The sequence below is a fragment of the Zootoca vivipara genome, chromosome 11, assembly GCF_963506605.1.
Source record: "Zootoca vivipara chromosome 11, rZooViv1.1, whole genome shotgun sequence".
In the NCBI taxonomy this organism is placed as follows: Eukaryota; Metazoa; Chordata; class Lepidosauria; order Squamata; family Lacertidae; genus Zootoca; species Zootoca vivipara.
In genome coordinates, this window is record NC_083286.1 from 43,573,236 (window position 1) to 43,861,593 (window position 288,358).

The 288,358-nt window shown below is 44.2% G+C and overlaps 2 protein-coding genes across 7 annotated transcripts; one reads left to right on the plus strand and one right to left on the minus strand.

Annotated features, from left to right (window-relative positions):
• Positions 1-12,276: 12,276 nt before the first annotated feature.
• PARP8 (poly(ADP-ribose) polymerase family member 8) lies at positions 12,277-181,087 on the minus strand. 5 transcript variants are annotated; one of them, XM_035100408.2, is made up of 27 exons: positions 180,770-181,087; positions 180,427-180,528; positions 179,397-179,457; positions 105,183-105,220; positions 101,315-101,404; positions 97,298-97,368; positions 93,449-93,529; positions 80,068-80,162; positions 75,050-75,110; positions 72,596-72,686; positions 68,710-68,776; positions 67,808-67,933; positions 65,724-66,288; positions 63,806-63,859; positions 63,608-63,703; positions 45,439-45,531; positions 38,027-38,152; positions 36,539-36,604; positions 33,918-33,985; positions 32,825-32,873; positions 29,987-30,099; positions 29,386-29,458; positions 28,477-28,546; positions 26,237-26,313; positions 24,825-24,894; positions 23,703-23,787; positions 12,277-21,294 (listed from the first exon to the last, which is right to left on the minus strand). In XM_035100408.2, the coding sequence occupies exons 2-27, from the start codon at positions 180,515-180,517 to the stop codon at positions 21,192-21,194; spliced, it is 2,580 nt and encodes an 859-aa protein (XP_034956299.2). In that variant the 5' UTR covers positions 180,518-180,528; positions 180,770-181,087; the 3' UTR covers positions 12,277-21,191. The 5 variants fall into 5 exon arrangements, with proteins under 5 accessions (XP_034956299.2, XP_060136290.1, XP_060136289.1 ...); XM_060280307.1 differs by having other exon boundaries at positions 179,403-179,457; positions 180,427-181,087; XM_060280306.1 differs by having other exon boundaries at positions 93,449-93,526; positions 180,427-181,087.
• A 56,545-nt stretch (positions 181,088-237,632) lies between these two features.
• EMB (embigin) lies at positions 237,633-268,888 on the plus strand. Of its 2 annotated transcripts, none has more exons than XM_060280309.1 (10): positions 237,633-237,831; positions 247,675-247,755; positions 251,555-251,617; positions 254,072-254,267; positions 255,480-255,571; positions 261,502-261,641; positions 263,313-263,595; positions 264,654-264,687; positions 266,068-266,143; positions 266,921-268,888. In XM_060280309.1, the coding sequence occupies exons 1-9, from the start codon at positions 237,729-237,731 to the stop codon at positions 266,123-266,125; spliced, it is 1,050 nt and encodes a 349-aa protein (XP_060136292.1). In that variant the 5' UTR covers positions 237,633-237,728; the 3' UTR covers positions 266,126-266,143; positions 266,921-268,888. The 2 variants fall into 2 exon arrangements, with proteins under 2 accessions (XP_060136292.1, XP_034956621.2); XM_035100730.2 differs by having other exon boundaries at positions 264,651-264,687; positions 266,921-268,887.
• The last annotated feature ends 19,470 nt before the right edge of the window (positions 268,889-288,358 follow it).

Genomic DNA, 288,358 nt, shown 5'->3' on the forward strand with positions numbered 1-288,358 from the left:
AATTAACCTAGGCTGTTATCCTGTGGAAACACACAGATCATCATGGTTCTAGTTACAGGTAGGTAGCCGTGTTGGTCTGAGTTGAAGCAAAATAAAAAAAATTCCTTCAGTAGCACCTTAAAGACCAACTAAGTTTTTATTTTGGTATGAGCTTTCGTGTGCATGCACACTTCTTCAGATACACTGCTGTATCTGAAGAAGTGTGCATGCACACGAAAGCTCATACCAAAATAAAAACTTAGTTGGTCTTTAAGGTGCTACTGAAGGAATTTTTTTAATTTTGTCTCTGGTAGTCTTTCTTTCCCTTAAGATTCTAATGTTCTCCTTTACTGAAGGTCGCCAGCAATGGTAAGACCAGCCCTGGAAGAACTATTTATAGCACTGTTAGAAAGAAGAGATCTTCAAGAAGCTATTAATGCCCTAGGCAAGAAACCCCATAAATATTATGCTGAAATGTGATTATAGACACTGAAACTGAGGACAGAGTGACAGGCCAGGAGAGGTTTAAGCAGAAGCTTTAAAAGAAAAAGAAAAAGCAAACCTACCTGAGCAGCATAACTCCTTATAAAACATTGAAATGTTCTTGTGACTCTTCAGCCAAGATCAAGAGCAGCTGACAGTGGTGCAGCTTAAAAGCACATTTCTACCCCTGCTTCCCAGTTCATATTGTTGTAGGCACCACCCCAATCTCCAAGCAATGTGAGATTCCAGGGGTTGTTGGCGCTCACCTAGGGTTCAAGTTTCCTTTTGGAAATGAGGCACAGCGGAGACTGTGGTGTGTTTGTGATATATTGTTTATTTACACCTGAGCCTACGATGCAGAGGCTTACAGCATCAACACCCCAAAAGGGTCTTGTGTATGCCATAGCTGCAGCCTTCAAAAAGATATCAGGCATTGTGCTTTGCTTCTCTGGCTTTTCAGCTTGCTTCCTTTACCAGCCTGCAACTCTTGTTCTTCTGGGATCACATCACAGCAAACTCCAAACTCAGGCTTTGTCCTACTCACTATCTAAAACGGGGTAGGCAACCTAAGGCCCGTGGGCTGGATGTGGCCCAATTGCCTTCTCAATCCGGCCCATGGATGGTCCGGGAATCGGCGTGTTTTTACATGAGTAGAATGTGTCCTTTTATTTAAAATGCATCTCTGGGTTATTTGTGGGGCATAGGAATTCGTTCATTTTTTTTTTTCAAAATCTAGTATGGCCCTCCACATGGTCTGAGGGACAGTGGACTGGCCCATGGCTGAAAAAGGTTGCTGACCCCTGATCTAAGAGGTGGAGGAGGGGACCCCCCTCTTTTGGTTTCTTGATGGCCCATCACATTTCCCTCTGTTCTCTTAATGACCCATTACCCCAGGCAATTACCTCATCAGGAAGCTGGTTTGGCTGGGTCCAGGGGTTAAAACAGAGGTTGGCAACCTAAGGCCCATGTGCCAGTTCCGGCCCATGAGCTTCCCGAAACCGGCCCACGGCCATTCCGTGGATCGGCGTGGGGATTCTGTGCTTTATTTTCGCGGTGCTATTTTTTTTCTTGCTGCGGGGACCGACTTCAAGGTCAGAAGAGCGCCGGAAATAGCGTGTGTGCATGTGGACGGGCGCTCCTCCATCCTGGAAGTGCCCCGGAAATAGCACTATTTCCAGCGCACTTCCAGGATGGAGGAGCGCCCGTGTGCATGCACACACACTACAGTATTTCTGGCGCTCTTCCAACCCGGAAGAGTGCCGGAAATAGCTTGAGCACACACGCGGGGGCGCACGTTCCAGCCCATTGAGAAGTCTGTCGGGGAGTGGACCGGACCGGCCTCAAAAAACGTTGCTGGCCCCTGGGTTAAAAGGTCTGGCACCCAAAGACTCAGAACAATATTCGCTTGCCACAGAAAAGAACATATCTGCCCTTTCCCACTTTTGTTTCCCAGCAACTGTTATTCAGAGGTACGATCTTGGAGAAAAGATTCCACAATCACGACCAAGAGCCATTGACAGACTTTCTCTAAACCCATTTTTAAAGCCATCCAAATTTGTGGCTATCACTACACCTTGGATCAGCAAATCCCATTGTTTAAATCAGCCATCTTAACCAAGATCCAGATGTTTTGGACTACAAATCCCATCCTGGCTGGGCCTGGTGGCCCAAAACATCTGGGGGGCAACTGATGGAGGAAGTGCACAGCCGCTCTCTGGAGATCTTGTTCTCACAGGCATGTCACCTGACCTACTTTTATTTTTCCCCAATAAAGCAAATATTGTTAAGTGTGATTGGTTTAATTGACACTGAAATGGGAATGCCTGTGTATTGTCGAAAAGGTTTAACATGGGAAAATTCCACTGATGCTTTAGAAAGCAAGAAGAGCACTCTGAGCTCTCGCTGAGGATATTTAACTGATTGTTGCTTTCTGCTAGCTAACATGTGAGTATTGTAACCTTAGATCAAGTGACAAAGATATCTGGTTGTGAATCTCCATTTTGAAGGAATTTGCCTTCGAACCTTTTGTCTCAAAACTCTGTGAAGTGAAGATGCAAATGAAGGTCCCCAGGAAAACAGCTCCAGGAGAAATGAAAGCTGAGAGAGAGAGAGAGAGAGAGAGAGAGAGAGAGAGAGAGAGAGAGAGAGAGAGAGAGAGAGAGAGAGAGAGAGAGAGAGACGTTTTCTTAACAGACCAGTATAAAGTAAGCAGCACACAGACGGCACACAAAAAGCTGCCACACTATTTCACATTCTAAATCTAGTGTTAATAGTCAAAAAAGAGAGAACAATGTACAAAAACTGAAACAGAAGACACAAACAGACAATGAATAGACATGTTTTCTGGCATCTGTGTCTGCGCAGGTGTGATTTCTGGCGCAGCGGAAGTGAGTCCCTGCTCCGTGCTGCGCTGGTTTAGTGCAGCATGCGGGGGCTCGCTGAGTGGGTGGCTCAGTTCAGGGGCGGCTCGTGGGCCATTTAAATGTGGCCCATGGGCCGCAGGTTGCTGACCCCTGGTTTGGATTATTTCATATTTTGCGTGTTCAGACCCAGAGACCTCCACCCTAAATAAATTCACACTTGACTTAAATTTTAGTTTTGGTTTTTGGCAGAATTTAGGCCACAACTTTATTGATTACAGAAAGCGAGTGGTTGCATAGGCTCTGGTTTGACTAGCTCCCTGCACCCTTGCAGGTAGCGCTGACCAAGGGTACCAGCATAGGTCAGTCAAGGGTGAACACCTGGATAGGTGAAAAGCTGGGAACAAACTATGTCGGCCACCCAGATGTCCCCCTGAACTCAGGCACAGGCACAACCCCCTCTCAGGGGTTGACCAAACCATTTGAGTCCCTGGATTCCTCTAATGGAATACCCTTCACATAGGGATGGCGAGAGCGTTCTCCCATCCCTATCACCTGAACCAGTTCCTATCCGCAACCTTACAGGTTGTGACGATTTGCTACGCGGCAGGCGAAACTTGGCCAATCAGCCAAGTGGGGGAAATTCCTGCCATGCCCCTGTCCCAACAACAGACGACACACGATGGCACAGCAAGGTCAAGCGCAAAATGCCCTAAAAATAGGGAGAGGTGGGCGGGTGTTCTGAATGCATGAGCCAAAAGAGGAAGCTCTGGGTCACGTGCATGGGCATATATAGGTCCCTCAATCTGTTTGGACTGTGCCCCATTGGCAAGATTGAACCCAACATCGAGGGACCTACCAATCAGGTGTTGTGGCTGACCAGTCTTGCCCACCCACAGGAGGTCGGTCTCCAGGTCTCACAGCAACACGTGCCCTCTTTCAGGGAGGACACGATTTCTAAGATTTTTCTGTTTTGCTTTGAAGAGTTATGCCAGTAAAACTTTGAATAATATTTTTATGGGTTTGGAAAATGCTTTATTTCCAAAAGGTGTCAGTTCTTATGCTTCCAGTCACTTCAAACTGTGCAGTATTAATATCTGCAACAGAGACTACAAATGCATGTTTAACTCTCCAGTGGCCTCACATTCCAAAGAAACCAGTAGCAATGCTGCCCCTGGAACTTCCTGCCACATGGAACTTTGGAGTGCACAACAGCAATCCTATTGGATAATAACAACAAAACTGGCTTGCAACAAATTTGAGAAATATAGTTAGATTGCAAAACCAAGCTAAGGAGGAGATCCTGGGTAACTGCCAAGTACAGGAAGACTAACTGTGAGAACAACATTGCAATGAAAAGGCGATGATTCTTGCCACACATAAGGCTTTCTCTATTTCTGCTATTTTCATTTACTACTTATTATCTGACATTCCCAGGAAATGCTGAAAGTGCTGAGATGCTGGGAAAGACTAAAACAGAAGGCACAGGGATCACTGGAGACAGCTAGAAATTAAGGTGAGAGGCCTCCCAGCAGACATTGCTCATAGGAGGCCTTCTTTCCCAGTCTTTGGAAATTAGTTTACAGAGGCAAACATCTGAAAATGTAATATACCGTACTCCTCCCACCCTCCCCAACCAAAGCAAATAAATTAAGTAATAAACAAGGAGTTCGGAAGGAGAAAAAGAAATACATTCTTCATGGACTGGAGGAACAAACAGCTCGGTAAAGAGGAAACGTGCAAAAACAGACAAAGTCTTGTGTGGTTTGACCAGACTGTGCTATTTCAGTGTAAAGGTTTGCGATGCCTCAATGTATGATAAGGTAAAGGTAAAGGGACCCCTGACCATTAGGTCTGGTTGTGACCGACTCTGGGGTTGCGGCGCTCATCTTGCGTTATTGACCGAGGGAGCCGGTGTACAGCTTCCAGGTCATGTGGCCAGCAAGACTAAGCTGCTTCTGGCGAACCAGAGCAGCACACGGAAATGGTGTTTACCTTCCTGCTGTAGCAGTACCTGTTTTATCTACTTGCACTTTGATGTGCTTTTGAACTGCTAGGTTGGCAGAAGCTGGGACCAAGCAACGGGAGCTCACCCTGTCGTGCGGATTCAAACCGCCGACCTTCTGATCAGCAAGCCCTAGGCTCTGTGGTTTAACCCACAGCGCCACCTGCGTCCCCAAAAATGTATGATAAAGGAGATATAAAAAGGCAGCATGGAGGAAATATTAGCTACCAAGTAATATTCGAGATAAGCATCGAATCAAAGCTAGTATCTCCCAGACAGGGTTTTAAGAAACACACTACTCTACTAGTATTCAAACCTTCTAACTTTGTGTTTGCTCCACATTATACAACTACTTGCTGTTTTTATGGCACTGTTAGTGGTTGATGATCTTCATTTTCATTGTGTTCACCTGTAACAGCCCAGGGATGAAGCAGGTGAGTATTATCCCCATTTTACAAATTATTTTACAGACGAAGAGCTAAGGCCTCAGCCTTATAGGAATTTCTCCCAAGTGTACTTGCCGAATTATACCAGGAGTGGGATTAGGTTGCCATAGCACCGACAGGGAGCTAGGTGCTGTATAAAGAAATACTTTCTGGATGGGGAGTTTATCATGGAATATTGAGATGTGAGTCACTGATGCCGGGATCATTGCCAGTGCTTTTTTCCTGGTACGCATGGGTACGCATACCCATAACATTCAGTGAATCTAGGGAGAAAAAGCTAAAAAAAAGTTTCTTCTCTAGCATGGTGAATCGTCAGTTCCGTTGCTACCCCTATGGCAGCCTCATTTCCTGTCACTGTGTTTCCCGAGTCTCAGGCAGAAGCGAGCGTTTAATGTGTGAAGTTGTGTGGAATGTGAATGTGTGGTGTTTTACTGATGAAAGTTTCGCCTCACTGAGGGGCAGTATTTATTTCCCCCGATTTGAACTATAAAAAGGTGCTTTCCTTGAGTCAAAATGGGAGTACCCTTTATACAAGCACCTGACTCATGCTGTAACTTGTTATAGCTGTTCTTTTGGAATTGCTATAATAATTCCAGAACTTCTGCAATCATCTGGTCTGTGCTGTAACATTCCAAATTGTATTTGTTTCTTTTTTTAAATCCATTGAAAAAAAATCCAGTTTATATCACCTTTATGATAAAAAATGTCTCTCTTTCCTTTCTCCCTCCTTTTTAAACAAAATAAAAAACACTAAAACACTGTTTATCACCCAAGTGTAAAATATGAACTATAAAAACAGCCCCAGACAAATTCCCCCCTTACTCCGCATAGTTTTCCGGGGGTGGGGGAGCACTGATCATTGCTAATGTGACCCGATGGAACGGAGGCCAGTGCATTTGTACCTATAATACTTGCATAGACGAGGGAATTTTGGCAGGTGCAGATTTTGTCATCTCTACCTGACAAGCTGTACCTACCAAAATTCCCTCTTCTATGCGCTGATGCACTTTGTTCCATTTTCCCAATGTTTGTTCACCTGATAAATGTTTGTGTTTGATGTGATCTTTCACACAACACAAAAACGCTTCTGGAAACATGGCGGAATCCAGTGGAGGTTTAGTGCTCTTTTCTGTGCTTAGTGAGAGGCTTTGGGTCAGGTTACCTTTCCTATGAAGCAGCGTTGTAGGAAGGCTAAAACTAGATAGCCTTCAAAGATAGCCACCTTGAGCTCCTGGGAGGAAGTGAAGGGTAGGATAGAAATATGATAAATAATAACTGTACCATTTACACTGATGCTCATTCTGAATGCAACATTTTAAGTAAATTAAATTAGATTAACTATCAGTCTCAGACATCATCAGCAACAGGCATTGTTTATTAAATGCTTAAAGAACCGGCAGACACTGTGCGGTCAATAAAGAGCAATGAGCAGGCTGTAGCTCAACGGTAGAGCATCTGCACACAGGTTCAGTCCCCAGCATCGCCAGGAAGAGATGTCAAACAAGCACACCATTCATTTTTATGCAATTTGGCATTGTTGTTCTTTCAAAACATAATTGGCGTATTTATATGTACACAGAGCCCTGTGCAAATGTGTCATCTGCCTCACATTTAGACATCTGGCAAGATGTTTTGGGTACGTTGCTTGCTTGGTAGGCTGGGCAGAGGACAGAGTCCCTCTCTCCCCGTCCCAACTTCCCCCCCACCCGCCGGCCAACATGTGCAGCCTGTAAGGCCATCTAAACCAAATCCTATATTTTATTACCCTGGTTGCACATTCTGGAAGATTAATGATCAGTTTAAATGCAGAGCACTTTTATTAGCACGCTGATGTGCGTGTGTTTTTCCCACTTAATGAAACCCCGGGGGGGGGGGCGAAAGGAATTAGAGGAAACACAGATGTGATGAGCAAGACCCGACATTATACGCAAGGCAGTTTTATGTGTGGCTGGCTTGTGTATAGAGATTTGGGGGCTACTCTGAGAGGCCAAGAGGACATGGTGACAAGCAGGATTTGTCTGAATATGTCGCAGGTGTGCTCCTCATTATGACCTCCTGCAATGTGGAAAGCAGTTCTTTCCTTCTATTCCACCACCCACCCAGCACTCCCCAGTGCTTAAATTCCCTGAAAATGTAGACCAATACTCTTATAAACATCATTGGTATGGCAGCGGGCGTTAAAGCAATGCTTTTCACTGTGAATTGCACCTGTGTTTTGTCTGTCAGAGCACAGTCCATCAAAACCCAGGAAAGAACCTGCATTTCTAACAAAGCCTAGCCCATGTCAGCTAAGGAGAAACCAGCATTTAACGGGGTTCTGTTTTTCAATTTCTCTGTTGCTCTGTGGATTTCCTGTGCCTTGGGTGCTACGCCTTGGGAAGGACAGCTTCTCTAGAAAATGATTATAAAATTAATTTCAGAATGTACAATATGTAGCACCAGGCTTGGGTTCATTTGCAACTCCCCTGCTCCCCACCCAAATCTACATTGCTGAGTGATTCCCCAAGCATGCACTGATAAAACACGGAAGGAAGGAAGGAAGGAAGGAAGGAAGGAAGGAAGGAAGGAAGGAAGGAAGGAAGGAAGGAAGGAAAGAAGCTTCCCTTTATACCTAGTGAGCAACAGAATGATCAACAAGCTGGGAGGGAAGAAAGAAGGGGAGAAAGCAGTAGGCTGAGGAACTCCAGTCACAATCATTGGGTGGGTAAAAGAATCAATGGATTGTCTCCAACTAAGTTCTACTTAGAGTAAAGCCATTGAAATTAATGTGCCTGCATGGGATTAAAGTTGTAGTCTATTTTCTGATAAGATTTTCTTTTCTCTTACGGCAATATCAGTCAAGGCCTTTCGACTGGAGAATTGGCAGCCCGTCATAACAAGATGCTTTTATACTTAAAAATTGATCACAGAACAGGAATACAACACAATTACTATAGGGGAAATGGGGGAAATGGTCAGAGGAATGCAGCTGGGAATGTACAGAGGAGAGAGACCATTGATTCATTTCTTCTAATACATTATTTAATCTTTTCAAGCAGCACTTCGTTTAAGCAACAATAATAACATTTAGTGTTGCATATATAGAGATCTTTTTAGACTGTCTCGGGCACTTTACTGAGGGTGGGTTGCAATAGTAAACCTATTGAATGGATGTGACTCACTGTGCGTTCTGCACATATGCACCAAAGGCAAAGAAGAAATAGCAACAAAGGCCAATCCTTGCCTTTAAAATGTAGACTTTGTGAACAAAAATTGTGACAGCAGGGCAGGACACAAAACAAAACTATTATACAATTGCTTGCTTATTTTCTTGACCAAACTAGTTAGGTTAGAGCTAAGTCCCCACAAATCTACAGCCAGATGAGGAGGGCTTCCTGTAGCATCCCAACCAAGCTCTGCAAAACCTTTGTCAATATTTTGTGCTATAAAATTCTGCCAATATCTCTTAGATAATTACCAGAGGTGCAGTGAGACTCATGGACATCATTCCTCCAGCTGAGATTCAGAGTTGGGCACAGTAGTGAAAATGAAGGTATCATAACACCATGTAGGAGATCCAGGATCACAGCCTAAATTTGGAATTTGTTCTTTCCTGAAAGCAAGAACTTGAAAGGTTGCATGGGAGAACCTTTTGAAGGCATTGGTTTAAGGCTGGCTTTTAGAGAGGAGGAAGCGGCTGAGTCTCCAGCCCATCACAAAGCACATCATCCACTGATCCACATCTCCTGGAGCTGGTCATGGTTACTTAGTGGCGATGGATGTATACTCTTGCCTGCAAGCCTAATTTAGAAAAGGAAAGTCTGAAACCACTACCGGAAGCCTGGAAAACAGCATTCTAGTGGATATTAAACACATTCCGCTGATGATAACTCTTGACTTTCATTAAAATGGGGCTTAAGTCAAGAGTTAGTGGATTTTTCCAGATGTGATCCCTTGAGGCTCAGGCTGTTGTTGCTTCAGGCTCTGCTAGTGGTCCCATTTCCACTGATTCTTTTAGGTGGGCAAGTCAAATTATGATGTAAAACACCGCTTTCCAAATAGCCATTCAGGTTTCCTATTGCCTTTTGATGAACTGCAGTTTGCTGAAGAGGGATGAAATCTCCTGCGATTAAATGTGTGGACAGATGTGCCACTGTGAAGCTGTGCATTTGTGCTGACAAGACACAGATGCATTCCAAGAGTTGCCTGGGTCATTCAGAGAGGTTGCTTTCCATCCCCGAGTGCAAGCCAACATCCACTGCATGGCAATCTCTTCACATTTGCAATGCTGCACCACATTGCACCATCATGTGCTGTATGAAACCACTGGATGAAATCGGTTTAGAAAGCTCTGAGTTCAAATCATCCCTCTCCTTCTGAATAGCCTTGGGCCAGGCTCACTCTCTTTGGTTTAGTTTCCTCACAGGAGTGTTGTGTAAAAATTAAAATGCTGAAGACCCGTATGCTCATTGGAGGGAAAAGATAAAGGTAAAGGGACCCCTGACCATTAGGTCCAGTCGTGACCGACTCTGGGGTTGCGCGTTCATCTCGCATTATTGGCCGAGGGAGCCGGCGTATAGCTTCCAGGACATGTGGCCAGCATGACAAAGCCGCTTCTGGCAAACCAGAGCAGAACATGGAAACGCCGTTTACCTTCCCGCTGTAGCGGTTCCTATTTATCTACTTGCATTTTGACGTGCTTTCGAACTGCTAGGTTGGCAGGAGCTGGGACCAAGCAACGGGAGCTCACCCTGTCACAGGGATTCGAACTGCCGACCTTCTGATCAGCAAGCCCTAGGCTCAGTGGTTTAGAATCATAGAATCATAGAATCATAGAGTTGGAAGAGACCACAAGGGCCATCCAGTCCAACCCCCTGCCAAGCAGGAAACACCATCAAAGCATTCTTGACAGATGGCTGTCAAGCCTCTGCTTAAAGACCTCCAAAGAAGGAGACTCCACCACACTCCTTGGCAGCAAATTCCACTGCCGAACAGCTCTTACTGTCAGGAAGTTCTTCCTAATGTTTAACCACACTGTTTAACCACAGTGCCACCTGGGTCCCTCATTGGAGGGAAGATGTGATACAAATACGTTATCCGCATGGCAAGCTTCTAGTAATGTTTTGAGATTTTGGACCATTCCTCATTGGTTGGACTGAGCCTACTTGCATACCGTGTGTCAGCACATGTGTCAGCTATATTCATAGCTTTGGATGAAGGAATGGATGTGAGAAGCCAGCAGATGGATCTCATTCTTTCTTCCCTGTCTCTGCATTAATATCCTCAAATATTGTGTGAACAGGACTAGGAATTGGATATTTTTAGAGGAACAAGACTGAAGCTCAATGATAGAGCATGTGCTTTGTTTCTGAGCACAATTCAAAGTGTTGGTGCTGACCTTTAAAACCTAAACGGCCTCAGCCCAGTATACCTGAAGGAGCATCTCCACCCCCATCGTTCAGCCTGGACACTGAAGTCCAGCACTGAGGGCCTTCTGGCAGTTCCCTCACTGTGAGAAGTGAGGTCGCCCTGTGGAATGCCCTCCCATCAGATGTCAAGGAAATAAACAACTATTTGACTTTTAGAAGACACCTGAAGTCCTGTATAGGGAAGTTTTTAATGTTTGATGTTTTATTGTATTTTTAATATTCTGTTGGGAGACGCCCAGAGTAGCTGGGGAGGCCTGGCCAGATGGGTGGGGTATAAGTTAAAAGGTAAAGGGACCCCTGACCATTAGGTCCAGTCGTGACTGACTCTGGGGTTGTGGCGCTCATCTCACGTTATTGGCCAAGGGAGCCAGCGTACAGCTTCCAGGTCATGTGGCCAGCATGACAAAGCCGCTTCTGGCGAACCAGAGCAGCACACGGAAACGCGGTTTACCTTCCCGCCGGAGCGGTCCCTATTTATCTCCTTGCACTTTGACGTGCTTTCGAACTGCTTGGTTGACAGGAGCTGGGACCGAGCAATGGGAGCTCACCCCGTCGCAGGGATGCGAACCACTGACCTTCTGATCAGCAAGCCCTAGGCTCTGTGGTTTAACCCACAGCACCACCCGCGTCCCGCGGGTGTAAGTAATAAATAGTAATTATTGTTATTATTCATAGAATCAGAGTTGGAAGGAACCCTGTGGATCATCTCGTCCAACCCCCTGCAATGCAGGAATATACAACTGTCCCTTATGGGGATCGAACCTGCAACCTTGGTGTTATCAGCACCATGCTCTAACCAACTGAGCTATTCAGCTTTTTTTATACTGAAGGTCCTGACTAGGGCTGGAAAACTCTGGAGATCCACTGCTAGTCTGACAATGCTGAGTGAAATGGTCCAAATGGTTTGATTCGGAATACGGGAGTTTCCTATGTTTCTAGGCAGCGGTGGCCCAAATTTACAATATGAATAAAATATGAATAAGCAACACTCAACATTGCCACAGAAACATTTTCCAAACATTGCAGGAGGTGGCTGCTTCAAGCTGTCATGAGCTGAATAATGGAGACATTAAGTGTGTTGTTGATCTACCATTTAACTTCACTGGGAGTTTGGATTTTTACACAGGCTCTTCTACAAAATGATGTGGTGAAGATGCTCAGAACAGCTGTGATTCAAATACCCCACTCCCTCATGGAGAAGCCATATAGACAACGAATCTTTTAGTGGGGCAGCACCCACCTTTCGGAGCTCCCTGCCTATTGACACGAGGCTGGCACCTGCTGAAAACATGTTTAGGGAAGTCTACCAGATATGTAGGATGTTGACATGTGTTTTAATCTGTTTTTAGTTTCACATTTTTAATTACTTTTGATTGTTTTGAATGGCTTTCAAAAACAGTTTTTACATATCCTCCAACATTTCTCCAGTGAAAATAGGGACACCCTAAGGAAAAGTGGGACATTCTGGGATCAAAACAGAATACAAGGGTGGCTTCTCTAAATCAGGGTCATCCCTGGAAAATAGGGGCACTTAGAAAGTCTGTGTGTTTTTTGTGTTTTTTTGTTTTTGATAATTGGATAATTTTCCTAAATGGCTTTCAGTTTTGTTCTGGGGTTTTAAAAAATCAAACACTACATACATTGTATGTAATCAATAAAAGAAACCATTTTAGCACATATTCCACATGTTTTTACCACAGATCATCTCCTAAGGGGTTGTAAAATCCCAGATGACCAAGGAAACCTGGGACAGTTTAGTCATCTGAATGTGGACTCACTGGCATAGGGAAGATTTCTAAGGATCCCGGGAGCCTGGCTGAAGGTCTGTTTGATTTCCTGCCTTACTCACCAAAAAGCACATAAGGCCAGGCCTCATGCTTCTGAAGCATTTTGTAGTGCTTCCCAAGCAAGACTCAGATACTCGGCACACATTGAACAAATTCAGGATTTATTGAAAGTAAACATTTGCATTGGCTACAACGTTATAACTGTTACAAAGCTGAATAAAAGAGCTTAAATGGCAATAAGAAAGCAAGTGCGGTAAAAAGGGACTGGAGAAAATATTTGGCCTTAGTGATCTTTTGGCAGTTATTTACAGTATGTACAAATTGTTCGATATCTGTAATAATCTGAAGGCACCATAGGCTAAAAATTAGCAGACTGCGAGAAGGTTTTGTGCACAAAATCCAAGAAGTTTGTTGGAAAACAGGTTGTTGAGAAACAGAGGCCTACCTGAATGCTTAAATCACGGGAGTGGCTGCATTTTCTTCAAAATTCAAATACTGTGGTACCTCTACTTATGAACTTAATTCGTTCCGGAGGTCCGTTCTTAACCCGGAACTGTTCTTAACTAGAGGCGTGCTTTCCCTCTTGCTGCCACTGCGCCGCCGGCACACAATTTCCGTTCTCTTCCTGGGGCAAAGTTCTCAATTCAAGGTAACTCTTCCAGGTTAGCGGAGTTCGTAACCTGAAGTGCTTGTAACCTGAGGCGTTTGTAACTTGTATACTGTTAAGAATTGGGTGATTTTATCCTTTAAATTTTATTTTTAAACGCTATTTTAAAGAGCACAACATGCTGCAAAGATGGTGTGTAAAGACTCCATTTTATGGGAACTGCTGGCAGTAGATGTTTGATGTCACCTGGGTATTTAACAAAGTTTCACATTCTAGGGTTTGTGGTGGTGGTGTTGTTGTTCCCTTCTGACAGCTACTTGAAATGTCTTTGTCTACAAAAGGCTAACATCTACCCTACTGAACTGTACAAAACCCCAGTGCAGAATTGGACGAATTGTAATGTACATCTGGGCTGCCTTAGTCTGAGCAGACTTCAAATGGAGCAGGAAGCAACTGGCAAGTGACCCATTCAGTACTCGAGATCTAGGCTTAAATAAAAAATTGCTTGGGTCTCATCAGCAAACCAGCCATCATTACGCACATCCCACAACACAAATGATAAACGGAAGCCAAACGGACTGCAGACTTAGCTCAGTCTCAGACCACTTGAACTGCAGTGGAATTCTCTTCCAAAGAATTCTGGGAATTGTAGCTTGATATTAGGGATCACTCCCTCTTGCCAGCTCCAACTACCATTCCCAGATTCAGAGAAGAACCTATGAAACTAGGTTATGTATAGCTATACGGAAAGTGCTTCGTATGTTGAACTCCTAAGAGCAAACCAGAAGCCAGTGCCCTTAATTCTTAAAAATATAAAAGCTTTGCTTCCTCCTTGTACAGCAGCAATGGAAGCCACTGATTCCTACACCTTTAATGACTGGATGAGAGAAGTTCAAGGAGCTGTTTCCACACCTGGATGACAAAATAGCGCCTGCCAAATATCTCCCCTTCCGCACAGCTATCCAAGTCCTCCTTTGTAGTCAGTCTCCCTAGTCAAATATAATACAAGGAAGTAAAATTAATGAAGACAGTTGCATCTGTAGTGGATCAGACCCGACATATTCTGCCAGCTAGGTCTTCTTTCGCCATGTTGACTGGAAAAGCTGTTCCCTGTCTTTGGTGCAAACAATAAAAGGAACAATGGAGGGGAAGTGTTATAGCTCAGGGGTAGAGTATCTGCTTTGCATGCAGAAGGTCTCAAGTTCAATCCCCGGCATCCCTAGGTAGGGCTGGGAATGTCCCCTCTGTGAAATCTTGGAGCGCCACTGCCAGTCACTGAAGACCAGGGTTTCCCAAACTTGGGTCTCCAGCTGGTTTTGGACTACAACTCCCATCACCCTGAGCTAGCAAGGCCAGTAGTCGGGGATGATGGGAATTGTAGTTTGGGAAACACTGGTGTAGACAATGTTGAGCTGATCTAGGATAAGGCAGCTGCCGTGTTCCCAGGAACTCAGGAACTCTGGCAAGGTCTGCCACTCTGAGCATTGAACTAACCCAAATCCATAACTCTGTGTGTCCAGTGTGATGTGCAAGTGGAATTCTTGCATGCACAATCCCCCCATTCACTTTAATGAGAAGGTCAACTCTGAAGGCCAAAGGAATGCATAACTAGAGCTAATCTTCTCCATCTGAGTTCCCATGGGTATGGCAGTAACAATCCATAGGCATGAAGTGTCCTCTTCCCATTGATCCTGAGAGCAGGATCAGGTCACTGAAGAAACTCCCTACACTGACTTGAGCAGAACATTTATGAGTTTTTACAAGCAGGGACCTTTAGTGGATTTCTGTGCACTGAGTTTTTCTTTCTTTTCAGTTTATTGGGTTTTGTGATCTGGTGCCAATACACCATTGGAAATCTTTTAAGATGGAGCCAAACTAGACAATCAGCCACTTTTCCATTCCACAAATCATGCCATCTCACCACTGCTTTGTAGCTATTCATTGGCAACCTGGCCTCCCAATACATAAGAAGAGTTGTCTCTGACCACTTTAGGTCCCAGAGCCATTTGGTACAGCCCAGATGTGCAATCTTAGTTTGAACATCTGCAATATCCACGTGAAACCCACCAAAGAAGTCAATTTGTAAATAGTCCTGAGAAGAGGACAAATGTGTTTAGGGTGATGGGTTAGCACACGGGTATTAACAATCACAGAGATGCAGAGAGATTCTGTTCTATTCCTAGGATAGAATAAACCTCCCAAAGTAGGTGGATGCAATTCAGAAATCATGGTGGATTGCTCTGGGCAGAGGGCTTATAGGGTTGCCATATTTCGAAAAGCAAAAAAGAGGACACATTTGCCGACTTCTACTTTTCACTATGGATCGCTATGATGGCTCTAACCATGAAAAAGTGGATGTGTCAAGAACATATATTGGGGTGTCCCTGGCTCCTTATAAGATGTATTTCACCTCCATAGCACCTCTTGATTTCCCCTACTTTGCTAGGAGTGACAACACACCTTCTTAGCATTGTAAAAGGAGCAGATTTGTAAAAGGATGGGGAACAGAAAATTTGGATACAGCTTGTCAATGAGGAACTGAAAGAGCTAAACACCACACAAGCCATTATGGCCACCCCATCACTGTACTTTCAACAGCAGTTTGATACATAGGAGAAGAAGAGGATGCTTTCAGGGCATGGAGATGTATGCTCATCACCATTTACTGCATGTCAAGCCATTGCTAAAGACATAGCAGTAGAACAGAATGAGAAAAGAATCAGTACTTGTTAGCTCTGCATGAGCTAGCATATATAAATGATCCCGCCCCCCTGCTCGTTTAGGTTCCAGGTATAAATGAAGATCACCACCCCACCATTTCTAGATCAGTTCCAAAAAACCGGACCAAACAAGACTAAACAAAAGTATCCAAGTTCTAATTCCATATCCAAACAGAACACCTTATGTTAGATTTGGGGTGCAATCCTGACACCCCCTGTGTCCTGTCAGTTACAATAACTAGGTGCAGGATTTCAGCCCCGGTATCAGGCTGTTCTCCTTTTATCTTGAGGTAGTGTTTGTAATGGAGACTTTCAATGAGACAGGTGACTACTTTGAACCAAGGTGCAAGTCCTCTGATGGGATTGTATCACTTCAAAGTGGCTTGGGATGGGGGGAGCTGGCCTGGACATCTCTTTGATGTGTACTTTCCCCACAGACAAGGAAAGCATTTTCCCTCGCACATTCTGGAGTGGGAGATTCTCACGAGAGGACTGTACCATGTCAGGGAATGCATTTGAAATGGCTCACTGTCAATGGGTGGCTTCCCAAGGAGAGAATCAGAAGGCAGTGACAGAATCCAGAAGGGATTTCTCTGGTGTAATGGCCATTGAAACAAGTGGAAATTGCCCCCAGACACATTTTAAAAACAGTCTAGCAAGCATAAATCCCACAGGAGAAACAGTCTACTTGGCAACCAGATGTTCAATGCAAAGGGCCCTGCCCACACAGAAAAGTAGACTGCTCTATTTTGGGCTTGTGTTTTCCACAAGCATGGCGAATTCCAAAATGGACAGTTAACAAGGACATATTCCAAGCATTTAGGGAATGTGAACAGGTTCCCCATTTCCGACAGGACTCAGGTGCCTTTAAAGAACAGAATGGCAGGCAGAAATCCAACAAATGTCGGGTCCCCTACCACAAAGATATTGTGCCTCTTGAAATTCTGCCTGACATTCAGCTACAAAAGGCACTGCACCCTGAGGAATGGTAGCAGTCCTGCTTAGCTCATGCTGCAATTCTCAGCATTACTCTTCTTTTAAAATCCCCCTGCTTTTGCTTAGGAGCTATTAGCAGTGCTGTGTGTAACTGCACCATCTTTTTGCTGGTATAATTGGGCATGTTGCACAAAACTGGAAACTGGGGCACCAGTGCTGAGGGATACAATAGCATGTCAGCGTTCCTTGTTGTAAGAACAAAAGAATGGCTCTGCTGGTTCAGACTAATTGTCCATTTTGTCCCAGATCCTGCTTCCCGAAGTGGCCAATTAGATGCCTCTCGGAAAGAGCCGACAAATAGGGCACGAGGCCAATGGCCCTCTCCAGCTGCTGTTCCCCAGCAGCTGGTATTCGGAGCCATCTGATGGTATGAAATGTGTACAGGAGAAAGGACTTGATGAGATCCTAATGGACAAGTTGTATGCAGAGGTCTTATTTTAACGATGAAATAGAACGGCACTCCAGAGAACTGAATTCCAAAGAAATTAACCAAGTGGTATAAGACTTAGGACACTGCTGATAGATCAGCCTCACGCACCACACCGGGGGGGGGGAGATTCCTTGTGAAACAATCCCACAGGGCCATGATGTGCATGATACAATCACATGGTCAGGGCCAATTTGCACAGATCTAGCCATTTCACTCAGTCAGTCCTTCCCATTAGATCAAGAACCCTACAATATAGGCCTTGGGGATATGGTTGCACCATTTACAAATGCTACAGCCACATGAGAGAACACCGCACTGCAGAGATGAATGCAAAGGGGACATCCCGCCAATGTTTCATCCTCGTATATATTAATGCATGAGAGAATGAGTGAGCCATGGCATTTTGTTTTAGGGACTGCTGGTGAGATGGTGAAGCTTCATGGAGCTGGATACAAGGTGTACGAAAGCAGCAAAGGGTGGCTCAGAAAAGAATGGCTGAACTTGCAGAGTACCACTGTTTACTCCTTTCCCCAGCCATAAACACATTCAGCCGATTCTTAATTTCAAGATTCCACTGTAGAGGTATCTAGTGCGGCACCACAATCTATTTCTGACTCAACTGAGACTAATTTGCAGGTGGCGCTGAAGCTGACGAAGGCCTATTTAAGTATGAGATCCATGTGTGACCTTCTTGCAGACACAGTAGCAAACCAATGAGTGAACAAAAACTGGGGAATTCAGCAATATATAATTTTTTTCCCCAACCTGGCTGCTGTTCAACAAAGAGGAGTTTGAAGTTCTCCAGAAAATTTGTGGCACCATCTCTGTTATAGGGCTGGTGGCATTCTGTCTGAGGAATTATGCTAGGAATGGGGAACCAATGGTCTACCAGATGGATGTTGGACTATAACGCGCATCATCCCTGGCCACTGGTCATGCTGGCTGGGGCTGATGGGAGTCCAACAACATCAAGAGGTTCACAGATTCCCCAGCCCTGAATGATGAAATTGAGGAAGCAGATGAGAAAGAGCAGGATTTGTTGGGAGCGAGAAGCAAGGATTTGGGTAATACAGTTGAGCCCATTAACCTGGGAAATAATGGTGTCTTAGATTTACTCTAAAAATGTCATTGTTCCAGACTATGTCTGCATGTGTATATGCTATAGCAAGCATTAAAAAAATGAGTGAATGTTGTTGCATATTGACAATTCCTAGTTAAGAGGCCTGCAGGAAATGTGTTCTTCTGGAATTCAAATATATTAAAAATGTCATCATTTTCTATGGGTCTCATAAAATCTTGGAATTCACCAAGAGTGATAATCCATCACAATGCAAGTAGACTTCCATTTCCTCTTCCCCTCCCTGAAGGCCCCCCACTAACACACAAATCTGTGGAGGCTACCCCAACCCTCCAGAGCAGATCCTGGGGCATGCAGGAAGGGCAAATCTCATTGTGCAGATGGATGTCTATTGAACAAGTGGACAAATACAATTAGATGTCACCCGGGGGGGGGTCCCCCACCGTTTACAATAACATACAGAATACTTAGGATTTTACCTTTAGCAAAGGCCATTTTACCCATTCATTTTACTAAATGCTTAGTTTGGCATCCAGGAAATTTGCATGACAAATTACACCTAGAATAGAAAATAATAATTTGAAAGATTTCTCATGTGGGAATGCCCCAGGCTAAGCCTCCTAGCCAATTATCATTGGGTTGATCAAGCATTCCATTAGGTACTCAAATTATTAGGGAACATCAGTTTTACTATTAGCTGTTTCTGCTGAATTCTGGTTTTGGAAATCTTGTGTTTCCGTGCTTTGTTTCCAGCAGGCTGAAATTTTGTATAAGTAAGAAAGTTATTATTATTTGCAGTGGCGAATGCCTTCCTGTCAGTAATAAAAGACATAATAATAGTAGGTGCTCAGCGTAATGTAGGATTGGTCCCTACGCCTGGCTGTGATCTTATTTTCATGTTATGGGAGGAAAGAAACTCCACTTTTAATTTGGCAAAAAATATATATCAAAATGTGCCAGTTCTTGCATTGCCCATTGGTTTCGGTAACGTATGCACTGAAGACAGGTGCAAGCCTTGGACCCACGCATCCTGCTACATTGCAAATGGGGTTTTCATCGTGAATCAATGCCTATGTAGCTAGCAGCCATTCGAATCATCTGCCTGCCACACAAAAAAAAGGCAGTGGATGAAAGCAGTGTACTTGTGTGGCCCCCAGTTCACATGAAAAAGCTGTGCACACTGTAGGAGGACATGTGAGCATGAAACCCACTTCTGCACCCTAAACCAGTGTTTCTCAACCTTTTTTGGGCCAAGGCACACTTGTTCCATGAAAAAAATCACGAGGCACACCACCATTAAAAAAGTTAAAAAATTTAACTCTGTGCCGCCCTATATTGACTATATAATTATGACTGTAAGAAACACTTGCCAATTGCTGTGTTGGTTGCAATCTCCTGTAATAAGGCTTCACAAGCCGCTGATTGCTCTGCCAGCACAATCCTTTGCTCAGCAAGTTTCAGGTTGAGCTCATCCAGCCAGCTTCTTTAAGTTTGTCTAAAACCACCCTCCCGTGGTGGTGGCTGTTGAGAGCTGCGCTCGCTCCGCGTCGTGACCCGGCCGGCTTCCTTTCCGGCGGGTCAGCGCTGCCTATTGGCGACTGCCAGGCACGTGACAATGCAAATCGCCCTTCTCATCGCCGCACATCGCGACACACCAGCCAGCGTCTCGCGGCACACTATTAGGTTGAGAAACGCTGCCCTAAACGACACAATGCACATGAACCAGCTCCACAAGTCCGATATATGTGACTCTCTCTCTCTCTCTTTGTGGATGCATGGATTAAAAGAACATGGTAGATTCAAAAGTACATTTCCACATTTCCATTTCACAAAATAAATGGAAAAAGTACCAGTATCAGATGAACGGAAACACACAGAGGCTTCTGTAAAACACTTCTGCATATTCCTGCTTTGAAGAACAGGGCTACTGCCACACAATTCAATAAGAAGCCTAAGAAGGCAGCTGGACTTTCCAAGCAATAAAGACTCAGGGCTTCACCTGTGGAAACATGAAGATTTTACAGGGGCAGCATTGACAGTTCAAGTACTCGGCAGCCCCTTACATATTGATCCACTGTGACGATTGCATGATTTTTCCACCCTTTAAAATCGATTAAGGACTTAGTCGAACCATCTTCACATGAATGACAGAAGGATGCTCTGGCTGAATCTACCGGGAACTTTTTCTCCAAAAGCTGCACCTAAAGGAATGAAAAGCGCGCAGAACCAAGCACATACCCTTACGCTGATCATCGGCCAAAAAAAATCATTTCCATGTTGCCATATATGTCAGCACGGCAGAAAACTCCCTTTCCTGTAACATTGTGGGTTGTGTACATGATTTGTATATAGCAGAATGAATATATTACAGCTTACTCCCCCCCCTTTTTTTACATTCCAGGCAACCAGTTTCTACAGTGTATGAAAATGTGAATATTCTACTTATTGCAAAATATCCTTTACTACGTAAGCTTCCACTTTTGTTTATTTGTTTTATAAAAAGAATTGCTGTTCCAGTCATCGCAAATTTAAAATACAGGTAATACAGTACTAAAATGATCCAATTCAAGTCTTTAATATAAAAATATCAGCACAGAACTCCTTTTCAAATTCTGTTTATTGTGAACAACCCGAAGCGTCTGTTTGACTATCAGCTGTGTGTCTCTACAGCTGCTTGCTTAGATCCCTTTCAGATTTGTTAATTTCCCCCTCTCCCCAGTGTGATAAGAAATGCTAAGTAAGAAAAAGTATTCAAAGGGTTAACTTGTTCAGAATAACAATAAATTAGGGTTGTTTTCCCCGCCCACCCCAAAATTTCTTCTTCAGTTCAAAATCCAGCTTTGAGACTGAGGAAGGCTTCCAAATCACATCAAGGAGTTAAGAGTGGTCCTTTTAACCAGTAGCAGTTTGATTACCAATGACCCGGAGAATTTCTTTATGAATGCTTGGCTCTTGAGTGTTTATACTTGTGTCCCCTACTTGGCCATCTTCATAGCTAAGAAAGAAAGAAAGAAAGAAAGAAAGAAAGAAAGAAAGAAAGAAAGAAAGAAAGAAAGAAAGAAAAGTACACAAAATAAATTTTAAAATATATATTTCGAAACTTTCCACAGTACAAGAAACAGTGTGATCCTACACCTAAATAAGGGGAGTCACCAGAGTGAGGCCCTCTAGATCAGGGGTCAGCAAACCTTTTCAGCAGGGGGCCGGTCTACTGTCCCTTAGACCTTGTGGGGGGGCCAGACCATATTTTGAAGGGGGAAAATGAACGAATTCCTATGCCCCACAAATAACCCAGAGATGCATTTTAAATAAAAGGACACATTCTACTCATGTAAAAATACGCTGATTCCCGGACCGTCTGCGGGCCAGATTGAGAAGGCGATTGGGCCGGATCTGGCCCCTGGGCCTTAGTTTGCCTACCCATGCTCTAGATGCTGTTGGACTTCTGCTCGCATCAGCCCCAATCAGTATGGCCAGGAATGAGGCGAGTTCAAGTCCAGAAGTATTTGGAAGGAACCCCATTGGCTACTCCTGCTGTATATGGTTTGCCCTGAGTTGTGCCACGTTTCTGGATTCTGTCAGTTTACAATACTGTTGTACCTTGGATCCCGAATGCCTTGTGACTTGAACGTTTTGGCTCCCGAATGCTGCAAACCCGGAAGCAAGTGTTCTGGCTTGCGAACCTTCTTTGGAACCTGAACGCCTGACGCTGCTTCCACGGCTTCCGCTTGAGTGCAGGAAGCTCCTGCAGCCAATCAGAAGCCCTGCCTTGGTTTCTGAACGTTTTCGGAAGTTAAATGAACTTCCGGAACGGATTCCGTTTGAGAACCAAGGTACCACTGTAGTGAGTCTGGGAAGTGGAGAAGCAAGGAGGAACTACAGCACAGGGTAACAGAATGCACTTTTTTTTTTTTGAAAAATGTATTTTATCCAAACATTCAATATGCATTTGGGGATGTTATGTTAATGGTGGGCACACTATCATTTGGTCATGTCTGCCATGACCAACTCAATAAAGAATTTGTGACAAACGTCTTGTGTCAACTGGGTGGTGGAAGCAGAGTTGTACCTAGGCTCTCCCCACACCTGCTGGTCCCTTGAATCCTTGGCAAGGAGATGTATCAGTAGCTCCCTGTCCCCAGAACAGTTTGTAAACCACTACTCTAGGAGACTGTAGCTCCGTGAAACAGCAATGCGGATCTGATCGAGGGATAGAGTTTGCGGAGGTAGCTTGGAATAATTTGTGGGGTAAAAATCCCACTAAAATTAGTATCAACTGGGATCTGAGAAAATGCCTTTAAATTAGTACAGTGGTGGCATTTGAAGGCATTGTAGTGTAACGATATTAGTAAAACTATTGCACTATTGTGCTGGAGATTCTGCAATAATATACCGGTAGGTACAACATTTCATATGTGGTGGATGTTTGGATTTGATATCCCGCTTTATCACTACCCGAAGGAGTCTCAAAGCGGCTAACATTCTCTGTTCCCCTCCTCCCCCACAACAGGCACCCTGTGAGGTGGGTGGGGCTGAGAGACATCAAAGAAGTGTGCCTAGCCCAAGGTCACCCAGCAGCTGCTTGTGTGAACATATAAAGCCCTTTGGGCAGACGGAATTTGCAGAAATGAGCTATATTACAGGTGAACATGTGTAATGTATCCCAAGTTTGGAACTATTTTTAAAGAAGGGCAATCTAACCTTTGCAATAAAGAAATAAGTACTTTTCCCTTAGTAGCAGCATGCCTACTAGTGGTACAGAATTGGAAAGGATGGGAACATCTGTGTATCTCTTGTTGGAAACAGAATTTAAGGTCTATTGATATATGAGAAAAATTAACAAAGAGATTAAACACATTCAATAATACAAATGGTGTAGATGTATTTGTCGAAATATGGCTTCCTTTTATGAAAGACTTTACTGATAACCCTGAAGAATGGCAGCTACCAAAATCACAGATTGGACTTCGGCCAATTTGATTAGATTGATCTGTCCTGGAGGGAGGTAAGTTGGAGATGAATAAAAATATTTTCATGTTTTTAAAAAGAACAGAAGAAAAGAGAAAAGAAAAGCACTAAAGACTTAGGCCTGCTTGAAGGGTTTAAGTCAGGCATCCCCAAACTTCGGCCCAGCAGATGTTTTGGACTACAATTCCCATCTTCCCCAACCACTGGTCCTGTTAGCTAGGGATCATGGGAGTTGTAGGCCAAAACATCTGGAGGGCTGCAGTTTGGGGATACCTGGTTTAAGTGAAGCCCAAAGCAGTTTGTTTGATTGGGACAACAGGCAGGTTGCATCCTCTCTTATTTTAGCAAGCTGTTTATTTAAAAAGAAAAAGAATAGCAAGTTATGAAAGTTACAAAGCAGTAAAAAATGTACATTTGAAAGTCCTCTGTACTTACACAAAGAAGAATCTCGTGCACACATGATCAGTGTTGGGAACTACCCATATCTCCCCATGTTTGTGCAGATCAGGTGAAGTTATCACTATAAAGATGAGAGAAATTATTGACAAAATGCCTGCTGAGTTTCTTTATTAGCGGTCAACAGACCATTAAAGCGTTTTAAAACAGCTGACAAGCACAAATGATGACATTAATAAAAAGGTAAAGGTAAAGGACCCCTGCCAGTTAAGTCCAGTCGCGAACGACTCTGGGGTTGCGGTGCTCATCTTGCTTTACTGGCCGAGGGAGCCGGCGTTTATCTGTTTTTCCGGGTCATGTGGCCAGCATGACTAAGCTGCTTTATCTACTTTATTTATCTACTTGCACTTTGATGTGCTTTCGAACTGCTAGGTTGGCAGGAGCTGGGACTGAGCAACGGGAGCTCACCCCGTCGTGGGGATTGGAACCGCCGGCCTTCTGATCGGCAAGCCCAAGAGGCTCAGTGGTTTAGACCACAGCGCCACCCTTAATAAAAATGTAGGTAGAGGTAAAGGGACCCCTGACCATTAGGTCCAGTCGTGACCGACTCTGGGGTTGCGGTGCTCATCTCACGTTATTGGCCGAGGGAGCCGGCGTACAGCTTCCAGGTCATGTGGCCAGCATGACAAAGCCGCTTCTGGTAAACCAGAGCAGTACACGGAAACATCGTTTACCTTCCCGCTGTGTACCTATTTATCTACTTGCACTTTGATGTGCTTTCGAACTGCTAGATGGGCAGGAGCTGGGACAGAGCAACGGGAGCTCACCCCGTCATGGGGATTCGAACCGCCGACCTTCTGATCGGCAAGCCCTAGGCTCTGTGGTTTAACCTACAGTGCCACCCGCGTCCAATAAAAATGTAAATACATCTAAAAACACTGATTTAAAATGCTAGAAAGTGTGCATATGTCAGGCAGTCATGAGAGGGTCTAATAGTATGCAAAAACTTTGCCACTTGCTCTGTGATTGACTTATTAGATAGATCCTTGAAGCAAAGTGATCAGAAGAGAGTCAGAGGAGTGATCGGGGACGGACTGTGTGGATATATCAGATCTTTCCTAGCCCCTTGATGAAAGTTATAATATTGTTCTTCTTGCTTACCTTCACATAAGGCTATACATTTTAAGTTTCGGCTTTGCAAAAACTGAGACTGCTGTCCTTTTTTCTGCGACTGTAAGGGAAGGCAAGCGTTGGAAGACAAAATTATACTAAATACGGATCACTGACTAGATGGTTACTAAATATAAAGTTGTGCTCTAAAAAGAAAGCAATTTGAGGAAGGGCTGCAGCTCAGTAGTAGAACAACTGCTTTTTGTGCAGAATGCCCCAGGTACAATTCCCATTGGCATCGCCAGGTACATCAGGGAACGGCTGATGCCTGGATCCCTACACAGTCGCTGTCAGTCAGTGTACACTGTATTAAACTAAACTAATGTTCTGATTTGGTTTTAAGAATGCTTCCTCTGTTCCAGTGGTACAGTATTTTTCTTTTTTTTAAAACCCAATGTTGGCCAATGAAGGAGTTATTAATAGGTCCGGAAGTTCATATTAATATTCTCCCTTAAAGTACTGATATCATTATTATTTTTCTGGCAAATCTATAAACATTCTCTGAAATATTGCTCATAGCTATCAGTTCAATCCTTGGTTTAATAACAGATCAAATTTCTCCTAGCAGTAGGAGAGCAGAAAAAATTCCTTACAAGAGATGTATTTGCTGACAGATGAACGAAAGAGTTCAAATTAGGATAATATATGTGACAGTGTCAATCTTTTTTGATTACCAATCAAGCATGAGATATTTGAGCTCTCATTAGCCCATCCTGTGGAGTTGTATATATACCAGTTATGCCTGTTAGTGCCAACACAGAGCACAGGGCAACAATACTGGAATGGGGAACCTGTTGTACTAATACTAATACAGTGGTCCCTCGACTTACAAATTACTTGACATACGATGTTTTTTACTTACGAACGGGACAAATGCTTACGGATTTTTCTACATCCGAACGGAAACCGTTGGCGGTTTTAAATGCGGTTTCCTCGACTTACGAATTTTTCCGAATATTTTTTTCCTATGGGAAACCACTTTTCGACTTACGAACTTTTCGACCTACGAATGTGCATTTCAAACGGATTAAGTTCGTAAGTCGAGGGACCACTGTACCAATGCTAATATACCACTCATCTAACTAGATGAACTACAACTCCCATCATGCCTGACATTTGGCCATGGTGGCTGGGGATGCTGGGAGCTGGAGTCCAGCAACTTCTGAAGGGTCACAGGTTCCCCATCCCTGAAACAGAGGAACGGCAGTCCAACAACTTACTATTTGACACAGAAAACATTTCTTGTAGAGTTCTCAGTTGTCAATGCAATGCCCTTATGGATACCTCCATCACCACTATCTCATGTGCACATGAATGCTCTGGGCTAAATACAGCACCTGCCCTGAGCTAGCACGGACATAAAACTAAAATGTCTTTTAGAAATGCTTCATATATTTCTTTACCTGTAACACATTGCTGTTTTTACTGCCTGAAGCAGGCTCATCCTTCGCTGACACCTTCTGCTGCTTCTTGTTCATCCCTAAAGACATTAGATTTACATCAGACATACTGGTGCATAAAATGTCAGATGTTCCACTTCATATAAATGGAGAGTGCATGCAGACACGGATATTACAGCTGATCCCTTCTTTCCAGCAGCTGACAATCCTGGTAAATTGAGCACTTTCTACGCTGCCAGCCGAGATGGTACAATCTCTTCTGCATCCTGTGCTGGCTCAGTCCTGTCTCATCACTGCTTCAGGGCTTTCTACCGACCATCACCAGTAGAGTTGTTGTAAGCAGTAGCGCCTGCCTGCTCACCTTTTGTACAGGTGCATTGAAGCGCTCTTCAGCAGTGCAGCTCCCCCCACCAGCAGGGCCAGGCAGGGCTGGGTGGAGGGTATCAGAAAGGAGTCTAAGAGAGTTATGTTTCATGCACAGATATGGCTTGGGGAGGGGGAAAGCAGTTTTGTTGGCCGGCAAACAGAATAAAATTACAGTGGTACCTCTGGCTGCGGACATGATCCATTCCGGGGTGCCATTCGCACCCTGAAAAATCCACAGCCAGAGCGGTGCTTCTGTGCACGCACAAAGCGCACAGAATGCTTCTGCGTGTGCGGCGAAACCCGGAAGTAAACACTTCCGGGTTTGCCGCATTCGCAAGTTGAAAAGACGCAACAGGAAGCGGATGCAACATGATGTATGACTGGAGAATAAAGGAGATTACAATAAAGGAGTAAATAGTGGGGGGAGGGACCCCTGAAATTTTGCTTAGGTAGCTAAATTAACCACATTATATTAAAACAAGGGGAAAACAGTGACGGAACAAACTGGAATCCCTCTGTAGCCTATGGATAATTTTTTTTGCTTTGAATTTTCAGTGTTTTATAGCTAGTAGATAACTAATACTTCATTTCATTTCAGCTCGCCTTGGATTTTTTTTAAGGATTATTGTTTTACTATAAAGATTTGTAAAGCAAATACATTACCATAAGGATAAAGAGATGTTTTCTTTTTATTTGTATGCTTTTTCTTGTGGTGGAGACCAAATCAATTAGCAACAAAAACAAAATTGGGAATGTGGGAGGCAGCTGCCGTCTCCCCTCCCACTGCAGCAAAAAAAATCCTACCCACCTCCCCTGGACTTTGCAGTTTGGGATTAGCCAATCACCCGATCAGTCACCTGCTTGGAAGTAAGCAGTAATTTTCTGGGAGGGCGCAGTGATATTTCCTACACCTAGGAATGCAATCCCTCCCTCCATCAAAGTATTGCTGCCAATGCTCCTGGGGTTTACATGACAATCTGGTAGATGACTTTCTTTGGTCACAGCTGGCATGTCCAGTATGAGTAGGGAAGGCATTAAAGCAAAATGCAGAAGACAACAGTGAAACATTTTTAATGGTGGAGGGCTCATTATTCAATCAATTCTTCACAGCCAACTGGCTGGAGGGTACATGGGAAGAGAGCCAACTGGGGGAACTGGTGGCTTCATCACATCTATGCCTGTTCTTGTAACATGAGATGGAGCTTGACACACCTCTAAGCATGGATCAGTTAATGGACTGATTTGGTGCTTGGAGCCATGATGAAATTGTTGCCTATGTAAGCTGGGAGTGTTAGTTGTCTCCTGCCAGTATGTTGCATATCCTTGTAAAGGTACCAGGTATGTATCCTAGCAAGGATGGCCCTTTGTGAATCTGCAACCTAGTGTGAATTGTGAAATATAGATCATATATGCCCTGTGCTGTATCCAACTATACTGTTCATGCAGAACAACTTTAATGAGTGCAATGTAACTTTGCACCCATCTCGTCCCCCTGCAGGTCCCTCAAATCTGCATGAGCAGATATGGGGGCAGTGTGGGGTGTCTGCAAATAAAGGAAAGCAGGGTTAATACCACTGGATATGCAATAATTTAGTTGGATTCAAGTCCCTCTGTTGAGCCAGACAACTGCAACAACCTCCAGCCTCCATCTCACTTCCTGTGAGATATGACTTATCTGACTTCCACTCCTGCTCCTTCTTCCTGCTATATCGTTTAATCTCTGCAACAAGCACATCCTTGAGCCGAGCCATATATAGAATGAGGAGGAAAGTTGCCACAGGCTAGTTCAGCAGGCATTTGGTTCTCTGTTTTAAAAATACATTCACTCTGCCATATCCCACCCCCCTCTGCACATAGAGAGATTTAAAAAACGTCACCTGAGTAACCAAAAGATATGCTTGACAATGGACTAAGGTAGATTCCACTTCCAAACATTGCACCATGGAGCTGCAACAAAACAAGGACCTTTTAGCTCATTCTTAAATCTGCTACAGTTCTTAGACCTGCTACAGAATAGCATCATGCAACATTTGAATTATTTTAGCCTCATCTCAAACTCACAGTTTATTTAGTATTCAGTGGTATACAGTCTTTGAACTGCAGTTAGCTATAATGGCCAACATTACAGAGAGCTGTACCCAAAGGACCTGTAGCTCAGTGGTTAAGCATCTGCTTTGAACGCAAAAGGTCCCAGGTTCAAATCCTGGCATTCCCAGGTAGGGCTGGGAGGGAACCCTGTCTGAAATCTTGCACAGCCTCTTTTAGTCAGTGCAGGCCTTGCTACGTTAGCTGGAATAATGGTCTGACTTGATCTATGGCATCTTCCTATGATCCTTTGAGACCCTTATCCTTATGGCTTAAGCTGTTCAAAGCCATCAAAGTTGGTGGCCATTGCTACACCTGCCACAGCAAATTCTACACATCAAGCAACGCATTATGGATGGGAAACCTGTGGCCCCTTTGAAGTTTTTGGATGCCAGAACCCACCAACTTCAGCCAGCAGAGCCAAAGGTCAAGGGTAGGAGTTGTAGCCCCAAAACAACTGGGAGGTCTCAGCTTCCCCACTGCTGCATTATGTGAATTAGTACAGTTTTGTCTGTCTGGAATCTACTTTGTGTTGCAATTCAATCCTATACAAGTCTACTCAGAAATAAAGACCCATGAGTTTACTGGTACTTTCTTCCAGATAAACAATGCTGTTTATAAGCTTGTGACTTCAATGTCTTGCACCCAAAGCTGCCTTTAAGAAACAACCCATATATTTCCCTTTTCAGTTTTACTTTTACCTGCAATCTTGTATTGGAAGCAACTACTAAGCCATTCCTCAGGATAGAGTGCCAGTTTTCAATGTGTGACCCACTTTCAGAAGGGGGGAAAACACAGAGAGAGGAAATTAGTACTGTCATAGACAAACCAAAATGAAAAACAATGTGTTTAGTTTTTGTTTTTATTTTGCTTTTTGTGTTCTCAATTTGTATTTTTTAATGATGCGAACAGCCCTGTGATCTTCAGATGAAGGGCAGTATACACATTTTAAAAATAATAACAATAAATAATAAAACTAGCCATATGCTCATATGCTCTAAAACAGTGTTTTTCAACCACTGTTCCGCGGCACACTAGTGTGCCGCGAGATGTTGCCTGGTGTGCCGTGGGAAAAATTGAAAAATTCGATTTATATATAGTCAATATAGGCACAGAGTTAATTTTTTTAACATTTTCTCATGGTGGTGTGCCTCGTGATTTTTTTCATGAAACAAGTGTGCCTTTGCCCAAAAAAGGTTGAAAAACACTGCTCTAAAACCATGTGCTGCAAAAAGAAAAGTATGCATTTCAGAATATTTCATACTGGCGATTTTTAAAAAATTTACAGCTTTTGATACTCACTGAAATGCAAAGGTACTTCCATAGAGATTTTTAGCAGCTCTGAAATTGGATTCTTTGGCTGGTGGACTGCTGAGCAGAAGAAACTGATGTGGGGTGTGCATAAACTTCAATTGCTGAAAAAGAATAGGAGCAAACCAGCAAAGGGAGGTTAGCGACATATTCTAATTCTCATGAATTCTCTAGTGTAAACATATTTTTAAGGGTCAAACTAAGCTTAAAATGAGGGAATCTGCAAACAAGATCTAAAAGATCAAAGCAACCCCTCGCCCCTGATATGCAATTAGCTCTGTGGCCCTCAACTCCTTCTCCTTTGCACTGTTTTCTTGCCCACCCTGCCTTGATTGCTATTTATTCCCAAGGAAAAATATGCTTGGAACCATACATCTGTATTTTTTGTTGAAGAAAAGCCAACAGCAGTTGATTCAATGGGAGTTAGAGATGGGAGTTCAGCCAGGAAAACTGTTCAGGGTTGATCCTGCCTGACCCCCATACCCCACAGTCTCACTAATCTCTGAAAAATACCCCATTCGATATAACAATCACATAGCTCCTACGTCTAACATTTTATTTTCAGCTTATCAAAAAAACTTGAGTTTGGAGATTTTAAAAAATCTAACAAGGAAAAAAAAGCAAAATACCTCTTGTGTTTTTCTATTCTCCATGACATCGTATATATTGTGACAAGGCATGCAGCTAAAGATGGGTGAACTTTCTCTGACTTGCCTTATACTTTCCTGAGTTTTCTTCAAAGCATCTCAGAAGAAAAGCCTGGGTCTTTCTAAGTTGTTCTGGTTTCTTCTGAGAAAGCTTTTTTAAAAAACCGGAATTTGGGGGACATATGACTTCTCCCAGTTCTTTCAAAGCAACCGTACGCTGCCACATAGTGGGGCAACCAGGGGAAGGAAGGTTTGCTCATTATAGCAGACGCCTTGCAGACCTCTTCCTTCTAGCCTGGATCGTCCTCAGGAACATCACCAAGGAGTGTTCATTGTTGCCTGCTGAATTGCACAAGGCCTGCCATTTCCCATGACCCTTAACTTAATGGATTTGGCATGGAGATTTAGGGAAGTGATAGTGATGATGATTTCTTAGCCACTCTTCGCCCTGAAGTCCAAGGGCAGGTGACAGCAGTTGAAAAACACAACACACCCCAAATTCTGAGAGCAGTGAAACTACCAAGATGATTCTTGGTAGTGGGTCTTCCAGATCCCTGCCCAACAAATTCCACCAGAAAATGATGCACATGAACCTACTAGAACTTAGGCTTTAAGGGCGAGGCCTACAATGTATGTATGGTATCTTGAGACATCTGGTTTCCCCACCACCTAGAAGAATAAGATGGCACAGGGAGACAGTGGAAAGTAGCAGCAGTGGCTGGCTGGCTTGGTGGGAGTTTGGGCTCTGTTCACAATGGAGCTCAGATTTCCAAACTTTGGTGGGGTGAGTTTGTACTTAAAACCCTTCTCCCCCCCCTTTCCAAAATCCATTGTGATTTCTACATCCAACCTATCATGTCATCACCCAGTGTTATCAGATGGTGGATGGAATACTTTATATTGAAAGACATTGAGCCATTAATCCATAAGATGATCTAAGTTAACACGGCTTGTTCCGAGACATTTAATTAACAGTGGGCTGAACAGAGATGGCTTTAATGCAGTTCTTACCCATCAAAATAAATTGGAGCCTACATGCCTAAGTGAACATTTCATCTATTACATTTTGTTCTATCCTCTGAAGTCAACTGACTGCCTATTTGAGATTTATTTATCAGGAATGCAGCCCAGAAAAAGTGAAGTATGGCTAAGTCTTGCTGAAATAAATGGGACTTATCAGAACAGTCCTACACACATCTCCTAAAAAATGAGTTCTGTTAAGTCCAGTGAGGCTTATTTCTAGGTAAGGGTGTATAGGATTGCAGCTGTAAACGCAGTCAAATGCATTCATTTTAATAGCTCTTGGAAGGGTCTAACATTATTTTGCAATATAACTCATGCCTATAATGAGAGCAAGCAGGGAGGAAACTATAATTCTTGAACTCACTCACTTGGACATTTCCTGACGTTCCAGTTTTGCCAATTCTTGAAAGGACTTGTAGTGGCTGGAACTGAACAGGTGCTGAATGGTCTTTGGATTATGACTTTTAAATATTTTAATGACTGTCTTTTAATTGCTTATTTAGTTAGCTATTTTCATATTAAGTTCCTCAGTCCAATTCCAGCACAATCCCTTGCAACTTTACTGGAAATAAATGCCCCGTTCTCCTTGTAAGCTCCCTGGTAGCAGCAGTTAGGATGAACATCTAGCAAACAGGCGAGATTAGTCTGAACAGCTGTGACTGCACATACATGGACATTCCTTTGAAAACAAGACCAAACCAATAGCCAGATGCAATGGATTCAGAAGCATTCAATGTATATTGTACTGGGTGATGGGCTGCTGAATGTTAATAAGTAGTCTTTTAGCCAGCATCCATTGCCTACCCAAGACATTTTGTTGCCTGAGGTGGAGCAGCAACTCAGTCAGTCAAGCACGAGACTCTTAATCTCAGGGTCATGAGTTCAAGTTCCACATTGGGCCAAAAGATTCCTGCATTGCAGGGGGTTGGACTAGATGCCCCAAGTGGTCCCTTCCAATTCTACGATTCTATGATTCTCTTTCCCTCCTCCAACCCCCAGCCTAGTATCTAAGACTCGTCACTTTATTTGGCCCCTGAAGCCTCTTCCCCTCCCCGGCAGTAAAATGTAATAAAATATATAATAATAATAATAATAATAATAATAATAATAATAATAAGTGTTTAATTTTTTATTATAGAAGATCCAACATAACACTTACCCTGTTCACAGGTAGCTTCACAATATGTGATCTGTTACTTGAAATAACCCTGAAAATAACAATAAATGAATGATATGATATGATATCCCACTGTTGTAGTACTAAAGTATCACTAGCAACAACTAAAATAATATATAAAGAAATGTTTGCTTTTGGAAAAGCTTGCCTAAACAGTAAAACACTGATAGTTGAGGGTATTGTCAAGAGAGGGGCGGAAAGTTCCTCTGCGCTGACACAAAGGGGGCAATTTCTCTTCTTTCCATTAGCTGAGCCTCCACATTAGTCAGGGCACAGTGAAGGGCCTCTATCTCAACTCTTAGAGCACAGGGAGGCAGGTATGGGAAGAGGTGGCCCTTAAGGTACTGTATATGTATATGAAACAAGACAGGTAACTATCAGGTTGGTTTTCCTATAAAAGTACTGGCAGGTACCTTCATTCCATTTTACTTAAGCCCACACAGATGATGGAAAGCCCCTAAAGCCTGGCCCCCTCACCCCAAGATAGCTCGGCCGTTTGTATCATTCTGCCAAGAAGAAATTGGGATTTTTACCATGCATTCGTTAAAAAAGTATCTTAATTTCGTAGAATGCACTTAACTTCATGGGCTCCTTGTGTATGCAACAAGTGAGAATTTACAGGTGTGAAATGATTTTGGATAGTCAACCCATTTTTCTGGGGCTCATTTTCAATATTATTTTTTTTCAATTGACATTCACAAATGAGTGACATGATTCATCCTCATGGGGTTGCTTTTAACTTTCCCAACAACCGCACTCCTTTCGAGTAATGGGAAGCCTGTGCCTACTTGCCATATGCCCATTCTATGGCCCGGATCTGTCTTTAAAAAGCAACCTTAAAAATTCAACGAATGAAGTGGAGCTGCTGTATGTGCAGGATAAATTAGCATGCATGGACTTCCCAGTACACCAAATAGTCAAGCACACTGGGCTGCAACAAGGGCTGTGTTGAACATGGCAAGATCTTCTCTCACAGGAGGTGATGGATTGTGCCCTACATTAATGACAAATGGGATCTGCTAAGAACGAATCGTGTCATCAAACACCTAGCATGCCATCTAAGTGAGAACTTTACCACTGCAGAAGAGGATGAGCAAGTGGGTCTTGTTTGTCCATCTGCTTCTTTATTTCTAAATAAGGTGCCTAGGAAATAATAACAGTGTTACAGTTAGCCAAGGGAACATTCTGAAAGCTAGACGACAGAAGCTAGATTCTGGTAACTCTCCCCACCGGAAAAGGCGCAGGAAGGTTTCACCAATAAATGCATCTTATGCACAACAAATGGAATCGCCCAACAAAATCTTGCCATTATCCTTACTTCCTAATGGGAATCTGTTCAGGGTTCCAGTTAGGCAGCCCCAGTCCCCCAGTTCCCTTTTCCAACTTTCACTCAATAGTTTGCTGCAGCTGAGCATGCTCAGTTCTCATTGGGCTGGGTATTTTTTTTTAGAGGGGGCTGCATGCACCTTAAGGGTTTTTTTTTGTTTTGTACTTCTGCAAGTCTTGACATTTCTCTGATTAAAGCATTGTTAGCCTCTGTCCCCCCACCCCACCCCAAGGACTTGCTTTGGCTGAATTTCAATATGTGAGCTCGCTAACAGAGCAAGCAATTCAGTGCCAAGTATAGACAGAGCTATCCTTTTTGGTGTGGAAACCATTCTTCTTGTACTCCAAGACACGTTGACTTGCAGCTCACCAAGAATTCATCAAAACCAGAATTCATGCGCACCAAAAGGACAGTTAATAGTGGCTTCACTTTCAAAGCATTAAAGATGCTTGTAAGACTCAGACATCAAGCCAGTCTCCCTAGAGGTCCATTCACAATGATATCCTCATATGACAAACTATCTTTACCCCCATTTTGTAAAGGTCAGCTCACTTGTTTATGCTTCATACTGACTCATAACCCTTCACAAAAATACATGAGTGGATCTTTGGAAAAAAGTGGTAAAGATACCATGCTCAGGAAAGAATGCACAATTGTTTAAAGAGAACCACGGGGAGAATCAAATCCTAGAATTATTACAGGAGAATTCTAACTAAAATGTGGTCTCTGCAACTAGATTATGTCTACACTTCATACCCTCAAAGTCCCAGATTGAAAAAAAACGGGATCGGTGGCGGCGCGGCACCGGAAGTCGCTTCTTCGCATGTCCAGACATGCTTAGAAGTGACTTCTGTTGCCGGCGCCGCCCAATTTCTGGTGTGCAGACATGGGCAGAGCGGCACCGGAAGTCGCTTCTATGCATGTCCAGACAGGCGTAGAATCGACTTCCGGTGCCGGGCTTCCCATGTCTGCATGTTTGGGCACCAGAAATCACTTCTGCACATGTCCAGACGTGCGCAGACAGCTAGGAGCCGGGACATGGCCGGCAGCAGGAGCTTTACGGGATAGTTACGGGATATAATCAATTCAAGATAACAGCGGGAAACGGTAACAAATTACGGGGGTTTCCCGTGAAAAACGGGAGACTTGGCAGCTATGCTACACTTACTCTTTTTGGATGTAATGATAAACCACAATACTAGCAGCACTTAGTCTCAAATTCATTCAAGTGCTGCTCCTCACTCCCTTCCAGTGTGACTGTGAGGAGATCAGATGCCTTTACATCCTGTTTAGGTTGACCAGTGTTTGTCTCACAGATAAATTAGTGAGAACTCTGGTTAGTTTTGTTTGCTCGGAGAAGTCAGGGTCAAACCCTGGTTTATAATCCCAGCTTCTTAACAAATAAGAGTTCCCACCAGTTCAGAGATAACAAGAGTCTTTCCGAGCTTCCCCTGCACTTGAGTCTGGATGTTCACAAGAAGTCCTGATTAGTTTAAAACTGGAAGAGGATACCGTCAGTCTTCCCTGCACAGCTATGTGGGTGGAGGAGATGGGAGGAGAGAGCACATGACCTTGAGATTCACTGCTGCTCATGCAAATAATGATAAATCATGCATCACACCTGAACCGAACTGTCCAGAGCAATCTGGTGTACTCTGCTAACGTACAAGTCTTATGGACTCATGGATTAATTAAGTGTACGGCAAGGCATTCACTTTGTCAAGTTTATGGCACAACTTGAAAGGACATAACAGAAACTAGCTTCCGCTGACTATTGAGAAGATTCACACTCCAACTCCCAACCCACTCCCCTTTTACTTAAGCAAGCACACTTTCTTCTTACTTAAGCAAGCCACTCCCGTTTTACTTAAGCAAGCCATCACCACAGCAGATCATCACAAAATCAACAGAGTTGGATCCAGAGAGGAGCCATGCTCAGAGCACATCCATTGGCATCAATGAGAATTAAGCTAGTTATGAACCAGTCCAATGTCTCCCCTCACCTCTGGCCCTTTAGAAGGCTTTGGCTTGGCTGTTATATTGCATTCAAATAAATACATAAAAATTTAGTGAGCAGCCACTGATCACTGCTCCATTCCACTGATGGTGGAAACAATCTACTGCTCCTAAGCAGCCTCCGCTGAAAATAAATACTTTTGTGTAACTCTTGCTCATTTCCATTCAAGCTTTATGCACCTGCCTTCTGGTTCATTGATTTTATGTTGTAGCTTGCTGGACTTTCAAGGTCTATTACTTTGATAGGCTTTTCTTGTACGGCTCTAGTAAAACAACCGTGCAAACAACGTTGCAAACTCATAAACAGATGTACCTTACCAACAGTTAAGGAACAAAATGAGTTTTATGCTTACCTGCGTCATTTCTCTTATTGAAGTAATACTATCCAGTGCTTTCATGACTCGGTCATAATTCTTCTTCTACGGTGAAACAAATGAATAGATTAAACACAACAGATTATGAATGGATTAAATGCAAAGCATTTTTTTTTAAAAAACCTAACAGTGTACTCACAAAGAGCAGGAATCTTTGTACAATAGTACATAGATGCCATGCATTACAGATAATCTTCTATAAGATGAGCACAGTTCAAAGTGTTGGTGCTGACCTTTAAAGCCCTAAATGGCCTCGGTCCAGTATACCTGAAGGAGCGTCTCCACCCCCATAGTTCTGCCCGGACACTGAGGTCCAGCACCGAGGGCCTTCTGGCAGTTCCCTCGTTGCGAGAAGCCAAGTTGCAAGGAACCAGGCAGAGGGCCTTCTCGGTAGTGGCGCCCGCCCTGTGGAATGCCCTCCCATCAGATGTCAAAGAGAAAAACAGCTAACAGATTTTTAGAAGACATCTGAAGGCAGCCCTGTTTAGGGAGGCTTTTAATGTTTAATAGATTATTTTATTTCATTTTTCTGTTGGAAGCTGCCCAGAGTGGCTGGGGAAACCCAGCCAGATGGGTGGGGTATAAATAAATTATTATTATTATTATTATTATTATTATTATTATTATTATTATTAACATCTACCTATTTGCAAATGAGGTTTGGATGGGCCAATCTTTGCTTGAGAAGTCTTCTTTATTTTGGGAGGCGTTTAAATTGTCAGAATTGAAAACTTAAGATGAAAACTGTGTGATAACTGATGTGCCTGATTGAATCTGCTGCTCCTATTCTATTTTTAGTTTGCGATGCTTATGCTGTGGTTTTTGTATCACTGCTATTGTTATATTTTTCTGTTGTGATTTTCACTGCTTGTAAGCTGCCTTATTGAGTAGCTGTGCATCAGACAGGTAGAATATCTTTTTAAATAAATCTTTTGTTTGTCTGTTTGTTTTTCTTCTTTCGTGTCCTCTGCCCTGGGCCATTGTTGGGGGTCCAGAGATTACACGCACATGAGGGTGGTGGACGATTGGTGGAGGGATCCTGAGTGAACGGCTGGGAAGTGAAGATCTCCCAGAGTGAGAGGCCAGGAGAAGAAAGAGGGGTCCACCACTTTCTGCAGGTAGCAAGGATTAAGAGCTATTTTTGAGAGAGGACTCTCTTTCTCTGTTTTTATTTAGATTAGTTTCTTATTGTATCATGAAAAAGCTTTAATAAAATACTGTGGAGGGAAAAGAGATGGCGGAAATTGTAATCCAACATTATCTGGATGACCACAGATCCCCCAGCCCTCTCTAACTGATCTACAACACTGTGTGAAGCATTCAGAAAGGGCTGTTTCCCAAATGTGATCCATCCATCCTTTTGCACAAAGCTATACCTTTTTCTTAATATTGCATTGTGCCTCTGAAGAAGGATTCACATTCAAAACACATTAGACTCAAAAACCGTAAAATGTAGAGTGTACATACCCTGGGATTAAAGGCCAGCATCTGAGAGTCATTAGGATCAACTACAGAAGGATATGGCTCAAAAATGACAACTTTCCTGGGTGATTCCAATGCAGAGCGGCACATGGAGACCAACAAGTCTACAACCTAGAGATAAAAATGGAAACATGCACAGTCTCTCTTACTGCGAGAAATAATATCTTTGGCGCTTTCCCCCATGGCTGATTCATCCTTTTTCAGCCTGAGGGATACATTCTCTTCTGGGCAACTTCAGGAGGCCACACTCCAGTGGTGAGCATGACCAGAGGGGAAAGAGAACAGGGCAACGAATGTAAATATGTACAATAGACTAGCTTTAGAAGAAGGAAGAAGAAGAAGAGTTTGGATTTGATATCCCACTTTATCACTACCCGAAGGAGTCTCAAAGCGGCTAACAATCTCCTTTCCCTTCCTCCCCCACAACAAACACTCTGTGAGGTGAGTGGGGCTGAGAGACTTCAAAGAAGTGTGACTAGCCCAAGGTCACCCAGCAGCTGCATGTGGAGGAGCGAAGACGCGAACCCGGTTCCCCAGATTAGGAGTCTACCGCTCTTAACCACTACACCACACTGGCTCTCACACAGTCTTTACACACAGTCTCACACACAGTCTCTTTCCTCCAACCAAGTAAGCAAGCAGCATTATCGGAGTTCCAGGATACATTCCAGACAAGCAAAAACACTTGAGGATTCCCATCCCAGGCTACGGAATGGGAAGTAGATGGTGCAACTGAGGGGAGCCTATGTCATGATGCACAGCCACCACTGCAAATAGCTAGGACAGGGGCCAGCAAACTTTTTCAGCAGGGGGCCGGTCCACTGTCCCTCAGACCTTGTGGAGGGCCGGACTATATTTTGAAGAGAAAAAAATGAACGAATTCCTATGCCCCACAAATAACCCAGAGATGCATTTTGAATAAAAGGACACATTCTATTCATGTAAAAGCATGCTGATTCCCGGACCATCTGCGGGCCTGATTTAGAAGGCGATTGGGCCACATCCGGCCCCTGGGCCTTAGTTTGGGAACCCCTGAGCTAGGAGGTAATACTGCAGCTCAGTAGGTCAGTGACATAAGGGGCCAATTGGGTTTCACCTGATTATATAAAGCTGCTAGTTCTGGGCTGGCTCCTCAGCACGTTCCTCAGGTAGAAAGCAAGCAAAGCAAATATGTTTATTCGGCTGTACGCCCATCATAAAACACAACACAACAAAACAAATCAAATAAAAACCGCAGACTCGTACAAACCACGGATAATATAACACAATTCACAGCTCACAAGGACAAATATTAACAATTCGAAAAACATATCTTGAAGGTTTAAGATTAAGATTAAAAATTTAGGCACCTAACTAAAATCAATATCTGATATCATTTTAAAAAAAATTCTTATAACTATCAATAATCAGCTAACATTCCATTCCGTCTCTTGTACGAGAGGACGGCTGTTAGGAATTTAGCAACCTGTAGAGTGATATAAGGGTCCACATCTTGAAGAACCCAGGCTAGCTGAAGGTCAACTGGATTGTCAGCCATAGGCTGGATTATGGAGTTTAATATACTAGCACGAGCCGAACTGTACATAGGGCAGATAAACATGACATGGTGTAAAGATTCAGTTGATTTCATTTCGCAAGCACACATTGAAGAGACTTGGCCCTTAGTAAATCTATGTCTCAGCACGTTAGTTGGAAAAACATTGAACCTAGCTTTAAGGAAGGCATATCGATGAGACGCGGCCGTAAGCGTTGTTAAGTAGGATGGAGTACGGTAAATAGGGGTTATGCCGATATTTAACGGTGAGCAGACTCCCCCGCCAGCTAGACAATTTTGGTATAGCTCCGCATCATCCAACCTTTGGTTTATACACCTTTTTGCTGCATTTAAATCCAGTTTGAGCAATTCAGAGGGAGAGATCTCATAGGACAACAATTTGGCATGGATTTTTCCGGTCCACAAATTCGTGAAGTCATCCCGCCACATGCATTGAATAAGATAGTGGTTCGGGAGATTATGCCATAGGGATATCCAGTAAATCAAAACTCGCCTCCATAAGACTAACTCAACTGAAGGGATCTTCATTTCTAAACGAATAGCAGCATTACTTACGCATGTTGGTAATTTTAAGAGTCGACGTAAGAATTGGCTTTGAAGCGACTCTAAAGGTGAGAGATTTGCAAAAGCAGCCCATAAAGGGGCAGCATAGGCCATTGTAGCCAACACTTTAATGCTATACACTTTCAAGGCCGCAGGGATGAATAGGGCCCCCTCAGAAAAGAAAAAACGGAGGAGGGAGTGCGATAGGGCTTTTGTCTTGTTTTGAAGGTATTCAACATGCGCTTTCCACCCTAAATTATACTGAAAATAAATTCCTAAATATTTAAATTTATGTACTTGTTCGATTTTCGTACCCTCCAGTTTCCATGAATAAAGTTTACGACTCCTTGAAAATATCATTACTTTGGACTTGGTGTGGTTGATAGACAGATGATTAAGAGAGCAATAAGTTGCAAAAATCTTTAGTGCCCTCCTTAAACCCACTCTGGAGTAAGAGAGTAACACCGCATCATCTGCATAGAGAAGTAATGGACAGCGATAATCAGCTATTCGAGGGGCATGGATAAATTTTTGTGAGTCGGCTAATGGGTTCCTCATATCACCGATAAATAAGTTAAAAAGAAGTGGCGCTAAGATACAGCCCTGGCGTACTCCCTTATTTACTGGCACTGGGTTTGTTAGGTCGCCAGCAGGGGTTAATCTCACCCTGGCCACAGACCCGGCATGAAGTTGGGAGATAAGCCACAGAAGTCTTCTATCTATACCCCAACGGGCAAGTTTATCCCATAGTAATTTCCTCGGGATACTATCAAACACAGCTTTCAAATCTATGAAAGCTGCGCAAAGTTGGCCCCGTCGAGGTGACGAGTATTTCCGGGCTAAGTGATAAAGAATAATTGCCTGATCTGTTGTGGAACGGTTTAATCTAAATCCAGCTTGCTCATGCTTAATCAGGTCAGCCTCAACCGACCACTTCATCAACCTTGCGAGCAAAAAACGGGCATATATTTTCCCAATGGATGATAGCAGACTAATATTCCGGTAGTTCCCTGGGTCACCGGGGGGGCCTTTTTTATAGATAGGAATTATAATGGCCTCCTTCCATGTTTCTGGTATTGAGCCCGTGGCATTTATGGCGTCGAAGGTTTTAGCTAAAATCCCTGCCCACCATGCAGAGTGTAGCTTTATAGCCTCAACAGGGACCAAATCCGACCCGGGAGCCTTACCAGTTTTCAGCTCAGCTATCAATTCTAAGATTTCAGCAGGGTCAGTGTTGGGCCAGACAGGAAGGGGATTAGAGGAAGGTCTCCAGTGAGTGGTCGGAGCTTCTGCCACTGAGAAATATTTTCTCAGGAACTGCTCCCACGTAGGGGCCGGGATCACCGTTAAGGGATAATTCCTCGTTCTTCCCTTTATTAAAGACCAAAATTTCCGGGAGTTATGAGATTTTGAGGCAGTAATTATAGTCTGCCAACGATTTAGTTGCCATTCCCTTTTGGCCGATTTCTGGGCCTGTTTGTATGCTTTTTTAGCCAGGGGATAAGATGGAGGTAAGGCAGGAGCACCAGAGAGTTTATAGTCATTATATATCGTGTGTAGATGGAGTCTGGCTTGTTTGCAAGAGGAGTTGAACCAAGGGGCGCCAAATTTAAAATAATGGTTTTTAACTCCATAGGCTGGAGAAGTAAAAAAGCGAGTTAAAACTACTATCAGGCAAGAAAAAAACCTCATACACTTAATTGGATCATGCGGGACTATTCCTACGTCCGGCTGGTCGCCAGGAAACTTTTCTCGGATAAAATCCCTATATCTATGGGCAAGGGCAGGGGACCATTTAATCCCCTTTATTTTAGTAGTCGACTCCTCAATCACCGGGATTGGGTGGGAACGGTCGAGCAACTGCCAGTCAACACATAACTTGGTTGACAGGGGAAGATGGTCACTAAATTGAGCATTGTCAATTTTAAAAGAGGTGACATTCAAAAATAGATCCTGGGAGACCAATACATAGTCAAGGACACTGTTTGATTTTAACCCTAGATGGGTAAATTCTCCTGGAATATCTGGAGGACATCTACCATTTAATATAATAAAATTTAGGCGTAAAGTCATCTGATAAAGCATCACTCCCGCCTTATTGACTTTTACATCCTTTGATATTCTAGTGGGGATATATACTGGATCGTATGTTTGAGTGCCGGGGTCGACCCACCATTTAGACTTTATAAGAGCCTCCCGATTTGAAGCTATCCGAGCGTTAAAATCACCTCCAATAGAAACCCTATTCAGGGATTCAGATCACTCACTCAACCAATAAGCATAGGGCAGCAAGTTCACACTTCCTGATACACTCATTCACTTAGTGACTGGATGGCGCCATCATAGAGAGACCTCATTCAACAGGATCAGAAACACAGTTGGTGGCACAGTTGCTGTTCACATGGACAAAGCCCTCTGCATTTATACAGCTGTCTTTGCAGGGCATTCGCTTGCTTGCTTCCAAAATATCACTCTCAGCTTGCGATAAAGTCCTGAGCTGAGAATCTTATCTTTCATAACACATGGAAAGAATGATTCCTCAAAATGTAGCCGTGAACTTACTTGGATAAATTAGTTAGCAAAAATACTGCCACTCTAAAAGGAGACCATTTCTGAAGAAAGAAAGGAGGACTTTAAAATAATTAAATAAATGATTTGACCATGCGATATTAAGATTGATTCAAACTAATTTTAAGATAGAAAAATCACCTGCCAAATATCCTGAAATTCTTAAGTTGCACACTTATTATTATTATTATTATTATTATTATTATTATTATTATTCTGACATGGCACAGAAAGAAATGAATGATTTTGTTCAGAGTCCCTCCCCTCTATCTTTCTATCTTAGATTTAAAATAGTTCACTCACTGAACCCATTTAAAAAAGAAGATGGATTTTGATTAACACTTCCCTCTGGTTCCACCCACAACCCCAGACAGACTCTGACTCATGCCAGTTCTAAAACCTTTATGTTCAGATCTCTGGAGGGAAATAAAAAAAAATATGATCCTTCCAATAAGTGAAATAAAAAAAAAGAGAGAAGCACCAGGAAGAAGAGGCAGATCAAGGCTGCGTTCCTCATCCTCTTTTGCACACTTGGAATGATTGCTACAGTCTAGTTGCCAGTGAACCAGCACTGCCCAGCGCTGCCCAGCAGGAAGACTAAATGAATGAATTGCCAATAAATATGGATTCAAATACCAGCTTGGTCAAAGAACCACTGGGTACCTATTGTCCTTTGGCCCTCCAGATGGTGATGAATTCCAGTTCCCATCATCCCTGGCCATTGACCATGCTTCCTGGGGCTGATGTGAGTTGCAGTTCAGCAACATCTGGAGGACCAGGTGTTTCCCACGCCTGCTCCAGGCAAATATAGACAGGTGGTACTTTAAAGTGACTTGACCCGCTGAAATTCTAATACTAGTTTACAAGCTGTTGGGAATCACAAGTGGGGAGAGCACTGTTGTACTCAGGTCCTGCTTGTAGTTTTCTCGTGAGCATCTTGTTGGCCACTGGATGGATCTCTGGTCCGATGGTCTTACGTTGTTATCTAACGTGGCGACCACTATTGTGACAGACCCAATGGCCCAGTTGACGGCTTGCCTCTTTTTTAGCCATTTAACAGAGAATCAAAGTCTCCAAAGAGGGCCAGAGGAAAGAATATCTTGGTGCTCATTTATGAACAAGTGAACAGAGGGAGTCTCAGGGAGACATTTTGGAGACTACCAAGTCTCTGTGTTTATCTGGGTTTCTGCTGTGGAAACTAGCAGCTCAGCTCTCCTTGCTAGCATGCTTGAATTCCAGACTGAGATAGTAACCAAGTAACCAAGGTCTTAGCACAGGAAGAGAGAGAGAATGGTTTAAGATTTGAGATTGGGGAAGCAAGACTCATCTGTGCCAGGGCTCTGTTTATCTGGTTGTGTACCTGCTTTAGTATTAAGATCATGGGAGAAGGGAAATAATCAATCAATGAATGAATTTTTTTATCCATTATTACTTTTGACGTTTTGTGCTGTCCTGTTTTGTTTTATTATTTTTTAAAAAAATATTTATGCTTTTTCAGGTTTATACATTTCACTAATTTTACAATCATTTTAACATTTCAAAACTTGACTTCCTTCCCCCTCTTTCTGTGGTTCCTTAAATTTATTGGTAATATATTCTGCATATCCAAAGTTCTATCCTGTTTTATTAACATACAATATTTTTAAAATATATCATAGAAGGCTAAAAAAAGGAAAACAACCCCTGCTCTTAATTGTTTTGACAATGCGTTTTCTTTATAGAGTCAGAGATGATGGCTTTGATTAGACCTGGGAATTTGGAAAAGAGTAATACTGTAGGCTTCCCATCTTCTAGGAAAGGGCTATCACTCAGGCAGAAATTCTTGGTCTTTGACACTACGCCACCATAGAATCACAGAACTGCAGAGTTGGAAGGGACCACAAGGCTCATCTAGTCCAACCCCTTGCAATGCAGGAATCTTTTGCCCAACATGGGGCTTGAACCCACAACCCTGAGATTAAGAGTCTCATGCTCTACTGACTGAGCTATCCAGCAACCAGTAGTCTGGGCTTCTTTCACTCTAACACAGGGTCTTAGGGCACAGGTTGGGCTATATGTGTGGTGCCCCCAGTTCCCCAAAGGCTGGCAACCCCTGCTGTACCCAGATTGCTCCAAGGGGAGCCTATAGGCAATGGTTCCCATTCCACAAAAAATCTGTGCAAAATTAGGCATGTCACTGTGAAGACTTTGGAATGGAAATTCCTTCATCTCTCTACTCAGCCATGAAGTTAATTGGGTAACATCTCTGTCTAACCTCTCTCTTAGGGCTGTTGTGAAGATAAATTGGGGTAGGGTGGGGGGTTAGGAGAACCAGCTTGAAAGATATTCTTCATTCCCTGGAGGGTTTTGGATAAAGTGGTATTTTCCTAGAAGGGTTGAGAAAAAGAAAAGTCTCAGCCATTTTCTCAGAAAAACGTCATCTGTGATATTTTCGCTCAGCTCTAAATAACACTGCGTTTAATGTGAGATTTCTTATACTTCAAGTGCAGGCAGAGTTTCTAAAGAATAAAATGAAAGCTTGAACTTTTCACTCAACTTTTCATTTGCTGTAGGGTGAAATCCTAGCACTTCTGAAAATACCAGCTGCTCAGTAAAATCATAGCACCATTAGTCCTCAGTGCTTTGGATGCAACAGGGGAAAAATAAAATAACATGACATAGGAAGATGCTTAATAATAATTGAGCTGGCAATGCAAACATCATCCACGATTGTGTCTTTGTTTCACTTTACCTGAGCCCCTGTTGCGATTTCATCGGCTGCTTCATTCATCACACCGAGAGTTTGGAAAGCAAATACACACAGCTCCCGTTCACACACGGTAGGCTAAGATTGGGGTGGAAAAAGAGAGAGAGAATCTGCATGAGTTGCATTAGAATAATAGAATCATAGAGTTGGAAGAGACCCCAAGGGTCATCCAGTCCAAGCCCCTGCCGAGCAGGAAACACTATCAAAGCATTCTTGACATATGCCTGTCAAGCCTCTGCTTAAAGACCTCCAAAGAAGGAGACTCCACCACACTCCTTGGTACCAAATTCCACTGCCGAACAGCTCTTACTGTCAGGAAGTTCTTCCTAATGTTTAGGTGGAATCTTCTTTCTTGTGGTTTGAATCCATTGCTCCATGTCCGCTTCTCTGGAGCAGCAGAAAACAACCTTTCTCCCTCCTCTATATGACATCCTTTTATATATTTGAACATGGCTATCATATCACCCCTTAACCTTCTCTTCTCCAGGCTAAACATACCCAGTTCCCTAAGCCTTTCCTCATAAGGCATCGTTTCCAGGCCTTTGACCATTTTGGTTGCCCTCATTCATGGAAATTATTTCCTACTAGGAAAATGCCCAGTCTTATGAAGGCTTGTATACTGCAAGGGCTTCATGGAGTACATACAGGTATATGTCCTTGTTGGGTTAAAAGACAGGCTATAAAAAACAACAACAGCAACAACAACAGCAGTTTGTCTCTGTAGTCTTTCAAAAAAAGAATATTGGTGGGAAGCACCTCCCTTGCCCACCAGCTCAACAATCATCATGTTCATTTGTATGGCACTTTCCTACAGAATTCTGCCCCAAGAAGCTCACAACACGCCAGGTGAACAATTAGGTATAACAATTCAAGAAATATATATGACAAACAATTAACAATTATACAGAACAGTAATATCAAATACATAAATACAACCCTGACGATCCATACAAGTTTGTATGAAGCAATGCAAATAACTCAATCTAATTTAACAGCTCAAAACTAAACAGGAGAGAGACTAATGCCTAACACAAAAATAAAAAAGTAGTTATACAAAACATCCATAGGCCCCCAATACAGTACAGTACAGTAATTCAGATCCAAGGTTGAAACTCCGCCTCTCTCACCTGGGATACTGCAGACCCTCCCAGCCTGGCTCTCACCCAGAGGAGCCTTATGACCACTATTAACATGGTCCTAATGATAATATCACTCCACACAGAGGCCAACAACTTTCCTATCACATTCTTCCACCAATCAGCACAGAACCATAGAATAAACGTCATTGCAGCAGTGTCCTGGGCCTCTGAGCCTTGGGAAATGACCTGTAGCTCCTAGCTGGTGCCCATAAGGACACAGTTTTTAATGAACGTCAGCGACTGCAGGATAACTGTAGCTGACACTTCTTTGTCCAAAAGCATCTATGCACCAACCCTAACAAAACTCACTAAGAGCAGAGCCACACCATAGCTACAATTCCCAGCAGGCTTGACAAACTACAGTTCCCAGGATGCTTTGCGAGAAGGCATGTGCTTTAAATGTGCATTGAATGTGCTTATGTGTGGTGTGGATCTGCCCTAACAAAGAACTTGTGCTTCAGTCCTCCATTCTACTTTCACTTTCCATGCCATTCCATAAAAAAGTAATGCCTGCCCATTCGGAATCCCATTTCACCACAGGCTGCATTTTCTGTGCCTTCCTGGAAATATAGATACAGGTAATGATTTCTTCTGGTTTCCTTCATTGGCAGAACCTTGATTAAAGTAGAGGCACTTCCAAGTTTCCTGTTCAACTTCTCAGCTACAGTACTTGTAAAACTCTTTATGCTCCAGAGAGGGAAACCACTCCATGGCTTATCCTGCCAATGCATTTATGCCTTTGGCTGCCGTCAGGATAACTGACGAATCCATCTTACTCTGCTCTAGGGGTCACTCTTGGCAGAAATGAAAACCAAACAAGAATGTGTGCCAAGTGTTGGAAGAAATAAATATAAAACTATAGAATGGATTTGCTCTAAGAAAAATAAAATAAAAATTTGCATCCCTGGGTGCACAGATGTCCACACCAACAGATTCCCCTTGCATTTTGAGAGCATCTAAGCCATTTTTGTTTGCAGGAACTTTCCCTCTCCTCTCTGTCTCTCTTTACCTCAGTGACTGCACAGTGACTACAACACTGAAATATTTTCACAGAGATTGCTTTAGAAAAGCCATCATCTTTCAAGTCTTATACAGCATCATTCATTCGATTTATCTCATCTGCCGTGCTACATTGAATTAGGCAGCAGATGAAGCTGAACACCGTCCAATTCACTGTAGCATGGCACTCTAGTAACAGAAGAAGTGTGTTTATTACCTCCAGCGGCGCCCCGTGCGCACACTTTATTTAGGAGCCTCGAGCATACAATCAGTTACTCTGCATTTGGCCCATGTGCTTCAGTGGGTCCAGTTCTGAAATTATCAGCCTGGGCAGGGCAGGGCTGGGCCATGATATTTTGGCACCCGAGGCAAGCTGTGAGAAGGTATGATGGGAGCGATAGCCCACCAACAAAACGGTGCTTCCACCAGGGAAGAAAGGGTGAGTGAATATCTACATTGGGAACACGGGGGGAAGGAGACAAGCAGTGCCTCCTGATCCCCAAGATACTGCTGGAGAGGTGGCATGGAGGTGGGGATGTCAAGCAACTACTCTGTGTGATACAAGCTGGTGCAAGCTGGAAGTTTCTAGCTGACAAGTAAGCTTCCATTCTGCCTGGAAGCAAGCTGAAGGTTCCTGATGTTTGGGTTATTCCTTCAGAGAAGCTGAGTTAAGCTGGTTCAAACTGGTCCTGTTATCTTTCTCTCAAGGTCATGCTCCGGACTATAAGAACAGGCCAGAAGAAGCCTGGGTTTCACTTTCTGTCTCTCTTTTCTTCTTGGTTCTCTCTACTGTACAGTACTTAGTTCTTGTGTGGAAACTAAGTATGTTTAAGTGCTAAGTGTCAGCGGCGTAGCTAGCCGCTCGGGTGCTGCGTGCTGCGTGTGCGTCCTGCAGCCAGGGGTGGGGCGAGCCGCCCATGGGTGTAGGGCAAGCCGCCCATGGGTGCAGGGCGCACTGCGTGGAGCCTCTCCGCTGCCCCCCCAGCTGTAGGGCAGCGGAGGGAGAGGCAGAGGGGAGACACAAGTCCCATGCTGCTGTTTCAGGCAGCGCGGAGCCTGCAGGCGCCCAAGCCACCACGTCACTCCCAGGAGAGAAGCGTGGCTCGGTCACACTGCAGGCCCCGCGGTAAGTGCTGGCTCCCGCGGTGTGGCCCCCAGTACCAGCCATGTTTCGTTACATTTGCTGACTGAACTAAAAAATTCTGTGAGCCCAAATTATTGTTGTTGTTGTTGTTGTTGTTGTTGTTGTTGTTGTTGTTGTTGTCTCATATTTTTGTCATTTTGTCACCCCCCTCAGTAATGACACCCAGGGCGGCCCGCAGCCCCTGCAGCCCCTTCCTCCGCCACTGCTTAGTGTATTGCTCTGGATCATTATGGAGCTAAACTACGACGGGGGTTGCTAAGGAGGCAGCAGATCTGGCTTCCAATGACTGCCATTGCAGCAGCAGTAGTAGCATAGCTGCCAAGTTATCCCTTTTTTAAAGGGATTTTCCCTTATGCTGAATAGGCTTCCTCGCGAGAAAAGGGAAAACTTGGCAGCTATGAGTAGTAGTAGCAGGCAATGTGCTCCTTGGTGGACAGATCTGCTGCCCCTGTGAATCTGTTGCCCGAGGTGGCCTCCTTGCCTAACAACCCTGGGAGACAGAATGATGGTAGGACTAGCCCAACATTTAAGGGAAAGGCCGTGGCTAAGAAAGATGCAGCTAAGGAAAGCTACACCTGCTAAAAATCTCTTTTACACAACTCACAAAGTGGCCACGTGTCTGGATTTAAAGAGGATGATCCCTCTTTTGGGAAGAAGACCCTTCTTGAAGGGCTGTCCATCCACAGTTAACAGCAGGCTGAGCAGGCAGGCAGGTTACCTGGTTGTAGCGTAAGATTGCATCTCTCTTTAAATTCTAGCAATGAATTCCAGATTTGCATCTATAAATATAAATTAGCATCTGGACATTTTATTTCTTTTATCAGCTGATTCAAATGCAGCTATTAACAGATCACGTTCTTTAAATTCTAGTAATTATTTTTAAATTAATTGCATCTATAAAGTAAGCATCTGCATGGTTGGTTGTTTTTTTTCCATTTGTTGATTCAAATACAACTGATAATGACAGTAATGACAGATCACATTCTTGACAAATGGGATTGTTACAATCGTCCAGAATGCAACCTGTTACTATTGTCGTAAGTTAAATTTGTACGAACAAATAACACAAATCCATAGAAAGCATACACATATTTTATGTAAAAATAAAAAAGTCAACTTTTGCTCTGTTTTTTGACAATTCATTTTTGGGCATACAGTGGTACCTCGACTTACAAACGACTCGACAACTGAATTTTTCGACTTATGAATGGGGCAAATGGCCACACGCTTACGAATTTCTCGACATCCGAACGGAAACCGCGGTGGTTTTAGATAGGGTTTTTTGACTTACGAATTTTTAGATGGGGTTGCTTTGACTTACGAATTTTTCCGTTTCCAATGCATTCCTATGGGAAATCGCGTTTCCAATGGCGCTTTTCGACTTACGAATTTTTCGACCTACGAAGTTGCCTTCGGAATGGATTAAATTCGTAAGTTGAGGCACCACTATACTGGATTCAAGATGCAGGAGCCCAAATTTTCATCTGCTTTGAACACAAGATACCAGAATCGATCCCAGGTATTTCAAGTTAAAAGGTCAGATAGCAGCTGATGACAGCTAACATCCTGCATTAGACTCTAGACATTCAATGTAAATAGACCTGGGCTAGATGGGCTGATTTGGTACACAGCAGTTTCATATATAGGCAGGTTAAAGTGGCATTTGGCAGGTTGGACATGGCCCACTGGTGTGGCACTGATGGAGGCAGTAGATAATTTATTATTTTAAACACACTCTGGGATCCATTTGGATTCTCTGTCCCTGATCTCAACAGTGAATACGTAGGAGCTAAAAGAGACAAACCATGCAATGCAGGGAGATTGCAAGGGGGGGTGTTATTCTTTGCAATCACCCTGAATTCCCCCAATGCCGCTAGTAAGATCGGCCAGGGCCTTCTTGATAGTGGCCTCATTGTTATGGAATGCTTTTTCTGCAAAAATTCTGCTAGGCCACTGAAGGCCAGCTTTTAAATTGGGGCCCTCAAAACTTATTTATTTCAGGCTGCTTTTGTCTGAAAATATTTCTGTAAATCTTGTTTTACATGACCCTGAGCTGTTTAGTTATTGATATTCTTATAGTACTGCTTGGATCAACCTTGTTCAATGGTGTACATTCCAGGTATTGCTAGACTACAACTCTCATAAGCCCCAGCCAGCATGCCCAATGGTCATGGATGAAGGGAGTTGCTGCCCCAAACATCAGGTTGGGGGGGGCTGGTTTAGATCTATGAGGCTAAAGTGCTCTCTCCCAAGAATATAATAATAATAATAATAATTTATTATTTATACCCCGCCCATCTGGCCGGGTTCCCCCAGCCACTCTGGGCGGCTTCCAACAAAACACTAAAATACAGAAATCCATCAAACATTAAAAGCTTCCCTAAACAGGGCTGCCTTGAGATGCCTTCTAAAGGTCTGGTAATTGTTGTTCTATTTGACCTCTAGTGGGAGGGCATTCCACAGGGTGGGTGCCACTACCGAGAAGGCCCTCTGCCTGGTTCCCTGTAACTTGGCTTCTCGTAGCGAGGGAACCGCCAGAAGGCCCTCGGAGCTGGACCTCAGTGTCCAGGCAGAACAATGGGGGTGGAGACGCTCCTTCAGGTATACCGGACCGAGGCCGTTTAGGGCTTTAAAGGTCAACACCAACACTTTGAATTGTGCTCGGAAACGTACTGGGAGCCAATGTAGGTCTTTCAGGACCGGTGTTATGTGATCTTGGCGGCCGCTCCCAGTCACCAGTCTTACTGCCGCATTCTGGATTAGTTGTAGTTTCCGGGTCACCTTCAAAGGTAGCCCCACGTAGAGCGCATTGCAGTAGTCCAAGCGAGAGATAACTAGAGCATGCACCACTCTGGAGAGACAGTCAGTGGGCAGGTAGGGATTCAGCCTGCGTACCAGATGGAGCTGATAAACAGCTGCCCTGGACACAGAGTTGACCTGTGCCTCCATGGACAGCTGTGAGTCTAAAATGACTCCCAGGCTGCGCACCTGGTCTTTCAGGGGCACAGTTACCCCATTCAGGACCAGGGAGTCCTCCACACCCGCCCACCTCCTGTCCCCCACAAGACAGTACTTCTGTCTTGTCGGGATTCAATCTCAATCTGTTAGCCGCCATCCATCCTCCAACTGCCTCTAGACACTCACACAGGACCTTCACAGCCTTCACTGGTTCTGATTTAAAAGAGAGGTAGAGCTGGGTATAGGTACCAATTTGATATGTGTATGCTTAATGTTAGCTATAAAGCATTTTTTGTGTATACCATTTTATGAACACAAGGGCAGCTCACAAGTACAATCTGCTCCATTTCGGGAATGCAATGGATGATCTGAACCCAAACAGGTCAATGTGAAAATTTTCTGTTCCCACAACCATAGTGAATGAGGCCAGCTACTTTGTTTTTTTTTATACTACATTGCACCGCGAATGCTTCTAGGTGGTTTTCTCACAGTCTCAGCCATTCATCACGAACATGCAATGCAATCCAAAATACAATGCCAGATAAAAGCTACATTGTATTGGGCAATCAATCTAAACATGCACACGCCACATGACAGTAACAAAACCAGCAGCGATAATCAGGCAGCGAGACAGGAAAAAAAGTCTAGCTATTACTTCCCAAAAGCTCAAAAGGATAACTTTGTTTTAACTTGGTGCCTAAACGATAGAGGAGCAGACACAAAGCAACTGTCTTTCAACAGTGTCCCATGACTGGGGTGCCACTGCAAAGAAGGTCTTACCCCTGATGCTTATCCACTTAAGCTCTGAAGGTGAGCCACCTCAGTGATGACCTCAGTAAATGGGAAGGCTTGTTTGGGAAGGAGGAAAACTTCCAGGTATGCTTGGTCTCAGGCATTTGAGGGGCTGGGGCTGATAGAAGTTGGAATTCAACAATATCTGAGAGGCCACAAGTCAAAACCAGTACTTTGAATTGTGGCCAGAAACACAGAGGGTTTGAAAGAGAGGCACATTCAGTACAATGGAGCCCAGAAAACAATTCAATCATCAGTTTCTTTTGTTTGTGTGTGTGTATGTAATGACTTAATTATCCCACTGGCCACATAATACTGTAAGGTGGGATGGAGAGTGGAAAGTACTTAGATTGTGCAGGAGAGTATTTAATATCACATAATCCAGGCATGTCCAAAATCCATTTCAGGTGCCTAATCTGGCCCGCCGGTCGGTTTAATCTGGCCCCTATGGCAGTTTATTTTCTGGGGTAAAGGTAAAGGTAAAGGGGCCCCTGAACATCAGGTCCAGTCGTGTCCGACTCTGGGGTTGCGGCGCTCATCTCGCTCTATAGGCCAAGGGAGCCGGCGTTTGTCCACAGACAGCTTCCAGGTCATGTGGCCAGCATGACAAAGCTGCTTCTGGCGAACCAGAGCAGCGCACGGAAACGCCGTTTACCTTCCCGCCGGAGCGGTCCCTATTTATCTACTTGCACTTTTATGTGTTTCGAACTGCTAGGTGGGCAGGAGCTGGGACCGAGCAACAGGAGCTCACCCCGTTGCAGGGATTCAAACCGCCGACCTTCTGATCAGCAAGCCCTAGACTCTGTGGTTTAACCCACAGCACCACCTGGGTCCTCCATTTCCTGGGGTAAAATCCCTTTTAAAAAAGCTCAATCTTAAAGAAAGCTCAACAACTTCAATCCTTAAAAAAGTCAACAACTTTGGTCGGCCCTTTGGTAGGCCCTCACGCATGTTCATCAAATCTGGCCCTCTTTGAAAAATGTTTGGACACCCCTGAGTCATAATCGAACTGTTCAAGTGTCCATGCTTTCTGGGACCTGAGGAAATTGCCATCTCAATTTTTTCATTAGAGCTGTCCCATTCTTCAGACTTCAGTTCCCTCTCTAACATCTCTAGAACATCAGCCTCTTGGTAGGCCACAGCTGGTCTTATCCCTAGTTTCCATCAATGTTAATACATGTACATCCAAAGTAGCCAACATGGCAGCCTCCTGCTGTTGGTGAACTACAACTCCCATCAGTCTTAGCCATTACAGTCCATGGGCAGGCATGATGGGAGCTGTAGTCCACCAACATCTGGGGAGCACCACATTGGCTCCACTGCTGTACATGAACACTAAAGAAGCCTCATAAATAAGCCCACAAAAATTACAAGTCTGCCACTTTAAAAAAAAAAACTAGCATGGTAACAGGTTAATGGGGCAGGGGTTTTCTACCAAGTGGATTGGCAGAAAAGGGCAGAACTAAGAGACAGGATTCCTGTCCTCCACTGGTCTCATGGAAACCATACAGAGTGACCACTGGCCTATATGGAATTCCATTGAGATGGGTAGCCGTGTTGGTCTGGATGAATGGCTAAATACATGGCCACAATATGCAAATTATGGCTCTTACATTGCACAGACTGAAGCTTCCGAGTTCTGTTTTGAATTGCTGGTTTTTCTAATGTACCTTGAATCAAAATAACACACAGTGGCTTTGCTTTTTCAATCCGTGCAGGGCAGGCGATTGCACAGCAAACGAATGAAGCATACATGAGGCTAAGCCTTCAACAACCTGTATTTCTGGAAGGGGGTGAGTTTCATAACGAGGCAATGATCCTTGCTATGAACAGGTGCTCCAAGCGTGTCTCTGTTTTCGCATGTGAAACATTGGCAGTGATGTGACATTCGTTCAATGATATGCTGGACAGCAGGAGGGCAAGATATCCCAGCCACAAAGGCATGCTGCTTGTGCTAATTTATAGCCTTCTGATTCTCTTTCCATTAAACACAGACACACAAAGTTCCAATCCTATCGGAGGAAGTGATCCAATTTATCCTGTTAATTTCTCAAAGCTTTTATGAAGCTCAGACGGGGAATGATTACAAGGGCACTAATAAGTCTAGGACATAACTGGCACTCCAAAGTATACTATTGATCTAAAAATAGTGTAGCGAAAGGAACGGTAATCTCATAGCGGCTGTCATTAAGAAAGGAAAAGGAAGCATTAACAGTTTCCCGAGTTCTACTTAAGAAAGTTTTTGCAGTGGGTATCAGCCTTGAAGGCAATCTCCTTTCTTTTCCTTAGCTATGGGGACATTTTCTTCATGAAACTAATATAAGAAACTATATTCAAGTTACCGCCCAAAGCCAAGAAGAGGAGGATTGCCCACCCACCCCCAGCTTAGTTTGCCCTAAGATGTTTCTTCAAATTTCCTTGCATTTCTTTTTCTTTTTTGTGTAGAAATGTTTAATATATATGACACCACTGATTTTCTTACTGATGACAATTTAGCTTCATTGTCTTTGGGTGAGGGGGAAGTGGTTTGCTTTATTTATTTATTACATTTATATCCCACTCTTCCTGCAATAAGCTAGAAGTGGCATACCCTTTCTCCATGTTGTCCATGCAGCAACCCTGAGAGGTAGGCAAGGTTGAGGGGCAGGGAGGGACTGGCCCAAGGTCATGGCTGAGAGGCAATCTGAACCCTGGTCTCCCAGGTTCTTGTCCAACCCTGTCTCAACATGACACCACAGTTTCGAAGAAATGCTTGAAGTCTAGTTTCTACACACACTCAAAACACCATTCTCTCTCCCCCATCCAAACAAGCAAGTGGTATTATCAGGGTTCAAGGACACATTCCAGCCAGGCCAAAATATTCGGAGTGCAAAGCAGGGCATCCACTGAGGGTTGTGGTCTGGGGAGGTTTCTGGGGGCCAGACAGAGAGTCTCAGAGACCTGCATTTGGCCCTCGACCCTGAAGTTTTCCACCACTGCACTACAGCATGAAAATCACATTTGAATCTTCCAGAGCATTGCAACACCCACCTCTGTTGTGATAGTGCATCCCCATCATTATGCCAGAAGCGCCATAAAACAGCCCGAGTGCATAAGAGCTGGAGGCTATAAATTCAGATAGAATGTTTTTGACATTGGATTTGCCTTTCCTTTTTGGCTTCAAAGCATTGGAGGGGACGGAGGGGGGAAACCCTCCTAGCAGAAGAGAAAAATGCTGCCTAGATGCAACTTTGCAAAGGTGAGGTTCTTTCTCTCAGATGTGAGGAATAAAAGCAGGGCAGAAGAGAAGCCATGTCTCTCAACCCTCAATGCTCTTATCTGTCCCACACCCTCACCTTCCTGTGCTTTGCGGCAACATCCTGCATCTCATCCCAAGACCGGCTGTGCAAAGTTTGCACAAGGCAGCCAGCAGTGAAGAATGATAGAAGTTGGAAGGGGCACTAAGGGTCATCAAGCCCAGGACCCCTAACAATGCAAGAATCTCAACAAAAGCATCTATGGCAGGTGGCCATCCAACCTCCCATTAAACTCCTCAAATGCAGGAGAGTCCACCACCTTTTGAGGGAGTCAGAGGAAGAAGACAAAGATGGAAATGACTACTCTTTCTAGACACTGGATTTCAAATATGCTGAATCATATGTTTTCCCACAATAGAAACAGAAACAATTTGGGAAATAAGGTGGGGGGGGGAGCAGAGGTCCAGTGGGGAAGGAAAAAAGTCCCACTAGAGGTTGACCATCTCAGTAATTAGACTGAATTATGGCATTTTCCTGGCAAACAGCAATTTTGAAGTGGTTGGGATCTCAAGTCAAGTTCGTATGCCTGATCTGGATCGGGGACCCAGACCCATTTCCTGGCAAAAAACAAACCAACCCACATCTCCTCTCCCTCCACTTGGTGCTATTTGCCCTGGAAATTAAAAAAAACTTTTAAGGGCAAATGTGAGACAGGGGGAGGATTGGTAGGGAACAAGTGTGGAGTCCTGATCCAGATTAAAAACATATTCTGGATAGGGGCTTCAGGGCTGTTATTCCTTCATAATAAAAGTAGCCACTTTTAAAAGTGTGTCTACTGTAACATGTAGCACGGTGCTTAAAGTGTGTTTTTGTCACAGATAAAAGCAAGTTTAAAACTCCACTGTGACCTTCCTTCAACTTTTCTTGCATTAGTGACCACAGAACAAGTGGGATTCCAGGAGAGCTGTGTTGATCTAGACCCAGAACCATTCATTTTTTTATTTAAGGGCAATCCAGACAGGAGCTTCTGTGGCAATGGTAAAGCAATGGAACATCTAGCTTGTGCCAACAATGGAGAACAGTGATCACCAGCTGCTAAACAGTCTATCATTCACAATGGGCAGCAATGAAATGTCGTCACAGAAAGGTCAACATTTTGCAATTAAGCTGATGTGTAGTTCTGCCAGCTATAACCCCCTGAGATTCTCAAGGGCTTGTTAAGGATAGATAGATGATAGATAGATAGATAGATAGATAGATAGATAGATAGATAGATGACGATGATAGATAGATACTGTAGATAGAGCATTTGAAAGGCTTCAAACCAGTGATCTTAATAAGACACAAAACAACCCTGTAATGTATGTTACTATTCATCTGTTCATAGTACAGATTCCAAAGGGAACATAGGAAGTTTCCTTATACAGACCACAGGTTCATCTTTTTACCTCAGTATTGTCACTCTACACAGACTGGCAGTGGGCTTCCTGGGTTTCTGAGATAGATCTCTCACTGTCTTACCTGGAGATGTCAGGGATTGAACTTGCAACACCTGTGTCATGGTCCTAAAGCTAAAGGCAGAAGCTAAAAGAGAGTGACTTGCTGAGGAGGCAACTGAGCCAATTCCTATGCAAGTTTATAGTTCAAATACACGACTGTCAAACTACATTGGCTCTCCTCTACAATGCATATCTTGACACATTTCGTTCATTACGAATATTATTCAATTTAAAGGTCAGATGATTCCATTTTTTAAAAAAAGATCAACTCAAAAGGAGTTGCTGGTTACTCTGAAGATTTCTTTTTTAAAAAACCCAATTATTTTAAATAAAACTGTTTTAAAATACTTTTAAAATGACAACCACACTCTTCTCTGTGAGACGGGGATGCCAATTATGAAAGTGCATCATTTAATAATATAGTATGTTTATTCTTTAGAAACGCCCCCCCCCAATTGTACACATTTCCCCTATAAATGTTTCCCTAGAATTAAGCCTCAATGAGTTCAAGGCAGCTTACTCATGGGTAAGTAGCACCATATGTCAAGAAACTGGATTGTGGTCAGAGGAAGGTGGTCAAGATGGTACAGGGTGTTGTTGTTGTTGTTTAGTCGTTTAGTCGTGTCCGACTCTTCGTGACCCCATGGACCATAGCACGCCAGGCACTCCTGTCTTGCACTGCCTCCCGCAGTTTGGTCAAACTGGTACAGGGTCCTGGAAGCCAAATCCTATGCACAATGGTCGAAGGAGTTGGGGATGTTTAGCTTGGAGAAGCAAAGATTAAGGAGCCGTGATAGAGATCTTCTTTTGAACTAAGTTCCTATGAGCTTCATTGCCAACCTTCCTGCTTCTTTGACATTAATAGAAAGGTTGGCCGGGGGGGGTAGTCTGAGATTTCAACACAAGGGGGCACCCGAGAGGAGAGTTTGCAAGCTGATGGAGAAAACATTGAGACATATTCCAGTGGGTCCCCCCACCCCGCTTACTAAGAAGTTCCATCATCTTATCTGGTTACTATTCATGCTAATGCCCGAGACATAGGTCGTTGCTGGTGCTGTTTTGAACTATTCCAAATATGCCTTTTTGCTAGGTAAATTATTCAGAAATCATGCAGAAGAACTTTAGCAAACAGAACATGCATAATTTAAGGAGACTGAGAGGGCAGATCCACTGTGTCACGACACTAAGCGTCACGATGACCTCCTTTTCTTAAATAGTTCAGCATCTTTAGTATCAGCATTTTTCTTTAGAGTATCTCAAGGAGCAGGTGATAACATACAGGAGAAGGGCCTTTGCTCAGTGGCACAGCATCTGCCTTGCATGCAAAAGGTCCCAGGTGCAATCCCTGGCATAGGGCTGCTGGGAATATTCCACACCCCAAACCCCAGAGAACTGCTGCTAGTCAGTGTAGGCAACATTGAGCTAGATGGATAAATGGTGTGGCTTGGAAGAAAGCAGCTTCCTATACTCCCATGGGTTCTGTCGGTACAGCTTATTCTGGGCTAAAGGGTCCAAGGATCTGAACCATATGTGGAAGCTTCAAATGGTTGCATTGTTAAGAGAACTGTTCCCTAGAACCAGGGCCGGCCCACCCATGAGGCAAGGTGGGGTGTCTGCCTCAGGCGGCAGAAACTACAGGGGCAGCAGATCCAGCCTCCAAGGAATGCATACTCACTGCAGCCACCACTGCTACAGTGGCAGCAAAAGCTGTGGCATGCTGCATGGAAGCTGGATCTGGCACCTCCTCAGCACCCCCCATGCCTCCTCTATTCTCTAGTCCAGGGGTGGCCAACTTCCAAGAGACTGCGATCTACTCACAGAGTTAAAAACTGGCAGTGATTTACCCCCTTTTGGGGGTTCAGGTCAAAGTTGTTGAGCTTTTTCAGGGAGGAGGTAAAATGTTGAGATTTTTTTAGGGGAGCCACAGTTGTTCAGCTTCTTTGGGGAGAGCCAATGATCTACCAGTGATCTACCACAGACGTCCAGTGATCTACCTGTTGGACATGCCTGCTCTAGTCCACTTGGTGTAGAACTTTATTTCTCCTTTATTCCTAATTTATATCTTCCCTCCCCTTGTTCCCTGGTGGTGGGGCAGTGGGTGGGGGAGAAGGGAGACGCACACTGTTTTGGAGTTCACCCCAGGTGCCAACATGCCTTGGGCTAGACCTGCCTAGAATATTAAGGTTGCATTCCATGCATGCTTGTTTTTTGTTATTTATATATTACTATTATTATTAATTAAATTTGTATTCTGCCCTTCATCCAAAGATCACAACATAAAAATGCAAAACGAGGAAACAACTAAAACAAAAAACAAAAGCCATTGTAATCCACAAACACATTTTAAAGGCCACAGGATGATAATATGTGGATGATTCAGACTTTAATCTTGTGTCATCAGTATGCACATTGTTTCACAGTGATAGCAGAAGCAAAACAAGGTGCCTGCCCTCAGGATCTTACACTCCAAAGCTGCAATCTAACAGAGAGTGCCGCGTGCTTAACTCTACTGAAAACCCAAGAGATATGGGGGAAATATGCTATTTGCTTTTGAACAGAAAATCAAGTTGGTACAATAAGATATTGCATGTTCTGCCTCCAAGGATAAATTTAGGGCAGTGTGAATTCTGCAAGCATCAGGTCATAGATTTCATTTCCTGAATGCCAGCATCTAATGCTGTGACTAACTCTCAACTGTGACTAACTCTCAAAAGTCAAAGTGGAAGGTGGGGGAGGAATCCCTAATTTATACAAATTGAAGAATTTAGCTTGCTGCAGGATGTGGGCTACCTTGTTGCAGCATACACAAAGATGGGCTAATGTCAACAGGATAATGCCGGAGAACAGGGTCCCATCCTAGCTGCTCCCCTTCCTGCCTCTAATATTGCACCAAGAGAGTATGCTCTCCCTGAGCCAATACTCTTATCAGCTATGAAGTTAACACTTGATGGGAGGATGGAGGGCTAACTATGGCTGCATATACACTATACATGTATATTTAAGAACTTTTAAAGCATAACCACCTCAAAGAATCCTAGGATCATTTACTTATAATTAACAGTAAAGGGACCCCTGACCATTAGGTCCAGTCGTGACCGACTCTAGGGTTGCAGCGCTCATCTCGCATTATTGGCCGAGGGAGCCAGTGTACAGCTTCCAGGTCATGTGGCCAGCATGACAAAGCCACTTCTGGCGAACCAGAGCAGCGCACGGAAACACCGTTTACCTTCCTGCCGGAGCGGTACCTATTTATCTACTTGCACTTTGACGTGCTTTCGAACTGCACGCCAAACAGGAGCTGGGACTGAGTAACAGGAGCTCACCCCATCGCAGGGATTCGAACCACCGACCTTCTGATCGGCAAGCCCTAGACTCTGTGGTTTAACCCACAGCGCCACCTGCATCCCAGTAAAAAGTACTAAAACACATTGACATCTGTGTGGCTGGATGGGCTTCCCTAGTTGGGCCCTCTCTGAAAAGAACAGTCCAAGGTTTGGTGCATCCCCAAGCCCAGAGGAAACCCCTTCAACTTCTATTGCCACAATTAGCATTTTGTCTCTTTTAAAGGTCAAATCACATGCCTTTGTCTTTTGCCTTTTTTAGAAAGAAAAAAATAACAATAAATAAATGGCTTGGCCAAGCTCAAATCTGCCACAAGTATGTGTTGTTGTTTTTTTAAAGAAAAGATGCAGGGAGCCAATTTCCTCCCCAATAGCATTTGTTTGCTGGCTTGCTTAGGTCCAGCTGTGGATTGTCACCTCGTCAATTCTTAATCTCCTTCATTGTTATTCTGGGATTCCTTTGAAGCTGTTTATCTAAAGGGAGAAGGCAGCCGAGGCCAGCGCTCTCTCTGCTATGTGCTAAGCAGCTGAATGAGAAATCCTGACTCCCTGAGGTTTCCTCTCAAAGAGCCATGCCTAACTGGCAGAAAATGAAATGAAAATATCCCGGGCAGCTCTGCTTGAATAGAGGTGGAGGGTGTTTGTGGTGGTGTGGGGTGCAGTGCTCTGGGGGCACAGTAAGAAATCCACCCTGGATATAACGCTGAATGTCAGTCTGCCAGCTGCTCTTTTTCGGTGGAAAGTTCTGCCTCCCTTTTCCCGTGCAAGTTCTTTAGCACACAGCCTGAAGTTACTCTGGCTGTCCTGAGCGCAAAAGGGGATGGAAACCCGGGAGGGGACATGGGTCAATGTTGTCAGCAACCCGCCCCCAGCAGATTTTGGTGGTCAAGGGCCAAGGAGAGGTTGCCAGCCATCTAGCTGTGCGGAGTCCGTGCAGGGTTAGTGCGTAGCTGAAGGTTGGGGAACCTTTTTCAGCCTGAGGACCATATTCCATTATGTGAAATCTTCTGGGGGCCACATACCAGAGCCAAATGCAAGAGTAGGCAGAGCAATTGATGTTCTCACAGTGGCCAACCAGGTGCCCGTGGAAGCCTGAAAAGAACACACACAGACACACCCTGCCTTCCAGAGGATGCTTTTTAGCCAGACACAAGCTGGAAAGGAAAGGGGTGTCCCAAGAGCCAAAACAGACTGTGTGCAGTAATGTTCCTTTCCACCACTGCTGATTTGCAGTCAAATCTGTGCAGGGGTTGCTACAGATGGCTCAGTCCCTGTGCCACATTACACTGGCACAGAGGCCTTCCCCCACTGCCCAAACCTGGATGTAGCCACCACTTTCTCTGGGCAGTGATGGTCAGTATGTGCAAGCCCACTTGGCTGCTTATGTCTGCCTCCTTTCCACTCAAATGTCTTTCTCTCCCCCCTCCCCTCCCCTCTGTCTTTGAGTTAACTTCGCCTAACATTCTCAGCTGCTTTTTTCTGTGTCTGGCTGGGTAGGAAAAGAGAGGGTTCCTTTTTGCTGGCTGTACCCAAATTGGGGAACACTTGTGAACACCATAGGCTCTGCTCCCTCACTGTTTTCACTGCTTGTTGAGTACCTTAAAAAAAATCCAAGCTGTTTTTTATGAATTATGTTTAAACTGCTGGCCCTGCCCTTTGGTGCAGTTTCTGTGAGGTTTATTGTGTGTGGTGATTTTATGCTTTTGTTTATTCATTACATTTCTATCCCCTTCTTTCTTGTAAGAAGCCCAAGGTGGCCTCCATGGCTCTTCCCCCTCCATGTTTCTTCCTCACAACAACAACAACCCTATGAGGTGGGTTAGTCTGAAGGACACTGACTGCCCCAGGGAGCTTCATGGATGGGTGAGGATTTGAGCCTAGTCTGTCTCTCTTAACCACAACATCACCGTGGCCCTGTGTGGTGTATTTACACTAGAAGAAGGGTGTACATATAAATGTTCTAATATAAATAAAATAGTATATGTTAGTCCCAAAGGCAAATGGGTGACATTTGACCTTCTAGCTGTTTTGTTTTAAAAGCATCTATCTGCACAATGACAGAGGACAACACTGGGGGGTATCAGCAAACCAATTTTTTATGGCAGGAGCATTTTATGGATGGACTACAACCGCCATAGGCCACAATGTGGCTCCCAGTCACATTTCAGATAGAACCAGCAAAGTGCCAAGACCAAAAGCCCCTGAAGAGTTCTGGCTGCACTGCTGGACGAAGGACATCACACCATACCATTAGCTCATTTCTTTCATTTCATCTCTGAAATCTGAAATGAAAGAAGTGAATGGTTTATTTGCTTACATTCAGGTGCATCCAACTGACGCACAATCACACATGAGCGCATTGTGCCAAACTTAGAAGCTACCTTTAAAATGGCAAAGGTGTCCCTAAAAGAGCCCAGAAATGGCAAAAAAGGCACAAAAACAGTGCCTAGCCACCCCGCGAGCCTTTGCAAGTGCAATCCCAGGAGCCCTTGCACTGACTGTGGAGGCCTGTGGAGGGCTGGAGTTTGAGCAAGGAGGTTTGGAGGGATTGGTTGTGGTGGAGTTTGACGGAGTTTGGAAATTGCTGCTGGTTTTTAAAAGGATTTTTCAAGGGTTTACAGAGGTTTAGAGGCTTTTTCAGTTGGCACAGGGCGTCAACACACATTTTTTTGTACACTGCCTTAATATTCTATAAGGGGAGGGGGGGTCCATTTTAAATAAATAAATAAATAAATATAAATAAATGAACTGCATGAACATACAGTTCAACTAATTGAGCAAGTAGATGCACAGATTGTACACTCATTGAACGTAAGGTACAAATGCCCCTATGTGCTTTACCAGCTGTTTACTCCAAAGTACTAAGGAACATGCACATACACACCCAAAAACATACCACATGGTTACATTCAGCTTCCCCCAACCTGGTGACCTTCAGATGTTTGGGGCTACAGAAAATGGCTGTGGCTGGTGGGAGTTGTGGTCCACAACATCTGGGAGGTAGCAACTTGGGGAGGCTGTTTTAATTCAAAGAGCAACAACATACCCTCAGCATGGGCCCATTTTGAAACACATGTGGCTCGTCACAGACCACGCAGTATTCGTTGAGCACTGGAATCCGCTGTTCCGCAAACTCAATCGTCTGAGGACAATGGAAAAGAGAACAATACAATCTGCTTAAAATAATTAACAAGCAGCTCCACGTCCTCCAGCTTTCCGAAACAGAGGAGGCATTCTATCCTACCTGTACGAGGAAGCCGTGGTCTCTTATTGGAATGGATTTTGCACCGTAATTTGGCTGTTTTAAAAAGAGAGAAAAGTAGCGGCAGCATTAGAGCAAGTCTGGTATACTGAAGCATTAGTTTCAGAAACAGGAGATGCATTGGTCTTTATTATATAAAGCATGAAAATTTTGACATTTGCACCTGGAACGCACTTAAGGGAAATCCATGTCTTATTCCACTGGTTTTCACTTGAGCATGTTTAACAACAACAGCAGTAGCAGAAATTGGGGCCAAACAAAGAAAACAGGGGCCAACCCATTCGCACAATTAGCAAACTGCATGAATGTCTTTTCAAAAGTAAATAGCAGGTGAGGTCAGGACTGGGAGGAAAGGCAGAGGCTCTTTCAGTTTTGATTAACCACAGATTGGCATGTCACCTGAATCCAAGAAACTACGGTTAATCTTTGAAACAACCTAACTTTTAATCATGGGATGTGGAGCTATACAGTACTTACATTAAGCATAGTTTCAGTTTCAGATGCTATGCTAGTGCTGTTAATCAAAGCCAGAGGTGAAAGCTTCCAGTCTCCTCCTTCCAACCATGCTGAAGATGGAGGGGGGAAATGGAGGCTTACATAAGCTCATTCCCATCACATATAAGCCATTTTTTCTCATAATCTCTTAAAGCAGCCATTGTGGAGCCTGAAGCATTGTGGAGCCATTGTGGAGCCTGGAGACACCCACTTCATTTCTCCAAGTCCTTTCTCCAAAGGCTAAACTATCATCAAAAGCAGTATTATAAAAATTAATTACTGCACTTTATCCATGAATTTGCAACAGCAGGAAAACCAATATGGTGAGGCAGAGAGAATCTCACACCTTTCATTCTCTTCACATGATTTTCCCAGAGCAAATAACAGCTGTCTGCATGAATAAGATTTTAAATATCTGTACCAGCACTCAAAATAATAAAGTCATGGCAGAATTACTTCCATGATCATTTCCCCACTCCTTGTTGAAAAACAGACCATGCCATCATTATACCTAGAGATTCCTCATAATATTTTGTATTTTTTTTTAGACATGATTTCATACTTCCTCGGGAGATATTCCCAGAATTCACGGCACTATGAAGCCTGGCTATATTATCAGTACTAAATATTGATATAGTATCAAAATGTGCTGGAAACTGAATAAATATCTCTATCTATCTTCTTATCGCCTTTATATGGATTAAATATATACCGTTCAGACATGATTTTCCAGCAGGATTGGCTCATAGTACCATGGTTAATGGTTGCCATCTGTTGCAAGAACACAAGGCCCGTTCCTTTAGTCACAGAAATGTTAACATGGCAAAATATCATGCAATAATACATTTGTTGATAGTAAGTCCCAAGGGGACAGATCAAATCAGGTTCACCAGTGTGAGTGGAAGCTGAAATGCTTTCTAAGGCTACAACCAAAAACATATACAGTGGTACCTCTACTTACAAATAACTCTACTTACAAATGTTTCTACTTACGAATAGAGCTCTGTCCGCCATCTTGGATGCAGTTTAGATAGGATTTTTTCTACTTACGAATTTTTAGATAGGGTTGCTTCGACTTACGAATTTTTTCTCCCAATGCATTCCTATGGGATTCGACTTACAAATTTATTTGACTTACAAATGTGCGTTCGGAACGAATTAAATTCGTAAGTAGAGGTACCACTGTATTCAAGCTGGACAAGTTCCACTGACTTAAGTAGAAAATGGTTAAAATTGGCTGTGTGGCAACATGTATATGAACAAAGGTACAATTTCATGCACTTTACCAAAACTCTGTTTCCACTTCTGCATGTATTGTATGTTTAACTCCTCCCGCCCCTGCCCCCCCTGGAAATATGTGGAGAAGAAAAAAAGGAAAACCCACAGAACAAAACTGGTTACGCACAGTAGATTGTGATGGGGATGATGAAGATGGTGTTAAGATACCAATAAGCCCTGAGGTAAGAGAGAGCCTCCTGCCCTCTGCTATGGTGGGTTCTTTGAAAAGATCCATTTTAGAAGACTTGGGGACACCAGAATAAGCCTTGCTGAGCAACTTGTGATTCTTCAGCCCATCTAATTCATCCATCCTAAGGTTACTGGAGTAAGACCTGCTCAAAAGTTTGTGGGGCTTCAAAGTACTGTTGTGCTCACATCGAGTATCCCCAGAGCATGGCCTGCTGAGCAACTTGTGGGGCTTCAAAGTGCCACACTCGTCCTGCTTGATGGCTGCCGAGCACGAGTGGTTCAAGAGTTTGTGCGATTTAATGGTCATGGTGTGTTCAGCCCTGGGATCGCTAGACAAGGAGCGGCCAAAGGTTCGGTGGGACTTGGTGACACACGCATCCTCAGCCTTAACTGTGCTAGAACAAGTCCTTCTCAGCAACTTGTGGGTTTTTGAGATGCCATCTTGTTCGGGTTTCAGTTTTGATTTGTTTTTCCCACAGCCTGGTGGAGGATAACTCGGCGACCTTGAAAACAGGCAGAGAGAAAAATTAACTGGAGCACAGCTTGCTATGAGAAACACCAAAAACATCTTGCTTTTGCTCAGGTCTCAGTTGTTGCCTTGACCAGGAAGTGAACCCTCTTCTTCTTTCCTCAGGTCCTTCTTGTGAATGCCTGTCAACAAACCATCAAGCCAAGCTCCAAATAGGGGAAGGCCACAATTGAGTAGTAGAGTGTATACATCCAAGTTTACTTCACAGCATGAGCAATTAAGGATATTACTGGATAACATCTGCTCCTAAATGTAGCTTCAGGAGAAACAAACCCAATACTTCTTCACACAATGACTGACTAACGTGTGAAATTCAGCTTCACAGGATGTGGTAAGGACTAGTACAGGCATCGGCAACCTCTGGCCCATGGGCGGATGCGGCCCACGAGCCGCTCGGTCACCGAGCTGCCTGCTCGGCAAGTCCCCGCGCCACGCCGCACTAAACCAACGGAGCGCGGCGTGGGGACTCACAGAGTGGTCACTTATCAGCAGGAGCTAAAAATCATATTTATCACTTTTGCGCTCTGCAGTGTTCACCCCCTCTATGGTTGCTGTTAATAGAACTCAACAAGGCACAGCTGAAGCCCTTATAGGAAGTGGGATGAAAGAGATTGGGGACCTGAAGAACTTGTTGTGTGACAAGTCTGAGAAAATCACAACCTTCTGAACTCAGTTTACGTGATTTGCCCCACCTCCTGCTCAGTAGAGCACTGAAGTATTGTATACACGAAATCCAGCACAAATCCTGTTTAGCCCAGGATTCTCCCTTGCATGGGGGACCCCCTTCACAGGAACATCAATATTTGAAAACGGCCTTGCCCACTTTCCTTCCAAGTCCCGGACTGCAGAATCCAGGAACGGCAGCCATGTGACACCGGAAGTTGCATCGACGTAACTTCTGGTGTCGCTTTGCCCTTCTATGGGCACCAAAAATGGCCACCACCGGCTTCAAAAGTAGCTTCTACGCATGACCGGAAGTGCGTCGACGCAACTTCCGGTGTCGCCCCGCCCATCTATGGGCACCAAAAATGGCCGCCGCCGCCACCGGAACTCGTGTCTACGCATTTCCGGTCATGCGTAGATGCGACTTTTGAAGCTGGCAATGGCCATTTTTGTGCCCATAGAAGGGCAAATCAGAAAGAAAAAAATGGCCGCCGGCAGGAGAAAATAACGGAGAAAAACGGGAGACGAAGTGATATGCGGCACCACTGGGAAAAGGTAAGTAAAAACGGGGGGTTTCCCGGGGAAAACGGGGTACTTGGCAGCTATGCTTGCCCAAATTGCATTGCTGCCAAACACACAGCTAGTAGGGTCAGATGCACACATCAAGAATTAGGGGAGGGGTTCTCACTGGTATGACACTGTGGTCCCCTCATACATAGAAAGTATGTTTGCGACAATCTGAGTGAACCTCTCTCTTAAGGAACCTGAAAGACTTTATTCAATCTTCTAGTAGGATATCACCATGCTGTTCCATGATCACTTGTGCCTACCTGCGCAGTGTAGAAAAGATGTGCAGAGGAGATTTCACCTTCTTCTCTGACATTTTTTTGTTGTGCGTACTGTTTGATTTCTCTTTGCCATTTTTCCATTGTTGCGTGACAAACGTTTGCATGATTCTGAAAGTTGAAAACACAGAGACAAATCTTTGATGTGCATCTGCACACATACGTGAGACTTGAAAGGGTCCCTTTCCCCCAATCTAACCCTGAAGATTTGCTCTTTCTAAATTGGCTCACTGGATGTTTCTTACATACACGACATATATAGAGATAGCCATCCTTAAATATGCCATTGAGAGAAGTGATGAAGCTATGAAATTTTTTTAGTTGTAGCAGCCTTGAGGCAGAGTGCGGCTTCCAACCAGCTTCTCCAGTTGGGATTGGCTACTGTTTGCCAACCAGAGTACAACCAATGACAACCCTGTAATGCATGGATGGGGAACCTGTGGCTCCTCAGCTGTGGCTGGACTACAACGCCCACCATCCCTGGCTACTGAATACTGTATACTGATGGGAGGTGGAATCCAACAACATCTGGAAAGGTTACTTGTTAGCCACCCCTGCTGCAATGTGTGAAGGAATATCTACACTCTGATTTCCTCAACTGGTTGTGTTCCAGATACTGTTGGACTACAATTTCCATCATCCCTGAACATTGATCATACTAGCTGGGGCAACAACAACATCTGGAATGAGCCAGATTGAGGAAGCCTGGAATATCAATAAAGGTATGACATGATAGGCCTTGATCTGTCTTTCTTTGGATCCTTGGAAAACAGGTGCCCATGGTAATGCTGTTATTAATTCAGACCGCATCAGTCCAAAAACAGCCAGACACAATACTTTGCAACAAAAACACACACAATATGGGATGTAGTTTTAGCAGAACTCACTTCTTCAGCTGATGCCCCAGTCCAAACCTTTCCTTAGTAGAGATCTGAAATACATCAACGGTGGGCACTGTAGGACAGAAGATATTGTTGAAAAACTGAGAGAAGCTCACATAATCCAAAGCCTACCATTACTATAGTGGAGTATTAGAGCCCAGCCCCCAATTGTGTACAAGCAAAGTTCACAAGATTGTAGAAGAGCTGAACAGAGAAAAGGCTTTAGAACACTGAGACTCGTGGAACATTGTGAGTTCCCTGCATATCAATGGAAAGGACCTTCCCCACAGGTTCCATGTTGGCAGATGCCATGCCAGATATCATCAAGGATAGCCATGGGTTCAATTTGGATTGGTATTGCTAAAAACAAGGGGATTTGGACTCCGTTGAATTAGCTCATTTCAATATTGGGCCCATGCAATGCTTCAGGTGATGTCACATTCTCAGAAACACAAAACAGTTGGAGGCCTCTCACCTCCAACCCCCCCAGTTCGTTTCCCCACTCAGATTCCCTTTCTGCAAAACCTACCCGGCAGTACTGGAGCCAACAAGAAAAGCTGCTGAGGTGGCTTTGACCAGGCATTTGGATGCTGCAGAAACACCAACCTGGACATAACAATACATTTTCCTTAGGAGTCCATAGGCCTTTATACCCACAACGCATCAGCTGCCCTTCCCAGGGCCACTGTCTCCACCAGGCAAGTTTAAGATGGAAAAAGATTTCTGTGGTGTTGGGAAGGGCTCTGGTACTTACGCCCACCAAATTGTGATCAGAGCCCAAAACTTCAGAGAGACATGGGCCTAGTTTATAATTTGCCTGTCAGTTCTGAAATAGGGAGGTTCATACTCTAAACTCTCCTAATGGGTCAACAACTAAAAAAAAAAAATCCAACATGGGTGAGAAGTACCCTTAGAGCAGGCTTCCTCAACCTTGGCCCTCCAGCTGTTTTGGGACTACAATTCCCATCATCCCTAACCACTGGTCCTGCTAGCTAGGAATCATGGGAGTTGTAGGCCAAAAGCATCTGGAGGGCCAAGGTTGAGGAAGCCTGCCTTAGAGAAAGGGCAGGGGTGATGGGTGATCAGGCTTTCTGAAAAGCAAAGCACAACAAAGCAAAATCTGGAAAATTGCCAGATGAATTGCAGAAAAGAGGAGGCCATGGCAGTCCAGCAATACAGTAGTGTTGCCAGAATCTCTGGGTTTTCAAGAGGGCTCAAAGAGGAGCAGAGGAAAAATCTTAAATAGGTTATTACTTCTTAAGAAGCCAGCTGAGGAAAGGGAGAATATTTGCACCTTATGTAACGTGGAGCAGGACTCCTCCGCTTTTAGGAAACTGGCATTAGCTACAGCAGGTGCAGCTTTATTATACTTGTATGTTAAATCAGATTCCAAACCTCTAGACATGCATTAGTCTGGCATTTTTATTCCATAGGGTTCAAGTGTTTTTTGCACTCAGCTGCGCCATCAAGGCTCGCGACCATGGCTTTCAGCTTGTGAAAGGTTACAGATTATTGCCACATTAATTTCTTGCAAGGGCAAGAAAGGCAGGTGTTGATCTGGCTGCCCTGCCACTGACTGTGCCTGCTTCACTGCTGGATGCGATCCAAAATCCACAGAAGAGCAGTACCATTGTTAGGATCAACGAAATAAAGACCAAGCAATTGCAGTCTGCGGAACAGAAAACTAGCTCAGGCAGGAAGTTAAACAAGGATATAAAGCCAAGCTGGAGTGCTTGGCTGCATATGATTTTCATGAGACTACTGGACAGGTCTGTCTTTGGACACGTGCAATATTATTTGAGTCACTACTTGGCTGTGGAGAAAGAACCTCTCCTGCTTCCAGGAGAAACATCACCTGAAGGCTTTTAATTTAAGTACTGGTGAGACACAAGAGGGATGGGAGCAGAGAGAACAGAAAGGGAGATAAAAGTATGGAAAGGAAATGTATAATTTACAAAGCAAGGCACTTGATGTGGATAAAAATTGGCTGCATTCACAAAGCAGTTTATTCCATTTCCCCAACATTTCCCTGTTAATTCCAGTATTGTATTTGACCTTTCACACAGTGTGAAAGTCACTTCCCGGAATATAGTACATTAACCTAGAAAATTGCAGGAGTAAAATGACAAAATTTGGGGCAATATATCAACAGACGATGCAGAAAGGGTGGGGAGTAGTGGCATTGTCCAATGGCTTCCTGGTGCAAATGGAATTTAGTGTGGCATGGCAGTATATTGGTCTAAAAGTTCCATAAGACAACCAATACTGCAATGTGATGGGAACATCAGAGAACAGGACAGAAGTGCCAGCATTATTAGCAGGAAAACCAACACAATATTCCTCACGTCTGAATGCACCCATTGATACAAGTGACGAGTGGGTAGGTGTTGAAGGAAGTCCTTTTCCTTTGGCTGTTTTGGACTGGAGACAGGAGTGCTCAGCCAATGCAGGATTTAACCCCAACCCCAGATGATGTCACAGATAGGGTTTGGGGGAAATGGTCTCATGGGTCAACTCAAAAATATAAACAGGGCACAGATTGCTATAACAAGGAGACAGCTGAGTTCTTTCATGAATGTGAAAAAGTAAACAACTATTGAAAGACGGTCAGTTGTTAGTACAAAGATAATAAGTGTCCATCTACCAAACAAACAAACAATCTAACAAACAAACACTTCTTGCTTAATTTTCAAAAGGATGCTACCTCTAACAATTGTTTTGGATTAGTGTTAATGGTGATGCTTAGACAAGAGAGTGCAAAAAGAAATACTCATAAAGAAAGAATAGTTTCGTCAAGTGATGAAATTAATTGTGCGAGTGAAGGAACAGCTTATCAGATAATTGTGCTGGTGAAATAAACGCTTATCAGAAGTTCATTTCAAAGTTTTTAAAAACTGAGCAAAGGCTGGTCCCCTATGATTGCTGCTATAATGAATTTTCTATGCATAGAAAAATCATAACACAACTTGGTTTAAGTCTTACAGTGAAATCTTAGCGATACATGTTATTGCTTGTAGGGAACTGAATTTTTCTCTCTCAGTGGGTCTTCTGTGTGTCTCAGGGCTTTTTTTCCAGCCAGAACTCACCAGAACTCAGTTCCGGCACTTCTCAGGTGGGCACCATTACCATTGTAAGAGAATAAAGGAGGTGTTCATGGTGCGTTCTGGCACCTCTTTTTCTAGAAAAGGGGAAACTTGAAGCCCAGTGATGTAGCATCACACCCTTTAGAGCATTACGTGAAAAGGAAAGGAAGAAACTGGCTGAAGTTTTCAGCAGTAGGCGTGCATTCTCCATAATATCTCCTGACTTTCAAACCATTTCCCTCAAAACCCTCAAGTTTCCTGGAACGTTATCAGAGCTTCCTCAATGAGATCACCACAGTGGGGGGGGGGGGAGATTGCCAGCTTATACTGATCTTCCAGTGCAATATGTAGCCATGAAAAGGGTGGGTGGAAAGCTGCCATAGATTTGTGTCCCAGAATTCTCTGCAAGGCACCAGGGTTTTTCAGGAGGTAAACAAATGCAAAAAGGTTGTGGATTTGCTGAGAGTAGGAAGTTGCAAAGTAAAATCTTAAGAAGGATCAGGAATCCTGACCTGATTGAGAGTCCATCACTCTACTTCATTAGCAATCCGTTCTGACTGATAATCGCCCACACAGATTTAATAATTGAATTTCTGTAGTATTAACATCCACTCATTGATTATTGCTATGTCTCTGTCTGCTAAAATTAAACAGCCCTTCAGAAGCCAATACTCTCTTCTTGAGAATATAATTATGCACTACAATCGAATCTCATAATTGCTTGGTGGAGAAAAATCATCATGGGCGCCATGTGCAGGACTCCCTACGAAGGCATTGCATAGGAAAAAGGAACGACAAAAGCGACTTACCGGGGCCATTTAGATATTGCGTGAGTGAACAGTGCAACCGCACAATTATAGGCTCTGTGCGGATCACGTCCCATGCCACTGCAATCTCTTCCTGAATCAAGAGCACAACAGAAGCCATTAGCCATTATCATCAGGTTCAAATCCCGCCATTCTTGCTTCCAGGGCTGGCAAAGGAAATGAATGTGCTGGCCTAAGTTGCTGTCTAGATTGATTTGCCAAGGCATGAGTTCTATCAGCTTCTACTTGATACTAGTAACTGGAAAGAGGTCAGTAATAAAGCATGAACTGGATTTTGACAGAAATGGGATTCACAAATGAGAAGAATATGGAACTTTCCCCTTCCCGTGGTACCTATACAAATCTCTGCCATGGGCATCATTTTATCCCATAGGTTTGCAGAAATGAAGTTGTACAAAAGTTAGTCTTCTTGTTTTATTCCCCCAGAATGGGGAGCGAGGGATGGGCTACGCAGGTATCTACGCACTATGGTTTCCACCTTTAGTCGCATGCAACCTGATTCTATACAGATTTACTTGAAGTCAGTCCCACTTACCCCTACAGTGGCTTGCTCCTAGTGAGTATAGGACAGTTGCCTTTGTCCAAATAAATTCATCCCATTACTTCTAGATTACCCTCAAATATATTTCAGTTTCAGAGTCAGAAATAGGATGGCTTCATTAAACTATAGTCTATGGTTAACAGCTTTTACTTAGTGAGGTGTGACTTATAAGAAAGTGGGCTGCTTTGTTCCCATAAATTGCCCTGAATTTCCTCCACGAAATATCTACATTTAAAATAAAAGTTCTTCTTCAAGCATGATAACTGTTGAAGGAACATTCGTTCCTATATGGTACAGCTGTTAAATGTGATAATGGACAAAGATCTTACAAACCATTTGAATCATGAGCGATTGCCATCTAAAAGCCACATCAAAAATGTTAATTCTGAACAAAGTTACATAAAAAGATGATTAGAATCCAATTCCTGATTTATTGGTCACAGTTATGATCTCTATACCGATAAATTTTGGCATGAACTAAACATCCCAGTTACTAAAAGCCGACTGAGGAAAACTTTGTGGTTTTGCAGCAATGGAAAAGGTCAAAAATGGTTTTAAATGAAGAAATGGTAAAATTTATCCCACTACATTTAAAACAAAATAGTGCTTTCTTTCATAGAGATTTTGGCCTGAACTTTGCATTTCTTGGCTTGGATGACAAATCTTGGCAACTCATCATCTTCCTATAAGAGCCAAGCATTGTCACACACATGCCACCAAATTCTTCTTCAGTTCAGATACTAATCCAAGATGGAGAGGAACACAACTCCTCCCTGTCATTGAGAATCCATTCCCTCTGGGTGTGGAAGGAAAACAGACACTAGCACTATTTGGTAAAAGTTTGCCTGTGGTTTTCTAAAAGGGTTCACACAGTGCTACAAAAGATAGGTCCTGTCACAGTTCTAATGCTCCTTTGTGTACAAGGTCTTGTGCAAAATAGAAAACACACACACATTTTCAACTTTCAAATTCCCAAAATGAGGGGTGCTGAAAAGTTGTAACATGATTTGGGAATTCAAAATATATTTTGGTTAAATTAATATAATTTAGTTTTGCTTGGTAAATAAAATGTGTGTAAAATTGCACAGAAATCACTAAAAATGATTGCCAAGTACTTGCAGTTGTATATGATGATGATGATGATGATGATGATGATGATGATGATGATGAATTACCTGACATTTTCAGAATGCAAAATTAAAATTCTTTGGTTTTCCAAAAGCAGTTTATGTGCTTCTGAATCAAATGTAGACTTACCAAGCTCACTGTTGTCTGATCACAAAAAATAATAGCAGATTTGAATTCCTCACACCCAAAAATATATTTTTAAGAACTCCACTGAAGGAATTTGCAAAAATTAAGTTTTACTTCCTAAAATGGCACGCTCTACCCTAGTGTGCAGTAGGCCACTACTGTGGATGACACATGCCATTCAAAAAGGCACTTTTGGACCAAAAACCATCCGCCCATGGAGTAAATGGCTGGAGGATATGCAATATGGCCCATGGGATATCTTTCCTGTCTTTCCTAAACTTTACACAGTTTCTTGCAAACACAGCAAACCAAAACTTAACATGAAGAACTAATGCGAGGACTATTACACCAGGTCCCTTGTCTCCTGCTGTAAACTTTAATATTAATGGAGAAAGCAGTATCATTTTAAGTCATCGTGACATAAATGTATACCACTACACCAAATATTTAAGAGTTGCATGGAACCTATCACAAAAATGTTTCTACTGAAAACAGACTCATGCAATGGAAGCTTCTGGTGGTAAAAAAAGAAAGAAAAAAGAAGCTATGTTCCAGTGTGTGGCTGACTACACATCTTGATGAAAAACAAAGGCAGATATGTATTAATGATTGCTATATTACCATATGGTTCAATTACTTACATCAAGAAAGCTAACATCAATATGCAGATCAATGTCTACATCATCAATGGCTCCATATTCCCTGAAAGGAAAGAACAGCATGTTACAGCTAACTTTGATACTTGTGACTATCTGAAAGAGATATCCTATCAGCAGATTGAAGAATATAGAACTAGGAGACAGTCAACTGTATATTCAACCCTGTTTCTTCCAACATAAAAATGGGATTTCTTGCAGTATTGAATAGGTTCTGTTCACCCACACCAAAGTGGTTCCAATGTCACCTCTGCATGGCTTTTGCTGAGACCGTACCTCAGCAGCAGAGCTGATAATTTGCACACAGCAGATATTATATACAGTCTCCAGTATCGCTGCATAAAAATCTCAGGTAGCAAATGAAGAGATATATATTTTGCCTCAGATCCCAGAGAGATACTAACAGCCACAGCAGACATTACAGTAGTGAGCTGGAAGGACAAATGTATAGTCTGATAGACAATAGCTTCATGTGTCTTCAGCGTAAAGAAATTGGAGGAGACTATGGCAGGATAACTTCCAACAGGAAGCGTTTGGGAAGTGAGTGGCATTTTAGCTTACATTTGGAGATGTGGTTTTAATGGTGAAAATGAATTTCCATGCTAAGCCACAAAAATGAAATGGAAGAAATGAATGTGCAATCCAAAACAGCCAAAATAATTTCCATTCTAAGACACAGCTGGTGCGATGCAGCAGCTCCAAAGACTTAGTTATGAAGCAGCATTGCCATATATTGCTGACTTTCACCAAGTCATTATTTTAAAATAATTAACTTTTGGAAAAAGCCACACAAAACGGACACCTCTGTGAAAGCAACAGGATTCCCACAGACTATTGCAGCCTGTAAGAGTGAGAAAATAAATATTTTACATTTTGATTGTGGTTTCACACTTCCTGTTCAATTTCATTAGAAGTATGGTTCAGGATCACAATGTGTTATTCTGTTCTTTGTACACCTTGACTTGTTTTGTCTGTTTGTGGAAACAAAACCATTGTTCTACCAGGGACCATAGGTGCCAACTCCCGGATTGAAAAACCTCACATGGAGGAGGTACACAAAGATGGGCCAAAGTTGATTAATGCAGAGTCTGGGCTGGTTTATATGAGGAATGGCAGTCCTTGAGGTATTTTGGTCCTGAGGCATTTAACAATGTACTGAGCTCTCCCGCTGAAATAAAGTGGTTTGCTTTAAATTTAGCTGGACTACATCTTAAATATTTACGATAAAACAAACATACAATAATAGCAGTGTCTTGAAATATTAGGGCAAAATCGATTGACTGTTCTCTAGTTGAGTAAGCTTTACAGAGAAAATGTTATTCCAACAGTGTCTGTAAAATGAGAGCGTGAATGAAATTTAATAATGCGCATCCAGTGTGACGGGCAAATATTTGATGATTTTTCTGTTTTATCTTGTTCCGATTGACTCATTGCATTGGCTGTGCTTTCCTTGTCTCTTTCTCCTGTATTAATATGTCATTCATCACTTTGGGTGCATCTGGTCAAAAAAGTAGCATATAAATAAACCAACACACACACGCACACACACACACACACACACACACACACACACACACTGATTCAAAAAGAAAATTGTAATACTGGTAGTATTTTAGAACAAGAGCAACTTATCTATATTAAATATTTTGATCAATATGCATATGCAGGGAAGAAAACCTAAACTTTAAAGTTCTCCTCTTAAAGCTATCAAGCAGTAAGCGCAGAATTCACCAATGCATAATATATGCACAAACTTCTAGCATTTCAACAAGATTGCTTGTGTTATGCTTCCATGCTACACTTTACACATTGAGTATTGAGAGATAGGGCCTTAAGACAAAACCTCACAGTTAAAAATTGGTTTAGCAACACCTACAACCTATCGAGTAAAGCCAAGATACTAAGAATACATTTTTATGGGTCTTCTGTGTTTGCTTAGGTTCTCAATAAATATACGGGACACAATTTGTTTACTCAGGTTATCATTAAGTATATGGCTTCGGTATGTTCAATTTCTTTTGTTTGTTTACAATGGGTGGGATTCACCTAATGCAGCCGATCAACAGAAGCCCTGTACTGTACAAGGACTTCCACTTGCACAATGGGGCTTATCCTCCTCTCCTCTCATGTATACCCCCCCCCCAAAAAAACCTTGCTCTGGGGAGGTGAGAACACTCAGAACAGCACGCAATAGGGAGGAGAGTGAGGATATTTCCATCTGGCAAGCTGCACTGCATGCCCATATGGAACAGTTGTAATAGTCTGACACTGATCTCTACCCAGAATTTTAAAGCCACTCCCATCACAGCATGATCCCAGGGTGGGAGTACAAAGATCATGTAAAATCACAACAGAATCAACAGTAGCAATAAGAAGTTTAAATCCCAGATAAGGTAATTAAGCCCCCATATAGCCTGCTGGATGGCGAGAGATACTGGCTATCACTAAAAACTCATCAAGTGTTAGTATATCAAGGTACCAGTCATAAACATTATCCCTCATGATATTGTAACAATGCTAAATTCTGCCTCAATGACTCTTTGCACATACTGTGGAGCATTCAGTGCAGTAATGATATCATGGCATCTGTCCAGTCAAGTATGGGGAGGCTACACTGGAGATTTGCTATTTGGATTTTCTATTCTAGGCACAAGATGTCTCTTAGGACAACCGTGTGGATAATGTCATTATATGGTTTAGCCACTAGGTGGCACTGGATTGAGTTGCATGAAAATTCAGAGGAGCATGTTTTGACCACCAAGGAACTTGTAAGCACTTTCAACAGTGGCACAGAGAAAAAATGTAAAATGTTTTGTGGTTGTTTGGTTTTTTCTTTTCTTTTGCAAGCCAGAAGCAGCCAGTTATTAAATGAATTGGGCCTCAGAAGATCCCACAAATTATAATGAAGCAGGTACTGAAGAAATGGAGCACGCTGACGTTTTTATAAGAAGTTAACATTTACTTTCATAGCTTGTGGAGCCTAAGGGAGCTTATTAGGAAGGTATGCATTGCTTCCCCAACTATAGCTGTTATCAGCCTTGCAATTAAATGATTATCTTCTTCATTCCATGTCTGGCCTTTAATTTCCAATACGCTCTGTACTTAATGAATTTCCACTTAATTCAAAATGGCACGTAATGAAAGTAAGATTTTCCTTTAGTCGTATTGTCTAAGGAAGTGCAACGTACATTCACAAATTCAATTCATATGCCACTCAGCAGAATGAAACAAATGGATTCTAAGGAATATTAATTTGGCTTCACTAAATGGAGAGAGAAACATATGCACAGCTCATGTTCAAATTCTGACAACTTTTTATATTTTATTCTATGCTAAAATAGAGACAGTCTGAAATGGTGATGAGGAATGGTCACTTGTAAAGTACTCTAAGAATTGAATCCATGAAGATGAAATGGCAAATTAAACACAATGACGGAAGCAGACTGTTCTTTTAGGTGTTCTTCAGGTTAACTAGACATTTGACTGATCTCTTTCACTAAAATTATGTTGGATATTCAGGTACCACAGAGTTTATGAATTAGCAGCCTGACCAAGTTCAGACATAATGCTCAGCCAAACCATGGCTTAGCATGAATAATCAAATGTGTGGGTGCTATGGACTAAGCCAGAGTTTGCCATCCAAACCCAGGCTTGTGGTTTTTCTTGCTCCAAACTAACCTTGAGCTGTAGCCCAGGTTTGTACTATGGCTTACCACTTGTGGTTTGTCTGGGGGAGATAAGCCACAAACTTATGTCCGGACATTAATGCTTAAGCCAAACTGTGGCATAGTTCGCAGAGGCATTGCAGCAACAGGACCAGAGGAGGAACAAAGCAGCCACCATCTTCTCTGTTTTGTTTGTTTGTGCTAATCCATGGTTTGGCTTAGTGTTATGGGTGAACTTGGCTAACTATGATGCAGCACAATCCAATGGGTGTTTGCTTGGAAGTGAAGTCCCGGTATATTCAAAGAAGTTTAGCAAGTGTGCTTAGGATGCAGCCCTGAACTGCCAAAAACTGCTTATTTAATCACCCGAAGGCTTCAAATGGCCAAAGACATTTAGCAGTGACCCCAAGAACAGTGTTGTGTATTGAATTTGCAGGCACAGCACAGTAGCAGAGCAGGCAGGAACTAGTTAAGGGAGGTAGTGACTGCTTTTAATTAGCTTCACCTGGGTTGGGTAGGCTAGCCCAAGTGCCTATATATAGCAGCAGGGCTGAGGTGTGTGTGTGTGTGTGTGTGTGTGTGTGTGTGTGTGTGTGTGTGTGTGTGTGTTTACTTGCTTGCTGCCATGAATAAAGATGTTACTATACTATCACTGGCTGGACTCACTATACAGTGGTACCTCTACTTACGAATAACTCTACTTACGAATGTTTCTACTTACGAACGGAGCTCCGTCCGCCATCTTGGATGCTGTTTAGATAGGATTATTTCTACTTACGAATTTTTAGATAGGGTTGCTTCGACTTACGATTTTTTTTCTCCCAATGCATTCCTATGGGATTCGACTTAGAAATTTTTTCAACTTATGAATGTGCGTTCAGAACGCATTAAATTCGTAAGTAGAGGTACCACTGTATAACAAACAGCATCTTAAATTTCAGTAAATTTAATGCAACCAAAGGGGAGGGGGGCAGATCCAGACACCTGGGGGGGAAAAACTATTCAATTTCTTTTTTCCTCTGCATATGCAGGAAATGACAGGGCATGCTCCTGCTTGTTCTGAAACAGAGATTCCCCTGTAGAATAAGGTTACCAGATTTTTTTCAATGAGTCCGGGGACACTTTTCAACTTCCTACTAAATAGATGGATTTTGTCAGGGGACTGATTTGTAAATCTGGGGGATGTCCCTGGAAACCTTACTGTAGAAGCCTTTATTTACTCAGTTTTAGATACCAGATATACAGCTTCCCCTCAGTGCTAAGCTATATTAATTTGCCATCTTCTTCTTAGCTACAGAGTCATCCTTAATTCACCTTCGCAAAGAGATATGTAGATACCTGAGAGAAACTGCATTTGGCCCATAGATCTCTCTCACTGCTGCCAAGTCCGCTTCCAACTGTGGGTGCTTGTGAAGTTCTCCATCATAACTAACCTGCAGAGAAAAATGGGAAATAAGTTTTGCTGGGAGGTTTTCCTTCTTAGTAACCCCCCCCCAACCCGTCATCAATGACTGGTCCAAAGTTGAGGTTACCTTGTGGCAGAAACACAGGGAAATGCAAAACGTATAAGAGCATTAAAAAAGAATTCTCAGTGGATGAGACCAAATGTCTGCTTTGTTTTCTGCAATACTAGGCAAGTGGGTTTAGGATGCCCACAACAAGAACATGGCAGAAGGGTTGATTGCATACACTGTTTGGATATTCACTGAGCGTACAGCAGCTTGCAAATTCTGAAATAATTTCAACAGCCTTGCCTGTTGATTTCCCCAAGCAACTGGCATTTATAGATATCCTGCAGTTACATTATACAGAGAACAATAATGTTGGGTGACCTTATACAAATACAGAGGAATAGTGGGAGGAACCAGCTGGGGAACCACCAAGGGAAGAAGGCTCAGAGTCCAGGGACTGGTGGTAGGACAGTGATGATGAGTGGTCACAGGGAGAAGGAGGAGAAGACTGGGAAGAGGAGGTGTAAGTACTGAAGGGGTAAAAGGGCTCAGTGAGTTGGGAAAGTCTTTGACTTCTCGGTAGTGGCACTCGCCCTGTGGAATACCCTCTCGCCAGATGTCAAAGAGAAAAACAACTACCAGACTTTTAGGAGGCATCTGAAGGCAGCCCTGTTTAGGGAAGCTTTTAATGTTTAATAGATTATTGTATTTTAATGTTTTGTTGGAAGCCGCCCAGAGTGGCTGGGGAAACCCAGCCAGATGGGTGGGGTATAAATAATAAATATTATTATTATTATTATTATTATTATTAGACAGAGAAGTCAAGAATCAGAGGAAGAAGCTGAAGCAGACGAGTGGAAGGAGGGAGATCAAGAGGCAGAGATGAATCAGGCTGGTCGAGAGTCATGGGTGTCTCCTCCTGCTGCTGCAACAAGCGGGCTGAAACCCTATCTGCCCGTGGACTGTCTCGCCAGAGTGGTGCATGCTCTAGTTATCTCCCACTTGGACTACTGCAATGCGCTCTATGTGGGGCTACCTTTGAAGGTGACCCGGAAACTACAACTAATCCAGAATGCGGCAGCTAGACTGGTGACTGGGGGGTGGCCACCGAGACCACTGGTCCTGAAAGACCTACATTGGCTCCCAGTACGTTTCCAAGCACAATTCAAAGTGTTCGTGTTGACCTTCAAAGCCCTAAACGGCCTCGGCCCAGTATACCTGAAGGAGCATCTCCTCCCCCATCGTTCTACCCGGACACTGAGGTCCAGCGTCAAGCGCCTTCTGTTGTTTTTTTTTTTGTAATATTTTTTATTGAACATTTTTTCAACAAACATACAACAAACATACAAAATACAAAAACGTATCAAAAACATCAAAATACAAAATACAAAAATATAACAGAAAAATATATCATTTCTCTTCCATTTTAATGCTCATTGTCTTCAGGCTTCCCCAATTCCCTACTATCTGATTTTCATTTTTATAAACTTCTATAGCAGTTTCTAAATCATCTTCTTTCCCATCATGCAATCCCTTTAAAACTTCCAAATTAATTCATCTTCATATCATTTACCCTAATTTCAAACTTTTAATCTTCTATTGTTTCCCTAATGCCTTAACCTCTTTACTTTCCTGGATATTCAAACTCTAATTATCGAATACATTCCCTATATACATTTTAAATTTCTTCCAGTCCTTTGAAACTTTGTCATTTGTCTGGTCCCGGAGTCTTCCTGTCAATTCTGCCAATTCCATATAGTCCATCATTTTCATTTGCCATTCCTGCTTCGAAGGCAATTCTTCTTTTTTCCAATATTTTGCTAATAAAATCCTAGCAGCTGTGGTGGCATACATAAACAGATTAACATCCTCCTTGGGAATTTCTTCCCCAATTATTCCAAGCAAAAAGGCTTCCGGTTTTTTCGAAAATGTGTTCTTAAACATCTTTTTCAATTCATTGTAAATCATTTCCCAGAAGCCTTTTATCTTAGGGCATGTCCACCACATATGGTAGAATGAGCCAACATCCTGTTTACATTTCCAACATTTATTGTCGCTTTTGTGGTACATTTTAGCTAGCTTGACCGGCGTCAGATACCATCTATACATCATTTTCATCAAATTTTCCTTCAACACCGTACAAGCCGTAAATTTCATACCTTTCTTCCACAATTTTTCCCACTCCGACATCATCACATTAGCGTCAAGCGCCTTCTGGCGGTTCCCTCACTGCGAGAAGCAAAGCTATAGGGAACCAGGCAGAGGGCTTTCTCGGTAGTAGCGCCCACCCTGTGGAACGCCCTCCCATCAGATGTCAAAGAGATAAATAACTACCTGACATTTAGAAGACACCTGAAGGCAGCCCTGTTCAGGGAAGTTTTTAATGTGTGACATTTTAATGTATTTTAATTTTTTGTTGGAAGCCACCCAGAGTGCCTGGGGAAACCTAGCCAGATGGTCGGGGTACAAATAATAAATAAATAAATAAATAAATAAATAAATAAATAAATAAATAAAGCTTTCCTCTCCCCTTGTCTCCCAGAACCAGAAGAGGCATGAAAAGAGTGGAGGAGAGATCACTACCAATTGTTGCTACCGACTGGCAACATCTCTTTGGGGCTTCAGGCAGGATCTTTTCTCAGCCTGACCAGGTGACACCAAAGAATGAACCTAGGACCTTTTGCACGCAAAGCACACTCTACCACAGAGCCCAGACTGGTAACACCACCACCACCAAAAAAAGGGGGGGTCATAAGAGATTCCTGGTCTTTGGAAGGTTAAATAGATGCAATACCTTCTGTCAATTAATACCCAATGACAGAAAACTCTGATTAAAGTAATCTCTTTGCTGTGTGATATCCAAAGTCAAACACACACACACACACACACAGAGAGAGAGAGAGAGAGAGAGAGAGAGAGAGAGAGAGAGAGAGAGAGAGAGAGAGAGGTTCTGCAGAGGGAATTTCATTTATTGGATTATCTTGCATTCCCTCTGTACCACAATCCCACACAGTACCAGTAAAAATTCAGTCCCCCTCAGCAGTATTTTCACCTCATCTGGAGCCCTTAAAAATTAATTATCCTTCATTAAACAGTCTATTTTTTCTTGGAAATGTAAATGAAAGGGTTTTGCAAAAAGTCTTTTGGGTAAAAATGAAAAGGAAGGAAATTGATGCAAACATTATTTGGCCTGTTTAAATTGAAATAGGACTCATATAATAATGTTAAGGTACATTACTGTGGAGTTAAAATGGCAAGAAAGAGGCTGCATTCCTTCAAACAAAATCTGATTTAAACTATCCTGCTTCAGGAGAGGTTTTCTTTGATTTAGGGAAGTTAAGAATTAAATCTTTGTGAATTCTAGTATGAACTGACCTGATATGCACCTCCTGGAAGAATGTGCGGATTGCAACAGAACTATCTATTGAATCTTGCACTTCTCCAGTGTTGTGACACAACTAAAAGAAAAAGTATCATAATGTGCTTTAAAATGCCTATTTTGAATGATACAACATTTTCAGAGAAAATCCATGGGGTTTTTTCCATCCAATGGGATGGAACTGACACCTGAGCATGAAAGTGATGTATGAAACATTGACTAAAAAGAAACCCATCCATTCCTAACCTAGATGCAATGAACTTTGTACTGGGCAGGTATATTTGTTTGTTTGTTTGTTTGTTTTTTGGGTGCACTGAGGGCTTACCCTAATAAAACTTCATCTATGTCATGCAGAGTTAGCCCCCAGTCTCCCTAGACCAATGATACTATGCTCTATTTCAAAATGCCACAGCAAGAATCGAAGATTATTTTTCCCCCACAATGGGAGTAGATCAGGCATCCCCAAACTCGGCCCTCCAGATGTTTTGGGACTACAATTCCCATCATCCCTGACCACTGGTCCTGTTAGCTAGGGATGATGGGAGTTGTAGTCCCAAAACATCTGGAGGGCCGAGTTTGGCCATGCCTGGAGTAGATGTCTGCATTAGGAGAATAGCCTCCTCCATTGGTCCATTCAACACTTTTAGAAGACACAGGTCAGTGGCAAATTATGTGGTAATGACAGCATCACCCGAAAGGGGGAAATCTCAGCATGGGAAGCAGCCACACATCTAGTTGGATTTGGGTTTTTTTAATCTACACTGCCACTGAAAGCCTTGAGGAATGGCAGCCACAGAACTGGTGGTGGGATGGTAAGAAGAAAGTGGGAGAGAGCCAAAGAGAAGAAATGGGTTCACAATAAACTTATGACAGAATTATAGCCTATCTGCCGTCTTCTGAATTGGACTGTAAAAAGCTACGGTTGCTATGAACCTGGTGCGGCAGATAGTAGAAAATATTAGCCATCCAAGTGATGATTTGAAAACTTCCATTATCCCTAGCTCGTCAACCAGACCCATGGAAATTTTCAATGACTCTAACAGCCCATAAAGCTAAGACTCCAATGAAGTCAATACAAAATAGATTTACATTAATATAGTGTAAATAGGAAGAAACAGGGTAGTCTTGTATCTCATAGAAAGTCAAACACTAATGTGCAATTTTGCCTGTGATGATGTCAGGGAGTCTCAGACCTTAATCAGAATAGTGAATATAACATTCAGTTCTCCTGCTAAGGGGCTAATTACTTGATATTCAAAGAAGTCACATTCAGCAGATGCTTAAAATGACTAGGTCTGAAGCTTAATCCTAAAATATTGTTTGTTTGTTTGTTTGTTTGTTTGTTTAAAAACGTACTTCCGATACAGCTAACAAGTCAAAAAGCCAGACTAGTTAAACTCAACCAATGATGGTTGGAATGCTGGCCAGGATCACACCTGTTAAAGAGGATTATTAGATTATGCATTATTATTAGCATATGCATTATTAGCATATGCATACTAGCAACACTTATATAAGACAGGAATCCGAGCTTCTGTCTGGGATACTGCTGAAATCAGGAAATAGCTAGGACTGATGGGATATCTGGAGGGCACTAGGAAATTCTTTTATTGGGCACTAGGAAATTCTTTAGAAATGTGATCCCTTACCTGCACTCTGAAGAGTACAGCGAAGCATCTTGAGAAATGAAAGTTTTGTTCGTGGATATGGACCAGAGCAGGATGCATTTGCCCAAGCAGCAGATGTCTCTGTGTGTATCATTCCATCAGCCTACGTTGGTATGTGTTTCAGATCTGTCTTTGTGTGTGTGTGCACAGGGATTTGTCTGTCAAGACGGCCTGTGCACCAGTCTCTGCTTGTGTTATCCATCTGTCTAGGAACTTTTAAAGGCAAATATTTTCTTTCTCTAGGTAAGTTTGAATAAGCCTTTTTTTCTGGGAAAAGGGGAAGAGGTTTGGAAACACTTATCTGCAGTCATACCTCGGTTTAAGTATGCTTCAGTTTGAGTACTTTCAGTTTAAGTACTCCGCGGACCCGTCTGGAACGGATTAATCCACTTTCCATTACTTTCAATGGGAAAGTTCGCTTCAGGTTAAGTATGCTTCAGGTTAAGTATGGACTTCCGGAACCAATTACACTCATACTTCGGGTTAAGTATGCTTCAGGTTGAGTACTCCGCGGACCTGTCTGGAATGGATTAATCCACTTTCCATTACTTTCAATGGGAAAGTTCGCTTCAGGTTAAGTACGCTTCAGTTTAAGTACTCCGCGGACCGTCTGGAATGGATTAATCCACTTTCCATTACTTTCAATGGGAAAGTTCGCTTCAGGTTAAGTACGCTTCAGGTTAAGTACAAACTTCCGGAACCAATTGTGTACTTAAACCGAGGTACCACTGTAGATACATTCAAACGTCTGGTGGGATGGGGTAGGAGAATCGGATGACATACAGTCTGGATGCCTGTGTATCACATTTCAAAAGGTTCATGGTTCTTGAATCAGTTTACAAGGCCCATAACAACATGAGTTCCGGTTATCTTAAGGATCACCTGTTCCCTTATATCCCAATCTGATCACTGAGATCTTTGGGGGAGATACATGGCTTTTAACTATGAGGAGCTGTGTGTTCAGTGCAGTGGTGCCAGGTCTGCAGAACTTCCTCCCAGCTGAGATTGGACAAGTACCCTCTTTGCTTCAGGTGTATGACTAAGACTCTTAAAACTAAGGCAGCATTTTAAGGTAGCATTTGGTTTTGTGATAATTATAATTATAATAATTATAATTTATTATTTATACCCCGCCCATCTGGCTGGGCTTCCCCAGACACTCTGGGCAGCTTCCAACAGAATATTAAAATACAATAATCTATTAAGCATTAAAAGCTTCTCTAAACAGGGCTGCCTTCAGATGTCTTCTAAAAGTCTGGTAGTTGTTGTTCTCTTTGACCTCTGGTGGGAGGGCGTTCCACAGGGCAGGCGCCACCACCGAGAAGGCCCTCTGCCTAGTTCCCTGCAACTTGGCTTCTCGCAACGAGGGAACCGGCAGAAGGCCCTCGGCACTGGACCTCAGTGTCTAGGCAGAACGATGAGGGTGGAGACACTCCTTCAGGTATACTGGCCCGAGGCCATTTAGGGCTATAAAGGTCAGCACCAACACCTTGAATTGTGCTCAGAAACGTACCAGGAGCCAATGTAGGTCTTTCAAGACTGGTGTTATGTGGTCTCGGCGGCTGCTCCCAGTCACCAGTCTAGCTGCCACATTCTGGATTAGTTGTAGTTTCTGGGTCACCTTCAAAGGTAGCCCCAAAGGTAGTGATATTTTTATTATTATTATTATCTCATGTTCTGTGGATTATTTTTCTCTTTAGAAATGTGAATAATTAAGTGATAGATAAATGTCTTAAATAAAACAAAACTATTTCTGACATAACACTTCTAGTGAGTAGAAACAGAATCCAATTCAATAGTTATATGTTATAAGTAAAATACGTATAGTGTCACTCATTCTAAGGAGAAACACATACAAATAGCTGGCGAGTGTCAAATTTAAATATAGGATTGTTGTTTTGTCTGTCAATGAACAGATTCTAGGAGCAACACAGCCAAAAAACTAACCATACATGCTTTTGCTTGGACAAGCACATCTCTGTTTACAATTTAGAGAGAAGAGCAAACAAAAACTTTCACAGTGAGGGCTTCCGGGTTCAGCGCCAGCGCCGATCGGCGGGGTTTCGTCTCGTCTCCGAGACGGCCCGTCCCTGCTAGGAGTGGGGAGGGCAGCGAGAGCGACGCTGCGCCCCTTAGAACCTCGGGAAGGGCGTCCCGGGGGCAAATTTGCTCGGCACAGCCCCAATCCGGACTCCCCAACCCTTCGGCTAGCTCTAATAAGAGCTCCGGAGCGAGGAGGGTAGAAGTCGCGGGGGCCATTTTGAGCGGCAACGTTATTCTAGCAGGGAGAAGCTTCAAGCCGAAGGCGGAGAGCGCTGGATTCTTCCGAAAATAAAACGATTGGAAACAAGACTGTAAGTAACCTCACGATTTGGATTATAAAACAATTTGGATCTGGGAGAGAGGGGAGAAAAGAGGAAGCCACCCCCCCCCACGGCAACAAAAGAGACAGTAAATAGAAACCCGAAGCCGTAAACAGAAGATTTGCAATTCAAAAGGATCCCTCAAAGGCATCAAAGAGAATCTCCCCTTTGATGCAGGGTGAAAGGGGAGAGAGACTGTGGTTCTGAGTGCCCTGCAGCAAGAGGTAAAGACTAAGAAAAACCTTTCTTTTCCTCGGGAGCCGGCAGCCCAGACAACCCAGTGAGTTGATCAGGATTTATAAGTCAATTTTTATTTCACTTTGTATTTCTGGACTTTGTGGAATTTCTTTTTTGGTTTAAATGTTTGTGAAATGTGAGTTCGAACTTTATTGTTAATAAGACTTGAAGAATGCAGCCAGCTTGTTAAAATGGAGTCGAGAAAATAAACTGTGATCATATTCCACCCCACGTGACAAGTTTTGACCTTGGCAGGATTGAATTATGTCAACAAAAAAGTGTTCCCCTGAGTTCCAGCGGTCTGTTTTGACCTTAATGTGGGAAACAAGAATAGAGCTATGTCAAGAGGAGACACGACGGCAAGAGTTACAGCAAAAATTTCAGATGGTGATGGCAGAATATGATTTTTTAGAAGATGAAGCTTTTGACACTGAAAAAGATGAATGTGAGAATGACAATGATGGTGACTGTGATTTGGAAGGAAAAGATGAAGATGAGGACTGTGATGATTCAACACAAAATGAAGCACACCACGAAAAAAATGATGACTTTACTCTACAAAAAGTTGGATGGAGTGCCCTGCCTTTGAGGGGGGCACGATTGGTATTATTGGAACTCCAGAACACCCACAGGGAAGAAGGAAAAAATATGCAGAGAAGAGAAGAAATTCAGGGGTCCTGTATGGTGGCCTGGATGGCAAAAGACTGTAAACAGGGGGTGGGGTGAAGGGAAAGTGATGTTGTGATTATAAGGATGGATTAACAGGTTTATAACTGGTCTGCTGATTATGGAATTTGCTGGATTGGGGGGGTGGAGCCGGTAATCGGGGATGTAAGGTTAAATTGAGAATAGTTATAGTTTTAAAAGTGAATGGATTTTGGAAAAATGTGAAAATATGAAGGCTTATAGAGGGAGTAAAAATTAGGCACGGGAAGATAAAATGGGAGTTTGATTTTTCAGTGATTTGAATATTAGATGAAAATGTTAACAATTGATTTATAAGTTGTATAAGATACAAAGGTGTATTTTTATAAAGTAAGAAACTGTTGCAGATGATAAAAAAGGGATGAAAACCGGGGAAGGGGGGGGAGGGGAAGCCCACAAAATATGGTTTTACAATTATGAATGTAAGAAAATTTTTTCTGTTTTGTATTGTTTTTTTCTCTTTTTTTGCCCTTTCTTTTTTCTCTTTTTTCCTATTTCTATTTTTCTCTTTTTTTGGTATGACAATAGATGGTTGGATGGATGGCCTCCTGCGTACTGCCCTGGTTTGCTGGAGCTCCCTGGTGGCAGGGGGGGCTTTGGGGTCAGGGGAGGGGGAGGAGGACAGAAATCCAAGCATAAAATGGACCATCTCTGACTGTTCACATACATGGGATACTTCTGTGGCAGGGGAGGACCCATGTGGGTGGGTAGGAAGGAGGTGGAAAAGGTGTTTATGTATGTACCGTTTTTTTTTTGTATTTTGTAAAATTAATAAAAAGTATGTTTTTTTTAAAAAAAAAAACTTTCACAGTGAAAAGTAAAATACCTGCGAAGATAAAAGGTATCACTTTCCTGTGCCTGAATGGATTGTGTTTAGAAGAGAGGAGCTGTTAAACAGAGACATAATATAGATTTTTGACTGTTGTTCTAGAGAAGGAAAGCATTTTTCTCTCTCCTGAAGAATTCTGCACAGGTGACTGGCAGGAGTAAAGAACCCCTTTTATCAAAGATCAAAGCAGAGTTTTCTTCTTCGCCGCCACTGTCTTATAATCTCTCCATCGCTCACAGCTCTTCGTGTCACATCTGTTTGGTTCAGACTACTAAAAACTGGAGCTGTGTGTAAAAGGCCTGTTGAAATACTTCACCCAGTTTGTGCATAGAGAAATTTGGAAGACCATTTCAGTGAATTTCTCCAGTAGTTTTCTCAGGGCAGATTGGCCGCCATCTTGGACCCTCCACAAGACCTAGCTTTGTTGTGGAGGGAGCCACCACACAGAGAATGTTTAGAGAAAATACTGCAGAAGGACCTTTTTCTTTGTGGGTGAGAAAAATACAGTCTTAAGAATCACATAGCAACAGGGATACTATCCTCCAACAAACCCATAGTTTCAGTGCCCTCAGCATCTACATCAGTAGCTTCTTTATGATGGTAACAAGGAATATTGGAAGTTCCCTTCTGGCTACAACATGGTCTGATCCATGCCTCACAGTGGTCTACACCCAGAAGCATGAATCTGGAGTTTAATATATGCTCTGCCTACTTTCTGCATTAAGGGTTGAGACCAAGGGAGCCGATTCTGCCAGTGAGCAGTTGCTTCTCTCAGATCTCTGCTACCCTCCCCCCCCCTTCCTGGGAAGATTTGGGCAAGTAGATGCTCCCAGAATTCCCCCTTACAAGAAGGAGATGAGAGATTCAGGAATCCCACCAGCTCGTTCTGAAGTAAAAACTGAGGACCTGTGCAATTTCATAGCATCCTTTTTCCTAATGATGTTTATCTTAGGCTTCCATTGCTTGACATCCTCCTTCCTTCCTTCCTTCCTTCCTTTCTTGATCTACCATCTTGCTTTCTTTTTCCTGAGCCCGAGAACTATGTTTCATCTTTCTGGCTCTGCCTTTTAAAATTCCATTTCAAAACCTGTCTGCCTGTTTCCCCTCCTGAACGCTTGTTTGTACTAATCCCTCATCTTGCCTCATGCTCTATTTGCCTTCTAATATACAATTTAGGTGTCTTGAGTGCCGAGTGCCAACAAACTATGCCTCTTGTACTAATTTTGTTTTCCTTTAGGACAAATGTAATTGCTAGTTTGTCCACAACAGCATACACTTTATTGCTACTTCTCTTGGTTGAATTCCTTCGGGTTATTATACACATACACAGAGAGAAAATGATTCATAACACAAATTCATTTTCTAAAAAACAAAACAAAAAACTGCATAGCTATTGCCCAAAATTTCGCTACGTCACTAAGCATCACTGGACTTAGTTGTACTGTATATGGATGGAGCCAGCCAGGAGTTTCCTGTTACAGCTATGTCCTGTTTAAGAGAGGCAACAGAGTTGCCTTGCCTACGAATGAGACTGTCCTCTTAAACCTTCCATTACATACTGCTGTTGTAACATTGATATACATTGATGCCTCGCAAGACAAATGCCTCATGCAACAAAAAACTCGCAAGACGAAAGCGTTTTGTGATTTTTTTGGTGACTCGCAAGATGAATTTTTCTATGGCCATGCTTCGCAAGACGAATTTTTGTTTTGGTTTGTTTTAAATCCCATGGGAAACCGCGCTTCGCAAGACGAAATTTTCACAATACGAAACGACTCGCGGAACGAATTAATTTCGTCTCGCGAGGCATCACTGTACAGTTTGAATTGTTTAAATGGGACAGAAGGATGGCCATCTGTCACAGATGCTTTAGTTGAGATTCCTGCATTGCAGGGGGTTGGACTAGATGGCTCTTGGGTGGGTCTCTTCGAACTTTATGATTCTATGATCTGCACTAGGCATTTAAAGCCATGTCATGACAATTTGAGCAGTCGTGGTTTCCTGAAAAGTATCCTGGGAACTGCAGTTTGGTTTAAAATGCTGAGAGTTGGTCCCTATCCCCCTCCAACGGCTGCAATTCCCAGAGTGGTTTCACAGTCAATCCCTCTTCACAGGGAACTCTGGAAATTGTAGCTCTGTGAAGTGAATAGAGGTCTCCTAACATGCTTTTTGGGGTCCGAGGTTCTTTCCCCCTGTTCTACAAGCATCTGGTAGGTCATTGTTGAAGGAAGTACACTGAATCAGATGGAACTTTGTTCTGATCCAGCAATGCAAGTTTTGCCTTCTTATGTAAGTGGAATAAAATGGCATAGGATCAAAGGCAGAATACAGAGGAGGAAGGTTACACAAAAAGGCCTGAAAAGTTCCCAGCCGGCGTTTAGAGGATTTCATAGAGGACAGTCTCTCCAACAAGATTTCATTAACGATTGTACAGATTCACTGACATTTTGTTTCAAATGTGTCTTACAAAGGACCTAAAGCATGAGAAGCAACTTCTGAGCACCAAAAAAGATGAGTTGAAGAAAGTGCCCTAATCAAACCTTTCATTGTTCTCACAAAAGACACCACAATGGGGACAGCACTTTCATTCCTCTTTTGGAAAGAGGCTATGCTAAGTATTTTCAATTCCACCGAGAGAGCAAGAAACAAGGCAGGGGGGGGGGGAATGAAGTCCTGCTTTAAAAAGGAAAAATAATAATAATCAGCAAATCTCAAGGTGAATCAGATTTAAAAGCTCCAAAAATGGACACCGCTATTCTGGATTGGGGAAAAAAAGTTATGTACTGTAACTGACTTTTTAATATTGAAAAATACTGGGGTACATTTTTAGCTCAGTCGGAACCATATAACACCTTGGGGGTTTTTTTGTGCCATTTCGTTAAGGCTGCAGTTCCTAAACACATTTACTTGAATGCTATATTCCACTGGAATTAGTGGGGTTTTATTTCCAAACTCCAGTGTAAGCCTATGCATATTTACTCAGAAGTATGTCACAGTGAATTCAGTGGGGCTTACTCATAGATAAGTGAGTCTAGGGTTGCAGATGGGTAAATGTGTGAAGGATAAATATATGAAACTCAGCTCTTCAGATCACATTTTAAGATTGGCATTAATTGAACATGTTTTGTACAGGTTTGCTCAATTACTTGGTCTTTTCCAGAAGACAGACTTTGTGAAACCCTTCCTAGGTATGTGTGCTCAATCCAGTACATGTGTAAGCATGCATATGTCTTTAAAAATAAGCTGCAGAAGCAGTCCAAAAGCATGAGTGCATTTTCTGCAAATAGACTTTGCTAAGCCCTCCATTATCTATCTGCTGTCAATCCATTACATGTGTGCGCTTGCATAAGAAAAATCATAAGAACCGCCAGGCTCGCCTGCTCCCACCTCCTCCTCTGGCACGGCTGAAATAATAATACTGCCAAGCAGATCAGAAGCTTCTATGCTCATATAAGATTAACTGCAGCTTGCCATGCTGTACAAACCCATGCAAACTGTGGTTAAACACAACTATGCTTAGTGGAAACAAGCCATCTTCAAACCATAGTTTGGCTTGCTTCACTAAACATAGTTAAAATTAACCACAGTTGAGTGTTTGGATGACACGCTAAACTGTGGTTAACCTAAAAGTCAAAGCTTCCAGTCTCCCCCCCCCTTCAGGGCCATACAGGAAAAGGCAATGGGTACACGAGCTCAGTGGGGACTGGGCTTGTTCACAAATGTAGCTAAGGAACCTGTCCTACAGCTTCATAGGCAAGCTACACAGGATTCATCACTGATATACAATCATCACATGATTTGCTGTGCTGCAAACAGGCTTCAAATCAATGAAATCCAGTACTGTGTTATTATTGGTGCCATGCCACTAAAATCTCTCTTAAGAAGTGATGGCTCAATTATTTCAAAGCAAGTTACCATCAAAACTAGGGGTGTGGGTTTTTCTTTTAAATAATAAATGTTTACCAAATTAAATGTATTTTCCAAAGGGAAGATGAAAAAAGAGCTGCAGAGGTGATTTCCCACCCGCACACTCTTCAGATAACTTCTGCTTTTAATTTTTAACAAGATGAATAATTATTCTCTCTTACCTGCCCACCATAGTAAAACTCTTCTGAGTCATTATCTCCTTCTGAATCTTCTTCAACCGCACTACTGTGCCTTGATTCCTGCTTAAAAGAAAAGCAGATGAACTGAGTAAACTTGAAATACAGCTCTCTCTTTTTTACCTTCCTCTTCTTCAACTATTGGAAGCTTGTGCAGCACTAGCTAATTCTGAACAATGAGCCAAGAAGTCCCTGGTTTGAATGACAGCTCTGCCATGAAATCACTAGGAAGCTTTAGGTAAGCCCCTCTATCACAGCCCTCTAAGACTTCCGCTATGGCCCTCAGGACTCCCTCTAACCTTGCTTCACATCCTTATTGAATGGTTTCTTAGCCTGGCTAGAATACATCCTTTAATGTATTCTACGGGATGGAAGTTGGGGGAAGAGGAAGCTAACACTGCATTGATTGTTCCACCCACTTTTGCATCTGACTCTGCTCACTATATGGTCCCTGGAAGGTTGCCTAGGAATTAACGTGGACCTTGGGCTGAAAAAAAAGGTTGCACACTCTTGATCTATAATATGGACTGTATGTGTGAGAGAGAGGAATACAGTGGTACCTCGCAAGACGAATGCCCTGCAAGACAATTTTTTTGCAAGACGAACGCATCTTGCGATCTGATGGTGACTCGCAAGACGAATTCATTTTGCGAAAAATTTGTCCTGCGAATCGCGGTTTCCCATAGGAATGCATTGAAATTTAATAAATGTGTTCCTATGGGCAAAAAGAGAAATTTCAGTGCATTCCTATGGGAAACCGCGATTCACAAGACGAATTTTTCGCAAAATGAATTGACTTGCGGAACGAATTAAATTCGTCTTGGGAGGCACCACTGTAATGATATTGCCAATTTACAGGGTGGTTGAAGAATCACAGCTATGAATGTGACGTGCTCTGGACACTTGAAAGAGCTACGCAAAAGTGAAGTGTTGTTACTAAAAAGAAACAGGTCTCTACCAAAGCTGGGTCCTTGCTGCGTTCGCCTTAGGCCTCAAAGTATCCCATGTAAAATGGACGGCTTCAGGGAGGCCAGCAGGAGCTTGGCCAAAGGAAACACCAAACTACCTGATGAGGTCATCACACAGGGTGGCACACTGATCTAGGCACTAAGTTACTATTAGCTGTGAATACATTCTTGGGGATTCTCTGAAGCAGTAAAGAGATATCCCAATTTATACAGTTCACAAAAGTGTGACTGTGTACACAAGCGAGACTGTAAATGGTGCATGGTCCAGGTTGAATGCACAAGATCTCTATATGATCACAACAGCCTAGAAAGTATATGGAAATGGGTGCTGGCTTCCTGTGTGTAAAATGGAATATATCAGCTATTAGAAAACCTACCCAAGCAATGCTCATTAACTTCAGTGCAGTGACCGCAGTGTCCGTTATATTCTAAATATCAGAGAATCTACATGAAAATAAACGTCCTTTTCCATCTGTAGTAACTGTGTCAGCTCCTGTTTAATGAAGAATTGTTTGACCAATCTAAGACATGTCCAAATCACATTCAGTGTACTCGTTCATACTAGTTTCTCTCTCTCTCTTTTCTCTCTTCTCTTCTCTTCTGTTTCCATGCAAAACTGTGCATAGCATTTTAATTTTTTGTTTTTTTTATCCAGTGAATTAGCCTTATGTCATTACTATGTACTAACAGTGACTTGTAACATAATGCAGCCAGGTCCACAAAATAAATAAATCTTGGGCATCTAAATACTTGGTGCTGGCCCCTAAGCATTTTAGCATTATTCCATTCCTGCAAAACTGTTGTCTAAATGTACAATTCAGACACTGAGAAACTGAAAATACTTTCCCAACTCTTCAGGCAATAGACTGTCCTGGAGGAACCCTTCACATAATAGCATGCTTCGTTCATTTCTCTATTTGGAGGAAATTTCAGCGTTTGAATCATCAGAAGGTTGCAGAACCAGGAGGACAGCTATTTAAACAAGGTTCTATAAACACTGAGCTACACAGAGGACACATAGCAGGTAACTAGCAATGTCATATCCCTGCAGTTTACATAATGACTACATTACTGTATATATTAGAATCCCATTACCCACATTTCCCCCTTTGATCAAAACCATTTTTGATCTAGGCTATTGTACTTTCTTCATTCATGTCTTGTACACAGGTCTGTAACTGAATGGAAATCAGCTGTGTAACTATCAGAGAATAAAAGCAAGAGAGATCTGCTCAAAATCACATTCCATTTGCCAGCAATTTCCACAGCTTGTGATTCTAATCTTTTTACAGTTACCTTCAAATTCTTGCTTTATGTGCTTCATGTACATAGACAGGAAAACTGTACTGTCAAGAAGTATTAAACAAGAAGACTTTTTTTTTAAGGATCACCCAATTTTCTGGAAAAAAATATGCTGATTTATTTTATTTTCTCCCTATAAGTAACCTTAACGAAAGGGGAAACATGCTGCAACATCTACAGTTCGCTGTAACGAAGGAGCCTTCTCAAATGCATCATCATCACAGATGATCAAATCATAAAATGGAATAGCATGCTGTGAATGTTCGTAGGCACAACTCTTGCCCAGTTCCCACTGAAATGAGAGTTTCACAGCAGCACTGAATTTTATGAAAGAGAGGCACCTAATAGATTGTACCCCCTCAGTAAAACTAGGTTTCAAAAATCCTTTTCCAGGCTGTTTGGATTCAATGTAGTCTCTGCCATGCAACAACTTGAGACACTTCTAGGAACATAAGAAACTGCTTTATATTGAGTAAGACCACTGACCAAGCGAGGGAAACAGCAGACAGAGTCTCTTTATGCAATTAGATATTTGGAAGATGAAGGTTCCCAAAGCTTGGTGAGACAACCTTTTGTTCTTTCTTCCCATAGGCCCAGTAGTGCTTTCTTATTTAGACCTCTTTCCACAGCCTTAAAATCCCTCTTCTCCCTGCCACCCACTCAATGTGGTGTGTGCAAATCAGTTGGTTCCCAGCATTAAAATCAATACAAGTAAAAAGAAAAGGGGGGGGGGACAGCTCTCTGAAAATGTTCAAAATCTTGTTTTCCCATTTGGAGCGGGAAAGAACTTGAGAGAGACATAATATTTGGCAATTATTGTTTCTGAGCATTACTAAGGTAAAGGGACCCCTGACCATTAGGTCCAGTCGTGACCGACTCTGCGGTTGCGCGCTCATCTCGCATTATTGGCCGAGGGAGCCGGCGTATAGCTTCCAGGTCATGTGGCCAGCATGACAAAGCCGCTTCTGGCAAACCAGAGCAGCACATGGAAATGCCATTTACCTTCCCGCTGTAGCGGTTCCTATTTATCTACTTGCACTTTGACGTGCTTTCGAACTGCTAGGTTGGCAGGAGCTGGGACCAAGCAACGGGAGCTCACCCCGTCACAGGGATTCGAACCGCCAACCTTCTGATCAGCAAGCCCTAGGCTCAGTGGTTTAACCACAGCGCCACCTGGGTCTGAGCATTACTAGGTCGACAAATTTGTATTCTAGACCAGATCATAACAAGTGTCTGCAACATCACTACTGATGGAAGATCACACCACTTTTATTTATTGCTTGATTGATCAATGTTTATTTACGACTGGACTACCAGCCAGTCTTCAGATTTTATTCACATCAGATAACCTGTACACACAGGTTCCATGGACATGATATCATCCTATTCATTTCTCTGGCAGGGACAGTTCTGTGTGCGCATTCCACTAAAGAGTGAATAGACCTTTGGACAAAAGCTGGGGCTCCTCTGACCATCCTAATTTGGCAAAAGTGGTTTCTCTGGCTTTTCTTAATTTACTCCGTGATCTGTTTGCAAGCATTGCACTAACAAAGCAACACTGTACCTCTCCATTTTCCCTTTGCAACCTTGATTTTATGGATAAGCAACAGTTGACATCACTGGTTTTTCGCAATTCTGGAAAAAGAAAAGAAAAAGGGGGAAAGAGGACAAAGTTAGCAGGTAAGAATGCTAAGGGGAACTTTCTGGTCAGTGACCCTGGACTTTGATATAAATACCCGCAGGACAGAACTAAACCATAAGAATCTGCCTGAGACTGGGTCAATCAGTCTGTCTATCTATCTATGACTGTATTATCCACTCTGGCTTAGCAGATCTCCAGAGTGTCTATCAGAGGTCTTTCCCACCTCCACCAACTGGAGATGAAGGTAATGAACATGGGACTCTCTGTGTATACATCATGTGCTCTACCACAGAGTTATTGACCCTTTTTCACTTTGATGTGCAGAAAGCAGTGGGGCAGGGAAACAGACATGGGGTTCTGTTTTTTAGATTTACATTTCAACAACAACAAAAATTAAACAATTCCCACATATCAAACGTCGACTTCCCTCTCTCTTTTTCAGCGGTTCCATGAATTTACCCTCTTTTCTTCTTCTTCTTCTTCTGCATATCCCAATTAACTCTACAGTGGTACCTCTACTTACGAATTTAATGCGTTCCGAACGCACATTCATAAGTCGAAAAAAATTGTAAGTCGAATCCCAAAGGAATGCAATGGGAGAAAAAAATTGTAAGTCGAAGGAACCCTATCTAAAAATTCGTAAGTAGAAAAAATCCTATCTAAACTGCATCCAAGATGGCGGATGGAGCTCCGTTCGTAAGTAGAAACATTCATAAGTAGAGTTATTCGTAAGTAGAGGTACCGTGTTTCTCACATTTTAAGACATGTCTTATATTTATTTTACTCAAGAAAATAAGCCTATGGCTTATTTTCGGGGGGTGTCTTATTATTATTTTTTACTAACCGGTAAGTTGCTGCTGCTGCTGAAGCGCCGACAAAGCGCCCAGCAGCGCGCGCCGCATGGAGCCCCGAGCCAGCGGGACCCAGCAGCGCGCTCTGGGCTTTTTCTTCTTCTTTCTCTTTCACCCTCCTTCGCCAACAGGGGATCCATCATCGCCTGTTCTACCCGCCCAGAGTGCAAGAGATCGTAACTCCCCGCCTTGCAGTCCCATTCATGCTTCACACACTAATACAACTCCTTCCTGTACAGGATGTATTATTACCATCATTTTTTAAAAAATGATCCGGCGCTCTGTGTGTGTGTGTGTGTTTTGTAAGGCATGGTTTGAACTCTTCCCAACCCAAAACTTTGCGCTTTGCCAAGGCAAAGCTGGGAAGAAACCCCACGAGTTCCCCCCGCCCAGTGCTGGCGCTCTGCAGGAAGGAAGCGATCTGGTTGGGCGGTGCGGCGCGCGCGCGGCGGCGGCAATGCCCGGGCTTGGCAGAAGCGGGGCACCCCGGGTGCGTCACCGAGGGCCGCCGAAATCACTTTTGTGACCCAGACTCACAACTTCGACTGCACACAATCGCGAGCGCACGCATGCCTCGCGCCGATCCGTTTTCTCGCCGCCTGCCTATTATCTTTTCGAATTAGATTAGTAATAACCGAAAGAGAAAAGGGAAACTTCAGCGTGAGCCCCAGCAGCTAGGACTTTGCTTTCCGTGCCAAGGGGAAAGGAAGGGAGGAGGGGAGAGAGAGCGGGCAGAAAGGGAGGAGGGGAATAATCGCTGGCGCTACACGGCGAAAGAGAACGGCAAGTTATGGCTCCACATGGAGCGACTGTCCCGAGATAATTGGAAAACAATCCTGCACTGTGTGAGCGTTTCTGCAGACCACAAGGCGCTGCTTGGCCCTTCCAGTTTGCTGCTGCTGCACGCCACGAACAGCGGAGGGTGAAAGGAGCAGCACCGGGTAGCCAGAGTAACCTCCACCACCCCACAGCCACAACGTTTCCCAGCACAGGACGATTGAGGCTTTGTTGGCGCTTCAGCTGGGTCCCGCTGGCTCGGGGCTCCACACGGTGCGCGCTGCTGGGTGTTTTGGCAAGGCCCTCTAGAACTGCACTTACGGTAGCACTACGGCTTATTTTCGGGGTATGTCTTATATTTTTTCAAAGCATGAAAATCGTGCCATGGCTTATTTTATAGGCACGTCTTAAAATGTGAGAAACACGGTACCACTGTATTTATTCTTTTCCTCATCTAATTCATATATGTTTTAGAATCTGCAAGTTTTTCCAGTAACCCTGCTAATGTCTTAATTTGTTTACAATTTGTTTGTAAATATTCAATAAACAATTTCCTTTCCTTAATAAAAAGTTGGTTGTCTTGATTTCTTAATTCTTCCGGTAAGTTTTGCCCTTTCTGCATAGTCCATGAATTTCTGTAGCCATTCTTCTTTTCTCGGGACTTCTTCTTCTTTCCATTTTTTGGGCGAATGTCATTCTTGCGGCAGTAGTTGCATACACAGACATAGGGTTCTGGCGCATATGGCAAAGCTAGTACAAGAATTGGCACAATCCTCAAGGATTTTGCTAAAAATCAGATTCCAGACACTGAATTTTCAGTGCCCATCTGTGTTTAGAGAGCACCTTCCCTGCGTACTGCCGCCTTCCACTGAGAATCTTCACATTCCAGCCTGCGGCTGCCAGAATCATCTGGCGGGGGCGGGGAGCCTCTTAATGTGGTGGTGGTGATCTGTGTGACGAGGCACTCAAAATGCTACAAAGAGGGTGTGATTAACAAACCCCAGGAAGGATGTTTCCAGTGCCATTCCCATGGTGAGGTATCAGCCCTAAGTTAATATTTCATACTCTTGTAAATCTCACATTTTATTTTCCTGCCAGCTAGTGTTACCGTGCTATTTTAAAACTATTGTAGAATAAATGTTCTAATCACATCTGAGTTGTTGATTTTAATTGCAATTCCTGTAAAAGCTAATGTGAATGTATTCCAAATATAATTTCTACTCTTAACCACGGACGTAAAAATGGCCATTAAGTCTTGATGGAAAATACAAAACTAACGAGTTAGGTGTAAAGAAAATGGTCTATGTTTACTGTGGCCAATCAGAGCTAGCCTAGCACATTTTGGCATTGTAATAGCCAAAATTCTGAAATCACACTTATCCCTTTACTTACTGATATCTTTGTCCTGGCTGCAACCTTCATGTTTCTTACTATGCAAGAGCAGTCAATGCAGTGGGATGGTGCTACGCAGCCTCCCTCCCAAAAGCAGGGCAAGGAAGGCACAAGCAGTGGCGAACAGTGCCGCTTGGCTGCCCGGGGCAGTGCTCCCTGGGGTTGGGGCGTCGCTCCCCAGTGTGCATGTGTCCTGACGCATGCGTTGTGACATCACGACGCACACGCCAGGACAAGCTAGGATGGACTGTGCATGTCCGCACATGGGCAGTCTGTCCGGGTTGGCACTGCTGCTCTGCTTGACCAGAGTGCTCGGCCGGCGGCAGCACTTGGGCGGTGGCGGCGAGGGGTGGGCCAGGGACCAGGGGCGCTGCCCCTGTGCGTTGCCCCCGTGCTGCCGCCACCAGACTGGAGCTAGGGGCGGCCCGTCCCCTACGCCCCTCCCTTGCTACGCGCCTGGGCACAAGGTCAGACATGCGTTGGCACAACAGTAGAATTTCTACTGGTGCACCCACACAGTCTCGACTTCCTTGCCACCCAGCCACTGTACTGTCCTGGTAAGCGGCAGCAACAATGCAGTGGGCAGGGTGGCACTGCTGACTGGCTCCTCTTCTTATATGAATACATATCTTTAACCTCTGTTAAATTACACCTGGCCAAGTTCTAGGTATCACCAGCCATCCTTAATAGAAGTTGCATCAGTCAGCTGGTAGGGAGTCAGGAATGGATTGCCCCGACTAACAACTGAATTATCATTGGTATAAGACAATGCTTTTCTCTCTCTCTTTTGCCTTTTGATAAGCCTTGGGGGTGGTTGAACAGATCTTCCATGGTTTAAGGAGCTTTCCACTGCCAAAGCCAAGCATTCCCACTTCTTCAGTGCATCACAAGATACAGACTTGGGTCATCTCAGCATTACCTGTAGAAATTTGGTGGAAAATTATTGGAATTGGCTCTGTTGTAACTAATACATCTTCATCATTATCTGAACTGGACACGTAGGTATTGTCTGTAAAAGGAAAAAGAAAAACAACAAATGAATTTAATGTGTATAAGGATTTAATGTGCAAAGATTACATACACTCCCCAAGCACTCCATGCCGTGCGTCCATCATTTTAGGATAAAAACAGGCTCATCGTTAAGCTCTCTGGTTCCTGCCCCCCAGCCCAGCAGTAGATACCTGCAATTCAAATCCTGAGCCCTAGAAACCCTGTAGGAAAAAAACTGCAGCCCTGCACTAGCTTTGACATGCCAAAGTCAGAAAGCCAAACTGTGGGAAACAGCCTTTCCTTGCCTCTGAGAAATACATAATAAAAGCATACTCAATAATCAGTTGTATAGATTTAGGCTGCAATCCATAACCCACTTAGTTGAAGCCTTAAACTACTCTTTTTTTTCTAGCTGTTCATTGATTTTCAGTCTCATCTAGAAACTCAAACTAGAAAATGGTTCCCCCACCACCACCTGAACCCATTTCTCTTTGATTTATTTGGTTTAAGGATTCAGGATATAATAAAACCTGAAACAAAGATACCCATTAATTTTGATTTACTTCATCTTGTCCCTACCAGGGCACACCTTGGTGTTGGCACACAGCCTTTGCAAAGGCACATGAACACACTGTTCAGGGGAGAAAGTTCCACCCTTCCTGGGTTCAGTAAGTGAAGGATGGGTGCTCTCTATCTGCTGGCAATAGGGTCAAGCAGTTATTCATTGGAACCTACTCTTTAAACTATAATGACTCCTAAAGGGCTCCTAAAAGAGTCAGTGTGCTATATTGTATTGATTCTCAGTAATGGGACTTTTAGTTTCCACTATGTGTATTGTTAGCTTGCATGTGTGCTGTAAAGATTTCCCCCATGCACTCTGAAAAACATACTAAAGTTAAGGTTGCACACACACCGTATTTTTCCATGTATAAGATGACCCCATGTATAAGACTACCCCCTCTTTTTTTGAGCCCCAAATTAAGAAATAAACATTTTAAACCCCAAACGGAACAACTTTGATATTTTATTGATTGAGGTTGAATCCTGACAAGACAAAAGTACTGTTTTGGGAGAACAGGAGGCGGGTGGGTGTGGAGGACTCCCCTGAAGGACCAGGTGCGCAGCCTGGGAGTCACTTTGGACTCACAGCTGTCCATGGAGGTGCAGGACAATTCTGTGTCCAGGGCAGCTGCTTACCAGCTTCATCTGGTACGCAGGCTGAGACCCTATCTGCCTGCGGACTGTCTCGCCAGAGTGGTGCATGCTCTGGTTATCTCTCGCTTGGACTACTGCAATGAGCTCTATGTAGGGCTACCTTTGAAGGTGACCCGGAAACTACAACTAATCCAGAATGCGCCTCCATGGACAGCTGCGAGTCCAAAGTGACTTTTGTCTCAATATTTACGGTATGTACCATATTTACTCCATGATCACCAGCAGATGCGAATGCTGATTGAGGAGCTACAACTGCCAGAGCTGCCTGAGTGAGTGTGCTTGGGGAATGGGGCGTCTGGGTAGCCAGGGGGTGGCTGAGGCAACCGGGTGGAAGGGACAATGTCCAGAGTGGGGGCATCTGGGGGGGGAGGAGTACCAGACCAGAGTTTGTGGTGAGGCCAATAGTGAGGGGAGGCTGGGGGAAAAGAATATAGATGGCAGCATGTATTCATTTATATATTTAATTGCAACATTCCATGTATAAGACAACCCCAAATTTGAAACTTAAAAAAAATGGGGGAAAATATCGTCTTATACACGGGAAAATACGGTATATAGCCTTAACACTTCTCCCCTCTCCCTCCCTTCCCCCCCCTCTATACAGTGGTGCCTCGACTTACGAAGGCGATCCGTTCCGCAGCGCTCTTCGTAAGTCGAAGCTTTTGATTGTCAAAGCGTCCATTGTGTGCATGCGTGAAGTGCAATTTTGTGCTTTGCGCAGGCGCAGAATGCGCACGCGGTGAAAAGACCTCCGGGTTTGCCGACTTCGTAAGTCGAAACCTTCGGAAGTTGAGTCATTCGTATGTCGAGGTACCACTGTATATATAAACACCTTCTTACAAGAACGTTTAGGAGGCTTACAACACAATCCCAACCAAGTCTACTTAGAAGTCAATCCTACTGAATTCAGTTGGGCTTACTCCCATGTCAGTGGGCTTAGGATTGCTGCCTTATTGTGGTCGGAGTTGTGGATTGCAATCGTTTTATTCCTATAATTAGTTGTATTGTTTGCATAGAGCATATCAACAATCAGGAATGCTAAGAGAAGCCAGATGATGTCAGAGGCCTATCAAGAGCAGCTCCTGGTTCCCACAGTGAACAGCTGGGTGTCTATGGGGCTTCCACAAGCAGGGCGTAGAATCACAGAATTGTAGAGTTGGGAGGGTCATCTAGTCCACCCCCCTGTGATGCAGGAAATGAGGGCATGAGTGCAATGGCACTCTCCCATTGTTGGCAGCTGGTATGTATGCCACCCCTGATCCTGGAATATATAAAGCAATCACAACCAGCAGCCATAGCCTTCATGAATTATTCCAATCCTCTTCTAAATCAATCATCTAAAGCAGGGTTTCCCAATCTTCAGTCGCCAGAGGTTTTTGGACTACAATTCCCATCATCCCTGACAACTGGTTCTGCTAGCTAGGGATGATGGGAGTTGTAGTCCAAAAAACAGCAAGTTTGGGAAACCCTGTAAAGTGACTGCAGGTGGAAGCAAGGCAAGCAGAGCACACATGCCCTTGATTCTGCTCACACCCCAGGCCAGCCTAGGCCAGCCTGCCAACTGAACTGAAACAAAGCTGCACTGGGCCGGCTGCCTTGCTTAGCCTGAGATACTGGGTGCAGACATTGCTGTCAGCACCCATGACCTCCAACTGCAAAACCTGCAGCTCCAAAGAAAGGAATGCAAGACCAGAAGGAAGAACAATGCGAATCTTGGAGGAGGGAGGATGAGATGATAGAAGAATCCACTCATCAACAGTGGCCGTTCAAGTGACTTTGTAGGTGAAACCTCTGGCAGCTTCTGTCATGGCAACGTGGAAGGAATTCCTGCCCTAACCATTAAGGAGGAGGTGCAGGGTACTACAGACAGCCCCGCTGCTGAGTGGAGAGTCACCTCTGTGGATAGTAGCGCTTGTGCCTTGGAGACTATCTCCTCAGCGATCATGCACTCCTGTCCCACGCACCCACTGCCCCCTCCCACTAGGAAAATTCCCTTCCACTCTAGCACCACACAGTGGCCTTTGATTGTTTCACTTAGCAAACCACTTCGCCAGTGGCATACGAATCACAGCGTGGTAAGAGAGGCAAAGATTTGTGCAAAAGATCTGAGCCCCTCAAGCCTTTATGAAACATTGTCCATGTGTTATCAAGTGAGACATGAAGATTAGAAACTCTCTTTAGCTTCTGAATGAGATCAGAGAGTGGGCCCTTTAGTTACATTGGCAGTAGATTACCCCATCATTGATGGCTGTAGGCAGAGAACATTCTCTCTCTCTCTCTCTCTCTCTCTCTCTCTCTCTCTCTCTCTCTCTCTCTCACACACACACACACACACACACACACACACACACTTAAGCACATCCTCTCTCTCACAGCCTTCCACAAATTGGATTCCTTCATTCTCACCCTGCCTACAAACGAAGGCAGAAAAACAGAAATAACAGTGCAAATGAAGTGGCTAATGAAATGTGATTAGCACAAAGGTGATGCAGGGGCAAAATAATGGTGTTTCAAATGCCTTCAGCACAATCTTTTTTAAAAAAAACCAAAAACAAGCAGCGGCACGGAAAGTAGCACTTTACCTGGATAATCCTCAGAGACGTGCACCGAATAGGATATGCTGTTTAAAAGAAAAAGGAAAGATAGATAAGGAAGACTGTAAGAAGCGGGGGGGGGGGATAATTGCACTGAACTGTCAATGTTTATTTATAGATTTCTGACAGCTCTGTAAGGCTACTAGTGTGACAACTTTCAGAGCATGCCATGCAAATAAATGACTAAATAACCAAACACAGTGCTAGCACTGCTTCCCCACCCCCACCCCCCAAAAGTGTGCTGCCACTCTAATCCAAAACCACATTTCAGGGAGGCGGGGAAAGAGGAAGAATGAAGATTGACTGCTCATGAGCTCAGAGTAGTATTTCTGCACCGTCTCTTCTCTCTTGTCTTTTTTATTTTTATTTCTAAAGGAAAACATATTAGGGCTGCAACCTACAAATCACTTACGAGCAAAGTCCCTGCAAAGATTTACGAGTTCTTTCACTGCTGCTCTCTTATAGCCTGCAGTCTGCAGTTACATGTACTGCAGCCTTTGGACCCAAACCTATGAGCACAACTGGTGAAGGAGCAGCCTGTCCCTTCAATGACAGCTATCATTCACTTACTGTACTGTCTTTGGGTCTTTTTTTGAGAGAGTGAGGGAAATGAATCATCCTGCAATCTGTGTGACATGCTTTTCTTCCTGAAAGAACATGCCATGGCTTGTTCCTTATGTATTAGTCTCCAGAAAGCAAACCTATACTGACTCAAATTATCAGTCTACCTAGCTCACCTTTGTCTACACCAAAAGTCTTCAGCCTTTTTTCAGACCCACCTTTAATCCAAACGTGTGTTTTTGGACCCATCTCTGTGTGTTTTTATAACTCGCTTTTGTATGGTGGCAGTCTCGCTACTATGACTCATCTTAGATCAGGCCATGATGAGTACCAACCCACTGGCTGAAAACCAATGGTCTACAATGACTGCCAGCGGTTCTCTAGGATTTCAGACAATGAGTATTCCTATCTGGAGGTGTTGGGGAATGGCCCCGAGAGCTTCTGCATGCAAAAGAAGATCCACTGAGCTACAACTGTTCTCCTTAAGTCAGACTATTGGTCCACTGAGCTCAGTATTATCCATCCTCACTAGCAATATCTCCCACTCTTCCCCATAAGGTCCTATGGCAGGCATCCCCAAACTTCGGCCCTCCAGATGTTTTGGACTACAATTCCCATCTTCCCCGACCACTGGTCCTGTTAGCTAGGGATCATGGGAGTTGTAGGCCAAAACATCTGGAGGGCTACAGTTTGGGGATGCTTGTCCTATGGCCAGTCATAACAGTATAATACACATTTATAAAAAGAAAACAATTATAGTTATTAAAAAAAAAAGATAAGTAAAGCAAGTGAAACCATTCCAGCCGGAACAGAACAGTATAGATTCAGCAAAAGAGGTGCATCCCACAAAACAATGATGGACTCCACTTTCAGTCCATTATATGAAGTCTGGCTATTGGACAGTATTGTGTTTAAATGGCACTTGGCAATATTAAAAGTGGTGATTACCAGTAACCTGCAATGCCACATTCATTGCAGCATCTGATACTACAACCAATGATGATGACCGTGCGTGTGTAAATTTTCTCATCAACTGGTGCCATAGTAGCTAAAGTTGGATCTGAATCCTGGCAAAATTACTCTAGCCTCAGACTTTCAAAGGGGGGAGACTGAGCATCACTATCTACCCTTCCATACATTAAGAGTATGTCTGGCTTTTACCATGGGACGCAAATGATGTACTAGGCTGTGGGTACCATGTAAAGGAATATGTTCACAACTGTGTTCAGAATCCAGAACATAGCTGCCAAGTCTCCCGTATTCCCCGGGAAATCCCCGTTTTTCCAGCTGTTCCTAGCTGAAAAAACGGATTTTTTTTGTTTTCCCCCGGTTTATTCTGGAGTGGCGGCCATTTTGGAACTGGGTGGAGCATGCTCAGAAGCGACTTTTGATGCTGCTCTGCCCAGTTCCAAAATGGCTGCAGTGCGACTTCTGGCGTGACGGCCATTTTGGAACTGGGCAAAGCAGCATCAAAAGTCACTTCTGAGCATGCTCCGCCCAGTTCCAAAATGGCGGCAGCGCTACTTCCAGTCTGCTACTTCCAGCCCGGTCCCTTATTTCTCTGACAGCAACTTGGCAGGTATGATCCAGAATTGCATAAAACACAACATGAATTATATGCTATGCATAAACCAATGGAATGTAATCAAAGGTTAAATTGCGGAAAAATAATTTGGCTGCATTCAGGCGTCACAATAAATCACACTGAAGTGTGATAAGAAGAAGCCACAATGAGTTTTGGGCTTACAACCCCACCCCCTTCCCCTCTTCTTCCGGTGCAGCTGCAAAGAACAGATAGGAAGCTTCACTTTTAATTTAAATTTACCATAGTTTAGCATTACATCTGAACCTTAAACTGTGGTTCATGTCAACTATGGGCTGCCAGCTCCATAACCCATGCTTTGAAGTTGACTTGTTTCCAACAAACCATAGTTCAGATTAACGACAGATTGCCAGGTTCAGCTGACACAACAAACTAATCCAAGGTGGAAACTAACCTCTCATGTTCCTCCACACAGCTAGGGCAAAAGTGGGAGGGGGTGAGCACATGAGCCCAGAGGTGCTTGAGAGAGAACTTTAAATAAGATAAATGATGCATTACTGGCGCTTTAAGAATATTCAGTAATTTTAGTAATACTAATAAAAAAAATGTTCCTGGTGCCAGGAAAAATGCCCACTTTCATTGGAGAGGATTTTTAGAAATGTACAGGGTGAAATTAAATCAATCGATGACCTCTTTCCGAAAATTTGCAGCAACTATTCCAGGTAATGCAAACAGCAGAGTCTGTGAAATTGATGGCATGAGCTGAGTCTCGCCTAAAACTGCTGACTCTTTCTGCATGGGTACTTGTACAGCTGTTGGGTGCCACCATTTCTTATTTTTGCACTAGTTCAGTCTTCTTACTGCTTAGTAGGAAGACTGTGCGCACTGCTTGTTTTGTTGCCTATGGAAAGCTTAAAGAATTATTTACATTAAATATTAAACAAACGTCATAATGTCCCCCAAGTAGACTCTGCAGTTTCAGCACCCTGTGAAAATGATAGGTGCTTGCTTTGATCTGTTTTGCTTAAAGAGGAAGAGTTCTTAGGGGAAGAAAGCTTCCCTTGCCCCACTTATTATTCTAAATCAACAATGGATCCAATATTTGTAGGGTCTTATAATATGAGCATAGAAAGATGACTTATGTCAAGTCAGACCACGGGTCCATCAAGCTCTCCATAATTTCACCCGTAAGTATTTCTCAGCTCTGCCTAGACACATGTGTATTCAGAAGCTGTCTCCATCACTGGAGGTAGGACATTTCTATCACTGCTGGTAGCCTTGTTCGCCATAAATTCCTCTAATCCTCTTTCAAAGCCATCCAAGTAATCTGCCAATTCATAGCAAGTCAAGTGCCAACAACGGAAACACCAAAGAATAGAAGGAATGGAACCAGTTAGAATTTGGTTGCAGCAGAGGGGGGAGAAGTCAAGAAGGGCCATGTGAATCTCCGCTCCATTTGATAGTGGTGAGATAAGAAAGGGTGGTGGTCCACCAAGAAAAAGCAAGGCATAGAATTGTAGAGTTGAAAGGGACACCAAGGGACACCTAGTCCAACCCCTGCAATGTAGGAATCTCAGCTAAAGCATCCATGACAGATAGCCATCCAACCTCTGCTTAAAAACCTCCAAGGAAGGAGAGTCCACAACTCTGATCAAAATAGTGATCATCAAAGAAACAAAGTTTGAGAACCACTGACCTAGGACAAATAATTTTTCCTTCACCTTTGAACATACTTTGTATGAGTGATACAGAATAGGTGGCTAGGGATACTGAGTACTATCCAGTATTATTCAAACTTAAGAGTAAGCTAGCTGAAATCAATTGCTGTAAGCAACTTGAATTCATGGAATTGGATGGGTTTACTCTAGTGATGGGTGTCACTCATTGTTTAAAGAGAATTCCAACTCAGTTCAGAGCAGCTAAAATAGAAAACAGGCTGGAATATTGAACTGGATGACTCTACTATTGTTTCTGGAGAAAGATCAGTGAAATAAAAAAGGGGGGCTTTTCTGGCCTAGATCATTTTTGCACTTATTGTTACTGGAAATCAGTAAATTAATGATGTGTTACAGATATCCTGAAGTGGAATCTTGCATGATGCACAGTGTGATTTATATATAGCCTCTAGCTTATCCCATATTCACGGCATAGACCAGGCATCCCCAAACTTCGGCCCTCCAGATTTTTGGACTGCAATTCCCATCTTCCCCAACCACTGGTCCTGTTAGCTAGGGATCATGGGAGTTGTAGGCCAAAACATCTGGAGGGCCGCAGTTTGGGGATGCCTGGCATAGACAAAAAGCTTTCCAGTGGCTCAATATCTCAAGCCTAATGTCACAGCTACTGCCTACAGGGAGCTGAGAAGCTGCCTTATGAGAACCTGGGCAAGGGGTGAGGTGATATATGCTCTGTAATACCTAGACTGTCCATAAGCAAATTTGTCATTCTTTGGGCTGATGAACTAAACCACAGATGCCTGATACATGCGCAAGAAGCCAGTCATGCGTTGAAACTTTTTCAACCCCCTCCTTTGATACAGGGCCTCTTGTTGGAACACAGATGCTGAGTCAAAGTTACTGAACATTTGCATTTTTCACTAAGAATAATTCTCACAGTTAGCTTGTCCATGTGACTCAACCACAAGTGAACTAAATGGCAAGTATCACTTGTAAATTGATGCTTGAATTAACATGCCATGCAAATGGACCGGTGGCAAGCTTCTGTTGCACAGCCACCTCTGTTTTGCAAAGTTTCCACTACAAGACAAGCTCACAGCAATCCCACTTCTAAGATGCTGTTTATAGCCTCGCTGCCAACAGTCACTTGTTTAGGGCATTGGGACGACAGCACCTTGGAAGGTCATATTCACTAGTCAAACCAATCTGGTAAAAAGTTTTCCTTACTTCTCAACAACAGTGAAGGCTTCTCGAAAATTCTGGCCTCTCCCAAAGGAAGGATGAGCAATTGCTAGGGGTGAATCAAGATCTAGCACAGGGGTTGGCAACAGGGCCGTCTTAAGTATATCTGGCACCCTGGCGCCGTGGTGCGACGGATCGCTCCGGCGCGCCCCCCGCCCCATTTCACAGCGCCCCCTGGCGGCCTGGCACCCTGCACCACCCAGCCTGCCCATAGGGCCGGTCCTAGTTCGCAAGGTTTACCTCACCTGGGCCAGTTCACTCCAGCGGAGATCCCTCCGTGGTCCAGAATGCATGGGCACCCACAATTTTCGGCATCTGCGTCTGCACAGATGCGATTTCCAGCACCGCGGAAGCGAGTCCCCGTGCCATGCTGCACCGGTTTAGCGCAGCATGCAGGGACTCATTGAGTGGGTGGCTCAGTTCGGGGGTGGCTCATGGGCCGGTTAAACGACCCCCATGGGCCACTTGTGGGTCATGGGCCTTAGGTTGCCTACCCCTGATCTAGAAACATAAAGTTGGAAACAACCTGAAAGTTCAGCTAGACAAACCCCTTGTCATAAAAGGGGCTATCTAGCCTCTGCTTTAAAACCACCACCTTTTCCAGGTAATCTGCTCAACACTGTCAATCAGCTCAGGCCATCTAGTGAGACCTTTTTTGCCCCAACTCAATTTTGGCTCTCTCTCTCTCTCTCTCTCTCTCTCTTTCTCTTTTAATATTATTCTTTATTATTTTAATGCTTTAAAATATGAGAACAAGATATACAAAAAAGAATACGCATAGAAGATACATAAAGTATAAAAATTCACACAAAAATTACATAAAGAAAATATGTAAAGATACGAAAAAACCCAGCATGCTACTATAAAAACAACATTTCCAATTATTCTCTCTGTAATTTGTACAATAAGAAATGAAATGACAAGTAGATAGTTATAAATGTGCGATAAAATAGGGGGGGAAAACAACAACTCAATTTTGGCTGTCTCTCAATGGCACAGCACTTTTTTTTTCTAGTCCTGGTCTCCAAAGTTCCTAACACATTGCCAATAGCCAGCGAACATTTGCTGTTATGAGTTGCTCGGTTCCTTTATCATCATTCTGAAAAGCACTACCTTCTATATATTTTCACTCTCTTTCATGTTTATTTTCACTTAGGGAGACCTTAGGGAGACTCAGCCTTACTCACACAACCACAAAGTCTGTGATCGTCCCCCACTCCCGGCTCAAGAACAGCGTTGATTACCAAATGCTGTGTAATGACCAGAGCTGCAGCAGCTTGGAGATGAGTGTTGTGCTTGCTCTCCCTGGGAGTTGCTGAGCTCCCTGCAATCCACTCATGAAGGGTGCAGGATTGCAGCCACAAAAGCCAACAGCAAAAGTGGCAGCAGTAAAAAGAGGATTTGCAAGTACCTGGTGTACGTTGCAGGCACTATGGAAAAGATAAACGACAACAGCCAGCCAGCAATGCAGAAGAAGGTCAGTGTATGGCAGGATAATATGTACATTCTGCAGCTGCACCACCTAAGAACAGAATGTTGACACTATGTATGCTGTTTGGCATATTAAGAATGCCAACTTAAAAGTAAAGCAAAAACAACCTGGTAGCAGTTAACCTACAAATATAGGTTTTTATCATTCACGTACCAATGTGTGGATGATCAATACCGTGTTTCTCATATTATAAGACATGTCTTATATTTATTTTTTCCTCAAAAAAACACACTATGGCTTATTTTCAAGGGATGTCTTATTTTTTTCCTCCTCCTCCTGCCGCGGCCGGCATTGCTGCTGCGCCTATCAGTATGTCTTATTTTCGGGGTATGGCTTATATTCCTTGAATGCTTAAAAATCCTGCTATGGCTTATTTTATGGGTATGTCTTAAAATATGAGAAACAGGGTATATATATATATCGAGGAAGCAGACCAGTGGGACTGCACAAAACTCTCCCTTCCTCATATCCAAACATACCTATTCAAACACATCCACACATAACACCCACACACCCTCCAAGCACCCCTATTTTCCAGGGACAGTCCCGGATTTACATAGGCCGTCCCGGTTTCTGATTTGATCCCGGAATGTCCCGCTTTTCCTTAGGACGTCCCTATTTTCATCAGAGAAATACTGGAGGGTATAGCAGGATGTCCCTATTTTCATTCATTCCCATACATGACACACACCTGTTCATTCATGCGTGCACCGATTCATTCACTGTCTCTTCGTCCCACTCTCACATACACCGTCCACCCATTGAAGCCAATGGGAGACTCCCCCCCCCGAAGCCCGTTTACTGCACAAGGGGCAGGGTTGGATGGGGAGAGGGTTTCCCCATCCCCGCTGCAGTCAAATCTCATTGGACAACACAGTATTGCAATGTCGTTCCATTCATTGCATAATCACTATTTAAGGACTACAGTACTGCCATAGGGAGAGAAGAAAAGAAAAGAAAAGAAGTTAGGTCAGTGAAGTGACCTGTCCAGTATCACAGGTTCAGAGGGATAAATGCACAAAGGTCATAATGCACAGGGTTAATGTGAATGGGGAAAGCAGAACAGAAACCAGATGGGAAGTAGAAAGTCCTGTGGTCACAGGGTCAGGCTTCACTGCTCTGCATAATACCACACTCCTTTCTCACCATGACAGAAGACAAATAAATTATGCAAAATAAGCCAATTAAGCACCTTTGCATACATAAGCTTACAGGATCCAGCTTTTTTGGGGGGGGGGGTACATACATGAATTTGTTGTTCTTCGTTTTATTTTTCTTTAAGCACAAGCCACTGATAGTCCCGCTTGGAAATAAAAGAAGTCATAAATGTCTAAGGAAGTCAGTATCCCGCTAAAAAAATAAAAATAAAAATTCTGTCTGAAACTATATATAAAGACCAGCCTGTGGTCAACACTGCACCAGTTCCCAGCAGTTGCAGATAGTTAGTAACACTAGAAATAGGAGAGCAGTTAAATCAGGACCATGAGAAGGCTGGCAAACATCCATTATCTTAATCTGAAGGCAGCTTAGAGAATTTGACCAATCTGAAAGATGGAAAAGAAGCAATCAAAATGCGTGTTTTTTAAAAAATCTATTGAAATTGATTGTATATGCATATGCATATATAATGAGGAAGTATCAAAAAATATGTTCCTATTTGAGCTCCTGGTTTTTAAAATGAGCACCCAATGGCATCATTTTAAGTTTTGACATCCTGGTAGATCCAGAGAGGGAGAGAGAAAGCGAGAGATTTGGGTTGGCGCACAAAGCCCCATCTTGCATTGGTTTTCCTTTTTTAATGAAGCAGGACCCTGCTACCTTTTATGCCACAATAAAGCACCCAACAGCAGTAGTTAAACTGAAAGCCTGCATTATATTGTTGGCCACAAGTATAAATTTCAGAGACAGTCCAGGTCTGTAGGATGGAGGCAAAATACAGCTTAAAACGTCTGCAATAGATGCCAGGAGTCCCAGTGCCATAAATACATCACACCAATTGGAGAGAATTCAGGAAGCAATAACCTCAGTGTATCCCAAGGAGTATGAAATGGATAACAGCAGTGATGGTGGTGGTAGAGCTAATGAATAGATGTAGAAACAAATCCAGAAGAAAAATTATTTGTAATGAGGGCATGCAAGACATACACAGAAATCAAATCTGATTGTTGGGTCTATATAGTAGTATTCTTCTTCTTCTTTGATGATCACTCATAGCTGAGTAAGATTGGCTTCCATGAACATGGCCTTAACAGTGTGTCCGTCGGTGACTGTGGAGGATCCATACATCCTTCCACAGTGGAGTTTCCAGGGGGTTCCATGGTGAGTTTGCCAAACATTCCCTCCTCTTAGCGTGTTTCTCGCTTTTGTCCTGAGTTCGATTGTCTTCAAAGTCCATGACACCTTTGGTAAAGGTTGTTCTCCAATTGAAGCACTCACAAGCCAGTGTTTCCCAATTGTTGGTGAGAGAGTCTTTAAACCTCTTTTGTTGACCACCAGCATTACACTTTCCATTTTTTAAAGTTTTAAATAGAGTAGTTGCTTTGGAAGATGATAATCAGGCATCCACACCACATGACCAGTCCAACAAAGTTGATGTTGAAGAATCATTGCTTCGATACTGGTGATCTCTGCTTCTTGCCCAACATCTCTGACCATCGGCCATTCTGGTTGGGGCTGATGGAAGTTGGAATCCAACAATATCTGGGGTGTGGTGGTGGTGGGGGTAATACATTGGCTATTTTGGGTCAACGGTGACTTGCAGTGGCTAGCCAGTGTTTCAGAAAAGAGCGTTTCTTAACCTAGAGATGCTGGAGTGTGAAAATTGGATCTTCTTCATGCAAAGCATACTACTGAAGTATGGCCCTATATGACTTGGGCACTGGGTACCCAAAGGAACACCTATGTGGCACAATGGGTCACTGCATCTGGCTGTTAACCAGAAGGTTGGTAGTTCAAGCCCACCCTGGGATGGCAGTGGGCAGGATTCCTGTATTGTAGAGAGTCAGATTAGATGAGTTGAGTTCCTTCCAACACTACAATTCTATGATTCTATGAGAAATCTCGTAAATGGAAGAAGAGGCAGCAACTGAAATACCACACCAACCTGCTCATACATTTAGGTAATGGAGACCCTCCTATGGATGACCATCTTAGGTGAAACAGGTGGTGACTGGGGATGAGGACTTCTCTGTTAGGGTGCCCTTTCTTTGAAATAGTCACCTGACCTCCTGCACTCACATATTTGCACTAGTCAACAAAAGTTGTTTAATGTCCACATGATTTTTAAACCTTCTGTTTCATGCTGAAGGATTTTGCTGGAGTTTTTTTGTCTAATTTTCTGTAGTTTTAAAATAGAAATTATGTATTAAACAAATAAAGAAGTTCTCGTGAATCTGCATCTATGTCCTATCCAGAATATGGTATTTTGCCTAGCAGTTTAATGTTAAGTTATTTACTTGTCTTTTAACATATTCATATGCTGCCTAAAAACAAGGTCTCTACAATAATGATTAACACAAAAATGCAAACATAAGACCATAAGGTGTCGAATATTAGGTTATTTGTAATGATTGAAAATTCAATTCACTTTTTAAATGTATTTATATTGAGCTGCTTTCTTTCAAACAAATAAACCATAAGATCTAATACAACATAAAAATCTGTTGGGTTTTTATAATGGAAAACATAGCCAAGTTCCTTGCTATAACCATCAATGCCAGACCACACAATTGTTGTCTGTATTTTTAACTATCTCTGATTGTTTGCAGGTTTTATTACACCCTTGTTTTAAAAGACACATGTTGTGTGCACGTATATTGTGGTTATTTTTCTCCTCTGCCGTGGTTGCCTTGATAACTTCACACTGCAGCTGCTGTTTAAGGTCCGTAGATCAAATATGAACTAAACTTAAGTAATAAATAAATAAATAAAACCGTAAGATCTAATACCGCATAAAACCCTGTTGGCAATTGTGGTCTGTCAGTGGTTTCTGATATGTATCATTCACGACAATACATGACTAGTAGGAAAATAGGAAGCTATCGTATATTGACTCTGTAATGCCTACACTGACTGGCAGCAGCTCTCCAAGGTTTCATGCTCTACTTGGAGCTGCTCAGGATTGAACCCAGGCCATCCTTGAGGTACTGCAGTCCTGAACCGCTTAAGGCTTTTCAGTATAGGTGAAAACCAGCACTTGGGCCTGGAAGTATGACTCTGAATACCAGTTTCTGGGAATCGCGGGGGAGAGAGTGCTGTTGCCCTCTGGCCCTGCTTCTGAGTTTCCCACAGGCATCTGTTTAGCCACTGTGAGAACAGGATACTAGAGGAGATGGGCCACTGGCCTGATCCAGCAGGGCTCTTATGCTCTTTCATATGCAAAGGCCCTAAGAGAAAGAAATAGAGGGAACAGAGGGAGATCATCTTCTGAAGGGAGACTATCATTCTTTGTGTGCCTCCTCCTCGAGAGGTCTGGAGGGTGGCAACATGAGAACAGGCCTTTTCTGCAGTGGCTCCCTGTCTGTGGAATGCTCTCCCCAAGGCAAAAACGGTCCTTTTTAAGCAGGCCTCTGGTTGATTTGATTGACACCCTAAGCCCTTTTGAAATGTGTTGGGGGGCGCGTTATTGGGTTGTTGTTGTTTTCATTTTAATTATGTATTTTGTGGTTTTGTATTCTGATTTTATTCTGTGAACCACCCTGAGACCTGGGGGTATAGGGCGGAATAATAATAATAATAATAATAATAATAATAATAATAATAATAATACTGCTGAGTGTGTGTGTCACATACATTTGGCATCTTCCAGTGTAAAACATGCTAATTTAGCTGCAGCCCTCTGGTTTATGATCCATTTCTGACCTGGCCCTCAGTACTGAACAAATCTGCCCAACCTGGTATGGAAACCAGGAGAGGTTTAGCATATTTACTGGATTTCCCCAAAGGAGAAATTAAAGACAAGTGTGATGGGGCTGATTAGAGTGATCGCAAAAACATAAAATAGTCTTCCCAAGAGAAGAGAAGGAAGCCGCATCATTCAATAACATTAAAATGTGGAATGGAAAATGCTGTAAAGTATAATTAATGGAACAGTTCCGCACTGGCGAGGTCATGGACCCATATGATTCCCATCACTAATTCTTACGAGTCTATGATGGGAAGAACTGCTAGAGACTGAGGAACGGCGTAGACACTGGCTAGCCTCAAGGTGTCATGTTTTATAAATACGAATAGGGAAATGAAAATTCAAAGTATACCCTTCCTATATACACTGGTATGCAGAACACTGACAGGGCGCAAGAGTTCAAGAGCATCATATCTGAACTGGCAGAATCAGCTGAAGGGTGTAATCTACCAGGCACTCTTTTCCATACAGGCCTTAGTCCGTACAGGTTGTGAAAGGGCCATTCTTGGTAGATTATGCACCCAAAGGCTGAAACAGTCCTTTACAAACTTCTCATTTATTTTAGCAACTTGCATATATATCCAGGGGCGTCGCAATAGGGGGAGGGGGCAGGGCCCCCCGGGCGCCAGTCAGTGGGGAGCAGCGCGGCTGTGGGGGGCAGCGCTGCTCCGCCTGAGTAGGAAGAAGCACACATCATGCTACGGAGCGGGTTGCCGGCGGCGGCGCTTCAGCGCCCATATCCTCGGATCCAGGCGCTGGAGCACGGCCCCCCGGCAACCCGCTCCGTAGTGCGATGTGTGCATCGTGACATGTGCATTGTGACGTGTAATGGATGCCCCGCCCCCCCCCCGGCAGGGTGCCTTCTGGTTTGCTGCCCTGGGCAGCCAGAAGGCTAGCGATGCCACTGTATATATCTTTGATGCTTATTTTAATGCCAGACTTGCTGCGTCCCATTTAGCAATCAAGCTCTATTTCCTCTCTCCACCACCCCCTGCCGCAGCACAAGTGTTCTTTTGCTTGCCAAACAAGAACTCTCTCCTCTCCTCTCCTCCCCTCCCCTCCCCTCCCCTCCCCTCCCCTCCCCTCCTGTTCTGGGTGTTCTCCTGACCCTCCCAAGTAGATTTGGGTGAGAACACTGGGAAAACAGGGGGGGCGGAGTCCCAATGTGCTAGTGGGATTCGTTGCGCCAGCTTCTAGCACAATAAGTGGAGATAACTCCTTCAAGGGGACTTTTTCAGATCAGGAAGCCTGAGCAGCTGCGGACGCAGCGGAGAACTGGAGAAATATTTACTTCCCAGAAAAACACATGCAAGCACGCACCATGGTGACCCCACAATGAAATTCCAGAGTGTCCTGAGAATGAAGCGGGGGGGGGGGAATGGAAGTCTGTCACAGAAAACGGAAACTTTCAAGCAACTGGAAGACCAGATTTTGCCACAGCACTACTGTAAATGCTCTTTTCTTGTTCTTATAATTGCTGCATTTGCATACTGGGGAAAGCTTCATTAGCTAAGCTTCTGCTCATCGTGCAGCTATTAAAGAATCGGGAATCCTTTAAAGGAAGAAAATGGGGGGGTGGCAGAGATATAACCCCCTTTTGCTTTTTGGTGGGCGCTCTTCTTATTGTCTGCTCTGTTTTCATATTCTTTTCAACTGCTTTTAGCATTGTAGGTTTGTGGGGTTTTAAAATTTATTTTTAATTATTTTAAAAATTGAATACCTATATCTATATTCTATCTTTCCATATTCTGTATTCCAAGGAGCTCAATGTAGTATACATGGTTCTTTCCTCTCCCCATTTTCACAACAACCCTCTAAGGTAAGTTAGGCTGAGAGTCACTGACTGGCCTAAGCTCTGTGGCTGAATGGGGACCTGAATCCTGGTCTCCCAGGCCTTCTGTTAGGTTATTTTATATCGAATTCCAGTCAATTGTTCTATTATAGTAGAAAACTGGTACATCTCCTACCAGCTATAATGATATATGCAAAACAGTGGGGAAAATTAAAGAAATTCCTCGCTGGTTTGGGACTTTGTAAGGTTCAGTAACATAACTTGAGTTAATTTATGGTTAGGATGAAGGAAGCAGATAATTAATCAATTTGAGCAAGAATGGGAATTATTCAAGGCCTTTGGGGATATGAAGCAAGATATGATTGATTGTAATACTTCTCCTATACTGTGAGGCGAACTTGAACTCCTATACCGTGAACAGAACTTGTCAAACTTGTGCATGGACAGTCTGTAAGGATGGTATTATTTCTATTACGGTAGTTATTTATTTATCTAGTTTTATGTTTTTTATTTATCTAATTATATGTTTCTATCGAGGCCCGTCCCTCCTGGTGTCAGATATGTGTACGTGTGTGTTTAAAAAATAGACGTTGTATCTGAATATTGTAAACAACAAACAAACAAATGTGGTGATAATTTCTGAGAAGACACAGAGAAGGGAGTGGGTAGGATAACAAGCTGAAACTCTTGAGACAGAGCACTCAATTCAGCAACCCGATTCTCTCTTGTCAAGCAATTGTTTGGGGTTTCTGCGGTGTGTGTGTTTTCACCTAAAAGCAAGCTTTAATTCTTCTACAGCTGCTCTATTTTAGCTGTGCTGAACAGTTTTGGTTAAAACTGTTGAAGAAAGTAAGCAAGCAAGAAGACAAAACCACAACGAATCCCTTCACTTCCTCAGGTACATGCTGCCGTAGGAAATGTTTTGTGAACTTGAGGCCTTTGCTCCAATAAGCAATGAGAGATGAGAAAGTGAAGGGTGGGGGGAGAGAAGGCCACAGCCATTTTGTACACTTTCCGTGGACAATACTGTGACTACTTGAAAGTTCAAAACGAAAGAAAAAAGGATGAAATGAATAGGAATTACTGTTCTTGCACTCTCTGACCCATCAAGGGAGGCCACACGTCCTACTTTACAGAGGACCGATCTTTGTTTGAAGGGCTATCCTGCCCAAGTCCTGTTTAAAGATGACTAGCCAGACGGAGAGCAGCAGGGGCCCTGAAGATGTTAATCTGTAGTCAGCAGCTGGACAGCAGATTGCGCAGCCACATGGGTAACCTTGTCAAAATCTTCCCCACTGAGGTGAGGTGCACTGTATTACTACTTAAATTACTGTAATTATTTCAGAACCATCACACACAATTCTCATGCATATCTCAGTCCTCTTTTGTAGGAACATAGAAAGCTGCCTTAAACTGATAGTCAGACCATTGGTCCAACTGCTCAGAATTGCAATATTGCCTTGGTAGGTGCTCTCCAGTGTTTCAGGCAAGAGTCTCTCCCAGCCCTATCTGGAGATGCTGGGAACTGAACTTTGAACCTTCTTCATGCCAAGCAGCTGCTCTGCCACAGAGCTACAGCCCAGTGAAGAATTTCCTCTCAGTGACAATTCATAAGTGGTCACCCTGCTCCTATCTTTTATGCAACTAGGCCCATTGAACAGCACTGGTTCCTGCCTCTTCTACCCCAACGCCTTTGAGATTGCATCTTCTACTTTGGTTCATAAGCATGCACACATTTAAAACCCTGTTCATGTATAAATTGGGAGCTCATTATATGACACTCCACAAATGAATCTTTCCTCCACTGCAATTCATGGTCCGTTTCAGTGCAGAGGAAAGATTCCATAGGATTCCAGATAACATATGCAGATGTTCATGACCAGGGAGCATGAGGTGGTGAAAGGGCAAGGTTGCAAAGGAGATGGATTTATTTATTACATTTCTATTCTCTTCCTCCTCGAAGGAGAGCAAGGTAGTATCCACATTGTTGTCCTCCTCCCCCATTTTATCCTCACCACAATCCTGTGAGGTAGGTTAGGCTGAGAGTGAGTGACTGGCCCAAGGACACTCAGTGAGCTTCATGCCTGAGAGGCAATTTGAACCCTGGTCTCCAAGGTCCCAAGGAAATCAGCCCTGAGTGCTCACTGGAAGGACAGATAGTGAAGCTGAGGCTCCAATACTTTGGCCACCTCATGAGAAGAGAAGACTCCCTGGAAAAGACCCTGATGTTGGGAAAGATTGAGGGCACTAGGAGAAGGGGATGACAGAGGACGAGGTGGTTGGACAGTGTTCTCGAAGCTACGAACATGAGTTTGACCAAACTGCGGGAGGCAGTGCAAGGCAGGAGTGCCTGGCGTGCTCTGGTCCATGGGGTCACGAAGAGTCGGACACGACTAAATGACTAAACAACAACAACAACAACTCCAAGGTCCCAGTCCAACACTCTAACCATTACACCACATTTACCACTTGGCACCCCCAATTGCATGGGAATCCCCAAACTGAAAACTAGCCTGTGTGGCCATAGGTTGAGCGTCCATTGCTGGTAGAGTCCACCTCAATTCTAACAGAGAAAGGGTCCTCAGTGTAGCATGGCTCTCTAGATACAGGAAAATATATTAGTCCCCTTCACAAATTGCTTTTCATGAATTCACGGGCACATGAAGGCAAGGAGTGGGATGCACTTCATTATAAGGCAGCTTTCTATGTTCCTATGTTGGAACCCTACTATGGAATCCCACATTATAGGGCAAGCAGGCATGCTTAACAGAGGTGGAGTCAATAGTGTGGATCTTTCCTCACTATGTCATGGTCCCCCCTGTTTGGACGTGTCCACACACACTGCCCTGAAAGCTCAAGCTTCCTCCGTAATGAACTTTCCGAGCTGACAGGAGTACAAGGTGTCCACCTTTTTGTCACGCCACCTGCCTTATTGGTGGCAGAAAAAAGTTTTGGTTGGGGCAATCTGAAGGAGAAATGCAGTCAGGATCACAGCTGGCTTACGGTTACGGCAGAGGCGTGAAAGCTTGCTGGAAAGCAGAACACTCAGTTGAAAGCAACTTTTCATTTTAGGATGTGTAAATATAAATCTATGCATATTGAAGTTAAACTCCCCGCTTGCCTTTGCATTTATCTGCACTCAGACACCTTCAGGGAGTCTGGATCAATGGCTAAGTATATTTTCCTGTACAGCTGGCAACTGGGATGCCACGGGGCTCTATTACTCATCCTGCTTGGCAGGGCTGCAAATGAAGACCAGAATGGGGACTGCGATTATAGCTCTTTCATTTGGAAAGGTCACTCACCTCTCATCATCCAATAGTATCATTAAGCTTGGGAGAAATGGGAATGAAGTGTCCAGAATTGGTGCCCAGGGCAGAAGGGAACAGTTAAACAGTGTCCTTTATTTGCACCAGGAAAATTAACATGAAAAACACACATCTTTTTCTTCTTCTGTGAAAGCCTCAAAATCATTCTAGCTTCTGCAAAGGCTTCAAATGACATTTTTAGATATATGGACACACACACAGAGAGAGAGAGAGACCTGGTTAAACAGGCATTTTAAAAGACATTCATGGGAGGATGTGTGGACAATCGTCTTACCAAATCATATACACCAGTCCACATTTCCTGGAATATGTTAAATAGTCTCAGTGCCCTCTTAAGGTCAACATATACTGTGATAGTTCAATGGTCTGGCAAATATGATCTAGGACATGGGTAGGCAAACTAAGGCCCGGGGGCTGGATCTGGCCCAATTGCCTTCTAAATCCGGCCCGTGGACAGTCCAGGAAACAGTGTGTTTTTACATGAGTAGAATGTGTCCTTTTATTTAAAATGCATCTCTGGGTTATTTGTGGGGCATAGGAATTCGCCCCCCCCCAAAAAAAATAGTCCAGCCCCCCAGAAGGTCTGAGGGACAGTGAACCGGCCCCCTGCTGAAAAAGTTTGCTGCTGTCCCCTGATCTAGGAGACTTAAATAATACTAAAGATTGTATGAAGCAAATGGCTGAAAAAAGGGTTCAGTTGTTCAGACTCCTTTTCTTCTCACAAAACTACAATTATCAGAGTTCCCTGGGAAGAGAAATTGATTATTAAACTCTGGAGATTGTAGCTCTGTGAGGGGAATAGGGGCCTCCTTCTTTGGCGATCACTCGTAGCCGAGTAAGATTGTCTTCCATGGACACGGTCTTAACAATGAGTCTGTAAATGACTGTGGAGGCCAATTCTGGATCCACACGTCCTTCCACAGTGGGCAAGTTGATCACGGTGGGCTTGCTTAAAGTAGCAACATAGTGCTTCAAGTATATAGTGTGAATGTGGCATAAGGCTGCAATCCAAACACCAGGTATCTTGGATTAAGCACCACTGAATTCAGTGGGACTTTCTTCTGAGTAGACATGGTTAGGCTTGCAGCTTTTGTCCTACGAAGAAACGTTTAGGGAGAGTGGTATGTTTAGCCTGGAGAAAAGATGGTCAAGAAGCAATATAGGGACAATCTTCAAATATCTGAAGGGCTGTTCTGTAGAAGATGATGGAACACATTCGTTTTCTCTTGTTCCAGAGGGCCAAGCCCAAACCAACATATTCAACTTATAGAAAAAGGGATGTCTATTAAACATTTGCAATATCTTCATGGTAGAAGCTGTTTGACAACAGAATAGCCTCCTGTAGAGGATAGTGGGCTCTTTTTCACCAGAGGTTTTTAAGCAGAGGTCAGATGATAATTTATCAGTAATGCTTTAGCAATGGATTCCCTGCATTGGCAAGGCATCAGACCAGATGATCTTTGATCTCCCTTCCAACTCTTATCATTCAATACTGCTATATTTTATTATGCCTGTTCTGCTAACTTTTACCATGTTGCACAATTTTTTTCCCCATTCGACTAGTACTGGAGCAATGAAGGGTGCTGCCTGCAGTAGTGCACTCAACAACTGGAAATCTTATCCAGCCATCCCTCTCACTTCTAAATCTCAAAACATCCCTTTCAGGACTAGAAACCAACCCGAAACAGGATGGACGAGAATGCCAAAATGGCAGCAACCGAGGGGAATGTAGGAACCACAAAGACCACCATGATCCCGAACAACAAACAGGACCCAAAAGAAGATGACCTGAAATTAAAATAAGGACTAGAAACCTTACTGTTCCATTTTTGGGTTTTTTTTATTTATTTTTAAGAAACGATGCCCATAGATTCTTGGGAAGGTGAACGGCGTGCAAGGCTGCCAGGCTCCTGTAGTATCACGGTGTACACACAGCCCTGCTTATGAATAATGCATGGAGATGCCTAAATATTCAAGCAATGACATTAACAAGGATCAGGTGAGCAGCCATCTTTATAGCCGGCTGCCGAGAACTTAAAGTGAGAACCAATCATCTTTTGGGATTTATGAGCAACCTTTTCACAGAGATGACATTGGGAGTCAGGGTGCCAGGATGACGATTTGCCTAAATTGCTTCGCCCTTAAATCATGCAGCATATAAAGCAAAATACACTAGAGAGCTCCGAGAGCTCAGTTACACCTGAAAGTGATCCTGAGCATATTAATCGCAATACAAAGCTTCTAAGTCGCTGGAGAAAGGTGAGTTAGCTTCCTGTAAGAAATGCCCTTGACCTCTGCAAATAAAAATATCTGGCATAGTAATAAGTAAGTTACAAACCCTGGTTGTCATCCTGTACAATTTTAGTGGTACCTCGCAAGACGAATGCCCTGCAAGATGAATTTTTCGCAAGACGAATGTGAAATCGCAAATGCATTGAAATTTAATTAATGCATTCCTATGGGCAAAAAAAGAAATTTCAATGCATTCCTATGGGAAACTGCGATTCGCAAGATGAATTTTTCGCAAGACGAATTAACTCACGGAACGAATTAAATTCGTCTTGCGAGGCATCACTGTATTTGCACTGCTGCAGGGTGGAGAGGGAGGATAGGAAACATTCACAACTGTGCTCAGAATATATGCGCACAGAATACAGTGGTGCCTCGCTTAACGAATGCCCTGCTTTACGAAATTTCCGCTTAACGAAAGGATTTTTCGAGCGGAGGTTACCTTGCTAGACAAATGCGTTTTACGAAAAATTCGTCTAGCGAATCGCGGTTTCCCATAGGAATGCATTGAAATTCAATTAATGCGTTCCTATGGGCAAAAAAAGAAATTTCAATGCATTCCTATGGGAAACTGCGATTCGCAAGATGAATTTTTCGCAAGACGAATTAACTCACGGAACGAATTAAATTCGTCTTGCGAGGCATCACTGTATTTGCACTGCTGCAGGGTGGAGAGGGAGGATAGGAAACATTCACAACTGTGCTCAGAATATATGCGCACAGAATACAGTGGTGCCTCGCTTAACGAATGCCCTGCTTTACGAAATTTCCGCTTAACGAAAGGATTTTTCGAGCGGAGGTTACCTTGCTAGACAAATGCGTTTTACGAAAAATTCGTCTAGCGAATCGCGGTTTCCCATAGGAATGCATTGAAATTCAATTAATGCGTTCCTATGGGCAAAAAAAAATTTCAAAAAAAATTCAATGCATTCCTATGGGATTCGCTAGACGAATTTTTCGCTATAAGAAAAGACCCGTGGAATGAATTAATTTCGTCTAGCGAGGCACCACTGTATATGAATTGTTACAAGTGCTACCGTGTTTCTCATATTATAAGACATGTCTTATATTTATTTTTTCCTCAAAAAAACACACTATGGCTTATTTTCAGGGGGTCTCTTATTTTTTTTCTTCCTCCTCCTGCCGCGGCCAGCATTGCTGCTGCACCTATCACTATGTCTTATTTTCGGGGTATGGCTTATATTCCTTGAATGCTTAAAAATCCTGCTATGGCTTATTTTATGGGTATGTCTTAAAATATGAGAAACAGGGTATATGAGGAATAGTTTTCATTAATGCACCAGCACTTGTGCCTAACTGTGAGCCACTACAGAGTCCTGAGATTAACACAATAAGCAGCTTTGTCTGATATTTCTGTTGCTCACTGTATGACTTCACAGGTGGAAAACACCCCATTCCACCCACCTCAGTGCTAGAAACTCAGATATATAAGCCAGGTGTCAAATGGCTCCTTAAACCGAGATTACAGTTGCCAAAATGGAATGTCTAGTTGCCAGATGGCTTGAAAGTTGTATTTTTCAATACAGCTTTTTGGTTCCTGAAATCTGTTCTGCTTGTGCTGATAAAATATAATGGATAGAATTCTACAGGAAGTGTTGTTAGTGTGTGAAAACAGGCAAGATTCAATAAAATAATAATAATAATAATAATAATAATAATAATAATAATAATAATAATATATTATTATTATTATTATTATTATTATTATTATTATTATTATTATTATTATTACTCTGCCCATCTGGCTGGGTTTCCCCAGCCACTCTGGGCGGCTTCCAACAGAATATTAAAATACAATAATCTATTAAACATTAAAAGCTTCCCTATACAGGGCTACCTTCAGATGTCTTCTAAAAGTCTGGTGGTTGTTTTTCTCTTTGACATCTGGTGGGAGGGCGTCCCACAGGGCAGGTGCCACTACCGAGAAGGCCCTCTGCCTGGTTTCCTGTAACTTGGCTTCTTGCAGTGAGATAATCGCAGCAAGGATCCCTAAGCTTGCACCGCCAGATGGTGGAAATGTCAGGCACCATCGAGGCCCCCAGGCACCTTCACTTGGTTGCAAGTGGCCGACAGCCAGGTGCAAAATGCAGCTGATGAATTCTGAACACTGGCTTATCCACAAAACTAATCTACAATCTTTTCATGGACATGCTCATCCTGAACATTCTGGACATGTGGGCAGGGACCTTCTTCCCAGAAGCAAACCCTGACACATTTGATACACACACCCCACCTAAGAACATAGGAAGCAGTTTCCCTCCAGGTCAATTAGTCAGTTTCATCCAGTATTGTCTGCAATGTTTCAAGTTGCTGGTTTATTACAGGAGTAGCCAATGCAGTGCCTTCCAGATCTTATGGGACTACAGCTCCTATTATCCTTACCCAATGATCATGCTGACTAGGGGATGATGGGACTTGTAGTCCAAGAAGTTCTGAAGAGCACCATGTTTACTATCCCTGGCATTTATTGATTGCTGATCAAAATGTATTGCATCTTTTGCTATTTCTTCTAGGATGCAGGGCAGGGATAGGAAATCTGTGTCCCTCCAGGTGTTGCCAGACTCCAACTCCCATCATCCCTGACCAATGCAGGGTATATCAAAACATCCCAAACGTAACACCTTTTGGCTGTGTGAGCCTGACCATTAGTTAAAATAAAAATGAACTTCATTCACCATCAGAACACATGTTCACTTTGAAGTGAATGCCATGATCATAGTGGTAGTGAAGGTGGTGGTTCAGTTGCATAGCTGCCAAGTACCCCGTTTTTCCCGGGAAACCCCCGTATTTTCTTACCGTTTCCCACTGGTCTCCCAAATGGATTTATATGCCATAAATCCCCTGGAAAGCAGCTCCTGCCGGCGGCCATGTTTCTGGTGCCGCTCTGCCCATGTATGGGCACCGGAAATTGGGCGGCGCCGGCATCGGAAGGTGCATGTCCGGAAGTGCGTAGGAGCGACTTCTGGCACCGCTCTGCCCATTTCCAAAATGGCCGCAGTGCCAGAAGTCGCTTCTACGCATGTCCAGAAGTGCATAGAAGCAACTTCTGGCACCACGGCCATTTTGGAAATGGGCAGAGCGGCACCAGAAGTTGCTTCTACGCATATCCGGAAGTCGCGTTGAAGTGATTTCCGGTGCCGTGCCACTGCTGGTCCTGGATTTTTCAATCCGGAATTTGGCAGCTATGTTCAGTTGTGGAAATGATTTGAAAATATAAGAAACTACCTTACATTCAGTCAGGCCATTTGTCCATCTAGCTCAGTACTGTCTACACTGGCTGGCAGCAACGCTTTGGGGTTTCAGGCAAGGAGCCCTTCCCACCCCTACTTGGAAATGCCACAGAGTGAACCAGGAAACTTCTGCATGCATTGCAGATGCTCCTCCTCTGAGCTACAACCTTTCCCCTCTGAGTCATTAGTCACTTGGGGAGATGTTGCCTAAATCACAAGGAGCTGTTTTGTTCCAATCTTAAGCACGTCTGTCTCATCCTCTGGCTTCAATATTCCAGCTCAAAATAATTATTTTTTCAGTTCACACATACATCAAACCACTGGATTTTATTATTATTATTATTTCTTTACATTTTTGTGTCTTTCGAGACTGCAGCAGTTCCTCCAGAGCAAAATCTCCCACTGGTTTTTATACCGGTAGTCTTGTCTTGCCTCCACACAAGAACTGAGGCAGCATCAAGCTGTTTGAATAAGGACGGGTTTTGCAATCTCAAATGCAGTTCAGGAGAGGTCACTCAAAACTTCCTGCCTATCTGCTGCCGTGGAAAAAAATATTTCACTGATGACTCACATGCCCATCCAGCAGCCCATCTGAGGATGAGGAAGAGAAGCTAAAGTGCTTTTGTTTACTGAAGCAAATTGTGCAGTCAGCCTTTATCTCACATGATGTGGACTTTGGATTCTTCTGCTGCTAAATGTTCCCTGCAGGTGAGGAATACCTGCAGTTTGGAAAAGTATAACCCTCACAATGCCAAAATAAATTTAAATTTTTTGGGGGGGGGGAATCCAGTAGCACCTTAGAGACCAACTAAGTTTGTTCTGGGTATAAGCTTTCGTGTGCATGCACACATCTTCAGATACCCCACAATGCCACTGTTTCTCTGTGCAGGGTCACAGAAGCCATTGCAAGTCTACAGGAGTGGTATTACAAGATGTTGCTTCAGGTCCGTTCCATATCTCTTTATTTCTACTTCCATTTCCACATTCTTCACTAGCATTATAACCCCACCCCCACCTCCTGCTTCCTTGAAACCTTGGCTGGGTCTAAACATGCACAGCGGTGTCGCTAGCCTTTTGGCTGCCCGGGGCGGCAAACCAGAATGCACCCCGCCGGGGGGCGGGGCGTCCGTCACGCGTCACAACACACACATTGCAATACAGAGCGGGGTGCCGGGGGCGGATCCGAGGAGCACCGCCCCCGGCACCCTGCTCTGTAGCGCGATGTGTGCTTCTTCCTACTCAGGTGGAGCAGCGAGGGGCGTCAGCGGAGACGCCCCTCGCAGCTACGGCCAAGGCTGGCTCTAGGTAGACCCCCGGTGGCACAGGGCACCATGGCGCCAGCCCGCGAGGAGGGCTCCGCGAGCTGTGCACGCCCGCTGGCCGGCCGGTCCGCTGCGCACGGCACCCACCCGCCCACTGCGCTGGGAAACAGGGCGGGAGGGCGCCGGAGAGATCCGGCGCACCACGGCGCCAGGGGCGCTTAAGACGGCACTGGCTACGCCTGAGTAGGAAGAAGCACAAAGCATGCGGCAAGCCGATCCATAGCGTGCTTTGTCTTCTTCCTACTCAGGTGGAGGCGGAGAGGCGAGGGGGCGCCACGCTGCCCCCCGCTGACTGGAGCCCGGGCCCCCCCCCGCCCCTATTGCGACAACCCTGAACATGCAACAGTATGAGAAGAGATGACATCATTTCAAACTGCAAGTGACTGCCCTGCAGATAGAAAACTAGAGTGTTAGGTTTAAAAATTGCTCTTTCTTCCTGAAATGCTAGTAGATGTTTTTGCAGAGACTTAGTTTTTGCATGGGATAAACATTCAAAAGTGGTATCCCTCACCCAGCGGTGGAGCAAGCCAATCGGGTGCCTGGGGCAGTGTGTGTGCCCTGCGCCCAGGGGTGGGGCGAGCCGGGGCAGGACGCTCCACTGGGCCTCCGAGGAGTCTGCCTGCCTCCTCCCACTCAGCTGCCCTACAGCTGGGGGGGAGGTGGTGGGCAGATCGTTTGGGGCAGTGTGTAGCCTGCGGGCGCCCAAGCCCCTGTCTCACTCCCAGGAGAGATGTGTGGCTCGGGTGCACTGCAGGCCCTGCGGTGAGTGCCGCCCAGCATTTTGTCACCCCCCCATCAGTGGTGACACCCAGGGTGGACCGCCCCCCACCGCACCCCCTTCCTCCGCCCTTACCCTCACCTGTAATCCAAAGTGGTACAAACCATCCTTCATTTCCACCTCATTAGTGCAAGTCTGACCTTAGACTGGTTTGGACTATCTGCCTAGGTGTTCTAATAGCCTTTTGAGTTTGGGATAGACCGGACCTTTTGGAGTCTGCACTGTGCCATTTGGCATCGGAGGCAGTGCACCCAATAGAGAAGTCCACACAATCCAAAGCTAATCAATAGTGTCACAGTACAAGCCTTGAAACCAGAACTCTTGCCATTTTAAAATTCTACGGGTGTGATGGAGCTTTGGCACTCATCGCTCTCTGCTGGGGAATACAAGGGCTCAATTAGGCTTTGGGCTCTTATCAGATCAACAGCTGCCTCCCCTGGGAGAGATTTCCTTGATCCTGCAGAGCTGTGACTAACACTGCTTCCATTAGCAGGAAGTTGTACTTTTGACCAGCTACACGTTACTGGACAACTCCAGGTCTGGCTTAGTGCCCTGCAGGATCACAGCCAAGCACAAACAGGATATTTATTTGGAAAACAAGATGGGGATGCTTGAAATCACTTTCCACTCAGTTTGCACAATAGGTAACCTGAGCGCCAGGCTTGATCACATGGATCAGTCCTCCTGGGTCCGTACCAAAACTAGCACATAAAAATGCAAAAATCAACATCACCACTCACAATTCTAGATAAAGTAAACACTAGGGGTTGTTCCTTGTGGGTATATAGTAAGTTTGCATCACTAACTACAAAAAAATGAAGAAACTTGGAGTTCAAACCCTGAAGCGGTTCTGCCACTGAAGTGCAAGATGCTCAGGCCGACAGACCGTAATGAGGCAGAAGCTATCAGGAAGCTCCATAAGCTGCATTGAAAGTTGATCATCTCACACAATGATATCTGCATTGCCCAATGATATCTACCTAATGGATTTTACTTAAAATTATTGCTTGGGTTGTATTGAGCTAGACTCATTAGCAGAGGGTTTATTTCTCCCCATTCATTGCTACATTTTCCTTCCCATTTCTCTTTCCAAACAAAGGAGCATGTTATCATTGATCCAGCTCCAACATAGACAGGGGAAAGGGAACATGCACTGCCTAAATCTATACCAGAAGGTATGTTAGCATGTTAGAAACTGTTGTGATGCAAGGCACACATATTATCCTATGGGCTAGGTGCTTTAAGCTGCAGTAAAGGACAATTAGAGCTGCCATCACCCACTCAATTTGGTACTTTATTTTTCAAGGCTGGGGAGGGGGAAAAAACCCACTTCAGTTCCTCCCACCATCTCATCTGAAGAGGAGCTGCATTAGTCAGAGTGCCTGCTGTTCTTCTGTTATGGAATCAACCAGCATCAGAGAAGACCAGATAGTTGTGTATCAGACTGAATGGGAAGCTATCCTGTTATATCACATTTCCCTTAATAAAGGAACAGAGAGAAAGTGCAAATTCCCAAAAGAAAGCAAGAACCCTGGGTTAGTGCCTAGAAACCCTGCAGTCTCTCACATTGGGTGGCATGTTATACTATTTGCATGTCAAGGTCCCCAGACACCCCCCAATAAATCACACTTCACACATAAATTAAGTTTAAGGTTTTTGGCATAATTTTGGCCACAACTTTATTTAAATACAAAAAAATGTGAGTGGTTGCTTAGGCATTGGTTCCATACATACACATACATACATCTGTCTCTAAGGCAGAACTAACTGACTTCCCCACTTCCTGAAGTCAGTGCGGGGAAAGCATTTTGGGGAGAGACTGGAGCCGGAAGGCTGGCCCTTCGCCTCTCCGCCAAATGCTCCCAGGGGCACTTGCGTGGCCCTAGCCCCTTATTGGGGTACGGACTAAAGCATGTCGAGCCCCTGGATTCCTTTAACAGAATTCACCCTTGCAGCAGCAGCATAGGAGGGGCCGGCACAACCAACAACCAATTCTGGCCCCTCCACCAACCAACAGCATTGGAGGGACCGGCACAACCAATTGTGATCCCTCCACCAACCAATTTATGAACCAATGCCTAACCGCAACCTTACAAGTTGTGACGAATTGCTACGCAGTAGGCGAAAACCAAGTGGCACCAGCCAATCAGCCAAATGGAAAAATTCCTACCAGGCCCCTGCCCCAAAAGCAGATGACCCCATGACAGGCATAGCAAGGTCAAACACAACAGCCTATTTAAAGGGAGGGTGGGCGGGTGATCCGAAGCTCGCAGCAAAGAGAAAGAGAAAGCCCAGGCTGCAAGCAAGGAATAGAAAACCAGTGGGCTCTCCCCAAATTGCAACATCCAAATCTTCCCCACGACACGAATCCACCAATTGCAGCCCTGGTCATCTAGTCAATCCCACCCAACAGAAGTGAGGGTGTCCTGTTAGCCCCCACCACAACCCAGGCTCTCCATGAAGGAGAACCTGCTTTCTGACTTTAGTGGCTCAAGCACTTCAGAGGGAGTAGTTATGCACTTTTAGACGCAGGGCCGTCTTAAGCGCCCCTGGTGCCGTGGTGCACCAGATCACTCCGGCGCCCTCCCGCCCCGTTTCCCAGTGCGGTGGGCGGGTGGGCGCAGTGCGGCTGCCACAGGCGCTGCTGCGTGGCGGGCGGGCGGGCGGGCGGGCAGGCACAGTGCGGTTGCCATGGGCGCAGCTGCACGGTGGACTGGCCGGCCAGCGGGAAATTAAACAAAGGGTCTGCTGGTTTCTCTTTAAGGATTCCAGACTCAAAAGAGAGCAGGGCAATTAAAGGCACAGAAGTCCTGTCCTCTATTGAGTCTGGCAACCCTGCAACTCACCCCAAACCACTTGGCAACCTGAATCCAGCCTACCAGCCCTCCATCAGTACCCCATCTTAACTAATAAGACTAATACTTTTTCTCTTGGGAAAGCACTTCAGCCTGCTTCAAAATACAGAAAAACCCTATTGAATAAAGTTTGCAGTCACATATCCTCGCTTGCAATGTTCTGCTCCATTTTTATTCTAAAAGACACCAGCTGCTTTGGAGCTATTTGGGAAGCTTTTTTGGGGGGGGAACATGTATTTGAGTCAGCTGCGACAACCATTCTGGAGCATTTCATAGTGGTGGGTGGGGAATCCTGATAAACCACAGGATATTCAGATGAAGCTGCCAAGTTTGGAATGTGGCTCCCTGGCACTCAAATACCAGAAGATGGAACCGGCAGAAGAGACAGAGAAAGAAAAAAGATTGAGGATGCAATCTGGCACGCCTGGAATGCACACAACCAAACCAAACCATTCGTCTATTTAGTTCAGTATTGTCGAGAAGAGAGAGAAGAGAAGAGAAGAGAAGAGAAGAGAAGAGAAGAGAAGAGAAGAGAAGAGAAGAGAAGAGAAGAGAGAGAAGACTCCCTGGAAAAGACCCTGATGTTGGGAAAGATGGAGGGCTCTAGGAGAAGGGGATGACAGAGGACGAGATGGTTGGACAGTGTTCTCAAAGCTACAAACATGAGTCTGACCAAACTGCGGGAGGCAGTGCAAGACAGGAGTGCCTGGCATGCTCTGGTCCATGGGGTCACGAAGAGTCGGACACGACTAAACGACTAAACAACAACAGCAACATTGTCTACATTGGGTGGTCCTACCTGGAGATGCCAGTAGGAACCTAGGACATTCTGCATGCAAAGCAATTACTCACCCACTGAGCAACAGTCCTTAAGAACATAGTGAGTCCCTGCTGGATCGGGCCATCTACTGCAGCATCTTTTTCTCACAGTGGCTAACCATGTGCCTGAGGAGAAGAGCTCTCTCCCCTCCTGCGGTTTCCAGCAACTGCCTCCAGTTGGGGAGGCACAGCATAGTAGCCGTTGAGAGCAGTGTTGGAAACTCATATATATATATAAGCTAATTGCCAAATGGCACCTTAAACCTAGGTGACGGAATGTCTAGGCACCTTTTCTTTGCAATAATTATCATTATTATTATTAATTTCATTTCTATACCTCTTTATATTTTAAAGGAAAAAATCTCAAAATGGTTTACAACACATTAAAACACCAAAGGAAACAATCTGGTATAAAACAAAGCCAAGCTTCAAATAAATAATAAATTATTATTATTTAGGGAAGTTTTTAATATTTAATTCTGTATTGTTTTTAACACTCGATTCCTGTATTGTTTTTAACACTCGATTGGGGAAACTCAGCCAGATGGGTGCAGTATAAATAATAAATTATTATTACGGTATTATTATTATTATATATTCAAGAAAAAAGTTTTCAGATTCTTCTCTAAGTGAGATTTTGCTTTCCTCATATTTATTTACCTACTTAATTTATATTGCTGCCCCATAGCAGAAGTACTGTAGGATGACAGTGTGGTGTAGTGGTTAGAGTATCAGATTAGGACATTGGAGATCCCTACTCAGTTATGAAGCTCAATGGGTGACCTTGGGTCAGTCACAGCCTCTTATCCTGCCTCACAGGGTCAATGTAAGAATTAACTGAAGAGGGGAGTGAAGAAAAGGATGGGATATACATGCAATAAATACGCCCTTCTGCTTACCTGCTTAAGAAAGTTGGAGGGGCCAGCCAGATGGAGATATCAGCCACATCCAGAGATCTCCATGTGGTCACAATTGGAACTGCCCCAGTCAGAAAATGGGAGAGCACTGATTGAGAGCCTTAGCCTACCTGGAGAATAATAGTTCTTCCCTATGGAGCTATTCAAAGTCCTTCCCTGCTGCTATGCTGTTGAGCACACAACCCTCAAAATTACACCCATGGCCATTTCATACTAACCAGACATTTTGAAAAGAAGCTACAGTACAAATGGCTAGTGAAGTCTACTGGATCCCATAATGAAACTTTCCTAAAATGAAGGGCACTGCCCTTGGTCTTTTCTCTCCCATGCATTCAAGCACTGGCTCTTCAGCACTGCATTTGTATTAGGGAAAACAAGGCTTCAGGTGCCCCTGGCTTGGAAAGGTAGCTTAGAATCTATAAAAATAAAAGTAAAAAATGATCAATGCAAGGAAAAGGAAAGGTTATGTTTCTGTGAAGTAGTATCTGATGAGGGCAGACAGAGCAAGCAGAAAGAAAAGAAAATGGACGTGCAGAGCAATCATAGACAGCAGGGGCGTAGCTACCGCCTCCAGCCCCCAGTGCTCCACCTGGGGAGGGGTGCCGATCACAGCATGGGGGCACTTTGCCCAGATGGAGGTGCCGATCACGGTGCGCCAGTGCTCTGTCCGGGAAGGGGGTGCTGATTGTGGTGTGGCGGCACTCCGCCGGGAGGATTTTTTGTTACCCCCCTTAGGGATGACACATGGGGAGCTCCACCCACCCACCCCTTCCTACGCCACTGATAGACAGGCATACTCAGAAGCAAGTCTCTCAGATTCCAAAGACACTGTGAATTTATAGTTGCAGCCTCATTGGGATATGTTAGGCAAGGGTTTCAAAAGACACAAGGAGGAATTCAACATAGCACTATGGCACCACAGCAAACTTTTCAACTTGCCAAGTGGAACAACCCCCCCCTTCTCCTCTCCAGTGCACTAGTCTGGAGTTTCTCCTGACCCCCCTGACCCCCGCCCTGAAGCCAATTTTAGGGGGCACAGGAAAGAAAGGGGGGAAAGCTCTCTTGCGCCAGGGGAAGTCCTTCCAGGACTAGTTACCTGAATCCTGGCCACAGGATTACCTTATACCATCAGATCACTGGTCCTTCTAACTCAGATTGTCCACAACGACTAGCAGAAGCTCTCCAGGGTTATGATTGTATTATATCCTTAAATGTCAAGTTGGCATATACAGAGTATTTACACATGGATTCTATCAGCAAAATTAACTCAACATCAGCTCTCGTTTTGTGTAACTTGCCATTTATTATTATAATAATATAACGTGCCCTTGCACACTCTCCATAATGTAGTCCCAGGGTAGGTTACAATCATTTTTAAGATATTATATTGACACAGTTAAAACAGATTGCAGTTAAGAGAATAGGGGACAGTCCCAGTCCTACTTGGAGATGCTGGAGATTGAACCTAGGACCTTCTGCATACAAGGCAAGTGTCCTACCACTGATATAAGGCTGTACTCCAATCCAGCGCAATGTATGGAAGGGTTCAACACCAAGGGGAGCATCACAGCACAGACTGGGAAAGGCCATATGGCCTTAGGGACCAACCAGGCAGACCTTCATGGTGGCATCACATCACGGCTGAGCTGTCTCTGGACTGCTTGTAAGAGGCAACTCCCAAATAGCCAACCTCCCACAACTGAAGGAAGCTGATCTGCTGAAAACTTCCTTCTATTAGTGAAACAAGACCTCTGGGTTGGAGAGGTAGTTAAGAAACTTTCAGAATAAAAGCAGAACAATCAATGAGAGGAAATGAAGAGTTTCTATATTCGAACTGGTATCTAATAACAAGGGCAGACAAAGACACACACTTCTCTACAGGTTCACAGATTCATGGCAGTGCAGGGGGGAATCATGCCTGCTGACAATGGCCCTCACATGCTAGTGGCTGGGCATCCAGCAGCAGTGTGAAGAAGCTATACAGATGTGCATATATATGGTTCTTCTACAAAATGGAAGGCTGCATCAGTGTCCAGGGGGTGCAGCCAGCAGGAGGCTTCCCAACCAATGCATGAGGGGTATTCATTTCCCCATCCTTAAATCCATCTACCGATGAACTGACCAAGCTGGAAAAGGCTCAGGTTCTTTCCTAGCTGCTGTCTGGAAAACGCAAGCATTTATTCTATACAAGTTGGCCGGTTGTTGTTTTTAATGAATTGTTATACTGTGGTTAGCCAGTCTCCCACTTAAGGCATTTTCTAGCTCTTAAATCTAGATCATGTCTAATATATTTGTGGATGGGATGTCAAAATTTATCTCAGGTTAAACAAGACATATTGCCAAACTCAAATTACTGCAGACAGAACTGGGTTGGGGAGATAGGAGAAAGAGAGAAGGGGAGAGAAAGAGAAATATGATGTGTTTATATTTTGTGAAGAACTGGGCGATTAAGGAGAGAGTTCAACTAATGTGTCCCATCAGTGCAAGGATTTATTTTCACTTGAGCAATGGAACTTTCCTCCCTCTTCTCTCCCCATGCGCACCCCCATGCCCTCTCCAAAGCTGCTCCAGAGGATTGAGAGAATACATAGAACAGATTTAGGGGGTGTGCAGGGCAAGTAGAGGGGGATAAAATTCCATTTTGCAAGCAGAAATCCTTCATGTAGAGCTACTTGGGATACTTAACTTATTTTAAATGGCAGTAATATTTTATGGTACTGATTCGGTCTTTTTTTGTTTGTTTTTTTAGAAACATGACTTAAACCAGTATGCTTTTGCTCATTTTGAACCCTGAACGAACACTGTCTCCCAATTCTTGTTCACAGGTCACTTGTAGCAGAGCTTCCATTACTGGGGCATCAACTGTTTTGAGACCCAAAAGGTACAAGCATGGCAGTGGTAAACTTCACCTTCACTTCACCAGTGATCTCACAATTGTCATACAGTAAGTATCCATGTCACCTGTGCACTGATGAACCACACCACACTCATTAGGGACAATGTATAGACTTCCAGAGCTGGGAGATGGGCTCACATTTCCCTAGCAACCGTCTATTGTTGTTGTGTCTTAAGCTCTTCTACCAAAGTCCTTCTCTAATTGCCTCCTCTGCCAGAAGTGCATCATTCAGTTAAAAGGGATAGGACTTGTTTCAGTGGGGGAGCTCCAGTTTTGGAATGCCCACCGTAAAGAGACTCACCTGCAACCCACACCGAAATTCTTTCGGCACTAAACTAAACCTTTTTATTTACCGTAGCCTGTGTAATGGTTTTGATGTTGGTCTTTTCCTTATTTTGGTTATTTTAATCTGTGTGTATGTATGCATGTGTGCCTTGTTGCACACCACTCTGGAATCCAAACTGCATGAAGAGTGGTATGTAAAGGATTGAAATAATATTTTTTAAAAAAATAATAATGCATGAATATTGGGGTAAACATTATTTCTTCCACAAGAGTTGTGCTTCCTTAAAGGAGGCCACCCAGACTCCCTGCAGGAACTGGCAAATCACTTTACACCAATAATCCAGGAAATTCAATGGCTCACAGTAAACAATAAAGGTAAAGGTAATGGGACCCCTGACCATTAGGTCCAGTCGTGACCGACTCTGGGGTTGCGCGCTCATCTCACATTATTGGCCGAGGGAGCCGGTGTACAGCTTCCAGGTCATGTGGCCAGCATGACAAAGCCGCTTCTGGCAAACCAGAGCAGCACATGGAAACGCCGTTTACCTTCCCGCTGTAGCGGTTCCTATTTATCTACTTGCATTTTGATGTGCTTTCGAACTGCTAGGTTGGCAGGAGCTGGGACCAAGCAACAGGAGCTCACCCCGTCACAGGGATTCGAACCGCTGACCTTCTGATCAGCAAGCCCTAGGCTCAGTGGTTTAACCCACAGCGCCACCTGGGTCACCCACAGTAAACAATACTGCTTAATCCTGTGGTGCATGTTATTGCTGTTTCTCATTTATAAACTGCAATATCTAGAGTTGGGGTGATATCCAAGTAATTCATTCCATCAGTGCAAGGATTACCACTTTGCTGACGAAACTGAACAAAACACAGAAAGGCAGTGGCATAGCATGAGTTGCCAGTGCCCAGGGCCGTGCAGAGGTGGGTGGGGAGGAGGGAAAAGGACAGAGTATGCATGTGTATTCAACTGCAAAATGGCATTAGGGTCACCCTGCAGATTGCAGCCACAGAGAGGTCTGGAGATGTCACTTCCGGTTGGCATGGAGAAGCCATTTTCAACAGAGCTTTGAGAAGAAAGAATAAGAGGTTTTAGAGCAGACTTTTGTACATAGCAAGGCTAGGTATACAGGTACAACTAAATATACAGGGGAAGACTCTCACAGAAATACACAGCCAATCAGAGCTTGTCCTACCTCAGCAAAGATCATGCCACTCTGGCAGGTTGCTACGCAACACTTCCTCCACTTCCATCACCTTGGTTAGCTGCGGTTGGCTAATTCTTAAGTAGAATTAGCCCTTAAATTACACATGCTAGTCAACATACAGAGCAGTGAACAACACTTGTTTCTCTTTCCTTTGAGGCTATACATATATAGGCACACAAACATAGATATATTCTGCACAACTGCAACCACTTTTCAGCAGGGAGGAAATTCGATTCAAGTAATACTTAATGCAAGATCCCCACAAACACATTGGTCTTCCTATCTGTGCCACAACGAACCGCAAAGGGTTGTTTTAATATTCATAGTAGGTAGAGATCATAGTCACAGATAAGCTAAATCCTCTGCCAAACAAAATGTCAAGCACTCTGTGCTGAGCTAATTTCCCAATGTTCCAGCAGCATCGCTTGCACTACTATTTTCAAATAAAAACCTGCTTCATTTTGCAGTTCAGCTTCAGAGTTACAGCCACATGAAATTTCGGAACAGGGGGCTGTTAAAGATGGGCAAGCAAAATGAAGTGATTTAATTCAAGCATGACTACAATGATCTCCATGACAAAACGATGTGCTTTGGGCATCTTCACTGATGGATTTGAATCCATGAAAAGAAAACAAACAGCACAAAATTGCACCTAAAAGTCACAAGGAAGAGGCAAAATTACAGGGGCTGACTAGAGGATAGGGTGGAAAGACACTAGTTCTTACTCAAAAGTCTTTAATAAACTGAAAAATGAAGGAGTGGTACCAGTTCACTTCTCCAGATTGGCTAGCATAGATTTCCTTTCAATAGCTTTCTTTATGAAAAGGACAGTGCAAGGATTTTGCTGAGGGCAGGAAGAGATTTAATACAACCCACTATCTACCTGCAGCCTGGACGCTCCGTTTAGGCTCCGTTTAGAAGTTGCAGGGGGGCGCGATCCCCCTCTACGTAGCACCAGTGGGCTATCTGCCTGGAGCCTGGATGCTCCATTTAGGCTCCGTTTTGAAGTCACGGGGGGGGGGTGCGATCCCCTCTACGTTGTACGCATGCACAGCCAAGAAATTCAACTATATCTTACCTCTTCATTGGCTTCTACTAGTTTCCATTGATTGAAGAATAGTTATGTTTAAAAGTCACATTTACTAAATTCCCCCCTTTATCTTTACACACACCTATAGACATTTGTTACTAGCTGCCAACAATAGAAGTGACAATAGACTTAGTGTTTAATAAGCCAACAATGGGACCAGGCTAGAATGAGCAAGTCGAGCTCTCAATTAATTCTGATTTAATTTGTTTACCTGAAATGGAAGTGCCTTGAGGTTCTGCCAAGATTTAATCGGCTGTTCTGCTTAGAATTTGCAACTGACTACAGGAGTTGCAGCAGAACAAAATGAGGAAGTTGGAGCCAACTTCTTCTGTGATTTATACCAATGTAATCCAATTAATCAAATCAGGTTTGTCAAAGGGAAATTATGTACATTTTTTGACATTGGGAAGATTCTAGTATGTATGCTACCTCTAGGGCAGTGATATTCAAACTAAAATCCAGGGAAGCATGGGTTCCTGAGAAGCGTATTAAGTGTTTCCCAATGAAAAATCAGGAATGGTGTGGAAGAAAGCTGTCCACTCACTACCAAGCATCTCCTGCCACATGCAACCACAGGAAAGCATTGGCTTTGTTCTCTGGCAGCCTTGGCTCCAGAGTTTGGGGTAGAAGATTTCTGGGGACAGACGACTTTGTAGCAATGCAAGATAAGGTCAGGAGTTGGACTAGAGAAAGGGAGACTGCCTGGGAAATAGGAGCAACAGCTAAATTACTTTCCAAGTCTTCATATTAAACACTCAACAATCCCGTTGAGGATTTTCAAGTGTTCGATACAAACGCTCCAAAAACAATTTAATCTGAGGATCAGTACACATCCTATGTCCTCAGGCATCTTTGGCTGAATAAAATGTGTTTGACCAGTGCCAGGAATATATATCACAGCACTGCTAGGACCTGCACCTTATAGAAGGGAGGAATCAGATGACATAGTCATGAGGAAGGACACTCCAATCCGATAGGAGGGGCACCATTTGGAGGTCTACCTCAGCTGCCAAAATGTATTGGGCTTGCCCGATCACTGATAACATTTAGGACACGCCCCAATTTCTCCTCAGGATCCATTGTTTTCCAAAGACCACATTTTAACTATCAGTGGACGTACAGTCTCTGCTCCAACTGACGGGAGTCCACTGGTGAGCAGCTTTTTCTGGCCTGGTTCACACACAACCCTAAACTCTGGTTTCTCCCTAGTCAGAGCCCACTACCACTGGTTTCCCCAGCCACTCTGGGCAGCTCCCAACAGAATATTAAAAACACTGTGAAACATCAAACATTAAAAACTTCCCTAAACAGAGCTGCCTGCAGATGTCTTCTAAAAGTCAGATAGTTGTTCATTTCCTTGACATATGATGGGAGGGCATTCCACAGGGCGGGTGCCACTACCAAGAAGGCCCTCTGTCTGGTTCCCTGCAACCTCACTTCTCACAGTGAGGGAACTGCCAGAAGGCCTTCAGAGCTGGACCTCAGTGTCCGGGCTGAATGATGGGGGTGATGACGCGACTTCATGTATACTGGGCTCTTACAAAGGTAAAAGCTAAAGGTAAAGGGACCCCTGACCATTAGGTCCAGTCGTGACCGACTCTGGGGTTGCACGCTCATCTCGCATTATTGGCCGAGGGAGCCGGCGTATAGCTTCCAGGTCATGTGGCCAGCATGACAAAGCCACTTCTGGCGAACCAGAGCAGCACGTGGAAATGCCGTTTACCTTCCCGCTGTAGCGGTTCCTATTTATCTACTTGCATTTTGATGTGCCTTCGAACTGCTAGGTTGGCAGGAGCTGGGACTGAGCAACGGGAGCTCACCCTGTCACAGGGATTTGAACCGCTGACCTTCTGATCAGCAAGCCCTAGGCTCAGTGGTTTAACCCACAGCGCCACCTGGGTCCCAAAGGTAATATTTGTAATTGTTGTTCTACCTACTTTTGCCTCTGTTCCCCAATGGCATGTGCCCCTGGAAGGCTGTCCAGAAGGGAACATGGCCCTCAGGCTGCAAAGCGTTTCCCATCCCTATCCTACTCTCTCAAATTGTAAGCCCTAGAGCTGTGCCTTTTATTTCATTCTATGGTCAGCAGCTAATTTCTATAGGCACTGCAGAACAAAACTCTACACATTGTGCCTTTCCTGCTAAACAATGCCTTCTAATTCTTGAGGAGGAGACTGTCTTTCAGCCTGTGGTGTGGGAGAGGTGGTATTTCATTCTGAACGGACACTTGGAATCATGATTTAGCGCTGGCCCTATTCAAGCAGCTCCAGCTGGGAACTACTGACTGCTGCACGTAACACTGGTGGCCCCAATCTGATTTTTGGTCTATTTTTAGCCCCTGAAGGGCATCCAAAGTAATACATAGAGTGTGGAGCACCATTTCCCCTCCCCCCCAAAAAAATATCTCAAGAATTGCAACAATGACAGTGATCTGCAGCATTTCTTGCAATGTTTCTGCAAACCCTTGAGTGTTTTATGCCACATAATGAAATGTGACAACAAAGTACCCTTGGTTGGGACATACAGCAGAGAGTAAGGGAAATTATGGCAACATTTGCATAATCAAATTGACTTCAAGGATCTGCAGCAGAATTGACCCAATAGTGCTGTTCACTGCTGAGAACCCCAGCTGTCCATGCCGATACAACACAATGTCGTTTTATGATTCGCCAGAAATAAACATCCTCAAAATGATTCAGAGATCTTAAATGTAAACGACTGCATTCCTATCATATGGTTTGTAGGATTCATAAATTCCTGATTGAATTACACCACTCAGTTAATGCAGCCGTCCATCTGTGAAAGATAATCTCCATTTCATATGCTTACTTCTCTGTAACAATTTATGAACGATTGCCTGGGATATCACCTCAAAATGGGAATTGCTTATAAAGGATGTTGCGCTGCAGCAGATTCAGGTGGATTTTATGGGACTGTTATATATATATATATTCCAGTCTCCAAATACACAAGGCTAGGGAAAGGATAAAAAAACACCTACAGTGGTACCTCTACTTACGAATTTAATACGTTCCGAACGCATATTCGTAAGTCGGAAAAAATTGTAAGTTGAATCCCATAGGAACACATTGGGAGAAAAAATTCTAAGTCGAAGCAACCCTATCTAAAAATTTGCAAGTAGAAAAAGTCCTATCTAAACCGCATCCAAGATGGCGGACGGAGCTCCATTCGTAAGTAGAGTTATTCGTAAGTAGAGGTACCACTGTATTTGTTTAAAGGGTGAAACTAGGAGTAGAAACACAAAATATTTCAGTAGGCTTGACCATACTGGAAATAGAACCCAGGACTGAAGGCATAAGCAAATGTTGTTGTTGTTTAGTCATTTAGTCATGCCCGACTCTTCGTGACCCTGTGGACCAGAGCATGCTAGGCACTCCCGTCTTCCACTGCCTCCTGCAGGATGTATGGGAAATGCCAACCCTTTTGTATGTTTTTACAGTTCATTTGGGTTTTTCAGGGTCTTCCAAGTAACTGGAAAATCCTCAATGCCTTCCACATGCACTGCATCAGTAGAATTTTGGGCATCTAATGGCAGGACAGAATTTCAAACAAAAATGTGCTCTCCCGAGCCCACATCCCCAACATGTTCGTACTCCCGTCTCAGCAACGTCTATGCTGGCTTGGTCATGTTCACAGAACGGAAGATGCTCTACAGGTTGCTGGCTGCATGCACCAGACTAACTCTGCATTACAAAGATGTCTGCAAATGTGACATGAAGTCTGGCAACATCAACCCAGCTGTGTGGGAATCCCTTGCAGATGCCCGCAATGTGTGAAGACAGGCAGCCAGGTCATGCATCCATAGCAGTGACCAGAGGAGGAATGGCCATTGGGAGGAACGCAGAGAGAAGAAATGCCATGGTGCATCTGCAGCAACACAACCAGAGGCATGCATCTGCCCCAGCTGCAACAAAGCATGTCTCTCCTATATTGGGTCTCTACAGCCACAACAGGCGCTTTAATTCTCCAATGGTTTGACATCACCCACAAAGGCACATTCCTCCACTGTCTCCTAAGACAGACGCATGCCAACAGACTGCTGCTGAAACTGGAAGTGAAACAAGACACAGGCTTATTTTGCCAACGATTCTCAAGTGTATGCAGAAGACATGGGTTGGTGGTTCTTGTTTCACTTCCTGTAGAGTTTTATGAGAAGGCTAGATGTGGTTTGGATCTATCTCATAGCTCTTCCCTTCCCGGGGCTGTAGTGGTGCTGAGGGAAGTGGGAGGGGAGGAAGAGTCAAGGGTTCTCAGAAGATGAGATCTCTCCAGGGGTACAATACCACCAAGAAGCTCTGCAGCAATTTGTCAGGTGCAGAAGACTTGAGGAGGGGAGGGAGGGGCCATTGACAACTAATAATATTACCGGCTTTTAAGCCAAATTAAAACGGCATGAACCCATTATGAACTATGCTTTTTCAAAACTTTTGTAGCCACCCATTTTATCGGATGTGCAGTTTGGATGTACTTATTGTGACTGGGTGCAATTTATTGTTGCCTAATTTGGGTTTATAAAATGCTTATAAGGGAAGCATCTTATAAAAGAATGAATGAGTGAGACCACTTGTCTGCATATGGCAAATAGGAAATATTTCTAGTAGCTGGGTGTTTTGTCACTTTGGAGCCATAAATGTTTGGCTGTGCAATCCAAGCCCCCCACCACCACCCCTGAGTGGGCAGGTTGGATTCAACAGAGGTGTCCCTAATGCCAGGTATGCTGGCCTCCTGCCAGTGGTGAAGGTGTCATCACTGAGGGGGGTGACAAAATGAGGTGATTTTTTTAAATTAAAAAATGGACTCATGAAACTTTTTAGGAGTGACGTGGTGTCTTAGGCGCCTGCAGGTTCCACACTGCCTGAAACGGCAGCATGGGACTTGTGTCGGCCTACTGCCTCTCCCTCAGCCACCCTACAGCTGAGGGGGAGGTGGCGGAGAGGCTCCAAGCATCAGAGAGACTCACCCCGCCCAATGGGCAGATCACCCTGCCCACGGCTGCAAGGACATCAGATAAAATGAGTGCCCACCACCACCAGGCACCCGAGCAGCTAACTACGCCACTGCCTCCTGCTGGCCAATGTCCACTAAGTGCTGTTGCCAGGATCCCCACTGGCAGTATTCAATGGAAGCCCCTGAAATGGGGAGTTTGAGAGGAAGGGAAGGGTGAGTCAGCTGAGGATCCATGGGATCCCAAACTGAAGGGAACAAATCCAAACCTGCCCCCAACTTTCTACCACAGCTGCTAAGTCCTACTGGCAGCTGGGTGGGGGTTGGATTGTACCCCAATACAGGTCTGTGTGGCAACACAGGTTATCAAAAACATTAGCTATGGGATAGTAACTTTTAAAAGTTTTTTTTCCCCAAAGCTGAAATGAAAGCTGAGAAGTGCTGTCCTAGATAGTAGCTAGTGAGAATAGAGTCCCTTGAGGATGCCACATAGCAAAGTTAAAATTAAATATGAACAATGTTCTTGCATTACAGTTCTGCAGCAATGCATGACATTTGATTTACCCAGCTGCTACCAAACTGCCATGCATGGTGCCAGATGTTCCAAAGATGTTCTATGATGCAGCTCCAATAAAATGAACGTCCCCTGTTTGCAACTGCTGCAAATTAAAACTCACAGAGGACAGGCTGACTGCCCACAGCCATGCATTCTCCCCCCCCCCCCCAATGAATGATGTCTATCACAATTCCATGTTATTTCTACTGTAAAGTGACCCACTGCCGACAGACAGGAAAGGTCTGTTGTCTCTAGATCAGGGATAAGAAACATTTTTGGCCTAAGGGCCACATCCCCTCATGGGTAACTGTCCAGTGGCCGCATGCCAAAGATGGGTGTAGAGGCAAAAGTGGGCAGAGAAACGCATGCAACACTTGGCTTTGGGGCACATTCCAGCCACACAAAAGGTTTCTGTGTGGGCACAACTCTCCATCCTTCATCCAGGCAAGCAAGAGGCATGATCACAATTAAAAAAAACAACAACAACATCTCAACCAGCTTGAAACAGTCAAGTGGAGCCAGCGAAATGTGTGGCTTGGAGAGAGGGTAATATGGCCTGGGGACCAACCTGAGAAGTCATGAGGGAAAGATCTGGAGGGCCACAATCAGCAGCTGGGTCTCAGGTTCTAGAGACTTTGAACACTGGTATAACATTCTACAAAGGTAAAAGTTTGTGGGCAGCAGGAAACAAATTGCTACCTCTCTTGGTTTCCATTTCAGGCTAAGGTCCAGTCAGCAAAATGCCCAGCCAGCTCCCGAGGCCTTGACAGGATTCACTATCACTGACATCCACTCCTCCTCCCCAATCTTGTCCCACTCCTGCCAAGACATCACCACAGGACTCATGAAACTGGTCCAAAGAACTCTCCTCAGGCCACCCCCCCCATTCACTGGCCCTGCTGCACACCCCAAAGTGTTTCTGCCTGGCTGAAACATATCCTTGAACTCTGATCATGCCTTCTGCTTGCCTGAGTGGAGGATAAAGAGAGTGTGCACAGAAACTAACCTACTGCACAAAGGTAGAATTTAGTTCTGTTGCTCCTCTCACTTTTGCATCTGTTCCTACCCACCACTGCCATGTGGCCCTCAGAAGCTTTCCCAGAAAGTAATGCGGCCCTCAGTCCCGGGAAGAGGAGTTTCCCCATCCTGCTCTTGGGCAATGACAGATTGAAACCAATTGTGGGGAAATTCACATTTACCGTAATAATAGAGTAGCATATTTGTATAAATATTTTCAGACAAGGCAGGAAATTTTTGATGGTTCTGATCAGATTAAGATGCATGGAAATGACAGAAGCTATTTCTGATTTGCTGTTTCTTCCTACTTTATTAACTTCAAAAGGGCAAAATAAAAGGCAACTCTAAGCTCTCTCCCAAGAGACACCAGTGATTATTTCTATCCATCAAATACTGTCTCTCAAATCATAATCTGTGATATCATTAGCAGAAATAGCTTCACGCCAGCTAGAATTTATTATATTGAGAAACACAAAACTCGGTGCCCCCAAAGCTAATCCTAAACGATGCTGCTTGAAGGAGAATCCCAAAGTTGTGTGAGCAAAAGGTCATGCAAAAAATAATAATGTTTGAATCTCTTTAATTAATGCAGGCTCAGCTGAGTACAGATTGTTCCACCAATGTTATTTAACAATCTATGAACTGATCTATGAACTGCTGGTGAAAACATAATTATGACTGTGGTAAAAAGAAGGGGTACTGCTGCCTAGAGCTGGTACCTTGATACTCTTATTTCTCATTGTCAAAAGCAGCAACATATGACATATTTGTGTGAGGATTGGGGGGGGGGAGATCCCCCAAAGTACCAAACATTCTGGAAAGGGTCCCCCTCACTAAGGACAAACAGACCAGAAGAAGACATAATTAACCTGTAGAATTCACTTCCACAAAATGTGGCGATAGCCACTTAAGTCACTCCCAGTCTGTCACTATATTGCAGAACATTAAGTTTGTTCAATTACAGTGGATAGTGGTGTTATAATAATTTCAACAGTGGATAGCTCAGTCCGTAGAGCTTAAGGTTCTTAATCCCAGGGTCGTGGGTCTGAACCCCACGTTGGGGCGAAAGTTTCCTGCACTGCAGGGGACTGGATTAGATTACCCTCGTGGTACCTTCAAACTGTACAATTCAATGGACTTAAAGCACTCTGTTGCCCTGGAACGAATCCAGCAGGAAGATGTGTAAACATATCCAAGCAAATCAGGATGAATGCGGGTTGAATGATCACTGCCATATAACCATTCCATTAACAATTTTTTTGTTAATACCCCAGCCCCCAGATGTAGTCTAACCACCATGTAAGCTTTGTGCAAACAAATTCGGATGACTGCTCAATAAGCAGGTCATCACAAGCTCCTACCCCACTGTGTTAGGTTAACTGTAAGTTATGTGACATGAAAACAGAAGGGCAAAAGGTCCTTGCATTAACATGAGCATTTCAAAATGTCGTGCACTTTTCTAGACCTCCGTGTGCAAGAGTCAAACCATTTTCAGCCCTTTTAAGCCTCACTGATTTCAAAGCATTTATAATGCAACCCTAACTCATAAATAAGTTCCATGGCATTCAGTGGAATTTCCTTCCAGGTAAGTGTGTACAGGCTTAAGCCTTGCTGAACATGGTGGGCTTTCCTTCTTAGCAAACAGACGTAAGATTGCACTGTTAAGCATGTGCTTAAATCTCCCATTGATACCACCAGGACTTAAAAGTGCTTACCTTTGGTTGAATTGTGCCCTGAGTAATTAATCACAAGCACGTTGTAATCGCTACCTGCTGTAATAAGCTCAGTGTTTGCTATTTGGAATGCTCCGTTGCTACAGCAATGCCTGATCACTGTCAATTGCATTGTAACTCTAGAACTCTGTGAAATCAATTAATCTAATAAGGAAATTAGAAATGCTGCAAACAGATCAGTTGGTATTTTCCTCCTGTTCAGATTCTCTAACACATCTGAACCAAATGCTGCAATGGAAAATTAAATATGCCTTGCACATGGAATCCTCTCTATTAAAGAGAAAATTTCTCAGTTCTCAGCAGGTTGAAGAGATGCATGCCCACCCCCACCCCCACCGTCCTGAGCTGCAAGAGAAGGAATAGCTTTGGATGTGGAAGCCACTCCCCTGCTCCAGTCCTCCCCCAGCTCCATTTAGGATCGCTCTGCCCAGTATATAGGGTCACATTACCCCAGAAACAGCAGCTGGTGCTTTGAATGCTGGACAAATGTCACAACCCAGCAAGCGAAAACCTTAACTGAGAAAAGGTGGCTGGATCCTCCTTAAACCACAAGAAACAAGTTTATAGAGGTAAAAAACACAATAGTTGAGAATACCCATGCAGTAATTGTTTTGGCCTAAATAAAAATGCCTTTAGAAGAAGAAGAGTTTGGGTTTGATATCCCGCTTTATCACTACCCGAAGGAGTCTCAAAGCGGCTAACATTCTCCTTTCCCTTCCTCCCCCACAACAAACGCTCTGTGAGGTGAGTGGGGCTGAGAGACTTCAGAGAAGTGGGACTAGCCCAAGGTCACCCAGCAGCTGCATGTGGAGGAGCAGAGACACGAACCCAGTTCCCCAGATTAGGAGTCTACCGCTCTTAACCACTACACCACACTGGCTCCCTTAGAGAGTAAGGGAACAGGGGGGCACTTGTTCCTACTGCAGTCAAAAGGAGGAAGCTGAGAACATAAGAAGAGCCTGCTGGATCTAGCATCCTGTTCTCACAATGGCCAACCTGTGAGAAACCCACAAGCAGGACCTGAGCACAAGAGCACTCTGCCCTCCCTTGGCTTCCAGCAACTGCCATTTGTCAGCATTGCTGCCTCTGGCTGTGGAGGCAGAGCATAGCCATTGTGGCGCATAGCAACTGATAGCTCCACTTCCAAATGTTCACAGAGGATAAGGCGAACTTCTGTGATTTATACTGATATAATCCAATTAATCAAGTCATGTTTCTGAAGGGAAATTACTGGTACATACTTGTTTACATTTGGAAGAGTTTAGTATGTAGCCTACATCTAAGACAGTGATGTTACAAACTACATTCCAGCATGAGTTTTGTGAAAGCTTACCAGATGTTCCTGCCCATAAAGAAGGCTGATCGCCGAAGAATTCCATAAAGAAGGCTGATCGCCGAAGAATTGATGCTTTTGAATTATGGTGCTGGAGGAGACTCTTGAGAGTCCCATGGACTGCTAGAAGATCAAACCTATCAATTCTTAAGGAAATCAGCCCTGAGTGCTCCCTGGAAGGACAGATCGTGAAGCTGAGGCTCCAATACTTTGGCCACCTCATGAGAAGAGAAGAATCCTTGGAAAAGACCCTGATGTTGGGAAAGATTGAGGGCACTAGGAGAAGGGGACGACAGAGGACAAGATGGTTGGACAGTGTTCTCGAAGCTACGAACATGAGTTTGACCAAACTACGGGAGGCAGTGCAAGACAGGAGTGCCTGGCGTGCTATGGTCCATGGGGTCACGAAGAGTCGGACGCGACTAAACGACTAAACAACAACAACAACAACCAGATGTTCCACAATGGGAAAATCAGGAGTGGTGTACAATCTTCCCAGAAAGAAGTCTACCCACTACCAACTGTTTCCTGCCATATGCAAGCACAAGAAAGAGCTGGGCTTGTTCTCTCACAATCTTTAGCTCCAGGTCAGATGACTTCATAGCAATTCAAGGTAAGGGCAGGCGCTGGACTGGGGAAAGTGTGACTGGCTGGGAAGGGGACGGAACAGCTAACTTGCTTTTTGAGAACACTCAAAAATCCCTCTTTGGATTTTCAAGTGCTTGATAGGAACGCTCAAAAAAACCTTTGAGGATCAGCAGTAAGAAGCATGCATTCTCTGTCCTCAGCCATATTGGGCTCGATTAAATTCATTTGGCCTGTGTCAGGAGTATATATCACACACAGCACTCCTGGGACCTGCAGCTTATGGAACTGGAAGGCAGAAATTGAGAGGGGCAGATGAGTTACAAGGAAGGACACTCCCAGCCTCCTTTGGGGAAACCCTCAGCAACTGAGATCAAATGCCCAAATCCAATGCATTTGACAGGACTGAAGCCTTGCAAATGCCATTACCAAGTCCTTCTGCTCCAACAACTGTCCACTGATAACTTTTAGGACTCTTTCCTCACCCTCTCTTCAAGTTATTTTGCAGTTTTGCCGCACTAGCTCTAGGGCTGATACCACTGAGGGACTGATAACCAGACCACAGGGCTTTTTGGTTCCTGCTTCTGGCACCCCACCCCCCAAATGCCTCCATTCAAGTGGTAGGAGAACCACCAGCAGCAGCTTTCCACCCAGTCAGATGGAAGTCAGGCCTCTGCTTCAGGAGGGGGAGAAACCCCTACCTCCTACCCCATCAGCAGCATTCCTCTCCGCAGGCAGAGGTTGGAAGGCAAAAAGTTTACACTGCATCCTACTCCTGCTCCCTGCAGCTATCAACATCAGGCAGGTTAGGGCTGCAGCTAAGAGTTTGAAATTGTGAACTTGCACATCCTTGGTTGAAATTCTCACCATCATCTTGCAACGTCTGCACCAGATCACTAACATGGACATGATAATGCTGATTGACCGTACAAGGATTACAACAGCTGCAGTTGACCTATGTGGCTGAAAGCCCTCATTCTCAGGACTGCTTTACTAACCAACAAAGCAATGGGTTTTATGCCACCAAGTCCTTACGCTTCTCCAGGCTACTGCTGTGCTGAACCCTATCCAACAGTTTCTTGAAAGTTTTCTTCCCTCATTACAGGGGCTTATATTTTCTTCATTAGCTGGGCGCTTTAGAACTTCTTTTTTAAAACATCAGAAGGTTAGGACTAAGCTTATTTCACTGTTGTCAAATACTTTTTGGTACAGACTGTGTTTCAGTGGTATACCAGCAGATATTAAAAAAAGATACAGAATTACAAATTACACAGATAATGCATATTTGTAAATATGTATACTATGTAGCAGAGCAATTAAAATGCACTACTACAAATCAGGAGAAGAGTAGCTTGAATTTCTTCTCTGCCATGAACTCACTCTAGGTGGTCTTAGTCAAGCAACTATCTCTCAGCTTAAGTTTCCTGCAAAATGGAAATGACAATAATACCTCACAAGATTGTTGTAAGGGTTGCAAGGCCTTCAAGGAAAGAGCTCTGAGCATGCTCAGAACATATGTGCTGCATAGTGGGTCTACCACAGCAGCAAACCTGCTAATATTATATCCTATGGATATCATGGCAACATGAGGGGAGGGAAAACCTCACAAACTGGAGGATGGGGGAGAAGCTCCAGTAAGATACAAATTTATTACTTTGTTTTTTCTGCTTAGAGACAGAGGAGTGGGACCTTCTGACCATAGCAGTACTTGGGGGCTGAGATTGTGAAAGAATTTTGAGATTTGGGGGGAAACTTAAAAAAAATGCATAGCATTTCACTTGGTAAGGGTATCTCCTGGTTGTCCTAATGAACCAGCTTCCACTGGTTACAGTTTGGTACTGTATGTGAAACACTTTGAACACTTGCAGACACCATATGAATGCTAAAAATTAGTATTCCATCGTATTGTAATTCACTGCTGTTTACTGTTTGCTCCCTGCCTGTTTTGAAATTACTGTGGTGAAATCACAGCCAGAAGGGAAGGGAATAGGGAAAATTCCACCTTCCTCTCAAGGCCTCATGCCTCTCAAGGCCTCGACAATCCCCACAGCAATGGGGATATAACCTTTTGTACCACTGATAATCGCAGCAGTAATTTACCATCGGCCTGTGAGATTCATGGCTAATTCACATAGGAATTAAGAACTAATACAGATCTTGGGTTTTAAGAACCAAAAAAGGTAGAACAAAGGAAATAGATTTCCCAGTATCTTATGTTTCATTGTACTTGCATATATCATTGTATTTGAGTAGGTGGCTTACAAATGCTCAAACAAACAAGGATGAACATACAGGAGAAGTCTGCAGGCTTCATTATAATGCTAGTCATTTAAGCCTTTCTTCCAGCTCTGCTAGTAGAACTGAGCACCATTAACTAGGCTACATTAACTAGCACCATTAACTAGGCTATTATCCCTTCAGCTTCCTCCCACCTGGTGCACTCAAAATGTTTCTCACTACAACTCCCCTAACAGCACAGCCCCTAACATCACAGCCGTACTGGCTTGGGCTGATGGAAGTTGTGATCCAAAACATTGGTACCAGATTGGAGAAGGCTGGTTTAATAAAAAAGAAGCATTCTCACTTGGGCTATATGTACAGTAACAGAGTTTCTGAGGGCAGTAATTTCTGAAGAATTGGCTGTTTCATGTTCTTGGATACAACACCTTATATGGACACTCTTTATTTTAGAGCAGACCCTCGCAAACCCACCAACTTTACCCAAGATTAACAGACCTCATTATTTCAGTGATTACTTCTCCTAGATACTGCACTCCATTGCTTAAAGAATTCTGTCATTCAGCATAAATATAGATCTTTATGTCTTTATGAAAGACGATGCGATAATGTCAAATATTATGAAAATCATCTTATGTTATTTTATATTATTCTCTTTTAAAATTCAACTGACATATTTTGCATGTACTGTTCCTCCCCCCCACTAGGTTAACTTCCAGCTACTGTTTCACCTAGAAATTATTTTGAAGCTATTTTTAGGTACTTAGTTCAATATTAAGTACGCATTCAATGGAACTGACAGATTTGGCTTTGCTTAAAGATGTAACAAATTACCTTCCTAGGAATTAATTCTGTGACATCCTGTTTCTCCGACACGAAGGTTGAAAAAATATGGAAAGAAAAATGTGACTTTCAACAAGCAGCCTTCTAGCTATCTCTGTCCTCTGAAATTGCAAGAACTTGATAAGAATACATGAAAGGAAGCCTTTCCTCCCTTAGATAAATTGCAGGTCTCCCACCATCTAAGAAAGTACTCAAAAATGAGAACATGTCTCAAAAGGCAGCAGTTATAAAAGAGAAAAGGGCACATCATAACTGCCCCAGCATGAAAAATTACCTGCATTTCAAAACACTAGAACACTCAGGGTCAAGCATACCATTCAATTGTAGTGAAATAAATCTACTCCCCCACTCCACATATCAATGATGATTCTCTGGATTTGCATCCATTTTGCAGAAATTAGAATTTGGACCCAAAAAATGCTTTCCCCCTCAATTAGGCTTATTGTCTGGTTTGCAACTCATTCTTCTAATGTGGCACAAAAGCAATGTCAATTAGCAGTGTAGCTTTACTTAACATGGATGGCTCAGAGGAACCCTTGTCGTTAAAGAGAGGGGACAGAAAGAAGAAGCAGAGACGAGAAACAGAGCAGGAAATCAGATATTCTACCATGAGCAGAAAAGTCAATGACCCAGAATAACTTCTCTCTCTAAACTTTAGACTAGAATAACTTTTCTCTCTAGCCTTTAGGGCAGGGGTGGGGAACCTCTAGTCCAGGGTTTCCCAAACTTGGGTCCAGGGCCGGTGCTAGGGTTTTTGGCGCCCTAGGCGAGGTCACCTTCTGCCCCCCCCCCAGTGTGAATGGCAGGAGGGATGAAAAGGGGCACAGAGCCCATGTTGCTGGCCTGGGCAGCGGACACTGTCTCCGTGCTGCTGCCGGCGCCGCTTCCTTCCTGCTCTCGGCCGCTTCTGGCTGCTTCCTCCCGCTGGGCCCAGAGGTGCCCGCAGCTTCTGGTTGGCTGCTCGCTAGCCCGCCCCCTCGCCCGTCAACATCAGGAGAAGAAAAAATAAGAAAGGAAGCTGCAGCCAGCAGCCTCGCTCGGCCGGGGGGTTTGGGGGGCAGGCTGGCCAGCGCCCCCTCCATTTTGGCACCCTAGGCGATGGCCTAGTTCGCCTAAATGGACGCGCTGACCCTGCTTGGGTCTCCACTCCCATCATTCCCAGCTAGCAGGACCAGTGGTCAGGGATGATGGGACTTGCAGTCCAAAAACAGCTGGAGGCCCAGGTTTGGGAAACCCTGTGTCTAGTCGATGGGCCTCGTTAAGCTCACCAGGTTCCCATTTGGCCCGTGAAGCCATTTTGGCCAAGCCATGCCCATCTGTCCTGCACTAAATATCATATATGATATCAGGTGTAGGGGGCAGATAAAACCTGGGTCGGCCTAAAGGGCATTTGCAAGCACTGCTAATCAGTGGTGCCTGCAAACCCTATTAAAAAACACTTGGCATGGTCATGTGTTGTGGTCCAACAATATTTAGGAGGGCCACAAGTTCCCCATCCCTGCCCCAGACGATTGGAACCAATCAGTTCAGGTCAACCCTATTAAAATCAAAAGAAATTCTGATGTTTACTTCAATGGTAAGCCAATTACAAGCTAGACATGATGCAGAGAATATAAAGCATGTATTGCTTTCATGGAATTCAGCGGGAAATTAGTGAAATCACAGTTGCGCTGCTACTAATAAGAATAAGTTCTCATCTAGCAGTGCAATCAAAGACATCTGCACACTTCAGCATAAGGGGATGTGCCAGCACATATGTGGCATTTCAAAGCTCTGGCATATAATTTTACGGTCTTCATTTTACGTTGGCGTGACTCCAATCCACTAACTAGTACTACCAGATGAGGCCATTTATATGGTAGGCTCCATCCTCGGATGCCGTGCGTTAATTTTATCAAGTATAGCTTCTTGCCATGTGTCATCAGACTTCAGCACACGTAATTCCTTGAATGAAGCACTATAAGTTCCTTTGTGCTTTTAATGCAGCCCAAAGAAAATTGCAGAGAAAACATCATCATCATTCAGAGGCAAATAATCAGGTCAGTCTTGCTGAAATAACACAGTCGTTAGGCTCTTTGCAGGGATTCATTTAGTATAAGCAAGGCCAGAAACATTTGTTGGGTTTTTTTTTTCCCTTTTTGCTTTTTCCAGATTAATTCTCATTTCAAAGTCTGTATCATAATAACAAACTGCTGGTGACATAAAATAAGCATTTCCTCCGGGTGAAGGCTGTCAGTGCAGGGTGTGAATGGAAATCCCCATTCTCAGGGCTGGACAAAGAAATGTTGTCACTTTAGTCCGAGTAACCAATGCGTGTCCCTCCCCTCAAAACAAAACAAAAACCCTCAAGGTGTTTAATGATGGAGGTCAGCCAAGTTATTTTAGCACTTGAGGCAGAAAATCCCGGAACTGCCTTCCCCACTACCCACAATAAAATATGAATAATAACCAGTGCTAATTTTCTACAAAAATCGGTACTGGAGCTCACTGTTAACTTCTCCCTTGTTCTCTTAGAATGGCAATGGCTCCCACCAGAGAGGTGCCAGAACTGAGCTTCGGCTGAATAAAAGCTCTGGTAGCAATAATAAATAACTATCAATTTGCAGCCTTTTTGTGGCAACCCAAATCACCTGCAAGAGGTGACCACCTCAAAGCACCTAATGGGAGGGCCAGGCCTGTCCACCCTCCATCTTCTTTAAAGTTCTCCTCAAAGTCTACCCCCCCAAGCCAATCCTAAGCCATCACAGGTGTCCATTTCTACATGCTATCATTCCCATCAAGCTGCCCAATCCATCCTCAAATGTTTTCCTTTCCCTTTTGCTTCTTCCTTTCAATCAACCCTTCCGTTCTACATACTTGGAGCTTAGTGCAGAGCTGCAAAAGCATTGCCTTGCATCCTACAAACAGAAGTAAGTTCTCAGAAGGGTCCTATCCCCTTCAACAGTGTGCAGAACTGTGCTCCCCAAAAAAGCTGCTCTGGAGGGCTGCGGGGAGCTTCTGAACAACGTTGTACAAGTTGATGGTGGTCATCCAAAATCAGAAGGTGCTGGCTCTTTATTTGGGGAAATTTTCACCTGCCCCAGCAACAGGCCCCAATGCCTTCCACAAAGGTTTCAGGGGGACAGAAGTGGCTTCACCCTTCACCTCAAAGTATTAAAATACAATGGCTTGTAGCCAGCACTACTGAGATGTATTTTTTTTGGCATTATGGACCTTCTGGTTGACATTTGCACAGCACTCTGAGGAATGTCATACATTAACTCCACTAAAATATCTTATCCAAAGATGATCTGGAACTCTTGCTCTCTCTTAATTCTCATTGCTGAAGGGAATACAGTGGTTCAACTAAATGACTGGGGATTTCAACACCCTTCTCCTTTCTCTTTCCTGTTTTCGAATCACAGTTAAATACAGATTGTGCGAGCTTCGCCCTCAACATTTCTTAGTTTATTATCACAAATAAAGTTTACCTCCCATTCATGCAACTTGGAGGAAAACCGTTAAGCTCTTTTGCTTCCAGGCCACTCATTATTTGAAAGTCCTTGAAAACAGATATCCATTCATCTTGATATGTTCCCCCACAGACCTATTCCCCGAGAGGCACTTTACACATTACAAACAAACATATGAAGCTGCCCTGAAACTGAGTCAGATTATTCTGTCCATCCAGCCCAATAGTTTCTGCTCTGACTGGAAGTGATGTTTCGGGGCCTGAGGGAGGGTGGTTTGTTTCTCCAGCTCACCAGAAGTACCATAACTGGAACCTTATCTTAAGAAAGCAAGACACATGAACGTTCTACCACCAAGCTATTTCTCAATTACATTATTACTAGGGTTAAACTGTTGGATTAGTTAATTACAAGCTCAAAAGTCAAGGCTGGCCCTGTTATTAGGCAGAATGAAGCAGTAGCCTTGGGCAGCAGATACTGAAGGGCAGTGAATCGACAGAGCTCTCTGTGTGTGTTCTGTCCTGCTGCCCTCCACTGCCATGGAGGATATTCAAGTACGTAAGATAAAACTTCCAGTCTGGTCAGCTTTTGTGCATGGAATAGAGGTTCAGGGGAAGGCTTCATTTTATCCTTTGTTTCCGGCAACAAAAATATCCTTTGTTGTCAGACAGTCATATTGAAAGGTCTCCCCCAATTTTATGTGATTTTAAAAAAATTAAAAACCATAGATGAAAAGCACCTCCTTAAAAGATGGAATGAGGAGATTCCTCTTCCAAGATGCCACCTGATGTGACATATACATGCACCATCTAAGTATGATTTTTTTTATAAAAAAAACACCCAACATTTCAGAATTACTGGGCCATACAGTATTTATGCATACAGATTTAATTAATTTAATTTAATTTGCTTTAACTAAGGCTTCCTTAGGGATGCAGGTGGCGCTGTGGTCTAAACCACTGAGCCTAGGGCTTGCCAATCAGAAGGTCAGCAGTTCGAATCCCCACAACGGGGTGAGCTCCCATTGTTCAGTCCCAGCTCCTGCCAACCTAGCAGTTCAAAAGCACGCTCCCCCCCCCAAAAAAAGTGCAAGTAGATAAATAGGTACCACTCTGGCGGGAAGGTAAACGGCGTTTCTGTGTGCTGCTCTGGTTTGCCAGAAGCGGTTTAGTCATGCTGGCCACATGACCTGGAAGCTGTATGCCGGCTCCCTCTGCCAGTAAAGCGAGATGAGCGCCGCAGGCCCAGAGTCGTTCATGACTGGACTTAACTGTCTTGTCAGGGGTCCTTTACCTTTACCTTTTTAAGGCTTCCTTAACTGAATGGCACCCCCAATTATTACATTGATATCCTGTGTTTCCTCCAGACATGCAAGGAAATGTGCAAGCCTGCTTAGCTTCAGCTACATTGCTGCATTGTGTTCTTTTCGACCATGGCCTGGGACCAAACTATTGCCTTGTTTTCCACTGAGTATACACTTATCTGAAGCTGTAGTTAGTTCCAAATATATAGTGCTTCAGTGCTGGTTGATTGGCTATAGCCAAGTTGTTCCAGAATGCCCACAATGCCCTTTTATGCAGTGTTATCTTTTAAACTGCATCATGGTGCCATCTGATAGCAATGGTAAGAATGATAACTCCTTGGTCCATGCCACTCAGTATTTTCATAGAATCATAGAGTGGGAAGAGACCACAAGGGCCATCCAGTCCAACCCCCTGCCAAGCAGGAAACACCATCAAAGCATTCTTGACATATCCCTGTCAAGCCTCTGCTTAAAGACCTCCAAAGAAGGAGACTCCACCACACTTCTTGGCAGCAAATTCCACTGCCGAACAGCTCTTACTGTCAGGAAGTTCTTCCTAATGTTTAGGTGGAATCTTCTTTCTTGTAGTTTGAATCCATTGCTCCGTGTCCGCTTCTCTGGATCAGCAGAAAACAACCTTTCTCCCTCCTCTATCCTTTTATATATTTGGACATGGCTATCATATCACCCCTTAACCTTCTCTTCTCCAGGCTAAACATACCCAGCTCCCTAAGCCGTTCCTCATAAGGCATCATTTCCAGGCCTTTGACCATTTTGGTTGCCCTCCTCTGGACACGTTAAAGCTTGTCAATCTCCTCCTTGAACTGTGGTGCCCAGAACTGGACACAGTATTCCAGATGAGGTCTTACCAGAGCAGAATACAGTGGTACTATTACTTCCCTTGATCTAGATGCTATACTCCTATTGATGCAGCCCAGAATTGCATTGGCTTTTTAAGCTGCTGCATCACACTGTTGACTCATGTGAAGTTTGTGGTCTACCAAGACTCCTAGATCCTTTTCACATGTACTGCTCTCAAGCCAGGTGTCTCCCATCCTGTATTTGTGCCTTTCAATTTTTTTGCCCATGTTAAAATTCATCTTGTTTGCTTTGGCCCAGTTTTCTAATCTGTTAAGGTCATTTTGAAGTGTGATCCTGTCCTCTGGCACCCCTCCCAATTTGGTGTCATCTGCAAACTTGCTCAGGATGCCTTCAAGCCCATCATCCAAGTCATTGATAAAGATGCGAAATAGCAGTGGCACTCCAAGACTTTAGACAGGGCTGTCTCCCAGCCATACCTGGAGGTGCTGGGGATTGAACCAGGGAACTTCTGCATGCAAAGCAGATACTCTACCACTCCTGCCCTTCACTCTATCCTTTTTTAAAAAGTTGAGGAGTTTCCCCTCTTGTTTGGTTCCCTACCCCCTTGTTTGCTTAAATCACTTTTATAACAGCATACAAAACCATAACCAATACAAACATTTCTCGTTTATAGTTCCCTGTGTGTTTTATTTGTTTAATCTCATTATTTTTAAAAAAACAGGTCTTGCAACTGTTTTGGATATTTCTTTAAGTTTCCAGGATGAAACCCAAGCGGAGATGTTCAATCTCTTGAATATCATTCACATACGTTTATATTTGCATTACACTGTGAGCTATAAATAACAGTTGATTACAATAGTTTATCATAGTGACAATTGACTAACTGGGTTTTTTGTAATTAGCATCCGTCTCTCTCTTTATTACATTTCTAATACATCTGTGCTCTAAGTACTTGACCAGGATTTGGAATGAGAAAAGTAACTGCAGCAGCAGCAGGAGCCAGAAGAGGACAGTCAGCCAAGAGGATGCTCCTTCCACCCTAAGTTGGAGCAAGTTGTCATAGGAAGTTTGCTTATAATGAGCCAGACCATTGGTTCATCTTTCTCAGGGCTGCCTACAATGACTACCAGAGGCTCTCCGGAATTTCAGACAGGATTCTCTCCCAGAGATGCCAGGGACTGAACAAGCATCAAGCAATGCTGAATGAAGGGGAACTTCCAATCTGTGAACCTGCATCTTCTTAAGAATACTGTAACACCATTTAAAACAGACTGCAACTCCAACAACAGATTTTTGAAGAGGCTTACAAACCATCAATGACAATAAAACATACAATGGGTTGGTTCAGTTGTATTGCTAAACCAGAGTTTAACAGTACAAGAAGAAGCCTAGGTAATCCTAGAGCTACCGTGTTCCTTCCTCCTCCTCCTCTGGCCTAACCAGAGTTGGGAAGCTTTTGCTTCCATTTTAACCACAGCCATAACAAACTGGGGTTAATTTTGATGACTGCTTGTTGAAACAAATCAACTTTGCACCATAGGTTTAAAAGCTGGCTTCTTTCAGAAGCAATAGCTAAAATTAATCACATTTTAGGATTTGGACATATTGCTAAATTGTGGATGACCTAAAATGGACACTTGTGTTTTCCTTGGGGCTGCACTGTTTCTTGTGTCTTGTGCCCATAACACCAAGCACTCCATTACGTGAGAATTGGGTCCGTACCAAATATATTGTTGGTTGTGAAGATCCAATTAACCCTATGTGTCTGGAGCTCCAGCTATGAATATGGAAATTATATAGAATAAGCATCCTCTCGAACCTGTACGGATGTAATAACTGACAGGGAAAGGGATCAATCTGAAAAATATTTAGCACAAGACATGGAACTGATAATAGAGGGTATTTAAGTGAGTCACACCATCCCATGTCACAAGAACCTGGTGCAAAGGGGATACATGAGCTGGCTCATTTATGGGCAATGCAAACATGTCTCAGAGAGGGAGATACTAAGGTCATTCTTTGTACAACACTCTGGAACACAGTTTTATTGGCACTATATCCCACTTTATAGCCCCAAGAGGCTCTCAAAGTGGCTTAGATTTGGGAAATGCAATTACATTCAAGTGCAGTATCAGGAACAGAAATACCAGGGTGTCCCTCTGGTGCCAGGATTGCTCAGGCAGTATTTTCTGTCCTCATCCCTGAATGGTAGCCCTTTGGGATTTGCCTTCAGACATCATGCAGAAAGCTGCAAGCCCCTCAAGGACCCTGAAGACATTGCGGTGGGGCAGAGCAGTTGAAACTCACCCAGGCATGGTGGAGTAAATCTCCTCTTGCTGTCAGCTCCCCCTGAGAACTTCTGAGGCAAGGGAATGGGGCTGAGCAGCAGGAACTCACTCAGCCAATGATGGAAGCAGCATTTCTCAGTCACATCTTTTTCAACGTGTCTGCATCAAGTGCAGATACTACCTCCAGCTACCGTATTCCCAATTTTCTTCCTCCTAGGAACATAGCTCACTGATCCTGGGAGGATGGTTGCTTTAGCTCTGGGGGGGATTTTAGAGGGAGTCAATCACTTTAAACAACTGCAGCCTAAAAAGCCAAGGACAACGTTGGAAAACAAGGCTTTGTTTCTTCCTGCACAAGCTGGAGGCGTGGGGGAGACTGAGCCACATATAAATTTGTTATACACTTCTGCGGAATAGGACAAAAAGCCTTTTGGTTCTCTCTATAATACTGTATATCAGCTCTCCTGACTAATGAGGCCCCTGAAAAGATTTTATTTACCATGGTAACCATGGCGCAGATGACAGGTCTCTCTGTTCCAGTGTACTTGATCTGCTGCATGTACGATCACATGGTAAATTCAATTAAGCTGTTGTAATGGATGGTCCTCAGAAATCCTGTCAGCATCCCATTAGAGGAGAGGAAATTAGCAAGCGAGAATCCACTTATCCTTGGGAAGGGAGATCTTTTCCAACTACAGTACATGAACAGTGCTACCAATGTCAAGGATCTGTCCAAGGTACTGATATAGACTGAGTGTATACATAACATTGTCCAATCTCCTAACTATAGATGGAAGGCACACAGCAGGGCTGGGAGAACCAGATATGGCTGGACTCCAAATCCCATCATCCCTGAGTATTGTCAATACTCAGTGAGGCTGATGGGAGTTGCGGTACAACAGCATCTGGAAAGCCACAGGTTCCTCATCCCTGGTTTCGACTGCCCCCACATTATCACAAACACCTAGCCCAGGCATCCCCAAACTGCAGCCCTCCAGATGTTTTGGCCTACAACTCCCACGATCCTTAGCTAACAGGATCAGTGGTCAGGGAAGATGGGAATTGTAGTCCAAAACAATTGGAGTTTGGGGATGCCTGACCTAGCCTCTCACACCCATCTTCTGCACTGCCTTCCATTTTCAGATCAAACTGTTTTTAGCGTTAACATCCACACCAGCATATCCACTATTCGTAGGTAGTGCCAAATTGCAGAGGGCACCCACAGACAGACATAGGTTCACAAACTGGCTAGGCACTAAACATAGTACAGAAAAGAGCCACAGCAAATGTAGTAATCCATCGGCACAATTCATTTAAAGCTGCATCATACCACTTTAAGCCACCATGGCTTCCCTAGAAGAATCCTGAGAGGTATAGTTAGATGGAGGGTGGGGGTTAGAGAGTTGTTAGGACTCCCTTATTCCCCTCCTGGAACTCCAATTCCCAGAGTGATCTAACAATCAATCCCTCTTCCCAAGGAACTCTGGGAGGGGAATAAGGGTCTCCTAACAACTCTCAGCACCCTTAACACACAACACCTCCCAGAACTCTCCCAGGACAGACATGACTGTTATGATACTGATTTAAATGTACAGTGTAGATTGGGCTACTGTCCCAAAATATTTTTCTGGCATCTCTCTGACCCTTTCATTCTCGCTTTTTAACTATTAATTACTTATGTGTTAATTATTGCTGGGATGGGCTGCAATTCTCAGGAGTTCCCTGGGAAGGAGGACTGGTTGTGAAACCAGTCTGGGGGGGGGGAATAGAGGCCTTCTAACAACCCTTACAGCAGGGGACCCAGGTGGCGCTGTGGGTTAAACCACTGAGCCTAGGGCTTGCTGATCAGAAGGTCGGCGGTTCGAATCCCTGTGACGGGGTGAGCTCCCGTTGCTTGGTCCCAGCTCCTGCCAACCTAGCAGTTCGAAAGCACGTCAAAATGCAAGTAGATAAATAGGAACCGCTACAGCGGGAAGGTAAATGGTGTTTCCATGTGCTGCTCTGGTTTGCCAGAAGCGGCTTTGTCATGCTGGCCACATGACCTGGAAGCTATGCGCCGGCTCCCTCGGCCAATAATGCGAGATGAGCGTGCAACCCCAGAGTTGGTCACGACTGGACCTAATCATAGCTGCCAAGTTTTCCCTTTTCTCGCGAGGAAGCCTATTCAGCATAAGGGAAAATCCCTTTAAAAAAGGGATAACTTGGCAGCTATGGACCTAATGGTCAGGGATCCCTTCACCTTTAACAACCCTTACAAACTACACTTCCTAAAAAAAATTGGGGGAAGCCATGACTGTTTAAAGTAGTATGATGATACTTTAAATGTATAGTGCATTTAAAGGTGCCTAACTGTGGGTGGCTCCAAAACTGAGAAGGAAGAGCGATTAGCCTTTTAGGGCTTCAGCATTCCAGCATATTCTACAAATCTTTTTCAGTTGTGCTCTATATCCTAAAGCATGTCTTGTTTGGGGTTTTATTTTATTTAAAAATTAATAAATGCTTATTGTGATATATTTGCCTGCAAATTTATACTATTTGCCATCTTCTCAGGGCATGGCACTTAAGCCAAAATGCTCCTCGCTAAGTTCAATTCCATCCTGACAGTCAGCTTTCCCTGCACGCCTGGAACTCCCATTGCTATTATCATTCCTCTCATGTAGAGAGAAGAGCACATCATGGTCAAAAGCCGCTGTGCAGAGCTAAGAGAGAATTTTGCTGACAAAAAAAAATTAAGTCTAGGAGTTTAGGAGTCTGAAAAGTTCTGGCTCACAGCCTGATTCTAGGAGCCACTGTGGCGCACAGGATATAGCAAGCAGGTACCTTCCCTGTTGCTTGAACCATCCCATATCCAAGTCAATCTCTGGTGTTTATGTGCTAGCACTTCTGCCCCTTTCCCCTTTGCATCCCAGGTGTGTTGCACAAAGGATCTATCCCGGCAAGGCATGAGTAGGACTGGCAACAGCCCATTTGTCACTACTCAGTACAACCTCATGCCACTTTTCTTCTAGATACTATCTGAGGGACAGCATAAGATGATTCTGCTCAATTTACCATATACTGTACAGAATTCCAGCTGGTTGGTTGGCATCTGTCTGTCTTGAGAAACAATGGAAGAATGTACCCTCAGGGGATAAGTCAAACTGCTGGAGAGCCACAGCGCCTGCCAAGGCTATAGAGACGAGTACGGGAGAGACCTATTTTGCTGCAGATGGGGCAAATGAAAGTGTCCAGTTGTGCTGATGCAGGTGTACCATAGCGTTTCTTCCTTTCTGCACCCCTCCCAGAAATCATTCCCCCTCTGGCAACTGCTGTGGATACACAACCTGACTGATTGTCTCCAGGCACTGCAGTCGCCTGCAAGGGAATCCCACACAGTGAAGTTAATACTGGCAACCTTCACGGGCCCATTTGCAAACATCTTTGGAATGCAGAGTTGGTCTGCCACCAAGCCTAATGCCTGAAGCCAGCTCTCCATAGAGCATATCCTTGGGGATCCTGCCATCTTCCATTCCGTGGACATGGCCAAGGCAGTGTAATTATCACTGAGACAGGAGTGTGAACATGCTGGGAATTAGGCTTGGGAGAGCCCATCTTTGTTTGAGACTCTGTTTTTCCATGCGGCACACCAAATCTTGCTGATGCAGTGCATGTGAAGGTGTTGAGGCATTGCTCTTGGTAGGTCTAAGTTGCCCGTGACTCACTACCATAAAGCAGCAGGCCCAACACGCAAGCCTAGTAGGCCTTCACATTCGTATTGCTTGTTAGCATCACATTCTCCCATACCCATTGGGAGAAGTGAGCCATTGCCGTAGCTGCCTTGCCAATATGCTTGCCCAGATCAGCATTGATGGAGAAGTTGCTGGTTATTGCAGAACCCAGGTAGACAAGATTGTTTGCCATCTCAAGTCTGCGGTCACCAATTCTGATGTGTAGAGTACTGGTGACGCCTGACCCAGGATGTTGGTCTTCATCAGGATAAAACTATTAGTTTTATGACACACAAATTGAAATTACCAGCATCTTCCCCTTTCCCCTTTGTTATTTCTACCAGTGCAGCTATACCGACACAGATTTATTTATTTTTATCCAGTAGATATATCAAGGCGCCTGTACCATGAGCACTGTCACTGTCTCTTATCTGCCTTTTAGGTCAACCCACTGCAACTGACTGACCTTAGCTGTTTCCCAGTCTCTGTTATCTGTTTCTGAAGGATGGCTTTACTTTTCAGAAGGGTAACTGTAACAATAACATTAGTTTCCTAGCAGTAGTAACAGAGAACAAACAGTATCTGTTTATTTTCAGCTTTATTTAAGGGGGTGGGGAATAGTGGGCCTTTACCAATCCCAGTAGTGATGTATGGAAGTGAGAGCTGGACCATAAAGAAGGCTGATCGCCGAAGAATTGATGCTTTTGAATTATGGTGCTGGAGGAGACTCTTGAGAGTCCCATGGACTGCAAGAAGATCAAACCTATCCATTCTGAAGGAAATCAGCCCTGAGTGCTCCCTGGAAGGACAGATCGTGAAGCTGAGGCTCCAATACTTTGGCCACCTCATGAGAAGAGAAGAATCCTTGGAAAAGACCCTGATGTTGGGAAAGATTGAGGGCACTAGGAGAAGGGGACGACAGAGGACAAGATGGTTGGACAGTGTTCTCGAAGCTACGAACATGAGTTTGACCAAACTGCGGGAGGCAGTGCAAGACAGGAGTGCCTGGCATGCTATGGTCCATGGGGTCACGAAGAGTCGGACACGACTAAACGACAACAACAAGAAAAATATATTTTCCGGCAAAAGCCACTTCCTTGATGATACAAATTAGCCTAGCTGTGTTAACCATATCACAAAACCCTGACTCCATTTTCTTTTAAAAGAAAGCAAACCTGTGAGGAGCTGAATGAAGCAGTAGGCCAGGCACCCCCCAACTCGGCCCTCCAGATGTTTTGGGGCTACAACTATCATCCCTAGCTAACAGGACCAGTGGTCAGGGATGATGGGAGTTGTAGCCCCAAAACACCTGGAGGGCCTAGTTTGGGGGTGCCTGCAGTAGGCCTTGCAAACACACCACCACCTAAACCAGAAGGTAAATCATGGGGCCCATCATCTCTGACCATTAGCCATGCTGGCTGGGGCTGATGGCAGCAGGAGTCCCAAATCCTCTGGCAGGCCACAGGTTCTAATCCAGAGGTTGGCAACCTAAGGCCCATGGGCTGGAAGCAGCCCATGAGGGTCGCTTAACTGGCCCATGAGCCGCCCCTGAACCAAGCTACCCGCTCAGCGAGTCCCCACATGCTGCACTAAATCGCTTCTGTGCATGCCCAGATGCCAGAAATCTGAGCAGGCACGATTTTCAGCATCTGGGCACATGCAGAAGCCTTTCTGGCATCATGGACATGTGCAGACGTGATTTCTGGCATCGCGCTGCGCCAGTACAGCCCACGGAGGATCTCCATGGGTGTGATCCGGCCCATGTCCAGTAAGCCTTGCCGACCCCTGTTCTAATCCTCCAACCTAAACCTTGGAGTGGAAACATCCAAGCTTAACCACATTAATCTTAGTTACAGGTAGGTAGTCGTGTTGGTCTGACATAGTTGAAACAAAATAAAAAAAATTCCTTCCAGCAACGCCTTAGAGACCAACTAAGTTTGTCATTGGTATGAGCTTTCCTGTGCATGCACACTTCTTAAGATACACTGAAACATAAGTTACCAGATGCTTATATATAGTGAGAGGGTAGGGAGGGGTATTACTCCCTCTTTGTGGTGGGAGTGGGTGATTGATTGACTGATTGATAGCTGTTGACGACTGTTAACGACTGCAATTGGTCTTACAGGAAAAAGCAAGGGGTGAGATGGCTAAAGATAGCTTTATCATGTATAATGAGATCAGAATCCAATGTCTTTATTCAGACCTGGTCTCTCCATGGTTTTAAGCTTGGTAATAAATTGCAAGATCTCAAAGTAGCTGTCTTATTACAAAAGAATTTCAGAAATAGACTGGAAAGAGAAGTTGCTGAACTGCAACTTATTGTTGTTGTTGTTGTTTAGTCGTTTAGTCGTGTCCGACTCTTCGTGACCCCATGGACCAGAGCATGCCAGGCACTCCTATCTTCCACTAAGCTTAAAACCATGGAGAGACCAGGTCTGAATAAAGACATTGGATTCTTATCTCATTATACAGTCGTCAACAGCTATCAGTCAGTCAATCACCCACTCCCACCACAAGGAGGGAGTAATACCCCTCCCCACCCTTTCACTACATATAAGCATCTGGTGACTTCTGTTTCAGTGTATCTGAAGAAGTGTGCATGCACACGACAGCTCATACCAATGACAAACTTAGTTGGTCTCCAAGGTGCTGCTGGAAGGAATACATTAATTTTGCCATTTTTACTGACTGGGTGGAAGAGAATTGTGAATGATAGTCCAGGAACATTTAAGAAGCATAAAACTGGGAGTGGAAGAATACGGTAGAATTTCATGGTCTATGCCACCTTATGCTCACTGGAAGGACAGATCCTGAAGCTGAGGCTCCAATACTTTGGCCACCACATGAGAAGAGAAGACTCCCTGGAAAAGACCCTGATGTTGGGAAAGATTGAGGGCACTAGGAGAAGGGGACAAAAGAGGACGAGATGGTTGGACAATGTTCTCGAAGCTACCAACATGAGTCTGACCAAACTACGGGAGGCAGTGGAAGACAGGAGTGCCTGGCATGCTCTGGTCCATGGGGTCACGAAGAGTTGGACACGACTAAACAACTAAACAACAACAACATGCCACCTTATAAGCTTTCTGCCTCACATTTTGGCTGGGTACAGAATTAATATTTACACAAAGCAATAAGAGTAGCTTTCTTCTAGTGCAACAGTAGCCCAACTTCAGCAAAAACTATACGCAAACAACAACGTTTGAGAGATGAAGTCTCCTAGCAGGAGGAAATGGTAGTGATCTCCATCGTCCTAATTCTTTTTATGACCAGCACTTCTCTTGGCTCTATTCCATTTACCTGCAGGTAAATGGAACAGTGAAATTGACTAGACCAGCAACCTCCTGTTCAAACATGTTTGCCGTTCTGGGGAACTTCACACTTGAATAGCTCTTTCTTTAGAAGGCTGCATAGATATATATGCAGGTAGGGACCCAGGTGGCGCTGTAGTTAAACCACTGAGCCTAGGGCTTGCTGATCAGAAGGTCAGCGGTTCGAATCCCTGTGACGGGGTGAGCTCCCGTTGCTTGGTCCCAGCTCTTGCCAACCTAGCAGTTCGAAAGCACGTCAAAATGCAAGTAGATAAATAGGAACCGCTATAGCGGGAAGGTAAACGGCGTTTCCATGTGCTGCTCTGGTTTGCCAGAAGCGGCTTTGTCATGCTGGCCACATGACCTGGAAGCTATACGCCGGCTCCTTTGGCCAATAATGCGAGATTAGCGCGCAACCCCAGAGTCGGTCACGACTGGACCTAATGGTCAGGGGTCCCTTTACCTTTACCTTATATTTGTATCATTTGATATGCTTTTTAGTATATAGATATAAAAGCCAGGATTTTTTAAAATGAATTGAGAAGAAAGGTGTTATGTGCCTCATTTGGACATTCATGATATGGACATGTAAGCAAATGCAGGAAGATAAGAACTTAGGGAAGTTGTATTGTACTGAGTCAGACGACAGGTTCATCTAATCCAGTAGTGTAATGTCCTCCTGGATTTTAGGCAGGATGGTTTTCCCAGACCCTACCAGGAGATGCTAGAAACTAAGCTGGGACCTCCTGCATATAAACACGTGCTCTACCTGCAAGTTACAGCCTTCCCCTCTTAATAACAACTGCTTACTAAGTGGGGCTGCCTAAGGGAAACACATTGCACCACTCCTGAAACTGGTGGTCCATTTCTAAGAAACTACAGTGGTACCTCTGGTTATGAACTTAATTCATTCCGGAGGTCCGTTCTTAACCTGAAACCATTCTTAATGGTTGGGGGTCTCCCACTGCCACCGTGCCGTCGGTGCACGATTTCTGTTCTCATCCTGAGGTAAAGTTCTCAACCCAAGGTACTACTTCCGGGTTAGCGGAGTCTGTAACCTGAAGTGTTTGTAACCAGAGGTGTTTGTAAACTGAGGTACCACTGAACTTATTTTACCTTTAAAGCAGCCTTCACCAACCTGGTGCCCTCCAGGTGGGGCAGACCACAGCCCCCATCAGCCCCAGTTTGCACAGCCGAGGAAGGGTGTGGGGAGTCTGCTGCCAAGCCTCACCCCTGGCACATCAGCGGTATTCCATGCAGAGCCCTACACCAGGTTTAAGGGTGAAGGGAGTCATGTGGCGACTCCCCAGGTGATTTAGAAACCCTGATCGTGCAGGATTCGGCTCCAGAGAGGCCATTTGAAATCAATTTGTTAACTTAGAGGAAAGCCCTGTTTAAAGCAGAGAGAGGGAGAGAGAGAGAGAGAGAGAGAGAGAGAGAGAGAGAGAGAGAGAGAGAGAGAGAGCGCTAAGCCTTCATTTTACGTAAACTGAGTACAAATATCTGCAGACTCCAGGGCACAATGTGTTATCCTTTGCAAAAGTGCCAGATCAGCACTCCTTATAGTCCGCTGGATTCTGGAACGTCCAGCATCCCACAAAAAGCAGGGCAACAAAGTAGAACAACAGAAATACGCGTTACAATTCTAAATGTCATTATTTTTTCCGTTCCTGCGGAAATAAATAAATAAATAGCCAGGGCTGGTGCTGTTTAAATGGAAAGTAAATCTTGCCCTGTCACGGCACCTGACTGAGCATCGTGCAATAGGGGGTGGGGGGGGTGAGAGATCTCTCAACTTGTCTGAGAGCTTTCCAAAAAATGGCAGTTTAAAAATTACCAAAATTGCTATACAGCCCTGTTCCATATTTAGTGCCCAGATTATCCCACAAAGATGTTCTCAACTAATAAATTCCTAATTACAGTCTTCCTAAACCAGCAAACACTTCAGGCCTGTCAAACAGCTCCAATAATTCAGAAATGTGAACGCAGATCGTTTTTCGAAAAATGAAGCAGTGCCTGGCCAGTCAGACAGCCAAAAAATGATTACTCAAGACTCACAGGGAAAGGATTATTTATGATAATCCATGCAATTCACAGACTCGAGCTCCACAGGAGGTTTTCTTTTTTCTTCCTTTAACTTTATTTGAAGTGAGAGTTGGTGGGGATGCCAAACTCCTTCAAATGCCAACCCTGCTTTGCCCATATTTATGTCCAGTCTAAATCTGATTGTCACGTAATTTCCACAATATTGCAGCTCAATACCGTTTATGAGTAAAGATGTTCTTATTGATCCAACCACCCAAATCACAGGCTGGGCTCTACAGGAAGCCAGAACTGAAATGACAGCAAAACTACAGCCTTAGATCCTGTGCAGAAACTAGGGTGAATAAAGCCTTCTCCTTACCCGCCCGATTAATTTCATTGCATTGCTATTTTTGAGATCAGGCCCTGAACAATTAATTGCTGGGGAATCCATGACTCTGCATGGCCACAGTGACGCTGCCAAAGGGAATGGATGTGGCGCAATGGTTACTGCACCAAATTAAGATGGATGAGACCTTCTAATACCCATTCAGCTCTGAAGTTCGCCATAGCCTTGGTAACCTTGTGCCAAACCTTGGTAACCTTGTGCCAAACACTATCCTTTGGGGAAGGACTGTAACTCCGTGAGAGAGGATGTGGTTTTCATGCACAAGGTTCCAGGTTTGACCCCCAGCATCTTCAGGTAGGACCAGGAGAAAAGACCCCATCTGAATCTTGAAGAACCACTGCCAGTCAGTGTAGACCTAACAGAGTCAATGTGGTGCTGCTGAACTTCATTGACACCAGCCAGCATGGCCAATGGCAAGAGATAGCAGGAGTCTTACACCAACACCATCTGGAGGAAACCACTTTGGCTGCCCCTTGTGTAGACAATACTGACCATTGGTCTGCCTCCATATAAAGGCAACTTCCTACGTTCCATTTCCTGTTTTCCTAGGTCTCTCATCCTACCAGCATATAGTGAACCTAACCTCCAGGAACCTGTCCATTGGCACCAACTGAACAACATCAATTAGCCACTCCCTACTGCAGTGATGGTGAACCTATGACACGCGTGTCAGACGTGACACGCAGAGCCCTCACTGCTGGCACGCGCCCCATCGGGCAATTCGCGCTGTTGTTGTCCCCCCCCCCATTTGTTCTCCTGCTCCTCCTACAGCTTGTCTCCGCTACAGCTTGTCTCTGCTGTTAAAACCCGGATCCTTTTTTGTTGTTGCTGCTGGTAGCCAGAGATTGGTTTTTTAAAACTTTCTGTGCTGTTTTTTTTTTCTGGCGCTTTGGCAGACTATGATTGGGTGTAACAGTGTTCGTTTTTTAACCCGTTCTGTGCTGGGTTTTTTTTTTGGCACTTTGGCAGACTATGTCGGTGCTGTGTGTTAGTTCCAGCGAAGGTATTATTCGTCATTTATTTCTGTTCCCTTCCCCCCCCCAAAGCACAGCAGCTTTGGAGCATCCCCCCAAAAAAGCAACGCAACTTTTGCACACACACCCCAAAAAACCTCCAAAACTTTGGTCAGCAGCTCCCCCCAAAAAGCTCACTTTGTGATAAATAAGGGTTTTTTGGTTTGGTTAAATAATTAGTTTTTGGTTTATTAAATACAGTTATATATTACAATTATACATTTTTGTTATTTAAACTATAAATATCACAAAATTATGGTTTTTTTCTCTAAGTGACACACCACCTGAGTTATGCTCGGTTTTTTGGTGAATTTTGACACACCAAGCTCAAAAGGTTGCCCATCACTGCCCTACTGAGAGGCAATATGCCAGCAGGTATTAGTTTCTAGGATGGATTGGGGATAAATTAAATTCAGTTCACATTTTGAGGCTAACTTACTTAATTCACACTTTTGGAAACAATACGAGAACCAAAACACAGCCATCCTTTGAAATTTGCACTTCTCCAAATTCTGCAATGCTGTTCTCCAGCAAGGTAATGTGTGCAAAAAATGCATCTATTAGAAAGGTGTGCGCATACATGCACATAAATAACTTACATAGATGCATTATATTTGGGGGGGAAAGTGTATATTAGAGGAAACCGCATACAAAAATGTGAACATTAGGAGAAATTTGCACTAAAATGTAAAAGAATTTTAATGAGAACATTTTTAAAAAATGCAAACCAATTTGAAAATGTAGAGAACTGAACTTAAGATTGGAAAAATCAGAAATGGGGAGAAACCAAACTTGACAGATTTTCCCATCTCTAGTTACCAGGGTCCTGTTCTCCCTTTCATTTCCTGCTTGTGAGATTCCCTAGGCATCTGGCTGGTCAATGTTGGAAACAACAGGCTGTATTAGATAAGCTTGAAGATTAGATAATACAGCAAAGCCATTCTCCAAATGTGCAGGGAGGTTTCCTGTGGGGAATGGAAAACTTTCCTAGAATCAAAAGAAACTGCCTTACCATATATCCCAGGGATGGCGAACCTATGACACGCGTGTCAGCCATGACACGCAGAGCCCTCACTGCTGGCATGAGCCCCATCAGCCCATTCGCGCTGTTGTTGCTTCTCCCCCCCCCATTTGTTCTCCCGCTCCTCCTACAGCTTGTCTCCGCTAGAGCTTGTCCGCTGTTAAAACCTGGATCCCTTTTTGTTGTTGTTGTTGTTGTTGCTGGTAGCCAGATTGGTTTTTTAACCCTTTCTGTGCTATTTTTTCTGGTGCTTTGGCAGACTATGATTGGGTGTAACAGCGTTCCTTTTTTAACCTGTTCTGTGCTGGGGGTTTTGGTGCTTTGGCAGACTATGTTGGTGCTGTGTGTTAGTTCTAGGGAAGGTATTATTTGTCATTTATTTCTGTTCTCTTTCCCCCCCAAAAAAGCACAGCAGCTTTGGGGCACCCCCCCCCCAAAAGCAAAGCAACTTTTGCACCCCCCAAAAAACCTCCAAACCTTTGATCAGCAGCTCTCCCCCAAAAGCTCAACAACTCTGGGCACTTTGTGATAAATAAGGGGTTTTTGGTTTGGTTAAATAATTAGTTTTTGGTTTATTAAATACAGTTATATATTACAATTATACATTTTTGTTATTTAAACTATAAATATCGCGAAATTAGGGTGTTTTTTTCTCTAAGTGACACACCACCCGAGTTATGCTCGTTTTTTTGGTGTATTTTGACACACCAAGCTCAAAAGGTTGCCCATCACTGGTATATCCAGTGAGGCTGATTTGTACGTCTAGGCCAGTGTTGTCTATTTTGACTAGCAGTGGCTCTCCAGGGTCTCAGGCAAAGGATACTTTCCTGTGATCTCATCCCTGATTCATGACAAGCTAGAGGATCCACACACTGAACCTAAGACCTTCAGCATTCAGAACATGCACACTTACCACCAATGTGCAAGCTGGAATGCCATCGTAGTCATGAGGTTGCAATTTTAAGCACAGAATCTGACATGCATCGTTAATATTGGGGCAAAGCAATCTTAACGCAAGGAATGAAACAGAAAGATGAAGTGGGCAATTCTTGCCATAAAAATAAGGAGAGGGGAGCCCCAACAAACCAGTACCATGGAAATATGCAGACTGGTTCTCACTTTTGTGGAAAAGGAAAATTCTCCACTTATTGCAGCCTGTTTGAATTTAACATCCCTGAAAATGCAAAGTCAACCTGGGCCCATCAGGTTGGTCATAGTTACCTTTTGGTCATAGTTTCAGCTATGAATTTCTCTTCTGGGCACAGTAGAGCAAACGAGAAAATATTTTTCCCCTACCATGAATGAAGCCAGGCTGAGAATCCCATCCTGCATGCACTTGAGCGAAGCCAGCTGAGACGGAAGTGCTCTTCGTTCCCCTCACAAGCTCAAACATGCCACACAGTCACAGAAGAAATGCTAACCCCTCTTTGCCTCGGCCACAAGGGACGCAGGTCTTTACAGAGTCAACATTATCCATCCTAATAAAAATGTCATGTCAGCTGGTTTGAATTCCCCTCTCTTTGGCATCAGGCATCAAGAATTATAATCAACTTTCAAATGCTTAACTCAGGCAGGTGAAAGGAAAACTGTGAACTCCAGGCAAGTTAGCATTCGAGGGCCTTCAATCACATCTAAACTTAGCAGTGAAAAGACCTTCGCACAAAAGATGGAACGATCTTGTTCTCTCTGTTGCTCCACAGGGCAGGACTAAGCCAGCGGGTGGAAATTGCAGGGAGGCAGGTTGGGATGAACTTTTTTAGGGCAAGATCTGTTTGAAAGTGGAACACACGGCCTGTGGAGACCCCTTTGCTGGAGGTCTTTAAACAATGGCTGCACAGCCATCTGTCAGAAGTGCTTAGTTTCACCCACCATTGTAGATCCTGCACTGACCACCAAAATCCTTTCCAACTCTAAAAGGGTGCTTCCATAAAGCAATTTATTGTGGAGTCAGTGACTGCATACACACCAAAAGCACATTTAAAGCATATTACTTTCTCCAAAGAATCCTGGGAACTCTAATTTATGCCTTGCAGAGCTACAATTTCCAGCACTTTTAATCCAGATTTACCAGACAGAGGGACCCATATGAAAGCATCAGACAAGTATCTTTTGGGTCCCAGTAGGGTGCAGTTAAGCACTAAAACCTTTTTTTTTTACACGGACAAAACAGAATTGCTAAATTCTGACAGCAAAATGTTTCAGCTTCAGCCTTCGCAAGTTGCTCTGATAAAATATAACGCTTTTTCCAAGGTGACCCATTATTGAATTCTGAGCTAACGCTGGATTTTTCTGGGAAACAGCAGATCCTGGTTAAACACAAAACTAATGTGGGGTATTGTGTGGACACTGTGAGACGCTTGCATGCACAATTAGTTCCAACTCCACAATAAACTGTCTTGCGGAAGCCCACAAATTCTATGATCTTATGGAAAGAAAAAAGAAAGAAAGAAAAAGAGTTTGATGAATTCTTTCTTACAAGTAGGTGCAGGAACAAAGTCATTTCAGTGTTCTGAACACACAAACCCTTCCTCTCCAATCCCCTCACCTGCTCACCTGGTTTCCTGCCCACCTGGCATGCTGTTGGCAGTGGTAATAGCACCATAAATCCTAGGGCAGCTGCATAGAGTGAGACAGAAGAAGCCCCATTACCTACACCACCACCCTGCCTCTCCTGCTGGAGGACCTGCTGAATGCACATTATAAGCAGACACTTCTTTTCAAGAGCTTTAAAAGTGAGCAAATTTTTTGAAGGCTTCAAATTTTTTATCCTTGAATTGCACTCCAATTTACAAATGGAAGCTGCTGTTTGCTCACCCCAACTTACGGCACAGTGGCTCCTCCCTGCTAGTCACACGTGTCATAGAATCATGGAATCAAGGGACCACAATGGTCATCTAATCCAACCCCCTGCAATGCAGAATTTTTTTTTGCTCAGGATGGGGCTCAAACCCACAAGCCTGATATTAAGAGTCTCATGCCATACTGACTGAGCTATCCTGAGCTATAGACAAGACAGATGCAAAGGCCAGTGCAGAAGGATTCATTTTTTAACACAGGAGTCAGGGGATAAGTAGCTTCTTCTTCTTGATCCATACCCTTACCCTGCCATGCCCCTGAAATGAGCTGTACTCTATATTTCTGGAGATTTATTTGGGGGTGCTGGGAGCCTACCTGCAGTGGATTCAGCGAAACAGCAGTTCCACCCCATCCTAACCCTCCTCAGGTGGACTTCTGCAGGGGTTAGGATTGCTTTGCCCATTTATCTCACCAACTAGTAAAGCTTTTACTATTACACTGATAATGCAAGCCCTGTCCATCTCCTGGGTTGGATCTCGACACATCAAAGAAGTGTTTCAGTTAAAGGCATTGTAAACTATGTATGAGAAATTGGGTTGGCAAAAACGGAACTCTACAGCGCCTTCTGGTGTCACAGTGTTATAATGCATATAAAGCGCTTTCTCTTTGCCAATGTAGCTGAGTCCCTGGAGATCATATGCCATTGGCAGCAGAAGCAAAGCTATACAATCATCTCTCAGTACAGCAAAACTGGCTCAAACTGACTGCAGTCTTTATTTTAATCTGTTGCCTATTCTTTCATATCCCTTTTCTCTCTGCCCACTAAAAGGAGGTGTTGCCATTTAAAGGTAATCCCTTCCCTGCCCTTTGTGAAATGAGGACTTGCCCTGGTGTGGAGAGGGTTAGAAAAAGCCAGAAATGTGAAAAGGAAGTGTTAATGTGTCTCCAAATTTGTTAACTGACCTCAGATTCATTCTCTCTCTCTCTCTCTCTCTCTCTCTCTTTTCAGTGTGGTGTAGTGGTTAAGAGCGGTAGACTCGTAATCTGGGGGACCAGGTTCTCGGCTGCTGGGTGACCCTGGACTAGTCACACTTCTCTGAAGTCTCTCAGCCCCACTCACCTCACAGAGTGTTTGTTGTGGGGGAGGAAGGGAAAGGAGATTGTTAGCTGCTTTTGAGACTCCTTAGGTTAGTGATAAAGCGGGATATCAAATCCAAACTACTACTCCTCCTCTTCTCCCCCCCCTCTCTCTCTCACACACACACATTCACACACCCATCTTTTCTCTTTTCATCCAAACAGCCCAGAAACAGAAGGAATAAGCAAGGCAATGGCAGAGGCAGAGGCAATCAACAGCATGGCTGCGATTCTAATGACACTATATCCAGCTGCTACAATCATGGAAATTGCTCCTAACATTTATCTGCTGTAGCCCATTTCACAGATTATGATCTCCCATGCTTGGGGACAGCCCATGCAGAAAAACAATAATAATTCTAGGAAGCTGGTATAGTATGGTGGCTAAAAACGTAAGTGAGAAAACTCCCTGTTCAAGTCTCAACTCAGTCAAGAATTCATTACGTGGCGTTACACAAGCCAGTCGTTCCCAGACTCAGAATCTGATCACAAATAATTGGGAATACAATTTCCAGGTTCAGGAGTTTGGTTTCATGGGTGTTCAGTACCCATTTCCTAGAATGTGTCTATCTAGTCCCACAATGATGTCCAAGTATGTGCAGAACATGCAATGATACAAGACAGGTCTATGAAGGCCAATACATGGATGGCATGCATAACAGCTAACCCACATGAGAATGAGGGTCCCAGCTGAATCTGACCTATCTCACAACAGTGCTGTAAAGGTGACCAAGATAATAATGTGAAGTTATTTGAACAGTCAATAGAGTGTTTAGCAATACTGTATCATCATTCCACTGTGATTTGATACACAAGGCTCAATACCCATTGCAGGTTCAAGGAATGAGATTTTGGCTTATGAGGGCAATCATTAGAAGCCAATTTCATATATCTAAGAATAATAATAATCAGCAAACCAAATCACCAGCACCCATCTGAGTATTAAAAATGTTGCAAGAGTTTTCACAATAAATCACACAGCACCAAAAAGGTCATTGAGTCCCAGCCTTGAGCTATTGATCATTCGTACAAAGCATCTCTAAAATTGCTGATGAGAAAGCAAATGCATTAACTTCCTTGGTTATGAAATTTAATTGTACATGTAAATGCTGTTTGCATTTGTTTCTTGCTTGAAGCTAAAGGACCTAAAGCTGTAAGGTTAAACACCCTAATGTGAATTCCAGTATCTTGTGAAATCTGAAAACACTTTCAAATCTAGTGCTTTTCCCACTAGATAAACATTTTAAACTTTATTGTAGACACACACGCACCATCAATACACAGTCCAAGACAAACACCTTCAGTTCATAGATTTCAACAGATGTGTGAATTGATCCTTTGCACTCAAAAGTAAGTCCCTTTGATTACAAAGGGGTTTGCTGTACTTCCAAATAAGTTACAGGTAGGTAGCCGTATTGGTCAGACATAGTCAAAAAAATTTTTAAACAAATCCTTCCAGCAGCACCTGGATGTGCATGCATTCGTGTGAATGGTATCTGAAGAAGTGTGCGTGCACATGAAAGCTCATACCAATGACAAACTTAGTTGGTCTCTAAGGTGCTGCTGGAAGGAATTTTTATTAATTTTGTTCCCAAATAAGTGTCCACAGAACTGCAGCCTAAGGCTGCAATCCTAACACACCAGCGAGTGTGTCATATTGGGCGCAGTTGGCCTGAGTAAACATGCTTAAAAGATTTCACTCTTACACACACTTCAGTCTGAAATCATATGCACGTTTGCATGGAAGGAAGTCCTACTACTGAGTAAATATGTTTAGGATTACACTGTAACTCTGTTTTGGATTGTGACCTGACAACAGTTTGCATTTCATAGGACAGCGGTGGCCAAACTTCCCCACCAACCATGGACCACTTGAAAATCACTGGTGGACCACTTAATAATTTTTCTAGCTTTTGTAGCAACTGTAATACACTGTGCTAGATGCTGTATGATTTTGAATTGTACAGTACTTTTATTGCTTCCTTTATTGCATTTTATGCAATTGTACTACGTTTTCAATTCTATAGGATTTGAATGGTAATACAGTAAAATGTAATAGAAGAAATGAAGAAAGAAAAAAAGAAAAAAGGAACCCAATTAAAAATCAATAGCAACATTTAATGTGCTGGATATGCTGCCTCTTGTCTTCAACTGCAAATTCACAGACACATCACAGACCACCTGAATGTAGCTCCTGTAGACCACCATGTAGCTCCATGGACCACAATTTCTGAACCCCTCTCATAGCAGACTTCACCCATTGAAAAACCTCATCTGTGACTGAAATCACATCTATTTATTCTCGCTGGGAATATAAAACCATGTTTGTCACAAACATATAGCAAAAGTAACTGGCATTTAAACTTATTCCCATAGCTAAATTGGTGTAATAGAAAGTTATTCTCATTAATGTACTCATAGCATCTTCAACATATTACTCCCGATACTGGACATATTTACGGTACTAGAAAGGAAAGTATTGCTTGCACTATTGGAATTTATGGGACTATATCCAAATAAATGCCCTACTCCACCCTATAATGTTAACCTAGTCAGTCTCTCAACGTAACACCGCAAAAAGCAACTTAATCTCTCTAGACAATGGGCAACAGCTTTTCCTTGGAAAGTCCTTCTGCCTTGCAGCCAAGCCTCTTTGCCCATTAATACAGCACATTATGCAAGAAAAAAAATGACATAGCTGTTGCAGGGTTTTTTATATAAAAAATGAAACACAGGGTGAGATTTATTCAATGATGTGAAGATTACTGTAGCCAAAACAATGTCCACCAACTGTGAATAACTTCAAAGTGTGTCACAGTTAATTGGTTCATTGCTCAGCTGTTAAAGAAGTGATAGTTATATGCACCATAAACTTTATTGAATATTCTCCCCCTTATTTCAATTATTTGCAGCATTAACACAGAAAATTGCAAAGAGTGTTTACGTATTGCAGCCTTGCCTTTGCTGCTGCTGTCATTACTTCCTTTTACTTTTGCTGATGGTTGACACGGGATCTGAATTTCCATGGACATTGCACTACAAACATTACTCATTCCTGACTGTGCTCTCTTCTACACCCACGCCTCTCAAAACACTTACTTTCTGTTCTGGTGATCCACCTCCCTCTACACCTGTCGAAAATAACCCTGCATATATTCAGAGCAAGAGCAAGGAAAGGCAAAACAAGCAAGAGCAGAGCCCTTGATCAATGAGCCTCTGGTGACGAATCATCGCCCCACAGAGCACCTGTTTCCAGACCAATATTTCTCCCAAAAGCAGCCTCAAGGCATCAACACTATCTTCAAAGGGGGAAAAGGAGGGGGGGGAGAATTCTTAACTTACTGAATACAAGCTGGTTTGGAATCAAAAGAGAGGCAAAGGAAATTAAGCTGCTTCAACTTACTCATACCTTTTGGATCCTCCGACGTAGGTGAAGGTAAAAGTGGAATCTGTGTATCTGAAATCTAAAACACAAAAGGGCTGTGTTGTTGCTGAACGCTTATTGTTCGCTTTTGTGCATTACACCTGGCATGTGAACTTGCCTCTCGTGTTCAGCCCACCCCCAGCCTGGCACCAATATGGGCACAGGGATTAGTCTGAAGGGGTGGGGTGGGGAGAGAGAAATAATGTTACAGCAGGAACCCCCCCCCCTCCCTTCCCTGCAACAAGTGCTGCCTCGGTACTATGGCAACGGAAAGAATTTCCATTGTCAGTAAAGGCAACAGGCAGCAACAAGCCAGGCTGCTAAACGCATATTAAACATTGCAAGTAATGATCATAGAGGAAAGCAACAAGCCAAATATTGAGGCGGGAGAGATGGGGTGGAGAGGAAAGATCACAAAAAAGGAAGACAGCCCAGCTCTGGACATCTGTGGATAATATCTCCCCAAGTTCCACCCTGGAAGGAGCCTTCCTCTATGCCACCATCAGCCTGCTCCCCATGCACACAAAATATGGGCACAGTTTTGTGTTGGTTTTTATTTTATTTTTGGTAAAAATAAATAAATAAATTTGTTTTCGTTTAGCTCTGCTGATCACACACACCAAAAAATAAAACAGGGGGAGACTATTGCGAAATCAGTCAGATGACAGGTCTGACCAAATAGATCGAAAGGCAACCTAACTGAGGAACGCATCCAGTGCTTGAGGTTCAACTCCCCCATCACTTAGGTGCCCCACAGAGCATTAGTGTTGTATGTGCGTGTCTGTATATGCCGGGGTGGGGAAAAAGGAGGGAGAGATCCTTGCAAGCTTCCAGGAGAAAAAAAGATCAGCGTTGTTCTCACAGAGAACTGTCAACAGAGAATCGTGATGCCATTTTTTTGGGGGGGGACACCCCTCCCCAGGAAAAAAAAACGCCCGAAAGCATTTCATGGGCGCGGGAGTGGGGGGGGCATCGAGGAAGAACCAAGAGCAGCGGCTGGCAAACTCACCTGCAAACAGGCAGTCCTTTTCCGCCTTGCACTTTTGGATCACAATGTCAATATCCTTCTGAATCCTCTCTTGCCTTGAACACATCCCCATGAACTAAATCCCTGGGGGAGGAAAAAAATTAAAAAAAAAAGAGCAGCCTTTGGATTTCCAGCCCCACCACCACCACCTCCACCACCACCACCACCTCGCTCGCTCGCTCGCTGGCTTCCTTCCTTCTCTGCCAGTGTTAAGAGGCAGTTAAAAGATGGAAACCTCCGAGGAAGGATGGGGGGTTAGCGGGGAAAGAAAAATAGCCAGAAGGCGAGGGGGGAAAGGTCTTCCTCCTCCTTGTTTGCTCCCCACCCCGGAGGAAAGGTCGATGTTGCATGCCCAGATGCGCTCGCCCAGATGTGCAGAGCGATGTCCTCCTCCTCCTTCTCCTCCTCCCGGCTTCGACAATAGATCCAAGAGTCAGGGGGTCGAGAGGGATCCTGGCGCTCGGGGAGCCGCGGGGGGAAGGCAGCCAGGCGGCAGCAGCAGCAGCAGCACCCGGGAGAGCGAGGCAGAGCCCACCGAATCGGAACCGGAGGCTTCACTTCCCGGCTCCCCTCCGCCACCGCTGGGCGGGAGAGATGTTGACAAGGAGGAGGAGGAGGAGGAGGAGGAGGGGGAGGAGGAGGAAGAGGAAGAGGAGGAGGCGAAAGGAGAGCAGCCCACAAGAAGCCTCGGCGGCGGCGGCAGCAGCTGGAAGCGGCAGGCGGGCGAGCGCGGCTCTTCCCCCGTCGGCATCCACCCGCGCGCGCACAGTGGCGGCTCCCCGAGAGGCCGACACTTCTGCAGCGACGCCAAGCCGCAAACCCCTCCCCTCGCCGCCGCCGCCGCCGCTCCCAGCCCAGACACTCCGCCCGCCACACGTACTGTTGCTCGCCGACGCCGGAGCCGGTGGAGGCGGAGGAGCAGCTGGAGGAGGCGGAGAGGTCCAGGCGAGCGGCGGCCGCGTTCCCCTGCCAGGCGGCTCCTCCCGAGAGAGGTGGCTGCCTCGGGCAGCGGCCAGAGGAAGAGGAGGAGGCGGCGGCTCGTGGTGGGCGCGGGGTAGAAAAGGCTCCTTTGCGCGCGAGTCCCACCAGCTCCTACGCTGCTCTTTTAGGCTACTAGGTTAGGTTAGGCCTCGGCGCGGCCAAGCAGGGGGGTTGGGGCGGGAGGGGACGGACCTGCAACGCCCGTCGTCCCTGACCATTGGGCGTGCTGGCCGGGGCCGATGGGAGTTGGAGTCTGGCATCGTCTGGAAGCCCAGCCTTATACCCTAGGGGCCGAGGTCACTTCGGCTCCCCCAATAAAAGATTTGAGGGGGCTGCCCCCCAAAGTTGATGGACATTGCCATTCAAATAGTGCCCACGTGCTGCGTCATGTGATCGATTATGCGGGGCGGGGCTTACCTGTGGCCCCCAATATTTTTTTCAAGTTGGCATCCCTGCATGTACCCATGAAAGGTATCCCTGTGTGGCTTGATGCTTGGCAAGGGTAAGTTCCTGTGGTACTGAAGGAAAGCATAGTGTGGAATGATGGCTAGTGTCTGACTAGGACCTGGGAGATCAGGGTTTGAATCTCCACTCAGCCACAAAACTTCCTGGGTGGTCTCATTGCTCAGCTTAACGTACCTCACATGGTTGTTGTGAGGATAGCTCAGTTGATAAAGCATGAGACTCTTAATCTCCAGGCCGTGCATTCAAGACCCACCTTGAGCAAAAGTTACCTGCATTTCAGGGGATTGGACTAGATGACCCCCCATGGTCTCTTGTTGTTTAGTCGTTTAGTCCTGTCCGACTCTTTGTGACCCCATGGACCAGAGCACGCCAAGCACTCCTGTCTTCCACTGCCTCCTGCAGTTCTGTCAGACTCATGTTCGTAGCTTCGAGAACACTGTCCAACCATCTCGTCCTCTGTCATCCCCTTCTCCTTGTCTCCAACATCAGGGTGTTTTCCAGGGGGTCTTCTCTTATCTTCTCATGAAGAGTTTCTCTTCACGGTCTCTTAGGACTCTACAGTTCTAAAGGTGGTGTATCACTGTGATAAATAAATCCTCACTTGACCCTGAAGCTCCCTGGGTAGCCATGGGCTAAGCAAACTACCTCACAGGGTTGTTGTGAGGAGAGAAAGTTGGAGGGAGAGAAGCCAGAGCTCAGTAAAGAAAAGGTGAGATATAACACAGACAGACATGTTACTGATCACACTTGGGATGTTTAAGCAAGGAAGGGCTTTTATGCCTGCCTTGAATCCTATATAAAGTGGGCCTTGAAATCAGTTCTCCTGGCCTTTAGTGCTCATAACCTAAGCACAGCCTTGGGGCCAAGCCAGATGTGACTGCCATGATGGGTGTCCGCCTAACTCTTTGGTTTGCACTCCATCAAGTTCAAGCACGTGAATGGGTCATCCCACATAGCTAAATGTGTTTATACATAGCAGAGTCTCTATGTGGTAGGAAGCAGTGGAAGTCACATGCATTCCAATGTGGATGGCCTTAAAGGACAGGACCCATTCATGGAAGATAAGGCTATCCGTGGCTTCTAGCCATGATGCCTATGATCTCCACAGTTTTCTGAATACAGTACTAGATGCTGGAAATCCCAGGAGAAGAGAGTGCTCTTGTGCTCAGATCCATCTTGAGATTTTCCCTCAGACATCTGGTTGGCCACTCTGAGAACAGGATGCTGAACTAGATGGGCAATTGCCTGATCCAACATGACTTTCCTTACGTCAGCCTTGCAAAATCCATAGTCCCAGGAACCCAGCAACATCCAGGGCCTTGCAAGAATTTTGCATATGACACTAAAGAGACCTTTATAGCTCACCTGGATTTGGTTCACACCTGTGTTAAAACCAGGAATGGGGGGCAGTTAAACAACTCCACAAAAATCCCAAGTCCCCACCACAGCCTCAAACTAAGGCCAGGACAATGACCGTTGACACAAGCACCATACATACACAACAGCAAAAAGCAGTCTATAAAATTGTAGCAATAAGTGGATACCATGTATCATACTGTTTCCTCTGACTATCCAATATAGAATCAAATAATTGCCTGGCATGCTATGGTCCATGGGGTCACGAAGAGTCGGACATGACTAAATGACTAAACAACAACAACAATTGCCAAAATTCAACAGTTTGACTTATTTCCTTAGTTCCAAAGCCTAATGACTCCTCTGGAAGAGGGGACTCCAGGGCTCCCCCTGCCGCCATAATCCCTTAAGCATAAGGTTAAATGCTCCTTGCCCCTTTACAAGTTGTGAATTTAGCCACGCAATAGGAGGCAGGTGGCAATCAAGGGCAGCACATACCCCAGACAGAAATCCATCAGATGGTGGATTGAATCCTGATACTTTCTTTCTGTGATTAATATCTTTATTGTTTAAAAAGGCATAAATACAATCAATACAAGGTACACAAATATTCACACATTCAAAAAAGAAAAATACACAAAAGATCAAAAAAGACAAAAAGGACAAAAAGAAAAAAGAGGAAAAGAAAGAAAAGAATTTTTTTAAAAGAGATAAAAATAAAGATTGGTCTTCCAATTATTCCGTCTGTAACTTCTATTATTCCTAATTTCTTACACATTCATAGATAAGTTAACTACTTATTTTTTATTCATGTATTGTAACTCAGGTTCAGCCTAAACCCGCTATTAGAGATTTCGATATTCCATTTTTCATTAGATATTCTTCAAATATCTCCCATTCTTTCTTCACTTTTTGTTTTGTTTGCCCTCTTATTCTTGCAGATGTTGTTGCCAATTGGATATATTCTACCATCGATGTTTGCCATTCTGCTATATTTGGTACCTTCTCTGATTTCCAATTTCTAGCTATCAGGATCCTTGCCGCTACTATCCCATACATAAGTAATACCCTTTTTGATGATTTAATTTCCTCCGGTATTAAATTTAACAAAAATATCTCAGGTTTCTTCCTAAATGTGTTTTTAATAGTTTTTTCAACTCTTCATATATCATACTCCAATAGTTACTTATCTTAGGACAGCCCCACCACATATGTATCATGGATCCTTTTTCTCTTTTACATCTCCAACAAAGGTCCGAATTGTTTTTAAACATTTTGGCTATTTTCTCCGGTGTTTGGTTAGTTGGTCTTTAAGGTGCTACTGAAGGAATTTTTTTTATTTTGCTTCGACTCAGACCAACACGGCTACCTACTTGTAACTAGGAGAGAAAATGAAACTGTAGGTTAACAAAGGGTGAGCCACTGGCTAGAACACAACTAGTTTGGGTAAAGGCAAGTAGATCAGTGGTAGAGCATCTGCTTTGCATGAAGAAGTTTCTTGGTTCAATCCCTGGCATCTCCAGGTGGGACTGGGAGAGGTTTCTGTCTGAAACTCTGGAGAGCCACTGACAGTCCATGTAGACAATACTGACCTAGATGGATCAGTGTCTCTGGCTCAATCAGGAATAAGGGGTGTGCCTGGTTCTACCATTAGGCAAGTCAGGCGGCTGCCTCAGGCAGCTGATTTTGGGGGTCATGAAAGGGTAGCAAATGGTTGGTGATGAAACATAGTATCATTGTCTTTGGCTGGTCCAGGAGGTTTCCTCTAAGCCGGGGTGGGCAGAAGGTGTTGGAACCATACCACTCATGTCAAGGACATTTAAAACACATGGCTTCCCTCCAAGAACTGTAAGCGTGCAAAGGTTCTGAGAATTGTAGCACTGTGAGGGATAAACTCCCAGGAGTCTCTGGGGAAAGCTGTGTGCTTTCAGGGTATGGTGTGCATGCAGATCTGTTGTTATGATTTCCAGTAGGTCGTGAAGAATTTCTTGCTCCCGATTGTTTAACAATGACAGCAATAAAATGACCGCACACAAAGAAAAACAAAATAGATCCTGCAAGTCAGCTCACTGCTCTAGGTCTTGCATTGCCCCAGGCAAAAAGTTTCCATGCACATTTGTCAGCAGGTCTAGATATACTGCCTAAAATTTTCAAATCTCTAATAGCATGCAGTCCCTTGTAGGTTCCCTGCCCCCTCCGCAAAAGTGATAAGTCTGTACAGTACATGTCTCTCGAAATTCTGCAGAAAGCTCAGATGGAAGGAGAAATATAATAGAGCTTCCTGGAAGAAGGCATGGCTGGCTGGCTGGCTGGCTGGCTGGAACCCTGGACTAGAGCAGTCCTTGCTACAACATTTTGTTGCAGGTCCCACTTGTACACACTTGAATACTAGGAACAGACAATGAAGGAATGCCACCACAGTCACCCTTTGCTTAAAGCTTCCATAGGCATCTGCTAGCCACTGCTTGGAGTAAAATACTGAACTAAATGAATCTTGGTCTGGTACAGCAAAGAAGTTCTTATGTTCACAGAAACATTTTTATGACTGCAGAACTGCATATGTGAACAGCTCCCTTGGCGTTCTCCATCTTTGGCTGCAGGCCAGATTGCTTTGACCCCAGCTGAGGGCTCAGTGAAAGTATTGTAAGTTAATTTCCTAGTCATCCAAAGACTGAAAGTGCTGGGGCAGGAGGAAAGTAACATTGAGCAAGGGAGACGGACATAAAGAAAGGGCAGGGAGATCTGGGTTGGCAGGCAGCACTGGCTCTGCATTTTGTTTTGTTATTAAATCTTCCTGTTTCCATGTAAGTAACATATAAACCTTGTTTCCATTTAAGTAACAGTATAAATCTTGTTTCCAATGAAGTAACAATATATACTCTTCTCCTTTTTAAAGAGGATAGAAATTTAACATACGGTATATATAGTGGCAGGTAGTTCCCAAACATCTAACGGTAGTTCATCTCCAGAACAGGACTCTAAACCTCACTCAGATTACAGTCATACCTCAAGTTAAGTATGCTTCAGGTTGAGTACTTTCAGGTTAAGTACTCCATGGACCAGGAAGTGTTTACTTCCGGGTTCCGCCGCGCTCATGCGCAGAAGCGATCTATCGGCGCTTCGCGTATGCGCACTATTGCCTCTCGGGTTAAGTACTTTGCGGGGTGTGAATGGCACCCCAGAACCAATTAAGTACTTAAACTGAGGTACCACTGTAAATGTTAATTTTTTTATCTACAATACTGTCTTATTTATTTTATAGTACAGTACATTGATTATTGCCTTCATTTTATGGATCAATGGTCTCGTTAGACAGTAAAATTCTGTTACCTCCGAGCACAATTCAAAGTGTTGGTGCTGACCTTTAATGCCCTAAATGGCCTCGGTCCAGTATACCTGAAGGAGCATCTCCACCTCCATCATTCTGCCCGGACATTGAGGTCCAGCACCGAGGGCCTTCTGGTGGTTCCCTCGTTGCGAGAAGCCAAGTTGCAGGGAACTAGGCAGAGGGCCTTCTCGGTGGTGGTGCCTGCCCTGTGGAACTCCCTCCCATCAGATGTCAAAGAGGAAAACAGCTACCAGATTTTTAGAAGACATCTGAAGGCAGCCCTGTTCAGGGAGGCTTTTAATGTTTAATAGATTACTGTGTTTTATTTTTCTGTTGGAAGCCGCCCAGAGTGGCTGGGGAAACCCAGCCAGATGGGTGGGGTATAAATAAATTATTATTATTATTATTATATAAAATTCGTGTTAAATTGCTGTTTTAGGGGGGTATTTTTTTAGGGGGGATTAATCTGGAACGGATTAATCCACTTTTCATTACTTTCAATGGGAAAGTTCACTTCAGGTTAAGTACGCTTCAGGTTAAGTACGGACTTCCGGAACCAATTAAGTACTTAACCTGAGGTACCACTGTACACTCATTTCATCACATCCAGGATTCCTCATGGTTCAGGGTGAATGTTTCAATATTACAATGACCTTTATCATGCTTAAGGGATCCTGCAAAAAAACAAGCAAACCTACACCTCCTTTAACTACAATGACTCGTCTGTGAATTTTAATATAGGGTAAAGGACAACTTAAGGAAATGATTGTTTAAAGAAGATTGTCATGGTAAGAAGGCAAATGCTTCTGAACCAAGAAAATAAAAGTTAACTTACATGTTTCAATGCTAAAAATTCATAAGCACCAATATGTGCCTAAACCAGGCTTCCTCAACCTCGGCCCTCCAGATGTTTTTGGCCTACAACTCCCATGGTCCCTAGCTAGCAGGACCAGTGGTCAGGGATGATGGCAATTGTAGTCTCAAAACATCTGGAGGGCCGAGTTTGAGGAAGCCTGGCCTAAACGCTTGACTTTGGCAAGAGAAATATCTAGAAATATCATATGGCAGCCCCACCTAGTGAAGAAGCCTAGCAAGCCTGCTCTTCTCTTTCTGGTCTGTAGATATGTTTATCTGCTATTGAAGTTGTAGGATTTATCCTCATATCAATGTGTTAAGAGTCAAGTCCTGTTCCTATGGATAGTATATACTGTAATCATTCGCACCAGAACATAGGAACATGGGATGCTGACTCAGAACATTAGGTCAATTGAAAGGAATGTAGCTTAGGGGTAGAGCTTCTGTTTGTAGGCAGAAGGTCCCAGGTTCAATCCCTGCCAGCTAGGACTGGGAAGAGGCCTTTGTCTGAAGCTCTAGAAAGCTTGTATACATGAGCTACATGGGCCAATGATCTGAGTTGGTATCAGGCAACTGCATTGCAGGGGGTTGGACTAGATGACCCTAGTCCTTCCAACTCTATGATTCTATAATCCCCGTTTTCCTACACTCACTGGCAATAGCTTTCTGGGGTTTCAGACAGGGGTCTCTCCCAGCCCTACTTGGAGAAACTGAACCAGGGACCTTTTGCATGAATCTCAGGTGCTCTGCCACAGAGCTACAGCCCTTTGCATATCCCCCACATTCCCTTCGATGCTTTCTTTCCACAACGAAACTTGTCTTGGGCAAATTGATTTGCAATGTTGGACTGGTCCAGTGTCATGCCACAAGTCTTCTCCTGCTCCCATCCACTTTTCTACTTTTCCTGATAAAGGACAAGGTCAGGCCATGCAATTCAGAGGTCTGAAAAATTCCCAATGGCAAGCAAGGTTAAAGAATGTTGCTGGGAATTTACGTTTATGGCACTCCTTAATTCTGAAAACAATGGATTAAAGGGCTCTCTTAACTTCACAATACTGTAATGCAATACATTACTGTGTCTCCTTCACTATGAGCCTTCTATTGTCTGAGGGCTATTTGATGTTTGCGAAGTACTTTGTTATTAACAATCTTGTTTTCATGGAACTAACAAGCCTTCCATTGTCTGTTATAACTTGTTTTCGTATGTAAAACTAAGCATCCGTCTTCTCATTTCTAGCCAAAGAAGAGTGCTGCCCCTTCTGAGAGCCGACACTTGGTAACAGGATGCTGGACTAGATAGGCCTATGGCCTGATCCAGCAGGTCTCTTCTTACATTTCTTACAATGAGAGATATCAATTAATGAAAGACTTTCCTGAAAAGTGTCCATGTTAGATCAAAGCAACAGGAAAAGCTGGCAGCTTGATCCAAAACCTATTTATCTAGAAGAAAATGCCATGGAGGTTTGTTTTTCTGAGTAAACTCACTTGACATTTGCAGCCAACTACTGGTACAACACATCACAGGTGGCGCTGTGAGATAAACCGCTGAGCCTAGGGCTTGCTGATCAGAAGGTCGGCGGTTCGAATCCCTGCAATGGGGTGAGCTCCCATTGCTTGGTCCCAGCTCCTGCCAACCTAGCAGTTCGAAAGCATGTCAAAGTGCAAGTAGATAAATAGGTACCACTACAGCGGGACGGTAAATGGCGTTTCCGTGTGCTGCTCTGGTTCTCCAGAAGCGGCTTTGTCATGCTGGCCACATGACCTGGAAGCTGTACGCCGGCTCCCTCGGCCAATAACGCGAGATGAGTGTGGCAACCCCAGAGTCGGTCACTACTGGACCCAATGGTCAGGGGTCCCTTTACCTTTACCTTTAACTGGTACTTCACAAACAAACTACCTTGAAGTCCCATCTCATTCCCAATAATTAAAGATGTAACCTGGACAAAAGTCACAGCAAGGACTAAGTAATGTTTTCGTCATCCTTCATGGACTTATCAGATTGTAAATTTCATCTCACTGTGGTTTTCCCACATTGCTAGGGTTGGACCATTTTTGGTCCATTTCAATTCTGGGATTGTATTATCTCTCCCTTCATTTTCTGAATAAAACTGGACGCAATCTGGACCAAAACTAAACACCTTCCAACAGGGTTGTTACTCGGTACTTGGGACACAGGCCCATAGTAAAATAAATTTGAGCCTGGGACAAATCAAGATGGCAAGTGGCAAGCACACCCTGTAAGAAAAGTTAAACAAATAAATTAAAATCTGCTTCCCAAGCTGTTGTTACAGCTGAAAGCACTGATTGTATAGAAAAAGTGAGGTGGTGCAGAAACACTTTCCAATGCAGTTGTTGGGAACTAGATGCCAGGGTTTGGTTTTTTTCCACCCACAACACCCTTCTGCACTGGTTGTATGGGAGATGTTCACTGACCATAAATGAAAATTACAGCACGCTCCTATACATGTCTACACAGAAGTGAGTCATTGCAGCTGAATTCGGAAGAACTTCCTCCAAGCAAAGTTGAATACAGAACTGTAACTTCAGTGATGTACCAAACCAGCCTTATTTCCCACTGGAATGAATGGAGGTGGCATGGGACTAACTTTTGGTGGCTTCTGCCTGAGATCCGTATTAGTGGCTTTCAGCAACCTCGTGTATAAATAGTCACATACTGTATTACACAATAAAATTCAAATAGGTTCCTTAAACCCAGCCCTGCACCTGGAAATCCATTTAATACCCATCTGCCCAAGAGGCCGGTGAATAATTCATAGCAAATAAATGGGCATGAATCTAGTGGAAGGAGATTTGTTTAAGAATTCAAAAGAATATTCGTGGATTTTTACACCGTACTCTCTCTTCTAATCAGCACCTATGGTTTATTCATCATTGAGCACAATTGCTTTAGTGCTTTTCCATTAGGCTAGTCTGTATTAATCATGTATTGTTAATGTCAAGCAAGGGGGAGCAAAGGCATTGTTTTTAAATAAACACTTGGAACTGCAAATTTAAGAAAAGAATCAAGACCATTGCTTGACATTTGTTGAGGTGGGCTTTACAGAATTAGATCACAGGCCTATTGACCTGCAGGCTTTGACAACAATCCATTAACAGCAAACAACTCAAGTCAAGTGTTGCTGGATTCTGTGTTTTTGCTTCCCACCAGTTGATCATAACCACCCTCTCCGTATGCCTTACCCCTCTTTCTCCCTGCTTCCTTAAGTATTTTTGCCTGACTGGCATGTGTCCTTGAACCCTGACAATGCCGGGATTGTTGAAACCAGTTTATTCAACCAGTTTATTCAAAGGTTTTGAATAAACTAAAACATGTTGTTTGGTCTGCTTTGTCTCTGTTCCCATCCACCAAAAGGCACACGGCCACCAGAAGGTTGCCCAGAATGGACTCTTTATGTACTGCTTCTTCTTGTTTTCTAAAGGAGAAAAGTAAACCAAGCATTTCCAAACCTGGAAAAACCGCAACACTCTTTTATTATCGCTGGATTCTATGTGTGTTTTGTTTTGTTTTTTGCTTGTACTATTGAAGTGAGAGGTTCCAGCAATCTTTCTCAGTCATAATACATGAACACAACAAATGATTTATTTCTGCTCTCCGTCTTCAAGGCAATCAGAACACAATCAAACACAATAGTTTCATAAGCCAAAACTTTTAAGAATTTTCATCAGTCAGCTTTATGACCAGGTTCCATTTTCTTCGGATGTTGACTTTACTTCTGTGATGTCCAAGAAAGGGTGTGTGTGTGTGTGTGTGTGTGTGTGTGTGTTTAAAAAGATATCCACTTAGCCTTGGTTCTGAGTCTGACTAATGGACTGGTGGCTGCTGAGTGCGTCAAGATGCTTGTTGTAGCATTTGGTCCAAGTCAGAGATTTTCAAACATTGTCATAGGAAGTCAACATGAATCAAGAGAACTCTCTTGACCCTTTCCAAATATATCTGCTCTTCCCTTCTGTCTTCTGAGCCCCTTGTTATCATTGCCTTTTCAACTCTTTAGCTCCTCTGTTCTATCTCCCAGTCAGAAGTTAGATGAGTGATGTCTGGTTTGGAATATGCTTGTAAAGTGTGCTCATATTCAGAACTCGGTCATGTCACCCCAAAAGCTCTTTGCTGACTCCCATTCAGTCGCCTGGCAATACCATATGTTGTAAAATTATGCTTAACCCTGTTGGAGATTTAATCTATAAAGTCTTTCACATTTAGGGGAATGCTTTGTTTTTGCTGTCAATCATGCTGCCTTAAATGTATATTTTGTATTTCACCTTCATTTGCAATATTTTATTTTGTTATTTTGGCCAGTGGTCAGGGATGATGGAAATTCTAATCCACAGCCTCTGCAGGGAAGCAAGTTGGCTCTTTCTAAATGAAACCACAGAAGATATGAGCTGCACTCTTTAGCCAGCCTATGGGTGGTCAGATCTCTGTGCTTCCTTGCCCCCGTGCAACAGTAGCTAGTAAAATTAATGGCCTTGAAAAAATCCAAAGTAATTCTCATTTTTCTTTGTTCTCAATGCCCCCCCCCCCCACGCCACTTCTCTCTGTGGGCATAAGTCTTGCTTCTGTAACTGTGGTAATAATCAAGTTGATGATCTTCCTCAATATTTCTGTAGTTTCCTGCTTTTGCAGACTGCAAGAGAGAGAATAATACCACTGAGATATATGGAAGACTATGGATCATTGTTTCCCAAACCAGATTCTTTTAAGCTAGCATCAATGGAACCCATAAAGTGGCTTAAAAAAAGATTTTAGCAATTTTTGTGCTGGTTAAATTTTTTAACCAGCAAGATATAACTTCTGCTCTAGAGTTTCAATGTTTTCTCATTTAAGTGAATGATTGACGGGTATGGTGATCTGTACTTTCTGTTACTGTGGCTAACTGCTAAAACAAAGGATTATGTCTTACAAAATCACCCTGTTGGTGCAAAGAATTCCAATGGAACAACATAACTTACTCTTCACCCACTGTTCACTGTTTTGGGGTTCTCCCACACTCCAAATCAGATTCAGGGGGAGTCATCGGGAGATGAACCTCCATTGTATAAGTAGAAATCCTTGTGTGAACAGGATAACTTTGTCTGAAAGAACCCAATAAAACTAACAACAAACTGATTGCTAAAAAATAAAAAAAAAGTACTGGCATAATGTACATAATCCAGATGGTCCTACGGTAGTTAGGAGTCTAGCAAAGAGCTGGCCCAATAATTTGTGCCACCCAAGGCAGAATAGTAAGTGATGCTCTCCTGTCCTTGCCACTAAGCTAAGGTACATATACCGGTAGTACCCAAGGCTAGCCAAATTATTTTAGCACCTGAGGCAGAAAATCCCTCAAGCACCTCTCCTCCTGTCTGATAGTAATAACTCAGAAATAATTACAGTCAACTGCTCTTTTGTGACCCTAAGTTCAGTTGCCTAGGGTGGCTGCTTACCTATCTAATGGTAGGCTTACCCCTGGAATATTCTGGACCAGCAAAAGTTTCTTAGTAGTCTTCAGAATTAGTCCCATGTACATACTATAACATAAGGCAGTAGCCTAGTTTTCGAGAACATGGGATCACATGGACAACAGTGGCCAAAGTTATAGGTCGAAGGCACTTTGGGACCAATGCCACTTGAACATCCCAAACTGGAGGGGGGGAACACAGAGAGCACAGTCCAACCCAGAACAGGTTGAATGCCACTTCCAAAGTCATATAAAGAACCAACCACCAGAAGCTCCATTTTGTCATAAGATGATAAAGACTATGATCATCAGCATCAGTTTTAAGAACAGATGATATACTTTAAATATATTAAGCAGTTTAGAAATTAAATACTCAATAATCAACATAAGAAGAGCTTACTGGATCCAGCGTCCTGTTCTCACAGTGGCCAGCCAGATGCCTGTGGGAAGCCTGCAAGCAGGACCTCAGCTTGAGTCACCAGATGTTGTTGGACTACAACTCCCATTATCCATATCCAGTACAACCGTACCTTGGGAGTCGAAAGGAATCCGTTCCAGAAGTCCGTTAGACTTCCAAAATGTTCGGAAACCAAAGCACAGCTCCTGGTTGCTGCAGGAAATTCCTGCAGTCCAATCGGAACCCCGTTGGACATTCGGGTCCCAAAGAATGTTCACACTCACTTCCGTTTTTGTGGCGTTTGGGAGCCAAAATGTCTGAGTACCAAAGCGTTCGGGAGCCAAGGTACGACTGTATAGACAATGGCCAGGAATTATGAAAGTTGTAGTCCTAGAATGTCTGATGAACTAAGGTTGAAGGACACAGATCTAGCCTTCCCCCACCATGCCCTCTTCTAGATTGACCTCTGCCCTTGTTTCCTGAAACTGCATCAGTGCAAATCTATGGTATGTCATAAATACCTTTCACTGCCATAGCTGTGCAAGGACAGCTAAACCAGTGTTTCTCAACCAGTGTGCCTCCAGATGTTTTGGGACTACAACTCCCATCATTCCTGACCACTGGTCTTGCTAGCTAGGGATGATGGGAGTTGTAGTCCCAAAACATCTGGAGGCACACTGGTTGAGAAACACTGAGCTAAACGACTAGGCAAGAGAATTGTGCTATTGGAAACTTTATTGCCTCATCAAGCTTCTCTTTATAAATCTGCAGTTCCTTTCAATCAATGATTAATACGTCAATTGTCATTGTTAAGCCATTTTTGTTACAGCAGTTGGTTACAGGGTAGGCTGTGGTGTGCACAGCAATGATAAAATGTTACATAACAAGATTTATCTCAGTCATTAGGCCTTGGTGAATTTTGCTATGCATCAACAAATACAGCTGAGTCTTATAAACTCTATTTTGATCAGAAATTAATTTTCCATCCTCCTAAGTAATTATCTCGATTTTCAAAACCTCTTTGATTTGGCACAGTGTTGAATACTGACATGAATCTTTAAACAGGGAAAAATAAAATACGGTACTTACGATTTATGAATTTAGTAAATTGAGAAGTGCTGCCCTGACAGTAGCTAGGAGATAAAGCTATTAACAAGCACTTTGTTAATTTCATGCAAGATATTTATGTTTATAATTTTTTTGATCGTATATAGGAACACAGAAAGTTACCTTGTACTTAGTCAGATCTGCGGCCCATCTGGCTCACTATTATCTACCGTGTTTCCCCCTTTTTAAGACACCGTCTTATTACTTTTTTTTCTCAAAAAACCACAGGGTGGCTTATTTTTGGTGGGATGTCTTACTGGTACCGGTATTTTTATTACGAGTCTGAGGGAAGGGAGGTGTGTGCGTCCCTGGTGCAGCCCTCTCTCCCCGGCCCTGGGATGTTCGCGAAGGGCTGCTCTCTCTCTCCTCCAAGGTGGGGACTCACTTAATAGCAATCTGCTACACTGGAGCTTCTTAAATCTAAACCAGTATAATGGAATCTATCTGTGTGATACAGTCCTAGCAGTAGCCTATACCTAAAGCAAGTAAGGATCTCTACCAGCCAGCTGCCCAAGACTGCAAGACTGTCTGAAGTTCCAACAACATAGCACTTTGCAGTGCTATCACTGATAGCAAAGAAGCTACCTGCTGAGAACAAAGAAGCCAGCTAAGCAGCAATTAAGATTGCTGACTTGGTAAATGGTAGCAATTGAGAAGCAATTGAGCCAGCGAGGTGAGGAAGCACGTGTTGTTAGGACCGGCAGTTTAACTTTTGTGTAAAGCAGCGTTTAGCAGCTCCTTTTAGCAGCTCGCAAACAGCGAAGGAAAAAGTCCTTAATAAATAAATAAAAGTCCCCAAGGCAAGGACTGCGATCCAGACTACTTACAAATCCTTAAAGGGGCAGCTCCACAGACAACCAAGCAGCATAAGGTAGAAAGAAAACTGCAGCAGGATTTTTAAAAGGCTGCTTTATGCCCGGTAAAAGCAATGAGACAACAATCAGACACGGGAGATTCCCGTTAAGAGGAAATCAACGTGCATTGAATGGAAGGGAATTTAGGGAAAGGTGGGGGGAAGCGAGAGGTGGGCTGTGTGTGTGTGTGTGTGTGTGTGAGAGAGAGAGAGAGAGAGAGAGAGAGAGAGAGAGAGAGAGAGAGACGCAGGGGGGGGGAGAGAGACAGACGCGCGCACGGAGGTCTCTCCCTAAAAGGGAAAACAGCCTTTGCATTCTTCAATCGCCCCTCTTTTCTTCCTCGTGCCTTCATCTCCTCCCCACCCCACTTTTCTCCCCTTCACCAAGTAGAGCTTACACAGCTTGGCTAAAAAAATTATTTTTGGATCTTTTTATTTAAAAAAATGCTCTCAGAAACGGGGAAGAGAAATCACAAGGCTTCGGCAGCCAGCAGCTACGGCTGTTCGGTGCATTTTTACAAGCTTTTAAAGGAAATACGTATCTGTGGAGCGACAGCAAAATGGGGAGAGATTTTTAAGGGGGGAGTTGGCTGGCAGGAGGGGGGTTATTGCTAGTGGGTGAAGGGTCTATCAGTATGTCTTATTTTCGGGGTATGGCTTGTATCGCGCAATTGCTTAGAAATCCTGCTATGGCTTATATAATGACTACGTCTTAAAAAAGGGGAAACACGGTACACTAACTGGCAGAGACTTTACGGGATTTTAGACAGGACATATTCCCATCGCTACCTGGAGATGCCAGGAATTGAACTTGGGACCTTCTATTTGCAAAGGCGATGCTGTGCCAAGACTGCGGAAGGGTTGATACATGTGGAGAACACCTATAAGCAATCACAAATGACTCTGTATTACTATTGTCTGCAAATTCACAACAAATGTTGGAGCAAATTCATGTGCCTCAGATTACATTGATTCAAATGGCCTGAAAACACACACACACACACACACACACACAAACACACACACAAACACACACCAAAATTGAAGCAAATTTTCAGTAAACGAAACTTTATAACGTGTCAAAACGCCTAGAGTTGCGTTCAGACTAGCAGTACAATCCTATGCACTCAGAAACAAGTCCCAGGTAAGTTCAATGGGGCTTACTCACAAATAAAGGGTTTACTATTCCAGCCTTAGCTTCATTTAGTTCCCATTGAAATCAATGGGAAATCGGTGCCATGCTGTTATTCATTCATTGGTCTTTTCTTTTCTTTGAACAATACAAGCATCGTTTAAAAACCTAATGGGATGGGGGAGGGTACATGGGGGAGGGGAAGTAAGAGGAGAGGTACCTGGATTACATTTCTTGAAAAGAATCATTGTCTGCCTACAGCTCATTACACAGCAAGCAAGAAATGGAACATTAGCAGCAATATGAGAGTCCCGTTCATTCTGCTGGCCAGGGCAGAATTTTTCCCAACAGAGAGATTGAGATCCAGTAGCTCCTTGGCTGACTCAGCTCTGCTCCTGCCCCACCCTGCAAAAAAAAAACACCCAATTTTGGAGCCTTCCCCCAGTGGTAGCTCCTTCACTGGCAGAGGATGCTGGGTCCTTAATTCTCTCCAGCAGCATGGACTAACGCCCTTAGTAGTGTTCGGCCAAATTTTACTCAGAGCAGAGCCACTGAAATGAATGAAAATGGCTAAATTAGGCCCATTAATTTCAATAGGTCTACTCTGAGTAATATGAAGTGGAATACCATCAGATATTTGAATCCAAACCTTAACATGCTGCCATTCGTATTTACTCGGAAGTTAGTCCTATTGGGTTTGTTCCATGGGAAGTGTGTGCAGACAGGCTGCAGCCCTATCTGGTTAAATATTACCAGTAGCAAAACATCATTTGCCAGCGCATCCTTATATTTTGTAAACCTGTATTTAACATTTGTTGCTGTGTTGTTTTCACATTGTTAGCCTCTGGGTTTATTTTGGAAAAAAAATCCCATCAAAATAAATCATTTGGGCAGATGAAATGGCAGAGCAAGAAACATAATAACAATATAAGGATTGTCCCGTTAGTTTGGACCAATGATCCATATGTTTCCTGCAACAATAAAATATTAATAAAAGTGATTTTAAAAGTGTTTCCAGCAACAGGTGGAATATTTGACTTTGAGGGAGGTCATAAAAAGGGTTATACTGTATATTCCTGCGTATAAGACTACTTTTTAACCCAGGAAAATCTTCTCAAATGTCAGGGGTCATCTTATACTCTGGGTCGTATTTCTTATACGGCGAGTATATCCCAAACTCTATATTTTAACTGGAAAAGTTTGGGGGGGTCGTCTTATACGCCCAGTCATCTTATACGCCAGAATATACGGTATATAGCCTTTCTCTATGCTGCCCCCTTTATCTTCCAGATCTGATATGCAGAGGTATACTGCCCCTGTTCATGTGGGTTTCATATTTCTATTGGCCAACTCCACCTGAACACATCTAGTCCTTTTCACAAGCTATCAAAGCTGCAGTGAAATGTGATCCTGAGTAGAGATTACTGAGAAGGCAGAGAAAATGCCTAGGACATGATGGAAAGTGAAAAACAGAAGTACTGGAAGGCAATGAAGGGGACATTTTAAAGGGTGGCTTTGTTGCGAGAGTTTTTAGACAATAAAAGAGATACTGTGAAGCTATTAAACTCACTGGCATTCATTGAACATCACTAACAGTTGTTATGCTTTGTTCAAACTCCTTATCCCCAGTCCTAACTAGGGATGGGCAAATATGTCCATTCTCAGGGACGTAGCCAGGATCAAAATTAGGGGGGCAAGGGGCAGGGCCAAGGCATGGGGAGGGGCCACAGTGGGGCAAGGAAAGCCATGGTCGTTCAGGGGCGAGGGGGCACCAGGATCAGCCCGAAATTGGGCTGCTCCACCCTCCTCCTCCCCCTCTGCAACCGGCAGGGGCAAGGGGGCGCCAGGATTAGCCCGAAATCGGGCTGCTCCGACCCCCTCCTCCCCCTCCGCGATTGGCAGGGGCGAGGGGCGCCAGGATCAGCCCGAAATTGGGCTGCTCTGACCCCCTCCTCCCCCTCCGCGATCGGCAGGGGCGAGGGGGCACCAGGATCAGCCCGAAATCAGGCTGTTCCGATCCCCTCCTCCCCCTCCGCGATCGCCGGGGCGGGTGGAGGGAAAGCTGACTTTCCCTCCACCCGCCCCACAGCCAGCAAGGGAGAAGGGAGAGGTCCCTTCCAGCCGGCTGGCTGTGGGGCGGGTGGAGGGAAAGCCCCAGAGCCGCGCAAAGCATTCCCCGCGGCGGGTAGCGGGGCAGGCTGGCCACCAGCGGCCCTGCTTCTAGGGGGGGCAACTGCCCCCTCCTGCCCCCCTGCCTACGCCCATGTCCATTCTTGTTCTTTCATTTTGTCTTTTGTCCAATCTTAAAGCCAGTTTTCCACCTTCTGCAGCAATCTGAGGAAAATCCATCAGTATCTCAGCATGAATTTCTCATAATAAAGACCTTTTGTGTGCATTTACTTGGTTCTGCCCATCATTGGCTCTGGCACCAGCTTCTGTTGGTCTCCCTGCCTTCCACCCTACCAGTCCTGATTAGCACCAGCCACCACTGTTGCATGCAGTAAAGAAATGAGCAAATGGATTCTCAAAAGTGACTAAGTTTACTGAAGCCTGACGTGGAAATTGTATTTCTGAAAATGCACTGAGCTTCCATAAAAGTCAGGCACTTCTGAGAATCCCCTTCTCTATCATTTCTTCCATGAGCAATTCCACCATTTCTTCCTCTGAATCAAGCGCTTCAAGTCACCTGCATGTTTTGATCGTAAGATTTCCCCACTTGCTATGCTGATCTAATCCCCTGCTGCATGGCTTGTAACATTCCTACCACAAATTAAGCCAACCTAAAGACAACCAGGACACTCGTAAATAAGCATTAGGATAGACTGTTCATGAATTTAGATGGGTTTGTTGGCATTTATGACAACACTCTTTGTTTGTTTCCCCACCAAAAAAGAGTAAGAGTTAATTATGAGTACTCCAGATTGTGCTCAAACTGTAAGAGTCCTTCTGGAACAGTAATTTTTAGTTATGTACTTTGTGGAGCAGTTTTCATCCACTTTTTGCCTTCCACAAATCAACTTGCTTGTAAAATACTGTACAAAGGAGAGAGTGAACGAGAACAGAGCATTCTATATATGTGAAACAAGAAAGGACAGGAGCTTAAACAGAGCTGGGGTGGGAATGATTGGTTTATGGCTCAGAGGTAGTAAAGAATATCCTCAGCTTGCCTTATTTTTTATCTGTACCAAAGTTGGCTACTTGCTGCAGTCTAGAAATCTGTTCCACTTGCCAGTGGGGAGGAGTTGCAGTGGACCACATGGCCACCCACTCCCCTCCAGGGGTGGGGGACAAATTCCCGTGTCTCCTGGAGGTTCCCGGCCATGTCATTCGTCTGCCAGCCAATCCGCTGGCTGGGAGGGGGTGTGGCCGGGCCCCATTTAAACTGAGGCGTGAGCCGGACAGCTTCCTCTTGACTCGCTTCCTCAATCTCCTGCCCTCCCTCCCTACTTTCAGGTTTCGAATTTGGCCTTGCTATGGACCTTGGTTTGTCACTATTGAGGGACCTGGTAGGAATTTTTCCACTTGGCAAATTGGCATGGGCCATTTGGTTTTTGCCTACCTCGTAGCAATCGTCACAACTTTGTAAAGGTTTGGCAGTCAGGCACTGGTTGATCTTATGATGGGGGAAGGGAGGTGTGGTCATCACCTGCCCCTCCAAGCTTATTCGGTTAAAGGAATCTGGGGGTGTGGATCTTGTCCAAAGTCCAGGGCTGGGTTAGGGCCACAATTCCAATGCCTAAGCCAATAGCGCTCACATTCTGTAACCAATAAAGCTGTGGCCTAAATTTTCCCAATAACATTAACCTAATATCTGTGTCCTTGTGTCTTATTCATCAATGAGGCGGTGGTCTTGGGGTCTCAATACACAATGAAGGTACCTGAAAAGTGATGAAAATTGGGGGATAAATTTTGATGCTAATTTGCTTCTAAAATTCTAGTGAGAAACAACAGTACAATGGTCAGATGCTGTCTAGAGGGAGATGGCTGAGCCGGGTGAGAAGAGGTGTCAGGTGTCTTCAGGTTGCCATCTCTTCTGGGTCTTTTCAACCTGCCCTCCCACCTGGTGTAGGTGCTGTTGATATCGGATCACAACATAATTCACAACTTAATTATGGATGAGGGTGCTAACCTGCTGTGCAATACCAACACCTGTGTGAACAACTTGGGGGGTCTAGATTTGTCTATCCAGGTATTCAGTGCAACACCAACACAAACTGAAGGACTGCTTGTGTGCTGTTTAAGTTCCGTCTTGCTCTCCAGGAAATCAATCCACCTAGGAGCCAGAATTTAATTTCATAGAATCATGGAGTCATAGAATCATAGAGTTGGAAGAGACCACAAGGGCCATCCAGTCCAACCCCCTGCCAAGCAGGAAACACCATCAAAGCATTATTGACATATGCCTGTCAAGCCTCTGCTTAAAGACCTCCAAAGAAGGAGACTCCACCACACTCCTTGGCAGCAAATTCCACTGCCCAACAGCTCTTACTGTTAGGAAGTTCTTCCTAATGTTTAGGACCGGTGGAATCTTCTTTCTTGTAGTTTGAATCCATTGCTCCGTGTCCGCTTCTCTGGAGCAGCAGAAAACAACCTTTCTCCCTCCTCTATATGACATCCTTTTATATATTTGAACATGGCTGTCATATCACCCCTTAACCTTCTCTTCTCCAGGCTAAACATACCCAGCTCCCTAAGCCGTTCCTCATAAGGCATCGTTTCCAGGCCTTTAACCATTTTGGTTGCCCTCGTCCAGCTTGTCAGTATCCTTCTTGAACTGTGGATTGCACCCTAAACAATTTAACAATAAACCCATCTACAATACAACATATATAAAAACCATTTTAAGTCCAATACAGATACAGCTAGAAAAGAGAACATGCCTGATAAATAATGTGAAGGAGTTTCCAGAGTTGAGGAACTGTGCCTGGTAGGAGGCCCAAGAGCAGCCTGCTGGAAATTCCCAAATGTTTGTGGAAGCTTCAGTATTCTCAAAGAGGCCGTGACTCTGCTGCCGCCCTTGCACCATACTGACCTCCATCTCGTTTGTTGCCAGCAGTGACCTCTGCATTGGGAAACCACTCCTTGCTGGCTGCTGCTGCTGCTGGTGGTCTCCCTTTTCCAAATGCATCATTTTATCCAGGTGTTTGCGGGGGAGCCGAGTTTTAAATGTCTCATTGCCGCTGTCTTGTTGATCTTGCTAATGTTTCGTAGCAGCATTGCATTTCAATGTACTTCTATCGTTTTAATTGTGTGCTTGTTTGCATACTGCCCTGCAATCCTTTGGGGGGGGGTGAGTGGCCATTTAAAAGTTTAACAAACAATAAAATGATGAAGTTTAGCCATATCGTTTGCCCATTCCCAGGCGCAAGGAGCCACCCTCCTCTTCTTGAAACGCTTGACAGCTCTTCTGTGTCAAGCGAGGAGTGAAATGGATAACAAGGGCAGCTTAACTTTGCAACACCGAATGCAACATTCGTTTTATAAACGGCGTCTGGAATGCCACCTGTCCTAGTTTATAACAGCTCCAACACCACTCCATATTCATTCTGCAAGTTGCCAGAGAGCTTTTTAAAAAAACAAAACAAAACTGAGTGCATTTCAAATGATCATTTACTGCTGGAAAAGAATATTTTAACAATCATTGCCAAATCTAAGAGAGAAACAAACTGATGACAAATTGCATGCATAAAAATTTCAGGCAAACTGCTGACAATGGAACCACTTCAGCAATTTTTAGTGAAGCTTAAAAATGGTCGGTGAGCAGAATTTTAGATGCAGGTGTTACTCGGCTCCAAGAACCACTCCAATGTTCCCATTACCCATGGCGTGATTGTTTTACATCGCCATTCAATACATGGCTGTTGTTTTCAGCTGCTCTTGACACTCGGTGGAACAAAACTAAAATTGTCAAAGGAGATTAAAGAATTAGTCTGTCATCCCTTGAAATATTAAACTGTGGCCTGATAACACATATAGAGTTGCCTTTTTGAAAGATGAGAATAAAAGAAGACAGGGTTTGTGTTTATCGTACCGCTGTGGAGTGTGACAATGTTCTATTTTATTGAAGAGGCAGCTTTCGTCAGGGCAGAGAATGGCGTTTTTAGAAAGAGTTGTGTGCACTGGAGAGATGAAAAACAAATAATAGGAAAGACTGAAATAACAAGGTGCCGTGCCTCGTGAAGGCTCAGCAGTTAGGAAGGCTAAAGTGATATAATTCCATTGGCCAGGCCAGGCCAGGCAGCTGTACAGGTTAAAATAAATCTGGATCAATAGCACAAATCATAGAATTCTAAGAGGGCTAGAGTGGCCTGTACAATCAAGCAACAGGTCAGGTTTCCTCTACCAGCAATCCTTTGATGTGGAGCGGAAATATGGGACCACAGGTTCATATTTTATGGAACAGATCATGAAAGGGAAGAATGCCAAGGCTCCAAAGTAGTGTATAGTGCCTCCAGCTAACTGGCTCTATATTTCCTGCACAGAGGTAGAGGGAAAACCAGTAGAAAACTTATAAATCTACTTGAAGGACTGTATCCTCTTATGCGAATCTGCCCAGCCTTTCAGATCGGCTGTTGTGCTTCTTTTGTATGCAGTGTTGCCTGCTGAGGCAAGGTTGGTGGCAATGCACCACAAGACGGCTTACTCTGTGGTGGCCCCCTGATTGCCAAACACCCTGTCGAAAGAGGTTACCATTATCTTCCTCTTGAACTGCGTTCCACTGGCAACTTAAACATTCCTTTATAAACCAGCTGTTGAGTCCGTTGCTGCTTAACGTATTGATTGTGGCTTTTTAAGGTTGATCACTGGTGTTTTAATGGTTGGATGTCTGTTGCTTTTCATATGTGCAAGCCACTTTGAGAAAATTTGTTGTGGAGGGGAAAAGAAGGCTGCAGACCCTCCAAGGGTCCCTACCGTATTTTCCAGGGATGTCCCTGATTCAGAGAAGCTGTCCTAGTTTCTGATTCGATCCTGAAATGTCCTGCTTTCCCTTAAAGGTAAAGGGACCCCTGACCATTAGGTCCAGTCATGGATGACTCTGGGGTTGCGGCGCCCATCTGGCATTATTGGCCGAGGGAGCGGCTTCCAGGTCAAGTGGCCAGCATGACAAAGCCGCTTCTGGCGAACCAGAGCAGCGCATGGAAACGCTGTTTACCTTCCCGCTGTAGTGGTACCTATTTATCTACTTGCACTTTGACGTGCTTTTGAACTGCTAGGTTGGCAGGAGTGCTTTCCCTTAGGATGTCCCTATTTTCATTGAATATATATGTATGGAGTTATGTGACCCCCAAGCCATCCGAAGGCAATCCTGTATAGGGAAGTTTTTAATGTTAATAATAATAATAATAATAATAATAATAATAATAATAATAATAATTTGATATTTATATCCCATATTTATACCCCATCCATCTGGTTTGGTTTCACCAGCCACTCTGGGAGGCTCCCAACAGAATTAATGATGATGATGATGATGATGATGATGATGATAAAGCAATAAAACATCAGATATTAAAAGCTTCCCTATTATGTTTTTATATATGCTGGAAGCTGCCCAGTGCAGCTAGGGCAACCCAGTAAGATGTTTGGGGTATAAATAGTAAAATTATCATTATGGAATGAGATGTTCCTATTTTCATTGGAGAAATCATAGAATCATAGAGTTGGAAGAGACCACAAGGGCCATCCAGTCCAACCCCCTGCCAAGCAGGAAACACCATCAAACCATTCTTGACATATGGCTGTCAAGCCTCTGCTTAAAGACCTCCAAAGAAGGAGACTCCACCACACTTCTTGGCAGCAAATTCCACTGTCGAACAGCTCTTACTGTCAGGAAGTTCTTCCTAATGTTTAGGTGGAATCTTCTTTCTTGTAGTTTGAATCCATTGCTCCGTGTCCACTTCTCTGGAGCAGCAGAAAACAACCTTTCTCCCTCCTCTATATGACATCCTTTTACATATTTGAACATGGCTATCATATCACCCCTTAACCTTCTCTTCTCCAGGCTAAACATACCCAGCTCCCTAAGCCGTTCCTCATAAGGCATTGTTTCCAAGCCTTTGACCATTTTGGCTGCCCTCTTCTGGAGGGTATGAGGCTGTACATTTCAAAAACAAACAAACAAAAACAGGGTGGGGGGAACAATAACTAGGAGAGAGCAGTGTATGAGTCTGGCCACACCCACCCCTGATACGTGGCCCCCAGAAGATTGCTCTTCTGGGGAATGTGGTCTTGGGTTCCACCCATCCTCTAACTGCTCTAGTGTTCCAATCCATTCCCAAAACACCTCTGATTGCCAAATGCTGGGGACAGACATGGAAGGAAAGCTCCTTTCCATTCTGCACTATGTTGTAAGCTTCCCAGATGCCTCTGGGACATCCGGACAGCCACAGCTGGAGAAAAGGTGTTGGATTAGATCAGGAAGAAGGAACTTGTGGCCCTTCAGATATTGTTGGACTAGAAATGTCATTCCAGACCTCAGTCTGTACAGACTGGGGTTAATGGGAACTGAGAGTCCTACAACTTTTGGAAGGCCACAATTTTTCCATCCCTGTATCATATGGGCTTTGGGTCTGATCCAGCAATGATAACCACTTGCTCCAGGAAAATAATATTAAACAGGAAGCACTGCTGATTATGTACGGATTGTGCTTTCCCATTTCCCCAATACACTCTCGCAATGTGGGATTAACGCAAAGGGCAAGCTTTTCGGTGCAGATTTGAGGACCGAGCCTTTCTCATTATCAAAATTAAACATTGCCCGTAAATGACAGAGCAACCTTTTGCAGGGCCACAGGAGTAGGCTGGTGCATAGAAATGAAACTGGTGGTGAGTTGGTTTGCTGTCCAAATTTAGCAAAGTGCTGCTTTCTAAAATAGAAATGACTGCCTCATTCACAAGCATCAGAAAGGAAATATTTTTGGGCCCAAACCTCAGTGTGATGAGAAAAAGATGACAACAATTAATGAAGGGCAACAATTTTATTGAACGTTAACTGCAACACAATGAATTCCCTCCTGAGCTGGCCCGACTCTTTCTCATTTGGTTATGATGATTTGTGATCACAATGGTATCCAAGGTTGTTACACAAAATCCTGCTTTCAATACTTAGCTGAAAGAGTTTTGGGGTAGACATACTGCTGCATTTGGGGTAGGCATACTGCTGCATACTAGTCCCATTATTTTTTAATTAAATTTGTATACCACCCTTAATTCAAAGATCACAGGGTGGTTCACAACATAAAAATACATTTCCAGTCAGTCCTTGTAACCCCCTGCTGAAATCATTTAACTTCTTATGCCACAAACAAGTACTGTACAGTGGTACCTCAGTTTACAAACACAATTGGTTCCAGAAGTCTGTACTTAACCTGAAGCGTACTTAACCTGAAGCGAACTTTCCCATTGAAAGTAATGGAAAGTAGATTAATCTGTTCCAGACGGGTCTGCGGAGCACTCAACCTGAAGCGTACTTAACCCGAGGTATGAGTGTAATTGGTTCCGGAAGTCCGTACTTAACCTGAAGCGAACTCTCCCATTGAAAGTAATGGAAAGTGGATTAATCTGTTCCAGACGGTCCGTGGAGTACTTAAACTGAAGCGTACTTAACCTGAAGCGAATTTTCCTATTGATAGTAATGGAAAGTGGATTAATCTGTTCCAGACAGATCCGCGGAGTGCTTAAACTGAAAATACTCAAACCGAAGCGTACTTAAACCGAGGTATGACTGTATAGACAGACAGACAGACAGACAGACAGGCAGGCAGGCAGGCAGGCAGGCAGGCAGGCAGGCAGGCAGACAGACAGACAGACAGAGAGTCCCATTTTTGTTGCACTGAAGTGCAAAAGTGCCCCTGCATACAACAAGAATGCAATAGCACTGAGGAAGCACTGCAGAACAACTAATAAAGCGGAAAGATTTGTGCACATCCCAGTATCAATCCAGCACTAATGCATTGTTATTATTGCATCAATGACATCCTGCTGCAGCAATAATGGGCAAAATGACAACTGAAAATCCATTGCCAGCTGACAATTGAAAATTTAAAAAAATGGTGGCAGTGTTTGGTGAGATGGGAGTTCAGAATACACCTGCAAAAAGCCTACCAGTCTGGAGGGACCATAGTGTGACATTTTTACCTGGGCTTCTTGATTACCGTATGTTCTGTTTTCATTCACACTACCAGCATCCGATTTCTTCCCCTTTGGAATTCTTCTTGTAAAGGTTTTGACACAATCCTCCCCAAACAAATAGGCAGAAAAAGGCACTCGTCCAAATAAGCACAAAGTGATCTCAACACTATAAATGGCTAGTGTCTTTACTTTGAAACAATAGCGAGTGCAAATGAGAAATGACAGATAAACACACAGATTAGAACGATAACAAAAGTTGAGCCATGACAAAACATTAATTTTGACTCAGTCTTTTGCTTGTGAAATGTGAGAAAGGGATAGAAATGCATTGTGCGTAACCATCATTCCTCCTCGGTTCCCTCGAGTGGCAGCAAAACCACTCGGGAAATGATGTAAGACAGCTATTGTCTCTTCACATCTTCTGCTGTTTCAGTGGTGCCATCAGAGCTGGACTTTGGGGCAGAAGTGAAGGGCTCCAGTCAGCAGAATAAGCGGAAAGGCCCCAAAATGCATCAGCAGTGGGTCACCACATTTTGACGCAAATGACATAATAAGCATTCCCATCCAAAGAAAGCTCCCCTGTAAGACTATTAAGCAGAAAGATTTAAAAATTACCTTAGGTGACCCATTGCCTCACTTTTCTTGTAGCAGCTAGTAGTAACTTAATAGTAAAGAGTAATATTTAGTTGTTTGCCCCCTTGGATCTGGCCCTTCGTCTAATCTCCTGTGACCCCAGGCCTAATGCCCTGTAGATAGCAAGGAGAGGAAGTAACAGAAAATAACAGTGGGGGGGGAGAGAGAGAAGAGGCTAGTCCCATCCATTTTAGGCTCTGACCTCACCAGGGCCGGCCCACCCTTGAAGCAAGGTGAGGTGACTGCCTCGGGCAGCAGGATTCACTGGGGCAGCAGATCCCATCAGTGATTTTCCTTTGCCCCTTGTTTCTGGTGAAAATATTCCATCACCCTTTCTTCCCTGATGGGGAGGGAGCATAATTTTGGCACTCTGAGGTGCCAAAATGTCTTGGGTTGGCCCTGGACTTCACCCACCCAGGGACTTCACGCCTACCTACAGCTGGTCTGCAGCCTCTGACAGATTATCCCTGAGGCAGAAGTGGGGAACTGGATCCTGATTTCCCCCCAACTTTCATGAGCATAGCCAAGATTTTTGATGTGGGGGGGGGGGGGTAAGGCCTTTTGTTCAGAGGGGCACAACCTCAGTTTACTATGTATTTTTATTAATATTTTTTTATTTGATGGGCAGCTGCCCCTCCCTGCCCCCCTGGCTACGCCCATGCTCCCATTCCAGCCTGCATTAGCTTGCATCCCACCTAAGGCTATGCAGCTCCTGAAGAACTTCATTATCACATCCTGGCAAATAGAAGGGGAAGAAATGGAGGCAGTGAGAAGAAGAGAAGAAGAGTTTGGATTTGATATCCCGCTTTATCACTACCCGAAGGAGTTTCAAAGCGGCTAACATTCTCCTTTCCCTTCCTCCCCCACAACAGACACCCTGTGAGGTGGGTGGGGCTGAGAGACTTCAGAGAAGTGTGACTAGCCCAAGGTCACCCAGCAGCTGCATGTGGAGGAGCGGAGACGCGATCCCGGCTCCCCAGATTACGAGTCTACCACTCTTAACCACTACACCACACTGGCTCTCTGAGAGATTTTACTTTCTTGGGCTCCTTGATCACTGCAGATGGTGACAGCAGTCATTAAATTAAAAGACGCCTGCTTCTTGGGAGAAAAGCAATGACAAACCTAGACAGCATCTTAAAAAGCAGAGACACCACCTTGCCGACAAAGGTCCGTATAGTTAAAGCTATGGTTTTCCCAGTAGTGATGTATGGAGGTGAGAGCTGGACCATCAAGAAGGCTGATCGCCGAAGAATTGATGCTTTTGAATTATGGTGCTGGAGGAGACTCTTGAGAGTCCCATGGACTACAAGAAGATCAAACCTATCCATTCTGAAGGAAATCAGGCCTGAGTGCTCACTGGAACGACAGATCGTCAAGCTGAGGCTCCAATACTTTGGCCACCTCATGAGAAGAGAAGACTCCCTGGAAAAGACCCTGATGTTTGGAAAGATTGAGGGCACTAGGAGAAGGGGACGGCAGAGGACAAGATGGTTGGACAGTGTTCTCGAAGCTACAAACATGAGTTTCACCAAACGGCGGGATGCAGTGGAAGACAGGAGTGCCTGGCGTGCTCTGGTCCATGGGGTCACGAAGAGTCGGACACGACTAAACAACTAAACAACAACAACAACACTTCCACGCTGGCTGGGAACAAAAGACCAAAAACCAACTCCCCAAGACAGCGATATGCAATTCAAGAGCCTCCCATGTGATTTAAGGTTAAACACTCATGTGTTAAAATAGAAAACAATAACAGTTCATTATCAACCCATCTAGGAGCTTAGAGAACCCTTCTTGCTCTTCTTTAGCATCGCTTGAATCTTTCAGTTAAACCCTTTCAGAAATAAGCACAGGCCTTCTCCATTTCAGTGTGAATTAAACAATTATACTTGACCCCCACCCCACCCCGAGGGAATGCGGGCTTCCCCCTTCAACTGAAAAAGTTTGCCCACTCCTTCACTAGTGCTAACACATGCGTACGGGCCCAGATTCAATTCCTGCTTATCACCCATTTTGTTTTGAACTCCGCAACAGAGCTGGAAGAATAGAAAAGATTAAACTAATGGCTTTCATCTGTGGCAGCTTCATATGAGTCATAGCCAAATATTGCTCAGCAGTTGTATTACAGCTCATTATAGGTGAACACACACACCTTTCCTTGTATAACCATGGCTCTTTTGAAAGATACGAAACTCTGAATTGTAAAAGAAAAAGGGAAAGTGCAACTCCTCTTTTCACTCAGACTGAATCAGAAAAGCAATGCTGCTGGCAGGATGACAAGGCTCTCCAAACCACATACTTTCCAGTCTTAGTTGACACATGTTGCCACTTTAAGAGCCTGACCTTTCTAGGCAAATATGTAAGGCTCTGTTGTTCATTTTTATAGCTTCTGTTGCATAGGAAAAGAAAGAAAGTTTCCATTTAGCCTCACACCCACTTAATGCAACTGAAAACTGTATGCAAGTTTCCAGCAAGATCTGAAATTTGCAGAAAGCCAAAAAATAATTAAACTGATGTACGCAACAAATCTAAAGGGGAACCTCAGACTTAGGGGCCAAATGCGGCCCTTCAGGCTTCTTTGCCTGTTATGCAAAATAGCCTGTCGTGCAAAGTAAAATTTATATTCATGGTTCCCAGGGGCAGTGCATCCTGTTTCACCACTCAAGGTGAAACTGAAAGTGCCATGCTGCCTCGGCCACTGGTTCCTCCACCATTAGTGCCGCCATACCTTTGCATCCTGCCACATCCAGGCAGGTGGTTCAGGAAAGTTGCCCAGAAGGGAATGCATCCCTAAGGGTGAAACTCCCCCATACCTGCCAAGTTCCTCTCTGAAAAATAAGGGACCGGACCGGAAGTAGCATACCAGAAGTAGCGTGGCGGCCATTTTGGAACTGGGCAGAGCAGCATCAAAAGTCGCTTCTGAGCATGCTCCGTCCAGTTCCAAAATGGCCGCTGCGCCAGAATAAACCGGGGGAAAACAAAAAAATCCGTTTTTTTGGCTGGGGACAGCTGGAAAAACAGGGGTTTTGCAGGGGAAACGGGAGACTTAGCAGCTATGAACTCCGCCCCTTCCCCCAACCCAAGTGTATCATACAGTATGCTAAGTTACATATTGAACAGGATTCCAACAGCATCTTAACCGTGCACAGGATTGCAACCCTGGTTATTGCTATGGCGTGGGAATAGGGAGAGGAATCAGACAGCAACCTCATAAGCAAATGGTTGAATCCAGACTCAGAATGCAATCCTGTAGCAGTCTGGGAGTAAGTGCCATTCAAATCAGTGGGACTTCTGAGTAGGCATGCATAGGCTTGCAATGTAAGTGAGTAGAATTTAAGTCCCCCTGAAACCAATACTAGCTGCCCCTAAAGATGTTTAATGCAATTCATTTGCCTTGGCGCTGTTTAACTTTTAGAGCATGAAACTCCCAAGATCTCTGTGTTAAGTATAAAACATTCTACAATTACTTACTAATGATATAATTAATGCTCTTACCTCCCTAGGTATTACTATGTTGTTAATAGCTGTATCCGATCATGCTCTAGGGTATATTACCTAAGAAAGTGAAAGCCCTCAACAAAGCCTATTAAAGCTTATTAATTCTAAATTACTCTAAGTAAATGTATGAGAAGTTTCGAAATAGAGAGTGTGTGATCGTTGCATGCACCCTGAAACTAGGCTTCTAATTCTCAGAGTGATCTCACATTCCATCCCTCCTCAAAAGAACTCTGAGAATTGTAGCTCTGTGAGGGTAATAAGAGTTTCCTACCCATTCTCAGCACTCTTAATAAACTAACATTCCCATGATCATTGGGGGGAAGCCATGACTGTTTAAAGTTGTTTCATGGTGCTTTAAATGTATGTTATGGATGTGAACTGGGTATATGCATGCAGGTGGGGAGGGATGTGATCACACCTATTGTTCACACCTTCATTGTGTTCATTTTAAGGATGAAAAGGAGTCTATTGAGTCTACATTTTATGCACATTTCTACCCTTTGCTGCACTGCTATGTAGAACTTGTTTTGTTTCCTTAATTATTATTTTTCAGGACTCCCAGGCCAAGTCACACACGGCTTTAAAATTCGTTCTGTAAAGTGAGCCGTTCAAGGTTAGGACTCAAAAGATGGGGTGTAAATATGCACTACTTTTTTAAAAAAGGTAAAGGACCCCTGACAGTTAAGTCCAGTCGTGAACGACTCTGGGGTTGCAGCGCTCAACTTGCTTTACTGGCCGAGGGAGCTGATGTTTGTCCGCAGACAGTTTTTCCAAGTCATGTGGCCAGCATGACAAACCTGCTTCTGGCGAAACCAGAGCAGTGCACAGAAACGTCATCTACTTTCCTGCTGGAGTGATACCTATTTATCTACTTGCACTTTGACATGCTTTCAAACTGCTAGGTTGGCAGGAGCTGGGACCGAGCAATGGGAACTCATCCCGTCATGGTGATTCGAACCGCTAACCGGCAAGCCCTAGGCTCAGTGGTTTAGACCACAGCACCACCCGCGTCCCTCTAATGCACAACTTAAAAATGTATAAATGTGCACATACCTTTGTACAGATACAAGCTCTGTTCTGACTTTCTGATGGACATGTGTGGAAGTTGTCTTCGGGGCCACAGGCACAACCCTGCACCACCTCCCTAGAAATGATTAAATCCCTTGAGTCAGGTGTGGAAAAACTTTGAACTTCCAAGTATAGCTGAACCACAACTTACACCATCTCCAAAAAGCATGGCCAATGCCCAGGGATGCTGGCAAGATCTGGAATGCCAATGGTTTCCCACTCCTGCCTTAAGTCTTTCTTAGAAATAATCCCATTGCTATGTGTAGCGAAAGTTCTCCAAAAGGCACTTTGATATGCAGTTTGGAAGCAACTGTCCATGCAGAGAGGGAGTGGGAAGAGAAAGATTGGCAGGGCTAGTCTAGACCAAGCAATTATCTGTCAAGAATAGTAACCTGGGACATTGGTTGGCACATACCCAGGCAAGAGCAACAGGGAAAGAAACTGAAACTAATTTTGCACTAATGACTATTGATCATTTTGTTTACAGTCTCTGTATGACCTATTCATTGTGGATGTTGCCAAGGACTGTGATTTCTGCCATGGCCTGACCCAAAACCTGCTGAAACAACAGAGAATAATTCTGTTGATTTGCTTGAGGGCCAGCTCCAGCGCATTTATGACTCACTGAAAAAGAAGAAATGCATTAACCCCCAAGGCAAAAATGCATATAGATGTACTTAAAAGTCCCCTATACTAATTAGGTAAACTTTCTTTATATTAAAAAAAGCTAAAACAAAGCATAAAAAGAGCCTTGCTGGACCAGATCAAAGACTGGTTTCCCACAGTGGCTGAGCAAAGGTCCAAAGGAGAAAATCTCCAGCAGAGTTCATTCCCTAATGAGCTAGCTTTCTACCTGCAGGGGAAAGGAAAGCTTTCAAACATATGGTTCTTCCTCCACCTCAACTCATTCCTGTTCATATGTAGACTAGAGGCTGAACTTCATGAAAAACCTATTTATGCAATTAGCCACTGGCTTGATCGAGATCAGTTCTCTGGTATGGAGAGGGACACTGCCTCCTATTGTGAGGAAAGTTTCCTATGGCAGTAGAGATTCGCCGCCCCCACATGCACGCACATACACCATGCAAATACTGTAGCAGGCCTGCCAGGGGGTGATCTGGAGCAGGATCACAGTGGGGAGCAAAGGGTGAAAGCCCCTCTCCCACTGACCTGCATGCTAGAGCTCCAGTCTGGATCAGGACCCCTGTGCTTGCAATGTACTTTGAAAAAAGCCCTTCACACAATTGTTAACTGCATGAATAGCATGAGTGAGGGACCTGTTCATGTTGGCTGGGTCAGACAGGAGTTGAGGTCCAACACAGCTCAGCTGGTAGATCATGAGACTCTTAATCTCATGGTCAGGGGTTCGAGCCCCACATTGGGGAAAAGATTCCCTGCATTGCATGAGGTTGGACAAGATTATTCTTGTGCTCCCAACTGTACAATTCTGTGAACACTGGAGGCAGACCGCAGCACAGTGGTAGAGCATCTTGCCTTGCATGCAGAAGGGCTCAGCTAGCTTTGATCCCTGGCATCTCCACAGGGAGACCTTTTTCTGAAGATAAGCAGCTACTGCCATACAGAATAGACAATTCTGAGCTAGTCGGACCATTCAGGCAGGTTCCAGTCATCAGCACTCCTGCAGTAAAGGTCTGAATCTAAGGGGAAGCGAAAGGAGCCTGGAATCTGGGTTGTCTTTAAGGCAATTCTGTTCCCTTAATTCACCCTGCCTGGTCACAACATCTTTCTGCTGGAGCAGAGAAGGCGCTGCACGGCTTCATGTAACCTGGACTTCCCCCAAGCCTGAGTAGAGGATACCCCTTCACTGCCACCATGTGGTGATTCACTCATTTGCTAGTCATTTCAGGTGAAGGGGGAAAAGGCCTTTCCAGGTCATGCAACCTTTTAAATGAATCTTTTGAAGACGGGCCTGCTTATACTGTACAGGCATTCCATTGATCTCTCTGTCCTGAGCTTCCCGTTTCAGCCGTTCTGTTTTTATATGAGATGGCTTTATTGTCTGTTTTAAATATGGATGTTTGTGTTTTGATGTTTCTGTAACTGGCTTTTATACTCTGTGTAAACTACTTAGAATTCTATTTGGGATCGAAGCAGTATATTAAATTATAATAATTTGTGGAATCATCGTGACTCTGGCAGGCTATATTTTGGTCGGAAATCTAAAATGCTGATATAGAATCATTTTTTAAAAAACACACACATATCTGTTGATTTCTGCCTGCCATGCACAACAGACCCCCTTTGCTCCATGCCCCCATATCTCCCCTCTAACCTAGACCCCTATCAGGGGTGCCATCTGGGGTGCTTTTAAGGACAGGGCTGAGCCCCCTCAGTATTCCATGGTGACATGCACACATAGTGTGCACATGTCATGTGGTGTACTTGTGCCATTCATACATGCCGCACATCTAAAGGGGCCCATAGTTGCCTGGATATATTTTTTTTTATTCACAGCTTATATTCCGTATACCAGCCTTCCCAAACACTGTGTCTTCCAGATCTTTTGGACTGCAACTCCCATCAGACACATCGGATATAGCCGTACTGGCTGAGGCTGATGGGATTTGTTGTAAAAACGGGAAGGCGTGATTTTTTTTAAAAAAAATACTTCCAATAAATGTTAAAACATAATTAGTGATTATGGGTAGTGGCAATATATGTCTTCATCTCGCTTTAAATGTCGCTCCTGAACTGCATTATTTTCTTCCATCCCTTAAGGGGTTAAATTCAGCTTATTCAATATATTTAACTCTCATATTTGTTAGTAAGGGGGCCCAGTTCAAATGTATAGTCAAGCAACTGATCTTTGTTTTAATCTGTCTACTGATGGATTACCCAATTCCAATAAGTATTGCAGTAATCAATATTGATCCCTTCATGGATCAATGCCTTGTCGTGGCGAAGGGGCTTGAATAACTCAGAGAAGCTATGAGCTATGCCATGCAGGGCCACCCAAGATGGACAGGTCATAGTGGAGAGTTTTGACTAAACGTGATCCACCTGGAGAAGGAACTGGCAAGCCACTCCAGTATCCCTGCCAAGAAAACTCCATGGACAAAGACAACAGGCATATAAAAGTTATGACGCTGGAAGATGAGCCCCTCAGGTCGGAAGGCGTCCAACATGCTACTGAGGAAGAGCGGAGGACAAGTACAAGTAGATTCAGAGCGGATGAAGCGGCTGGGCCAAAGCCGAAAGGACGCTCAGTTGCGGATATGCCTGGAAGCGAAAGGAAAGTCCGATGCTGTAAAGAAAAATATTGCATAGGAACTTGGAATGTAAGAACCATGAGTGGAGGTAAGCTGGATGTGGTCAAAAATGAGATGACAAGAATAAATATCGACATCCTGGGCATCAGTGAACTAAAATGGAAGGGAATGGGCGAATTCAGTTCGGGTGACTATCATATCTACTACTGTGGGCAAGAATCCTGTAGCAGAAATGGAGTGGCCCTCATAGTCAACAAAAGAGTGGCAAAAGCTGTAATGGGATGCAATCTCAAAAATGACAGAATGATCTCGATACGAATCCAAGGCAGACCTTTTAACATCACAGTAATCCAAGTTTATGCACCAACTACCGGTGCTGAAGAAAGTGAAATTGACCAATTCTATGAAGACCTACAACAACTTCTAGAAATGACACCAAAGAAGGATGTTCTTCTCATTACAGGGGATTGGAATGCTAAAGTAGGGAATCAAGAGATAAAAGGAACAACTGGCAAGTTTGGCCTTGGAGTTCAAAATGAAGCAGGGCAAAGGCTAATAGAGTTCTGTCAAGAGAACAAGCTGGTCATCACAAACACTCTCTTCCAACAACACAAGAGACGACTCTACACATGGATATCACCAAATGGGCAGCATTGAAATCAGATTGATTATATTCTCTGCAGCCAAAGATGGAGAAGCTCTATACAGTCAGCAAAAACAAGACCTGGAGCTGACTGTAACTCAGATCATCAGCTTCTTATAGCAAAATTCCAGCTTAAACTGAAGAAAGTAGGAAAAACCACTGGGCCAGTAAGATACAATCTGAATCAAATCCCTTATGAATACACAGTGGAAGTGAGGAACAGGTTTAAGGATTTAGATTTGGTAGACAGAGTGCCTGAAGAACTATGGATGGAGGCTCGTAACATTATACAGGAGGCAGCAACGAAAACCATCCCAAGGAAACGGAAATGCAAGAAAGCAAAATGGCTATCCAACGAGGCCTTACAAATAGCGGAGGAGAGGAGGCAAGCAAAATGCAAGGGAGATAGGGAAAGATACAGGAAACTGAATGCAGATTTCCAAAAAACAGCAAGGAGAGACAAGAGGGTCTTCTTAAATGAGCAATGCAAAGAAATAGAGGAAAACAATAGAATGGGGAAAACCAGAGATCTGTTCAAGAAAATTGGAGATATGAAAGGAACATTTCGTACAAAGATTACCATAATCAAGGACAAAAGTGGTAAGGACCTAACAGAAGCAGAAGACATCAAGAAGAGGTGGCAAGAATACACAGAGGAATTATACCAGAAAGATATGGAGGTCTCATACACCCCAGGTAGTGTGGTTGCTGACCTTGAGCCAGACATCTTGGAGAGTGAAGTCAAATGGGCCTTAGAAAGCATTGCTAATAACAAGGCCAGTGGAAGTGATGATATTCCAGCTGAACTATTTAAAATTTTAAAAGATGATGCTGTTAAGGTGCTACACCCAATATGCCAGCAAGTTTGGAAAACTCAGCAATGGCCAGAGGATTGGAGAAGATCAGTCTACATCCCAATTCCAAAGAAGGGCAGTGCCAAAGAATGCTCCAACTACCACACAATTGCGCTCATTTCACACGCTAGCAAGGTTATGCTTAAAATTCTACAAGGCAGGCTTAGGCAGTATGTGGACCGAGAACTCCCAGAAGTGCAAGCTGGATTTCGAAAGGGCAGAGGAACCAGAGACCAAATAGCAAACATGCGCTGGATTATGGAGAAAGCTAGAGAGTTCCAGAAAAACGTCTACTTCTGCTTCATTGACTATGCCAAAGCCTTTGACTGTGTCGACCACAGCAAACTATGGCAAGTTCTTAAAGAAATGGGAGTGCCTGATCACCTCATCTGTCTCCTGAGAAATCTCTATGTGGGACAAGAAGCTACAGTTAGAACTGGATATGGAACAACTGATTGGTTCAAAATTGGGAAAGGAGTACGACAAGGTTGTATATTGTCTCCCTGCTTATTTAACTTATATGCAGAATTCATCATGCGAAAGGCTGGACTAGATGAATCCCAAGCCGGAATTAAGATTGCCGGAAGAAATATCAACAACCTCAGATATGCAGATGACACAACCTTGATGGCAGAAAGCGAGGAGGAATTAAAGAACCTTTTAATGAGGGTGAAAGAGGAGAGCGCAAAATATGGTCTGAAGCTCAACATCAAAAAAACCAAGATCATGGCCACTGGTCCCATCACCTCCTGGCAAATAGAAGGGGAAGAAATGGAGGCAGTGAGAGATTTTACTTTCTTGGGCTCCTTGATCACTGCAGATGGTGACAGCAGTCACGAAATTAAAAGACGCCTGCTTCTTGGGAGAAAAGCAATGACAAACCTAGACAGCATCTTAAAAAGCAGAGACATCACTTTGCCGACAAAGGTCCGTATAGTTAAAGCTATGGTTTTTCCAGTAGTGATGTATGGAAGTGAGAGCTGGACCATAAAGAAGGCTGATCGTCGAAGAATTGATGCTTTTGAATTATGGTGCTGGAGGAGACTCTTGAGAGTCCCATGGACTGCTAGAAGATCAAACCTATCCATTCTTAAGGAAATCAGCCCTGAGTGCTCCCTGGAAGGACAGATCGTGAAGCTGAGGCTCCAATACTTTGGCCACCTCATGAGAAGAGAAGAATCCTTGGAAAAGACCCTGATGTTGGGAAAGATTGAGGGCACTAGGAGAAGGGGACGACAGAGGACAAGATGGTTGGACAGTGTTCTCGAAGCTACGAACATGAGTTTGACCAAACTGCGGGAGGCAGTGCAAGACAGGAGTGCCTGGCGTGCTATGGTCCATGGGGTCACGGAGAGTCGGACACGACTAAACGACTAAACAACAACAACAACAACAATCAATATTGCATTATGCCTTTATTGGGGAAATTCTGTGCATAGCGGAGACTCTTCTCTCTCTTTTTTTGGCTACAGGAAACAGATAAAGTCATTTATTTGGCGGAGAAATTGTCTTTAAAACACACTGCCTGATTGAACAAGATATATACATAGCTGCTTCTTCTTCTTCTTCTTCTTCTTCTTCTTCTTCTTCTTCTTCTTCTTCTTCTTCTTCTTCTTCCGGTACCAAACATGCTATCATTTTGTTTTGTACGTCATGAACTCATTAGCCATCTGTACTAGTTAGCTGCTTAACTAGTACCCCCCAAAAAATCACAAGTAGTAATTTATTAAATAATAATAAAACACCTGATCAAATGGATAACATCCAATCAAATAAACTCAGACTATGCCATCCCCTCACCTCACCATAAACCTACAATGCTATTTGAATCCCCCTCCCCCATAGGCATCTCCTTCCCCATTAACACAGCTTATAAGGGCCTGCAGCATCCTTGGGCTAATGGGGCATGCAGCCTATAAACCACACAAAGAGGAAAGCTTGATTGAGAAGGTGGGTGCATGGCATAAGGCCGGGGGGAGGGGATTTTTGTGATCTAGTTGCCAATGAAAATATGCAGAGATTTAACCAGCAGTGGGGAGAAGAGAGCTTTTAGCAACACTTACTTCTTGCAAAGAGGTTCCTGGGCTGTCAAGAAAACACAAGTTTCAAGATGAAGGGCAAGTGCAAAGTGCAAATCATTATTTATTGAATACCCTAGTTAATAGCCTGTCAATTCCATAGTGTTTGGGAGGCAGAGGCAACACTCTGACTAACCCTTCTTCCTCATAAGAGCTCACTTGTTTATTACTTATGTGCATGGGCGTACCTGGGGGGGCAGGGGGGCAGCTGCCCCCCCAGAAGCTAAAAAGGAAGGGGAGAAAGGTATAAATTACAGCTCGCGCTGTGAGCTGCAGCATCACACTGTTTTTTTTTCAGTGCAGAAAGTGGACGGCGGGGAAAAGTGGTTGCGGAGAACCGCATGACCGCTGCCTCCCCTCTGGGGGGCGTGGACATCATAGCCAGCCAATCGTGCGAGGAGGCAGCGCCGTTCCCGCCTCTTTCCTCTCCCACCCAGCTCCTGAGCTGCTTCGGTGGGGAGGGGTGTGTGTGTGCGTGTGCGTGTGTGCACTTTGCCATGGTCGCCTCCACCACAGGATCGGGCTCCAGAGTGACCACTCCGCGCTGAGGAGGAAGAGGCTAGCTAGAGGAGCCTGCTGCAGTGGCTCCTCTCGCCCTCTTCGCCCTCGTACTTGCGGGCAAGTTCGGCGGCAATCGGTGGTCGCAACTTGGCGTTCGCAGCAGGAGTGGAGCAGAGTGAGTCTGAGGAGCGGCGGCAAGGGCGGGAGAAAAAGTGCTTGAGTTGTGTTGTGTGCGAGGGAGAGGGCGCACACGCATTTCCTCCTGCCTGTCTCCTTCGCCAAGCTCCTCTCGGTCTCTCTCGCGTCTCTTAATAGTAACTGAAATAGTGTTCATCTGGCAATGCAGTCTTTGAAACACCTGTCGATGCCTGTGGATGCACGATACACATGAATGAGTGCCAAGGTGATCGTAAGGACAGGGATCCGGATAATAACACTGTTTCGATTTAATCTTCCTCAGCGTTAACTACAAATAATAATAATAATAATGTCAGGGACGAGAACCTGCATGAACATGAGTCCTGATGACCAAAATCATTTACAAAACATACATGATAAAATGGAATAAATTCCATTAAATCAAGCAAAACAAATGCATACCTCAGCAATGAAGAAAGTGAACTTCTAAGGAGCAGTGGTCATAAGCCTTCCATAGAGAAGGTCCAAGGTTCATTCTCCAGGTTGGGCTGGAGACCCTGAAAAGCTGCTGCAGGACTGAACTAAATGGACCCATGGTCTGATTCAGTAAAGAAATTCCAAAAACGTATTTAAGATTTTTCATGTACGCCACTGTGGCTGCTAGGATTCTTATCGCCCAGAAATGGAAAACAAATGAAATTCCATCTATTACTGAGTGGCAATCGAAGGTTCTAGAATTCATGCAATTAGCCAAATTAACACACAGAGTACGGGACTTGGATGATACGAAGTTCCGATCTGAATGGAGTAAATTTATAGAATATGCCAAGGGTAATTACACGGGTATGAGAGCGTTAGGGGTAGTAGCATAACCTCTACAATGTTACAAACTTGATCTAAATAGAAAATACAAAGTAGGATTGACAGAATTTACCACTTGGTGGAAGGAAGGACGTCAAACTGTTTGGAATATATGTAAAGTCGAATTAATGTAATTATGTTTAAAGAAAACGAATAAAAACTTATTTTCAAAAAGATTCAGTATCTTCCTATACTCTAGATGCTTAATAACAATAAAAATAACTCTCTGAGCCATTTACATAAAATAATGGAAAATATTCATAAGAAAGTACCTATAAAATCTACAGACTTTAAAAACAAGCAGGCACAATAAAATGATCCAAAGGCAGATGAAAATAAACAGTTTTTAAAAAGAATATACATGAATATTTTTTTAAAAAAAAAAACAACCAGAAGAGTTTTTAGCAGGTATTGAAAACAGTAAAATTAAGGAGCCTGTCTAATCATTACCACCCACACATTGTTCAAGGAAATAATGCATTTGGCCGCCTGACTCCAGTCTGACCCAAAGACAAACTTCTCTGGTCTCTGTTATCACCAAATGGCTCATTACAGGGTGTGGAGGCTGCCAGCCGCAAAAGGTCTGTTGTCTGCTCTCTAATCAGCATTCACTTTGCCAGAGGGTACTCTCTGCTGAAGAAAGAATGTTCTGGTTTCTTCTTCTTCTTCTTCTTCTTCTTCTTCTTCTTCTTCTTCTTCTTCTTCTTCTTCTTCTTCTTCTTCTTCTTCTTCTGATGTGCTACTGTTGTGCAGGAGACAAGACCTCTTCAGGTCAAGCATTGATCAAAGGAATATTTAGGGAAAGGCAGCAGCGAGATGGGAGGAGTCCCCTGAAAGGATTCCTGCAGCTAATTAAAGAGTTGGAAGCTCTTCCTTCGAAGACAGAGGTCCTCTGGCTGGGTCGGGATGGCATGGGGATGAGACGAGAGACCAACTCCCTTCTCTTGCGGGGACACAATTGGTGCCAGTGCCTTCCGTTAAGAGTTTGGGTGTAATCCTTGATGCCTCCCTTTCCATGGAGACGCAGGTTACAGCAACAGCTAAGGTGACACTTTCCCATCTTCTCCGCATTAAGCTGTTGGTCTCTTACCTCTCCCGCCTCGATCTGGCCACAGTGATCCATGCGACGGTCACCTCCAGGCTTGACTACTGTAATTCGCTCTACGCGGGGCTGCCCTTGAAACTGTCCCAGAAACTCCAGCGGGTGCAGAATGGGAGCATATTCACCCAGTGCTTTACCAGTTGCACTGGCTCCTGGTGGAGTATAGGGTCAGGTTCAAGGTGCTGGTTTTGACCTTTAAAGCCCTTTGTGGCTTAGGGCCCTCGCATTTATGGGACCGCCTCTCCTGGTATGCCCCAGAGAAGACCTTAAGGTCCATGAATAACCATAGTTTAGAGGTCCCGGGCCCTTAGGAAGTCAGACTATCCTTCACCAGGGCCAGGGCCTTTTCAGTGATGGCTCCGACCTGGTGGAATACTCTGTCCCATGAGATTAGGGCCCTACAGGACTTAACCTCCTTCCACCAGGCCTGTAAGACAGAGCTATTCCATCTGGCCTTGAATTTGAACTCAGCCTGATCTTTTATTTTCCCTTTTCTCCCCCCCCCCCCCATTTTATGAAGATTACCCGCTCTGGGACTCCACAGCTAATTCTCCCCTGGCCTCCTCGCTGGCCCAAGTAGGACAAATTTAGCCAGCTAGCCCTGGTGACTATCTAATGTTTATTTTGGATGGATTTCCCCCAAATGGATTTTTGAACTGTGAGTTTTATTGTTATTCATGATTTTATACTGTATTTTATGCTGCTTTTATGTTGTATTACAATTAAGCATTTTATATTTGTTGTTAGCAGCACTGAGCCCAGGTTTATGAACCGGGAAGGGCGGGGTATAAATAAAAAAATATTATTATTATTATTATTATTATTATTATTATTATTATTATTATTATTATGGAGGTAATATGTAAAGCTGCTAGAAGGAGAGAAAACCATTGCTCAGGCTTCTCCTTCGAAAAAATATGTTTCTAGCCAAATAACTTTTCTATACTGCTTGATGTATAAAATACCTTTAAGTTAGACTGATACAACTTGTTCAAATTATGGGTAATTTGTACCCCCAGGTATCTAAAACTTTCCCTAGCTATTGGAATCGTCAACATGGCTGTAAAAGTCAGTTGTTTATGGGCTGCTGTATGAAAGCCTCCTTGTTCTCACCCAGGACTCCACCCAGGCAGGGCCCAAACAAACTCACAGGTCACCACAAAAACTCTCACAACCAAGGCTGTGAGGGACAGGGGATATCGCGAAGTCCCTCCCCTCCTGAGTTCAAGCCCGTCCCCGAGCAAAGGGGAAAGCAGGGAGAGTTCCGATTCCAGTGGGGAAGCAGGAAGTCGTGTCCGAGGCTCAGGCAAGGTAGAGGAGCCAGGGTCCCAGGTGGGACAGGAAGGGGCAAGTAAGGGGGGAAGACCCATCCCCCCAACTCCAGAATTACGCAGGAAGAGGAGGGGCAAGAGGATGGGTCTGCCAAAGCTTTTGTGTTGGAGAAAGACGCGCCAAAAGCCATTAGGAGGTTCTGAAACCGACTGACAACATCGCTCCGTGTAAATAGCAATGACTTGAGCACTGTAAATACGCAGCACCAATAAAAGAATAAAATGCAGAGCTGCGTAGCGTCGTTACTCTGAAGTAGTCCACTCCGGCCACTGTGACAGCAACCTCCTAATCATTTTTGGGCTACTTTGGAGTTGCCGGGATGAGCGTGTCAGAGGCGGAGAAGTGGCGGCAGATCGCTGAGCAAGCCCAGCTAGAACTGCAACAGCTGTCGCTGCAGGCGCAGGGAGAATTGAAGGCAGCTAAAGAGGAGACTAAGAAGGTCCAGGACGACCGGCTACAACTTGCGGAACAGGTGAGAGAGCTCCAGGAAAAAGAGCAGCATTTAAGGGCGGTGGCGGTAGACCTCCAAAACAAGCTGGATGCAGAGAAAAACAAGGCGGGAGGGGCACCCCAAGTCCAAGTGCTGCCAGGAAGGAGAGCCGGGACCCTAGTAAGCAAGTTCAATGGAGACCCGAAGGAGTTTCAGGGCTTTGAGACTGAGATTGTGTATGCTCTTGAGCTGCACCACGATGAGTTCCCTGATGATGAGCACAGAGTAGCGTTTATTGTGGAGCACCTTACAGGGGCGGCCAGGGAGTGGCTAAGACCGTTAATTGCAACAAGGAATCCTTGCATGAAGAATGTCAAACTATTTCTAGAAGGTTTGAAAACGATGTATTCGTCCGATAGTCATATGGACCAGACTAAGGAGGAACTTCATAATTTACGCCAAGGAAATATGACAGTTCGCGCGTATTGGGCGAAATTCACCATGCTGGTGCACTGATTGGGGTGGGATCTGGAGTCTGCCCCAATGCAAGCGGCGTTTTACTTGGGGTTGCATGAGGAGGTGAAGGATGAGCTCTCGAGAGGTCCAAAGCCCAGTAATATGGATCAACTGAGCAAAGCGGCTCTGGCGGTGGGGGTGAGGCAGGAATCCAGATGGAGCGACAAGCAAGCAACGCGCGCAAAGCGGGCTTGGTTCCCACGGTCGCAGGAGAAGCCACTCCCTCAACAACCCTTTCAAGCCACGCCTGGGGCCAGTCAGGACCAGGAACCCATGCAGATTGATAGCGCGCGCGCGCGGGCTTTTCAAACCCCAGCGGCGCCAAGACGCAAGGAGGGAAGGGGTGGGAATTGCTTTCTCTGCAACTCCCCCCAGCATCTCGTCAGAGACTGCCCACATCGCAGGGAGTGGCAAGGAAAGGCGGGAACGGTTGTGCCCTCCCCCACTGACGCAGCACCACAGCAGGGAAACGGGAAAGCCTGGCTGCAGGAGACAAGGGGCGGCAGCCAGGCACAGTCAGCAGACAACAGCCCCAGCCCACCCACCCGCACAGAGAGGAGCAGAGCCAGCCCACCCCTCCCAGAGCAGGAGTGGTTCTAGAAGTGACGCTCACGCTCCCAAATGGCTATCCATTGACGGTCCTCGCCCTAATTGACAGTGGTGCCTCAGCCAACTTCTTCTCGAGAAACTTTGCAGAAGAGCACCAGATCCAGCTTCTGCAGCTGGATTTTCCTCTGCACGTGGCAACCATTGACGGCAGAGAGCTGCTGGGAGGGGCCATCACTCATCAAACCCCCCCCATGAGAATGACGGTTGGAAGGCACTCAGAGACACTGGCATTCAACGTCACCACCATCTCAGACCCCCCAATCGTTTTGGGCATGAGCTGGCTGGCGCGCCACGACCCCTCCATAAGTTGGCATCAGAGATGCATCACTTTTGGATCGGACTTTTGCCTGGAACATTGCATGCAGCACCAACCAGGGGAGGGGCCTCCGATAGCCACGGTGGCCACCATGCACGTCAAAGGGGGTGAGGCGATACCCAAACCATACTGGGACCTGCAGGAGGTCTTCAGTGAAGCGGAGTCCGACCACCTGCCCCCACACAGGCCTTTTGACTGCCAGATCAACCTGGTGCCTGGGGCAACTATACCCCCAGCCAAGCTGTACGCCATGTCAGACCAGGAACTGGAGGATCTGCGCGCTTTTATCGACAAGAACCTCAAGCGGGGGTTCATCAGAGAAAGCAAGGCAGCAGGGGGCAGCCCGGTCTTCTGGGTGGACAAGAAAGACACGCAACAGCGCCGTCTTGTGGTGGATTTTAGACGGCTGAATTCGGTGACAGAGCCAGTGGCTTTCCCCATGCCCAGAGTGGATGATCTCCTGACAGCGGCACGCAGAGGCAAGATTTTCACCAAGCTAGACCTGAGGGGGGCGTACAACTTGATCAGGATCCGGGAAGGCGATGAGTGGAAAACCACGATGTTCACGCCTCTGGGCTCTTTTGAATATCTGGTGATGCCCTTCGGGTTGCAAGGGGGCTCAGCATGCTTCCAGGCCTTCATGCACCACGTCCTGGGGTCCCTACTCTTCAGGAAATGCTTGGTCTTTCTGGATGACATCCTTATTTACTCCAACGACCCAGTGCAGCACGTGAAGGACGTCAGGGAGGTGTTACAGCGCCTGAAGGAGAACCACCGGTATGTGAAGCTGGAGAAGTGCAAGTTTCACACCAAGGAGGTGGACTTCCTGGGCTACAAGCTGTCAGACAAGGGGCTGGCAATGGACAAGGACAAGGTGCAGACCATCCTGGACTGGCACAGCCCCAGGACGCGCAAAGATGCCCAACGCCTACTAGGCTTTGCCAACTTCTACAGGAAGTTCATCAAGAACTTCTCTCGAGTTACGGCTCCCATCACTGACTGCCTGAGAGGCAAGCAGAAGTTCAGGTGGACACCAGAGGCGCAAGCAGCGTTCGAAAGCCTCAAGAGGGTGTTCGCCTCAGACCAGAACCTGTTCCACGTGGTTCAGGACGCGCCCCTACGCATTGAAACAGATGCTTCTGATAAGGCTGTGGGCGCCATTTTGTTGCAACTGGACGCCAACAGAGAGTGGAGACCCTGTGCCTTCTTCTCCAGGAAGTTGACCCAGCCCGAGCGAAACTACACAGTTTTTGATCGGGAACTTCTTGCGATCCACGCGGCGTTCCAGCACTGGAGACACTTCCTGGTGGGCGCCAAGCACCCCATCCAGGTGTGCACAGACCACAAGAACCTGGAGTTCTGGAGAACTGCCAGGGTGCTCAACCAGCGGCAGATACGGTGGGCGGAGTTCTTCTCGAACTTCAACTTCTCCATACACTACATCCCAGGAGAGCAGAATGTCAGGGCGGATGCCCTCTCCCGCAAGCCAGAGTACATGGAGGAGGAGGCGCCACCAGCCCCAAGGCACATTTTCCCCCCGTCGGCATGGTCCTGCGGAGCAGCAGTGGTGAGCGAGGCAGAACTCACAGCACTGACGGCAGCGGATGAATTTGCCAACCGCATCTTCAGAGAACTGAGAGGGGGGAGGGAGCAGGCAAAAGACTTTGCAGAACGCAGAGGGCTGCTTTTCTACAAGGGTGCGCTGTACCTACCCACCACCCAGCTTCGACGTACGGTCCTCAAGCAGATGCACGACAACCCTACAGCGGGGCATTTTGGAAGGGACAAGACCACTCACCTAGTCATGAGACACTTCTGGTGGCCAGGGGTGAGGGAAGATGTTCGAGACTATGTAAGGGGCTGTACCACCTGCCAGCGGGCGAAGGTGGTCAGAGCAGCGCCACCAGGGTTGCTGGAGCCCTTAGCCACACCACACAGGCCGTGGGAAGTGGTGTCCATGGACTTCATCACAGATCTGCCTTCGTCCAGGGGTAAGACTGCAGTGTTGGTGGTGGTGGACCTCATGTCCAAAATGTGTCACTTTATACCGTGTGCCAGGGCAGTCTCGGCAGAAGAGACAGCCAAACTGTTTGTTGATCACATTTTCAGACTGCATGGATTACCTTTAAGGGTTATTTCGGATCGTGGCCGCCAATTTGTTTCCAGGTTCTGGCGGCGGCTCATGAACCTCCTGCAGGTGGAGGTCAGCTTGTCGACGGCTAGACACCCGCAGACCAACGGACAAGCGGAGAGGGTCAACGCCATTCTGCAGCAGTACCTGAGATGCTACGTCAGCCAGCGGCAAACGGACTGGGTGGATCGCTTGCCACTAGCAGAATTTGCCTACAACAATGCAGTGCACGTCTCCACAGGGGTGTCGCCCTTTAAGGCCAATTACGGGCGCGACCTCAGATCTTTCCCAGAGAGGGAGAGGGAGGAGGAGGAGGAGGGCCCACAGGCTGAGGATTGGGCAGAGGAACTGGAGACGGTGCACCAGCAGCTCAGAGAACACTTGGAGAGGGCCAAGGAAGCGTACAAAAAGGGGGCAGATCGCCACAGGCGACAAGGGGAGGTCATCAGGGTGGGGGACAAGGTGTGGTTGTCCTCGGAGGGCCTTCCCACCAGAGGGAGGTGCAAAAAGCTGGCACCCAAATGGCTGGGCCCCTTCACGGTCACGCAACAGGTCAACCCGGTGGCATACAGGCTGGCACTGCCAGAGGACATGAGGGTGCATCCAGTGTTTCATAGATCGCTGCTGTCGCCGTACAGGGAAAGCAGCAGGCTCAGAGACAGCGAACAAACCCCCGAGGGAGGGGGGGAGAGGGAAAGCAGGGAGCAACTCAATGAGGCCACGGCCATCCTGGATTCAAGGTGGGGGGTGGGGGGCCTGGAGTACCTCATGGCATGGGAGGATGCTCCACCGTCCCAGAATGAATGGGTTCCCGCCACTCAGATACAGGAGGAATTCTTGGTGGAAGAATTTCACGCCCTCTTTCCCCACAGACCCAAGCCCTGGCACATGGAAAGGGAGGGGGAGGAGGAGGAGGCACGGGAGAACAGCTCACCATGGCGCTGGGAAGCGGAGTTTGAGGAACCAGAGGATGAGGTATGGGTGTCGCCAAGATCCACCCAGTCAGAGGAAGGAGCAGATTGGCAAAACATTTTTACCCCCACCAGCTCTGACGCCACGGACTTTTTGGGATTCCCGTCCTCCCAGGCGGAAGGGGGGGGCTCGCAGGACTGGGGGGAGGTGTTCACACCAACGGGCTCGGAGAGCACCGAGTTTTTAGGCTTCCAGTCGTCACCGACACATGGGGGGGGCCTGGGGAGGGGTGAAGGAGAGCTTGGGAGGGGGGTGGATGTGAGGGACAGGGGATATCGCGAAGTCCCTCCCCTCCTGAGTTCAAGCCCGTCCCCGAGCAAAGGGGAAAGCAGGGAGAGTTCCGATTCCAGTGGGGAAGCAGGAAGTCGTGTCCGAGGCTCAGGCAAGGTAGAGGAGCCAGGGTCCCAGGTGGGACAGGAAGGGGCAAGTAAGGGGGGAAGACCCATCCCCCCAACTCCAGAATTACGCAGGAAGAGGAGGGGCAAGAGGATGGGTCTGCCAAAGCTTTTGTGTTGGAGAAAGACGCGCCAAAAGCCATTAGGAGGTTCTGAAACCGACTGACAACATCGCTCCGTGTAAATAGCAATGACTTGAGCACTGTAAATACGCAGCACCAATAAAAGAATAAAATGCAGAGCTGCGTAGCGTCGTTACTCTGAAGTAGTCCACTCCGGCCACTGTGACAAAGGCCTACTGGCCTCACCCTAGTTCCTCACTGGAGGGTTTAGCCTCACCATGATGGGTGGAAACCTTTGTGTTAGTTTGTGTGTGTGTGATTCCTTCATCCCCACAACACCAATATCACTGGTGTTTCAAAGTTTCTGAGGTTCATTTGACACTGACATGGAACCAAGCCTTTAGTTTTTATCACTCCAGTCCTGTGGGATGAACCCTCTCTCCTAACTTTCAAATGTTTGCTGAAAACTCTTCTTTGCCAACAGGCTTGTGCAAACAACTAAGAAACATTTTTATTCTTAGTATAGAGACTTTCGTATGTTATTGACTTGTTTAGCAATAAGCTATTACCGGTATATGCTTAAGTGATAAAAAACAAACAAGCCCATTTCCTCTAGTAGTCAGCTGGTGTACTATTTTTTTTTTAATTTTTGTGTGGTTTTTATTGTACTACTTATTTATTATTAAATTTATATCTTACCTTTTCCTCCAAGGACCTCAATCCTTGGGGTTTTCCTCCCCATGTTATCCCTACAACAACCTTGTGAGGTAGGATAGGCAGTGACTGGCACAAGGTTCCCCAGTCAGCTTCATATAATTGTCGTAAACCACTTTGGTATTTTATGAAATTGCTGCAAGCAAATATTGTTATGAATAATAAATAAATGAAGTTAAGTAACATGTCCCAGTGTTACCTCAAGGAGGACTCTGATTCAGAGGACAATGTGGGTCTTCAGCGGTGCTTTTTTAATTTTAAAAAAAGCTTAGGGGTACAGTGGTACCTTGGTTCTCGAATGGCTTGGGTCCTGAACAAATTGACTCCTGAACACCACAAATCCAGAAATAAGTGTTCAGGTTTGCGAATGCCTTTCGGAAGTCAAACATCCGACACGGCTTCTGCTCAAGTGCAGGAAGCTCCTGCAGCCAATCGGAAGCCACGCCTTGGTTTTCGAATGGTTCCTTGAGTCAAACGGACTCCTGGAATGGATTAAGTTTGACAACGAAGGTACCACTGTACTCTCATTTTGACTCAAGAAAGTCACTGTTTTATAGTTCAGATCGGGGAAAACAAATACAGTAACTGGACAAAAGTACTAAGTTTCACAAAACATTTAAGCTTTCACAAAACATTTATCTGAAGAAGTGTGCATGCACACGAAAGCTCATACCAATGACAAACTTAATTGGTCTCTAAGGTGCTGCTGCAAGGATTTTTTTTATTTTGTTTCGACTATGTCAGACCAACACGGCTACCTACCTGTAACTAAAACATTTAGGGGTATGCATACCCCTGTGTACCCCCCGGAAAAAAAGTACTGGTCTTCAGTACTTTCTCTCATATCATCCTAAGAACTCTCAGTACCATTAACAAAATGCAGCTCCTGGGATTCCTTGGAGGAAGCCACAACTGGTGAAGAGGAGAATGTGGACATGACTGAGGAGTCAGGCAATCAATTCTGCCCCTCCTGTGTGATCATGAAAGGGGTTTACCCAGGGTAAGGCTCATCTCCCACAACCTGGGTCTGCTGATCCCCACTAATTAATCAGTTTTGTCCAATGTGGGTATAAATTGATACTCCAAGGGTACAATCTACCCAAAGTGAATTCTGAACTTTTAATTTAAGAGGAGTCCTGCTGGATCAAGCCAAAAAGCCTCTTTTAGGGCAGCATCCTAGTCTCTTCGTTACTAATTTACCTACTTAATTTATATCCCACCATTTAGTGGAAGATAAGGCTCTCAAGGCATCTTTCCTCCCTTAAGTCCCATTCATTTCACCAAGATAAATTTAAGCAGTACTTAACTCTTCCATGGAGATACGGTAATGGGACTTCACTTTGATGGTGCCCTGAGGCAGGAGTGGCTAACCTAAGTTTGAGAGGAAGAAGGGACAGAGAGGGAGAAAATGGTTTGTGTTCGCATGCCTGTGGATGAGGGAGGTGTATGCAGTGTGTTTGTTTGCATATACATTGACCATGCTGGCCCTTGGAAGGGTGGATGATGTGGCCCCCACTCCTACCCTAGGGATTTCAGATAAATTCCAAATCGGCTTCAATCAGTCTGCATTGAATATCCATATCATCTTAGCAGGCAAGCTCAGCAAACCCCTTTCCGGCCGTTCCCAGCAGCTGCTATTCAGAAGCATTCTGTGGCTGACCATGGAAGCAGAGGATAGCCATACTTATCATCCATGAATTTGTCTAACCCTCTTTTAATGCCACCCAAGTTGGTGGCTATCACTGCCTCGCGTGGGAGTGAGTTCTGTGGTTTCAGGAAGTGCTGTGTGAAGTACTTTCTTTCTTTCTTTTATCTGTCCTGAATCTTCCAACATTCAGCTTCATTGGATCCCTGTGAGTTCTAGAGACTTTTCTCTATTCATGCAGAATTTGATAACAGAATCATAGGGTTGGAAGAGACCACAAGGGTCATCCAGTCCAACCCCCTGCCAAGCAGGAAACACCACCAAAACATTCTTGACATATGCCTGTCAAGCCTCTGCTTAAAGACCTCCAAAGAAGGAGACTCCACCACACTCCTTGGTAGCAAATTTCACTGCCGAACAGCTCTTGCTGTCAGGAAGTTCTTCCTAATGTTTACCGGTAGGTGGAATCTTCTTTCTTGTAGTTTGAATCCATTGCTCCGTGTCCGCTTCTCTGGAGCAGCAGAAAACAACCTTTCTCCCTCCTCTATATGACATCCTTTTATATATTTGAACATGGCTATCATATCACTCCTTAACCTTCTCTTCTCCAGGCTAAACATACCCAGCTCCCTAAGCCATTCCTCATAAGGATAAACTTCTAAAGGTAAAGGCGCCCCTGACCATCAGGTCCAGTCGTGTCCAACTCTGGCATTGCGGCGCTCATCTCACTCTATAGGCCGAGGGAGCTGGCGTTTGTCTGCAGACAGCTTCCGGGTCATGTGGCCAGCATGACAAAGCTGCTTCTGGCAAACCAGAGCAGCGCACGGAAACGCCGTTTACCTTCCCGCCGGAGCGGTCCCTATTTATCTACTTGCACTTTGATGTGCTTTTGAACTGCTAGGTGGGCAGGAGCTGGGACCGAGCAACGGGAGCTCACCCCGTTGCAGGGATTCAAACCGCCGACCTTCTGATCAGCAAGCCCTAGACTCTGTGGTTTAACCCACAGGGCCACCTGGGTCCTCATAAAGATAAACTTCTGTTGTTGTTTAGTTGTTTAGTCGTGTCTGACTCTTCGTGACCCCATGGACCATAGACCATGATAGATAAACTTCTAACATGACTCAAATCCCAAACACGGCAACCTTTCCCCATAGGTGAGTGGCTAAATAATTGTTCTGCCTTTTCACCACTAGGTGGCTTAAACAAGATAGCTTCAGGACAATAATGTCTTTGCTTTTGTCATCATAGGTAAGTTGAAGAAGATGTAACTTTTACCCATTCAAGTTTCTTTTTTTTTCTTTTTGTATACACTATGGACTGACCTTGATCCTAAAACTTTGGTAACCAAACTGCCCCAATTTTAGTGGGCTACAACTCCCATCATCCTTTTTTTTAATAATAATTTTTAGGTTTGTACACTTGCTGACTGGGGCTGAACATCAGCTGCAGCAGCCCTAAACCCTGCGTGAGGCCCAAGCTTCACCCACACACCTTGAAGATGCCCTAAAGATTAAACTGAGGACATCTAGGAACAGCGTAAATCTCATTGTATAGGAGGGAATTAAATGACGATCGTGATTAAATTGCATCGATCCAATCTGCCTTCCTTGTTTATAGGCAGTGCTTTTGTTTTCAAGAAAAATACCGTAGGTGCCGGAACTCACCATGAAGTTGTTACAGTTAATCACCAGGCGACTCAGGGCAGCTCTGAACAGATGCCGGTTTGACAATACTGTAGTTGCATTCGCTGATCATAGAGGTGCTAAAAACTATGGCAAACTGTCTCCCTAGCTGGTATGAGGGTTGCCTCTGGTTCAGGTGCAGGTCAAATAAAAGCGCCCCCCCCAACCTCCCAGGTTCGTTCTCTTAGATTCAAGTGGATGGCTAGGGCTGAAAAATAGCACTGCTTATAGGGATTGCAATTCAACTTCTTTTAAAAGGCTTGCCTATGTTTTATACCCCTAGGACTGCATAGGAAGGCTTCCAGGACCTTTAATGGGCCTTTGAATTTGGTCCTCAGCCATTTTTAATCCCTGGTTTAGATGTTTTTAATTGCTTCTCTTTTCTATATAATCCTTTCCTTTTAGGTTTGCTTTGTTCTTTAGTCACTGCTTCTCTCCTTGCATATTCGATGCCACAAGAGGCTGACACCACTGGATGCCAAAATGTGGGGTTTAATGGATTATGCTTATAAATAAAAGTCTGAATGGTTCCACGTTGCCTTGGAATTTCAAAACAAAAATGGTCTGAAAGAACCTTAAGCGCTTGCTGGAGGTATTTTTGTGCAAACTCATGACCCATCGATTGCAAAGGCAAAACTTTAACACTTAAGTCCATAACTGTGGAGGGTGTGGTAAGGGGTCAAAAAGAATGAATGGAAACATTATTCTGCTTTTATGTTACAATGTATTTAGTGGTTGGAATACTTGCCAGACTTTACTGTGAATGTTTGCTTGCATACTTATTACATTTACAACCACCTTTTCTAAGGGGATGCCCAAGCTTCTCCCCCTTCCATTTTATCCACACAAGAACCCAGCAAGGTAGCTCAGACTGAAAGATAGTGACTAGTCCAAGGTCACTCAGTGGGCCTCATGGATGAGTGGGATTTGAACCCTGGTCTCCCAGGTCCGACACTCTAACCTCTACACCACATGAAACCTAGCTGTGCATCACCGGCTGTGAATATGGCAGGAGGCAGAGAGAGGCAGGTTGTGCTCAATCCTTTCTGAGCTCCAGACTCAGGTCAAGTTGCCCACTTCCAGCCAGTTCCAGGTTGAGCAGGGCTGGGCAGACCTCAGGATCATTTGGTGTGATTGGCTTCACAGCTAAAGAAAGACAAGACAGCTGAAGAGAATGCACATTTAGCACTAGAACCTCCAAGGTCTACTAACCTGTGATTAGCTGCGATCTCTGCATTGCAGGGGGTTGGGCTGGATGACCCTTAGGTTCCCTTCCAACTCTATAACCAGAGCTGGAAACTAAATAAAATGTCCCTGAGCCTAGGTAGAGGCTATCAGTTCTGTACCCTGAGCTCACAATGCTTTCACGTAGAAGTCCACTCCTGCTAAGCCTGTTCAGTGGCCTAATTTTCCTCTATTTCACTGTATCTGAAGAAGTGTGCATGCACACGAAAGCTCATACCAAAATAAAAACTTAGTTGGTCTTTAAGGTGCTACTGAAGGATTTTTTTTATTTTACTAATTTTAGCGAGAAAAGCTATTTTGTTGTTGTTGCTTTGAAACAACTGGGAGACAGAAACCCTGTAAGTCACCCACTGATCCACCAGAACAGGGGTCAGCAACCTTTTTCAGCCGTGGGCCGGTTCACCGTCCCTCAGACCATGTGGTAGGCCGGACTAAATTTTTTTTGGGGGGGGAATATGAATGAATTTCTATACCCCACAAATAACTCAGCGATGCATTTTAAATAAAAGGACACATTCTACTCATGTAATAACATGCTGATTCCCAGATCATCTGCGGGTCGGATTGAGAAGACGATTGGGCTGCATCTGGCCCCCCGGGCCTTAGGTTGCCTACCCCTGCACCAGAAACCCTCAACCCCCTCCCTCCCATTAAAAGGCTACCTCTGCTGCTTCCTCTTACTCTTGCTGAAACCAGCTGCCTCCCCCCTCCATGAGTATATGCAAGCAAGAGGGCAATGGAATGAAAAGTTAGGAAACCATTGATCTAGATCAGGCATCCCCAAACTCGGCCCTCCAGATGTTTTGGGTCTACAACTCCCATGATCCCTAGCTAACAGGACCAGTGGTCAGGGATGATGGGAATTGTAGTCCCAAAACATCTGGAGGGCCTAGTTTGGGGATGCCTGATCTAGATGAACTGGGTGAGACAAGTTACAGGTAGGTAGCCGTGTTGGTCTGAGTCGAAGCAAAATAAAAAAAATTCCTTCAGTAGCACCTTAAAGACCAACTAAGTTTTTATTTTGGTATGAGCTTTTGTGTGCATGCACACTTCTTCAGATACACTTGAAACAGAAGTCAGTCCCTTATGTATATACAGAGGGTGGGGGTGGGTGGGTGGGAATGGGTGATGGGCTGATTGGGAGTGATAAACCTGTAGATGGCTGTTAACGACTGCTGATGACTGCAATTGGTCCTGCGGGGGGGGGGGGGGAAGCAAGGGCTGAGGTGCTAAAGAAAGCTTGATCATGCATAATGAGATAAGAATCCAATGTCTTTGTTCATCCCAGGTGGCTCCATGAGACAAGAGTATGTGAGACAAGAGTATCTCATTAGGAAGGGTAAAATCACTCTGCGCATGCTCTGAGGTGTTCTTATTTTATTAATATTAGAATGCTTATGGCTGAGCTCTGACATTTACAGCAAGCATCAAAGGTTAGTCCTGCTGAGTCCCTGGAATTAGCTGCGCAGGGTACTTTACAGCAGGACTCTTCAACCTTTTCAGACCTGAGACCCACGTTTAACCGAAGCACACATTTGACAGCCCATTTCTTTTCTTTTTTTAAAAAAAAGCATATAATCATATGGTGGAGTGCTGCTATTATGACCCACCTTAGATTAGGCTGCAGGCCAATAGCTGACACACCCGTTGAAGACCACTGCCTCATTTTATGGAGCAGCATACAAAATGTCACTCATAACTAACTAAATCAAATCAAGTCTTAAATTTTTTTAGACCATGGTGGACAGCTCAATGAAAACTTTAGCGGTAAGGAAAAATAAAAAAATATAAGGCTGAAATTATAGCAGGGAAAAATACCGCCATGCCTTTAAAGAAATATATGGAGTGACTTTGGGAATAAGTTGTGCATCCCCCCCCCCAAAAAAAGAATATTTTAGAGCTGCAAAAGATGCAGGAAAGAGCAAGCAAAAGTATCAAAGTATTGAAGGATCAAAAGACTTGATCACAACACACTTTGTGCGAAAGCACTTTGGGACATCAGTGTTTGGGGTAGAAATTGTGCATGGTACAACTGCCCATTTTCATGAGAATTGAACTCAGTGGGCCTTACTTCCGAGTAAACATTTTTGGGTTGTGCTGTAAGAGGTTCTGTGATGGAGGTTTAGAACAAAATATATCTCCTTCTTCCACTACACTAGATTGACAGTTTTTAGGACAAAAGGAAGTACTTCTTCACACAAGCCACATAAATGCCTGGAATTCCACCTCCAGGAGATGTAATGGGCACCAGCAGGGGATTAGGCTAATTCAAAGACAAAGAGACTTAGTCAATCAATGGCCAGGATGGCTATCTCCAGAGACTGCTGAGCCACTAAATACCTGTTGATGGGAAACAAACAGTGCCAGTGGAGTGGAGGGGTGTGTGTGTGTGTTGCTGTCAAGTTTCAGCAGTGTTCTCGGAAAAAGATTTCTGTTTGTTCAACCCAGAGGGGCTCTTCTTCATAATCTTATGAGGTTAGTTCTGTGGTGCCTCAACCATACATGCAAAAATACTGATACACACACTTCTCTGAGTGGTGAGAGACTTCAGCTTATACCTTTGTTTTCATTTCCTTGGAATGAAAGTCACTATAGAGGCTATGGTGTCTTTATTAAATATGGTTTTATTTACACATATATTCAAGCTGAGCATCAGAGCATCAGATCTTGCCTCCCCCATTGGAGTTCTAGGCGAGTTCAGTACAGAGAGAAAGTCAAGCCATTGTGTCTTCCCAGCTTTCAATGGCACTAGCCAAAAAATAGTCCCTGGTCTATTGTTCTCCTGCACCTCAGATGATGTGGCCTCCAGCCAGGTGAGAAGGTGGCAATGCCTGCCATCTCCCTCTAAATCAGGCATGTCAAACCTGCGGCCCTCCAGATGTTTTGGCCTACAACTCCCATGAGCCCTAGCTAGCAGGACCAGTGGTTGGGGAAGATGGGAATTGTAGTCCAAAACATCTGGAGGGCCGCAGGTTTGACATGCCTGCTCTAAATGCTTCACTGGTTAGTTGCTTCTATGGCAATACAGCCAACTCTTAAGTCATGGATAAAGGATGCTTAACCAACCCACAGTCCTATAACAAAACATTCACTGGGTTTATTTAAGTAGTGGCTGGTTGGCTATTGGTCAGGAATTCCACACTGATTGTACCCTGCAATGCAGATGCAGGTTATTATTACTTCTTATATTTATTAGTCACTTCCCCTCTCCTGCCTAAATGAAACTCAGAGAGTAATAAACAAACAAAAGAAATAAAAAAAATTGTCCAGTACCACCTTAGAGACCAATTAAGTTTTGTTCTGGGTATAAGCTTTGGTGTGCATGCACACTTCTTCAGATGCCTGTATCTGAAGACCTGTATCTAGAAACAAACAAAAGTTAGACTAGTTGACCATAGAGGTTCCTTCCAACTTTATGACTGTAAAGAGAAAGCAGAAAGAAGTTGCTGATAGCCTTTTTGAACAGATTTATGCACGGCATTTCTGTGCGCTGCTCTGGTTCACCAGAAGCTGCTCCCTCGGCCTACAGAGCAAGATGAGCGCCGCAACCCCAGAGTCGTCTGCGACTGGACCTAATGGTCAGGGGTACCTTTACCTTTACCTTAAGTGATTTTGGTTTGGTTTATTTAAAAAAAACCTCATTTTTTTGAACCAAGGTCCTTTCAAAATGGCTGCAAAAAAATAAAATACAGTGGCAACATTGCCAATCCAGTCTTTTACCATCACATACAAAGTAAGACTTTTGAGAAAGCCAAATGCTACGAGAGCAGCTAAAAACAAAACAAAACAAAACACTGGTATCCTAGTGCAGGCATCCCCAAACTGCGGCCCTCCAGATGTTTTGGCCTACAACTCCCATGATCCCTAGCTAACACGACCAGTGGTCAGGGATGATGGGAATTGTAGTCCAAAACACCCAGAGGGCCGAAGTTTGGAGATGCCTGTCCTAGTGGAAGCCAGAGCTGTCTTAGTGAACCTAGATTTTTTTTAATGCACCTGGAGTTGTTATTGTGCCGTTGTTCCTGTTTGCTCTGTATCTCTTGTGAGCCCATCCATTCACTCAGGCTGCAGTCCTAAACACACTTACCTGGGAAAAGCCCAACACGGAGACCCAGTGCAACTTACCGGTACTTTTGAGTAAGGATGCATAGGATTGGAACGTCCACTCTCTAACCCAGGCTTCCTCAACATTGGCCCTCCAGATGTTTTGAGACTACAATTCCCATCATCCCTGACCACTGGTCCTGCTAGCTAGGGGTCATGGGAGTTGTAGGCCAAACACATCTGGAGGGCATTCATTCATTCATTCATTCATTCTTAGAAAGATTCGGAGGGTCTAAACAGTTGCGCGATGGCCACACTTTCCCTTTCGCACCTGCCCAACGATTCGCTGGTTGGTTGCTCCTCTTGACGTCAGTCTCCCGTTATTAGTACGGCTCTTGGGCAACACCCTTCTCAAAGAACGAGGCGCTGGTTGCTGGAGCGGCCGAGCGGGGCGCAACGGAGCAAGTGGCCTGATCTCATTGCAGTGCTATTGCAGAAGCTTCTGCCAGCTGCAAGCAAGTATGAGCGCCTCCGTGGCGTTGCACTCCGTTCGCCTCCTTCTCCTGCTGATTGTTTGCGGTGTCTTGGACGTCGGGAGCAGCAGCAACAGCAGCACTCCCGCAGGTAAGGATATTAATATTCGGTATGAATTTCCGCTGTGTTTTCTCCGGGCGGCTGGCAATCTAGGCAAACGGCCAGAAAAAAGGATGGTCGTTGCTGCGTTTCTCATCCCAAGGTGAGCAGTCACCTTGAGAAGGTTTGCTTCAAGGCAAAAAATAAATAAAACGATGACAATTATTTTCTCCAAACCGAGGGGAGGGGTTAGATTCTCCAAGGCATTTTAATTTTAATTTTAAACATTCTCTTTATTTACCCCAGCCCGAGTTTATTTGGGAGGAGGGGGTTGTTTTGGTGAAGTGATGTTCTGCCCGAATCTTCTAACCAGGCTTCCCCGCCCCCTGAAAGGTTAATTCCTACCTTATGACTATTAAGATTAAAAAGATACGCGGCTAAGGCGCTTCCAAACTCTGCATTCCCCTGGTTGTAGAATCCTTCATGTCCTCTTTTGTAAAAGCCATTGCCTTCCTAGTCTAATAAAAGGAAGGGGGGGGGGAATAAACCGGGGGAGAAGGTAAGATTCCAGCAGGTGGTAAAGTGGAGGCAGACAATAGTCCCTATGGCTGGAGATCCGTGTTGTTGGAGCAACATTTCCGGTGGAATTAACTTAATAATGCCAGGATGATGGCCCATTGTTTCAGCTGTGAATGATCACTGTGCTTTATTTTGTGTCTGTTTGCTGCTCTGTGTGAATGATGTGCTACTTGCATGCCGTTGCTCTTTGACTCCACTATAACCACCACCATGCGCGCGCACAGTTATAAAGACACAAGGACATAAGAAGAGTCTTGCTGGATCAGACCCATCCAGTCCAACATCCTGTTCTCCCAGTGGCCAACCAGATGCCTGTAGGAAGGTCCCCCCCCCACAGCAGGACATGAGCGCAACAGCACTCTCCCCCCCCCACTTGTTGCCTCAGATTTTTATTTATTTAGACCATTCCAATATCACTTCAGATATTAAACTGTCTCTAAACAGTCTGCAGTAAACTGAAACAACGGTTACAAAAAAGGCACAATAAAGTCAGGAATGTGAATATACAAACACAGAGGTGGAACTTCCATCTCAAACTACTACTCCCCCCCCCCAACAGCTCTCAGCATCCTGTCTCTCACTGTCATCAATGCTGGCTCTCACCCAAGACCTAACAAACTCACAGATTTGTGCAAGTCTCTTACAACAGAAGAGGGTTCCTAGACCAGGCATCCCCAAATTGCGGCCCTCCAGATGTTTTGGCCTACAACTTACATGATCCCTAGCTAACAGGACCAGTGGTCAGGGATGATGGGAATTGTAGTCCAAAACATCTGGAGGGCTGACATTTGGGCATGCCTGTCCTAGATCCTGCTGACATTGCCCTAGGGACCCATCCGCACCATAGAATTAAAGCAGTATCATACTATTATAAACAGCCATGGCTTCCCCCCAAAGAATCCTGGGAGGTTAGGGGTGTTGTGAGTTGTTAAAGGTAAAGGGACCCCTGACCATTAGGTCCAGTCGTGCCCAAATCTGGGGTTGCACGCTCATCTCGCATTATTGGCTGAGGGAGCCGGCGTATAGCTTCCAGGTCATGTGGCCAGCATGACAAAGCCGCTTCTGGCAAACCAGAGCAGCACATGGAAACGCCGTTTACCTTCCTATTTATCTACTTGCGTTTTGATGTGCTTTCGTTATTTATCTACTTGCATTTTGATGTGTTGTGAGTTGTTAGGGGACCCTTATTCCCCTTGCAGAGCTGCAGTTCTCAGGGTGGTTTAAAAGTCGGCCCCTCTTCCCAGGGAACTCTGAGAATTGAAGATCTGTGAGTGGAATAGTCTCTCCTTAACAACTATGCTTTAAATGTACAGTGTGCAGATAGGACTCTAGTCTCCGGCTCCAGGTCCCCAACCTCACTACACATTTAAAACTGTTTTAGCACTTTGAAGTCCTGTTTTGTGCACGCTGCATTAAAACCCTGTTTGGCACGATATCTGACGATTCTCCCCTCCCCGCAGTTTCCGCCACAGTAAATGCAGAGGAAGTGGTGTCAATGCTTCCTGTTTGAAAGTTTGAGAAGAGAGTGTTTTTACCAAATCACACAGTGAGGACATGAAATAAACCAGTGGAACTCTTTCATAGACTGAATTCCATTAGAATTCATAGGGTTTATAAAGTCACTATTGAAAAATATCCTTACCCCATGTTCCTTTCCTTAAAAATTGTAGTAGGCCTATAATGGCTATAGCGTCAGACATCTCCTGTACAACAGACAGCAGTTTCTGACTAGATTTTGAATTACTAGGCGTAGGGCTGGATCCTACAGAGTCCAAACTCACACACGTTACACCAAAGTCCTGTTACAATCATTGAGACTCTGGTTGTGTACAACCCATGCACATTAAAGCACATTCAAAGCAGTTTCTGTTGCTCAAAGAATTCTGGGTAGTGTAGATCACCCCAAACAGAGATATTTTAACAACCCTTAAAAAAACTACAGTGCTCATAATTCTTTGACGGGTGGGGAGAGATGTACTTTAAAAGTATAGTTTGAATGCAGCCTTAAGTTGATTTCAGTGGCAACTAAGTGCCACTTGCTTAGTCTGGATCCAACCAATCATCTTCAGAATTTCTGAGATTGGGTGGGATCACACATGCCTCTGATCTATTTACTGCTGAAGAGGCCAACAGGATGTATCACTGTACTGCTGGGATCAGAAGGATTAGAAAGAGATTGAGTAGTTTTATCTGACATTTGTTACTTTTTGAAGTTGAAGCAGTGTTGCCCACCCCAAATGGACCTGGTTTCAGCTTCAGAATTCTTGATCAGCTCAGCGTTGAGGTTCCCCTCCAACAGCACCGAGTGGTTGCTGTTAAAGTCTAGCCCAAAATTAAGCAAGTACCTTTGTGCTTTGTAGTATCAAAGCTGTTCAGAAGCTCCTCCATGATCTACGTTTTATCTTAAACAGAGAAACAAAGGAACAATTTTAAATGGGGAGCCGGAATGCCCCTTCACTATGAGAAAACGATTTTTAAGCATAGTGAAGTCATCAAGTAAAACCACTTGGCTTCCAATACTTCACACCATGGAGTATAATTTAATGCCACACAGTGGGGATGGCTGCTAGCTTAGACGGGGTCCTGCAACAAAATGGTGTAGTGTGGAATGTGCCTGTTCAGGGTTCCAGCCAACCAACCAGCTAGCAAGATCCTTGAGGATACTTCCATTTCATCTTCTCTTGTTTTCTGCTCCTGCAAAAGGCAGTCAGCATTTTGTTTCCTCAATCCTTATTGGACTGTTTGGATTCCTCTCCTTAGGGTTCTCCCCACTCCTGTGCCTCCTTCAAACCAAGCCTGCTGATCCTTTTGTAGATGGATATTGCAGTTTTGGCTACCTAAAATGTCCATGCGTGGAGAAAGATTTCTCAGTTAGTATGCAGAGTGGCTTTAAAAAGGAGACTAATGAATGAGTGGTCTCTCGTTGGTTATGAATCACGATGGCTGTGTGGAAATTCCAGGTTTGATGTTTTGGAGTTTTGTAGATGCAGAAGTAGGTCACCAGGTGAGGCAGAGCCACTAGGCTTCCTGGCAAGTGGGTCACAGTTGCTTACTGGAAAGCAGAGGCAGTGAGGTGGAAGGCGATTGGCACAGTGCGCATGCACTGGCAGAAATCCTGGGTTGGCTCTGCCAGTGCGTTTGCACCATGCTGACATCCACAACACCTCTCCCTCTCAATGAGCAACAGCAACACACCAGGCAATCAGGTGCGGTGAACCTTTGGCCTTCTACTTTTGGATGAACTGCAACTCCCACCAGACCCAGCAAACATAACCAGTGTCCAGGGATAATGGAAGTTGTAGTTCAGTGACATCTGGAGGGTCAAAGATTGACCAGAACTTGCTCAGATGTATACCTGAAGGAGTGTCTCCACCCCCATTGTTCTGCCCGGACACTGATGTCCAGCGCCGAGGGCCTTCTGGCGGTTCCCTCACTGCGAGAAGCAAAGCTACAGGGAACCAGGCAGAGGGCCTTCTCGGTAGTGGCACCCGCCCTGTGGAACGCCCTCCCTTCAGATGTCAAGGAGATAAACAACTACCTGACATTTAGAAAACATCTGAAGGCAGCCCTGTTCAGGGAAGTTTTAAATGTGTGACATTTTAATCTTTGTTGGAAGCACCCCAAAGTGGCTGGGGAAACCCAGCCAGATGGGCGGGGTACAAAGAATAAATTATTATTATTATTAATATTGATGGAGCATCATCCCTCGTGGAAATGGTGGGCCTCACTCGGCCTTTTCTGGATTTTGCCAGTCTGCTTATCAGCTGTCTATCATAGCTTGATGGATATTAAAATGACTCAGTGAATGCTTCATTTCTGCCCAATATCCTGCAGTGGTGGTGCAAGCAAGTACCTCTTCCACACTGTGAACTTCAGACTTTCTGGTGGAGTTCTAGGACAGAGCTGTTTTGGGCAAAGTGATGCCACCCTACAGAAAGATTGCCTGAAATTTATGTGCTTAGTGCCTTCTTGGAGTTTCTTCTCTGCTTGATGAGGTCAATCAGAAGGTGGGCAATATAGGAATACTATGCTGTATACAGTACTCAGTCAGGCCATTGACCTCCATCTGACCCAGTATTGTGAAAACTGGATGGCAACTCATGTCACGAGACATGGATCTCTCCTGGGCCTATCTAGAGATAATATTGTGGAATTAAACCTGGTAACATTTGCACTTGAAGCATATCCTCAAAGGAGGAGGTGAGAATCAAGAATGGGGGAGAACAGCAGCAGTTAAATTTTAGGCTCAGGCATTTAAAATGCTGTACAAAGCTCTGGGATGATTAATGGATTTCTCTCACATGACTATTGTGGGGATGACTGCAAAGCAGCAGTGATATGGAAAGAGGGACTAAAAAGAGAGAATATACAACTCAGGTTCAGGGATGCCAACTTGAATAAAATATTTGGAGGCCCAGGTAAGCCCCACCCTCTGAGTGTCCCTATTTTCCAGGGACAATACCCTGTTTTAGAGATGATGTCCTGGTTTCTGATTTCATCCTAGAATGTCCCACTTAGGATGTCCCTATTTTCATTGGAGAAATGCTGGAGGGTATGGAGTTATCTGACCCCCGAGCCATCTGAAGGTAATTCTGTATAGGGAAGTGTTTTTTTTTAAAAAAAAGTTTAATGTTTTATTAGGTTTTTATATATGTTGGAAGCTGCCCAAAGCGGCAACCCAGTAAGATGCATGGGGTATAAATAGTAAAATAATCATTATGGAATGGGAAGTCCCTAATTTCATCCGAGAAATGTTGGAGGGTATGCTTGCATAGCTGATCACATGTGGTACATGCACAGCATTTGAATGGCAATGCCCATCAACTTTGGGGGAAGCCCCCACGGCCCCTAGGAGTTGGCTCCTGTGCTCAGGTTCTTCACTCTTCATCACTGCTTTATGTTGCACCAATCCTAACTGTCTTGTGCAGTGCAACCCTACATATGGCTTACCCCCAGGTAAGGGTCTAGAAATGCAGCTTAGACACTGTTCTGCAAGGCACTCTGTTCCTGCAAATATTACTAATGTTGCAGAGAATAAAGTCAGACTTGAGGCCTGTATATTTTCAATTGAAGTAGTTTCATAGCTTATAGAACTTATAGTACTTCAGTTTCACCCCTTAGCCATTTCTCTTCAGTTTCAGTTTCCTGTAGGAAGTTTGTTCTTTGTATTTTAGGTATACTGGTACTTTTAATGGAACTCAGTAGGAGGCTGGGTGCAGATGTGTGCAACTGTGGCACACATACCGGTACACCCCTCAACTATTTCTCTTCATAATTTAATTTAATTTACCCCCCCCCCCACCGCTTGTCCGCTATTTTTTGGAAGCAGACCTGGCAACCCTATGAATGGCAACAGCTTGGACAATTACATTGATGGGGAAAAGTGAGACACAAGGTGAAATAGTGTAGTGATTTTTAAAAGACAAAAGGGAAGTTTCAAGTGACATGGCATTTTTTAATTAAAATACATAGTGCGAAAGGAACAGAACTGGCAACCACCAGCAACGCATGGCTTCCTGTGGAATGACTATACTGTAAAGATGACACTGTCAATCCAAAAGGAGAATTCTGGTCATAAGAGCAACAGATGCTTTACAGTGAAACAGATGCACTCAATGCTCTGAACTACGTGTTACCCTCATCTTCTGGATGTTATATGTTGTTTTGTTCTCGTCACAAAAGCAAATTACTACCGTATACTTTTTAAAAAGAATAGACTCATTTTAAGGGAGCCTCCTCTGAAAAAAAAAAATCCAGTTCCCAATTGATCTATAGCTAGTGGAGGCAGCCTGTTTCCTTAGAAGCAAGCAGACATGAATCATTGCAGCAAAGAGCAGCAGGCTGATTAATTTCTCAGTCCATTATTGACAAAGGCATTATTGGTTATGATGATCTCAGATAAGACACTGTATTCCTTCCACTTGGGGGACATAACTGAAATGATCTCATTGGTCTGGCACAGACACAAAATGTTATTTGTGGGTTGCTGAGGACAACAACAGAGGCAGGAGACATTAGATGGAGAAGAGCCTCCATCCAAATGGCAAGAGGTGAATCTACTGTGTGACTTTGCAAGGCTGATGTCTAAACCCTGTTAGCACACAGAATCCCCCTTGCAAAAACCAGTACAATGTTTGTTAGTCATTTAGCAACCAATGAGGAAATGGAAACAACACACATTTACTCTTTACATTATACTCATACATTTCCCCCAGACCTGTCTCGTATGAAATATATTTTAACAGCATGTCAGAAAATGGCCCAAAATGAGATGGAAGAGGAGTCTGAAGAGAGGCAGAGCAGGGCAGGGAGTGTGGAACACCTGCTAGGTTTTGGGGAACTAAGCCCTGTGCACCTTGTCTTACCTTCTTCCCCATCAGCTAGCCTGTTACCTTGGATGTTGTGGGAAGACACTATTTTGCTGGTAGTGTTGAAGTAAGGCTGTTAGTTGGTCATCTTCTCTACAGACAGCAAAATGTATTGAAACAGCTCTGAGATGGAAAGGTGTGCATGAATATCCAGGCATCCTAGAGGGTATCTATGGTATTAACTGGGATTTGAATTTGGATCTTTCCAATCCTAGACTGACCCTGTATACTCTATGTTGGGGTAGTGAATCTGGTGCTCTTGAGAAGATGTTGCTTATCAGACCCCAGCCACACACTGCCCGTGGTCAGGAATTACGGTATAGAAGTTCCAACATCTGGAGGGCACCATGATCCAGAGACCAATAAATTTAATAAACAACAACAACTAATTAGGGTGTCTTTTAGCTATTGAGCCTTCTAGTTGCCTGTAGAAACAGAAAACCCAAGTCAAGGGTGGGTGCTCATGAAGGGTGTAAAATGGTGACACCCATGCGTAATAGTCCCAGGATTCAGCTTGTGAACTTGGTGATGTCTTTTCAGAGATACCAATTTTTGACTTAAGGGTTGATACTCATTTCTCCCTGGACAAAGTGTTGTTACTGGTAGCAGGGTGCGTGCTGCATAGAAAGAAGCAAGCCTAAGAAGTTACCCGTATCTCATCCCTCTAAAGCAGGGGTGGCCAACTCCCAAGAGACTGCGATCTACTTAGAGTTAAAAACTGGCAGTGATTTACCCCCTTTTTGGGGATTCAGGTCAAAGTTGAGTTTTTTCAGGGAGGAGGTAAAATGTTGAGCTTTTTTTTTAGCGGAGCCACAGTTGTTCAGCTTCTTGGGGGGGAGCCAGTGATCTACTGCAGACGTCCAGTGATCTACCGGTAGATCAAGATCTACCTGTTGGACATGCCTGCTCTAAAACAAGGCACTTGAGCCATTTGTCTCCTTTTTGTACAGTCCTCAGGAAATGTGGAACTCCCCAGAAATAGTCTTTCTGTTCTGTTTTTTTTTATGCTATAGACTTGATTTAACTGGGAGGAAGTCCTTCTTTATCATTTTCAGCCATAATTGTTAGTCATAACCATTAATCATTCACTTAAAGTGCTTTAGCTCTTGGAAAGCGGCATTCAAATTCCCTGGAACTAAGTTGTCAGAAAAAGCCAGCCGCGAGAGGGAATAGCAGGAGACCTGTCCAGAACCCAGGATGTGTTCTGAATCAGTCAGGACTTGAGATGACTTATATCTGCTTTCGAAGCCACTTGCTTAATTTTGTGCATTGTACATTCAGTCTAAGCTTCTTTCAGATTTACCTGGCAAAATTACAATAATATATATGGATCACCAGGTTCTTTGTTAGAATTTTGTAAAAATTGCAGCGAGTTTATTTTTTCTACACTTCCTCAAGGGACTCGGGGCTCATCCAGATTACTTTTATACCACACTTTCAGGCACAAGTTTGCACTTTAAAGTTCTGTGTCAGAGTGTGGGCTTTTTCTGTCCTGGCACTTTTCTCTGGAAAACCCAGTTGCTGTTTGCTCCAATTCAATGGTAAAACACAGGGTTTCCAAGGAAAAGCACCATGAAAACCGCCATTAAAATATAGCAGACCCACCACTTAATACCACAAATTAATAATGTGGTGGATCCGCTCCCACTACCTGCCCCCAATTAAATATAGTGCACCCACCTCACAGTATACCAATTACACAAATTTCTACAATTTACCACAGATTATCTAGTGGGGGACTTGTGTGAGGGGAAAATGTAATGATTTAGAGTCCCAGGCAGGAGCTGATCAATAAATGAGAAAAGTTTTATTAAACAAAAAAGTTTATCAAAGAAAGTGGGTCAGGAAATGCATCCCTAAACAGGTATTTAAAAAGGTAAAGGTGTAAAGGAACCCTGACAGTTAAGTCCAGTTGCAGACGACTCTGTGGTCGCAGCGCTCATCTTGCTTCACAGATGAGCCGGCGGGAGCCGAGGGAGCCAGTGTTTGTCCACAGACAGTTTTCCGGGTCATGTGGCCAACACCGAAACCAGAGCAGTGCATGGAAACGCCATTTACCTTCCCACCGGAGTGGTACCTATTTATCTACTTGTACTTTTTTGGCGTGCTTTCGAACTGCTAGGTGGGCAGGAGCTGGGACAGAGCAACGGGAGCTCATCCCATTGCAGGGATTCAAATTGCCGACCCTCTAATCGGCAAGCCCAAGGCTCAGTGGTTTAGACCACAGCGCCACCCGCATCAAAATAATAATAATAATAATATATCCAATATTCATTACCAGAGCCCCTGCCTTACCATTAGACAGAGTGTGGCCAGTAATGTAGTGGAAATTCAGAAGACTGTCATTTCATGACAGTCACAGCCTTTCCTCTTCTTAGATTATATAACCATCTTATATGGAATAATAATAATAATAATAATAATAATAATAATAATAATAAATAGATGTATTGCAATGATCAGTGCAGCTCTCCAGATGTTGCCTTCCAGCTGTAACTGCTATTTTCTGTCCATGTTCATGGGCAAATGATTTGGAGTATGGCACTCCAATATCTTCTTTTGGAATAACTTAAGTTGCATTTTCCATGAGACTTTGTTGCATGGAGGAGATGATGGAGGGCAAGGGAAGGCTGACCTGTGTGGTCCACATGGCCTACCCTGTGTCCCTAAGCTAGCCTGCTGTCCACAGGTGAGATGGAGGATGCTCTCCTGACTCAATAAGCTTTAATTTCCAATCTGGTTTGCTTTTCCCTGTACAAGGGAATGAAAGGAAAGATGCCCTGTTCATAATTTGTTGTCAAAGGATTGGGACATTTGCTCACTGTGTCTGGATGAAGGGTCAGTTCCATTCTCAGGATCCAGAAACGTGAAATTAAAACAAGAATCTCAAAACCGTACCATAAAAAGAATAAATATTTTGTATTCTTTTTTTTTTCATTGTATGTAGCTGATACTTTGACAGCCCAAAATCGCAACCAGGAAAGGACTTCCAGCAATGGAATTTTCTCTCGGGGAACTTCCACCTCAGGTAACAACCTATTATTATTTCCCAGTAGGGCTATTTTCTCATGTCTGCTGTTTCTACCAGTAGTGATGACAGCACAAGATTAATCTTGTGCCAAGGGAGTTTACACTCTAAAATATTCCAGTTATTGAGAGGAGGAAGATAAGGCTGAGGAACACCTTGTGTTTTTCTTTTGCCCTGTAGGAGTCTTCTTGTCACTCATTCCAGGAGAAGCCTGTACCTTGTCATGTATTGATTGAGTTGCATTCTTCAGCCCGGGCAAGTGCACTTGGTAGCTCTGCTGATAAGATTGTGTAGGCAAAACCGAAACAACAAGTGTTGCTGGTGACTTAAAAAGAGGCACGTAGCAAAATTCTCAAGGCTGCAATTCACGCATCCTTTAAGCTGGGGCTAGGCACATTCCCACCCTCTCCTCCTCCTCTCTTAATAAATGCAGAAAAACCAGATTTATTACCTGGATTCTTGCTGGCACTGACATGAATCAGACCCCAGCTTTTGCACCTCTTACCCTGTACTAGAGAACCCGGGTGGCAGCGGGAGGGTTCAGCAGCCTGAGACACCTACGGGAACATCTGCACCACACAAAGGAAGCACATGACTTACCCCCAAAAGTCACGGAGACCGCCATTTACCCACACAAGTCCACCAATCCCAGTGTCCTTAACAAACTACAGATTCCACAATTCTTTGTGGGGACAAATGTGCTTTATACATGTGTTGGTTGTGCTTGGATATATGGCGCAAATCTGCTCTAAGGCTACATATGCACCATACACTTAAAGTACATGATGTCCCCCCCCCAAAAAAAAATATTCCAGGAAGTGTAGTTTAAGGGTGCTGAGAATGATGGCTCTGCAAGGGGTAAACTACAGCTCCCAGGATTCTTGGGGGGAAGTAATGTGCTTTAAATACACACAGTGCTTTTCTTCTAGAAAAAAAGGTGCCAGTATTGTGTAGTGTTGAGAACCCCCAGAAAAAAATTGTGTGTTCAGACCCAGAGACTCCCCCCCCCCTAAATAAATTCACACTTGACTCAAATTTTAGTTTTAGTTTTTGGCAGAATTTAGGCCACAACTTTATTGATTACAGAAAGTGAGTGGTTGCATAGGCTCTGGTTCGACTAGCTCCCTGCACCCTTGCAGGTAGCGCTGACCCAGGGCACCAGCAGGGGTCAGCCAAGGGTGAACACCTGGATAGGCAGAAAGCCGGGAACAGACTTTTTGCCACCCAGATGTCCCCCTCAGGGGGACTCAGGCACGGGCACAACCCCCTCTCGGGGGTTGACCAAACCATTTGAGTCCCTGGATTCCTTTAACGGAATACCCTTCACATAGGGATGGCGAGAGCGTTCCCCCATCCCTATCACCTGAACCAGTGCCTATCCACAACCTTACAAGTTGTGACAATTTGCAATGCGGGAGGCGAAACCCAAATGGCAACAGCCAATCAGCCAAGTGGGGGAAATTCCTGCCATGCCCCTGTCCCAACGACAGACGACACATGACGGCATAGCAAGGTCAAGCACAACAAAGCCCTAAAAGTAGGGAGAGGGTGTTCCGAACGCACAAGCTGAAAGAGAAGCTCTGGGTCACGTGCATGGGTATATATAGGTCCCTCAATCTGTTTGGACTGCGCCCCATTGGCCAGGTTGAACCCAACATCGAGGGACCTACCGATCGGGTGTTGTGGCTGACCAGTCTTGCCCACCCACAGGAGGTCGGTCTCCAGGTCTCACAGCAACACGTGCCCTCCTTTAGGGAGGACACGATATACCACTGAGTATACAGTATGTGCAGCCTAAGTCTTGGCAGCATGGCCTACAGGAAACAGTGTATTTTTTTTACAAAACCTGGTCTGGTTGAACTGGAGGCTACTCCTACCTGAGCCCTTGCTTGCTTGCCTGCCTTACTTACAAGCATTCCAGAGGGTGGCACTGTCTCTCATTTTAATATCAGCGTTGCCCTATGTAGAACGCGGCTGAGTTAGGAGGATAGGAGCACAACTAGAACTAGTTGGCGCCACCTGTTGCTGGTTCTACCTGACGTTGGGCTCCCTGTCTTCCACCCTCCCAGTCCCAATGGACACTAGCCACTGCCGTTTGGTTGCATGTTGGGTATCAAGCTGTTTCAGTTGCTTATCAGGCCAAAGGGGCCCAGCCCAGGAAATGCTAGACGAGCTGATTTGTGCTCATTCTGTCACCTAGCCCAAGGTTACATTTAGGGAAGTTCCGCTGTTTATTTCTCAACATCCTGTACAGGTTTCCTGTAGTGGGTGTTTGGTTGGCTGCTGCCTTCTTGCACTGTTTTGTGGGCTTCTGGGAAGCATCTGATTGGCCAGTGGTGGAAACAGGATGCTGGACTGAAGCGGTCCCTTGCTCTGACCCAGCAGGGCACTTCTTTTGATGCTCTGAAGCTCCATTCTGCAATCCAGCGGGCTTCTCTTCCCCTCCAGAACCATCAGTCAAGGAGTCCCACCAAACAGATGCCTTTGAAACAGCTCCTTAAAATAAAACGTAGCCCTTGCTCCAAAACATTTTCTCTCATCCACAGGAAGGGAGGAGCTTTTAAAACACACACACACACACACACACACCCCTCCCTAGCAACTCACATATTATATAAAAATGAAAAGGAGCCAGACCCCTGCAGTGTCGGAAGACTTTTTCATGCTCCAAAACGTTTTGAAAGAATATTGGGGTGGTTCTGATTTTCAGCAACATAGGCTTGGTCTTTGGAATGTATTCTTCCTAAATATCTCAGACCACAGATCACAGCTATGAAGAGCCAAGGAAAACATTACTTTAAAAGTGTTTCTGCACTTAATGTGCCCATTCTTCTGCAAGGGTCAAGACAATGGCAGGCAGGCAGGGGGCACTTAACCCTTTCCTGATATCCAAGAGTCCCCCCCCCCAATGCTATTTGCATTGGGAGGAACAATCCTTGGGCTATACTGTGAATAATTGCTGGAGAGAGGGATTCCCCCACCCCTCAGCATTTTGTGTTTGTCTGTGTGCATGAAGATCTCCCCCTTTGTCTTGCCATAGTCTCCATGCTGCTTTTTCCTCTTCCTCATGACAACTACTTATATGTGCATTTTGGGTTTTTTCAATTGTCTTTTAAATGTGGTAATGCAATTTCACCTTACTGTAATGTATGTGACCTTACATTGAGTTTGACTCTTAGTTTGTAGTTTAGTGTGGCCCATGGTTTGCAGAAGAGAAGTCAAATCTGCAGTGACAGCTTGTAAACGATTTTGTGATTAAAAATGTGCCCTTAGTCCACTGTTCACTTCAGATGAAGACTTCTTAAGAGTCAATTCAAGACATAGCAACTTCAGTTTAGAGAAGTCACTGGTTGCAAAGGCCTCTAAGACCCTGGAGAGTAGACCAGTTGGGACCAGTGGTCTGCTCAGAATAAGGCAGTTTAAAAGATCTACCTTCCACTGAGTCTTCTTGGTCTTACTCCAACTCTGCATAACTCAGCTTCCCCCAGCCTGGCATCCTCCAGATGTTCTGGATTATATCCACAGCCAGCACAGTCATGCTCAATAGCCAGTGTGTGGAGGAAAATATACACACAGCATAAGGGTATCAGAAAATGAACTAGGAGGATAAGGAGAAGCTCTGAGCATAAGGCTGTTTTTAGTGGCAGCCCAGTGTTCTTTATCAATTGTACTTCTGCTCCTGTGGTCCTTATATTTTTTTATTCAATTAAAGAATGTTAAAAGAGCAAATTAATCTTCTGCTGAATCTTGTTCTGCTCGATATGAAAATAAATCTAGTCTCAACTTTTCTTTTTGGCAGCTCCACGTTCCATTGCACAAGCGCCGATCCTGCCTTTCAAGAAGTATAATTTAACCATGAAGGGTATGTTTTCTCCTCTTAATCCTGAACATTGATTGGTAGTAGAGAAGTCATGTTTTTGCAGGGGAGGGGAACCACAAGCAAGATTCCAGCCACCATGCCCATGGAGATAAATTTCAAAACATCTGATCAAAATTTTCTAGAGTAGCTAAAAGCCAGTGAACAAATTGAGGGTGGGGGGGTGGTGGAAACTGCTTGCATTTAAGGCTGGGCTGAGATGGACAGTCTTCATGATAATGTTTTATGAACTTCATGGGCCCCCTTGACAGCGTGTGTGGGCTACACAGGTAGTAAATATTATTATTTGCATTTTTGCCATTAAATAATTTTAGGTCAAAAAGTATGTGGATAGAAACCAAACCTGTCTGACTATTTAACTCCAGAATACAAAGTACAGCTTATGGGTAGCTGTGCAGGAAACTTTAGTGAACCATGTGTGTCTGAGGTTACCCACTGAGTCTTTCATTTTTATATCAAACCAAGCCCTATGGTTTTGCTGCTAGCTTTTTCTGAGCTGCTCCATGGGGATGCATTCTTAAACCAGTTTGTCAAGTTTCTCCCTTTGTCGAAAAAGAGACAGAGGTATTTTAGCACTCCTTTTTGGTCATGCTGGGCATGGACCCTCTTACCACGGATATTTAAGCTGCTTGAGTAACCTTTTTTTTAGGCTGAACAGTCAGGGATAAATTGCTTCACATAAAATAAATACTGAGTTATTAGGGATATTTCACAGAATTTATATGGAGGAAAATTAGTTGAACTTAACTCAGTGGAACTGTGATTCATTAAGAACATGGGTAGGCAAACTAAGGCCCGGGGGACGGTTCTGGCCCATTCACCTTCTAAATCCGGCCTGCGGACGGTCTGGGACTCAGCATGTTTTTACATGAGTAGACGTGTCCTTTTATTTTAAATGCCTCTCCGGGTTATTTGTGGAGCATAGGAATTTGTTAATTCCCCCTATATATATATATATATAGAGAGAGAGAGAGAGAGAGGGAGAGAGAGTGTGTCTGGCCCCCCATAAGGTCTGAGGGACAGTGGACTGGCCCCCTGCTGAAAAAGTTTGCTGACCCCTGATTAAGAACATAAGAGCCTGCTGGATCAGGCCTGTTATGTATTAAGTTAACTGCAGTACTCCTTCTGGCCACCGTGGCTGCAGTTCTCACTCAGGTCCACAATGGGTGTTATGTATTAAGTTAACTGCAGTACTCCTTCTGGCCACTGTGGCTGCAGTTCTTACCCTGCCCACTGTGGCTGCAGTTCTCACAGGTCCACAACATGCAAATGAAGGATTGAGAGTGCTGTTCATGGATTGGGTAGCTAGGGGAAGTTTGTTACTGTTGCAAGTTACTGAGTACTATATAAGCCAGTTGGCTAAGCTACTGTTCAGTCTGGACTCAGAGCTAGAAAAAAGAGCTGGTTGTTTTGAGAGCTGTGTCTTCATCCTTCTTACCCACTATTCTACAAGGCCAATGGCCCATCTAGTCCAGAATCCTGTTCTTAGTGGCCAACCTGTGGGAAGCCTGCAAACTGGTCATGATTGCCACAGTGCTTTGCCCACCTATGATTCCCAGAAACTGATATTTAGAGGCATACTGCTTTGTGGACCTTACACCCAAAGGCTTCTTTGTCTAGTTGTCATGGACTGGTTGGATGCCGAGGAATGGTGGGAGGAACCAGCAGGGGAACCAAGGGAAGAAGGCTTAGAGCCCAGGGAGTAGTGGTGGGACAACGATGAGTGGTTAGAGGGAGAAGACTGGGAAGAGGAAGTGCTGGAAGCTGAAGACTTAACAGGCCTTAGTGATCTGGGAGAGTCTGTAGCAGAGAGAAGTCCAGAATTGGAGGCAGAAGCTGAAGCAGGAGAGTGGAAGGAGGAAGGCCAAGAGGAAGAGATGGGTCAGGCTGGCAAAGAGGCTTGGTTCTCCCTCCTCCTGCTGTGACAAGCTTCCCTCCCCCTTTGTCTCCCAGAACCAGAAGAGGCATGAACAGGACAGAGGAAAGGTTGGCTGCACACAGGCACAGTCTCAGATTGCTTGGGAAAAAAATCCAGGGGAGAAGGGGACTTAGATGGCAGTGAAGAGGGTGGGGACTTTCAGTCGCGGCAACTGATTTTCATGGAGTAAGACCACTGGGAATAAGCTGCTTTGGTCATTAATCAAGTCTGTTAAGATCGCGTTTTTGCTAATAGTTAACTTCAAATTTGAACTGTGATTACAGACTAGCACGTACCTGTGACACTTGTTGATGCAAATGCACTGGGAGCATTTACTTCAAAGCAAGTCCCTGAAATTGATGGAAATAACAGTTTGAAGTGTGTTTGGTAGAATTGCAGAATGGTAGGGCTTTTCTAATGCCCTCATTGCAAAATAGTCTGTTGTAAAAAATAAATAAATATGTAATTTCATGTTAAAGTACTTTCTGTTAAGCACATAACTTTCTTTTTATTTCTCATAGATTCCCCCAAAGATCCAGTGCTTAAAACCATCATTTTACAGAGTCCAGCTGAGCTTGAATTGTTGTGTAGTTTGGTTCTTCAGCCTTCTATGGATGTGGAACAAATTGAGGTTGTTTGGAAGAAGGAGAACGAAACAATAAAACATGACACAATCTACAAGAATGAAAGCAAGAACAGTTGGTGCAGTCGACATGAGTGAGTGGCCTTTCTGGTTTGCCTAGTGTATTACAGCGTTTGTAAGGAAGGAAGGTTTGATGCAGACAGGTGTATTGGCATTGCTTCCCCCCCACCCCCAGTTGATGATCTTCTGCAGGGTATGAAAAATGATTCTGATATAAAACATTGCATTTGCAGTGAGGAGGAGAGCTTAACTATGAGAGCCACAGGGCAGCTACTGCAAAGGGCATCTTTGTGTCAAAGTTTTTTCTTTCCATTCACAATGTGTAGCAGCATTTACATGGTGTCATAAAGACAGACGTGCCCCAGCAGTGGCAGCCAATTATGCGGCATCATCATGTAGCTTTAAGTGCTACAACATTTTACCTGACGTGGAAGGCATGTGATCTACCAGATGATAGTGGAGTTCAACTCCTATCACTGAGTTGGCATGGCCAGTCGTTGGGGATGATGGGATTTGTGGTCTAGTAACATCTTCAGATAAGGACGCGGGTGGTGCTGTGGTGTAAACCACTGAGCCTTGGGCTTGCCGATTGGAAGGTCGGCAGTTCGAACCCCCGCGACGGGGTGAGCTCCCATTGTTCGGACCCAGCTCCTGCCAACCTAGCTGTTCGAAAGCACGCCAAAAAAGAAAGAAAAAAAGTTCAAGTAGATAAATAGGTATCCCACTCCGGCAGGAAGGTAAACAGTGTTTCTGTGCGCTGCTGGCCACATGACCCGGAAGAACTGTCTGCGGAAAACCGCCGGCTCCCTCGGCTTGTAAAGTGAGATGAGCGCCGCAACCCCGGAGTCGTTCGTGACTGGACTTAACTGTCAGGGGTCCTTTACCTTTACCTTTAACTTGAATATCTTCAGAACCCATCCCTGATTTTACCTTTGAGAGGTGGAGACCAACAAAGGGATGTCATTTTTGTTGGTGGCCACATAATGGGTAACAGTCTCACCTAATGGGTAAAATATTCACCCGAAGTTCCATCTGTAGTATTTTATCTGTGGTGGTTTGTTCATACAAGATGCACCGCCCATCAATTGATCTGTTGCACGTGCTACAGTTTCAATCTTCCATGAATCTGGAATATCCTTGTTTTAGCAATTTTGCCTTCACTCTCTAATTCTACTTTCAGTTTTTGCTTTTTGAAGTTAATTCCAGCTTCTTATCACTCATTTTTAATTTTTAATTTTTTAAAAAAATAGTCATATAACATCAATTATAATGCTTCTTCTGTTAAGGGTCAATGTCACAACAAGAGACCAACTTGGAAACTATACTTGTGTTTATAAAACCAAACCTGAAGAAGTTAATTCTACATTTCATTTGCAAGGTAAGATCATGAAATGGTTGCTTCTTTTGTGATCCTATTTATTCATAGTGACATAACCTAACCAGGGTTTCATTGCCCAGCTATTGGTTTCAATGAACATTTGTGCTAATAGCAATAAAATCCCATGAAGCCAAATTGGGGAAGGGAGTTCAGCGTTCTCTTCCTTCCAAAATACTTGTTGGGTTTCACCCATCCCTGTTTATGATGCTTTGCTTGCTGATATAGACGTAGAGGTAGAGAGATCCCATGGAAAGCTTCCATTGCCTTCCTGTCCAACTCTATCTTTCAAATGGACTTATAAAGCAACTGTGAATACCTGTGGAAGTGGGCTTTGGTGTGTCATGGTAGGCTGAGCATTGAAGAGCACTAGGACCATAATGGAAGGGAATAGATGGTGGAGGCAGAACATGAGAAGAATCCTCAACAATCTGAGGGCATGTTGATTTACAGTGGTACCTCGGGTTACGAACTTAATTTGTTCCGGAGGTCTGTTCTTAACCTGAAACTGTTCTTAACCTGAGGCGTGCTTTCGCTAATGGGGCTTCCCGCTGGCGCATGTTTCACTTTCTCATCCTGGGGCAAAGTTTGAAACCCGAGATACTGCTTCCGGGTTAGCAGAGTTTGTAACCTGAGGTGTTTGTAACCTGAGGTGTTTGTAACTCAAGGTACCACTGTACTTATATTCAGGGTTAGCCACATTTCCCCCCCCCCCAAACAAAAAATATTGGTTTGATTGCACAGGGAATTAAATGTATGCAATACTTATGCCCTCTCTCCCAAGGTGAAAGCAGCTTGTAGTAATGTTGAAATGAGAACAACATGAGTCTTACATGCAAAAAAAGTTGCACCAGAAACTACCCACATGCAGAACTGTTGTGAAGGAAAACAGAAATGGGCCTCATTCATTGTGCATTGCAGTGGGCATTTATTCATTCTGTAATAGGTACCCCATCTTTCTGCCAAGGGGCTCAGGGTGCATAAAGCCCTTCCACACTTTCTATCCTTTCAAACCTGTGAAATAGATTAGGCTGAGAGACAGTGACTGACCCCATTTGCATTACCCATTATGTGACATTGGCTCTTGACACCACTGACATACTTATACTTTTGCAGCAGTTTACAAGTATAAAAACCAATGACTCAAAAACACTAAAATATGAGCACAGGTAATTAAAATATGCACTCAAACAATAACAATAATAGCAAGTTCTATAAGTAAGCACACCGCTTGGAGCAAGCAACATTTTAAAATGTTATCATTTTATCTTTAAGATGCATAAGTGAGTGCAGTACTGAATGTAATATTTTCAACTTTTTTATTGTGTGGTTTGTGTGGGTTTTTTTGGGGGGGGGGCGGTTGGACATAGCTTTGTGTTTTTAAATTTATATACTGTTTGTTCCTGGAGTTGAAGTTCTATCTCGGGCATCCCCAAACTGTGGCCCTCCAGATGTTTTGGCCTACAACTCCCATGATCCTTAGCTAACAAAACCGGTGATCGGGGAAGATGAGAATTGTAGTCCAAAACATCTGGAGGGCCGAAGTTTGGGGATGCCTGTTCTATCTAATGTCCTGACTTTTTGTATTTGTATTGTTTTTGTTTTTCACTTTGTTTTCCCTGCCCTCTCCTTCAAACCTGCCCAGGTTTTGCAACAGTTTTTACTGATGCTTTCCCTTTTTACTGAAATGGGATTGTAAGAAAGGTACCTTGATGTAAGATGATATTTTACTGAAGATGCAAGTTGCTGAATTATTAAGATGGGGCTAAATATAGAACGGATGAGGCACATTGATGGATGCCAATTAAATATTAATGATGTGCTGCCTTTGTATATGCCGTAACTATTTCAGAGTTGAGAGCAAGAATGTTTTGAAGGACTTTCACTTGGACTGTTAATAAATTAACCTTCAATTTGCTAGTTGCATGGATACTTGTGGAAAAGCAGCAGCCAAGCCGTTTTCTTGAAAAGCAGCTGTTTCACAGGATTAGAATTTCATTATTGCAGAGCCAAGTTTTGCATTTAACTTGTGGCAAAAGGACACCCATTCATTGCGTTTCGGTAATACTGTTTTTTTAAAATATTTTTTAAATGCTGCTGTAGCACCAAGGCCAGGCATCCCTAAACTTCGGCCCTCCAGATGTTTTGGCCTACAACTCCCATGATCCCTAGCTAACAGGACCAGTGGTCGGGGATGATGGGAATTGTAGTCCAAAACATCTGGAGGGCCGAAGTTTAGGGATGTCTGACCAAGGCAATTTCTGACCTAGATAATATCCAATAATGCATCCTTCATTTGCTGGGGTGGATCTAGACACAGGTTAAAAAGCTATAAATAAGTCAGAAGTTAAATAGTTACAACAAAAGAAAAAAGCCTAAGTAAAAATCCATATAAACTCCTTTTTTGTTCTCTGGCACCAACTGGTGTTGGATGTTTATAATGCATTCAAAATGTACTGTGACAAATTTAGCTAAGTCTCTGGTCATTCCCAGAAGAAACCAGTTTACATTGTGCTGGCAGTTATGGCCACTTCATGTGGAACTGGGGTACCTATCTTGGTGTGCTCCAGATTTGATGGACTACAATGTTCATACTTCCTAGCCATGCTAGCTGTGGTTTGTAAGGGGCTGGACTTACAGGGAACAGCCACCCCTCATCAAATCCAGCTCTTCAAACGGCTCTGACAACAGCGGAGGGACAGGAGACAGGAAGGAGGAAGTGAGTGGAGCGGGGCCGGGCTCAGGCAGCATCTAAGCCTGTGATACCAGCAAGGAAGGAGGGGCCAGCCCAGCAGAGAGTTCTAGTGGGGAAACAGCAGAGGGGCGTCCTTTCAAATTTACCCCGGAACTAAGGCGATCAGCGGCTCACAAACACAGGGGGCGGAGATTTGGGGTCCCCAAACTACTCTGCTGGGGGAGGAGCCGGAAAGCGCCATTGGGAGAATCTGATAGTACTGAGTAGACATGTTTCCATGAAGCTCTTGCACTGTAAATAACTTTCACAATAAAAGTATCAAAGACTAGATGGTTTGGAGTGTCATTGCTCGAGGGAAGCCAGCAACCACCCTGACAGGTTGAAGGAGTTGTAGTCCAAAAACTCTTGAGGGCACCGTTTTGGCTACCTGTGAGTCATGGAGTCATGGAGACTGTTATGTATTCATTGGTCTGTGTATGACTAGGCTTGAGTCTGGACTAAGGATTCTGAGCCCCTGTTCAATAGATGATATACAATCACAGAACAATCGAGGATTTGGGCCATTGACCCTTAAACTCGTGGGAACCCACCTACCCTTCACAGAGGCTCTTTCTGAATGAGAAAAGTGATCAGGGGAGAGAGTAGAAAGTCCAAACTTTGTCCATCATTCTTATTGTGGAAACTTTGCTTGTATCATGGCTAGGAAATGTATTTCCCAATCCTATGCATATCAAGGGCGGATGAAGACTTTCCGGGGCCCGGGGCAGCACCGTGGGTGGGGCGTTGCCCCACACAGCATGCATGCACAGCGGTGGTGTGCACGACGCTCAGGTGGTGCCGCCGCGCACGACGCATGTGTCGTACGTGCATGACACATGCGCAGGAAGCGCACGACGCATGCGCCATATGCAGCGGCTCCACACATGCGTGCTACACAGCAGAGCCGCCGGCAAACCTCAGCGCCGTACGGGGATGCTGCCGCCCAGGATCCTCCACTCGCGGCTGCAGCGGCTTCATCCCCGCAGCAGCTGCAACCCTGTACAGCGCTGGGGATGTTGCTGCCGGCTCCACTGCATAGCGGGCCTTTCCGCAATGGCCACAGTGGCCTTCGTTGGTGGAGGTGAGGAGCCCCCCCTGCTACGACCCTGGTGCATATTTCCTCAGAGGTCTGCTGTAGTCAACTACAGCCTTAGGCTGCAATTTTAGACATGCCTACTTTTGGGGAGTAGGTTCCATTGTATTCAATGTGTCTTCTGAGTAGACATATAGGATTCTGCTGGTGAGTCTTTTATTATCAAGTGAATTGAAGCTGGCTTTTTATATGGTTTCCAGTGGTCTCCCATTTAACTTCAGCTAACTTGCAAAATACAATTGTGCAGCTAGGCCTGGAGCTCAGGGCTGTTGAGCACCCTACAGCCTGCTTTCCCTTCCAAATGATTGCCCAGAGAATGGCAAACAAGCTTCCTTAAAAAAGAAAAAAAAGAAAAAATCATTTTATAGTCATGTGGCAGCCAGCCAGACATGTACATGGTTGCAGATGTTGAGCTTAATTAATTTTACTTTAAAGATATATCTCCTTTTTTGCAACAAAACTGTACTTGTTCTCAAATAAATGTGTGTTGAATCTGGGCAGCAGATATAAATGGCATATTCTGCATAGCCTACAAGTGTTCCATATAAACTGGGACATCTTATTTTTTAATGCGAGAGACCGGCAGCCATTTTGGTTGCTGTGATCTTGTGCAGTTTTGCAGCACAAAAGTCCTTTTTTGAGGGGGTGTGTGATTTTGTGTGGGGTTAAAAAAACATGCATTTGGTGGCATTGTACTTGAAAATAGTGCCTTTTGGGGGGGAAATTATGGTGTGAAATCATGACAACCAAAATGGCTGCCATTCTGTCATGATAAAAAAAAATGGGAAGATGGCATCTGGGAAGATGGAGTCTCAGATTTTGGCTTTAAACTCTTGGAATGTATGTATTCTGTAGTCAAGACGGTGCATTGATTTTAGTGAGCTTAAAATGTGGAGGATACATGCTCTGTGTATTTCATTTCTTATTTTAAAATCAGTGGAGGCAAACTGCTTAAAAACAAAACAAAACCTTGAACATATCTGGAATGTAGATGCTGTTTTAAAGCATGGAATGGGGGCAGAGGCAGAAGAAAAGTTAACTGTGAGCCTCGTAGTTGAAGTAATGCATATGGCTGTTGAAAGCTTTGTGCTGCCCCACCAGTAAGGCACCATTTCAAAACACAATGGGATAGCCTTGTCATGTTCACTCTCCTCTCCTCCCCAGCCCACCCCCTTTTGGCTGACGCCTCCGCAGATCCAGTCGTCATCGCTTATTCCGAGCAGTGAAACAGTGTGTGCCATCTAAGAAGGAAAACTTTCATTAAAACAGAGCGGCATGACAAAAGAGATCGCGCTCTGCTGACGAACATTAATCAGACTGAGAAGCAGTGATGCTAATCAGATACATTTGGTTTCGTGCTTTATATGCTGAGCTCTAATTTATCGGAGAGATTAAAGCAATATGTTTTAACAGCGCTCTGCTTCTCAGTTGGCTGAACCCCTGTTTACACGAAGAAAGGAAATGCAGGAAGGACATTGAATGGGTTGCTTGTATTTGGCTCTTTTGAGGCCGGTTATCTTTTCCTTGCTCTGGTTCATGCATCCAGCTGGGAGAAATTAGCATGGCCTAGGTTTGGCAGAAGCCCCTTCTGTAACAATAGCGAAGATAAGGAAGTAGCAGATCCTCCAAGTGTCCCTATTTTCCAGGGACAGTTCTGGATTTACAGAAGCCATCCCAGTTTCTGATTTGATCCCAGAATGTCCCGCTTTCCCTTAGCAGAGGGGTAGGCAACCTAAGGCCCGGGGCCCGGATGCGGCCCAATTGCCTTCTCAATCCAGCCTGCAGACTGTCCGGGAATCAATGTGTTTTAACATGAGTAGAATGTGTGCTTTTATTTAAAATGCATCTCTGGGTTATTTGTGGGGCATAGGAATTTGTTCATTCCACACACACACACCCAATAGATAGATAGATAGTCCGGAGCACCACATGGTCTGAGGGATGGTGGACCAGCCCACGGCTCAAAAAGGTTGCTGACCCCTGCCTTCAGACATCCCTATTTTCATCAGAGGGTATGGAGTAACTCATATGTGTTATAGATCCTTGGATGCATCCTTTCACAAGTGGTCTTTTTTAAAAAAAGTGTGTTTTGTTTTTTTCCCTTAGTGCCTGAACCGCATGGAAAATCTGAGCGCATAATCAGTTACGTACGCGATTTTGTGGTCCTGGCATGTTTGATTGGCAGTGAAACCCACCAATATAACCCATCTTCCTGGGTTTGGTATACAAAGAATGGAAGCGAGCAGGTGAAGTTCCGCTTGATAAAGGACACACATATATGTCATTCAGTACTTTTATAGGAAGCTCTCTTCAAATGCAGTCTAGAAATGGGATAAGGGTTGGACACAGGGATGCTCCTGATGCAGAAAATAAAACTATCATTTTGAGGATTCCATTTTCTTTTGAGCCTATGACCTAACTCAGGCATGTCCAACAGGTAGATCGTGATCTACCGGTAGATCACTGGACATCTGTGGTAGATCACCGGTAGATCAGTGGCTCTGTGAGTAGATCACAGTCTCTTGGAAGTTGGCCACCCCTGACCTAACTAAACTAAAAATGCCTGTGCCTGCTTACCTTTCACTGTACAGAACACTGAAAAAATATAATCTATGGTGGTCAGTGTATGCATGAAAAGAGAGCCGACTAGGCATGGCAATTGTGATTAATCTTGAATTGTTTTATAGACAGATGAAAGAGTATATTGGGAGACATTTAATGAATAGGGAAATGAGTCAAAGTCTTAGTAAAGAAAGACACTGAAAAATGATTATACCTACTCACATGATATTGCATGATCTGAAGAGCAAAAAGATTTTGATTGGTTCAGGGTAATGTCATTGGATTCCATCTATTACGATTTCTGTGATCATTTAATTGGGGAATAGAAACCATGTGATCTTGGTAATGGGAAACTGTTTATGCTGCCATTTTGTGACTGGTGGGCTACCCTATATTTCAGTGCTGGGTCCTGGGGATAGGAAGTTTCTGAGAACCCTGCCCTAAAGAACTTTGGGCATTGTAGGTTTACTGAGGTACTTTAACATCTTATTATAACAGATTCCTACCACCAGTGCTTTTCTTCTAGGAGGTAAGAGGTGTTGGTACTGCAAACCCTTGAGTAACCCCAGAAAAAAGCACTGCCTACCACCTTTACTAGACTCTAGTCTTCAAGGTTTAAGTTTGGTGTGGACTAAGTAGTAGACTGTTTCCTGGGTAGAAGAACATTTGCCCAAGGAAAACATACCAGTAAGCTTGCATTCAAACCCCTGGCCCAAACTAGACTGTCAATTAAGTACTTGTGAATTGTACGTTTCCGAGCACAATTCAAAGTGTTGGTGTTGATCTTTAAAGCCCTAAACGGCCTCTGTCCAGTATACCCGAAGGAGCGTCTCCACCCCCATTGTTCAGCCCGGACACTGAGATCCAGCGCCAAGGGCCTTCTGGCGGTTCCCTCACTGCGAGAAGCAAAGCTACAGGGAACCAGGCAGAGGGCCTTCTCAGTAGTGGCGCCCGCCCTGTGGAACGCCTTTCCATCGGAGGTCAAGGAGATAAACAACTACCTGACATTTAGAAAACATCTTAAGGCAGCCCTGTTTAGGGAAGTTTTTAATCTGTGATATTTTAATGTATGTTGGTAATTGTTGGAAGCCGCCTATAGTGGCGGGGAAAACCCAGCCAGATGGGTGGGGTATAAATATAATAATAATAATAATAATAATAATAATAATAATAATAATAATAATAATAATTGTGCCATTTCCTTTTCCCTTTCTGCTTTTCCATTGCATATATAGTTTCCCTGTTAAGAGTATTCCATTCCCATATTTTAATTCCTACTTTCTGAACTTCCAGTGCTAACATGAGTCCATTTTATGTCACCCTACTAAAGCTTTGTGAACTTGTTTTTGCACCAGGTGGCTATTAATACTACTCTGATGCCAGAAAAGTACATCATTATGCAAGAGCATGCCAACATAACAAAACTGAAGATCATGGATCTCTCTGAGAAAGATACTGGGGTTTACTCGTGTGAAGCCGTGTTTCCTCTAGGTGCAAGAAAAGGCGAAGTGTATCTCAAAGTTCTCACCTATATGACACCCCTCAAGCCATTTCTTGCAATAGCTGCAGAAGTTGTCCTTTTTGTAGCTGCTATTTTTGCCTATGAAGCGTGCACCAAAAAGAAAGAATTTCAAGTTGGTAAGATATAGGAGGAGCGCACTTTTTGGTAATGTGTTCCTTTTATTACTTTTGACCAAACTCTGGGAGGCAGTGGAAGACAGGAGTGCCTGGCGAGCTCTGGTCCATGGGGTCACGAAGAGTCAGACACGACTAAACGACTAAACAGCAGCAGCAGCAGCAACAACAACAACAAATGTGCTCTCTACTATACACAGGCCTTTCCTTTCCACATGCCCTCCTCCAATCTGTCCCAATGAAATGGATTATACTACAGTTGCAAAATACATTGCTACACACCCCTATACTACACGAATTGGATTTCCAGGGTTCGCTATAATTCTTCGGTAAAACCCAGTATACTCACAATGTGGTGCCAAACAGATGTTACTGGACTATAGCTTCCATCATCACTGATGATAGGCCATGCTGACTGGAGATGATGGGACTTGTAGTCTAAAACCTTTGGAAGACACCACGTTGGAAAAGGCTGGATTAACCAGTAATCTGCAATGTAAGATGATCTGAAAAGGGGCCATCGGTTAGCCAAGCTTGCCCTAGAGAAAGAAATGACATAAATCAAATTGGATGGTATTTTCTAGTGCTTAGACTAGGAGCCAACTCCTAAGGCCAAGGTCCCTTCGCCCCCCCCCCCCCTGCTGATTGGCATTGCCATTCAAATGATGTGTGCATGCCATGTCATGTGATTGATTATGTGGAGCAGGGCTTACCTGCCCTCTCAATATTTTATTCAGGTTGGCACCCCTATCAGAGGACGTGTTTTCCCACTTTAGATAAGTCACGTAGGCAAGTTATGTAGGACTCACCTTGTGCATATTTGGGCCTTTTCCAAAGTGGACAAAATAATTAGCATTCGGTAATTGCCGAATGATCAGTAAGTTTTGCTCTGCCTCAGCTGTGGCTGTGACTGCCAGTGTGTTTACATCGTGCCAGCGAGAACCACTTAGATCTTCATGTGCTGGCCTGCTGATTTAACATGGCACACCTGTTCTTATGCTCCTGTTAATGCAATGATGGATATGCGAAATAATCATTGGATTTTCTTTGTCTCACAGAAGAAGCTGAAAAAGAATTTGAACAAACAGAGACCCTGTAAGTAGCAATTTTATTTTGCCTTTTTATAGGAATGCCTAAATAGTATGTGCTGAAAATTTAAGCGGCCTTGGCTATTGAGCTCAGTAGGGTTGCACCCATTAATCGTGGCATTTTCAAGAAGAGAAAAGTTCTGTTCTTAATTGATGCCGGTTTGTAATTAAATGTAGGGATTCCGAATTATTTAGTCCCTCACACCCCACCATGACAGTTGCTCTCAAATTCCCAGGCAAAAAGTCTGTACATAAGAAGGGCTCTGGCTCTCCTGCATCATGCCAAAGGTCTATTTAGTTCAGCACTCTGCTCTCATAGTTCCCTCTAGATGCCCATGGGAAGCCCACAAAGCAGAGCTTAAGTGCAGCAGCATTCTCCACACATGTAATTCTCAACAACCAACATTTGAAGGCATAGTGCCTGCAACAGTGGAGACAGAACATAGGAAGCTGACTTATATCTGCTCAGATTTTGTCCATCTAGTAGCTCCCTAGAGTCTCCAGTACAGCGTCCCCTCACTTCCTAGCTGATATTTTTAGTTGGAGATACCAGGGGAAGATACCTACATTGGGTGTGTTTCCTCCTAGATGTTACTATAACCCCCATCAGTCCTAGCAAGCATAGCCAATGGCCAAGGATGATGGGAGTTGTGGCTTGGCAACATTGGAAGGCCAAAGATTCCCTACATGCTACTAAGCTAGTCTTTTTTCCCTGACAATAACTTCTCCATGTGGGTTAAACCACAGAGCCTAGGGCTTGCCGATCAGAAGGTCAGCGGTTCGAATCCCCGCGACGGGGTGAGCTCCCGTTGCTTTGGTCCCAGCTCCTGCCAACCTAGCAGTTCGAAAGCACCTCAAAGTGCAAGTAGATAAATAGGTACCACTCCAAGCGGGAAGGTAAACTGTGTTTCCGTGTGCTGCTCTGGTTCACCAGAAGCTGCTTAGTCATGACCTGGAAGCTGTACGCCGGCTCCCTCGGCCAATAAAGCGAGATGAGCGCAGCAACCCCAGAGTCGGTCACAACTGGACCTAATGGTCAGGGGTCCCTTTACCCTTTACCTTTTACAGCACAATTGGTAGCTAGAATTGACTGCAAGGTCATGCTCCCTAATAGATGTGTTTCAAAAAACTAATGAACAAATCGAGAGGGGAAGAGGAAAAGAAACATGGCAGCTGTACATCCACTGGCTGATGGGTAGAACCAGGTTGGTCTTCCCCTTGTTATGCTGTTCTTCCTGGGTGGCGTGCTCTTCTGGTTGGTAGTGAAGGTTCCCCACATGAAAGGTGACAATAGAAATGTCTGTCCAGAGAAAAGGGCAACTCCAAACATAGGAAAAACAATGATTCACGATGTTTACAGGCTTATGTTAATGTCACTTCTGTACAGGAGAACGGAAGACAGCAATGGCGTGGAAAATAGTACCACCAGGCAAAGAAAGGCTTAAGTTGTTTGTGGAAGGGCGGTAAGTTCGGAGTCCACTTGAAAGCTTTGGGGACTGTAACAAAATTGAGTAATAAGTATGCTGTCTTGTTTCAGGGCCACCTTGCCATTCTCAAATGTACAACTTCACTCACCTTCACTGAAATGAGTAGAAAATGCTTTCAAATAAGGGGAGGGGAAGGTTTGATACCGTATTATTGCAAAAGATTGTTGATGGTATGTCTTAGAAACAGGAAGTTTTAAGAGAAGTCACCAAGAGCACTACTGATGTGGGGCTGGTAAATTGTCCCCTTACTGGAGGCCTACACAGCTTCAGACCTACCAAAGTGAAACAGTTCCCCAGCCATGCATTGCGGCCAACCAAAGTTCTGATAATGCTTCTGGCTCTGGCGCTTGCTTAAGACTACAGGAACCAAGGGATGGTGATGGACTACTCAAGCTATGCATGCTCATCTTAGTGTATCACACCAAAATTCTGGGCAGGAATACCATGACTGCATAATCTTGGATGGTGATACTACAGATTTAAAAAGTGATGGGCATGAACCAGTATTATTTAAATTGTATACTGTCCTTCACCTGTAGATTTCAGAGTGGTTCACAGCATAAAAATACAAGATAAAAGCACAAAATACAGAATAACAACAACAACAACAAATAAACAACAGTAATAATAATAATAATAATAATAATAATAATAATAATATAATAATAATAAATAATTATTATATAACTCCATCCCCTATCTTAGATTGTTTGGTACTTCCATATATAGTTATATGTGTTCTGTTTTGTTTAGATGAAACAAACCTGTTGGAAATCTGACACACTGGAAAACTTCAGGAAGATGTGGACAATGGAATCATAACTATTTGGCTTCTGATTATGGTCTTTCTAGATATATGTAAAAATAGTGCTTTAAAATGCCTTTTTAGTAATGAATGTATAAAATGATGCTGATGTCATACACGTACAGTCTGAACCAATGTTGCTGTATGCAGTTATAATCAGTTTTACCAGTTTGGGTGTCTTGGCTACAGTTACCTGACCTTAACTTTCAGCTGTGAGTCTTAAGTATATACTGTATGAGATGCTTTTTTTGTATATGAGGCTCAGCACTCACTGTCGAAGTTACTCAAGGCTTCAACTGATTCTGTTGTGTTAGGAAAGCAGTGCAGCAACAGACCTAATCCATGCCAGCCATGAAGAAAAGATGTAGCAGGTATACTGTTTGTATTTAGAATTCTACTGATAGTATGTTATCTCTTCACCCCCTTTAACCCAGAGCAGGTTCGCACAAATTGGGTCAAGATGACCATATTTTAGCCGCTCAGAAATTTTTGTGTAAACTCTTAGAATCTCAAGAATACCCTTTTAGAGAAAAAATGCTTGGAGAAATCATGTTACATGTTCAGATAATTGAAGGGCTTGGAAACTAGACATCAAATAACAGCCCCTGCCTTTAGATTTTTTTAGTTGTGATATTTTAACCAATAGTATTATTTTAAAATATTTTCATGTAATAATTCCAGGGTCCTGAGTTGGTCTGTCTGGCAACAGAGGTATGCTTTACATAACTACTGGACAGCCAAGGCAATAAGTTCTGGTAATTATGGTTATGTTACTGATTTATGACCTCACCAAAGTGTTGTAAACTTACCACAAATCTCTTTATTAAAAAAACAGAAGAACCAAGACATTTCTAAAATATTATCTCCCATTTCTTGGATGTGTAGCTACATATTTCTGAATCCTGAAATTAATCTCTTAACCTGTTGCACAAATGCCCACTCTGAAAATTGGGCCAATACTGGTTACATTTTGTCTGTCTTTTGATGTTCCCAAGGATTTTGTAATAAAGAAAATGATCACTAAACCTGAACAAGTAAGGTTTATCAGACTCCCTCAAATCTTCAGGGTGCTCAAACTCACATGGACACTGACACAATCAAGCCATAGTTGAGATTTCTTAAGTGACATTAGCATCCTTCGCCTGTCTCATGAAGGGGGAAACATGTGAGTACCAGAATTAGGACTATGTGGAGCCTGCCCATTCTGACTCCACCGCCAGACTCCGCCATCCAGTTTGCATGGACTGCCTTTCTTGAAGGAGGCTATGCATAAGGAGCGGAGGCATTCTTGATGTAGACTCTCTGCCGATGATGGACATCTGCAGGTGGGACCACCAGCATGGCCCTGAGCCCAGTAGCTGTGTCACCTCTGTACATTCAAACATTCCAGAACCTTCCATCATGTTGCCCAGTGTAGTATAATTGTTCCAGGCTTGTCAGAAACCTGGGTATATGTTGAGCATTATAGGAAGGGAAATGGTTATCTAAACCCGTACAATTGCAATATGTGTGCAACTTCAGTTCTTCAAGCTCCTTCAGAGGTTAAGTCGGGGGGCAGTGTTTTCTCTTTCTGTATTCTGTAGGTATAATGTGAATGGAACTTTTATTTCATTAACGACCAAAGTGGAAGCAGACAATATTATAAAGGATGCATAAATGTCTTTAAAGTCTACCTGTACTATGAAATGTAATTCACTGGTTTTGATGAACATTAAGGAGCAAAATGGGTAATGGTCTCTGGAGAGTTCCAGTATATATATTTGATGCCTTAAAACTCATATGATACAAGGATTATTAAAGACCTGTGATTTCTGTACATCTCTGTGCATGTTTGTGTGAAAGAGAAATTATCTCATGCATGATATCCTAGAAACAAAAAATATATATTTTGACAACAGAACGGTATTTTTACACACACAGTTCCGTTTATTATATTCCATATCTATAATCTAGTTTCATCCCTTCTCGCTTGCACATATATAATTTGAACTAACATTCAAGGAAGGGTTGCCAAATCATAAATGTAGAGAAGAAAACTTCATATAAAGAAACTGTAGGCTCCCCTCTGCCACACCATCTTTTGCACTGAATGAAGTCTTCTCTTAAGTTCAAACCTTAACGACCTTGCAGCTGATTCAGTTCTGCAGTTTATCTCCTCTCTTCTAGCACGTGCCTGTATTACGGTCCAAATGAAGCTCTAATTAACAGGAGAACCTCTGTTTCTTAATGGCGGCGTTGGAGGGTTTTCAGCAGGCAAAGAGCTTTTGCACTGAGCGCCTCCATGCTGGAGTGAGAGCCAGGTACTGAGACGAACTGCGAGTGAAGGCCCCCCCCCCAAAAAAATCCCTGGGGAGAACTTGCAAGGATAATTACCCTCAATCATCCTTGTTTTTCCTTTGCCAAGATCTCTTGCTGTCGTGGGAGCTGCCTCCATTAAGGGGAACCGAAAACGGAAACTGAAGAATGGCATTTTTAGTGGAGATTAAATTTTGTAATTGTATGCTGGCTTTCTGAGGAGTAGGCTCATTTAACTTGATGGGTTTACTTTGAATAGTCATGTACAAGATTGCTCTGACAATTTCTTAATAAAATAAGTAAAACTCAGTTAAGTGTCCATATATAAACGTTAACTCTTAAACTGTTGGAAATTCCACAAAACTCTGTAAAAACAATCCAGCAAGCGATTAGAAGTGCAATGAGTGCATGTGCAGAGTATGTGCAGAAAATTTACAAGGAAAGGTGGCAACATGCCCAGTATCTCCCCTGATGCCCCCAGGCACCCTATACAGTGGTACCTTGTGTTACATACCGTCCCCCTTACGAAAGCTTCGAGTTACGTACTCTGCTAACCTGGAAGTAGATGCCCCTTGTTGTGAACTTTGCCCAGGGATGCGAGCGGAATTCGCACTCCAGCAGTGCAGCAGCAGCGGGAGGCGCCATTAGCTTAAGTGCGCCTCATGTTACGAGTGGTTTCCGGTTATGAATGCACCTCCGGAACTAGTTCGTAACCAGAGGTACCACTGTATCTTATTCCGGTCCTCCCAGCGGAATCCCACAGAAGGACTCCTGGTAATGCAATGGGGGTCTCTCCCATCTTCTTTCCCCTCTCCCCACCCTATGTGCCCCCTTGCACCCACCTAATTGGTTCATGGTAGGGGGATGGGGAGAATAATAGATGTGGGGGGAGGAGAGGGCAGTTGGTTCTATCAGGCAAGTAACAATGCCTGTGTTGTTGGAGTGATCTGTGCAAAGCTCTGTTGAGTTCCTCCCATTGTAGCTAAGTTAAAGTATGTGTAATTTAAATAGTAAATACTTATACTTCCCCTGTCCACCACACCTGGCCATGTCTTCTGCTGGTTTTAGATTGTAAGCCCCTTGGTGTGTAGGTACCTGTCATACCTGTTTCTTGCAAAGGAAACATTTAGATCAGGGTCCCCCAAACTAAGGCCCGGGGGCCGGATACGGCCCAATCGCCTTCTAAATCCGGCCCGCGGATGGTCCGGGAATCAGCATGTTTTTACATGAGTAGAATGTGTCCTTTTATTTAAAATGCATCTCTGGGTTATTTGTGGGGCATAGGAATTCGTTCATATTTTTTTTCCAAAATATAGTCCGCCCCCCCACAAGGTCTGAGGAATGGTGGACCGGCCCCCTGCTGAAAAAGTTTGCTGACCCCTGATGTAGATGAAGGAGAATGATTTACAGAGCACCATCCATATGCCAGTGTTGATGTGCACCCAAAGCCTTGGTAGAAAATCAGCAAAAAAAACTTTCATATCTCTCTCTCCTTCCTCCCCAATCAACCCTGCCAACAAAAGGCTACTTGAGCACATTGGCACCAAGGACAAAAGACCCCACACCCCAGTGTCTTCCCTTTATCAAATTGATACAGATTCCAAATGAAGTGAAATAATATAGTTAAAACAATTGGCTAATGTTGGTGACATTTCGAATAAATTATGTAATCTAGCTATACAGTAAGTGGAGAAACATCATTTGATTTATATTCCCCATTCCACGGATCTTGAGAGAAGCTTTTGTAGAAGCTGAACAGAGAACAATGAAGTAGAAATGGCTGTTTTGACCTTTGAGAGGAATCTGAAGTGTGAAAGAAGAAGAAAACAGGAAAAGAATAATATTTCATTTACAAGTCATGCTGGATAAGCAAGTAGCTGATTGTGTTGTCAGCAGGAGAAAACTGATATCCTCATCGGATGAGGTTTTTTTAAGCAAGGAAATTAGTTTAATGATTTTGGGGTTAATCTGCAGCAGTTTACAACTTCAGTAAAAACACACTAAACAACTGAAAAGGTGAACCAAACAGATGATTGATACAAATGTCTTTGGTCAAAATTATTGTTGCTACAACCTCCCTATCGTCTCTTAGGTTAACTATCTGAGGGGCAATCAAAAGTGCCATTTGTTTTAGTTATAATAGAAGAAAAATTATCTTATTTGTTATGTTGAACAAAATGTATATAAGGATTTTAAAATCTATATCCCAATTTTCTGCCTGTATATGTTCACTTTGCCATTAATGGATGGCAAAGTGAACAGAAGGACTCCTGTGTTGTTAAATCTTGCTGCAGGCCTCATTGTATAAGATCTAATCCAAAAATGTGAAAGATAATCTATAATAAAGGATGAAATATAAAACTACAAAAGAAACCTTATTCTCCTGCAGATTTAGGAGCTGGATTCTGAAGTGAAATCCTACCTTTTTACAACCTTGAGTTCCCTTTCTTTTTTATTTGTTGGAAACTTTAGTTACAAGGAAAGGAATACCACTGGGCATTTTTCCAGATTGGCAGGTCTGGAGTTACATAAACCTCTGTTTTCCCTTGAGTGTGATAAAAGACAAAGAAACTGGACAAGCCTAATGAAATGGCTACAAGTGTGCCAAGTGAAAGACAGGAAACACTGTGAAATAGTGTCTGATTTTTTCAAAATAAAAACTGGCCATTACAATTCACCTTGGTTTTTCACATGGGGCTTTTCATACATCTGCCTCCATCGGTATCCATTAGCATCACCACGAAACCAATCTAAGGCCCCAGTTGTACTTTATAGAGCACTATCATACAAACTGTTACGACTTTCCACAATTACTTCACCGTAAGGGTAATACCTGTTAGGAGAGCTTGCAGCTTGGGTGAGTGAGATTGAAATGATCAATTACAATTTCTAGAGTTCAGAGGCTTTATTCATGCAAGCATAGAATCAGACTGGTTGGAAGGCACCTTGAGGGTCATTTAGTCCAACCCCCTTCAACGCAGCAATCTCAACTATATATAGAGATTGACAGATGGCTATCCAACCTCTGCTTAAAAACTTCAGTGAAGGATAGTCCATCACCTGTCATGGGAGTCTGTTTCACTATCTTGGCAAGAGCCATTTACAGGATGACTAGAGATGAAAGAGAAAATAGTAGACACCTTATCTCAACAAGTTGGGAGAGAACAACAAAACGGGCCAGGTTTTAGTGCTGCAGACAATGGCTACCAGGAAGCGCTGGCTAGGTTACTAGACAAAGAGTGCCCTCATGGTTTAAAGTAGCACACACATTAGCTGGAAGTTCGGGAGAAAGGAAATTTATTTTTCTTCCCAATGGAACTATCCAGGATCAGGTGGAGTGGGGAGCTGTCCCAACCACGAACCACCTTGAGCCATGTGGATCAGGTGGCAAATTGGGAGAGGGAGGGTTTTGCATTTCCCTTTCTACAGACCCCAGTGCTGCCCCCCTCCTACTGCTATGGTTGCTCCCTCTTGCAAGCCAATACTGTCACTGCTTCCCTCGCTCTATTCTAACCTGACCCTTTCCTCAAAACATGGTTCTGAGCCTGCCAAGGCTGCTACCATTAACAGCTGGAGTGAGAAGAGGTGAGGTGGTCTGCCTTCCTCATGTGGCACCATGTGTTGCGCTGGCCCTTAGACAAAGCCATTGTTGTCACTGCTGCTGCAATCCAGGTAAGGGAGGCTATGGTGGCACAGCAGCAGCGGCAGGGTGTCCCTTTTTGCTACATGAATATCGGGGTTATTCTAGAGTATTAAACTGACCATTAGGTCCAGTCGTGACCGACTCTGGGGTTGCACGCTCATCTCGCATTATTGGCCGAGGGAGCCGGCATATACCTTCCAGGTCATGTGGCCAGCATGACAAAGCCGCTTCTGGCAAACCAGAGCAGCACATGGAAACGCCTTTTACCTTCCCGCTGGAGCGGTTCCTATTTATCTACTTGCATTTTGACGTGCTTTCGAACTGCTAGGTTGGCAGGAGCTGGGACCAAGCAACGGGAGCTCACCCCGTCACAGGGATTCGAACCGCCAACCTTCTGATCAGCAAGCCCTAGGCTCAGTGGTTTAACCACAGCACCACCTGGGTCCCTTCAACTGTCAGGTTAGTGGAACAGAAAACAGGACAGGTTCAAAGAGTGAGAGAGCATCCTGCGATTACAAAAGTGATGTCAACAAGTTTCAGGTGGCTTTGTGGTTCAGAAAAGTCAGTGAAAACGGGATGTAGTGCTGAAAACCTCCTGAAACAATCTGTTGTCATTTGGGACAAGGGTAATAATGTTATTAGCCAATGGTTTTGCCAGGTTTGGGCATAATAATAATAATAATAATAATAATAATAATAATAATAATAGGTGCAATACTGAGGGTATAAAAGGTAAAAAAAGAGAAAAGCACATAGAGATCTGGTTCCCAGCCACTTCTGAAACATCCAGCCATGGGAGTCACCCGTTCTACTTTGCTAACAATCTTGTAAGTGCTTAATTCTATTTCCCTTGTAGGAAAGGTTGTGCAATGAATGTGTTTGGGCACTTTATTTACTAGCTAGAAAGAATATAATTAGCATTGAACCATCTTCGTGTTGATGGTTTATTACTGGTTCAGCTGATGTCTGCTAATCCTCCTAGTCTATAGATTTGGGGAATTGCTGTTTGTGAGCTTTGCAGCTTTTCAGTGTTCAATATCTTTAACAGCATTCATAGGAAGAGAATTGTGCACATTTATTTCCAATGATCGCAGCTAAGAATTGTAAACCTGTCAGAACCAGGTAGTTGAATTCAGCCTCTACTCTTTATGTCTGGTACTATATATTATGACACAGGTATATAGATTTCAAAATGCTGTGCAATTTCCTCATTGACCAGAAGATGTCGGCATCCTACCATGAATTGGAGTGCTCCCTCTTTCTCAGGCTTGAATGGTTTGTTTTTAAAAGAAGGGGAAATAAATACATTTCTATATTTCATAAAAATTTATACACTGCTTGATGTTTGTTGCTTTTAAAAGCTTGAAGCCGTTTACAAAAATATAAAAGGATAAAATTATCTAGAAAATTATCAATTATTAAGAAAAATTAACAACAAATAATTTAAGATTTTCAAAAAGCTAACGTAAAAATAGACTAAGAACAGATTAAAACTCACACCAACTCTGCGTAGGCTTGTCTAAACAGTAATGTTTTGAGAAAAGAGGACAGTGAAAGCAGCTGCTTGATATCAACGGGCAGGGAATGCTGCCACACTAAAAATAATAACCAAGAAATGTCAAAAATAGATAACCGCAACGAATGTCTATAAATATTATAACTAGAGGTGAACATGCATGCTGGCTGGATTTTTCATTTTATTTTTTTAAATCAGGCTTTTAAGTCACTTCAAATGAGTCGGACAGTATAAATATATGACTCTGTGTGTTCTCATTCATGTCAGTGTCATATCCAAAAGTGGAATGGGCCAAGTGGAGGATTACGCAAATGGGATCCTTTTTAATGAGGGTCCTGGTTGCGTGCGGGCCCCCAGGACATCCCCGCAAGGTGGGTTGTTGCTAGGTGTGGTCCAAGCCTTAACCGTAAGGCCCTGGGATCACTCCAGGCTCTTTTGGCCAATCAGGGCGAGTGGTGTGATTCCTGGGGCCTATAGAATCTGGGGGTCCTGGATCTCGTCCGAAGTCCGCTTGAGGGGCTGGGCCATGCCAGGACCACAGGAACCCCGGGGTGAGCTTCAGTAGGTCTTTATCGATGTTGCTCCCTCATTTGGTGTTTAGCCTTATAGACTACCAGCCAGAGAGGCAGAGTCAGTTATAGTCTGTTGCCAATGCCTAAGCCAATACCGCTCACTTTACTGTAATCAATAAAGTTGTGGCCTAAATTTTGCCCAATAACTTATTTGTCAGTGTGAAGTTATTTAGAGGGGAAGGGCTCGGGGGCCTTGGAGCACAAATGAATTGATGTTTTGGGGTGTTTGCTCTTCTAAGGGAAGCCTAAGAAGTGTGCATGCACACGAAAGCTCATACCAAAATAAGAAACTTAATTGGTCTTTAAGGTGCTGCTGGGAGGAATTTTTTTATTTTGTTTTGACTACGTCAGACCAACACGGCTACCTACTTGTAACTGCCTTACCAGTGTTGTTGATTTGTGATACTGGATGTGGTGGAAGCAGTGGACTCTACATGCTAGGTGGCAGCTGCCCCTTCTCTTTGGGGTTTTGTCGATTTGTTTTTTAAGGCACAGAAATAGGGGCACCATTGAATCAGGATGCATTGAAAATAAGCTCCTAGCATGGCCCCCTCTCAATGCCTACGGGGGAATTTATTATTATTATTATTATTATTATTATTATTATTATTATTATTCCAGCAGGACTTTTAAATGAATTCTGATTTTATAGTTCTACCTGGTTTTTAATTTTTGTGTTGACTTACTTGTACACTGCTTAGAGATTACGGCAATTAAGCGGCATATAAATTGTCAAATGAAATACAGTGAATATATCCCCCAAACAGTGAAGAAGTATGACACATAGGCAGCGAGGGGTATAGTTTGGGGAGAAAAGGAGTGGTATGGGGGAGAGTCCCAATGGCCAGGCACAGAAGTCTTGAAGTTCCCCACCCTTGTTCTAGGCAAAGATCACAGCAGATTAGGTTGGGATCAACTGCAACTTAACTTTCAGCCTTGGTTGAAAAATAGCAGCAAACATTTTCAGGGAGCACCCGAAACTTCTTGCTGCTCCACCAAGTCACCCCTGATCCCAAGTGATTGTGCTAGCTATAGCCTTGATCAACTGAGCACTGCAGCCTTGTTATTAACATATTACTGCAATTTAGTGTTTTAGGCTGATGGAGGTGGTGGGGGCAGGGATTTTTCTTTACAAAAAAACATAGATGGGCATTTTCTCTCTGAAAACTAATTCAGATTTCTATAGACATCACACCAGGCATTTAGCATAGGGCTAAGGGGGACGTGGGTGGCATGGTGGGTTAAACCACAGAGCCTAAGGCTTGCCAATCAGAAGGTCGGTGGTTCGAATCCCCGCAACGGGGTGAGCTCCTGTTGCTCGGTCCCAGCTCCTGCCAATCTAGCAGTTCGAAAGCACATCAAAGTGCAAGTAGATAAATAGGTACCGCTACAGCGGGAAGGTAAACAGTGTTTCCGTGTGCTTCTCTGGTTCGCCAGAAGCAGCTTTGTCATGCTGGCCACATGACCTGGAAGCCGCTCCCTCGGCCAATAACACGAGATGAGCGCCGCAGACCCAGAGTCGGTCACAACTGGACCTAATGGTCAGGGGTCCCCTTACCTTTAATTTAAGGGTTTTCAACCAGCACTGAAGAGAACCTACCGGTAGTTCTTTTGAATTTAAAAGATGTTAACTGTTTTAGAGGGCAAAAATTTGGTTGCATACATGGAAAAAAATAATATGTTATCTTTTTTAAAAAATTAAATACTGTTTTGTCTTTGCCAAGTTTCTACGATCAACCTTTGTGCAGTCCTTTTCAATAGCCTAGCCAGAAATTTATGAAGTATACACTGTACACACAAACATTCTCTGTAAACTTATAAGAAACTTCTTCTGTCTGATGGCAAGCGACCCACAACAGGCCTTTGTCATTTTCGAGTGAGCCATTAATTTTAGCTGACAGACCTGAAGACAGGATAGGAATTTATGCTCATCCTGTAAGCCACCTCTTTCAGCTGACTTAACTAAAGAAATCACTTTAATTTCTGCTGTCTTATCCCATTTGCCCAGAAGCTCTGAACAATGTCCCTTTGCAAAGTGGCCCAGAATCTTGCAAGCAAATGTTTTGGATGGCTCTTCTGTGTCTGCCCACCCTGATAAGCCAATTAATATTTTGTCACTCTCACTGGCAATTACAGGAGGGTGATTTATTGAAAGGAATCTGGAGTTGCTTGCCTGCTTAGATCATCTTCATTGACTTTGGGTCATTGTTTGGTTCCCGAGGAATAAGAATTTGGACGATGATTAAAGGCCTGCTGCTTGGTACATACCACTTTCATTGATTATAATGAGCTCCCGTGACTTATACCTCAAAAGGTCTCTGCTGCGTATCATAACGTTGGTTCAAAAGTGTTATTAGAAGGATTGCATAAGACATTTCAGTCTGTATTCCCTATTCCTATTAGTGTTTGGTGACTGCATTACAAGGGTGAGAGAGTAAGCAAGCTCTCCCCCCACCCCCGACAGAAAATAGTATCTGAGCTGGCCAGACATCACATTCATCTGTACTTGGGTTGCCCTTGAACACTGAATGGTGGTGCATTTCAGGGCCGGCCCAAGGCATTTTGCTGCCTGAGGTAAACCAGAAAATGGTGTCCCTCTGTTGGGAGTCATGGGAATTGTAGTTTGAGCTTAGATAGGGAATATCAATCTCAGGGACCAAATTCAGTCTCCAGGCCTCCAGTCAAGGCTCTCCACTTCTGCTTTGCACCCTCTTTGAGTGTGTTTGTAGGACTGAAATGTGCCTTTGAATGGAAAGGAGGTACTGTGGTGGTGGGAGAGGGCTCATCTCACTCCTCTTCTTCACCACCCCCCAAACCAGACTCCTCTTTCCAACAGAGCTCTCTGTCACCTTTGCACCACGGCTGGAGACTGAAGCTGCTCTCTTACAAAGCTGGGAGCCTGCCTATCAGAAGGCAGATGCACACACAGTGTGGTACCTGAACAGGACTCTGTGTGTTTGTGGTTTGATAGAGGCAAGGAGAGGCAAAGAAAGAAAGATGCCATGAAATGGGGAGGAGAAATGCTGTGGTGAAGCAAGGGTGTGTGTGTGAAATGGAACAGGAAAGTGGGGGTGGAGAAGGAAAGCGTGTGGTGATTTAACAAGTGTGACGTTTTCCTTCTCCGTTTCATCCAAGGTCATTTTTCACCAGACCAAGCCCACCTGCCCCACACTTAACATCACATGTGGGGCTGGCAAAGAAACAGCAGGATTGGCTGTGCAGATTATTTCCTCATAGAAAGCCAGGTTGAATTCAGCACACATCAGCGGGAGAGTTCTCCACATTAAGCCTTGATTTGAAACTGTGGTTTGAAATGAATTTCCAACTATGTGAAAAGGAAACCCTGGTTCGTTTAAACCAGGGTTGGAGAACTTTGGCCCTTGGCCCTCTGAACATTGTTGAACTCCAACTCCCATCAGCCCCAGCCAGCTTAGCCAATGGCCAAATATGATAGGAATGTAGTCCAGCACCATCTGGGTGGCCACATGATTTAAACCATGGTTAGTGCTGCTTCCAATGAAGTGTTTAATCATTTGGCAAAGAGGGAATTTCCTCCTGGGTGGGATGAAGCAGCAAGACAACAGCATTATGTGCGCACTGACCACAATGCTTGGTAATACCAGCTGGGATAAAGATCTCTATTCAGAAGACTTGCCCGTGCCAAAACCATGGAGAAGGTGCCTTTTCTAAATGTCAAAGAACAGAGTAGCATCGTGATTTTTAATTATGCCATCTGGACCACACATTTATAAACAAAGATAAACAGATTTAGATGCCTCAAATAAAAAGCAAAGGATGGCAAAGGAACAGTTTTTAAGGGGATATTTTGTTTTGTTTTGTTTTCCCCTTGGGAACCAAAAAGGAAATTGTCTCTTTTAATCTAATAAATCCCTGCATGGACGCCTGGGGGCAGTAAATGTTCACATTCTGCAAGTCTAATTCCTGCTGCTGCAACTCTCCAAGCATAGACAGTTATTGGAACAGTACAAGGAACATAATAAGAAAAAAAATTATTTGAGGATAAAGCACCGCAGGGTTTCAAAACATTGCTAAATTAGGCCCAATGGCCCCATTATTTGCCATTTGTATTTGGTATTTACATAAATGCGTCACATTTATGTAGTAGGTGGGGATTCTTTTTTACAGAAAGTGTTTGGAGGGTTTGGGCTGTATTTAGGATGCAAAAAGAAGAGGAATTTCATAAGAACTGAAGTTATTCTGCACATTAGAATGATGTGGGGCAAAGTCATCATTCTGTGGCAGGCCTGCACATTGTTTAGACTCGAAGCTATGTTGGTTGTTGGGTGATTTTTGTGGATGAATGCTTTTACTGTAGTATATTTGTTTCCTTTTAGTGGATTTTGATGGTATATTTTGTATGCTGTTGTCCTTGTAAATTGCTTCAGGAGTGTTAAGTGCCACATCAGTTGAATAAATGGAATTCAATTGAACAAGGCTCACATGACAACGTGGTACCTTTCTTGACTCAGAAATTGTCCTAGCTTTCCCCTTCTTTATATGGATACCGTATGAATCGCTCCTAAAGGCCACTCTCCAAAACACGGGTGTCCCCCCCCCCCTTGGCATGGAGTCTGGTGGTCAGATGCTCAACCCTTCCTTACAAATGGGAACCCCCTTTGGCTCAAGATTCTCCATCAAGTGGAATCATGTGCATGTGTCGTGGACTGGTTGGACACAGAGGAATAGTGGGAGGAACCAGCTAGGGAACCACCAATGGAAGAAGGTTCAGAGCCCAGGTGGGACAACAATGACTGGTCAGAAGGAGAAGACTGGGAAGAGAAGATGTCAGAAGCTGAGGAAGTAACATGGCTTAGTGCGCAGGGAGAGTCTGTGGCAGAGAGAAGTCCAGAATCAGAGGCAGAAACTGAAGCAGGAGAGTGGAAGGAGGGAGGTCAAGAGGCAGAGATGAGTCAGGCTAGCAAAGAGGCATGGTTGTCTCTCCCTCCTGCTGCGATATGCTCCAATTCCTCCCTTGCCTCTCAGAACCAGAAGAGGCGTACAAAGGGAGGAGGAGAGATTGGTGATGTGCAGACACAGTCACCAATCGCTTGGGAGAAAACTCTGGAGAGGAGGGACTTAGGCAGCTGTGGGGAGGAAAGTTTTATTTAAAACCAAAACAAATCCTGTTGTTGATTACCTGCTCTGTGATATCTCAGTGACCCATTTCTGTGGTTAGATATATGTGGTAGAATCTATTCCACACATACCCCATGGTTAACATATGGTATAGCCCTCTTCTGGGATGCGGGTGGTGCTGTGGTCTAAAGCACTGAGCCTAGGGCTTGCCGATCGGAAGGTTGGTAGTTCGAATCCCTGCAACGGGGGGCGCTCCCGTTTCTTGGTCCCAGCTCCTGCCAACCTAGCAGTTCGAAAGCATGTCAAAGTGCAAGTAGATAAATAGGCACCACTCCGGCGGGAAGGTAAAGGCGTTTCCGTGCACTGCTCTGGTTTCGCCAGAAGTGGCTTAGTCATGCTGGCCACATGACCCGGAAAAACTGCCTGTAGACAAACGTCGGCTCCCTCGGCCAGTAAAGTGAGATGAGCTTTACTTTTACCTTTTTATAGCCCTCTTCAGTTAATAGACATGTAAAAGTGGGTCACATATTTCATTATCTTCTTTGGTGATCACTTGTGGTCAGGTAAGATTGTCTTCCATGAACACAGTCTTAACGGTGTGTCTATAGGTGACTGTGGAGGCCAATTCTGGATCTACATGTCCTTCCACAGTGGGGACATAGGTTTCCAGGTGGGAGTTGATCATGGTGAGGGTTTGCCAAATGTTCTTTCCTATTAACACGTTCCTCCCTTTCATCCTGAGTTTGAGTGTCTTCAAAGGCCACGACACCTTTCGTAAAGGCTGTTCTCCAACTATCTCTCTTCTCTCCTTGAGAAATAGCTTATTTTCTTGGAGAGGCGAGTAAGAACTAATCTTCAGTCATGCAATCACTGGCTGGTGAGAAATCCCACTGAAATCTCCTCTTTTCACAACCTGAAAAAAGAGAACAGAGCAGACTCCTCTCTTCCAGCAGGTCACTATAGATTGGCATAGGAACAGCGGAAGCTGTCTTATACCTGGTCAGACATATCTAGATCAGTGTTGGTCTATCAAACTCAGCTTTGGTCCATCTAGTTCAGGATTTCAGACAATATCCTTTCACAGCCATACCTGGATATGCTAGGGACCTTATGTGCTCTGCCACAGAGTTACAGTGCTTCCAGACCTGCCAGCACATCAGCAGCTATTTAAAACATCAGTATCTTCTTCCCTGCCTCCATAAGTATTCAGTGAGGACTGTGTGAGTTCGGTTGGTCCTTTTATCTACAGCAGGATTAAGAGCAAACTGGGTCATCAAATCAGTCTTAAAACCAAAACAAATCCTGTTGTTGATTACCTGCTCTGTGATATCTCAGTGACCCATTTCTGTGGTTAGATATATGTGGTAGAATCTATTCCACACATACCCCATGGTTAACATATGGTATAGCCCTCTTCTGGGATGCGGGTGGTGCTGTGGTCTAAAGCACTGAGCCTAGGGCTTGCCGATCGGAAGGTTGGTAGTTCGAATCCCTGCAACGGGGGGCGCTCCCGTTTCTTGGTCCCAGCTCCTGCCAACCTAGCAGTTCGAAAGCATGTCAAAGTGCAAGTAGATAAATAGGCACCACTCCGGCGGGAAGGTAAAGGCGTTTCCGTGCACTGCTCTGGTTTCGCCAGAAGTGGCTTAGTCATGCTGGCCACATGACCCGGAAAAACTGCCTGTAGACAAACGTCGGCTCCCTCGGCCAGTAAAGTGAGATGAGCTTTACTTTTACCTTTTTATAGCCCTCTTCAGTTAATAGACATGTAAAAGTGGGTCACATATTTCATTATCTTCTTTGGTGATCACTTGTGGTCAGGTAAGATTGTCTTCCATGAACACAGTCTTAACGGTGTGTCTATAGGTGACTGTGGAGGCCAATTCTGGATCTACATGTCCTTCCACAGTGGGGACATAGGTTTCCAGGTGGGAGTTGATCATGGTGAGGGTTTGCCAAATGTTCTTTCCTATTAACACGTTCCTCCCTTTCATCCTGAGTTTGAGTGTCTTCAAAGGCCACGACACCTTTCGTAAAGGCTGTTCTCCAACTATCTCTCTTCTCTCCTTGAGAAATAGCTTATTTTCTTGGAGAGGCGAGTAAGAACTAATCTTCAGTCATGCAATCACTGGCTGGTGAGAAATCCCACTGAAATCTCCTCTTTTCACAACCTGAAAAAAGAGAACAGAGCAGACTCCTCTCTTCCAGCAGGTCACTATAGATTGGCATAGGAACAGCGGAAGCTGTCTTATACCTGGTCAGACATATCTAGATCAGTGTTGGTCTATCAAACTCAGCTTTGGTCCATCTAGTTCAGGATTTCAGACAATATCCTTTCACAGCCATACCTGGATATGCTAGGGACCTTATGTGCTCTGCCACAGAGTTACAGTGCTTCCAGACCTGCCAGCACATCAGCAGCTATTTAAAACATCAGTATCTTCTTCCCTGCCTCCATAAGTATTCAGTGAGGACTGTGTGAGTTCGGTTGGTCCTTTTATCTACAGCAGGATTAAGAGCAAACTGGGTCATCAAATCAGTCTTCTCACAGTTAACAGGAACCAAAACAAAGTCTTTAATTTGTTAAGAGAGAAAATCCTGATGGAATTTGATTGCTTCCAAACAAACACCCATTCCACAACAGCTCGGCTGCCATCACCATCAGCTGACAAGGTACCAATTTCCCTCTGATAATAAATTCTTATGCAAACACCCAAGGGCGGCAGACTTTTATTATCTGCAGTTGCAGCTTATGCCCCTCGTTCTGTTTGAAAGAAATATATGGGCCCTTCAAAAGCAAGATGACATTTTGTTATTATCCCCCATTTCTCATACATAGCACGAAGGAGCTTTTATGCTCTGTGAAATGCACCAGCGCCGATATTAATAAAATGGAAGGGAATTTTAGGATGAGTAGTTTTAGGGCATAAGCTATCACATTAGAGGCCATGTCTCTGCTGCCATTTATTTAGGAGTGGAGAAAGGCTCCTTAGGTGTAATCCATGCCACATTATGCCATTGGTGAGGGCTGGGGAGGCAGAAATTAATCTGTTAAGTGAGAGATCTTGTTGGACTGCAACTCCAAGCAGCCCCAACCACCATAGCCAAAGGTCAGGGAGTTGTAGCCCAGCAAGAGCTGGAGGTCTCCCTTTCTTAGATGAACCAGGGTTGTCTAGAACAGTGGTTCCCCAATTTCCCACTTGCCATCTAGCACTTCAAAATTGTGGAGGTTCAAGGTCATAAAAGTTACCTTTCACTTTATTTAAACTGAGCATCAGTCTACACCAGGCATCCCCAAACTTCGGCCCTCCAGATGTTTTGGACTACAATTCCCATCTTCCCCGACCACTGGTCCTGTTAGCTAGGGATCATGGGAGTTGTAGGCCAAAACATCTGGAGGGCCGCAGTTTGGGGGTGCCTGGTCTACACAGACTGATATAATTTAAAAGCCAGGCTTACTTTGATTTCTCTAAGTTTATGAAGCTAGGGAGCCTCGGGTTTCCATATAGGAAGATGAATGACAAATTCAGGTATTTTGTGATCCTAAATGGTGGCCTCTTCAAGAATTCTTAGAAGGCTATTTCTTGCTTCAAGCCTGGGGCTGGTGTAAAGTTGCACCGCTGAAGAGAAAGACAAGTGTCTTTCTTCCCTTTGCTACCCATACTTTCCCCATGACTCTGGCCAGTTTTGACCATTTTGCTGGTGTATTTTTTACCACTGGAACTGCACCTCTGTTAGCTGGCTCTCCTGGTATATCTGGGGTGGTCTATCCAGCATGAGAAGACAAGAAGAGCCCTACTGGATCAGGCCAAATGCCCATCTAGTCCAGCATCCTGTTTCACAGGAACCAACTGGATGCCTATGGGATGCCCACAATCAACACATGTCCTCTCCTCTCTTGTGATTCCCTGCAACTGGCATTCAGAGGCATACTGCCTCCAACTGTGGAGGCAGAACATAGCAATGATGGATAGTAGCCACAGATAGCTTTATTCTCCATGGAAATAGCAACAGCATTTCCCCCTGGTTGTAGCAGGGTTTTCGCCACACCATAGAATCCCCTTAGCTACCACAACTGAAGTACAAAATGGTCCCTCTCATTTCAATGTTTCACTTCTAACATGGGCTAAAACCAGGGCCAGATTTAGGTTTGATGAGGCCCTAAGTTACTGAAGGTAATGGGGCCCTTTAGATGTCCAGTTGCATAGCTGCCAAGTTTTCCCTTTTCTCGCGAGGAAGCCTATTCAGCATAAGGGAAAATCCCTTTAAAAAGGGATAACTTGGCAGCTATGTCCAGTTGTGCTTTGTCAACAACAAATTGTTGCTGTTTTTGTGTGTTGAATATATGCTATATGGTAATTTATGGACCTAATAGGTATCTAAAGCCATTTGCACATAACAAAATATGTATTGTATCAAAGTAATTTTTGAACTGAAATACAATTAAGAAGAAGTATATTAATAGTGAAATACAATTAAGAAGAAGGTTACTAATAGTGAAATAACTATTAAAATGATTGGGGGCCCGTTATAGTGGAACCTCTACTTACCACCATAATCCGTTCTGGCGGCCGGTCCTTTAGGTGAAATGGGTCGCAGGTAGAAGCGGTGTTGTGCGCATGTGCAGATGATGGCAGCTGCTTCTGCACATGCACAAATGGCAGAAGCGGTTTCTGCATGTGCGCGAATCGCTGCAAACCTGGAATTTACTTCTGAGTTTGCTGCGGTCGTGACTTGGATCATGTCCAAGTAGAGACAGTCATAAGTAGAGGTTCTTCTGTACTTACATTACAGGAGCCTACGCAGCACAAAACACTGTTGCTGTATGTAGGTTTTATGTTTTTCCTTTTAATTTTTTTGGGGCCCCCAAGAGAGTGGGGCCCTAAGCTATATATTGTTTAGCTTATACATAAATCCAGCACTGGCTAAAACATATTGTGTTTGCCTTCTGGTAAACAGAATTTTCATCAACACAGCATATCTATTAAAAGTAACTGAAGAACAAATGTTGTTTGTTTTCTCTCTTTCCTCACTTTTGAAACTTGTACCTTAAATACTTCTGCGTGTGCTTTTATAATGCTATGCAGAAATTCAATGAAAACCTATTTTGAAGCAAATATATTCTAAGTTCTTCAGCAAAGCTGAATCTGAAGCTAGATGAAGTTTTTTCCCTTGCTGTTGATATTTGACATTTGCAATGTTTTCCTCCTCAACTCGGAAAGTGGTACAAGTTATGTATTTTGTGTGTGTGTGTGTGTTGCAGTGAACATTTTAAATAAACATTCTGGCATGCCCATTTGGACCTTTGTTGATTCTTGTTTCACTTTGCTTGGGCACAACTGTAAAAATCGGCACCAGATACTGTGCACATCATGGAGGTTGTGTTGAAAGAAAGAAAGAAAGAAAGAAAGAAAGAAAGAAAGAAAGAAAGAAAGAAAGAAAGAAAGAAAGAAGTCTACACACAAAAAACCCCTCCTGAATACTCATTGTAAGAAATCTACTGATGTATCTTACCTTTATTCTAAATCGGGATGCATGATTGCCTCCATCATCAGAACAACCCTGCAAGGTAGGTTATGCTGAGAGATACCGGTAGTGGCTGGTCACTGTGCCGCAATGACTATCTGCTGTCTCCATGGCCAGAGACAGTATCTTTTTGAGTACCACTTGCTGGAAACAGCAGAAGTATGTCCTGCTTGTGGGCTTCCAATCTGGTTGACCACTGTGAGAATCAGATGCTATATAACTATAGATGGGCCATTGGCCTGATCCAACAGGCTCTTCTTATACTAAGGGATTGGAACCTGGGTCTCTCTGATCTAAGCCAAGTGCAGAGAGCGGGGGTTGATCTACTTCTTTTGGAGCCCCTATATTGCAATGATGTTTCTGTATGCTGTCATTGTTTCCCCACTCAGTTCCTGCTTTGGCAGCATTCCCCTTCCTTCCTCCAGGCTACTGCATGTGCATCTTCTATGATCTGTCACAGGAGCAACACCAGCCAGTTGACAGTCACATGGTAAAAAAGACGACTTTGTGACACTACGCAGCTGAGTAGATTTTTCAGGCTTAAGAAAATGCTTTTGCTTGGGGAGGATGTGGTTAAACCACTGAGCCTAGGGCTTGCTGATCAGAAGGTCGGCGGTTCAAATCCCCGCGATGGGGTGAGCTCCTGTTGCTCGGTCCCAGCTCCTGCCAACCTAGCAGTTCAAAAGCATGTCAAAGTGCAAGTAGATAAATAGGTACCACTCCGGCGGGAAGGTAAACGGCGTTTCCCTGTGCTGCTCTGGTTCACCAGAAGTGGCTTTGTCATGCTGGCCACATGACCTGGAAGCTGTATGCCGGCTCCCTCGGCCAATAACGCGAGATGAGCGCCACAACCCCAGAGTCAGTCATGACTGGACCTAATGGTCAGGGGTCCCTTTACCTTTACCTTTATATTAATTTAAGACCCAATGATTATTGTGGCAATGATTATTGTGTGTGAGACCTCAAAGGAGAGGATGCTTTTCAATGCCACTAAACATGCTTGAAAAAAGTAATCACACCCCACCCACCACAATTCTGCTCAGGCCTAGTTTTAATGTTTTGCTCTCTGTTTTGGCTCAGCAGTCTTCATAACAAACAGGGGCCCACAAATTTGAGAATCTGGCATGTCCATTGTCACAAGGTAAACAAGAAGTCACCCCAAACCCTGGACATCTTAACAATTTCATGTAACACAGCCTACATTCGATACCATTATCTATTCATTATTCCTGCCTTGAAATGTGGTCAGAGGGAGGAAATTCTTAGGTCTGCGTTAGAAGTGTGTGACAGCTCTGATCTGTGAAAGCTTTGGGGGAGCACATTTCTTCTTAATTCCACATTAAAGGATTGCATAAAAGTGGCCAGACTTTCTCTCACAAATCCCACAAAAGTCAAGCAAATGTGTCTACACTTGGAACTTGCAAAAAAACACAAAACAGGTCTCTTTCATTTACAGGTGTTTAGATAGAGCAGGGGTTAGCAAACCTTTTCAGCAGGGGGGCGGTCCACTGTCCCTCAGACCTTGTGGGGGACTGGACTATATTTTGTGGGGGAAATGAATGAATTCCTATGCTCCACAAATAACCCAGAGATGCTGTTAAGCAGCAATGTTTACCGAGGCTGTTGCACGGATGCTATTTCCCACTTGGTGTTGTGCTCAGAGCAGTATGAGTCTCAGAATTCCTTTTAAAACTACTCAGCTTCCACCAAGGTGACAGTAACTTTAAAAAAATAATAACATAAATTAAATCATTTGCCCATCTGCTGCAGGGAACTGGTGGATCAACAGGTGACATCAGAGCCAGCCAACAGGTAGCAGTAGAAATGAATGCCAAATGTCTTCTTGGATCCCATCCCTAAATATTTGCACTGTTAAATCTGCTGTGTTACCGTTGCACCATTCCCACAGATTACCCTGCCATAACAATTACCCTGTTTGTGCATTACTCACATGCAGGGCAATCATGAGTGGGAGCAAGAGTTGGGGTGGGGTGGGGGGGCTATGTCCATGCCCATGGTCTCTACACTGAGTGCAAATGCCTGGAATATAGGCACTACTTGAGAGCACCTGTAGGTCTCCAAATAGCACACCTGCAGGAGTGGGGTCCTTCCCTGCGGTGGGAGGAGAGGAGGGAAGATGAAGGTGTAAATAAATAAATGAATAAATAAATAAATAAATAATTTCATTTATACCCCGCCCTCCCCAGTGAGAGCCGAGCTCAGGGCGGCTGACATCAATAAAGTTACAACAAAACGTAAAAGAAAGAAAAACAATTGATTAAAATGCAGATTAAGATACAATTTTAAAAATGTTTTAAAATGCAGCCTCATTTTAAAATGGCCCAAATCAAAACCCAAAGGCCAGGCGGAACAGCTCCGTCTTGCAGGCCCTGCGGAAAGATGTCAAATCCCGCAGGGCCCTGGTTTCCTGTGAGAGAGCGTTCCGCCAAGTCGGGGCCAATACTGAAAAGGCCCTGGCCCTAGTTGAGGCCAATCTAGCCACCGTATGGCTCGGGATCTCCAAAATATTGTTATTTGTGGACCTTAAGGTCCTCCGCAGGGCATACCAGGAGAGGCGGTCCCGTAGGTACAAGGGTCCCAAGCAGCAAAGGGCTTTAAAGGTCAAAACCAGCACATTAAATCTGATCCTGTACTCTACCAGGAGCCAGTGCAGCTGGTAAGGCATTGGATGAATGTGGTCCTGTGGCCGGGACCCCGTAAGGAGCCTCGCCGCGACATT

Coding starts and splice junctions, on each gene's coding strand:
- PARP8 (XM_035100408.2), bottom strand. CDS start 180,517: ATGGGGATGTGTTCAAGGCAAGAGAGGATTCAGAAGGATATTGACATT. Junction 68,777..72,595: donor GCAATATCTAAATGGCCCCG/GTAAGTCGCTTT, acceptor TCTGTCCTACAG/TGCCCACCGTTGATGTATTT. Junction 29,459..29,986: donor GGAAGTACCTTTGCATTTCA/GTGAGTATCAAA, acceptor CCCTTCTGAAAG/TGGGTCACACATTGAAAACT.
- EMB (XM_035100730.2), top strand. CDS start 237,729: ATGAGCGCCTCCGTGGCGTTGCACTCCGTTCGCCTCCTTCTCCTGCTG. Junction 247,756..251,554: donor TCGGGGAACTTCCACCTCAG/GTAACAACCTAT, acceptor TCTTTTTGGCAG/CTCCACGTTCCATTGCACAA. Junction 255,572..261,501: donor TTCTACATTTCATTTGCAAG/GTAAGATCATGA, acceptor TTTTTCCCTTAG/TGCCTGAACCGCATGGAAAA.